The 233,917-nt window shown below is 38.6% G+C and overlaps 1 protein-coding gene and 2 long non-coding RNA genes across 5 annotated transcripts; all 3 read right to left on the reverse strand.

Annotated features, from left to right (window-relative positions):
• Positions 1-60,642: 60,642 nt before the first annotated feature.
• On the reverse strand, positions 60,643-171,787 carry COL21A1 (collagen type XXI alpha 1 chain). 3 transcript variants are annotated; one of them, XM_064508590.1, is made up of 29 exons: positions 171,636-171,787; positions 142,232-142,351; positions 140,313-140,864; positions 136,090-136,258; positions 135,746-135,962; positions 133,194-133,367; positions 130,368-130,445; positions 126,321-126,404; positions 123,985-124,047; positions 114,642-114,695; positions 113,673-113,726; positions 110,427-110,480; positions 109,645-109,698; positions 108,752-108,805; positions 108,621-108,674; positions 106,065-106,118; positions 86,231-86,275; positions 85,874-85,927; positions 78,053-78,106; positions 76,692-76,745; positions 76,312-76,383; positions 72,060-72,095; positions 71,421-71,465; positions 69,287-69,319; positions 65,188-65,334; positions 65,036-65,090; positions 64,513-64,713; positions 62,824-62,901; positions 60,643-62,049 (listed from the first exon to the last, which is right to left on the reverse strand). In XM_064508590.1, the coding sequence occupies exons 2-29, from the start codon at positions 142,317-142,319 to the stop codon at positions 61,862-61,864; spliced, it is 2,865 nt and encodes a 954-aa protein (XP_064364660.1). In that variant the 5' UTR covers positions 142,320-142,351; positions 171,636-171,787; the 3' UTR covers positions 60,643-61,861. The 3 variants fall into 3 exon arrangements, with proteins under 3 accessions (XP_064364660.1, XP_064364662.1, XP_064364661.1); XM_064508592.1 differs by lacking the exon at positions 171,636-171,787 and adding an exon at positions 171,355-171,374; XM_064508591.1 differs by lacking the exon at positions 171,636-171,787 and adding an exon at positions 144,315-144,651.
• Positions 171,788-187,463: 15,676 nt separating this feature from the next.
• On the reverse strand, positions 187,464-214,017 carry LOC135327830 (uncharacterized). Its single transcript, XR_010388231.1, has 4 exons — positions 213,872-214,017; positions 210,117-210,237; positions 190,714-190,872; positions 187,464-189,348 (listed from the first exon to the last, which is right to left on the reverse strand). It is a non-coding gene; the product is annotated as an uncharacterized LOC135327830 (long non-coding RNA).
• Positions 214,018-222,463: 8,446 nt separating this feature from the next.
• Positions 222,464-231,988, reverse strand: LOC135328012 (uncharacterized). The gene is made up of 3 exons (XR_010388734.1): positions 231,381-231,988; positions 225,215-227,833; positions 222,464-222,582 (listed from the first exon to the last, which is right to left on the reverse strand). It is a non-coding gene; the product is annotated as an uncharacterized LOC135328012 (long non-coding RNA).
• Positions 231,989-233,917: the final 1,929 nt, after the last annotated feature.

A 233,917-nucleotide genomic window follows, 5' to 3' on the forward strand; every position in this document is an offset into this window, starting at 1 on the left:
TCACGTTGCTCACATTATCTGCCGTCATTTTTCTCACTCCTGTAATTTGCCTTAAGCCTTGTGGAGACTTTCCTTTGATGAAGGAGAGAAAATATGGACAAAAAAAGTCAACAAAATATATGATGTTAAGGAAAGAAACGGGTATATAAAATGCATCCCGTCGGGTTTTCCCTTACATGACTAGCACCTACTCAGCAAATCACAGTACTTGAGTAAACTTGGGAGTGTGACAGCAAGTATAATCACACCCTAAGAAGCCAGGAACAATTTATCTAGTATAGTAAGTACAAACAAGCTTTTCTCATATATTGTGAGTCCTATTCTACATTTGCAGTCTAGTTTCACTATCGTTAAAATATAGCTGATTGTCTCTCATAAATCAACATGCATAATAGACACTGCTTCTATCAAGAAACGAGTAGACCTGCTGAATTAACACTAGAATTAGATAAGATTAGTTAGCAAAAGTCCAGTTATTCTCAGTGGAAGACCAATATGCTTTCTTTTTTCATTCAGTTTTTCCCCCTAAATCTATTTGAAAACTATTATTTCCTGTTTTTGTTTTGTTTTCACTTGTCCTGCTCAAACAGTTGTAATGATATATGGGGGCTCACTATACATATATCTTTTTTGAATTAGGCCATCATGTATTTTGTAACTCTTTTTTTTCCCTTTTCCAGCAATATATTTCCTTTTTTCCCTAAGCATTCATAAAAGCCAGTGGATTGATTGCTCAGAGGATTTAAGTCCTCAGCCCGTCAGTATGTCCAGCAATAGAAACTTCCTATATTATCCCAGTAGAGTGTCTGGAGTCCACATTTAGATAATCTTTTCCCATTTAAAAAGCCAAAAATGCCCTCAATTTTCAGGGTGCTTTTCTGTTGTAAATATCTTTCTAGGCAGAAACAGAGTAAGAAAACATGTAAGCTAGTAATCATATGTTTGAGGAAAACAGCTCCTGTCCTTTTCAAACAGAGCCACAACCAAATGTGCAACCTAAATACAAAAGATTTATTTTTTAGTAACCAAACCAGTTTAGCCAAACTGAGCCACCAGGCATCCTGGACTAGAACCTCTAAAAATAAAAGCCTTTAACTGTTTTTCATCAATATAAATACAATGTCCTTTTGTAATAAACCTCTGTTCCATAAACCACCACTGTTAATGTGGAGATCTTATAAACGTAAGATATAGCCAGCTCTAAAAATGAAAGCCTTTGCTAAAGAAATGAAAGGAGTCTGTGGTAGCTGATAGGTCCCACTTCATATTTCCAATAGGTAAAATGACTTCTAAAGGAAAATATGATATACAATGTAAGCATGTCAAGATATTTTATTTGATAATATATAAAAATACACTGGCACAGATATCTGGATTTAGTTCAGGTTCGGGTTCAGTTTCAAAGTCACCTTAGATCTAGATTTCTGGTTTTACAGCAAAAAATATTCAGTTGTTTGCATAATACTGAAACTTGAAAGAAATGCCATGTTCGTACTCTTTTGAGCCACAGTCAAATCCAAATAACAGTGAAGGTCAGTATAAAAGGCTGACCCAAAATCAAAAGCAGGGATTTGAATAGGACGCCCCAGAGATTCCAGCTTCACCCTGTGCCTAAAACTGGAATCCTGAGGTAGAAAATACACACACAGCTTGACCTGCTTTCTTGCCCAGATGCTCAACCTGGAAGCAACATAGGAAATCACTTGACCCATCCTTATCCAGTCATTAGGAAAGAAAACTAAAATGACTCTGCGAGTGAGCTCACATTGGGGATAGATAGCTGATAGAGGAGCGCGTGACCCGCGGAGCATCTGGAGCCTAGGGTCGCGGCGGTGGGAGGGCAGCGCAGCCCGTGCAGCCACCGCTGGCAGCGCGAGGCAGGAAGCGGTTGCACGAGTGTCTCAGACAGTGGGGAATACATGTATACGGTGAGCAAATTCGGAGCTTACAGCAGTCGCACTATCCTAGACAATATTAGAGACACTACTGTAAGGAAAATAATGAAACCTGGGAATCAGGATCTCACCAATCTCAGATTCCAACAGATCATAACACTGCAACAGGCAAAAATCCATAATTATCCAGCAGACCACAGCAATCACAGAGAGTGTGATTGTTTCTACAGGCACTGCCCATTACTCCAAAATAAAATCAGCAAATGGCTACTGAAGATAGCAGTCCACTGGATCCTCAATATCACAGTAACCGTGGGTGATTTGCCTTAACAGTGGTTCTCTGTAGCTGTTTGCCATATACCAAATAGAGGAAAATGGAGACTCACTCTGAGACATTTACAGTCTCAATCTGATAGCTACAAATGCAAGCTGAGTGATTCTGCTAGCTCTTTCCCCCTTAATGGCCAGCAAAATCTGGCATTCAGATCAATATTATACATAAACAGATGACCCAGCATTGAAAATGTGCAAGGCTGTTGTTGCAAGAAGTACATGGAGAAAGAGACTTCTATGAAAAGGTTTCGTGAAAGAAGGAAAATCATTAGGGGTTAAAACTAGACATTCCCCAGGAAAAAGAAAGCAAGTCTTCCATTCTCTTCCTGGGACAGAAACATTGCACAGACACCACAGTTACGTGTACCTGTTGTACCACCACCATCTAAACTGTATTTACAATGGTATGGCCAACAGGAGGTATACATATGTGTATTCACACATATTATACCTACGTGCATTTGTTCCAAATCAACAAAATACGTAGACATCTTTCACTCAGTTACTTTCTAGTTTAATTGAGTTGGATGTTGTGTGAAGGTTGTATTCCTACCTTCTGCACATGTATACACAAACATATTCTTCTGTATCAACGAAAGCTAAGTTTCCTAATACAATGGGAATTCCATTTGTAACAGACACAATGTAAAAACTGGTAGAAATAGCTGAAGAAAGAGACAGCTGGAGACATATATTGATTATGATATTTTTAAATGCAACATATCTGTGTAAACCCCTTTTATTCAGAATAATCTCATGACATTTGCTAATTACTGTATGAAAGACAGGAATCATTTCACATGCAGAAACACTACCACTTCTGGAATAGAAAATTTGTTCAATGGTATCTCCTTATTAAACTTTATAGCAGGATGGAAAGGTAGCTGTGCTGAATTCTCCTCAACCACAGGGGAATTTTAGGATAACCATTGGGGTTTTACCCAATATCCATACTCTTTACACATATTCCTGGGGATCATTAAGCATAGAAAGCACTTCTGTTTTATGTTCCAGGCAGAAGAATGCAGTGCAAAATAATACCCGCTATGTAGAAGTGCTCAGTACACAGATTATAGTGCTGTTTATTCAGTTACCAACCAGTTTCCTGTAGCACAAGAGTTTTTCATCCAGAATTTCAAAAGCTCAGGCAAAATCACAAATCAGCCTAGGAGGTAAGTCATCAGGCATTTTATAGATGGCATTTAATAGAACACTTTGTTTTAAATTTACAGAAAGACCTCCAGCTTTCAGTATAATCATCTGTGAAGTTTGCTCTATTCATAGTACATGCATAACATTGTAAAGCTATCAGCACAGAATAGTCTGCAGCATTAAAAATATACTCTTCTTTAACAAAGTGGGGAAAAATAATTTTGTTATGTGCCCAAAGACTTTTTTAACCTATTGTGTTCAAGGACTAGGAAAAAAAAAGCAAAGCTTGCTTCACACATATTCTTTGGAATACATGAACCACAAAATATACAATTAATATAATGCAGCATCAGAGTGCTGTCATTTCCATAATTCACAAACCTAGAGAGCTCCCAGAAATCCCCTTTGGTTTACAAGAAGCCTCTAATCAGTTAAAAAAAAAAAAAAAAAAAAAAAAAAAAAAAAAAAAAGAGGAACTACACTGAGGCAAATACAAAACACTTGGACAAGAGCAACATTTGTAAGTAGCAAAGCGTAGCACTTTTTAAGGAGCTTATTCTTGGCTGAGCTGGTAGCAGGGCTTTACCATGTCCCAGCTGCACACTGGTACCTGCACACTGGTACCTGCTAGTCTCGCTGCTCTCTGGCTGCAGCATTTCCACAGGCACTTTCTGCCATACCAGTGGTGTCCCCAGCGCGCTTTCAGCCAACTTCTAGCTCTTGCTGGCTGCCTTTCAGTTTTCAAATACAAATATATATGAAACTTTGTTCCTAAACTGATGCCCTCTAAGTAGCTGCATTGCAATATTGTCTGTTTCTTGAAATGTTCTACCTATCTAAATTTGGGGGTTGTTTCTTCCCGTGAGCATTTTTTCACTAAATTCGATAGCTGTGACGTTAGCACCTCTACTGGAAATTGTACGATCCAGCAGTCTCTCAATCTCCTTTTGTAAATCACAGTTTTGTTTTTATGCTTATTTCCCATGGCTTGTTTTTTAAGCCCTCTCCCTCTCTTTCCTATACTTCTTCCCATTACGTCTCTCTCCTTTTGGTCTACTGCTTGGAAGTGCTGCCCCTGCTCCCACATGGCCTTTCTTTTCAGCTTTTTAACCTTTAAACCTTTTTCCCCCACCATCTCCATTTTCTTTTACCCCTTTCCTGCCCTTCATATTTCTTCTTTCCCTCCCCACATATCCGAAGACAGATGTTATTTTCTTCTTTTAAAATGACTTCCTTTGTTTAGCAATATGTTTCCCCTTTTGCAAGAGATCAGCTGGCCTCTCGGGCAGTAAAAGAGGAGCTGCTGCTCCAGTACTTTCAATTAAATGAGTACTACTATGAATCATGCAGTCCTTGAGAGACCAGTCATCTCTTACTGTTCAAAGATGATTGTGAAAGAAAAGGATGTTCACAGGCCCGTTGCAAGACTGTGCGTATCCTAAAATCTTTGGTACATGCTGACAGCTCTTTCTACATAGCCCAAGGACACAGGTGTACCTTCTCATGGTCATTTTTCAGAGCAGATGCCCAATATTTTATATGCTCATTTTCTCTTACCATCCTTCAGTGACAAAACGTGCACAGGGACAAATTACTGAGAACTTTCTATGGGACAGTAAAATGTGACTTTTGGACAAATATTCTCATCCTCCTGGGAGCACTTGGAGAACAAACAGAGGCGAGGGTCTGCCACAGAAGCTTTGGCCTCAGCTCCCTTCTCATGAGACTCATGAGATGATGTCCCTTGGGGCTTCTGCCTCATCTTCCTCCACCATGGGCTGCCCCCTGGGGCTCTTGCCTCATCTTCCTCCACCTCGGGAAGGTGCTGCTGGATTCTGCTGAGGTCAGTCTCAAGGTGCCAGCACCGCTGGCTGTGCCATCTTCTTGGCACATTGCTGCATGTCAAGCATATCGAAGATACCTTGTTTATAACCAGGTATCTATAGGCATATATAAGATACCTGGTATGCACAGCTAGGCTGTGCATTTTAATGGACAGAGAGTATAACCAGAAGAGAGAAACATTTTGCAATGACTTCTTCTGTGGCCCAGGATCAACTAATCTCTATTCATTCTCATTTCTCTATTGTAATTCAATGTTAGTCATACTTCATACTTCATCTCTTCTGTAAAGAATCATGAAGTTTGTTTTCATGTATTCATGGATCTTCAAAAGACTAAAATCCTCTGCTTGCAAGCAATGAAGGATATTCTTGATGCAGATGAAAAAAGAAACTCTGTTTATATTAAAGGATGGCTAGAAAACTTCAAAACCATAAAAGTCCTGGCTTGTTTAGTGCTCTCCTAAAAAACATAAAGATGACCAAACAGATTATTTATGTTAAAAAAAAAAAAAAAACCTGTTTGGTCTAAGAACTTCTTTGCCAAGTTTCAGTCTAAAATTATTTTTTATGGCTAAGTTATAAATTGCTTAAAAATGGGGTTTATAATGGAAATGGTGACAGACTTAACTATGGCGGCACTAGCAGGCGCCAGCATAATTACAGTCTTCTCAAGACATAACTTATTACAGGCTACACAGCAAGCCAGTATTTTGTATTTTAATTAAGAAACCTGGATTTTGTTTGTAATAATTGACTGTTATGCTACCCCTCTTGCCAGGATACTCTTGTAAAAGAGACTCTTGCCTCTAGTAGTCTTTCTTTGTTAAATATTTTAAATAAATTTTATATTGTTGACTGGAAGTTTGCATGCATTTTATAGGTCATTATTAACTGTCTTTTGGTGACTTCAATTGTTCTATAATTTTTTTAATGGAGATTTTTGTGCCTCTTCTCTGTGACCAGAAACGATTTACAGTCAAAGTCTCCAAGAAGTATAAAGTTATAGTATGTGTGTTATCTGCCTTACTCTATACCACACAGGCCTTATATAGGAAAGTAAATTCTTTGGCTACACTCTGTTAGTAAAGGCATTAGACCTCCTTTAATGCACTAGACAAATACACACAGACTCTGCTACCAAGTGCAATCGTAACACAGAGAACTTCTCTACACTGCTTTGAAAAGCGTATCTCAGTAGGTTCTGCCACGTGTTGTCTCTGTTGAGATGAATTTCAGTTTTCTACAGAGAATTTCAGTTCCTTGCTACTAAATAATATTTTCTGCATGCATACAATGCCTTTTGTTGTATGTCTTTCGAGCAAAATCACAGTATGCAGCAGTCTGAAAAGCATCAGATATAAGGCATGTTTTGCCGTGACAAGCCTGACAAAACGCACGCAGTCGCGCTAGCTGTTGCCAGACGATGTTGCGTGGAGTGCTGCCACCTTTCGGCGCTGCGCGCTAGGTACGCGGCGCTGACGCTGCAGCCAGCTGAACACGGCACTCGGCTCTAAACCATTTTCCATTCCATCAGTAGCAGTTTACGTTATAAAGACGCTCTGTAATATTTCAGACTTTACATTTGTTTCTTGATATATTTTCATTTAGCTTAATGTTGCTGGATGTTGTGTGCCTTTCCATAGCCAACAACTACAAGAGGCATTGACTCTTTCCATGCACATAAATATTGTGTATATAATTTGGCCAGGAAAACTAGTAATGGTATTTAAACAGATTCGGAGATGGACATTGACACACACAAACTTAAGCAGGTAAGAGCAGCGCATGTCTAATTTAAGATTCTGTGTCATTAAAACCAGACAGATACATAGACAATGTGAGATCAGTGTAAGTGCTTAACATTTAAAACTGAAAAACAAAACAGTCCAGGACTGGAATAGTATATATCCCAATTTGTTTTTTTGTATGCCTGGCTTACACCAGGGTACAGCAAAGACTAGGTACAGCAAAGACTGGACTAAAAAATACTGCTCGCAGCTCCTCCAGTCTCTCAGTTTGGCCTCAGGGTGACGCTATTCTAACAAACACCATTCAGTCATTTTCCCCCAGGGACTACCTACCAACTGGGGAGACTATCAGAGTTAATTATGTCACTTCCTTTCTTGTCTCCAGCACACTCCCGGGCTAAGAACGGTGATAACGGAGTCAGCTTTACCAGCAGATCTCTCCCTGCTCCCTCCTACAGAAGTTTCTCTCACGCCAAGAGGACCTTCAACAAGTCTTTGCTACCTTTGTATCTTCCAAGCGGAGCACAGGGAAAAGAGCACAGGAGATAATCTCCTACTACGTACTTTTTAAAAAATATTACCAGGGAAAAAATGATACAGTCTTGTAATTTGTTTTTGCGTCCTGAAACAGCTAACAGTATTACATTACCAAAGAACTATAATTATGGCCAAACAGCTGACTGAAAATGGAAATATAATATTTGTTTTTATTTTGTGTCCTTGGAGCACAAATGCAAAGCAGAGAAGGAAGGAATACATAGCAAGAAAATCTGTGGAAAATGCACAGAAATTACAGCACAAGCCTTTCTCAAATATCTATGTTCAAGGTATCAGATGTCTCAAATGTCCCTCTTCATAAGCTGTTTGTTAAGTGGCATTTATTTCAGCTGGATGGGGAAAAAATAGGCTGGAAGATTTGCTTCAGTGATAAGTTGTCCTCAGTCAGAAATATGGAGAACAAGCAATTAGAGTCTGCAAATTAGAGTCTGTCTACTTCTAGCCAGGTTTCCAATGAGATACTGAAGAACAGCAAAATCCAAATCATCCAATGGTGGATTCTCTTCTGGGATGCAGACTCGCACTCTGCTTTTAATCAGGAGAAAGAGGCTTTTAAGGTGAGCTGTAGAGTGTGGAAGTGACTCATTGTTCAGCAAGTTCCAGTGAGCCGATGCAATGCGAGTGAAAGAACACCCTAGGTCCGGGCGGACAGCTGGGGGGAGGAGAGATGCCGAGGAGTCAACGGGACCAATCGCCTGAGCAAGAAGTGGAGATAAGGGCAAGGAAATTCGGTGGAGCACATCCACGGGGAGTTGGAAAAGCCAGTAGATTTGGAGACCGATCATGAAGAATGATGCCATTAAGTGCTACTGTAGGTTCACTTCCATAAAATTTTCCCTCCCTTGGATATATGCTAAAATGACTCTTCATCTGAGCCCCCAAATACCACTCAAGTAATATTTCATCACTCACATCACAACAAATGGGCTGTGTGTGACAGACAATGGAAAGGAAAGAAACACTAACCTCATTGTCTGACTCCCTTACCCAAACTGACGGGACTGATTGCTTTGGCATGATGTTTATCAATTCCAAGCCCCCAAGTTTTGGGGGCTTGTTTTAATTCTCACAAAAGGATGCCTACAAAGGTGAAAGCAGAAATCAGTAGAGTCCATCTCCTAGGAGAACATATTTGACTACAGCACTTTGGGGGTTTTTTTGGTGTAGAAGGGAAGTGAACAAAGTCTTTTGAAAACTGACAGCAAAAAGTGTGAAAAAGAGGATGCATTTGAGAAACAAAATTTACAAAAAAGAAGGTGTGGAAGAAAAAGAAAATAAAAGACAAGATAACTCTAAGTTGTCTACGGCCAGGAGAGCTGTAACAGATACAAAGTCCTTGAAAACCAAAAGCTTTTTGTCTTGAAGCGTCTGGTGATGTGAACCTGAGTTATTGCCAAGATTTAGTCTACTCAAGAAGAGAAGAGAGACAACCAAAAATACTCTGGGAAGTGATTGGTAGAAATCAGAATAAGGTATCATTGTCACAAGAATGATATGCAAATAGGAAACTAATGAAACTAAATCTCTGCCACCAGATACCACTGACAGAAAACATATAATAAGTAGAATAAAATAGTAAGGGCCTCTATTGGCAATAAAATGCTATTTCTAAAGGATTTATTGCAACAACACTTTCTATACAAAATGTATAAGAGCTAAGAGCAAAAGCTTCACTGTGTTTACCTATTAGGAAACCTTTTTTGTCTCATGTAACCATATAAATAAAACAGTCACTAAATCTGAGAGCTCAACAGGAGCGGAGCAACAAGATTATGTAGTATCATTAGCCATTATAAGTCCGCGTTCAGGTCCTGCAGTAATCCTCCATTTGTTCTCCAGATAAAATGCAGAACATGACTACTTCTCAGCTGGAATTATTCTGGTGACTTCTGTCATAACAGTGGAATGATAGAAAATGTTGGCCAAATCGTGCAGGCTTTAGGCAGGCAGTGCACCTAATTAAGTCAGTGGGAGATTTTTCCTTCATGCAATATGTGGAAATTGGCCTGCTTTCTTTATTCAGGCACAGATCAGGATTCCTATCTTTTTTTTGCACTGCACTAGAGATGGTTCGAATGCTGTCTGGCTGTTTAATGTGATAACGATCCACAATGTACCTACTCCGTCCTGCATAGGGAGGGTTTGCCCTGAGTGGGATTTGAAGATGTGTTGTTTCAGTGTGCTGGATAACTCATCCTAGCCAGCATAAAATGTACTCTGGCCCCATTCCAGCGAAGCACTTCATCATATGCTTATCAGTTAAAAGGATGACTTAAATACTTCAAATTACGGACACGCTTTGATACCTTGTTGCATCACACCCAGAATGTTTGCACCATTACCAGGGATTGATATTAACCAAAGACTGAAAGAGATTAATTTGGAAAGCAAGGTTTATAGTGAATTAAAATTCCAAACATTACAACATACAACTCTCATATTTTGATCTTGCTAATACTTTTCAAACGGTTTGTACAAGCACCTGTTTGACAGATGAGATCACTGATTAGAAATTTAGAAGTCTCAAATCTTCAGAGTTTTTTTTTAATCTTGTTTTTAAGTCATCCAGACCCATTCCACTTATTTTCAAGATTGGTGTCATCAGCATTTCTGAGCTGCATAATAAGAATGTCATAAAGTCTTTTCTATTCCTAACACTATTTCTCTTACTTGCTATTGATGACACAGTATTTAAAAAATCAGAAACTCTTGCAGCTGCATAACGTAGCCCCAGCTGTGTGTGGGTGATGAACCACGTGAGGTTATGGACTGTGCTACTGATCATATTAGAATCTGGCATGTTTTTCCTTTTGCAACCACATGCACCTTTTGCCTTCTAAACCACAGGTGTGCCCTATTGTATGCGATGACCTACCTCTAACAAACTAATACTGGAAGCCACAGAAAGTTTTGTACTATGAATAGTAAAGAAATGAGTAATTTGTATAAATGATACAAAATAAACTGATTTTTAGTTACTGTATTGCTTGATAAAAGGTAATAAAAGGTAATAAAATCAATTCCAGGTAACTTCAGGCATCAAGACTCAAAAGACAATGACTACAGACAGCTCCACTTGCATAAATGCAAACACAGACAAGAAATAATGATAAACACTTGGAAAACTACTTCAAATGGGAGAGAATCGGAAGTCCGATAGAAGCAAGGGTGGAAAACAATGAAGGGAAAGACTCCAAGGCCTCCTGAATTAAAATCCAAGATGATATTGGATAGAAAGTTTTCCATTGTAACTCATGAAAACACCAGGACAAGGTAAATAATTCTTCAGTGCAAGATTTTCAGGTGGAAAGAACAAAGTTGATATTTTGGCCCAAATTTCTGCAGTTACTACCACTTTGTAAATATGTCATCTTTATATTAGAAACTGATACTTTTTATACACCCTTGAAAAAAGTTTGCTTGTAAAAGGAAGCCCCATAGTCACTTTTAGTGGTAGTATGAGGCTGATAACAATGAGAGTGAGTTTACTCCCACGCTCAGTAGACACATTTATCAGAAGTGAAAGAAGTAAAAGCAAAGACACCCACACAAAATCTTAATTAAGCCAGTAAATGACAAGTGAAAAAACAGCAGCTGGCTTTTCCATGACATTGATATCTGAGAATGAAGTTTGCACGTATACCTCCCCATTACAGCAATTTGAAATACCTGTCATTTTACTTATATTATTATTAGCTAAATAAAATAATCTATACCCATTGTCCATTATTTAAATCTCCTCTCATTTCACATGAGGATGCCTTAAGCAATTTGAAATTGAGCTGTTATTTTTCTTCCTAACTTCATCACTACAATGCCAGATTTTGTTTCACAAAAACAATCCAATTCCCTGTTGGTGTCTACTGCTCCACCTCTTGGTGGAGCCTAATAGTGCAAATGGTAATGCCCACTGCTCGATAATCTGGAGGAAACAATATTTTCGTCAGTAGACCAACATATGTTTTGAGGAGACCTGGAATCTTATCCATCCTGCCTGACCACATGCACAAATGAGGCACCAAATTAGGATTGCTGTAATCCTAGGCTCTATGTAGTCGAAAGAGAGAAATGGCTATAGATATTTCATATCTCAGGCATCCTCACGTTGCTCAGGTAGTTATTTATAATCCTCTAGAATTCTATGATTTATAATTCTGCTAAAAGGACAGTACTGGTCTCCAAATGCTCTTGAGCTTTTCTGTTTAACAGGAGATAGACATGTGAATGACTGTATAAAAAAATTGTGCGTGGATTTTTATAACATGATTCTTATATAAATATAGAGGAAAGGGAACTAAAGACTGAGATATAACAAGTTCACTATCTGCAGTAGTAGGAAGCATCCATCTATCTGATGTTATCCAATACATCTAGAGGTCAGTTTCAGTAGAGGTGTGACGTTTATTCTGCACAGTCCAAAAATCTATTCTTACCAAATGCGTACCTCTTAGTTAAAATAACTGTGGTACACTTATAAACTGGGGATTTCTAGAAAATGGGTTAATACTGAAAGCTGAAAATTCATCATAAAAGTCACTGACATATTAATGAAATTAATGGAAGAAATTATTTACTAAATATTTTAGTGAACTATACAACCAAGTATATACTTCAAATATCTAAAATCTATAAATGATGAATTTGAAATCTGTCAGACTATGGGTTGAATATATTATATGATAAATACTATTCAGTCTCTCTAATAAATTTTCTTAAACAACCTTACTTGCTGGTTTATGCTAGAATAATATATGGCAAATGCCGGAGTTTTCCTTAGTGTTTGGTTTTGTGTAAGACTAGAATTAACTTTTTGGAGAAGTGCAGATTTACTATCACAGAGACAGCTATATGACAATCTTGATGAAGAAGCTGGTCATACTGTGGGCAAATTTAATAAAGAAATAAACCAAACATTAAAATAATTCTCTGAGGAAACTTACTTCATTTTAGGGGAGAAATAAAGGTTCACCAGTAACCATAGTGAGTTCATATTATTGCCATTGTTTTTATAAGTTGTTGCCATGACTTTTTTGACTTTTGGGCTAGATTGGACTTAAAACACAACAGATGGCTACAATTATGTGTCTGTAACTTTTTTTTTAGAATAACTAAACAGAGCACAATAAAATAAACAGGCTTATATTCCAAGGAGACTCGCATAGAGCTATACACGCTTATTTAAAAAAAAAAGACTTTCTGTACAATAGGAGTAAAACATAAATGAGAGATCAGTTTCACAAATGTGCTGTATTTATTAAGTACATGATTCATTCCAATAATCTGATTTCTTCAATTAGCAATTTAAGGAGCACTGATTAAAATGAAAGTACATAATTGTGTAATTATTTGTGGTCCAAGTGTGCATTGGTTTCATCGGCAAAGCTTCCATTGGATTTTGTCACAGCAAGAAGTACTAGCCTGGGCTTTTAATTTGTTAGAGTAATTTTTTTAATTAGTACAGTTCATCGTTTTTATTATCTAGAATCAGTGTTAAAGAAGACTTTGCATCAACTGCCTTTTAGAAAAAAAAATTTAATGACTTCATGGTACTTCAATTTCTGTATCAGTGGATTTAGTAAAGGACAAAAAGAGATTTCAAAATGGAGAAGAAAAAAGAGTGGAAAGGAAGAACATATTGGCTAAATAATATCACACTAAATCCAGTGTGAGCTGAACCTTGTTATATCTTTAAACCATCTGACTTTGCTGCTTAACACAGATTATTTTAATACAGGTAATTTTAAGAGCCTAAAAGGCCTCAGCCATTGTAACAAAAAAAAAAAAAAGTACATATCTGACATGGAATATCAGTTTTATTGTTGAACTTTCTAGCTTCATGTTTTGCTGTTTAATTTTTTTAAATGAGGCTGTTTACCTAATATATTTCTCTTCCATAACTTTGCAAATTATTAAGGTGTTTATAATTATATATTTTAGAGGCATTTAGAAGTTACTCAAGACTTCAAGTACTTTTAGCAACGCGCTAGTCATGTTCCGCATGGCTAGCTCAGCAAGGAAACATCAGTGGCTTGGGACCAAGGCGGTCTGCTCCTTTCTCATCCCAGGCTACTAAGTCCAACCCGTCAACAGAATCACCCCATGCTGCTGCCAGCTCATGACTGTGGCAGAAACTGTTTTATCCAGAATTACTACAATCCATTCAGTGACTACATGACAATACCTGCTAGATTCATGTGTCAAGCTGAGGTTGCCCAACCTAAAATCTACAGTTTTGCCCTCATTTTGCCATCTACTCCAGCTAAACTTCACAGCCTGTCCACAGCAGACACATGCAGAGTAGAAGAAACTTAGACAGACCACTCTGAAGCACCCATGCCACGTCCATGCGGCTTTCCATCCCCCTATGGACAGAGGACAGAATTCCCCCAATAATCTTCCTGTGGGTGGATGGAGCCATTATGGTGCAATGCCTTAATTCCTACAGGTTTTTGGAACTCTATCCTCATCCCTGAGCACATTTAACACATTTCCAAAACCATTCAATAAGCTTTGAGTAGATCACACTTGAGAAAGTTTATGGCACAGTGGTGGCAGCGGGCTAAAGAAAACAAGCTCATCTATGGTAAATTGTCTCCTTACCTTACAACATATAAGAGCAATTTCATTGGTTTGGTCCTGGTGACTCAGTGGTTCCGATCAATCTTGCCATCTTTTGTTTGTCGTCCATGCTGCACAGAGTTCCCTCAGGACAGGTTCCTTTTCACATGGAAAAGTGAAACTTCACACTACTCATCAAATGCAAAGAGAATTTTAAAACAAAGAAATTATCATCTGAGCTGTGAAAGCAAAGGTGACAAGCACAAGTAACTTATTAGAAAGCATAATAAAAGCATGATAAATCATAAGACACAAGCAAGATGTTCAGTTTAGCAGAGCACTCCAGCATATGCTGACCTTTAAACACATGCTGAAATTCACTGAAGCCAAATCATCTTAAATATTTTATTGGATCCAGGGTAAGTTGTGGAATACAGTAAGTAATAAAAAAGGCCAACAGACACATCTTATTTTTCAAGATTTGTTTCCATGAATTTACTAAAACTCTATATACAAAACCAAGTAGTTTTGCGTTCGTGGTGTCCTCAACTTCCAACTTGCTATGATATCAGGCTCACATTTGCTGGAGCACTCTAATTTTAGCTAGAGTGAAATGCTTAGTAAATCTAAACAGAGACAATTAATTCAGTCTGGCGATATACATTCAAAAGTGTCAGGGAAAATAGGAAAACAAATTTACTGTATTACTGACAGCTATTTCTGAAGTGCCATGGAAAAATACAGAGAATGAAGGAAATCAGTGCTGTTCAATGCCAGCTAGACAAAGACTGAGATGGGTCCTGATTAAGTTTAATCACCAATAAACATTGGAACTTATACTGTAATTTGTTTGACATGTTGTGAGCATGGTTTGTAGAAAAGGCTTTAACAGTGTTCACATACACTGTACAAAATCATTTTCTATATTCAGTATTCTCTGAATTATGAAGAAGTGTTGCTTTTGCTTAGTTTAGTTCATTTTCAATTTAATACTGATTTGTAACGTAAGGAACATGTTTTGCTCTTGTCTTCAATGTTTCATTTAAAGTCATCTTTTCATTTTAACTCTGGCTAGTTAAATGTTTCCTAAGAATCTTTATGAGTAGTTGAGGACTTCACAGAAAAAACACAGAGGACACCACATGAAAAGGAAAACTCAACTCCAGTTCCTTCAAACCAAATTCCATTAGCTTCTGTTGAAATCATGAACTCACCGCTTTCTTCACAAGAATAAAGCTGCCAGTCTTGAACTCAGTCTCCAAGAGTTTGATTTTACAAGATCTGATGAAGGATGAAACAGTGAGGCCTTAAATTTGTTTAATAGGTAGAGATATATGACCACACCACAATGTAAGTGGGAATTGCCAGGTTGATGCAAAGAGTTTGGGTTCAAACTTGCAGAGCTGTTTACATGGGACTTCTCTCTCCTACAAGAATCTGATGGGGGAGTTTTCTATAACTTGCTCAAACACTTCAGGGAAAGGAGATTAGTTTGGCTTTAATTTAACCAGCTAAATTGAGTGTTATTACTGGAAACAGCTCTAAGCTTTTCAATTCCCCTAATGAGGTCCAAACTTCTATGGATGCTATCACCTGAGACTACTGTAATATTTTATTTGGATTTAAAACTTCAACTTGGCAGCACTGCTGCGTCTCCGTGGACACCTCTCATTTTAGTTTTATATTCTCCCAGGTGGTTGATTACTTATCCCTGTAACAGAATTCCTTTTCATATCTAGGAAGGCTCTGACCTCCGTTGCAGTACTGTGTTGAAACCTTAGCAGACAAAGGATGTTGGTTTTCTTTGTTTTATTTTGCTATCAAGACCAAACAATCCATAATATTTGATTTATTTGACAGATTTTTCAAGCCACCTTAATTTTCTGAGTTTCTTTGATTCTTAATGTCATTTGGAACAAATCTCTTCTGCTAACATGAAAGCAAACTAAGAGCCAAGATTTTTATGGCCAACAGGAAACGTATATTTAAAGGAGTGCTGTGTTATCTTTTACAGCAACAACAAAGGGAATACAGGCAAATATACTCCCAAATGACATAGTCGATTTTTAAACTGGTCTTAAGCATAAGCCTTCTTGCAATATTTGTATAGTATCAGCAAGAGGCAGTAAAACCTGCTTACAACCACAACCACAAAGAAAAATCCCCTGCCACCCTTACTTTTAGTCAGAGATGACTGAATCTGCCCAGAAGCATAGCTGGTCTTAGGGCACCTAGAAATGTCACAAGAAGAAACTATTTCATAGAAGAAACTATTGACCCCCCATTAGTTAACATCAGACTTTGTTTAATGTTTAGCAATAGAAAAGTACAGTTATCCAGATACAGCTAGGCAATCAACTACCTTTTTCATATTAAAAAAAAAAAAAGCTTTTCATACACAAGAAAAGATATTTCTAGAACATGACACCATTGTGCATGCCAGACTGCACCAGAACAGTTCCCTGAAACAAACAGCGTGGAGAGAATAGCATTATACTTTCTGGAGAATCTTCTTTCAATTTTGAAATGAAAAATGTTTATTTAGCCTAACTGGTCTCTATCAACTCTTGAGGACAAGCTGATTTCTATAGTGCTACTAAGATATTGGTATAGCAGTTGTTTCTTGAGATATATGATTTGCAAACTAGTATATTTGAAAACTAGCTAAGAAGACACAGATGACAGAATTTAAGAAATATAATAAACACATAACACGCTGTTTCTACAGAAGAAAAGATAACTCAGTTAAAACAAGGGAAACAAGTTTGACAATGTTTATATTGTCTGCCTAATAAAATGATGAAGGAAGAAGGGTGTAAAAAAAAAAAGGAAGGTGTAAAAACCTCCACCCAAAGTAAATGCAGATCTCTAATAAGCGGAAAAATATTTTGCTTTTATCTGCACATCATATCAGTAATTTCAAATAATACAATGGACTTCCTCAAACTGAACAGTAGAAAGAGGATGGTGTTCCACGGGGAGTCCTTTGAAAAGCCGTTAGCAATCTATTGTTCCTCACATAAGTTAAGAACTTAGAATTGCTGCAGTAGCATTAGGATAGTTTTCTCAGGCCTTATTCTACAAGACATGTTTCTTGCTAAAACATACTCTGCTTCCTTAGGCTTGTGACAAGATGGATAGAAAAAAGCTTAGAACGGAGTTAAATTTCAACAGTGTATTACTGTTCTGTTTTTTGGTAACTTTTCTTTCATCACAATGAATCTTTAACCCTTTCTCTTAAACTAATAAAAGAGACTTATTCTATTCTTAAATGGTTTTGGTAGTGTAGAAACAGTTAAAGGACAATGAATTGTTATTCAAGGTGGACTAGGGTACTCCAAGCATCCCAGGCAAATTGCTTTTCTCAGGACCTGGGGAATAAGCTAAGCTGCAAGAGCTACTCTGGAGACAGCGCCTGATGCCAGAAGCACGGCCATGCCTTCACGTGCTGTTAGCAAGCCCTTGCTCAAGCAACAAAAGGTAATGGAAGCAAGAGGTGCCATAACCTCCTCCTTTCCCCGCCTCTGGCCGCAGCCGCGGAGGCTGGCGTGCGCTCACCCCTTCGGTGCCGTGTTGCACGAGCAATCCTGGCGCACGTGAGCCGTGACGGAGGGCAGCGCTCTCGCCCGTGCCACGGCGACCCTGTGTGCTCTGGCTGCTCAGCGCCGGACAACACGCGATGCTTAAGCATGCTTTCTGGAGACTGCTGCTACTAAAACCAAGGGAAACTATACTGTATATGCAGAAGGGGGTGATTTTGCAAAGGCCCGTAACAGATCTTCCCATAAGCAGCAAAGGTCACGTTCTCACCCCGAGTTGCCTTTTCTTCTCCATTTCTTCTCAGCTCAATTTCAAATGCTAACTTCAGAGCATCAGACAGCAAGAGTCATTCAAAGAACAGACCCCCAGACTTTTTTTTTTTAACATGGAATAAATAACTCATTTTCCCAAGGCTTTCTTGGAAATGGCTGAACCTTCTTAGCCAAAAATTTCCAAAAAGTTCAGTCTGAGGCAGAGCCAGGATATAAAGTACTAGCCTGAAGTGTTACTGTTTAGAAAACCATAAGGAACTGAAAAGTGGGTCTTGGAACCAACAATATTAAAAGCATGGGTGATTCTGTAATATACAATTTACATAATATCTGGAAAACATTTCAAGTCACAGGACAACTTAACTAAGTATAAGCTAATTAAGGCAACCTAACCGAGCTCCAAGTGTTATTCCATCTGGAAACTTTCTACCGATATTTAGCAGTTCATCTGTTTTGTGGCTATAAAATGATAGGATAGGTTTTGCTGGAGTTAAGGTCTTTGACACATTTTTGCTTTCCACTGAATGTTTCAGAATATATTATATCACCCTCAGCCTGAGAGGTAGTTGGTTTTTTCGATGTTTCAAATCTGCAAGATGTTACTGAAACTAAACTTGCATGGAAAATATCCACAGAAAACAACGGCCTTAGTGATTGTAGCAGCTGTCCGATGGTCAGAGAAGCATCTAGTGAAAAACAATTCAGCAGATAGACACGTATTTACATACATGTGTGTATGCTGGAGAGAGGGGACTTCCATGCATACAGCATTGCGCACTTACTGGATTTCTCAGTGAATGCCCCAGCTGCTGACCCGCACACCGCTCCAGGGAGAGCCGGCGAAACACAGGCTCCTGCTTTGTCACAGCGCTGCACCAAAGCCACAGCGATGTGAACAGCAATGAAAGTGTTAGTGAAAACAATGACCAGGTAAAACATTTGCCATATGGCAGCTTAATACGCTATCTAATGTAAAAAGCTTAACATATTTATGGTGTATTATACATATAGTCTCAAAACAATATATATATTATAATGGAAATCCTTAAAATGATAGTATTTGTGTCGGTTTCATTGCATCTTCTTTTGACTGATAGATTTTTGCATGTATGTATTTCTCACTCATGCTTCTATAACCCATTTATAATTTCAATGTCACATAAATGCAAGAGAAAATGCAGTCGAGCCTTTAAGAGTTAACTCTGAATAGCTACTTGTGATAATTCAGAGAGAGTGGGTTTATATACTCAGAGGAAACTGGCTAACATATCACCAGATATAGCTTGAAGAAAGGAAAACTGCGGGTCAAAAGCAGTCTTTAAATCCAGCAATTTCAACTTTCCTATAAAAGGGCTCAAGAATATCCTGGTGCAAAGTGTCTTCTGCCATCTAGTGGACAAAACACCTCCCAGGCTCTCTTCGTGTACGCTGGTTCCACGCAGATAGACTTGCTCTGAGGACGAGAAGACAGGAAATACGTGTACTCATTGAAAAGCAATTGCAGTTGTCATACAATTAGTAACTAAATAGGCCCTCTTCTGAAATTTCTGTAATATAAGTAAGTATTTCTTTAGGAAGATTTGCATTAATATTAGTTTCTATAAGTTAAGACTTTAAACCTTGAACATGTTTAATACCCTGACTTAATCTCTTGGAGCACTTCAGGATGTTCTTAAAATTAAGTATACAATTCTGAACTGTCCATCCTGAGAAGCAGTATGTTATTTACAGATACAGTTACAATCCTGATGTTGCAGTGTACCACGGAAACCTGAAAAGCTGTGCTGTCCACTTCTGCTGGAGGAAAACAACAGGAATACAGACTGGTCTTGCAACCCTCCGTTACATTCCCACAGCCGAGCCATAAAGATGATGATTACATCTTTAATCCACAGAGACTTTCCACACAGAAGGGCCAACTACCAGATTCAAGAACTCCAAATTCAGCAGAGAAGAGGTCATACTGGCCCACATCTGAATACAAAAATCACCATGCAGGCCCACCTGAACTGAATGTTTTATCCTCTGCATGCCACTGGCTCTAGGTAGACATTATCACTCTGAAACCTTCACTGACCTCCGGATTACAGGCCAGGGCCAAATTCTGACCAGAAGGACCCACTTTCAGGATCAAGGTTAAAGTGACCGCCAGCATCACAAGAATGGCCATTAGGAAACGGCTTGCTTTCTGGAAGAGCTGAATTCGTCTGGGTTTTTAATCAGTAATTTTTTATGATATTAAAGGCCAGCAGGAAAGGAAATAACACATCCTCCATTGGAAGATTATTTACAACGGTAAAAAACTTAATACTAGGATAAGCTTAACTATGCATTTGTTTGTTGCATTGTTTGTTTTCCCTCCCGTGGGGGCCCTAGTAACTGGAAACATCAGGGAAATATTCGTTTACTGTTATTGTCTGGCTCAAAAACACCTTTTGTCAAGGGACATAATGGTCTAAATATTTGTATTAAATCTAGGCAAACAAATGTTAAAAAAAAATAAACCTTCACTGAACTCATTTATATTTGGTGAGAAAATACCCGTTTGTCTTGCATTTGAGGGCAGTAATCCTGCCTTCTCCTCCTTCTTTTAGCTATCTGAATGCTTTTGGTCTGCTCAGCTTCGGGTGAGCTCTCTCTAACCCTGAAATAGAGACAACAGAGACACCTGAAGCGGTCTTTTCCAAACTTTATGTCCCTGTATTTGCCACAGGGGGTCCCTCAATGAGTGACCGGGTTTCGGATGGCCGGCTAGGGCCAGTGTCAGGCAGATTGTCTGTGGGCGCTCCAGAAGAGAGCTGTGGTCATCATCCCGCTATCAAAAGCTGGCAGCTAACTTCCAGATGTTCATTAGCCAGCTGCCCTGTGTGTCAAATCCGCAAACGGATAGCAGAGGTGAAACAAACTGTTTTATTTATATATACATGCACATATACATACACACACATATAAATATATTTATATAAAAATATAAATAAATAACTCTCTATATATTTACACATATATATGTATATATGTAAATATATATATTTGCATGACTCAGGTTTCAGAGCTGCTGTCCTCTCCAGCCACTCAGAAAGGTACACAGTCCACTATGGAGCTTTTAACGCAATTTACTGTTACTGTCATTTACAGGCGTAACATTATAGAAAACACCCAATTCATTAGTGGAGCTCAAACTTACAGGCCTGTGCAGAGCATACTTACAGCCAAAGGTCAGCAGGGAAATATTTCAGAGATTGATCTGGGATGCGAATACCTGCTACAGCTGGTACTGCTCATGCTTGATTCAGAGCAGAAACTGAACTGCCGATCCTCCACACCTACACTGAGCGTTTACTACTATTTGCTATTTTTCACTGGCTGGAAAACTAGACATTAGCTACCTTAGCAGCTGGCCTGAATTAGGATTTAACTGCAGAAGAAGAAATATAGATGAGGAGACATCTAGATCTGGCACAAGCACAGCAGGTTAAGATCAGCATTGTAATATTAAAATTCCTTACAAATATAGACCAAGATGAATTTACAGCTAACTCTACTAGGGAAACAGAAAAGAAAATTCGGAGTTGAGTGCCAAGGGTGCAAAAAAGATCAGTATTCTTTTCTTTATAACAGTATCAGACTCATGAGGCATTTTGTTTGGTTCAAAATCTAAATACAGATGAACTGAACTACCTTGCTATTCTGATTACAAATCATTTGACAGAAAAGCACAAATAGCCACTATTCACATAAGGAAGTGCATAGATTAGAACATGTAGGATAATAGGAAAAAAAAAAAAGGGCTGAAAAGAATAAAAACCTAGTTGATTCCAGGATCTGGAAGTTTTTCCCATTTATGCAACAAGTTTCTATATGGACACATGGTTTAAATTTTCTGTGCCTCTGAGGGTCCATTTGTTAAGTAGAGGTGTTGTAACCACCCCTGCTATGTTGCAGAGCTTCATTAGATAAGACTTGTACAGGGTATTAAAACTGGCCAACAAAAAAAAGGGTAGAAACAGAAATTAGGACTTCATGCCTTCCAACCTTAGACTCTATCCCAGATAAAAAGGCAGTTCAGTGAGAAAACAAAATACATCAGAGTTTATCTGTTGATTAACTCACCATGATTGCATAGTTATATTGGCAAAATGCAGACTGCTATCTTATTTAAAAATTATAGTGTGATCAGAGAATTAAAGATTATGCTGCAAATCATTCTGATGAGGAATCTTACCTAATCTTAAATTTGACTTTTTATTTCTTGATTCTTTTGCCTAACCAGACAGCTTGAGCTTTTTCTTACTTACATTTATAATTAAACTACACCTGAATTTATAGCATGTTATTTTCCAGTTTTCTTCTCTCACCAGTGATCAGGTGCACAGCATAGTTTGATAGGGATAAGATAAAGCTGTCTGAGTGAGCTGGGGATGCAGGGAGTCTTGCTTCTTTCATTGCATTCTTTCCTTAGGAGGTGCAAACATCCGCTGTCTTCCCATGCTTCTGCAGCCATAACCTCATACAGCAAGGACTAGCTTCCCTTGAAGTATTAATTATCCCAAACCAGAATGTAGAAAAATCAAAGCAACCCTAGTTGTCTGCAGGATGTGCCAAAGCATTTCTCTATCCTGAAAATTATTGTCTTCTTAAGGGTCAGCATCCTGCCATGAGTTTCAGCCTGATTGCAATGAGCAACTTTAGGAAGAAAAATGATACGAGTTTTAAAATGGGGCTCACTCTAAATTTACTTTAGATAATAAACTTTTGAAAGGGACTGCAAAAGCTATTTTGTGGCTTTTTATTTGTGTGATGCTTAGTCTACTACATATGTAATAAATCGTAATAGCTGTGGTAATAGTGTAGACTGACCTTAAAGATCCACAGGACTCATACTGAACAAAATAGTTGGGCATAACAGTATTTTTCGTTGCATTCTCTTTTTAATTATCATTTAATCAAACAAATGTCTTCTATAATACTGCCCACATCCTCTTAAGCAATCAGTGATTTTTTTTATATATAACCTTACCAAAAAGGTCACAACAAAAGTAAGCCATTAAGTTATCAGAGATAAGCCTGGAAGTAATTATGTAAATCCAAACAAATCCTGACAGATAAATTAAACAAATCAGAGTTCATTGTTAGAAGGACCAGAGTCTGACCCAGTAACCTTGTGTGTTTGCTCCTCAGACTCCATGAGGAGAGAAAAAGAGGTCCTCATGAACCCAAGATAAGAAAGATTAGTATTAAACATGTTTATACCATGGCAGTCTTTCATAACCAAGCAGAATTGGACCGATTGTACTAGACATCGTAGAGGCACAAAGAAGCAAGTATACCAGGATTGTCAGGAACCTCAGTCACTTTACCAGTTTACCTAAACCAGAAATCATTTGTTAAAAAAAAAGGGCACTTTTCAAAACCTCATTATCATCATTTAAAATTCTTCACACAAAAACGTAGACCTGATCCCAAAATTAAGTTTGAAACAGAGACTCCATGCCATCTCTCTTCAGATTGGATGTAATTGTTTTGGGGGAGTGAAGGGGCTGGGTTTTTTGTGTTTTTAAGATACCTCAGACTTTTGCCTGTACTTCAGAATGAAAACAGGCAGTATGCAGGCCTTCCATTTTTTTTCAGATTGCCTGTATCTGTAGCAGAAAAAACATTGTATGATGCCTACCATGGGACAAATGTAATATTTGAGGAACCAGTTTTACCAGATTTCATAATACCATGATTAACCATGATCAAACTTTACAGAAGAGCCAAGATATATTCTCTAGAGCTAACACAAACTCACAGCTGCTGATACCATCAAGAGACCAAATTAAACTAATTATCCCAAATCTGCAGTTAACCATACGTTTTTGGACACAGAGGCAACTTAATAAAGCTTAATATTAAGGATCAAACCTTTTGTTAACTTAAATGAGTGAAACATCCTTTAAAATCTACAAAATCTGGGCTGATGCTCTGCCCCTCTATTTTTAAACTTCCCTGTGCACAAGGTACAATGAGTAATGATACTACACCTTAGTGCAGTGCCTGCCCTATTAATAGCAGCATAGTTTATTTTCACAGGATTATGCTCACTTTGCTCCCATAGCTTAGAGATAAACCAAGAGATAAATTTCAGTCACACAGGGATCCAGTAGCTCTTAAATGTAACTAGTCTCTGACAGTTCAAGTGTATTTTTTCTGTTGCATGAAATCACAAGTGTTCTGAAAACCTTAATGACACACATTGGCAATAATTGGCACTGAAAGGTGACCTCAGCTGGAGGTTTGACTTCCTTGAGTCCAGGAGTTGAGCAGCTGATTCCAGGAAGTTAGTTTCAGCTGGTGGAAGATATTCTGCTCAAGGACATTACTCTTCAAATAGTAAAGACAAAGGAGCTCAAAATTTTGTACACCAGATGGCAATGTATTCTTAAAAATGGCTGAAGGAACTGTTTCATGGAGATCATTAGACTGTTGCTGCTTAATCCTGAGTAATTTATCTTTAGGACTATACTGACTGATTACCATGTCATTGGAAATGGGACCAACACAGACCTTCATTTCAACAAGGCAGAATTTTAGCACTTTTTAAGGAATAATATTGGGGCTGGCCATATTTCTAGATGTAGTATACTCTGAGCACTTAAAGTGAGAATTCAGATTTATACGAGCAATTGTATTTCAAGTACATTTTTATCTGAGAATTTCTAAAACAGCCTAACAAAAAAGGATGCTCAAAACTAAGAGCTACACTAAAATAGCATTAATGTTCAGCTGAAAGTTAGCAAGTTTATAGGGGTCCACCTGCTTACATTAAACCTTGTACTGAACCTTGTCTTCTCTAAAAAGTAGTCAAAGAAAGGTGCTTGGCAATGTGTAAAAGAAGAAGGGGACAAGGTATATGTGAAACCCTATCTTCTCTGATGTAGAAACAAGATTCCTGAATGCATTTCTTAGATCTTGCTCATCAGCAGTCACATAGGTAACAGCTAAGCCACACTGTCATAAGCTCTGCATGGTCAGCTCTGTATTTTAAAATTCTAGAAATAGAGGCTTAAGCCTAAAAGCCATATTACAAGTATTTAGCTTACCACCATAATAGTTAAACCTGTTTCTCACAGAAACTTCTTTCTTCAGCTGTATGTGGTGAATTGTTTTTAGCCTTGTTCTTCCAGTTGGGAAAAAATTAAAATGAGTATTCAGATTTATTAATCAGAACTGCACTCTTCCTCAAAAAGAAAAGAAAAAGGAAAAAAAGAAAAAAAGAAAAATCCAAACAAATGCTTGTTCCAGCAACTGATACTTCATCATCTCCAGACACAAACATTTCCACACAGTCCATGTGATCTTTAAGTAGCAGGGACTTGTGCATCATCAGATACTCAGTGTGGATCCAAGCTGTCTTCCAGGATCTTGATCAGATCTCAGCTTTCTGCAGCGGTGGCTGGGAAACTTCCTGCCTGTCTCTTCGAAGGTTCCAGCTTAGTCACCAGCTGGAAGCCAATAGTAATCCTGCTTGTCACAACAGCACTGTCTCAGTGCAATTTCAGGTTCCTGTCTTTCACCACCTTTTACTGTTCCACCCACCTAGGCCACAGCTCTCCTGCCTCAGGTTTGCAGATTCTCCCACATTGAAGTCTTATTCAAGGAGAAAAGAGATTTCCTGCCTTTTCTTCAGGGGACCACTGCTCAAAGCATCTCGTGTCTGAGATTTTATCCTGAGTTGTAGCACACTCCACACTTTGACTGAAGAATTTCAGGTTTCATTTTTTTCCTAATTTCTCCTACAACATGTATGAGGAGTTTTTATGGCCATTCCTGCTTTCTGAGGATTCATTGCTCTCTTGTTATTTCAGTTCCACCTAAAAATACACTTTTTATACAAAAGTGCCCTTGCAGGACACGATGTCCAGAAATTTTTTGTGCTTTTAGGAATGCAGTGGAAAACTATATCAGCCACATTTATTTGTCCTTACTTCAGAAATGAAATCATGGGTTTGTGTTTGAAGTCAGGAGCAGTGTTGTAGTCTACAGAACAAGATAGGAAAGGCTCCCTCTGAGGCTGTCTAAAGATCTAAGGTGAGAGGAATTTCCTTCCGAAACTGCTTTCCTAGTAATCAATGTCCTTTTATTTCCAGGAATGTATAGTAACCTTTTCTCCAAAGTCACTGAGAAACATGTATAACCCAAAAGTTGATGGTCACGATTATGGGCGGGGGAGAGCATTTTATTTCAGGTAGTTGATAGTATAGGCGACTGTGAATCATTTATTCACTGGGAATATGAGAGAATGAACAACTCCGAAAAAGAAAAAAACAATTCAGAAGACTAAAATCTCAGCAGCAGCAAAGTGCTCAGCTTTAAGCAATTATTTTGAAAAAGTCTAAATATATGAAAGACATGCTGTATCAGTAACTGACAACTTGAAATATTCTTGATCAGTGGCTGATCTCCTCACCCAAGCAGGACGTAGAGAGCATGCGTACACTGCCTGTTTCGGATCACTCCTTGTTTTGTTGCTGGGTTTTGTTCTCCTGGTTGCCCACGCTGCTTACATGCTCTGTTGTCCCTGACATGCCTTTGAAAAACGCGTTGAAAAACTAAACCTCTTCCCTCCTCGAGGGTCAAACCAATCAGCCCAGAGACTGCTGCAGCAGATTGCATGGGCAGGACCTCAGCTGCTCTTTCTCTTTGCATTTCAGATAGCTCTAAGTCACGAGAAACTGTATTCTTCAGCAAATAAAATGTTAGCCAGAACAAAAAAATCTACTCAGAATGATGAGGTGCCCTTGAAAATACAATCAGATACCCTGCAAGATAGAATCATTTTGAGAATAAGCTAATTCAGGGGCTGACGATGCCTATAGGGAACTCATGTTCCCTGCAGAAGTGCACCAGTCTGGGAGGAATAACCAGGAGCCATCACGGAGGGCAAGACACTCCTCTCTCAAGTCATGACATGTCTATAGGAGCAGCAGGTTACACATGAATTAACACATAACTTAAAAAGGAAAAGCTATGCACAAAGATAGCCACTATTTAAGAAAACAAGGAAAACTCTATAGTTTGAAAAGCACATTTATTTTCTTCCATTTTTAGCATAAATATTAACAAACATGAAGTTTTTGGCCTACTGTGTTTCTCTCTCAAAATGTCATTATCAGTTACTCAAAAACCGGGCTCAAAGTGAGCCATAGGGAATGCTGTCTCAGTTTTGCTACTGGAGGAGCTTATTCTACCTGCTTAGCTGAGCCAACAAACAAAAAAAAAATGTGGGTTTTACTGGTTAGGAATTATGTCCTACAGATATCGTTGTAAAAATGCATTTAATAAATTTTATGTGCCTGGACAGTGGAAACATCATCTTTTCAGCTAGTGTAAACATATGTTCTCCATATGGCTAGAAGTTTTAAGCTTGTCTTGAACACTTACAAATACTCCCCAATAAATTCCCTGTGGTATTCACCCTTCTCACTCCTTCTAATACAGGAACTCCTTGATTTCTATTTAAAAACTAAATATTTTTAAAGTGTCAGTTATACACATAATTCCCTCTGTGCTGTATGTTTAAAGGGTTTTGGATACAATTTTGACTTCAGTTGTGTAATCACAACTCCAGCAAACTTCAAGGGGAGTTCAGCTTCTGTTTTGACAGAAGAGCTAGTTTCACTGTTTGTAGGTTTGGGTTTAATAGGACAATGTGCATTGCAATATTTATTTATCAGCTAGGTCATTTTTTAAGCAGGGAAATAAACATCTACTAACAGAGCTTGACAAAACAAGGTACATGCAGTAAACATTGTGTACAAATTCACCGTAATTCCACTGCTTGTGAAGGACATACAAAAAGTTTAAGTTAAAGAAAATAAAGCTGTGAATATTAATAATGCAACTCCAATTGCTTTGTCCTCATATACTTGTATCAGTGCAAAATTAAATTTAACCAGCTATACAAAATAGTCGAAGGGTCCAAACAGATGACATTTTCCTCCCTGTAACATTTCTGACTTGATACCTCTTGTCTTAACAAGCATAACTATCAGAACAGGTATATTGAGATGAAAATACTGTATAACATAGAATATATTTTGGCCATACCTACTTTTGCAGTTACAGGAGTGAAATTCCTGACAGAGTCCTAACCTAACCCACTCGTTAAAGCCCAACTGCAAAAGCAGGGAGCTTAACTTAGGCTGCAAAAACCTGGCTGGGAACCTGCCTAAATTCAGGCAGCTCGTTCTCGCTGGGATCTCTGTGGTGCTTAAGCTGTTACCAGTATCAAAGCCAACTAGTCTAAGCAAGCTCAGCCACGGCTACACAGCTGGGGTCACCTTTTAATTGCACAACAGCATATCGCCTCTCTGAATTTCACTCCTTATGCTCAGACCTCCTCCATTTAGCTGTGCTCAGCCAAAAATAGCAAAATACTCTGGCAAATAAACCCATTTTTTTTAAAGTGGGTCCTGGCTTAGGGGACCTACATTTGTAAATACCAAACACAAGAGTACCATGAAGTAGCCTGGTTTTCAGAAATGTGTTTTTACCCTTTCCTCCGGCCTCTGCAAATCAACCCCTTTTAAGGATCTTCAACTAGACATGAAAAGTTATCAGTCACTCTTGAAAATATGGGCCTTTTGTATTCACAAATAAAGGCTCCAGAAAAGCGACAGGTACCCTTGAGAATCTGCCTATATCTTCATTTTAGAGCAGATTAGATGGACACATTGGTAAATGATGTTTCTTACCATCACCTCTAATTTACCTCAGCTTATTGTGATCAAACACAGTCTGTAAAAAGAGAAACATTATGTTTTCAAAATACATGATTTTAACACCAAAAATGAAATTATTTACCATGAGGTAAATGGACAGGCTTACATGGGCAATGCCAGTTCTGGAAAATGATACTCAGTAATTTCCTTTTAGATCAATGCAACTCTTCCTAACAAAGTAACAGGGCTTGATTTAATATTTATTTCGGAAGTCAGACATTGAAGAATGATGAGGCAAATATATTTAACATTTTTAAAGCTTGTTACTTCCCTAGTAAATTTTAGGAAATGATTTGAGGCCGGTAATGTTTCACATTGTGAGTTTTTGTTCATCTATCACGATTCCTCTGTCAGCTGCATTACAAATTTACAGAAAAAATTTGTAAGCATATTCTAATGCCTGTGGCACAAGCCAGTCTGTAAACAGTGACTTTACTGCTGAATGTTTCACCAACAAGAAAACTGCTATGCTCCTATGAAGCAAAAGAGGGGGAAATAAATCCCTGAAAGTGATTTTGCATGTGAAATTAAAGTTAAATGGTACTCACTGAAGTTACTGCACTCTGACCTCCTAAGTTTGCATAAATCATGACACTAGATTAAGTGCCTGAAATACATCTACAATAAAATGAAATTCCTTGTTAACTGAATCCTGCAGTCCCTATGAATGCTGCAATTTCCCACCCTTTTGTTCCTACAATATTCTGAATTCCCCCAGCACCTGCAAAAGAGTTCACAGTGCTTCCCTGCAACCAGACCTGCAGCGAAGAATGTCACCTCACCAGCCAAAACAAAGCTATTTGCTCAAAGCTAACATCTGCATGCAGCTAACAGAGATGATCGGACACCTCCAGATGAAAATTCAGAACATGAGCGATGAATTACTTTCTACAGTAGTGTTTCTCCCTTTCCATTGATTATACAGTGATTTTACAAACCTATCCTTCTCACTTTGGCATAGGAGTCAAATTTAATTTATTCAAAGTCCCTCTTTGCATACCTTCCTTTCTCTTACTGTTTCCTATACAGAGGAGAGTAGCCAGCTAACATAGGTATCTGGGTTAGGTACCTAGATTTGACAGTATGGAGTAACCCACATATCCCCTGAAAAAAAAGGCATTTTAATAATACAGACTATCTGTTGCATTTTCATGGCCTAAACTCAGTACTGTGACACTCTTTGTCAACCACCACATACAGCAATAGTTTTGCCTTTACAAGTGAAAGAAGACATCTCCATGGTAACATTTTCTCTTTATTAAATTTTAAATATGGGTTCAATTTAATGAACAGTAAAAGAGGAGATAATGTTGTAATGCAGTTAAATATGTCCCCATATAAACTTTATCTTAGTTCGTCTTCAAAATTCAGGTAAAAAAATGACCTTGATCTACTTCTACAACAACAATAGTTCTTGAATCTTTCTGTAAAAAACACATAGGATTGCTCTGAAAATGTAAGCTCAATGTGCAAACAATTTGATGTAATTCCAAATTAACACACTTTGCTATGAAGAAAAAAAGAAAGAAAGAAAGAAAGAGAACCTGTATTTGCCCTAATCCTCTTTCGGGATGCTGCTGACAAAAATAAGATGATCTAGATGGTCAAAATTTTGTCCTAACTTTCAGGCACTAGTTTCTTTATTAATATTGGGTTCTAGTTTCTTTATTAATATTGGGTTAAAACTCCCTATATCTGTATTTTGCTACATAAGTAGGAAGCTCCACTTTCAGAGTTTCTAAGCAATCAGCAATTCCAATTAAATCAGCATATCTGGAAAAGATTTTATTACCAAATAAACCATGTTTTGCAACAAAAATTTTGATCGTGATGCTTGGGGGCACATCTGATAACTACGTAAAGCGACATATGGCTGCTTCTGAGCTCTTGGTCATAAAGAAGGCGAAAAAATTACCCTGAAGTCTGTGACATATTACTTCCATTATTTAGATCAGCCAGCAATATCATTAAGTTTCAAACACCGGTGCTTGGTACATAATATATAAACTGTACATTGTTAAATACAGAGCAATAGAAACTTGCACCTATGTGCAAGCAATGTATAGTAAACTTCAGTTTATATTTCAGTTCATTTGAGAAGTAAGAAAAGAGGAAGAGCCTGCAGTAAACACTTGTCCACTTTGTTAAACATCAGCAATAAATGATACAGTAGCGCAGCTTCTATTTAAGTGTATAATGCTCTTACATATAGCTTCATGACAGAAGAAAGTCAAATGAACTCGGGGCCACTACGCAGTTCTGCTTTCTCCCCTCACCCTTCTCACTGATGTCCACGTATAACCACATTGGCCTACTGCTGGGAACACCTCTTGCCTAGGGTGCGATTGCTTCCTAGGGCAGTAAAGAAATCAGCGTTATCAGTCAACAGGGAACACGCTTTGCCCGTAACAAGTATTTAAGAACCAAGAAAAGGAAGTACTTTTTCACACAACACATAATTCCAGTTTGGAACTCATTGTCGCAGGATGTTGTTAAGGCCAAAAGCACAAATGGAGTTAAAAGAGACTAGACAAACTCATGGAGGAAAGGTCCACCACTGGCTATTAAAATACGATGGTCCAGATGCTGCCTCTAGCTCAGGAAATCCCTAAGCCATTGGTTGCCAAAAGCTGTGGAGAAAGGAAGAAACGTATAACAGTGACTCAGAAGATAAGGCTCAGTATTGATGAATTATTCTTTAGTCTGGACACTTAAGAGAAAAAAAAAAAATCAGTCTTATGTGGTAATGCTGTCAGTCCTACCCACTAACTTTTGATCATCTGGGATGGTTTTAACAAAATTTGGCAAAGATACAAAGGTCTCATGAAGTTTGTGGAAACAGGCAGATCAACAGAAGACAGAATTTTTAACATTCAAAAGCTGCAGCATCAGCTCAGCTTTTATTAAATATCAACACAAGACACATATGTAGGAGAGAGAACTGCACTGAGACTTTCTTCACAGAGCTACTCGGTGTTATAATTTATAAATATTGCATAACCTACTGCAAATAATTGCAACAGAATGAAAGCTGTAGCAAAGCGTATAAATAATATTTAACACTCATTGCAGACTTAGGATCACATAAAAAAACATAAATAAACCAAAGCCCAGAGCCAATCCAGCTGTCCGAATGCAGACAATATACAAAGTAAAATAAAGCAAGGAGAAAAACCACCCTTAAAAACAGTAAGGAACAAAGTTGTTTACATTTCATAGTGAAAATGTACATTTTGCATTACCATTCATTCCCAATCACATGTCATAAAGTCACATCTGCACCAAATGTTCTACTCCCTCTCTTTGAACTCCTTTGAAATGTTTCCTTGGTCTTTTTAAAGGAGTGTAAAAATGGACTCAGACAACTAATTCAAGATCTGTTTTGTTTCTTGCCAAGATTTCATTCCAGATTATTAAGAGGGCCTCAAAATTTAGCTAAACAAAATAATTGTGTTGCAAAAAAATTAGTGATTCATTTGAAAAAAATATGCTTCTTGGCAAAAAGAAAGGAAACTAATAGGAGGCAAAGGCAATAACTGAAGTACTTCCTTATAGAAATAAGCATGCATAAATGTCAACACAGATTCCTTATAGTCAGCATGCATGATATGAAACTGTATTAACTCTTTGTGCACTGTGCAATGTATTTACACATGGCAGACCATTATGGGGAAAACTGTTTGAAAACGTCTATGTTGGTTCATGACTTAACCTTTTTTCCAGCAAAATATCTTCATGGTATTTCTGAGAGAGCTAGAAAGTCTGTTAAAGATAGAAATGATAGAAAGATAGATAATAATGATAGAAAATAAATGATAGAAAAGATAGAAATATGCAAAATTTATCTTGTTAGAAGTTTTTGTCCGTCGGGGAAACTCTAAACCTGAATACAGAGTGTGAGTATTGAAAGACCACAATGCTTGGCTGGAAAAAAAACATGCCTATGGGGTGGCTTTTTGGATTGACTCTGGCTTCAGTATATTTTTTTCTGAATCTAAAAACTTCTAGCCAGTAATAGCCCCAAACCACAATTTCATTTTTTAATATTACATCAGAAGTGTTTTATAAACTGCCCAACTCAAAACACATTACAAACGGAGATAAATCAATGAGAAAGCCCAAAAGGCCAAACGTATTACAAATGGCTTGATGCTACAGCTTTTGCTTACAGCCTCACTGAGTTCAATAAGGCAGTCCATATGTTTAAGTGCGAAGGCTCGGAACAGCCTAGGGAAAATGAAGAGCAGATAATTGTTTCTAACATATCCTTTACATCTTGTGAGCTATTCCCAGTTGGCCACAGGGAAGTCTGCCCTAATTCATGGCTCCAGACACAGTGAGGTGAAGAGTCTGGATACTAATTCAGTAAAAAACTCAGGGGACAGAGAAAACAGACTTGCTTTTAGATAGGGGTTTCTTTCTTTCTTTCCTTCTTTTTTTTCAACAAAGTAATGAAAATAATGGCATCCACGATAGTCCATGTCATACTACCGATTTGTCTATACAACTGAAACTATTTTAGTGAAAATACAATACTGAAACTATTTAAGGAAAATAACTATTGCAGTGACTGGAAGGTTCGCTGAGAGTATTGCTGGATCCGCACAAGACAGACAGCTGTACACGTGGGTCCTAACTAGCTCCCGAGCATTTCTGTCGCTGTAAAACTTTTATCCCTGCCTGATTCAGTTAGAACAAGATGCTTCATTAAACCTTGGGTCCATTCGCTCCTTAATATTCAGCAATGATGGTATTTAGAAGAAACCACACATATGTCACTAACATGAATATCTGCCAAGATACTCCCCAAGAACTTCCACTTAAGGTAAAATCTCGTCAATTTCCAGTCCTCCAGCTATCATATTATTGCCTGATGTAAGCTCATGGGAGTCTACTGGACTCTTTCCAACCACTTTAATATGTCTGGGGATCAAATATATCAACTGAACTGACTAGGCAGTAATGTTAGGGCAGATTGCCTAAGACTCCAGATGAGCTTCCCTTCAGTTTCCCACAACTCTTCTCCCTGAACAATTTTCTGATTAGGAAATAGCAACAACTATTCTCAGTTGACTTTGGACAGGGCAATAAGGCTGTGACTACTGTATGTATATGGTCTCTATGCATATGCAGCTTTCCTTTCGATAAGTGTTGGAAAGATATGAGCTTCATTATCTTCCAAGGGCTCATGTTAAGAGTAGAGTTGAAGACACAGGAATAAAATATATAGGTCAGAAAGTAAACATGTTTTACCTGATGGTGTTTCTCAAGTAAGACAACTCTAAAATAAAGGAAAAATCTTTATTCTTTTCAGTAACACAAAGGGTTCAGTTCACTCGTCCTCACACAGGCATCTAGTGCCATTCAAGATATGCAAACGTCATTGCATGGTTTTGGAAGTAGAAGAGTATTCTTCATTTTGAATTAAATAATGCATTTAAGATAATCAAATTCTGAATTACAAAAAAGAACAAATGTAAGAGTAAAGTGTAAGTAAGTAATTGCTGATAGGTAATACATAAATAAATACAGAATACATAAATAGGCAAATGTCAGGATAAATACCATTAATAGACATTCCAGAGAAATACGCTGGGGAAAAAATAAAGTACAGGCCACCAATACTTTCCAGCCTATTACTACTTAACCTGAAATACAATGTCTGTTTCCCACAGTGGAGACGAATCTTGTAAACTGTGTCTAGAGGCTAGGACATTTCTCTCACTACGGGGCTTACCTGGCCAAGTCTTAAATTTTACCCAAATTGTCTCTGTGTTCACATAAAACAGCAGATCAGGTAATGCCTTCAACAAATACAGTACATTTTAATTCCACCTTGAAGAAGTCTTGCAGCTAATTACTGAGGACCCAACAGAGGCAAAGACAATTTGGATATGTACAGTTTGGATATGTACATGTACGATTTGGGTATGAATATGTGAATAATAAGGTAAAGTCATCTCCACTGATAGAAAAAAATGTAAATTACAAAACTTTTCAGCACAATGGGACTCCATACAAATATTCAAGTGTACATATTTCTATAGGCACCCAAACACCCCTTCTAAAATTTGGCCTAATAATAGTTAATGCCATAGAAATTTACATGTCTAAAAGTTTATGTTCATTTAGAAAGGAAATGGTTGCATTAAGAATATGTTGATGGTTCATTTCAACTACTTTTTAGTTTTCATCCCAAAGAGTGACTTAAAAGAATTACAGAATATTGATCAAAAGCAAGCTAAGAATTATCCCAAATCCTTGAAATCTAGTTTGTAAGATATTTTCAAAGAAATAGTCCTCTCATTTCTCGGCTTAAACTGAGAGCCTTCTATTATCAGACACTCACTGTAATCATCCTTGTAACAACAACTGATCAAGATTAATTTTACAAAATTACTAAGTAAATATTCCATAACGCAATACTTCCAAGAAAACAACGTTTTGCTGGCAACTTGCAAAGCAAACTAAGAGATAAAGCTTGCATTAAAAATATTCCTCAAGAAATTTCTATTGTATTCCTTTAAGTCTGTTTCTGAATTAAATTATGCTATGTCAAGGGGCCCTGATCTTACAAAAATTTGCAGAAAAGTATTAAATTATCAGATACATCTATACTACCTTTATGACTCTCTGTGTGTCCTTTGGCATCTTCCATCTACGCTAGAAGCATCTTTTGGAGTGACCTGGTCCCAGCTCCACAGGTCCTCGTGCCTGGTCACATCCAAGCCTCTCCATCTTAGTCACACTAGGCACATCATGAACACCTACACAGGTTGCCTTTTAGACCTTTGGGGTTTGTTTTTTACTTCAGGAGCTCCCAGGCTGAGGTCAAAACCCCCAGTAAGAAGTCCTCCTGCAACATACCCACAGATGCCAACATCAGGGGCTTTTGCAATCGCAAAATCTCCCTCAGATCTAGGCCTACTGTCAAATCGTCCAGGTCTTTGGCTGGTCTGTGCGACCTCTCTCTGAGCCAGAAACATTTTAACATATAACAAGTAAATCATTCCAAATGTTATGTGTGAGAGAACCGCATGTTCCACTCCAAAAGAGATCCCACAAGTTTTCTAGCATGTGCACAGTGTCGATAACGTAGGAAAGAGGATGATAGGGAGATTCATACTGACAGGACAGATGTACAATATGCATGTTTGCCCACACAGGCACAGAAGAATTTAAGATAACAGTGTGGTTCTATTAGAACATAATCTCACTTTTCCAGGAGATTACTGCACTGCAGTGGATCCCTGAACCTTTTTAATTTTACAATGCAGAACGGAACATTTGCTCATTTCACTCTTTGCTTCACGGAAATAAGAAAAAGCAGTTAAGTTAGTACTTTTTGTTAAGTATTTCTTTCATTTTTTTCCATGAGCATACACATTCATTGGCCTCAGATTCCAGTTATATAAAATGTAATATAGCTACATTCATATGGGATACAAAACTAGAAATAAAACTCAGACAAATCTATGAAATTTTGGCTGAATCAAAGTAAGTTTTAAATAAATGTCATCCCAAACTATAAATTGGTCTAATATTTGAACAGTTTCCAGAGTACTTAAAACTTGGCCCTAACTTGATGGAACAAGATCAAGAATCACCAAAAGATTGGCAAAACCTGGGGAACCTGGCCTGAGAATATAACAAAAGCCAAAGCCCAGAGAGGTTTACATTTACAAGTTGTCAGTGTTACTTATCTTAATGTCACTGAAAGAGTGACTGCCACCTCATATACTTGCTTTCTTTCATTATAACTTGTATACACCTGAAAAATGTTAATGAAAAAGGGTCATTGAATGTCACCATATACTATAATGCTTTAATCATAATAGAGTAAAAGTATTAAAGTGATAAAATAAGTTTTGTTGCAGTTATGATTATTTTGATTAAAGAAACAGAGTGCCATGTTTGGAATATACGAAAACACAAAACATCTGGAATTTAAATTACTTCTCCATGCAAAACACACTTAATATAATTTCTAGTTGTATCAGTTCAGAAAGCTCCTTGTGCACATGGCTGTGACGGGCTCGGACACAGACTGTAATGCCTCAGGCAGCTGTTTGCTGCAAATAAGGTGACTCAGACATCTTTGCTGTGTGACACAAGGCAGCTGGACACAGAAAGCTCATTTTCTGTGGGCATGAATTCTGTTAACCAGATAGTTACACTGATAACCTATTAATATTAATAAGCAGATCATGAAGACATAGTGTGGCTGTCTAGAATATCTAGCAATTAAAATGCACTTTTTAATCCTTAGATCAAAAATAATCTCATAGATAAGTACACCAATATTATACTGAGAGGTGGACAAATTAAAGGTCATAGAGTAATTCCAGAGTGATAATTCAACCAGAGTCTCTGAAGTTATAAACCACACACTACCCATAGGACTTGCCTGGTAAGGGGTATTGAGAAAGATATACATATACAGGGGTATCGAGAAAGATATACATATAAACAAGTACTTATTTTAAGATAATTCAGCAGCCAGAAGGACTGGACTGATCAGAAGTACTGCTCAGTTAGTAGAGGAATGGAGTCGCAGTCATTTTAGGAAGGCTTATTATCATCAAAAGCACCATAACCTTCTCCTTTTCACTGTTACTTACATGTCCTTGCACATTTTTGAAACAAAACTGAGCGAAGACAGAGAATCATTTTAATGCAAGGAGAGATTACATAGATCTTTCAATTCAGACAGAGAACAAAGGGGAGATATGATAGAGGTCTGCATAAAACATGAAATACGTGGCGAAGCACTATTTACTGTTTTTCTTAGTATGAGAGTCAGGGAGTACCCAATTTATTTACCAGGCAGAAAGTTTAAACCAAACAAAGGAAGTCATTTTTCACACATAATTAAATCTCATGCAAAATTAAATTGTGGAACTCATTATCTCAGGATATTGTGAAAGTCAGGAGTCCAAAAGGTTCAAAAAGGCATTAAATACACTCCATGGAGAACAGATCCATCAGAGGCTACTTAACATGATAGTCCAGATGCAACCTACAGTTCAGGAAATCCTTACAACCACTGATTGTCAGAAATGAAGTTATGCCAGGGAAAAGAGCAGGGTAAGCATACTTTTATTTCTCACAAATATATATTAAGCAACTGTTACTGGTCACTGCAAGGCACAAAATAAGAGGTATGATGGATGTTCTGATTCAATATGGCAGCACTTATGTTCCTTTCTGCTTGTTCTTTATATGAATGAAAAGTAAACACTGAACGACTTAGAAAATACTGCCATTCTGATTTGGTAGAATTGTAAAAAAAATGAATTGGATAAATGACCATACAAGGTGCACAGTAATGATCAGATGCTCCCCAGGAGCACTGTTACCAGAAGAGAGAAGAATTCCAGTTTTCCCCTTGGTTAAGAAGTCAAGAGGAAAAAATACATTCCTTTTGTGCTCCTTGAAAGCAGCCTGAATAAGACACATTTTGGCTAATCTCTCTATTTCTCTACCTAATTCTACGCACTCCTCTGAAAGTATTTTATGTATTTCTCACTCTAGTAGTATGGATTTGACAAGTTATCTACATCACTATATATTGCATCATTCAAATAATTTTGTTTAAAATCCAATTTTCCCCAAAGAGCACTGTGACATTTATGAAAGGCTGAAGCATGCTGAAGAAAGCCAAAAAACTGAAGAAAGACTTTGCCACATATTGCCATTCCTGCAGAGAATGTTCTAACTGCAAATCAGTATATTTATAATTACACATATAAAAAAACAGGACAGGTGAACTTACAGCACATCATGTCAAAGTATGGCCCAAAGCTGTAACAATGTGTCTTAGTGAGGAAGTTTCCAGTTCTTCTTACCAAGTTTACAGAAAGAAGTGTCATGTTTTAACATTAGGCAGGAAAGTAAGTTTCCATAGGCAATGACATAGGAACAAGGAACAAGATGCATTTTGGTAGCCAACACATGTGGTAGTTCTATTAGCTCAGAGTTTTCAAGTAAGAATCCCCAAAGATCAGCTGCACACAGAAGCTACTTAATTTTGTGTCAGCTACATGTACTTTTTTCCAACCTGACAAACTGTGCAAATAATTTGGCTAGATATTAGATAGTTCCTGGCAATTTTAAGTGCTTGGAAGAACATATGTTAAGTAACTCTAGTTTGTTTTTCTGTCAATGCATTTGAACAATTAAATGAAAAAGAGGAAAAGTAGCAAGGACTTGAATAAACTATGATAAAATAACCCTCAGTACAATAACTAATAACCAGTTCTGACAGGTAAGATTATTTGTAAGCTTGGAGGACTTGGATGACCATAGTGGTGTCCAGTAATCAGCTTTTGATTTCAATAGATTTATGACATTCTCACTTGTTCCTTAAGGTTGATTTGAAGTATTCTATGACTATACTGCACCTACTATGTAAATTCTTGCAAATTAGGTGGGATTCACTTTGGTTAATAATTTGAGACATCAAAAGAAAATCAAAGCTTTGTGCTGCTGTGTCACTACCAAACAAATTTCCTATTAGGATACTAGCCATTGCTTTGGACTACAGTAGCTATTAGCTTCAGACTGGAGCAAAGCTGAGCACACTCTTCCCGCCCCCCCCCCCCCCAGCCCTTTTTTTGAGGCCCTAATCTGAGGGCAACAAAACTAAAGCATAAGGGGAAAAAAATCTGCACAGAATTCAGTGCAACCAAGAACATAACTGGTTCAAAAAACATCAAACATGAGCATGTTCCAAATGAGTTTGTACAAGCTCATAAAATACAGATGTTTGTAACAGATCACATACCCCAAGGCCATTTTGATGCACATTTTATAGAGGAATGTGTGGTGTGTATGGAACCCTTCTAGTTTATTTATTACTTGCCCAGGGCTAGGCTCAGGCTAGCCCTTCCTATTTTCCTTTTCTCTCCCCTCCCTGAAGAATACCACAGCTAGAAAATTAGATTTGTGTGAAGAAACTGTGCCTTCCAGTAATGAAAAATGTAAATGAAAGGAGGCTTTCCAAATCTATCATCTCCATTACTTCTGTTCTGACTGGTGCACTGGAGATGGGTGGCCTTGCAGTGAAGAACAACTCAGCTTTTCTGTTCCTACACTTTTCTGTTGCTCCCGAGAATCTTTTATGCTTCGGATCCTGTTCCCTTCTTCACTGTGCCTTTAACATGGTCAGTATTGCAGCCTTTCCATGAAACAACAACAATCTATAAAACAATCTATAAAAATATATTTGTGTACAGTGAATTAATGGAAAATAATGGTTTCTGCCATCACATGAAATAGGAAGCACTGTCCATAGTTTAAGAGGCCTAATAAAACTGCTGATCTTATGGATATGACCTCAAGCAACTTGATCTAACTTCAAAGTTCGATTTAACTTCGAAGTTAGCCCTGCTTTGAGCAGGGGGTTAGACAAGATGACTTGCAGAGGTCCCCTCCAACCTAAATTATTCTGTTTGTATGTCCTGCAAAGAGAGTGGCTACTAACATTCAATCACAACAACTCCCAAAGGAGACACTCATTCATAATAACCACTTATTTGTATGCATTTCTATAATCACCATCTTGCAGGAACATACTCTCTAGGCTCCAAAGAGCCTTTGGAGTTCCCTTTCTACAACCACCTAAAGAAAAGCACCGAACAGAGGAAAGTGAAGAGGGCGCTGTGGAGGAGGTTCGTGTCAGAGCTAAAGACAAGACAATGAAGATCACAAGAATATACAGGGATAAAAATGATGCAGCCATAATATTTCATCACAGGCATCGCCTTATTAGATCTTCTTCCACTACTTCTGTGAAAGCAGTGTGCAAACAGGGACTGCGGATCCCAATAAATACAAGCATGTTCTGGTCAGGATTATTTTTTAAAGACTGGTCTCACATCCCCTGAAAGCCAGGAAAGGGGGGGGGGGGGGAGAAAGTCCATTACAAGAGTTACTTTTTAGTCAAACTTTTCAAGAACAAAGGAAGCCAGCGGGCCGGAATAAATATATATTTGGGTGAAGCAGAAGGAGACCTGAAAGTATGAAGGCTCTAGGTTGTCTAGGGGAACCTGAAGCAGCTCCATTGAAAGAGAGTGAATGGAGTTGCTCCTCCGGAGATGCTGCTCTCTAGCCCTCAGCATCCAGCAGCCAAGGCCAATAACTGATTATCATCTCGGTGACCCAACAAATAAAAAGAAGGAAAGAAGAAAAGCCACATACCCTAATGATTCATAAATATAATGTATAAGTACCATTTCAAAGGAAAAACAAAAGGGCAGTGTTTCAGGGACTCAGCACTGAGTGAGCTGCAAGAATGTATTTGCTGACCTTTGAAATGTCAGAAAGTGCCAATGCAAAGGGCCCTAAAGCCATAAAAGTTGCCAGTGCTTATCTGAATCACAGTTGGCACTAACAATTCTTCCAGGATTAAAAGTGAGAAGATCAGAGATGACTAAAGCCAGAGGCTCAAGATTACATGCTCCTCAACCCTTTCACATGTAGGAAAAAGCCAGATGATGACTGACCTCTCTTGGATAATATGATATATACACATGCCTCAGGGACAGGAGGACAAAAGAAAAGCAGACAGCAGAGGAAAGAGAAAATGTAGTATGACTATATGCATACCTATTCCTACAGGACTTTGGCTTCTTTATCTATGCAGTAAAGAGACTGCTAAATTGACATTGTGTGACACCCAAAAAAATAGGATAGAGGCTTTTCGGATTCAGTCATATTAAACTCTTGAGGAAATTACAGTCAGTGAAAACTAGTGATTAAAATGGTATGAGAATCAGGAGAAAAAGGTCACATGTCCAGCTACTGAATACCTTACATGGCTTCATACTAAAGCATGAAGTGCTAGCAAAATCTGGAAGCCTTCATACCGTCCAAATTATGACTTGATTGGAATGACAGAGCTATTGGAAATAGCTTTCATAAAGATTTAGCTTGTTCAGACATTATTAACAGTAGGAAGATGATCTAGGTGTTACCTGCAAATCATGGGTATATATATTCATGTAAGATTTAGGATAGAGGGAAACATAGATCACACATCTGTTAAGAACAACAGCGCAGACATCCAAAACAGGAATAGATGGACAAGTCTTTCTGTGGGAAACTCATGTAAACATCCAAAGCACAAGAGGTGGTACTAATGGGAACTCGAACTAATACAGGGAATGAACACTACTTCTATATTTGTAAATTAATGAGCTAGTAACTTTCCCAAGCACCAAGGTCAATTGGTACAAAGTTGCCTGTGTCTAACCTGACAAACCCTCTTAGCCTCTAAAACTTAGTGGCTGCATGCAAACAGCTTACTGAGAATGGTTGCTGTAGTGTCCCCACTCTGGACTGTGCTTGGAAATGATTTGGGAGAATATCAGTCATCATGCCAAGGAGTTTTCCAGCAATTCACTGATACAAGAACATCCACTGGCAGTCTTTCACTTTCTAGGATAAACTCAGCCAGAAAGTGGGATTCACGTGGCCTATTTTTAGTATACCTCCAATGGAGATGCTGCTTCAAACATAATAACCCTTAGTATTCAGTAGAAGAAAATAGGTACTTTTAGAAAGGATTTAATCCGTCCTAATTTGGCCATTTACTTTTAAGCGAGAAAAAATTGCAGCCTATTTCTCTCTCCTGACTATGGATTACCAGCTCAGATACAAATGTCTGTGTGTTTATGTCTACATATTGTCAGATGAATTCCACACAGAGGGTTCAGGAAGCTATTGAAGTGTGATGATAACAGTTCTTGGACAGGAAAGAAATGACTGTTCTGCTATATTGGATTCTTAAAACAAGCAGACATGAGCCAAGTATGAAAAAGCAGGAAAGCAGCTATGGTCAGGCTGACCATGAAGTTACAAAGCCATCAATCACTGTATTAATTTCAAACTATTCCTGCAACTTGGCAGCATCATTTTGAATTGTAGTCATGTTTTCCCTGGCCTCTCCCAAGTAGTCATCCCCTGCAAATGTGTCATCCTCTACTGCCACGTATGGGTCATACGTGAAAGTTTAGAACAGCAGGAGCCACAGAAGAGGCTGATTTCAGCTCACTGATATGCCTTCCCATCTTGAGAGTAGCCACAACATCTTTCTGCCTATAGGTCTCCATACCATTTTGTATCCACCTCACGGTCAGCCATGTTTCCTGACTTGTTTATGACAATTCTGTGTAGGGAAGACAAAAAGCCTACAAAAGCCAAGTTATGTCACAAATGCTGCTTCATCTAGTTCCCTAACTCTATAGTCTCATGTTCTATATTAATTTATCTAAACATTGACTGACCTTCCTCCTATCACGTCTCATATTCTTATTAATATTAACATTAAAGGTTAAATAATTAACAGTAATAAGAATTCTATTAAAGCATTTAGTTTTAGCTGAACCTTCTATTGATGTTTTCTTTTTTTATCTCTTGATATTATTCAGTCAATTTACCTTTCTAATTTCACATTTGCATGCTTATGCCTCACACTTTTGTCCTTTCTTTAAAGCAAAGAAATATACTTTTCCTTGCATTCAGCGGGATTGCTTCAGTTTTCCAATCACTGCAAACTTTATGTTTCTTGTATTTCCTTTTTTCCATATTTCTATATTTTCATTTTTCCTCTGAGACAGAATAACTGTTAGGCATATCTTCAAAGCACAGAGAAAACTCCTTATGTTTAGAGATAAAACTGACGTGCCTTAAATATATCATTAAAGGTTTTTTATGCTGCACATTGAAATGCAGGAGAAATGTGAAGGATTTATTGTTTAAACATTCTCTAAGACACTCATAATGTATTAGACTTGGATGATAACATTAATTTATTATAGTACATGTGGAGCATGTAACACAGAAGTCTCAAAATACTCCATGGAGAAAAATCCTGTTTACTATTTTCATGCTGAGAACTACAATAATTCCAACAAGTTTATATAACTTGAATTATGATTTGGGGAAGAAATAAAACCAAATATGGAATTTCAAGCAAAACAAGGTATGTTGTTGAAACTTGACTGCCAAAATCTAGTCAGAAAATCCATAAAAGGAAAAATGACTATGGGGTTTCCTGAGTAATTCATATGATCAAAATCAAAATGTAGCTACAGAAAAAAATATAACAATCACCATGTACATTCAGCATCCTTGTAGAATGGAGAAGTCCCTCTCTTCCCTCAGATCTACTTCAATTTAACTTTAGTAAGGGCAGCAGTTTAAAATGAGGACTCATTAAAGAAAACTTAAAACAAATGGCTGGAAAGGTTTGCAGGCACAAGGAGGCATTCTAAACAGCAAGTTAGGATCTTAGCTTCAATCCTAAATGAAACAAAGGAAAGAAAGAGTATGAGTATAGTTAAATAGCAGAAAAGAAAAATATTTAAAGTAACAAAAAATAATGTAATTAAATTAACATCCAACCAAAGGGAAATACAGAAACACTGTAAATATAAAACCATAGCAAGACAACCAAAAATCATTAATAACTATGCAGATAAGCTGAGTAACCAAAGTTTAACTCACAGATTTTAGAAAAGGTATGTTCAGTGAGGAATCTGCATCCAGTTTGGAGAAAGCATGGAAACTGGGTGAGGGATTGAAACAGTCAGGTGGGAAATTGGGCACAAGTAAAACACACTTTGCAGCTTCCAAAACAGAAACAATGAATCCCATATTCACAAGAAAAAGAAAAAAAAGAAAGAAAAAAAAGAAAGAAAAAAAAGCCAACCCCACCCACAAGAAAAACCCAACTTTTTTCATTTAATGTAGATTCTTTCTCATAAATAAATTCTAACATTTATTCATACAATTGCTCTGCTAGTTTTTATACTCCATTGTTTAACAGAAGTTTTCGCTGAAGCGGAGAATAAAGCTTCGCTCCTTCTGACTGCCTTTTTTAATATCTCTCATTTTTAAAAACATATGAATTTTATTTGTTTGATTGCAGCAGTTTTATCTACTTTGTTATTTTTTTCTTCTCTTTCATATCTTTTTTCTCTAAAAGCTTTGTTTGATTTTTCAGGAGTGGAAGAGCATACCAGGTTATGAACCAAAGGAAACATAACAACTCAATAGCACTTAAGGATGGAATTGTAGTCAAGGAGAATTTTATGGGAGAACAATTATAAACCTCAGGGTGGAGGGTTTTCTCTTTTATGTGTAGAGTAATTTAGCTCCTTTGGGTGCAGGCCCAGAGCTGGAAGAGGCCAAACTCATGACAGAGCTCATCGGATGGTTCATTCAAAACCTGTCATCCTCAAATCCCTCTTCCCCAGCCAGCCACTGCCACATTCAGAAAGCAACTCGACTTCATTGGTGGCTCACCTCTTCCTTTGAAGTTACTCAAGCATTTAGAGGACATCTATATGGCTTGTTCAAAGCTGATCAGGTGCCTGAATTGAAGCCCTACCTTCTCTGTTTCTGCATGGGCACACGAGGACAGGTTTTGGTACAAAACAGCCAAAACAGGAGCAGAGACCCGTCTCAGTGCCCCACACCTGGCCCAGCCACCCAAATGCCCAGATGCCCCATGGTGACACCCCACTCTCAGCCTCCCTGCTCTGCCCAAGCAGAGCGAGAAGCAGAGATATCCCCAACTGCATGCACAGCGGGGTTGCAGTCTGGCTGTTTCAGAGAACGATATGGATGTATGGGGCCAGGCCTGAAGATCTTAGCAGGCTCCAAGCTATGAGGTAATAATCTTAGAGGACTTGCCTGGGACCCTTCGGCCGTGGACAGAGCTGAGAAATGCAGCACATGGCTTATTTCTGCACCAGGCAGGACTGCTGAACTATGTTCTCCACTGTGTAAATCCTCCCCTCAGCCTCAGTTCAGGACACATCCTTGAGTGAGACCTTCATAAACTCCTTCAAAATACAACAACCCGTCTGTAAAACTCCTGCAGCAGTGTCCATTGCAGCCCAGCCGATATGGGAATTAGGAAAGAGATTCAATCATCTTCTCAGCTTGAACACATTCAAATTTCCTGACTCCCAGAAAAGTGTTCTCAACATCAGCCTAAAGACTATCCAGGAGTGCTGTCACCCCTTCTTGTTTAACCTCTGCTGCTCTGTAAAGCAGATGCTTGTTCCACAGGGTGGGAGCACAACACAGTAATCTCAATTATAAGATGTTTTACTGCAATTACTGGAGTCCAGTGCCTCTTCAAAACCTGTATCTGCAGGCATTGAACATTAAATATGTGCAAACTGTGCAGGGGTAGGATTTTCACTTTCCCATACACATGCTCTGGGTCAGTGCCCTGTTCTCCTGCCTGCAAAGTACTTCTCTCTCGCCTCCCCTTTCTTCCCGCCCAGTCAAACCCTTCAGTCTAGTGTGGGACTCAGCCAAATATTCTCCCCTCTATTGTGGATGAGTGCTTTCAAAATTAGTCCATTTTACATGACAGGGATAATACTACCATCTTGGTATGTATTAAGAGAAAACCTTTGTGTGCCTAACCTCACCTATGGCCTAGAGGACAGATGTTTTGTCCTCACCAGCACTGAACAAGGTGCCTCCAGGCAGAATCCGAAGTGGTTCCCTTCCAAAACCTCTCCCTCTCACCTCACACAGAACAGCTACTTACTAGCTCAGGAAATCGAAGTACCTCACCCAGGGCTCCGAAGTCATCTTTAGAAGCCAGTGGCTATACTGCAGCTGGCTTAATTCCCTTCCACCCCTTCAGCCACTTCATTTTGCCTCCCTGAACTTCATACACAGAGTTTCAGGGCTGCATGGTAAGCCAGTCTGCTAGGCAGTTTTCACATCCTGGAGGAGCTGTTTAGCTGAACACACAGTGTCAGTGATGGGGAGACTTCAAGCCTTGTCTCCAGCCAGTCTGGAAGGATCCTTTTTCAAATTAAATATCTTTTTCAATCTTTTTCAAATTAACACCAACCCCTTGTAGCATCAGATTTATTAATTAGGGACTGAGGCTTATACACTAACTCACAGTATGAAAAAATTAATTCTTATCTGAAAGAAGTAGGAAGTACTTTGTTCTAGCTCTGCATCATCTTCTAATTTGAATAAAATCAGTAAGAAAAATCAGGATCGAGGAAAGCAAGTCCCTTCAGACTTGGAATTTACCTTTTACTTAATGAACAGCCATTTGTTGTAACAAGGAACCCTGGAATTGCAATATTCCTTCAGCTGCAACTCTGGGAACACTTTAAGCTTTGTTGTTTCTGAATAGCTCTTAACATATGTTTTTCCTCTCCAAATTCTGGGTTAATATTTAATATGAAAGAATACACTCAATCATAAATGTCCTCTTGTTTCTACCTAATTAGGATTTTATTTAATTGAACATTAAGGTACCGTCTTTCAGCCAGCCTGACTTTGCATGCATAGATCTGGATGCAATCTTGCATTCAATGAGCTTTCAAATGCAGATCTCTTACAAAAAGAACTTGATCACTGGCAGCTTTATGCATGTTTACCCTGAATGTATATTCTTTAGAGCTAAAGGAATATTGCCAAACTACTCAGAAATGTTTGCACTTTAAATTAATCAGCTGCATCTGTTTTCTCTTTCTGAATGAAAAGAATACTTGGACAAAGCACAGACATAAGAGACTGACATCTATGCAGGAGGGAATTTCAACCTTCTTATGGAATTTGAGAGGTGAATTTCATGACAGAGAACATTATTCACTATGAATATTCACAGAAAAGTGAATGTTCAGTTTAAAAAGTGGAGGCTGAGCTATTCATTCACTACCTTGAGCACAGGAAAGAAGAGACAGAGAGAAGAGGTCCAGCTCTATGGCTAAAACCAGAATTTGGAGACAGTGCGTACAAGTGCTCCTCATGGCATCAAAGCCTCGTGAGAGAAAGATGTCTTTTGTTTGAACACATTTTTAAACAGAATATCAGGTTTTAGCTCAGGAAGGAATTTGCCCCACAGTCAGATAGGTAGTGACCACTCGTGGGAGAAGGAGAAAGAGCTTGCCTCTCCACTGCATGGAAAATTGCTCACTAGAAAGTTCCTTCCAAATTTATCTAGAAATGTCATCAAACGAATTTGTGGCTACTTCTGAGACCGAAATCACTGGCAACACTTTTCCTATCCATCGTATTGTTTATGCTTTGCCTGTTGGCCTTTAACAGTTGGCCTAAGGTTTTGCGTTAGGACACATTTTGCTTCTGGTGAAGTGGGACAGCCAAAAGACAGTGTCTAAATACTGCACAAATTGCTACATTGGGACTTTTTCGTTTGTCTTAGGAATGCTGCAGTAAAGGAAATTCACTCTTTCAGCTTCAAATACCTTATCGAAGACTGATGTCAATAATTTAGGGACTAAATTACTTACCTAAAAACAAAATGAGTGCTACCAGGCACCCCATGTAGTTCTAACCTGCTCTTTTTAACCTTTTTGTTTCTTAGTTGTTTCTTTCATGGTGTTAGTTTTCTCTAGAAATTAGCAGGTAAACATGGTAAGTAGTAAAAGAAGGTTAAAGGCAGATTCATTCCTAAAACTAATTGTTTCTTCTGTGTTCTTCAATTTCAATAATTGTTTCAGAAACTGTAGCCTGAGCCCAGTGAATTTTTGAAGTTTGAGGAATTTGAAGCTGTTTTCTTTACCACTGAAATCCTGTTACTCAGAGCAACATGATTTGGTTTCCTCAAAATATGACTGTGATTGCTCTTTCCTCAGAAAAATTCAAACAACTTTGTCCTAGCTGGCGTCTCAAAGCAGTGCACAAAATTTGAGGAAAATGGTAAGTGTTTACACTTTAACAGTTAGCACACTAGTGTATGAGGCCAGCACCTTGTGTCCTGGCCACAATTATTTCCTTTGTAAAAGCTGGAAGCGTTTGGAAATAGTCCTTTCAGTTGCAGAATTATTTATTTTTCTATTAGTGATCTCACTGATGCCTATAATGACTAAAAAGGTTTTTTTCCCCGTGAGAAAAAAAAAACAAAAAAACTGCGGTTTAGCTGCACTGTCTAAATTGCTATTTTGAAAGAAAAAAATCTTTTCATACAAAATTGGATGTTCCAGTTATATCTGTAATTAAACATTTTTAAATAAAGAAAGGCCTATACATGGGTAGAATATAATTTGTTAATGAAGAGCACGTGATAATCTTATCCTGGCACAGACATTTATAAGTTTGATAAAGTTGTTGTTAAACACTAACTCCTACATACAGCTCCTGACAATATTTATTGCACCACTTAAAAGACCATGAACTAGTAAAGCATTTAAACATGCCCAGTTTGAAGCCCACAGGTACTTCTAGGTCTCATAGCCCCAAGGAGTTTATTCATCGGCCTGCAATTCACCTGCAGTTCAATAATTCAGTGATTCAACAGACACGTAATAATGAAAATAAGAAATGGAAGTATTTTCTGAGGACTAACATATCTGATAGCTCAGTTAGGACACTGTACCTTTAAAGCAGCTTTTTCAGTTTTCCTCCATAATCATACCATATAAAATATTTATCATGGAATACATTATTTTTATTTTATCTTGGCTTTTTATTTATTCACTATTTTTAATGCAAACTCTCCCTTTTGTCTGTGTACCAGTCAGTAGCTACCACACTGTAGCATTTCAAAATCAGCTCTTCTGTATGGTTCTGCTTTATTAATCAGAATTATCTTCTTAAATATTTTAGAGGTGTTTTTCATTTCATTTAAAAATACATAATTGTCTCCTTCCTTTTATATTCTAATGCTTACAGAAGAAGATGACTTTTTCAATTTAGCATGCTTGCATGTCCTTTAAAGTTGTCCTGCCTCACCCCTGTTAATTTGTTTATGCATATATTTACATTTCTTGGTTATGTTTATAGCAATGGTTTACATGTCATGTCTACTTTCCTTTGAAAAAAGAATTATAAAGAATATCTACTATTCTGACTGACAAAACTTCACCTAGACGCTTGCATCCAGAAACTTTCACTATACCTGTATGCACAAAAACAACAGGACCCAAAATTAGAAGCCTGTGTTAACATTTGTTAAAAACAGTGCAAGTTTTGCTTTGTTTTGTTTTTTATTTCCCAGCATTAAAATATGGCTTACTCTAGTTGAGAGGGCAGAAAATAGCATACTGCCTCCTGTAACTTGATGCAAACTGGAAGAAATCTGATTACCAGAGCAAATTACAAAAATGCACTCAAATAAAATGAAAAACGAGGTTCTACATACAAGTTTCCAATGCAATTTAATTTTGTTCGAACCACTACAGTAACTTAAACATCGCACAGAGGCAGCTTTGGAGATGATCTAGTGTAATATTGTATATGGAATTTTGAATACATGAATAGTGCATGCTTTGGCTGCTTGAAAAAAAAAATCAATCATTTTACGTTGAACTGACTGTAGCTGTGTTTCTCCTGCATCTGTGCTTTCTTGGTAAGATGTCACTTATATCCACACTTTTTAAGTCTCCCAGATCAAATTCAGATATGCGTTCAAATTAGTGCAAACTATAGAGAAATGATCACAACCAATTACATCTCTACAACATACGCAGTTACGGTTTCTCAGGCACATACTGGCTCTGATTTAGGTATCTGCAAGGCAAAAACTTGTCTGTGCTGCCATCAGAGACCACGCAGAGTGGTGAATGTAGTCAGTGGAGCCTGCGGAGCATTTCAGCTTTCCATGAATAGAATATCAAGGGTGGGATTCAGTTATTTAAGCATGGGAGTCTAATGCCCTTACCTGGCAAGTATGAGAGAAGTATGACCTACCTCTGGGAGACCAAGCCCTTCTTGATCAGCAGCTACCTGGCAGACAAGATACGCTAGAGCATCTCATATATCATTCATATTGTATGGGGGCAACTGAATTGAGGCCCCGTGGTCAGTGACTATATATAAAGCAGTGGCACCTAGCCCACGTGTAGATAGCTGCATGTATACACCTAAATTAGATGCCTTGCACTGAATCTCACCTCTCTCACTGTGTTTTCTCCTAGTCTACTGGAAACGGACTTTGCCAATCACTTTCAAAGTACTTTAAGAAAATCCACAATATTCCAGCTGCAGTGGAAGCAACTGATAATTCAAACAGGCAAAGTATCTCCATTGCATCAAAAAGCCTAGCCCCCAACATGTTATAAATCCTCCTAATCTTCCAGCCTGGCTCCTACCCGGAGGTGGTTGCAGGGAAGAGGAGCAGAGGCAGCCCTTTGGGCACACAGGTGCAGCCAGAGCAGGGAAGGGTCTGTGCTTTTTCTCACAGACCTGCACGTCTTATACTAATTCTCCCTCTGAAATGCAAGTGTACGTTTCCACCCAATTACCAACATGAAACTTCTTTCCCTTTCATTTTGTGTTCTGTATTTTGCTTTCCGAATCTAAATGGATGCGAAAGACCTCCTGGAGAGGAGGCTGGTACGCTCCACATGCAGAAGTGCAAGAGAGAAGAGACAAGTGACCGAGAGAAGAGAGAGCAGCTGACCCCAGTTGTAACACATATGTGTAAGTAGAGAAATCCTTCTTTTAACTTTGAATTTCTCCCATAGTCTTCAGATAAGTGACTCCAGAATGACCCTGAAAAATCTCTGAAATAAAAAATAGCAGAGTAAAATATTTCCCTGCTATTATATGCAGAAGGAAAATGAGCATATGAGCTTGTCTGAAACCAAAGCACACAAGCAGGTGTCTTTCCTTTGATGAATCAACACAGCAAACCAGATCACTGACCATCAGGGGCATGCTGGAACACCTCCCATAGCCATAAAAGAATTCCCATTAGTACACTTACTATAAAAAATGAATTTCCATTTGTCAACACCCAGTGCCCAGAGCTCTCTGGGCACTTTAACAGATGACAATTTGTTTAAACATTTGTTTTAAACATTTAGACAGAGGAACATTTTGTTATGTATATATAAAGTTTTGCAGAATCCAAATATTTTTACTGGAAATTGAAATTTCACTTCATCCAAACACAGTATTTCTTTACTTGGCATATAGGTCCAACAGATGGAGTAAATATGAGACATTGCTTTAATGCTGAGAAAAGGTTCCTGTCAATTTTGAAGAGTTTGGGACTGGTGTTAAGATTTCCTGTTTGACCTGCTTGAAATTAATGGTACTTAAATACATACATACATTGGATAAACTCAAAAGGAATAAATGTTTGCGCCATCTTTACTGATGTATGACATAGCACTGTTCAGATAAGTAATGAAAGATTTCTCCTTCCCAGGCATTTTGATATCAGAATTAATTACTGAGCTCAGCTTACACAGTCCTCTACCCTGGGAACTCTGCTCAGGTTATCTGTCATTCCTACAGTAATAACTTTTTTTTGAGTAGCTCGATATAGTATGAGAAAAGGAATAACAAACCCATCATCTCTCAGATAATCAGTATTATATGTAAGGAATCTGCATTATCAGAAACCAGAGCATTTTAGCAGTAGATTCCTAAAGATTTGTTTAAAACCAGTAGAACTTAAATACAGAATTGTGCAGGAAATGTTCTTAATTTCACAGAAATGTATTATTTCAAAAATAAATTGTTTCATTTTCAGGTTGAAATTAAGAGTTTATGAATTGAAAGTGCCCACCTCAGTCTCATCAGCACTCCAGGACCTGCACAAATTGGCATGGAAAACCAAAGACGACCCTGCAACCCTGCACTGATTGAATATGCTCAGCCCAGCTGAGAACTCAGTTCCCATACGGCTGAGAGTTGGTCCATCTCTCTTTCTCTCACACACACACAGGAAAAACAACTACTCTGTCCAACTGGTGAATAACTTCCCATTCAGTTTCCATTTTGACAAGAGTTTTTTGGGGGTTTTGTTCTTTTGTTTTTTTGAAAAAGCTAAGAAAAAGCATTTTCTTTTGAGAATACTTGCCTATGTCTGCTAAGAGTTTACTTTGGTACAGCCCAGTTAAATATTAAGAGAAGAAATTCTACACATATGAACCAAAATTTAGAAGTTCTGGAGAGAACCAGCAGAAGTATTTGTACACAGAGCCACAGAATTTACTCAAACAGCTACAGGGAATTAGCAGGAGAGTGATGTCTACTCCTGGGTTTTTCTCCAGATGTCTATGTCTCTAGGGGGTGCTTATCACAAGAACAGTTATACATGAGCAGGCAGCAGTTGCCACAGGCTCTTCTCTCCAACACCCTTCAGAGACAAAGCTATACTAACTCTCCACTTGCTTTCCATTGCAATTCACCTGTGGGCAGATTATACCCTTCTGCTTGTGCAGTAACATTGTCCTTTGACTTACGTAGTTCTTCTCCCTCCCCAGTATTTACCCTGATCGTTTTTACAGAGAGCATCTGCAGCCCTTTGCACAGTCCGTTCTGATACACTAGATAGGCAAGCCCAAGTCTTTACATTTGAAGGGTGAATGAGACTTACGTCCTCCGATGTCCTATATATTGCAATCCATTAAATTGCACCTAGTTATATCCGTAGTCAGCTCTATAACTTGCTTAATAAGAGAAACACAGAGCCCCAGTCTTTAAGCAGTAAAGGGTGTGAGCCTGACATTTGCTGTACGCACAGTGTAGGAGCAGAAGTTGTTGAGTGCAAACAGGCAGGTTTATTCCAGAGAGCGACCAGACTCTCCCAGCCTGAGTAACAGCTTCAGAGTGGAAAAGAACATAGTGCTGTCAGAAAGAAAGATTTTGCATATCAGTATGTCAGCTTCTTCCCACCATGGCAACTAAGGGTGCCCTACCACATTGGGTAGGTGAGCCCTTCTGCTAGCAGATCTGTGCCAGATCTGCTGTGCTTTCCACTCAGTCCTCTACTCTACCTTGGTCACAACTCAGAAGAGTCAGAGGGAGAGACATCATTAGCGGCAGCGGTATATGCACGCGGCTCCCAACAGCCAGCTGACAATTCCTGTGCCACTTCTGCTAATTCAGGCCCCAAGGGAACACTTGGACTTTGCACCTCCTGTTCATAGGGGCATTCCAAGCACCTCACAAGAGACTGAAGTAGAAGGAAAACATGGATAGAAGCACACACAGAGAGCAGAAAGTAGCATAGCACAAAGAAAGCAGAAAATTTATGAAAAAAACAGTGAACGGACAAATTGCAATATGTGTCAAAGCAGATATGCCATAGTTGTGAGCTGGGCGAGGAGAGCAGAAGGAAACGGAGTGAAAAAGACATTAAAAACATGAAACTTCTATGGAAGAGTTCACCATAGAGATACCATTTGGTCTTTAAATGCTATCAAGCAAAAAAATCCAAACCCCAAAATACAGACTGGATCTCTAAGAAATGGCCAGGTAGCAGCCAGCACTATATGAAATTTATAATTTGAATAGAATTTTTCTCTCTCATTTTACCAACATTATGCCTACTGCTTCTGCTGAAAAGATTCACATCTGAAAGAGCTGGCACAGGTAACAGCTCCTTTCTGTGTTTTGTCACGTCGGTACCTTTCTCTCTAATCATACTCCTATGTCACTGCACTCCAGTGGCACACGTAATGAGGAGTGGAGGTGAGAAGACTACAGTTATTTTCTCTCCAGTTGACTGCTCAACATGACACACATTTCTACACCAGGTATTTTGTTCCTGGCGAAGTGGCTGCACAACACTCCCACATATATGGAGTCTGTATCTGTTTCTGCTGTAGAGGGAGTGCTCATACAAAGTCCAGAGACAGAAGGATAGCCATCACTCATTGGCTGATACTTACTTTTCTGTTGGATTATAGTCAGATTCTGTATGGTCAACTAGTTCATTAACAATTCAGGATCGAACCTGAATGTTGATCTCCCAGAGAGAAGGTTATGCACAAGTCCAGTGCAAAAGTATCTACCTGCATTCTTGTCACAGAGACATTTTTGTTGTCAAACTCCGCTTTTACCACCCAAAATGCTTAGTCCTAGCACCTACATACTCAGTTAGTTCTGTGTTTTTCCACTGCAGTCAGGAACTCAGTTCAGCTGCATTAAATTTAGCAGTAACATCCCTCAGCCTGCTGGGAATTAATCTCATGATTCATACCACTTACAGGCTTTACTGAGGGCTCCATTTAGCAATACATAGGAGCAGAGTTTCCCCTGTAGTAGCCACAACTTCACAACCATATTACAAGCTCCCTTATCAAATATAGCTCCAAGGTGTGTCTTGTCAGTTGATTATCAAGTATATGTTAAATATCCGCTTATTCACTCTTGATCCAGTTTTTTGACAAAGTGGTCAGGGCTGTGCTGTCACTTTCTTAACCAGTAAAACATATCATGATGTACCAACAGTGAGTTACTATCAAAGTAATATTCTAAGGTTACTCAAGCTTTTGCCAGTATGCACATAATGTGAAATAATCCTTAAGGCAAGTATGTACTTGTGAGTAAAAAAAGGTGTATGGTTTTAACCTACTTCTATCTTGAGCATGATGAAGTCTGAGTAAGCTGCTGGCTGCTCGATTCACTGGGTATAACAGAAACTTTGATATAGAGAAAAGATGAAAGTATTGGGGATTTTATAAATGTCAGTTCAGCCCTTTCCTCATGAAGGTAATCTAACCTAGTTCCCCAGCTCAAATAGCTTTGGATTTTCAGTACAATATTTATGGGAATATAACTCACAGAGCCAGTTTTTCCTCAGTTCTAGGTTTGGGGTTTTATTCTAAAAAATATTGTAAAAGAACTTACTGCATATACAAAAAAATCTTTTTTAACTTTTGTAACACAAACACTGTTTGAGTGTTAGTAGTTGCTTGCCAACTTCCAGAGAAGTTAGATAACTGCAGGCTGGGACAGATGTTATGATCTCTTGCGCTCACATCCAGAACTTTAGCCTTGGCTGCCAGAGGTCCCTGATGCTCACCACTGACACATTCATCTTGAGCTTGCAGCTCTGGGAGGTCTGTCACTTCATATCAAGTGGGTGATATTTCCATAGTGCATTTTCCCATTATTTTTTTGTAGGAGACAGGGAGAAGCATAATTCATTCAAACCATGTTTTATATTAGAATGGAGGAGTAAAGTGAGTGATCATTTCCTTTTCCTTCCTTTGATATCCAGGCTACTGTATTGCTTACGCTCTTTTTTTCTCCAGGATATCTCTTGTCCACATTGGAGGTAGCAAGCAAAATCTCCTCTCAGGTCAATATGAGTTTCACGTGCCTTGAGGAACCCTTCCTACTTACACTACAGCTTCTTTTTTCCATGTCTTCAGGTAGCATTGTATTTTTCAACACTTCAAAAAAAATTATTTTGGTTGAAACGCAGTTTCTAGGCGGTATCTCCCTTTTTTGCATGCTATTTCATATGTGATTTCAGTGTCTTACAGAGATACCATGTATTTTTTTCATACTTTAGACAAGGAAAAACTGCAAACAGCAGATGGAACACTCCCTGGGATTTACGAGCTTCTAACACAAGAGAGAGACTTTTTACAGGCAATATGGACATACGATGCCGTAACAGTCACATGGATAAATCTTCTGATGAATTCACACCTACCTTTTCCTCAAGTGGAAGAATACTATGTACTTTTATCAGTGACAAGAGGAAATTGTGTCAAAAATTGTCAGAAAACCAACACAGAACACTTACATATTTCTACAAGCATGTGGCAGACAACCAAGGAACCTCCGACCCGCCAATATACCTTCTGCAGAGCTAGTCGAGTGGCCGAACACCGCTTCTGGAAAAACAGCTTCTAACGCTTGCATCTTTTGCCAAGAAAGCAAAGACTAGCACTGAATAATATAATATACTGGAACATCACCAAAATATTTCTTTGTCACTAAAAGCACTTTATGAAAACACAGTAAACATTGGTAGGGGGAAAATACTTCCAAAATAAAACTCAGGTATCACATAGTAATGATTTGCCTACTGTAAAAAATGGATTTGGATTCTCCAGTATGTATAGAACAGATAGTTACCTGGCATCCCCTATGAGGAAATATTGTCTATTAACAGAAGAAAACAACCTACTACTACTTTTTTTGTGTTAATTCAACTTTTAAACATTTCAGCGTGGTTCTACAAGCCAATGGTTCCTAAGACAACTTGCTGTCTCCACTAAATATGCATTCCTAAGATGTGCTTTGGTTTATCCTCTATGTTTTCCACCTACAGGAAAATATTATCATCTCTATTCACAGGGACTTGATTCAGTCTGTATGAACTAGAAAAGACAGATCCAACACACCACCAAGCCAGTCAGATATACCAGTAGGAAATTTCTTTTTATTGAACCTTGAGGTTTTTTGAGAAATCAGATGATTCTCAGCTCCTCCTCTGGGAGGCTGAGCAACCTTGAATTATATTGGCTACACCTGGAGCTGATGATGATAATGGGGCTCTGAAGCAGTAGTAGGGCTGTGATAGTTCAGTTGTTACAGCAGACTTGACTTTATTCATTTCTTCTATTTTTTTAATTGGAAGACCATAATGTCTTTCAGCTAAGCAAATGAAGAACTGAGAACCATATATATAAACACACACACGTATACATGCTATATATGGTATATGTATATACACATATATGTATATGGAGGGGTGTATACACATATGTATACTTCGTGTTTGTGTGTAGGTATATATACACACACACCAAATAAATTCTGCACATGTGGAAGTCATCTGTGACATCTGGTCTTCTACTAAATAATACATACATATATATAAAAATACACATCACTCCATATTTACTTACTCCAGACTTTCCTAAGATCGTGACTCTCAGAGGTACAGAGTAAATGGCTGCACTCTGTACACCACTAAACTTCCACTAAGAAATTCAGTTCCAATATTAACACTTTGCAATTCTGCATCTTTATGTCCCAGTACATACCTCAGTATCTAAGATGCAACAGCAATCAATCACTGTAGTGAAGTGGATAAATTTTAAATTTGTTTTACAAACACAGAGGTATGAAGAGTTGAAGTCCTTTTCAAAACTTACCACAGTGAATTGTAGTTCTACTGACACCAACAGACATTAGACCAACTGTGGATTTTTTAACTCAAGGTCACACAACAGGTTGGTACTAAAAAAAGTCCAGAAATTCTTTTAGCATCTTTTCCTCTGCTTAAAAATTAGCCCAAGCTCTAGTTTTAAAGACTGTCAGGAGAATAAGTAAATGTCAGTTAACAGAGTTTCCCGTGACTGCTTCCAGACAATATCTGGCACTTAGATAGTGACATGATTTACAGTGATATTTTTTTATTCGCAGCTTCTGACTGCAGATCAACACTGTAGAACATCATAGAGTCTCTATGAACAGTAAACCAGAATATCTCTTCTGTGGATCATTCATCTGATAATACTCAAGTTTATAGCATTTGTTTAATCTCTTACTTTAGAAGTAGTTGAAGATCTAGGAAAATATTCATAATCTCAGCTAAAAGATCCAATCAAGATATGATTTTGAACATACCTACATTTTACTCTATCATCCCAGTATGTCAAATGAAGTCAGAAAGTGAAAGGATGAGAGACAAATTCTATCTTGATAAAATCTTATATGGAACAGTAGTCTAAATCACAGGTTACTAGGCGATAATGTATGCATCTCAATGGGATGCAAGACACTTACTAATAGTTTCTGGCTATTTGATCGTACAGGACTAGGTTTTCCAAGTGGTTTGTCTTCATTAAAAGAATCCACATTGTTATCCACTTTCAAAAAAGCACCTGAACAGTTTAGTTAGCACTTACTTCTGAAAATTCCAGCTTGTCCAAAACAAACTTTTTTTGAAGAAATGTTACAGGTTCAGTAAACTCAAATTCAGAGCATACCAGGTCAAAGATGTAGAAAAACAATGTACTGAAGCTCAAAGCATCCAAACAGCTCAACAGCTAAGGCAATCAAATAGATTCAGGTTCAAATCTACTCCTATTGCAGATAAAGGGTTTGAAAGTGACTTTTGCACATTCAGTGAAGCCTCTTAATCAGTAAGTTTACAAAGTCAGTCTTTCTGAGCACCTTATTATACAAAGTGAAATAGCTCCAACATGAGATATTGTTTGAAAGCTGTACCTAAGTTTTATGCAGCGCTGTACAGAAATCTGTTAGGTCTGAATGGGCTGTCCTCGCTACTAGAAGGAGCACAGGTGAAGCAAAAGTCTCTCTTTTTACTGATACAGACAAAAAAGTAAAAGATACAGTTTTCCAATTAAGGGGAATAAGAAAGAAAGGTAAATGGGAATATTCAAAGGCGTATCAATTGGGATAGGTAAATAGTGGATTGCTTCCAGGATTGGTCTTTGAATTGACAGTATTATTTTCCTTAGTGACCTTGACACAGAAATGTAGGATCATGCTAATGAAGGCTGGATCATGAGAAAGGAAGATCAGAACACAGGAACAAGTAGTTTAGAGTTAGAATAGCAAAAAAGTTCTGAAATATAGTGGTACAACATGCAAGCTCAGACACTTAAGAATAAGCTTATCTATTTTGAGTAGAGGTCCCTTCCAACCTGAATTACCCTTAGCTTAGGAGTTCATCGGCTAGAAAAAGCAGAAGAGAAAATAGAACTGGGTAAAACTAGTTAATCACAGAATACCTACATGGCTTTTGCATAACTTGCCCCCAAAATTAAAAGAATGTGAAGCAGAACAGAGCTAAATGTTTTGAGCATGTATCAGTGCCACTGACGTACACATAAGCCCTTAGCTAGAATTATGGTATTTCTAGAATGACTTGTTCACAAAAGACGTGAGGCAGAGAGCTGTGAGGATGATAAGGAGGGTGGGAAGCCTTTCAAGCAGGTGGAGAAAAAACACTTTTGCTTTATGAGAGGAAGCAGAGTTTTGCTAGCAGAGGCTGACAGAAAACACAGGGACTTTCTGAAAGATGTCAAAAGAAAAGTTACTCAAGCCAAAGGCAACACTAGCATGAGAATAAAGGTACATAAAGTGGCCATTAATAGAGGCAGACTGGAAATTACAGGACGAGCCTCAGTCAGAATAAGAGTTTTGAAGCAACCCTCCGAAAGGACCAATGGGGTGACTGCAACGCCACTGCTTTTACAAAATGAAATCATAACCTAAGCTACCAAGAAATGGGATTGCCTAGATGAAACGAGACATTTTTCCTGCTCAAATGCACTGTTAAAATTTTGATTCCTCTTGATGAAACTGAAATGTTTGGATATAGAAGGAGAATATTTGTCCCAAATGAATGCATAAAAGTGAAATATTCTGAAACTTCCAATTTTTTCCCCACTTTTCTGACGCGGAAGAATGTGTATGTGTTGCTTTAAATCACAATGAAACTGGGATTTTCCTCAAGTCAGGAATTCTGGCTTTCTGCTGCTGGTGTTCACTGCAGCCGGGTGTCCTTCTGACTTGCTCTTTTTTTGTTTCTGCTTCCCCCCCCCCCCCCCCCCGAACACCTCCCAAAAGACATGGCCTGCCAGTCACAATGCCATACATCTTCTTGGAAAAAAGTGCCTTAAACGTGGACTTAAACTAGCATACAATGCGGAGAGGGTCTAGAAACATGCAGGGGTCTGATTCCCCACTGACGCAGTGCTCAGAAAATAAACACCCTGAGACTGGACAGACTGAATACGATGTTTCTAGATTCCAATTTCCACAAATTCAACCAATACTTGTTCACATGAGTCCTGCCAGCGTAGCGGGTGCTGAGCAACACTGAATAATTTGAAGGACTTACTTGGGAGAGAAAATTTCATGCATAACTTCATTTCTCAGGTTCTTACTTCATACATTCAGACAATGAGTATCTTCCAAGAATCGTCTCGCAGGTTTTTAAACTAGCTTTATGGGACAGTCATGTTTGCACTCTGCCAGGCTTCCTGGTATGTCAGAGGCTCAGTTTGGTGAGGGGCAGCGCTCACCAGGACCCTCCCTGGTGGGACGTGGCAGGCAGGGGCCGCTGGGGCTGGCTCCAGACCTGGCATCGCTCAGGCACCACTTCGCTCTGCCCTTCCTTGGGTAAGGGCACCAAATAAAAAACACAACTGGGGGATGGAAATATCCCTCAGGTGGAAATGCCCCCCTTCAGGAGGCACTCTTCTCTGCTGAACGCAACACGGGCAACTTGCAATTGCTCATCTGGCTACCACCAGTTCTGTACAAAATTTTATTTTGCCTTGAATGTCAAGCATATTACCAATCTCTGATAGTACAACAGAAAAACACCACATTAGAAAAAGCCGCTCATAAAGCTTTGGTTAAGTTCAATACAGGATTCTGCATTAATTTAAGAAAAGGAGTTTAGATCCTAATGCGAACTGTGCCTTTGCTCTTTATGTAAAAGCAAGCAATACACCTTATTAGCAAAGCATACAATGAAAATTACACATAGCTCACTTAAAATGAACAAGGAAACAGCATAACAAACATTACAGCTAGTTAGCCAGCAGTTAGACCTTTCTTCTATGCGACAACTGCCGTCCTTGAGGAGAAACAGTAAAGGGTATATAACTTAATCCATAATTATGCAGAACTGTTTCATTTTGGTTGTACAAAATTTTTTATTTTTGTCAAATTATAGCTCCAAGCCAGGTATACCAGTTAAAAAAATGCAGTTTTCACATAAGCCAAATCACCCACATGGGACCCTTTTGTATTTGAAAGTATCATCTTCAGTAAATTCTTGGCCCCACTTGAATCAGTAGGAGTTCTATCCTTGTGTTTCACCTTGATTTTAAACTAGGAGTTGCATGGCAAGGTAGGTGATATTACTTCCATAACATACATCCAATACTTCTTTTTCTTAATTTATAAAAGTCTGATACATGCTTTCGCTAATGGAACACTTTGAGCTAAGACATGTGAAATGTACACAAGCCAATGAGATTCACGCACGTATGAAGTAAAAGCCAGCCACATTCTTTCAAATCAAATACTGTGTAGGTAGGCTGCATGTGAAAAATTTCACAGTAATTTACACCTGACCAATAACTACTAATACCTAATCCTGCTCCCATTGGAGTCACCAGAAGTTTTGTAAAGGACTTCAGTGGTAGCAGGAGTATGATAGGGCACTTAAATAGTAAACACCAAACATTACAGTTAATTTTTTTCCTATTAAAATTGATCTCTCTTTAAAAACACTTGAGATTCCATCAATGCAAGCAACAAAAAATTACTGGAATTTCTTTTAAAAATGAATGTATAACTCTTGGGATTCGTATTAATTTATAATATCAGAGGTACTTTTGTTCCTGTTTATGGGATTATTGCTGGTCACCTTCCTGAGACTTTAAAGACCATAAAAGACGAGCACCATACCTATTCTCTAATGTATCATATCACAAATTAATAATTTGGTCCTTTTCTAAATGGATCTCTTCCCACAATGACACTAAAACACAGTGATGGATCACAGATTCCAGGCGGTCCGACTGGCCCCGGCATCCCAGGACTGCCACGATCTCCGTCTTTACCCGGCTGCCCACGTTCTCCAGGACGTCCTTCCTTGCTCATACCTGGGGGACCTTCAGGACCTTAACAACACACATGCAATAAACAACTACATTATGGAAGATATATTCAAATGAAAGCAAGGAAAAATGCAGACCCACAAAACCCCTGCTCTTTGGTGAAGAGCAGTATCCAGACAAAGAAAACTTCGTTCCATGAAAAAGACAATTCTTGTCACAAAGTGTTTATATGTTCATATTATTAACGTGTTGTCTGATCAAGATGTTAAATAAAAAAGCATGGAGGAGACTTTAAATCTAAATAAAACTATCTTTTAAAAGGCAGTATAAAAATCTGCTTTCAGACACTGTTTAGACTTTGTCATTTAATCTGAAACCTCAGCGCACGAATCAGAGTCCTTTGATTTCTATTCATTCTTCAGCTTTGGATCAGGCCCTAACATCTCTTCCAAACACTCAGCTTTGTATTCTGCAAGAACACACTGCTGTTAGGAAGAGCACTTGCCTTCACTGATCAGTGGTTACAAGTCACATGACTATATCACAACTTGGTTTTCAAATCAACAGGTACTACTTTGTCAAAGAGTACTTGACCCAGTGTACCAAGAAATAGGAATGCTTGGTGCCAATCTCCAGAAGACCTACCTTACATTCAATAATTTTCTACAGCAATTTAAAAGACATACAAGAGTCAGGCATTAAGCATTAAAATGTACAGTGTAATTAAGATGTGTAAAAACTATTTCAGTCTTTCCAAATTATATTAACAATTTTTATAAAATACCCTTTTAAAATTATTCACATGCACTGAATATGAACCGCTGAACCAACTCTCACCTGGAGGACCAGGGGGACCTTGCATCCCAGGAACTCCAATTCCTTGACTGCCTTTTGCTCCATTTTTTCCTGGTAGGCCTGCGGATTAGCAAACATATGAATATCTTCACACACAAAGAGTATTTTTGTTTCAAAAATTCAGAAGTCAGCATTTGAGAATGGTTATTGAATAAAAAATGTAATAGTTCAGAAGCAAATCATGGGATATAAAATAAGCATTTCCTTGTAATCCGTAGAATGTAACAGGCTTCTTAAATAGCCTCATTTCTACTAAATTAAGAGTCAGTCAATGTAGCACCTGTTAAGGAGACAGACACTACGTAGTGAGGAAATAGATGATGGGGAATTAAGAAATTTTTTTGTTAAGTGTCTTTGGCTTTTCATTGGTAGAATTTTTAAGAAGTGCAGCACTGTACAGTTTTTAAGAAGCATGAAGGAAGTGTAAGATATTCACCACAGCCCCCGTGAAATACCAACTACAGAGACAATCCTCCCAAGTGTACAGCTGGATTAAAATCTTTACCAAAGAAGAAATGCCAAGGGAAGCAAAACCTGTGCTCTTTCTCACTAGCGCAACACAATTAATTCAGTTTCTTTGTAGAAGCAGACATCTATGTTTCCATCTCTTATGGAGCAGCCAGAAAGATTAATCAGTATCAGTTCCAGAAAAAAACTGCACATTCTCCTTCTGAGGATGAAATTATGCAAGCATTACAGATAAATCATCATCATGCCCAGAATGAATTTGACATTCTGGGTCACAGCTAGTAAGCCACAACGTGAGTATTTATCAACCCTTTGCCTGTCTACCTGTGGTACATTACTAGCTAACAATATTTCATACAGATTTCCCAATTATTTTGATGCCATAGGAAACACAGTGGCTGCTGGGGCCACAGTTACCAACTTATGGACTTTACTTGATGTCTTGGTACAGTTCCAGATTATATATGTATACTTAATTTTAAGTTGCAAATAAACCCATAGAAATAAGTGGGAATGCTCATATGGCTGAGTTACCTAAAAACATTAATACTAGTTTGGTTATTGCTAGTATTATTAAAAAGAAAACGGAAAGTTTAAGAAAAGCATAAAAAAAGGAGTAAAAAGCGTTGTGAACTAAAAGGAAAAAAAGGAGAAAACCCCAGGAAATTAGGCTAGCATTTGCTAGAAGTTAAGATATGGAAGAGTACAGAGAAAAATCAGAAGCGTATAAAGGTGTCACATGCCATAGTATCAGCCTATGGGGTAGCAGGCAGTAAATGACTGGTGAACAATATCAGTCATTTTGAAGTCCTTTAAAATAGCAGAAACAAGTAAGTTTAGAGGGGGAAAAACAGTAGAAAACATGGAAATGCATTTAAATCCACACCTAAATAAACTATTTGATCAAAAAAACTTAAAATGTTGTTAAAAACATCTACATATGACTATAGAGAAAATAGAAAACTCTGTAAGATGAACACGAAGTTTAACTATAGTAGAACTAAACACCAGTTATCTTGTCGCCACTGTTCTATTTTCTCCACTCCTGGCATGCATTCTTCATAAGCAGTGACACATCTACATTGCACCGTGCCCTCGGGTCCCTGCTGTGACTCGCTCCCAGCCATTCCCCCACCCCACCCTGCTCTCCCCCCATGCAAAGCTGGAAGCGAGAAACGGCCCCGCGACTCAAGCATGCGGTACCTCTCGTCCCACGAGCGCCAGGGCGACCCGGAACCCCTGTCAGACCCGGAACGCCGTCATTCCCCGGCAAACCGGGAAACCCTCGCGGGCCTTCTGGGCCTCTTGGACCTGGCGGCCCTGGAAGCCCTGGGGAAGCGCTCTGGAACTGGCAGCGATTGCAGTTCTGCAGCCTCCCGCTCTGCAGGATGGCAGGCAGCTGGGCTGAGAGAATCCAAACACAAACTGCTTAAAGCCTTGTGACACTGAAACACTACCACTGTGCACGCGAAAATACCCAAGTATCACCCCCCCAACCACTACAACAAAAACAGCTTCCTCTGTTTAGAGAAGATAATCAATCCCCTTAGGAAACAAAATGGCTATGGAAGCTGTGGTACAGAAATATATATGTACAGATAAACATATACATCAGCAATTAATCAGCACAACTAATCTTACTTTCAAGAAAGCATCTTGATAATTATCAGGAAGCCTCTTTAGCACTTTAAATTAGAAAGACCCATGAAGAACCTCTGGAACTCACTTCTTAGTACATCTGAACACACCTGCCGAATAAATTCTTCTGAAAATTCTCGTGCCTGAACCGAACAGAGAAGTGTTATAAAATCAGAGAACATGAATTTGTTTGGGGTTTCTTAGGTGCTGAAAATTGTAAGTCTGAGGTCCAATACATACAGGTTTTCCATCTGATCCAGGTGGTCCTGGGGGTCCTCTGTCTCCTGGCTGACCTCTGAGACCAGGAGGTCCAACCAAGCCCTGGATACCGGATTCTCCTTTTTGGCCATTGATGCCTCGAATGCCTGGATCTCCTTTCTCGCCTTTCTGAAATCAAAAACAACAAAAAGTCAATCATGTCTTTCACAGGTCATTCGGAAGCCATGTAGCACCAAGCAAATGCATTCTGAGAAAATCTCCATTAATAATCTTCGTAAAATGAATATCAGCAAGCTGTCATTGAAAATTAACTCGACACTGATTGATAGACCTATTTCACTAACATGTATTGAAGCCTTCAGATTCTTTAATAACTATTTCAGGCACAAGTATTTGCCAGCTATATCTAGAAATAAATTCTAAATATCTAGAAATAAATCTAGAAATAAATTACCATCAAGGATAATTTTTTTAATCTTCAAATACCTAAATTTCAATCCTAAACAGATCTATTTTGCATATCAATTAATACAAAGCAAAAAGGGCCTTCCTTATTCACATGTGGAAGAAAAGGTTTTATTCACTTTTTCATGATAAATTATCTCAGTCATTACAGTACATTAAAATTCTTCTTAGAAGGCTGGAAAAATTACAAGTGAAATACTGGCTCCACTGAGATCCTTGGCAAATTTCCCATTTACTATAATAGTCAAGACACAAAAAATCAACAGACAAAAGGAAAAATCCATTTGATTTCAATTAGTTTTTTTTTTCTTCTGACTTCAGTTGCTCTCCATATGATTGGTAACAACTGCAGTCTATTTGATTTGCTGGAACAGGTTAAAATAATGCTGGAAAACATTTTGATATACCTTCATTAAAGCAATGATTCTTCAATGTATGGAATTACCTACTGTAATAGTTGATGTGGAACTCTTTCCCCAACTTGGAACCAACAAAACTTCAGTAAAATGTAATTTGGTACATGCCCAAGGTTAAAGTTAGTATGCTATCTTTGCTCCCTGATGAGTTTTTTTCTTACATTTTTGCACAGCTTCTGCATAGTGTTATCAGCAGCTTTAATACTTTCTTTTATGCTTTCCAACTATTTTAGATGGAACTATGGAAATAAGGCAACAGGATCACTGTACATGACAAAGAAAACTTACTGGAACAAATAATGCAAGTTTAAGCAGCACTTAGGCTCATCTTCTTCACAGACTTACTCTAGATTTTACATTATGCAATTTATATTACTCTGCACCATTCTATCTAGTACTATCAAAATTCTTGACATCAGAAAAATATATGGTTCATTCAAAGCTTTCTGGAGGCTTTGAATTAGCAGCAATGCCCAAAGTTCTCCTAATGAATTATTATGGGGCAGCTAGCTTCAAATCCAGTACCTGCTTACTCAGTTTTATGCAGAAACGTTTAGATGATTTTTATCTCAAAACTGTGACGTTGTAACTGATACCTACATGAGAAAAAAAAGAAAACACTTAACATCGTACCTGGCACCACAAAAGGACCACAGTTTGTTCAGGTTAACTGAGCTCTTCCACTAAGTCATTTAGTTTTGCTGTAAATGAAATTTTAAGCCAGTGGGGCAGTGCAACCCTACTCTGAAAAGCCATCAAACAAAAATATACTCAAGTGACTGGTTTTCCATGCTTTTTAAAAATTAATTTATTACAAGTTTTTCTGTTCCTTTTTGCTTCCACTACCTTACAGGACCCACACGGCAAAACTATATATGCACAAAAGACACCACTAAAACAAGACAGCCACTTTTTCTTCTTAAAAAAACAAGAGAAATGAAAAAAATGTGACAGATGTTAGTCAAATGACAAAGAATACTGCTGGAAAGATGCTCCATCACTAAGATGCCATGCACAAACTGAACAGCAGTCTGTACACTCTTTCCGTTACAGAAGTTGCGTGCTAATTCAGAACTGACTTTTTCCAGTGCTGTAATCATATTTTACTTTCTTGATACTGTCAGCTTGAATGTAGTAGTCATGGGGACCATGTTACACAGGTAGCCATGGGGACCTTGGTTACACAGGATACATTTGTAATTGTTCATTTCTGTTACATGATTACAAATGTTTTGTCATTTAACAGCCATTTTAGCAATATCCTCAGAGGATCTGAAAGGCTAGGAGATAAGGTATGGAGCATAGCAGAAGTTGCATGGGTTGGGATCTGAAAATCACACCGATTATATAGATTTGCTATGTATTGGAAATATAATTTTATATTATATTTTAATTATGTTTACAGATACAGACTAAGTTTACATATAGACATCTGACTTGCAAGTTGATTTATTTGGAATTAAACATTAAAAAGGCTAGAAAGTATTAAGAACCAGGGCAATATTGGGAAAATTGCACCTATTGTAGAAAAATATTACAGGCAAGAAGCCAGTATATATATAAAAAAAAATCTGGACAAAACACTGGAATCATCAGCACAACTGCCTGCAGAGCTTGCCAAAAAGCAAATGAAACGGCTGAGGGAACATTTTCTACAGAATATCTTGGTCTTTTAACGGTCAGCCACATCCTGTGTGTGGCTTTGTTTGTCGACCCTATCTATTGGCAAAGAAAATCAAAAAAACAGAAACGAGTTCAGTAACTGCTGAGAGTTACATACTGAAGAAACTTTTTATTAAGGAGTTATTTTACGGATCTGATAAGTAAACACATGACATGTCTTAGCATTTACTAAGAATTATTATTAAAAGGATTTTTCAGGAGAAATACATTATTATGACGATTTAAATTTAGAGGCATTGGTTTGATGATGTAAAAGTAATCTTCAAGCAATTTTGGCTATAATTAGTAAGGTGCCTTAGCCAAACTTTAATGTTAAGTATTCAGTAGAACCCTAGAAGCCTACAGGACAATTCACAAAGTTAAATGCATAAAAATACTTAATTATTTATCTGAACTGAGCTTCCAAAGAATATGCCCAGTTACTGACATGCAACAATATGTTCTGAAAAATGGAAAATAACTGAACATAGAAACCTCTAAATAAAGTTGAAGCAGAATGATACTAATGGAACTGTGCACCTTGATTTCATGTATATTGAAATGAATAAAAAATAACTAACAAAGTTAATCATTTAAATTCCAGAATTTAAAACAACAGGCAGCATGAAGATCGAAAGGTCTGACCATAAATATATAAAGCTGGGCCTTGTACAACTCTCCCAGAGATCAACAGATGTAGGTTCTGACAGACCAAAGAAGGACCCTCCAGATGTGCTTCCCCTTATATGTAACCCCACAAGTTTCATGCTGAGTTGAGTATAAACCTGATAATAGAGAGCAAGAATCCTGCCTGGGATTTTCTGAGCCAGTCTCACGAGACATAATCCTCTAAAAAAGATGGTTGTAAAGGCTTCACTATATTCCTTTTTATTACCTATGAAATAAAGCCATACAATGAAAGCTCCTGGTCAAGCTTAAAACACACAGATAAATAGTTCAGCTGTGGAAATCCTTCCCGCAGGCTTTTCTGGAAGCTGAAAGTGCAGTATATCAGCATAGTTCAAAAGGAATTAGACAAGCTCATGAATAACATTAAATGCAATGGTTTGAATCTAGCGTCTAGCTCAAATGCCCCTCCACTGCTGACTGCCAAAAACAGTAACGGTACACAAGAGGAAGGATCTTCTTTAGGTGTCCTGTTTCTTATATTTGTATCCTAAGCTATATTGGCTGCTGCTGAAGGGCAGATACTGGACTACATGGACCATTTTGATCAAATATTCAGTATTCTTCTATGAATTATTTCATATTTTCAATGACCTTAGAGCCTCTAGATTTTTTTTCTTCAGTTATTTCACTTCTTCAGCCAGTATCTTCTCTGTCTTTTTTATTCATTTAAAGGCAATGCTTGGCTTTAAAATTCTTTTTTTTCATCTTGCATTTCATAAACAATATGTACTTTGTCTCTTTTTAACTATTACTTCTTTTTCTGTTCTGATATTTCTCAATTCAGTTCTCTTCTCTTACTTGGAGTACGGAAATAAGACTATGAACACGTACTTTACAGATCACATCATTTGCAGAAACAATTTTGTGATTACATAGAAAGTACATACCTCCCCTTGTTCTCCACGCAATCCTTTTGCTCCCTTTAGAAAGTAATACAAAAAAGAAATATTAACAAAGCAAGTTGAACCAAATTACTTTTGGAACAAAAATATAATATTTTTGTCCTTTGTTTTTAAAAATTAATCACAGATGTTAACTTTAATGGTTCTGTGATTCCTATTTCTACAAAAAAGCAAACTGTATATAAGGATTAAAAATACATATCATGGTGAGTTAAACATTTTAGTAATACCTTTTACATCATATACTAAAGGATAGCTTGGGCATATATCATCCACATTATAAACTATATATTATATTAATGTACAAGTGCATTGACAAAACGTTACTAACTCAACAGAACACAAAAGAAATAAAATTATGTGGTCTACCTAAAGGAGACTCTGGATTCTGTTTGTTTAATACTGTCTTACTAGACAGAAATCAAGCTCAGGGCCTTTGAAATACAGACGTAGTTTGTACGCCAGAGGTTGCATTTTGGCAAACAGTTCCAGTGTCCTTTCTGCCAACTGGTTAAATGCAGTCATCGATCATTCAGTCCCACGGCAAGACAGCAGCTCAGCTCAGGCTTTTTTCACTTTTCTGATGGACTCTTATGGACAAAGGAATCTGCACTATGTCTTTGAGAAGTCCTGAAGCTTCTGAAAACCTGGGCAAGGACCTACATATAGCACTGTCTACCAAAGCTATCTGAATGACTGATTTTTTTGGTTGCTGGCCAAGTTAGGTAAGTGTGGGAAAACAGTTTTAGACTGAACCCATATTATTTTTTCAGCTTTCTCAAAAAGCAAGAAATAACAATTCAGGTTATATGATTCTATCCGAAAAAAATGTGCTCTTTCACTATCATTTTCTTTTACTTCATAATTAAAAAATATATGCAGATATGTCCATTATCCACAAAATGAAAAAACAAGAAGTTTAATTTGTAAAATGTTAGAGTAGGACGTTACATTTGGTTGAAAAATATCGTCAGCCTTTTAAACTTTTTTTTTTCAAAAATTTCTGCTCAGCTTTACTACAAGACTTCTGTCAAGCTACATAACCCTCAGAGCGATAAAACCAGGCTAACATGCAATGTAGATGTTCTGCCCCTGCTTCATTGGAATTGGCTCCTCCTGGCTAGACAGGCAGCTGTATCAATGTCGTAATTCTGAAAAGCGTAACTGCAACTTCCTTCCAAGTCTAGTTTTAGCTATGTACCTCTAATAAATACTTTTCTGTTTAGACATGACATAGATTATGTAGTTAACAAGTATTTATAAATACTAACAGTTATTTTCTGTGGTGTAACAGCACAGCCAACTATGACAAAATCAAAATACATTGGCCCAGAGTTAAAAGAAAGAGAAACAACTGGATCTTGCTGCTTTGCAGCAGAAACAGGAAACATCTGTAATTTATGAGCACAGAAGATGTCAGCAATGACTCCCACTATACTACAGGAAGTAATGAACTGCATAAAACTGTAGCAGGATACATGCAAAATCTTAACATGTTAAGCATCACTCATAACCTTTTCACAAAAGCCACTATGCACTGTTAGGTATTTTATGTTATTTGTAATTGTTTCATGAATATTTTCCACCATGATGGATTTAATTAAATTATACAGGAAAATGTACTTTCATTCTCTTTCTCCAGACATAATCTCCCACAGCCACAGAATCCTGTCGGTTGGAAGAGACCTCCAAGGTTCATGCTCCTGCTCGGAGCAGATCCCATTAGAGCAGGCTGCTCGGCGTCGTCTCCAGTCAGGCTTGGAGTGCCTCCAGGGATGGAGACTCCACAGCCTCTCTGAGCAGCTGGCTCCAGTGTTTGACCCCCCTCATGGCAAAATGTTTTCTCTTGCATCAAGTTGGAATTTCCTGCATTCCAACTCGCGTCCGTTTCCTCTTGTCCCACCACTGCGCACCTCCGAGAAGAGAGCGGCTCCATCTTCTCTAGGCACTTGCTGCATTTCTTATTTTTAAAATAGTAATTGTTTTATTCAGATAAATAAAGACTTGTGTTAAATATGTTTCATCTGATGCAAAGAACTATCGACGTTGATGGAAGCAATCTTATGAAACAAATATGAACTGCAGCTCTCTTGAGCTGAGATCATTATTTTAACAGTACCTGCAAGCCTGAGATTCCTTGTCTTCCTTTCTCTCCTTTTTGTCCCTTCAGGAGAGAAACACATCATCTTAAAATACATATTTATTTGGGAGGAATAATTAACCTATCAAAAATAATGCAAAGAGGTAAATCCTAAAATCTCATCCTAAACTGAGCTCAGTCTAAATACTTACTCTTCAAGAGTTCAGAGTAGAACCTGTGCTGGAAAGACACAGTTTCTTCCCTGAACCACAGGAACCAGCAGCTGAGCAGTGACACAACACTCTCCTTTTCCTGTAGGTATTACAGTGGCTTTCAGATAACAAGATAGATAATTTCAGAATATTTAAATTTTGGAATAATTAAATAATATTCAGAAAATTTTCGAGTATTTTAAACTATTCAGATAATCTCTCCGGTTACAATGTCATAGGTAGGCAGAGGCAGGGTGGTGTTACTTGGATTACGAGGGTTTACAGCTCCCCCCGTGACCACGGGAGGCAGCAGCCCGTCACCAGGCAAGCGAGGGCGCAGCGCTGCCACCCGTCTTCAACCACACCTTCCATGCAGCTTCATTTTTAAAATTCTCTTGAATCGACTTTTAACACTTGTATTAATAGTGTTGGCAAATGATTTTGACTAGAAACAAAGTTGATATACCTGGATACCACTTTCGCCTTGGCTTCCTTTGTCCCCCTGTAAAATATTAGAAGAAAAGTCTCCACTGTAACATGATTCATCTCACAGACATGTTGTCTCTGTTCTAATTTAATTCTGTAAATATAAGAGAAGCACCTAATAGCCTGTATTTATGCAGAATGAAAACAAACTACTTTATCCCTGTGTACAGACACACTAAAAAAAGTACTGAGCATCATAATAAGAAAGAAATCTGTTACACAGAGAGCCAGTGATACTCATATACCAAGTTGAAATTTAAAAAATACAACATAATGAGGTGGCAAATCCAGTCTGTGTGCATGCTGTGATTGTATGAGAGTGGACAAGACACAGGGAAGAAGGGGGGGAGTTTTTGATGGATTAAATGTAGTTTGGATGTAAACCACTAAGTATGCTTGCCTTATACAGAGAACAGCGTATAACAGTGTTCTGTAACATTTACTACAAGCCCATTAAATGCATAACTGATATGTGACACAGAAAAAAAAAACAGACTTTCTTAACTAAAAAAAAATTATATTTATATTTAATCAAAACTGTGCAAAGACTAAGTTTCATTTTCACCCGCTCCTTTTGACTTAGATAGAGATTTTTATTGTACTTAAACCTTACTGGGGTGATTAGCAATGGAATGGTGTAAATGGCACTTAAAAGTCAGGCATCCAGGTTCATCTAGTTGTCCGAATACCATCTAACTGTCAATGTAGAGAAACAGGCAGCTCTTGAAAACAATCCATCCCAGTTAACAACAGGTGTGTAAAACAGGTACTTCCAGAAGGAACCTATCTCTCTTTATTACTGAGAAGGAAGCTTAAAGTTACGGGAGGTGACTCCTGACCTACCTTTGACACCTTAAGTCAGTGTGACTCTGCTAACAAAGATGAATCAAAATGTTGGGCTTAAAAAACAACAAACCGTGAAACAAAAGATGGATCTATGAGGGTCATGCAAACATTGCAAATATTTTCCTGATCAAAAATCCCTCAAGATAGGAAGGTATGTATGCCAATTTGGGTATTTGGGTGTATTGTACTTGAATATAAAATATTTTGTTTGGTTTGAAGTTTTAAAATAAACTATAACTGAAGGGCTTCACTTTTACTCTCAGATGCCCAAACTGTACTTTTTGAGAGGTTGTCATACTTCTGAGTTGTAACTCCAGTTAACCTGCAATACATATCTTGACTTGCATCTCCATATATAATGGATGTTTCTTGCAAAACAGATCATCCTCAACTTAAAATTTAAAAATGCTCCATACAAAATCTCCCTTCTTAAAATCAGTATTACCATTTTGGTACGTACACCCTACCTGACCCTTTGATATTGAACCTGAGCATATGTTGATAATGAAACTAATGAAACGATTATTATGATGCTGGCTCAACTCCTATCATTCTTCCATTGGTTCCTGTGCATTGTCAAAGACTTAAGCCAGGAAGTCTTTGTCCTCATATGCTCTAGAAATCACTGCCTCAAAAATTGTCAAAAGAATGATTTCTCCACATTTTGTGTTGGAAAAGGGAACTCAGGTTGAGACACCCTCACCTAAATTTGGATTGTTCTCTAGCCTTGGAGGACTTGCTTCAGTGGGCTTAGCATAGGCACATAGCGCTATTTAAGATTCTCTAGGCAACTTAAGGCACCCCCATATGTGACTAGTGACATTTGAAATGCTCTAACCTAATATATCCATACACAGCTGGCACATATGGCAGAGGACATCCAGTAGACCTGTGCCCTGCTGGAGCAGAAGCTTAAGTCTAGCAGAATAGCTCCGCATGGGATTTTCCACAAAACCTGAAACACAGCACCACCCTTCTAACTTACCGCTTCGCTCCCCCTGCTTCTTTCTATAGTAAAGTATCTGATTCAACTCTATCTCTATAATGCCTATTACATGAAGGTCTTCACCTTCAAAAGGTGGTCCTCTACATTTCTGGTGTTTCTACACAGGCATGTTAACATTTTTATTTTTGATTAACAGCTTATTCCTATCTGACACCTTACCTGAGCTTCTTTTGCTTATAAGGGACTTCCTGCTTATCCTGAAATCTGTAATTTGAATATGTAATGGAGAAATCTTTGCCCTAGTTGACACTCCATTATTCCCTGGAAAACACTGCTAAATTTCTAAACACACCCAATTTACTTTTATATAAATATTTCTACAAGCTTAAAGGTATAATTTGGGTGGATAGCAAATACAGCAACATTTTTAACCTTGACAGCTTGTTGTTTGAATAAATATCTAGCTTGAAAGTTTTCAGGTAGAGCTTGTTAATTATAATAAACTACATCATAAGGAAACAAATCTGTTATATGCCATCCAAACCAAAGACACAGTATAACAGTAAAAGAAGCCGCATACTCATATGCATCAATTAAGGAACTCATTTTTACAAAAACTTTCTTTGGCCAATTTGTAACGTTTTCCCATAGAAATACAATGAAATACAGAAAGTAATAGCAGTACTCAGTGTCTTGGAAAACAATGAAACATTTAATTTTCAGGATACCCATATCGTTCCATGAAAGTTGTCCAGAATAAAGAAATTTTAAACCAAACATGTAATGAATACAAATCAGAACTTCAGTTACAATCAGAATTAATAGATTTGCAGCAAAAGAATTATTTTGATTTAAACCAATTTTAAACCACAAGCGCTGCAAGGTCTTCAACACTGAAATTCTCTCCCTACATCATGTTACTGAAGATCACAGGGAACATTTTTTCCCATCTGTTTCAAAAAAAAACATGTAGTATTTCCTTCCCATAAATTTGCCTAAGAGCATATGTAAAGGATAAATTCCTGAACTTTCTCTATTTCTTAGCTGAGTTATACAAAGGTGCCACCCCTGAGATAACACCATCTAGAAAATGCAATTTTGTTAAATTCTGATAAAAAACTTTGTAGTTGCCCGCATTACATAGTGAATAATGATTTTCAATCACTTCTAAGTTTCAGCGTCTTAAATCCCATTCTATAACTACCACATAGCTAATTTCTCCTCAAGAGAAACATTTCACACTCCAATGAGTTCTGTGAGTTACAATAACAGACAAAAAAGTTAGTAGTCGAAAAACAGATTTATTCTAGGTCCTTTTTAGCTCCCAGTCAAACTAAAAGTACTTCCCTATTGGCTGACACAAAAGTGAGAAGTTTCAACAACACATCTTGTAGAAGAAAATTTCAAAAGCAAGCATTTAATGTAACATTAATTATAGCTTTAAATTATGCAAATTTCAAAAAATACCAAAGATCTACATTGCCTATAATCTTGTCAACCTGCGACTCCTTAAAGACATGCGATTGTCATAAAATCCTATGCTTTAAAAATAAGAGTGACTATTACAAAATTCAAGCATCAACACTAAATTTTGCAATGTGTTCACAAAACAAATCTTCAGCACTGAAGAATTTCAATATAACCACGTCTCTAATACTGCTTGATAGATGCAATGCTGCACCAAGAGACTGTGAGATCCTGAAGGCATGATCTCTGTGGTAACTCAGCATGCAAGAGGAAAAAACACAAGTTCTTATTTGAAAAGAAGATACAATTTCCAACATTGACCACAGAAGTGTAATCCATCTCATCTAATTTTTGCCATCTAAAATTTAAACATTTAATTTAGCTAATTGTCTAAGCTTCTTCTACAGTCAAAGAGGGATAGTTAACCACTTCCAGATGCGTCCCATCCTAAGAAAGGCATATAATAAAGATGTGAATGAATGACCCCCTGAGAAGGTCAGACTCCCTCAGCTAAATATGGAGAGAACCTGGACTACTTGGTAAGATCTCTTAGTGGCTACAGCTAACTGAGATGAATCTGTCCCAGCTGCCTACAGCTAATTGCTCCAGTTCTTATGGGATCTCCACAAAAGACTTTGTAGAATAGACTTTGTATATACAGTATTTGCTATAAAATGATATAATACGAAGTAAATCGTAGAACATAGCATTATATACTATAATTCATAACGAAAAATCCATTAATATCTACTTCATAACACTTTATTTTAACAGTTTCTCCCTTTTGGTCATTCTCTCCTCTCTATGAAGAGTGATTGGTTTTCTACAGAACAAACCTTCCAAAATTTACCAACTATTGTCTGATAATAATGCTGTATTAAAAAAAAGGTTTTCCTTTAATAATGATCACTTATAGGAAAAGCACTTCCAATAAAAACTGTAATTAATGTAAAACTAGGAAAAAACTGCTTACCTTTATACCTTGGGTGCCAGGGATACCTGGGTAGCCTGGTTCTCCTGGAGCACCTGATCCTCCTGGTTCTCCCTGAGTAATACAAGAGCTCCATAAATATCAATGATGTGTTGTGTGTAAGAACATGTATTACATGTTTTGCAAGATCAATTGATAAGTTTTGGCTATGATATTCTGAAATTCTATAACTTAGGATGATTAAAATGTCTGGAGAAGTTGGCAAGGGATGCTGAATACAGATAGGCTGATTAACGCCACAAAAGACGCTCCTAATTCTTCACCTTTGTATTCAAGTATATATGCATTGTAACTAAGTAGTAAATCATGGAAAAGTACATCAATCTCTCCTTTAACTAGAGTACTTCCAAATTCATATTTACCTTGGCTCCTGATGATCCTGGTTTCCCCTGTGTTCCAGGTTCACCTTTCTCACCCTATAAAACAACGTAAGAGTGCGGCTGATGCATCAGTATGTTTTGTCACATGCAGTATGAACAGCAAACACAAACAGACACTGCTGGGAAATCTGCCCTTAAAAATAGTCAGGGCAAGTGACCAGAAGTGTCCTCCTTCTGTAAACCTTAAGTTTCAGCCCTCTTTCAGGAAAGCCATACTGGTGACAAAATAGGTCTGCCTGGCTCTGCTCACCTGTCCCTTCCCATTTTCCTTGCTCAGTGATACCATATCTGTGTATATTAACTTCACATTTCCATGATCTTATTTAATAAAACTCAAAATCCTTGGACTTGTCTGAGCCAAAATACATGTTTATATTTTGTTTTTTATTGAAGCCTACAGAACTTGCCATGTATTTAGCATGAGGTTTTCATTAAAATCTAAGAATTATGGATTACTTTTTGATACTTTTCTGTAAGAATGAGATTTTTCTTTGGGAACACAGCTTATATTCTGAATGAGAAATAAATATATCTCTTTTGTAGAAATGAAAGCCTTTTTCTCAAATGAAAATAAAACTAATTTAGGTGGAGTTATTTCATAAGTGTTCAGTCTTCTTGAAAATGGCAAAATGTTGTCCCCTTTAAATAATGTTACCTTCGGCATGCAATTTTAAATAAGTATATCCTTTTGGATTTAAAATAATGTAGGTGGAAATGGAGCTAGATGTAGATACAAAGTTTGGGAAATGGAATCTATATTCAGAAATATTCTCCAGGACATATAATTCAGTGCTTACTAGCCAAAACTCATCTCAGATTAAATTAAAAGGTTACACTAACAGATAAGGATTTATAGTATCTATTTTAGTTTCTGAGAGCATGGGTCAAATTAATTCTTGCTGTAGCGGCAGTGCAATCAATTATGCTACATCTGAAATGCATTTGGCTCCATGGATGGAAAAAGCAGCCCGTAACTTTATTTAACACAATTAAAATATAAATAAATGTAACACAGGCCAAAAGTTCTGATGTATGCTGAGAACTATCTGGCTCCTAGCATAGGAGAACATTTTCCAGGACTGCGCAGCCCAAACAAAATCTCACGACCATTTCTGGAGGAGTTCCAAACCTCAGGAGATGACAGGCACTATTTGCTAAGCTATATTAAGCTCTCTTGAGCGTATATACTGAACTATCCTATAAGGTAATAGATGGAAAACCACAGTTACTTTCCAATATTCAATATACCAAACAATTAGCTGCAAAATTGAGAATCTTGTCATTTTGTCATCAATAAAGCAGTCATTTATCAAAGTCACAATCAAAACAGCACAAATGCTCACCTTAGGCCCAGGAGCTCCAGGTAGACCAAATGAGCCTTCTGGTCCCATCAAACCCTATTTATTTTTGAAAAAGCAGAGACATTTCTAAAACAAGCTAGAGGAATAATGGTTTTAGTACAGTGTAAAAATATTATTTATCATACATATTTCTATAATGAAATAAATGGATAGGAAATACAATCTTGCACAGTAGATTGGTTAGGCCTTCTATAGCCAAAGGAAGTCTTACTACACAGTGGGAAAAAAAAACCAATTTTTAGTGGGACCTTAGCTATAATTGAAAGTGACACAAGAAAGAGTTTCTTCCTTTCCATTTAGGGTTCTCCGAAACAATGGAAGTATAGCTGCTATTTCAGGACTCGCTTGCTTCTTTCTGACAGTGTGTCCCTCAGGGTTGTGATGCCTTCACTCTGTCTCCAAACTCTGGGGAGATTTAGAGACAGCAGCTAACTTTGGGGGCACACGTTCACTTCTTCTGCAGAGCCTTCAGGATTGGACCACTCTTTCACGAACCCACCAGCTTCTGCCATTTCAGATAGCGACACTTCAGCACACGTGCACAGGCAGAACATTACCACACACAGTCCCTTGGACTCCTCTGATGGGCATGTGTTGATAAAGGCATGTTTAGCTGTCCTTGGTCCATACACAAAATAAGAACTAAAAGACATTAAACCATCAAATGCCTGGGTTTCTCCTTTTTTTCTGTTTAAAGTTACTTTCAAGTACACTTTAGAAAAGAAGTGTTATTTTTAAATCATACTTTCCAAGGAGGAATTCCCATTTTTATTATTTTCCACATCTGCTGTTAATATATGTCTCCCTCATCATTCCATCTCACTTCTTTTGACTCTAGAACTCCATGTGTCAACGAAAACAATGTATTATTATTGTTTTATTTGGACACGCATATATACTCTGAAATAGGATCTACTACTAAAGTTTACAGAATAAGATAGAGCCTAAAATACAAGCATACAGAAAATCAAATATTTAAATAAGGCCATGAAATCTAATTTGTTAGCGATTAAGTTTTATCAGTGCTTTTAATTGTTAGTATTTCCAAGAAACACTGCTATTTTTATTATTTAACCTAATCTCTGCTTTCTTATATATAAAAACAACCACCCTCCATTCAGTACTAAATGTTAGGAACTATTCAGAATATATTGTCAATGACATTATCCCAGATCTTTTTGAAATGTTATGTATGATCAAAAATAAATAGACCTATAGTAATTTGTTACAAAGACTGTAACTCAGTTTTGCCAAAAAAATTTCAATGCTTTTGCTAAGACTGAAAGGATGGTTTTGTTTTCGCAAAAAAACAAGAAAAAAAATCAAAATTTTTGGAATATGAAGTAATTCATTGTACCAGGGTTTTAATAAGCATTTCATCAATTTTCTAGTATTTCACCTGTGAGCCAACACAGATAACTCAGGCTTCTTTCTTGCTGTGTTGCGAGAAATTACTGGACACCGAAACTTTTACTTTCCGTCAATAAACATAGCAACTTGCTCTTCAGGCCACAGACACAGGGCTGTGAGTCCACAGAATAAAAGGTATCAATCACAAGACTATAGCTCGAGTAACTTTCCTGCTAACCGTTCTGAGGTTCAGACTTTTCTCATTCAGCCAGTTACAAATGAAAACTCTCCTATTAAACCTCAATTTCTCTATTATAGCTAATAATTTTATATGCAGCATCATTTCAAACACTTTTCTGAACTTCAAAGATTAGATCTGCTTGTTCTCACTTATCTCAAAAATCAGTCATCTTATCAAAGATGATGCAATTACTGTAGTATAATTTATTCTTTTGTAAACCAAAGGTTTACTATACCCTATTCCATTTCTTTCATAGTTTTGAAGTAGGAATTATCCATTCCCATCCAGCTGGAGTGAGGCATCCAAATTCTACTTCCACCTATAGCTTAAGAGACAGTGTCATCCCATTAGCCATGTGCTTGCAGCTTATGTTCAGCAGCACCTTTGTTACAGAAAACATAAGAAAATATTAATTTGGTTTTGGAGCCTAGTGTCAATTGCTTTTAAGACCCGTCTTAACTTACTTGAATATCAGTCCTGCTTTTGCACTTTTTCTCTTGTTATTTATATAACAAAATAAGCTTTTATTAATTTTCACTTCACTGGCGGGCTTAATTCAGCTTGGTTATCAACCAACTATTTAATCAACCTTCATGTTATGTATTGACCTCCTCCCTTATAAAACATAGCTTTTTTGTGTGATCTTCTTTCTGTGAAAATCATTTTGAAATTATTATTCTCTTCTCCTCAGATTCCTATTCTGTGCTCATGTGCACATTATCCAGTAGGGAAAAGCAGGCTCAAGTTTGGGGAGAGAGAGTGTGGAAGAGATGAGAAATGAAACTAGGGGATTTCTAGCTCTTTCACATTACCAGCTCAGCGTGACCTTGTGTTTCAAGTCACGTAACACGCTGTTGAGAGCCTACCCTCTAGCGACGCCACGTTAGACTCCATACTCCTACTTTGTGCCTGCATCAGTCCTTGGATGACAGATGTGGTTAAAGATATCCCATGTTCATTTAAATATTTATACATTTTATTTGTACAATCTGATTTTTAATCGGATTAGGTTCATGTATATGCCCTCACTGACCTACAAATGCATACTGGAGAAGGCAAATCAGAAAATAGGCTTAGTATAACTAAAGGCTGGGCATACCTCTACAGGAAAGGGAGAAATAAAACCCAGTTGTCCTGACTTCCTTTCTTCACTTTAATTACTAGGCCACATTTAATGCATTTCATTTAAAAATTACAGTAAGATGGCCACATGGAATCAGCATGCTGCAAAAAGAAAACTCTCTCATGCAATGTAGGAAAAGCTTGAGAACATAATTTGAAAACTAGGGCATACAAAATTAAGAGAGAAGAGTATGTCCTGAACAAAAATAAATAAAAATTCAAGGACATAAAATATAGTGTTACCTCTCCATTTTCCAGGGCTGTCATTATTTATGCATCAGACAAATTAACAAATTACTGAAGTTGGCAACATAATGGGGATAATTATTACTGAAGAAGAACTTGTTACTGAAGAATTTCCCCGAAGTATTAATAGCACATCCACAAGCTTTCCATCTGTTTTTTCTGGAACTGACATAGTCAGTGTGACTAATACAAGGAAAATCCCACCATCTTTTCTGGTTGAAATTCCCTAATGCCATAAAAAATATTCATATATTCCATGCATCAACTTCCTACTTATTTTATCAGGTGACAAAAGATGCATTAAAATGTGCTGATAGGAAACATTAATAAATTATTTCAAGTGTATTACAGAACCAGATGTTACTTAGATAAAGAAAATACGAAGTTGAATGGTAGGTGAATTATTGAATAAATAGATACCCTTTGGAATCCCACAAGGTTCTATTGTATTTGCAGCCTCACCTTGAGTATTTTGTTCAGCTTTGCTCAGAAAGAAATGGAGAAAAATCTTCCACTGATAGGCAATAAAAATGATTAGAGGCACAGGTGAGAGACCAAATGTGCATCTGTTAACAAGGAGTAGAGAATGCTTATACTAAAGATTTGGTGGAAAGTCAGAGAGAAACATCATGCTTTGAATTGTTCCCCTCTCAGGTAGTATTTCTTCCAAGAGTCATCTAGACAACTGCAATAACTGGTTCTTGAGGAAATGTATTCTTTCCAGAGAAGGTCTATAGATGCCGGAAAAAGTCCTTTAAGATCACAAGCATACTTGCTTTATACAAAACAGATTTTGACAGCTGTCACGTCTATGGGAGAGTTGGGGAAGGAAGAGCTGCTAGGTGGATTCAGGGTAGCTGAATGTTGTGAAGAAAATTCAGAATGCATTGGGTGATAGAGTAGCCCAGAATTTGTAAAACACAAAAGTGGTTTCAACTTTCTCTCCATCCAGGACTGCATTGGTTTTAATTAATGGTGTATTTTATTAAGGAACTGCAAGCATGAGAAAAGAAGTGAGCTCTTCAAGACAGTTATAGATATTCATATGCCTGCATATAACCTGTGTTACCTGGAAACTAGAGTCAAGGGTTTTTTAACCCAGCACTATTCATAGAACGAGTTCAGGGCTCCTTCTTTTGTCTGTGGTTATCCGCAGAGATACAGGACAAAGCACAAATCGCACCCTTAGTTCTTCTGAATCTTCTGAATGAAAACCAATAAAACAAAGTGAAAAATGAGGAAGAAAAAAAGAAACAGGAAAGTAGATAAGATCTGTGCACTTCACAATTTTGAAAAGTCTATTTACTGCTCAATAACCTCTTCAGCTTCTCCAGTGATAGTCCACATAGCCTTTTGGATGCCACAAGACTGCAAGCAATATTCAACATAATCAGAGTTTTCTTTAGGAAAGATTTTAGAGTCCTTTACAGAAAAAAATGATCTCAGCATCTTACTAACAAATGCAAAATGGATATGAAAAGGCCACCTTAAAAATGGTAACAGATGAGGTTTAATTTTGATGGAACAGATTTTCATTGCTGGACAGACACACAGCAAGCCTTGATGCACAGGATGTGTAGTGATTCCTCCCCTTTGGCAGTCTGATCAATTTGACTGGTTATAAACGAAGTTTAAGGCCTGAGTCAAGTGAAATTCAGGTACAAGCTTAAATAGAAACTTGGGATGAGTCTGAAAATATATTCTCTGTGAAAAATAAAGTTATAATGCCATTCAACCTTGAAGATCTCAAGCTCATCCACCTTCTGAGTGGAGGTAGAGGCCACCTTCATAGCAAAATGAACAGGGAACAAATGATGCGTGAAAAATAAGAAGTCTTCTTGCAATGGACATATCATGCTAAGTAATCAAAGATCCGCTCACCAGATAATCAACTAGATAATCCTACATGAAACAGTAAAATCCTATGAAATTTGGGACAGAAAAAAATATAGAGACACTCTCAGGAAGAGGGCAATGGGAGTGGCACTCACTAAAAGGAATTTAACTGAACTGATGGACACAGTCAAATATTCAACACTCAGATATAATCAAAAACAGCAAGGATAGAAGGGACTCAGATTTAGATAAGCCTCAGGACAAGAACATACTTCATTTAGCCAGGTAGCCACATACTGCTCTCAGTTCTAGAAACAAGAACCAGCCAGCATCCAAATGTCGTGAAACTGGAATAGGATTTTCCCTGAACCCTTCATTGTCAGGTCTGCTGGGTGTGAGAAGGGCATGGGACTTCTTATCACCAAACTCAGAAAATCCAGAAACTTAAAACTGTCTTCACTGGCTAGGTGCAAGCAAGAGCTGGTAAGCTGCATCTGACTTTGTCTTTTGGTGTTCCTTGGACAACAATGGCACCATGGAAAAGACATATAACACTATTTCCCTCTTTAACATCTACTCTAAAATTCCAGAACTGTGTAAAACAGATTGGTCTTCCAACTGAGAGCAAAAGATGCAAAACTTTGAAAAACCCCACTTGTAAAAATGACCCCAAGAGCAAATTTCTCACTCTTAATTCAATATTCGGAAGTGAGTAAAATTGTCTGACACCCTATTCAAGACTCACTAACGACTCAGATTTCTGATAAAAGAATAGCAAAGGTCAATAGCTTCCCAACACAGAAAAATATATATATATTATTTTGTTAGGGGATGGAAAGCATCATGTTTTCAGGCCCCATTAGCTTAAGATGAGTCCTTGACCTGACACAGGAAGACCAAACAATGCCCTCTCATTCCTCCCAGGCTTTGAATTCCAACATATCAATGTATTTTTTTTTTTCCTCTGGAGAAAAAGATTCCTGGTTTCAGGTACCCTTGGCAGGCTTTCCATTTTAGGAGGGAAGTGTGCACCACTAGCCATCTGGATGGAGAGAAGAATGAAGTGGCATACGTGTATATACACCCTGAGGAACCTTCCAGCACTGTGGTATATGAATGACCCTTAGGCTAATAGTTGTCTTCACACTCAGATGGCTAATCTGGGAAAGCAGTAGTGTAGATCCCTAATCAGAGAGTCCACAAATAGTCTGACATGTGGCCACACATAGTTATACGAGCCTGCACACACCAAGATGGTCAGACATACGTGTTGCTGACCTCCATCAGAGCAAGGCCTCTCTCTCTAGGATGTAAACGATGCAGCAGGATACAAGCCCAAAGAATTCTGAGTTCAGCTCTGCCATCATGGACTCTAGAAGATGGTAACATTAACTAGGATTTTAGAGTGATTCAGCAAGAAAGTCAGAGGATCTGAAGGCCCACAGTGAGATCCTTGGCATCCTATTTTTTCAGGGTTTCTCTCACCCACCAAAATGATGGATGAGCTGTGGGAAGAAGCTTGGTAAACACCACTGGAGGCACTGAGAGCAGAAACAAAAGGACTCTGAACTGAGATTATTCCTGCCCTGCAAAGAAGGGTAGATAGTGACAGTAAGATGGCCTTAGCAGTATGACAGTAGGCATCCTGATTAAGAAATGCAAATCAGTCCCCTTTCAGAGAGCCATTCACTGTCCTGTATTTGACCTTGCAGATATAAGCATGGATTTCTTCATGTTCAGAATAAGCCCCTCCGTGTCTTCAACACTGGAAAGCGGCCATAGAGAATTTTCTTCTTTTGGAACAGAGGTAATCCAGCCTGACGGCTCATGAGAGGAAAAGAAAACTCATAAGGAAAGATCTTGAAAGCACATGAGGTAGGTAAATAAGGAGACAGCAAAGCTATGAAAGTGAATGAGATAATCTCTGTTAATGATCTCCAAAATTCAAGGATCTATAGCAATGTTCTCTCACCTGATGCCAAAATAGCAAGAGGCTTAAGGTGAGAGCAAGGGCAGCAGAGAGAACGGTTTACACCTTTTACCCAAATTTCCAGTCTTCGAAGATGCCACTGACCTAACAACCTACATTTGCCATAGACTTGTCATCTGTTATTGATGGAAGAAATAAGTGACTTCTAAGCATAGCTTCCCTTTTCAGGGATAAAAAGGGCAGTGCCATTTGTACCTACAAAGCAGACATCTGCTTGTAAGCTGCTCCGTCTCTTCTTCCTTTCATATGCTTATTCCTAAGGATTTTTCTGAAGCTCTGCCCAGGGTATATTTTCCCCTTGCTGCTATTTAAGTCTCTCCAATTAGACCACTTAATATCTTTTACCACTTCCTTTGATGTATCCTACCATTTCAGATAGACTGAATGACTACTGCTCCAAGATGATTTTTCGCAAAATGCTGTATATGTTTATGTGTTTATATGTTACCTATGTGTTAATGTTTTAGTTTATATGTTTACACGTTAGACTCTTATTTATCAAAACAATGCTATGAAAGTATTTATCGGAATCTGATATTTCTTGTCAGGTTAGCCATTAGAAAATTGATCACCATCATTACCAAAATGAAAACCACAGACACAGTTGGACTCCAATGCATTTTCCAATCTAAATATGTTATATCTTATAGTTTCCCATGTTGTCATATTTATCCAGTAGTAACACTACAGAAATACTGAAATTTCCCAACTAAATTTTTTCACTGTAATACCTTCTTATTTTCCTGAGAAAATGAAGTCACACATTCAGTCTGGACTCAGCATGCACAGTCCTGTTACATGCACAACATACAGTGAGTCTCAAAACAGGCAAGAGAAAGACAAATATCTTTTTCCCATTGTTGTCATACATCAGAATATTTGCACATATCAGTGAGCTTTGAATCAAGAAGTGCTATCTTATTTTTCCCACTGACAAGTACTATTAATTCTGTATCCTGAATACAATGACACAAAATTATTAGTAGTTCCTGATCATAATAATACCAATATTACTTACAGTTTCCCCTGGAGATCCTTTTGCTCCTGGTTGCCCTGGTGGTCCAATTTCACCCTGTAATTTTTCACATAAATAGAATACTGTATAATTAATGTATGTACAGTTTGTTAAAATAGCCTTTAGTTATGCAGATTTGTTTAACTAGGATTATTTTTCAAAGTGTTAGAAGATTAACTTTGTTTTTGTTTTTTTTATTTTTAAATCATGCACTCCTGGGATCACAGAAGTAAGACTAAATGAGAGATTTTCAAACACTGCCATTATGAAAACTTTACTTTCAGGGTAAACAGAGCGCATAGTTGGGAAATGGTACATATATGCACAGGTTGTAATTGTGTTTTGAACTATTACTAATACCTTTTGTCCTTTTGCTCCTTGATTTCCAGGGATTCCAGGAATTCCCTGAGGGGAAGAAAAGAAAACCTTTTAAATATATTGAATAGTTTCTCCTGAAAATAATACATAAAATCTGATGTCCTTATAAATTTAACATTTGTGTTCATTGTGTTCGACACAGGGTTCAAAAATGGGCAGGAAATAGAAAAAAAAAGAAAAGAAAAGAAAAAGGTTTCAACTGCAAACATGCAAACCATTTCACCCAGGGATACAGTGAAACCATGATATGCAGCACCTGCCAGTGCTTTCGGGCCAGGGCTCCAAGCCTGCAGATGGGCAGCTCGCGGCACCCTGGTTACCCACCACGGGCTGCAGCGCTGCGCTGAACATCCTGACCGACACAGGGGAAGAGATGGCTTCTCATTAACCGTAAGGTTTCCCATTGCAGAAACTACAAGTCAACTCTGGCATCATCACAGTCTTAAATAAGCAAGCTGTTTTTTAGAGCTATCATAATATGTCTACATAGTCAGTACTTTATGCTAATGAGTACTGTAATTTCACACAAAAAAAATTTCTTTTGCAATATCATTACTTCTAGCTAGTTTCTTAAAATGACTAAATCTTCACTTCACGCTACAAAACATAGCATTTCCTATAGACAGGAATGTCTTGCAGCATTTCTCCTTCCAGCAGAGGTCCTGGTCAAGAGGACATCAGAGTTGATGACCAAGCACAACAAATCCTATTTTCCCATCTAAAATATGATGATTGCTCACAAAACACAAGAGATGGCTATTATGTGTGATGTGTGCTAGCTTCCATCTTCATAAATACTTGGATATTCCTGTCACTTACTCAGCATCAAGCTCATTTAACTCTGCTGTTTGCTTGTAGCGGTAATTTAAATGAATATAATTCGGCCTTTGAAACAAAACTCCATGTATGCTTAAAACAGTAGTCTAAACCCAGTTAATCTAATTTTTCTCTCAGCTAGACCTATTTGTTGGATAGATACTGTTCTTACTTGTACCATCTTTAATCTGCAGTAAGTCCATTGCAGAATTTGGCATACTGACTTTACATTTTACTCTAATATTTAAATATGCTGCAGTGAAAATGATAAGAGGGTTGTTCTAGACATTACCCAAAAAAGGCATTCTATGAAATAAAAAAAATCAACATGAATGTACCAGATAGATAGGAATAACATGACAGTTATTTCTGTAAGAATTACATTTGTGCAACACTGGCTTGGAAAAGATAGCACAGTTCTTTCGCAGTTTGCACCGGCCTTTCGGATCCTAATGACTCAATCGAAAAGAAACCGTGGGTTGGTCAATGGCACATGACTCAGCAACGGGATCCTGTGGATTTCACAGGTCATTGAAATTCCAATTCTTTATTGAAAGACGAGATCAGAGAACATAACGCAATCAACTGGAAAAAAGGCTTCGTTGTATGACTTTCACTCACATTGTGTGAAAAGTCTTTTCACTAAACTACTGTTCTTTTGTCCAAACCCATCTCAGATCTTTTGCACAAATGCAGAGATAAAAAATGGGGCATATTTATCACCACATTCAGGATATTCCAGACCTCTTCTTGAGTTCCCAGTATAATTATTTAATAGCTAATTTCTGTAACTGTAAAATAGAAAACTAAAATATAAACTTCTGTAACTGTAATGCAAAACTGTAACTTTCATATGTGCTGGCAAAAATCTCCCAGTAGGCAGCAACCCTTTTTACTGAAGGGATGTACCAAAGCTTTCCATGGTTACATTTCTGTGCTATCTTCAGGGCAGAGACAAGACCACTCCACATATACAGCACAGAGAATGATTTATGATCATATCAGCATGCCAAAGAGAGAAAATACAATGTCTTGCTGAGCTGTGTTGAACTTTCTTGCCTAAAAGAAATCACCGATACAACACATTTAACTTTATCAATGGCAAAGAAGGATAAAAATCAAAGAAGAGTAAAACTGAGCCATTAAGCCTTTTTTCTTTTTTTAATTTGGTTGATTGATTCTGCACAACTGAAGTACACAGAATTTAGGCTCTTATTTCAGTGGGAGCAGGTCCAGACCCTTAAAATTCTTGTACAGATCACTGGCGTTCGCTCAGCTAAGAATGAATCTATCGCTTACATTAATCTGAGTGACTCCCCAAGCACATGGGGTGGAGATTTTCACAGTTATTCACCACATGTCATTTGGCACAGAAGAAGGAGAATGAAGTGGCTAATTTGGTCATAAAAAAAGTTTTTTCCCCATGAGAGTTACTTTCCTGTATAGCTTCCACGGTTCAGCAATTGTAAAGACTAGTTTCTGTATGATCATGTCCAACATGCCTAAAAATTAAATTAAATTTCCTTCTCAATATCTACCCCCAATCTATTACTTCCTTATACATGGTATAGCACCTGGTCATGCCAATTAGAATTACTTGCACTTTCCCAAAGGAGAAGGTTAAAAAGTAGTTTAGCTATCCTGAGTTTCTTCCCTAACTTCTAGGTTAAAAGCCAAACCAAGTTTTGGAAATGTATTAGAAACCTTGCTCCCAAACAGAGGTTTCACATGCAGTACAAGTCTTCAGAATCTGAGCAATTTTTTTTCCACCACGAGTAATAAAACACTTTTCACAGGAAGTTATGTTTATTAGGGTGACATAACACTAAGCCAATAACTAAGCCATCAAAGAAACCTTACTATAATTATCAAAGGATGTAGTCTTATTTTAAAGCATGAGCTGAAACAATTAGTTTTACTCCATTTGTAAGATAAAAATGTAAATTTTGTGAAGTGTATATTGTAACTAAAATTATCACAAATGCCTGTCTTTAATCAAAACTTAATATGAAACAGAACCAGCATGCAATTTTTCTGCCATTAAGGGAAACACAATGTTTGGAGCTACTACAAATGGGAAAACTGCCACCCACTGGGAGTACCAGAATAAATGCTATGGAATAATTCATGATTCACTGGCCCAGGAAAAATATTGCCTTTGGGGATGTCTCTTGCAAAACTATCAGGCAACATTTTGTTCATCTGAAATAAAAAAAGGGGGTGGCAATTCTAGATTCTCTTTTCTTCCTCTTTTCAGAAAGCTTATTTTAAATGGTTCATATTTATCATATATGCAGTTATAATATCAACAAAACAGAGCATTGCATTTGTAACCAGAATAGCTAAAAATCAAAGAATGTACTGCACTTTAATGATTTCTGTCCTTACACATGAGTTAGACCATATTACCCCCCTAAATCAGTTAATTTGTTCCTCTTCTTCTACACCAAATTTCATGTAAGATTTATTCACCACTTTTTTTTAAAAAAATTATGCTTATTGCAAGCCTGACTACTGCCTTAGCTTTTCCAGTAACCTCAGTCTGACTTTCTCAATTAACTTTATTTCCATTAAATACCTTCCTCTTTTCTTTGAAATTTTCCCTTAAATGGGAAGTCTTCCTGTACACCTACAACAACTTGCAAAATTATGAAATATTTTAACCTTAACCAGCAAGTGATATAATCACACGAAATCTAAAGCCCGCAAGATAATCTAGCAATGGGCGACTCATACATTTACAAGTGTGGATATTCCCAAGCTTCTCAATGGCAGCCCTATCACTCACAGCTGACATCGTGCCTAAGAATTACGTGATCACGTACCAGTTAGCCCGGCAGCTGAGCAAGATCACTGAATTATCCAGACATCTCCATCCTACCCGTCCTTTCCTTGGCCTCATTTGCCCGTGCAACCATCTGTTTCCACCCTCCAGCCGGTGTTTCGCCGGGCGCATCTGCCAGCCCGGCAGCTGCCCCAGTGGTCAGCACAGCCCTTTGGAGGCCCCGCAGGTACCCACTGTAGGGACCTAAAGTGACACCTGAACGTCACGGAGATAACCGAAATGGCCACTTCTGTCTTTAAAAAAGATGTCAGGCTGCCATAAGCAGTGTCATACGTGCCAGCTGCCCTGGGACGCCTCAGAAGGCCCCGGTGCCACCACGTAGGTAACCAAGTCCCACACCTTAACACCATGCTCACTGGAACAAGAGCCACCTCGTCTTTTTCCCTTGCGTGCAATTGCCTAGCACAGCAGGTCAGAGAGCAAAACTCTCCTGACAAAGTCCTCGCGTCGGCTAGAATCACGAGAGGCGTGAGTGTAAACCAGGGCGCGCGCAGGTAGAAGGAGCTCTGCTGCATTTGACGTGTGGGAGACAGCACTGCTCACCCACGTAAAACTGTAAAACTGCTCCCAACTGTAAAAGGAACGTGGTTTTGCAGCCCTGGAAAATCTTTCTGTAGCTTCCATTAATCACAAAGTGTCTATTTTTGTTTTTGGATGATATTAAACAGCTGGATTTTTTTTCCATGCTGTTTTACAACAAATCCATTAAGTAGGTTGCCTGAAACCTTATGTTTTCAAATCAACTAGATGTGAGCATTTTTACTTAAGGCACAAGCTATGTTTCTTGAAATATTTTTCCCACTTTTTCTAGCCAGTATTATAGATTATTTATACCTCCCCCTATGCTCAACTTTTATATTCATGAACAATAGAAGAAACCATGCATAAAGACTTCTGAAACAAAACAAAACAAAAAATATTTTTTTCCCAAAATGGATATTTATTAGCCTATTAAGTTCTTTATTTTCTGTTACTCTATTTAATATTCTATCCCCCATCTTTTCAGTATCTGATAGTGCTTTATGCTTTGGTATTGGCATACTAGCCCTGGTAGGAAAAGTGGAAATTTCTAGACTACAGCTGACAAATTAATTATCATAAAACTATCTCTGGAAGATGAAAAATCACAGACAACTTTCCAAAAGCTTTTCTGTTATGAGCAAGCTGTTTTGCAAACAACTCCCCAAGGAGATTGAGGCAGCATTAGTATAATTCTCTTCAAGGATATTATTTTCTTATGGCAGGTATACAAAACTGTACCCTTTTAACATCCTGCCTTAAACAGGCTCTCATTAAATACAGTACATCTGGACTTATTTTGCAATGTGCCAGACATTTGATAAATAAGGTCTAGGACAAATCACTGCAGGCTAGTTTTTCAAACCGTCCATTCTTCTTTCAACATCAACACAAAAATGCCTGAAATAATATAATTTTTCTCTATTCAAAATGAACATGATTTCAGAAGTTAGGATAAAAAAATTACTTCCTGTTTAAATTACTAGACCTCCTGGAAAATGAAAAAGTACTAAAATCTAAGCATAGCCATTTTTGAGGTTATTCTTTGGGGCAAAAAAACTACTACCTTCTCTACTACTGTTACTGAATATTGCTAAATATTATGGCTTTATTTTATGGTTACAGACAGTATCTGCTTTCACAGTTTATTTTTATGAGAATGTTCTGCAAAGTTACTTTTTAGTGACTCGTTTAAATTACATCATTTTCATACACAGATCCATTAACAATGTTTAGAGACTTTTGTTAGAAGAAGGTCACATTCTAGTCAGCTGCCCATTTCAACAACAAGCACGAGAGCTGTAGCCAGCACAAGCCTCACAGCATAATCCCAGCCAGGCACTAAGGCATTGCAATCAGAGGCTCAGCTTACGAAGTCCACAGGCTTTCTATGAAGGTTGCCGGAAAAGTGCTAATTTTGACCCTATTCTTTTTTCAACAGTGTTACTGTTACACAGGGTCAGCCGAAGTATTAGGCTTAAAACAGATGAAAGCAAGACTACTGTTAAAAAGATGACTTTTCTACTGTATGTGAGTTCCCTGAATAATGTTTCATTTAAATTGCTCCTTCCACTCTGAAAAATCTGCAATTCTGATTCTGGGAAGACACCAACAGATATTACATAAATTATATCAATACAACCAGATCCACAACAGATATCTCTCTACCCAGATATTCCCTTTAATAATCCCTTTATATTATTCCCCCCATAATCCCTTTAAGCACAATATTTAAGCGCCTGAAAAATATGACCATTTATGCATTATTATTCTTTATTTGAACAAACACCCTTGATGCTACAAGAGACATCTACTAGCAGCATGGAAAAAAAGTACAAGTGATATTTTGGACAAATATAAAACAGTCCAGGTATTTTTTAAAAGATTACAGCAAATCTTTGATAATTCTAACACAATGAAAGACCAAATCAATGTGGATAATGGATAAATGAATACTCTCCTACTGTGGACAGCAGCAAAATATATACAAAAGAAATTTGATGAAGTTGCATCTGCTACTACTGACTTGTTGGAATAGATGGCACAGAAAAATGGGCTAAATATAAAGAAGCATTCCCACAGACACAATGAGTATCCACTGGACTAACAGCTTTAAATAAAATGCAGAAAAGGAGAAAGCATATGGAATATCTCCACCGTTATAAGATCAGAGTTTTCAAACACTTCTTTTGGCAAACCAGTTATTAAAAATAAAAAACACTAATGTTTTAAATGTGGAACACAGTGGCCACTGTTGCATTGCCAACAACACAGGACTTGGAAAACTGTATAGCTGGATAGCTGGAAATATTAATAAAAAATGAAAACTATCTATGTTTTGCCATAGGGTGAAACTAGTGTCTTGTCAAATCTTTGTGGACCTGCACCGGGCCAGACAAAGCCCAAGGCCCCGTCTCCACCGATGAGACCATGGTGTCCACCCCGTGACCGAAGCCTGGGCACCAGACTTATGGACTGGGCAAACCAGTGACCTCCCTTCTCTCCAAGAAGCTAAGACCCTGACCCATGTGTCACATGCACACACACGGATATTTAAGCAGCTGTATGTGGCAACTGGAGCTCTCAGACATCCAAGATGCAAGAACTGCAATGCTCTTCACACAGGTCTCATCGATGTGGAAGAATGCAATTTTTGGCCACCCCCCTTTCTCGTAGTAAGGGTGCACCCAGTGAAATCAGCAGGGAGCAGGGACTTTGCTAAAGAACAAATCATGCATTTTTTTCCACATGGCACATACAGTGAAACTTCTTGTCACAGGATGTGGCAAAAGGAAACAGTAAAAATGATTTCCAGAAAAGACTGTAAAATTACTAGAGAATTGGCCCATTGCTGGCTATTAAACAGGATGATCCAGCATGTACTTTTGGCTAAGGAAGTCCCTAAACCTCTGACAAATAGAAACGGGTAGTGAATATGCAGGAAAAAATAATTTTCTATATACTCCTATCCACTGTCAGAGAAAGAATTCTCCGATAACTCCTGTAGTTTGATTCTGCTCGGCAGTTCTCTTCTGTCTTGAAGTTGTAGCTAACAGAAGTTGGTGCAGAGAGTTCAAACCCTTCTAGATGGCAAGGAGGGAAAATCATACCTTGACTCACATTGTAATCACCATGACAAAATCTAATTACAGAGTAACTGCTAAAGCAAAAATGAAGTTGTGCAATGAGAGACAGATTCTTTCTTAAATGGTTTAATATTTCTGTACTACATCACATCATTCTTGGTCTTACTGGGCTCTTCATTCTTGGTCTTATGGGACCCAATAACCTTGTTTTTGCGGATCATGGAGCATCAGTACTCACACTGGACCTTATTCAATATTGGTCCAACATGAGTAAAAGATGTCCAAATCCAAAAGTCAGGGGGTTTTTTTCAGCTCGACGTAAAAACAGCATCCTGTACACACTGCAGTCCCTGTATTTAATTAACCCAGAGCACTATTTGGTTTGTGAAATGTCATCTTTTCAGAACAACAGTTAAGCACAAATATATGATATTTTTAAATGATCTATCTGAAAAGAAACAAATGCTGGTTACAACATATGCCTCAATGAAGCTTTCCAATACAACAACATATGGTACAAATGAAAAATGTTATATTTTTATCAGGTTTTTGCAGTTTGTGGAAAAGAGGCCTTCTACCATTGAAGTATTTTCACCTTGCCAGATGTTTTTAATTAAACCTTACAAATGAATTTAAATTCATTTGATGAAGGATTGTTTAGGGTTTTTTTATTTTGGATGAAAAGCTACCCTGTATTCAGACAAGACTTTCCATAGCTTGGAATTTTGACACGCAAAAATTGCAAAAATGAAAACACTGCTGCACCGAATTTCCCCACATTTCCTAGTACACTATCTACTGGTTTTACATATTTTTTACAGCAAAAACAAGCAGCTTCCCAGCTGCACATCCCAGAAGAAAGACAGGATAATTATTCTAGATGCTGGAGCTGCAGAGCAAAGAGCTCTCTCTACCGCTAACAGTAGCCAGACTGGAAGGAACTAAGGGAGATAAACACCAAAGAAAAGGTGGAGACACAAGACAGAGGAGAGAAACAACATCTCAGCTTTGGGTTTTACGCTCCTTGGGGACACGCACTGTATTCGTTGTTCCCCAAATAATGTTGAACAAATTGATTACACTTCAAAATTAATTGTTATCACTCTCTTTCCACTACACAACTTCGTTTCCATTGACTTCAATAGCAAGAATATTGAGTAAATGAAATAGTAGGTAAGTTTCTCTTTCTGGTGAAAGAATTTGTTAGAATCACAAATTCTACACTTCTCCATTATTTAACTTCACTGTATCTTTTACTATATCTACACTATATAGCATGTGATCATTTATCTTGGGCAACTGACATGTCCCTAATTCAGCACAGGGCACGAGACCACTGCAATCCTGTTGATTCTGAGCGAAGGACACTTGGAAGAAGCAAGAAACAAGTCACTTTGACAGCCCAGCTGCCACCTGAATATGTGACCAACAAAGAACCACATTGCTATTACATGTTTGTTCATTTTTTCAGATGCACACTTTAAGCTAGGGTTCAGCTCAACTAGCTTTAACCAATCTAAAAATCTAAACATAGTTTAGTTTAAGCCAATCTTCTAAGCTAGGCTTCCTCTGGACATAACTAAAAAAACAGGCAACTTCAGAAGATCATCCCATCTATCTATCTACCCATAACAGCATGAATAGTCCTATTCAGACATTAGTCTCTTTCCACTGAGAGTGCAGGAAGCCCAAATGAAGGATTGGACTAAATATCTCTTCTGGCTAAATTAGGTGAAATGAAGCCCTTCGCTGCTGAAGTTGTATCAAAAGAAGGAAGCTCAAACATCCTTTTGGTCTCCCTGTTTCTACCTGTGGTTCAGAAACTCACCATCTCCATTCTCTTCCTGCTAACCGGCAACATTTTGACCTGTAATTTGAAAACTGCTGATTCAAAGAATGGACTATAAAATGTTATGGGCCCATGACTTAAAATCTAATTCTTTTTCTTTTCTCCTCTCCATTATTATTTCTAATCGTCTATTGAGTTTTTGTAGTCAGTCTTTACCTTCTTCACATGAAAGACTTAGATTGCTTATCTATTTTTAAAGGCAGACTGACTCGTCAAAATTAATAATAAAAAGTAGTCTTTGGCTATACGGTCAACGACAAGCATAAAGAGAATTCTTCAAAAATACTTACAAGAGGAAATACTTAAGAAGTAAAATACTTAACAAAAAAAGTTCAGTGAGGTGTTCTCCAATGCACATTCATATGTTTCATGAATGGTAATTTTATGTAGTAAGATAACATTTGTATCTTGTCAAATCAGAGTATACTTAGAAACAGAAAAATTATTTGTGTTTGATTTGCAAAAGTGCTAAGTCTACACATAAAAGTGAAATATTATCAAATTGCACATAAACAGAAATTTCACTGTGAAGAGTAAGCATTATCTGTGATTCAGTGGAATTACCAACATTCAGTTTAGAAAACCTGGTTTGATTATTGAATTTATACACCATAAATTAGGAAAAAAGGACACATAAACGCTTTGCTTCTATACACCATAAATGATAATCTTAGAACTAAAACTTTATTGTCTGACAAATATTTAAAGATTCAAAACATTTCCTTTTTGCAAAGCATTTCAACATTTTTAAAACAATGTTGAAAAATCCAGGTCTATCTTGATCTCCTATGCAATTCATCTTCTGACTCCTAGCAAAGGTGAAAGACCACAGGGAACATAGCATACAGTGACTTACAACACTTACAGCAGGCACATATTCATTACATATTTGTGCAATTTACAGTCTAACATATATGACACTTTATTCCTGAAATTTGTAGCAGTGATTGAACACAGTTGCTGAGTAAAAGTCATGAACACACCTGCTTTGCATTACAGATGAAAGCATTACATAAATGTCACTCTTAATTTACTTTATAAGATTATAAATACATTCTGTCTTGTATTTTTGCATAAAATCTACTGTGTAAATAGTAACAATGAATGGTTATTGTTTATTGTTATTGTTTATTGTTACCAAAAATATTTTTATCCTATCAGCATATGCTATAATCTAAGATATTTCATACCCTACCTCTGAAATATGTGAAAGTGGAAACTTAGTATGGATAAATACCTAGATAAAAAAGTTAGCATTGCTGCAAAATATTTAAAGAGAAAAAAATATCTGACATTTCACTTACTTGTAATTCCTCAGCCACAATTCAAGAATGGGATGTTTACTCCACTGACTGTCAATTTTTTTCTTCTTTACAGAAGAACTTTTTCCATTTTTTCCTTTCTTTCCCAATGAACTGCAAAAGTGTTGCTTTAATGACTTGAAATATTCAGTCATACCATATATTTGGTTAAAAGGAGATGCACATAAGACTAAATCAGGCCGAAATCCTATGATAGCGCTGCCACCCAATCAGGAATGTTTGGTGCTTTGATTGTCAGAAGTTCATTCAAATTCACTATTCACTACTATATTTCACTATTTATTTATGTGCTGCTAATCTTCCAAATGCTGTTGTATTTTTCTGATTCTAGGCCTAATGCTTCTGTTGAGGAATATACAAAATCCATTTTGTTAAATATGCCATTTCCAGTATGCTATCTAAATTATTGGATGATTTGATAATTTCTTGTAGTGTTCCTTGAAACCCCAACTTCCTTGAAAACCATGAGAGTTAACAAGAAAACTGTAAGGTGAAAATACTGCAGAGATGTTGCTATTACAAGATTAATCAGCACATGTGTTTACTGGAAGTATAAGCACCAACTTTCCTGGTATTAAAGTGAGAGACATCAGCCCAATACACAACGTTGCAAACAGCAGTCCAAATACTCTCTTCAAGTATCTCCTGCTTCAGAACAACCTTTCATGGATGAAATTGCCAAATAAATTCAGGAATCCTGTAACTATTATTATTGACATCAGTTGGATCAAAAAGAATGCAAAACTGAGTTCTTTTTAAAATATCACATATCAGACAAAGTGAATGTTAATCACTTTAGGCATATCTATTTTAAACCAGGTTTACTACATTACTTTCAAGACCTTTAGCAGTTATTCTAGTGTGGTGAATAAACCCATTTTGTCTGGAAAGTATTAGATCAGACTAAATCAGATTAAATGCTTAAGCAAACACATAATTTAATATTCTTAAAGGAAAAATAAAGAATGATTAAAGAACTTCTGAACTTTCTAATGTGAATAAAAGATACCCAGATAGAGCTGAAATAGTTTCACGCACACACACAAATTATATGGTTATAATTTTCGAATCTAAAGCAGTTCAGTAACCAGTAACCAATCACCTTTTAAAATGAGATTTGGGAGTTAAGAAAGTTCTGACGGAGAATACAGAGTCTATTTACAGTTGTGTGGATCTCTGCATTCGGCTCCCAAAAAATCTCTATTTAATTAACTCCAGTAACTTTTTAGAACACTTTTTTTTTCCAGCTGAAGCAGTAATATGTTGGCTAATATACTTAAAAAGTATCTGTTCATCATTTGCTTAAAATAACATGAACTGATTCACCAGAAATGCTTTCAAATTATAATGAGTTGTGGTAAACTGACACTTTTCCACTTCAGAGAAGTAATACTACTACAAATGGGGATATGTGATGTATTACTGTGTACATCTATCCCGCCAAGGTGATTCACTCTTAGTTTCACGGCAGACCTCTAAGTCCCATTTCATCCAAGGTGCGTACGCCACAGCTGAATGCTGAAGCTCCAGTGTGAAATGACCAGGATCATTCCCTCAGCAGGAAAAAACACGTATGGTACAATGTCTGCCATGGCTCATACCTTTGCCAGTCAAAACACTAGACCTGGGAAAGAAAGCTCACTTTCTAGTGCAAGCGAACTAATAGATATAATCTCAGGGCTAAAGTCTTTACTTGAAATTTTCCAATAAACACCCAAAATTACTTTAATGCATAGAAAAAATTTCACTCTTCAGATCCAAGAGTTTGTGGGTTTTATGTATAAACAGGACTAGATCATTGGAATCACTAATGCAGTACAAATAAATAAGCACTATCCATATTTTTGGGTTTAGAAGATACACACTGCACATTTTAATAAAGATGCACCTTAAACTGTTTATTGAAGGACATGTTTTCTCAAGAATTGCAAAATCACTTTGTTTTAACAGATTTTTTAATTTATAAAAGATTAATAAAATAAGAGATATTTTAACAAGTGACTAATATCTATTTATTGTAATAAATTCAGCAAGTCAATAGGGAGATTTTAAATTGGTACAACACACTTGGCTATGCTTACAAATCACATTTTAAAATGAGATTTAGGAGTTAAGAAAGTTCTGACAGAGAATACAGACTCTATTTACAGCTGTGTGGCTCTCTGCATTCAGGCTCCCCCAAAATCTCTATTTAACTAACTCCAGTGACTTTGTAGAACACATGAACCAGTTGCAGTGGAGGAGGAATGCTGGTATGTAACCTCCACCGGCACATGAATTAGTAAGAAAAGTGCTAGCATATCCATAGAAAGGTCACGACAGCAAACAAGCATAAAACAGACCACTCTAAGTACTGCTCATAGCTATTTATAGCATATGCCATTCATGTCCATAATAGGCTTACAAGAACTACAGCTCTTTAGTAGTCCCTTTCAACTTCTTAGAAATTGACTCTGTGAACACTGCATTTATAAAATAGTCTTTAATAAATGTCAGCAGGGTATGCCACCTTTTCTCCACTTGATTTTCCAGACTAAGTTACCTGATTTGAAATGTTACTAATTGCAAAATTCTCCAAAGTAACACATCCTAAGTCTTTGTAAGCAAAATAAAAAGTGTATAATTACAGAAGACGAATATAATCAAATTGCCTGCTCTATGAAGACATAAATTTAAAAATCAGAAATCATGATGAAGAGACAGAAAGCGAGAATTCGATGGGAGAACTGTTTGACTCTACAATTTTGAAATGCAGGCATTATTTTCCAAGTTGCATTAGGTCAGTAGGTCCAAGTCTATTACAACATTTGTTGTGGCCACTGTCCAGACTGAATTCAATGGGAATCTTTCCATTGACTTCAAAAGGCTCTGGATCAGCAACTATGCTGTCATGTGTTACATAATTTTTGTCAACTGGGAATAAGATAGTAGTTGAGACTCGCCTGCCTGAAGTTCCAGAAGTCTTTAATCACCTGTTTCTTTACAGTGTCATTCTCAAATTTATCTTCTTAATAGCAATTTACTCTGCAGACGATGTAGTATGGAATGAATTTGATTACAATAACTTGTCAGAGAGAATGGTAAAGATGAGCTATGTTGCAAGTATTTTAAAAATATATACATATTTTATATGTACACCTAAAGTGAACTGAAAAATAATAATTGAGGGGGAAAATCTGCATTCAGTCTAAAAAATGTAGTTAAGCTTACAGCAATCACTGTGTAATTAACAAAAGATTACTGAAATTATTGTGTTATCAAAGCTGTCATCACCTCCTTTCTCAAGTGGTAACAAAAACGAACAATACATGTTACAGTAGCTCCAGGAATCAGAAAGTCATCAGAACTCTTGCAGTTCAGGGAAAAATGACATACACTGATTTTTTTTTTTTTTTTTTTTTTGAGGGGTGGGGGGGAGGCTAAGCAAATAGGATTCTGGAGGAAAAAAGGATGGTTGAGAGAAGCAAATAGGATTCTGGAGGAAAAAAGGATGGTTGAGAGGAAGAGCCAAAAATGACCAGTAAAGCCTTCCTGCTTCTGAAAAGACTACTCTTATCTAAACAAGAAGTCAATAAACAATCATCAAAAAATTAATTCAGCTAACCAAACCTACCTGTAAACAAATAATGACATATGGCATTTGCTTACCAAAGTCTTAAGAGATGTGTCAGCTGTTTATGTAAAAAACAAACCAAACTGAAGAAACACTTCATTTTATATAAAAAGATTTTTACAGGTCAAAGCCAAATTTTTCAAGAAAGAAATCAGATATTCTTTTTGTACACTAAACTTCACACCTTTAGGGCATGCTCTGCAGAGCAAATACTAGTCCTTCTTGCTTCCCTCCTGACTGTACCGTTGGCATCTTTGAAAAGTAGGCCACCGGTGTTCAGAGGTCAGCAGCTACCACTGAAGCATCTCAGACTAGTGGAAGGGCATGAAAATCAGGCTTGTTGCTAAGAATTTTGACTGACTGAAACTAATCAGCTTGCTGAGTCTCCCGTGCAAGCTGATCACTTTTGTCTTAAGGACTTCCTGGAAGTCATTTCTTCTAAATACATTACTTTTAAAGTGAGTGCTATTTTATAGCGGGCCCATTTAAGGAAATATAAAACTTCACGGCATATTTAGTACTCCATGAAATATTTCCAAGAGGAGTATTAAATCTCACACAAGGCCTGATCCTTTGAGCACTAACACTTAATCCAACAAGATTTTTAATCATTAATCTTCTGTTGAAAGAACAGAAATGGAAGTTCAACAATGATCAGACCAGGTGCATTAATCAAAATGAGCTAAGTCACACTTGCAGATAAAAGATTTTTGTCACAAGGCCTATTGCATACATACATACTATAGAGTTTGCAAGTTTGTTTCCAACTGCAGGGTCAGAAGTATTTCATAACTCACACTATATTAAAGCCAAATGAATATTAACAGAAATATTGAGTAACTAGTGTTTCTTCTTTTATTTGTCAAGGATAAAGATAGGACTGCAACTCTCTCGAATGTAGTCATTAGACTCGTATGTAGTCATGTAGTCTCGAATGTAGTCAGAAACAACTCAGCAAATAATTTGGGTGACTATGACCACTAAAAGAACAAAACTAGAACTACTTTTTTAGAGACAAATTGAACAGCACCTTTCTTCTTGAACAGCCTAGTACAGCTCTAAGACTCTGCTGTCTATTCCTATAGTTAATCTATATAGTTAATATATAGTTAATGTCTCATAAAAGGTATTATTCTCTACACAGAACTTTCATATTTTCACTGAGATACTGTATAGTGTTAGGTATTTCTCTCATCAGATTTATTCATTAGAACATATGCAGGGGTAGAAGCACAACAAGATACAACTGAAGTGAAAGAAAATTTGTTTCAGCAGGTAAATATATGCAGGTTATTTTTCAGAATTTCCTCAGTCCTCAAAATATTCACTCATTTATGTTTAAGTGAATTTAAGAAATGACCATCAGTGATATAGTTTCTGCACAGCTGTGCCTAAGAAGAAGAAAGTTAGTCCATTAGAATCAGCTACCTGTGCTTTTTAATAAGTAAATTTTATTATTTCCTGTTATTACTATCAGGCTGGTAGGCATCTGTTCTGACAAGATCTCTTAAGACTATCAGTACACAGATAACACAATTGCTAGCAGTTCTGTGGTTTGTATTTGTTTTTTCATAGTCTCCTATGCAAAGAGAGACAAGCAAGGCAAGACTGAACATAAAAAAAGACTCCATATAATGAGGCATCTTGCCTCAAGGAGGTGTTGCACTACAGGGGTCCTACTAAAGAGAATCTGATGGTAGGGAAGAGACGTGGAAACGTACATAGTAAGGGTGAGGGGGCAATATTATGTGGCACACAGAAGAAAGAAAACATCTTTTGTTCTGCATACTACCACACAGCTAAGTCAGGAATGTTTCCTTCTCAGTCCCTGTTTCTATTAATCTCAGTACGGATATAGATGCAGTAGAACTACACTTAACTTTAGATGTGGCTTCCATGGTGTGGCTACCTGATTATTTAATTTTACATGCCTTATTTAAAAGATTTCTGCTTTACGAAGAAAATACAGTCACTTCTGTGGTATGAGGACTTCCATATCATTAGTGTATCTTGAATAAGTGACTTAGAAAGAATTCTGCTACCATGTCCCAGCATAAATCACACACTTTGTTGATCTTAGAAAATGAATAAAAGTTGGCCTAGATCTGGCCTACCTAATAGTTATCAGAAACCATCAGGAGACAAACGAGGAGTATAGGTGTAACAGCAGGAGTCTGGTCAGAAGCTGCGAGCTGAGTTATGCTGCCATCACTGTCACAAACAGGAGACCACATCTGAGGCCCTGCAATGTGACCTAAATATAAAGTGCAAACTCTACCATTTCTAAGTGTTTGCAGCTGTATTTCTGAAAAATATGATTTTTGGAGAGTAAACTTCCACAGTTGCAAATGCTCAGACCTACTACTTGTGGCAGAACACTATAGGCTAGGCACAGATGAGGGCTATAAATATCGTGCCAACGGTACCCAGAGGCACTCGGTTCAGAGCTCCCTGTGGCAGAACCACAAACGCCGAGGAGCAAAGTTGTGCTTCCACCGAAATCAAGCTCTGACAAGACTCTCACTACCTACATTAAAAAGGAGAATCAGGCTGAAATTAAGCCCAAATATATTTTGACTTTTTCTTTACCCTTTAGACAGCTGGCCCCTTTCTAATAACGCTGTTATTTGCATTAGAAAAGCTCCGAAAAATTTACTTACCCAAACAATATGTCATTAGTAAGATATACAGCTAGCCATCAATGACTGAAGTGACAATACGACTGCACTTGGAGCATGGCCTATTTCTGTCATGAGTAAACTGAGCTTTACTAAACTAGCTTTACTAAACACAATGTCAATTACTCTGTCCATGCTGTCGAATGTTTTTCTGACCTAAAGTGGGCAGGAAAAAGAGGATGGCCTGCCTGACTTAAGTTCCACCTAGTACTATTCAGGGAAAACAACCACACCACCTGGAATTATTTACTTAGCTTTACAACCTACTTTTTTCTGCTTATAAATTTGGTGAGTAATAAGAGCGGTAATATACCAGAAAGTATGTTGTCCAGAAAATAACCACACTCAGAGCCTGAAGGCAATGCGAGTTCAGTTCAGCTGCATGCTGCATCCTGGACAGTTGTCTCTTAATTGCTCTCTCAGGATGCATTAATTTTGCAACCATGCTGCTCGGTTATTTGCTACAGCAAAAAGCATAGTAAGATTGCTATTTTTAAAGAGGCCAACTTGAAGAATTAGGCCATGTCTAACTCTCATGTGGCTGAAGGGAAGAAATAAAGACTGTGCATGTATGTTTGTGTGGGCAGAGGTATCCATGCAACTTGCTGAGGAGCCCCAGGTCCCAACTGCAGCTGGCTGCCCGCGGTACTGAGTCACGCCGGTCTAACAGCATCATTCAAGGTCTGTCTCCAGCTTATGCAGCCCATTTGGCTATCACAGGTGAGGCATATCAGAGGACAGACCCTCTCTCCCACCACAGCACCCTAACCACCAGGGTACCCCACTGAAGACCACACTGAATATCTAAGTGAGACGTCATGGTGCCAGAAAAGGGGCAGAGAGGAAGCACCTACACGTTCTCCATCAGAGACATGTGCAGGAACAACAGAAACAACAGAGCAGGAGGTGGCACAGGGCATCTCTCACAGCCCCCATTACGGCAGAAAGAAAAACTTCTCAGTTCTGCTAGCGACTTTTCCCTTTGATTTGCCAGCCTATTACATACTTCTTTCCATAATGGCCCACGTCCCACTGCATGAAGGCCAACTACCCCCTCCTTGGACAGAGGGGCCACAAATCCGAGTGGCTCAGGCTGAGGAAGGCTTTCATTTCCCACGGCCCAAGCACGGCTGCACACAGATGTCCCTGCTCCTCCTCCGGGCTCAGATAGACAGGGCTCATGTTGCACACGCAGTCTGGTGCCACGCCAGCAAGGGAGGCAGAGGATCAGGTACAACTAGGTGTCTAACATCTCCTACAGGTTACCTCTAAGCATGCAGACTTTCTACTCTTCGAAAGAACTTCCACCGATTATAAATGAAGCATATAGAGTGCAATCTGCCTTGCCCTTGTAGTATTATGTAAATCTTTTGTAGATTTTTATATATTGAAAGTCTTTCCCTATATTATTTTATGGTTATTTTAAATGACTCTGTAGTGATTTTAACATCTTAAATCTGCCACTTTGTTTCTCTTCAGATCAGAAGTATGAGATATAAATAATGAATTTATATTTTTGTTTAAAATGTTGTATTATTATGCATTTATATTAATTTTAAATCAAAATATATTTCTTTAGCAGATAAAACTCAGACTTAAATAAAGCTGTCAGATCAAAAAAGCGCTGTTGAAGTATTGAATATTTAGTATATTCTAGCTTAGAAATGCCTTCTGCTTCCTATTTATTAAACAAATTAAGTTAATTTTAAAAAGTTAGCTATGATTAACTAACATTTTTTCTAAAAATGAAAAGGGACAAAACTAGACTATGTAAGAGAACATATGTCTTGCTACTGTCTTAACAAATTCATAAAAAGCAGTATATTATAAAACCTTCACTTACATTTTACTGCTTTTAATTAACATTCACTTTCAGTTTTTATTACATGTGAAGATATTGTAGAGTGTAACAGGTTACTACATCTTAGCAGGTCACATGGTTATTTGGGGCATAAAAAGAAGAAAAAACAAATCCAAGTGAGGAATTATGTGTATTCTTCACTTAAGCCAGCCGAGTGGGAAGGAGGTCTCTTAGGAATAAGTGCCCAGTGTTTTGCAGTCTATTCACAGTGTTCGTATGAGGGTTTGGTGAATAAATAAATAATCTAAAAGAAAGAGGTTTAGCATACTTCAGTTTGAGTTGTTATTTCCACCTCTGAGCCAGCAGAATGCTCTACCAGGTTTCAGTACCATCTAATACATATTGCCTTGCGTAAGGCATCACATTCAGTACTCCAAAAGTTCCTGGATTTATAAACCTGCATCTTCTCATCTTACGATTAGAAAAAGAAATTCATCTGGGAGGCAGTGGTTCACCAACTGAGCTCAATTTACCACTCATGGTCTACAGAACAATTACTGGTGGTTTGAAGACAGCTGGCTCTTTCTTGGCGCTCCAAGCTTTCAGCTGTTTCTACAGATATCTTGGCTCCTCTGCCTAAAGCAAAGCCCAGTGGCCTGAAAGAACAGCTGGAAACAAGGAGGACATAGCCTAGCTGCTACCTAAAGAAAAGATGTAAAAGGAACTGCCCTGAAGGGCTGTCCAAGCACCAGCAGAAAAGCAACACCTTGGGAAACAAGCAAAACAAAAATGCTAGCAGTGTTTTCACCAGGTGAGCAAGAGAAGCAGAGAAGACCGAGACAACACGGAGAGTGTAACAAGATGCAAGGAAGCAAACAACGAAGAAAACTGGACAAAGGGGAAAAAAAAGATGGTTGACCATGAGGAAGAAAAACTTAAAAAGTACCACTAGCAAGTCAAAAAAGGACATATCCCATACTGCAGAAAGGAGAATTAAAAATACCCAGAAGAAGGCAACAATGGAATAATTTTATATTAAATATGAAAAGTGGTGTGTAACAGAAATGTATTTGAGAATCTTTTCTTATAAGGCACCTTTGACTTTAAGTGCTTCTTGCATTCTTTTACTAAATCAAAATTTACAGACAAATACCAGAAAATAAAAGCACTTTTACAAAAAAGGACACAGCAATCAATTCAAAATCAGAATGAAACATGAAGTGCAGCATCCCTTAATAACAACAACAAAACAGTATGTAAGGGTATGTCAGCAATTTAATCACTTACAGGCTCTCCTCGATGTCCTTCTAGGCCTGGAGATCCAGGCTGTCCAACTTCTCCCTTTAAAATGAAAATACTGTTAAATATGGTATTTGAAAAAAAAAAACCAAACTTCCTTTCCATAAAAAAAAGAATTCAAATGATAAATTATTATTTTAAAATAATCTGATTAAAATATAAAACAAATACACATGTTAAAGGCTTCATCAAAAAGTCTCTTGAAAATAGCTTGAAACACAGTAAGTTTTGTCAATTCAAAATTCCTTCAAGTAGTGTCCAACCGAAAGCTGTTAAACAGTTTGCAAAAACAGATCAGAATAATTTCCTTTTGAAATTTGAGAAGACTTGAATGAGAAAGGTAATTACTGGTTGAAGGGCAAATGACAATAATAAAATAACAATATTTAAAAGAAAAGTATGGCAACCATGAATGGAAAATTATTGATTTTAATTCTGTTGGGAAATGAATCAAACTTTACTCTTTGAAATGATAATAAATGGGAACAAAATGATTATAAAAGGACTAGGAATACTTCTGCCTCTCAGAATTTTGGCATTTTGATCAAAAATGTATTTGCAAGAGGAAAAAAAGATCTGCATAATTCTTAGAATCAAGCCCAGAGATTTGGTTTTCAGACAAAGCAAGCTATTGCTCTGTGTCCTTTATGCTTTAAATAGGGTTTAGTCGAAGTTTTAACAAATCTGTTTACAACACAGATTATCCGCAACTACTGAGGTTGTCCAAACTGTTAAACTAGTTTAAAATGATCATTTCTAGAAAAATACCAGAAATTTATGGTAAAATAGTAAACTAAACAGAGAGTGCTTCAGTTCTGGTCTGTGATCATCCACTGGCCTATGCTTAATGCTGAGCGTTTTACATGAAAGGTTTTGCCCCATGCCTGCTTGCCCCCTTCCAAGAAATGTCCAGCATAGGACATTTGATGGACAGTGTAAGCCAGGCATTGATCTCTAAAGCCCATGTGAATGAGGCCACCTTACTCTGGGGAGGAGGAAAGGAGAGGGACCAATTTTTATCTGCAGAAACAGAAGCCATGTGGTGCTACCTCCTTTCAGAGCCAGTGTGTGGCAGTTTTCTGTTTATTAATATAGATGTAGCCTATGACACTATACTATTGTTCTAATTGTTCGTACAACTCATAGTCTGAAAACTATTTCAAAACACTTCAGAACTACAGTAGTACCAGACATGATCAAGCCATTATGTCCTTATTCAAAATACACACATTGTCAAAAAAAATCTGAGAAACTGGAAAATAATTCTGGAAATAAGGTACATAAAGCGAATACACAGATGAATTAGTACAAAAAATAATGTGGTAATAATTAACTTAAAATTACAAAACTGGACTTGAAGTCACAATGGGTAGCATCTGGGTTTCAAGCCACGCTTTTTTCCCACATTCTTTCCCAGAACAAAAATTGTAAGAGAACAGAAAAGCTCCAGCAGAAATTTCCTTCAAAGACAGCCTGTTTGTTATTGCTTTGAATTTGATTACAACAGACCCAGAATGAAACAATGTTTTATAGCAAGCAGATGTTAAAGTCAAGCTGACAAAATGTTTGAATGGAAAATACGGCTTCTGTTAACTATTATATTCCAAAATGAATGAAAAGTAATGAGCATGACATATTTTTGTACTACTGTATTTAAATTAAGAAAATAGTCAAGAAAAAATCTTTCAGTTTGAATGTACATGCACTCATACAGCTAATAAACTGAATTAACTCTATATTGTTTAAAACAGTAAAAATAGATTAACATACCCTCCAAATTCATGCTTTATCAATGTAATACTTTGCCAATGATAGTTAACGCTATGTCATTATTATAATAATTAAGGAAAGCATCTAATATCTAATTATTACATTTTTATTATAGATCTAATATCTGATTTTTTTCTTCTTCCACTAGTACCATAAAAGAAATTTCTCCTCCCACCTAGCAGAGATATCTGCATACACACACACACATATATGTATATATAAAATGAAAATGGACCAGAATTCACTTGAAATAAAGACATTTAGGTGACATATGGGTGACCAGGCTCCTGTAACAGCCTACAGTAGTCCAGCCAAGACAATCTGTGGAGCCTTGATTAAGCTGCTCAGCCAGGAGCTCAATTCACTGCCCACGCACAGGCGTTTGGTCATATCTGACATACCCAAGGTTGGCCTCCAGCTCCCACTCCAGAAAGGCACTGGCTTTCCATAGCACTTGTGTCATATTTGGCAGCCCCTTTAGGATGCTTTTGATGCTCTGGGGTATCTCAAATGATACTTCATATCTGTATGTAAGCAACGATGCTGGGCCCTATGAGTCTTCTTTATATGAGGCAAATTGTTCTCCAGACTCCACTGATTTTAAAGGGACATAGGTAGCTGCTATGTCCATAGACACAGTAGAATTTGGGGATTTCAGACTTCTCTGATTTCCATCCTCAGTGTACAATGTATTCCAGATTTCAAATGGAATTTATTATTCTGAGTGTATTAAGAATGTTTGTTAAATTGTCTTCGCTTGACATATTTACATACCTTGAAACCAGGACTCCCCGGTAATCCATCTTTCCCACTTCTGCCAGGGTCTCCCTGTGGCAATAGGTAACAGTCATCAGTAGATGAATTAATTAATTAAAATAAAGGAAAACTGTCTTTACAGAACTTACGGATCGCCCAGGCATTCCTGGAAATCCTGTATCGCCTTTCTCTCCTTTTGAACCCTGAAAAATATAACAAACCAAAAGCAAATACTATTAAATGTTTATGCTGCAAATTCAACATACTTAGTCAATAATTCATATATGTTATTTCCTTGTTTTGGAAGTTTATGGAAGAGATGTTTTGTTCTTTACACAGACAGTAGTCTATTAATCATTATCATCTGTTACTGAAATGTAAATATCCTCTAAAATATAGAAATGTGACCACAGACCCTCTTTCAAATTGCTTAAAACCCTAACCAATAAAAACATGAAGAAAGTATAAGGATGGGTAAAAATGACAGTGACATATTGGACAATCAAAATATTCTCTCTATATATAATATAAATGTGCACGCACACATTGCTTTATGTGCCATTTTTAATGATACATAAAGCAATGTATTTTTTCTAGTATGTTATCATTTTCATTACATTCATATATTTCCTCTCCTTTCCCTCCCATTCTATCTTTCCCTCTCTCCCTCTTCTTGGTTTTACAGTGCATGTACATTGCTATATATTAAAAAGCTCAGACATTTTTGCAATATAGTTATTCCATGTAAACAAGATACTTACTCAAGGCATAGACATATTTGTAAGCAGAAATATATTTATAATTTGTAATAAAAGGAATTATATGAATACATAGATGGAAGAAAAAACTTTTCAAGATATCTGAATAAGCTGAGCATGGGAGTCTAGTATTACTAGATAAAAGTATATGCACTGACTTCAGTGGAAGTTTTTCTGAGTTAAGACTGCAGAATCAAATTCTCGATCAATAAAATCTATTATAAAATATGAACAATGTCAATAAAATGTTGTCACTTTGTTTTCTAATTATTTTTTTTACTTGCCTTTTTGCCATATATTCCTGGTACTCCTTGATCTCCTTTAGAACCCCTTTCTCCCTAAATAAAATAATATGTGTGAATAAGTTATTCTAAAAATAGAACTATTCATATGGATATATGAAGAAAAAACATAGCAGACATAAAATTAAGTAGGCAAAGAGCTCCATCTGATAATATAAAAATATGCTCAAGACAATAAATGCACATCTTGAATTTTCCAAGCTCTCCTCAGGGAGGAGCCCAGAACATTCAATACCACTGGTAAGACAATCAATAGTTTAATGCTTTTATTTTCGATGGAAGATGGGCACAAGGCACTTTGAATGTCTCACCATTTCATATAGGTAGGTACCTAAATTAAAATTTAGCTCTTTGAAAAGGACTCTACACTTCCAAAGATCTTGTTTGCAATGTTTAAAATACAAATTAGAAGAGCAAAAGATAGCATTGATCAGTTTCTGAGGAACATATATGTGAGAGAAGATGGTGATGAAGAAGGTTTTATGTGGTATTAAAAATAAAGTTCAAAGTAATTCATATAGAAAGGCACAGAACAGGACAAAAATGAAAAAAATGGCAATTTCCATTGCTTGATAGGTATTTAATCAAGGTCCACCTTTCAATTTCAATGCAGCATCAGATCTCTATATTTATGTACTACAGCAAATACACTGACATTATATAGTATGTAAACTTACTCTTTTTAAAATTTTTTTTTATTAAACTATAGAGCAAGGCCAGATATATGAATACCATCATACAAAGTTATGTTATTGAATTTCAACCTTTGGTGCTGGCATCCCGTGTAATCCAGGAAAACCAGGAAGTCCTCGGTCACCCTAAAATAGCAAGCATATTTGAAAATTTTATATCTAAAATAACAGTAACATACTAAAATAACATTCATAATCCACATGCTCAACAAATAGTGGAAAGACAGTAAGTGTCAGCATATCAGCTATGTAACACTGGTAAGCTGACTGATGAGAGCTTGTTGGTCTCCAGATAAGTGGCAATCCATAAAAGAAAAAAAAATCATTATATATCAGGATTTTTAAAATAAATTTTACTATAATCTCTCATTAAGGCTTATGGAGGTTCCAAAATAGAAATTTAGCTCTGAAAATTTCTGCACATGTCTCAATTCTGTTCTGAAAGGTTTAACTTAGGAAGAATTTCAAGTAAAATAAATTGAGCAGTAAATTATATAAGCTTGACAGATCTTCTGAGGGTAATTACCAAAAAGCTTCCATAAAGTAGGCATCTGTTCTTTCACATTCCTTTATCAGTTCAATTGTTTTAAATTGAATTTGCCAAACATCTACATTTATTTATTTTAATTAAAATTCTTTCACTATCCCCATCCATCAACTCAGCAGTGATTACAATGCTGCATAGAAATGTACAACTTACTTGGTTTCTAACATTCAGCAATCTCAACATGCCATGGTGAGTCCTTGCTTTATTTTCACAAAAAGGATTTCAAGATACTCTTCCATGGATAGGCGCAGGACTGCTGAGCAGCTCATATGGCTACTGCAAGTTCAAAACTAAGATTGTATAGTCTACATTTGCATACAAACTACATATATCTAATTACAAGAAGGATCTAATCAACCCATTTATATGTTATGTTTCAAAAACCAATACTTTCCAGCTTTATAATGGCTTTTAGGAATTGTGACAACTCTACCATCCATTCCCCATTCCTGAAGAGCAAGGAAATTCCCTAAAACCAGGATGGCTTCGCTCCTACCTCTTCCTGAAAATATCACAGGCCTACTGACCTTATCAAATTTCTCACCAGCTTACTCTGGATGACCAATGTATTCAATATTAAGATATTAAGTACTTTCTCTAAAAACTAAACAAAATAAAACCCAAATTAACTGATTAGACAACTTCAGTCACTTTGATAAATGAGTTCTCATTTCAGATGAAGAAAGAATTCATTTTGTAAAAGCAGTTGGCAATTGAAAACACAAACCAAAAAATCGGCCCATTCCTATTGGGAAACTTCCCAAAAGCTATTAAAAATTAACAGAGCTATTAAAATAGTTCTGTTCATAATACTGCTCTTTCTATTGTCCTCACAACTGTCAGATGTCAGGAATCCCAAAGCTTTTGCTGTTGGTACTGGAGATATTTATCTGATGATTTGTCTTCAGACTCCCTTGAGCTATTATAACAGAAAGCTAAATTATAACTTGGCACTACCTGACTTGAAACAATAAAAGCAAGATAAGTTGCTTTTTTCAGTAAATTGAATCTATTTCAATCAGGACACAGAGCCAACCACCAAATCACTTTGGAAAATCACAACGGTTTCTCTCCATTAATATCTGCTAACTTTATATTGGGCAAGAGTTTTCAATCTGCTTAATGTCTTTCAAACATAAGAAAAGAATATTAAGTTATGCTCAGGATTTTGTTTTCTGTAGTATTTCAAGTTTGGGGCCAAAGGGCAACAGATAAGACCTCTCAGCAGTATTTATCAAAACCATTCATGCCTAAGCAGATTTGGAGGTCTGTCACACATTCCCAGGAGACAGGAACATGGCCACAGGAATGACAGCTTGTCAGCTAATGCTATGAGACATATCTCTCAACAAGTAAGTACTGAAAACAGGCAATATAAATGGAATGCAATTCAAAAAAGTCAGCAGAGTTTATAAATAAACTCATCACGCTTCCATTGCTTCTTATTGCAAGAAGAATGGAGCCCCAATTTCTGTTTGCAACTGGTGATTTAATCATTGGATAGACTGAAACACTTGGCAAGAAGAATGGAGCCCCAATTTCTGTTTGCAAGCGGTGATTTAATTATTGGATAGACTGAAACACTTGGCAATGGAAATAGTTTTAAATTAGTTGCTATAGAAACTTTACAAGTAATGGGATGAAATTTAGAAAATTCAGGCTGAATCATCAGGAAAAAAATTCTAATGGCAAGACCTACTTTACAGTGGAAGAAGTTTTCTGAAAAAGTGGTGGAAGCCCCATTTTTTGGCACATTTTAAACAAGGCTGGACTAAACATTAGGAAATATTTTATCTGGCAAAACCCTGCATTGTCAGAAGAAGAGTGGTTTTCTTCATCACTGATATCTCACCCTCTGCACATGGCCCAGTACTGACTGATCAATTAGATTATCGTAAGATCCCTAAAGCACCCGAATACATAAGCACATTTTTCAGCTTTAATCATGCATTTGAGAACTCTGCTGAACAGTGAGGAATTTAAGGACCTGCTTTTAGAGTTAGGAACTTCAGAGGAAGGAAATTCTACAGTAAAATTTGGTTGGAAAGCAAGTGTTCACTTCACAAAGAACAAACCAAAAACAAGCTTGTATCAAAATGAACTTTAAACTTTTCTAAATATACTTTCCAAAGCGCAGAAGTGTAAGAGAGCATGAGAGAAGAGCGGGCACAGATATTCACATATGAAGGAGACCTGCCAATAGCCAATAGCTAGTTTATTCACTGTGTATATGGGAGATCCAGATTCAAGTTTATCCTGATTACCAGAAGGGACTTATATTTGAGCTTCCACCTGTCTTCCACAAGAATTTTTCCACAGAACACTCTGGTTTCAATTAGTCAGTATTTTCTGATAAAAAATGCCATGCAAAAATTCTTACCTAGCTCATCTGGATGCTCATTAATGAGAGAAAGAGTAAAAACAGATAGAAAGTAACCATTCTGACAGATGTCTCTATCATGCTTCCAGGATCCCATGTTTAGATACGCTTTCTAAACATAAATTATTCAGTGCAATAAAGGTGTTACTGGCAGTGCTAAAGCCTATATAAACTTTATTAAATAAAGCAGACCAGATTCAGAACTGAAACAACATTCCAAATTTAGAATTCCTATACCCTCTTTATTACCTTTTTAGTAAACAACTTTCACAGAAGCTTCATGTGGAAATACTGAGACTATTAATTGTACCAACCAAAAATGATAAGAATAAAATCTGGGGGGGGTTTTGAGGGGGAGGTTGTTCTTTTTGTTGTTTTGCTTTGTTTTTACCTTAGCCCCATCTTTCCCTGGCTCTCCCTTGATACCTGGAAAGCCACGTGGTCCCTAAGAGAGAAAAAATGAAAAACAGTTTCAAATGCTAATACACTTTGACAAGGAATGAGACCACAAATGTAAGTCTATGAAACAGAGACAGATGTGTCATTGGCTGGTCACGACATTTTTGTAGCTGGACACAAAAGCAGAACCAGGCATAAAATGTATACAGGATGTATAAGGCATGCTGTTACAACCCATGACTGGGGAACACCAAAGCATTTCTTTACTCTGAGGACCATACTGGGAAAGAAAGAGGTCAAGCAGTCTCCACTAATCCAGAGATGTCCCTTTCCTTTCAAACATCCATCAGACAGTCTTCACATATATGAGGTTGCAGGCCAGCCCTTAGCCCCAGCATGTTCTCAGATCTTTACTTCAACACATTAATTAGTCCGTGACTATCCAGCCAAACTGGATCATGCCACATACAAGATACAGCAAAATTTTACATTAACTGTCCCAAGAAAGGCTACTAAATTAATACTGTGAAGAAAGCAAAAAAAAAAAAAAAAAAAGTTCATTTCAGGCAATCTGGGCTTTATCTGCAATGTTCTTTTGGACCAGTGAATTGTAGGTAATCTGTCACCATGACACCGCATCAGATCATGGTTATCAATTCAAAGAACAAAGAACAGAAGGAACTACTGTTGAGCTTCTGGATCAGGATGCAAATGCCCATGGCCATGCCCACTCCTGCTCACATGGGCCTTGGCCAGCAATGATTTGATTTCTCCATCTCATCGGAAGCCAAGGCCATGGGAGCGCAAAAGCGATTCATCCTAGCATGGCCCCTGCCATTGTGCCACCCCTGGAGCCCTGCTCATCCTCCACACCTCACCTGTGGTGAACAGTGGAAATAAGGAGCAAGTTAACAGGATTTGCCTCAGATTTCCAGACTCTAGGAAAGAAACAGGAACTTACTTGAACCCCTGGAGTTCCTGGGATACCTGGATTTCCCGCTGATCCTTGATATCCCTAACAAAAGGAAATGAAGACTTGTAACTTTTCATGTTATATTCACAAATTTCCAACAGATAATTAAGGAAAAAAAAACAATTCTCCTAGTTATTAGAGAACTTTTGTCATACCCTGTCATTTTTTGGCACAAAATTTTCAACAACTGCTATCACAATCTTATATTTGAGATTTAGATTTCAGCTGTCTGAAGCTTTCCTCTCTGCATCTGAAATCTGCAGCCTCCAGACTTTATGCAAAGTGGTTTTTTTCAGGCAGTAAGAAAAATCCATTATTTTAGAATTGTTACATGAGAATGTTACAAATGTATTGTTTTATTCTCCATTGTAAGAAAAGAACAAATTGACCCACATACTTTTTTTCTTCTGTCTCCACAAAAATAGCTAAAGAATGCCAGGGCTTTTAAAGGCTTATTTCTAGGTACAGGAATAAGCTTTAACAAACAACATATGTCCTAATACATTATGCAGCTAGTTTTATAATATATCTAAATAATAAAAATTCCATTCTGAACACCAAGAACTTAGCTATGAACTTAAACGTATGTAACAGGCTATACAAGCAAAAAAATAATTTGAATCGCTGGGACTAGGAAAAGAAACAAATAATTCACGAGTTCAGAAGGGAACTTCAGGAACCCTTTACCAGAAATCAGCGTTGGCAGAACAAGAGGACCTCAGCAGAACCCAAAATATATTCCCAAGCTGGTTTCGTAGATTGCATACAGTGAGTGTTCATCTTTGCAGTGAGCAAAGATGGCCATTTTTCTATGCCAAATTAGCAGTGTTTTAGAAGAACACTTTAAAACAGGGAGGTAACCGAAGAATAGGGGGGGTTACCTAACTCCCCCAAAACACATGTGATTCCAATGGAGAAAAGGAGCTACAAAGAGGGGCTTTTGTCAAAAGGTGCAAAACGAGAAAAAGAATTGTCCCCACAAAAAATCCCCATAAAATTCTGAGGCTATTTGGCTCAGACCCTTCAGCAGGCAGCTCAAACTAAATGGAAACCTTATTTCATTTGATAAATCCCATAAAATGCACTATCCATTTGCAGGAATCCCAGAATTTGATTTTGATTTGATCTGAAAGAATTAACAATCCCATTTTTAAATGAGTTTTCAGTCTTAAAAAAATAATAATACAAAATTTAATGGGGAGCTTTCCACACTAGTACAAGGAGATAACAGTACCATTTTATAAGGAAGGTAACTTGTATGTCTGATTTATGCTTTCTATCAGACCTGACTGGGAATAATAAACAGAGCTAAAATTATTTGCTGGGTTAGATACAAGACAGTGCTCACTGTGCCCTCTTCCCAAAAGACATCAGAGCAAATGCCCAAAGAGCTAGCTGGTAATGTTTAGCAGAGAAGTAAACACAATTCTACGTCTCTGTCATACATGGATCCTGTACCAAGCATTTCGCTTTTAGTGCCCAAGGCAGCTCCAGCAAAATCAGCTCTAGCTGTAAATGCAGCAGCATTCCCAGCTTGCTTATAAGCTTCCTGGGTAGTTGAAACAATTTACCAAGCCAAAAATGCCTTTAAAAGTTTGTCCTTTTATTTCTGCTCCAAAAAAAGCAAAAAGTTTGTACAACTTCCTGTAGGATATAGGCCTATAAAAATAAAACTTTATTTTACATTTTTAGATCTCTGAAATGCAATTTCCCTTCCTCTTCCTTCTTTCTGGGCAGCAGCAGAAAGAGAGAAGGATAATTTCCTGGATGAACTGAATTTCAAAATTCAGCAGATGAATGGAGAATGGCAGAAGAGTTTTTGGGTTACAAAACCATATATTTAGCTCAGAGCTAGATCTTGTAATGTGATTTCAGAGCAAATCAAACACACTGTCAGTGTGCTTGGGAAATGCAAGCTGGAACGGGGAAGATTTAAAAGGAAATTCACTGAAATATCAGAAAATGAGAATCCATGTCTGACAGAAATAACCTGTTTTGACAAACTGAAAACACCTTTTATCAATTCCAACAACACAGTTCCATAAAAACTGATCACCTCTTTGTATGATTACCCTTTTGTCAGATTATCAAACAGGAGCAGCACATTACTTTATTATTAGCCATTCGCATAGCTTCCTCCTGTTCGCATACATTAACCTTAATTACATACTTCTCTGTCACTCACTTGATTTAAAAATACTTACATTCTAAATGACAATAGTCTTTGGCAGTGCAGATGGTCAGCCTATATGCTAAAGTCTATTCTTTTTCTTTACAGTAAAGTCAGATTATGTCCTCTTCCCTTAACCTCAAAGCCTGCAGCATCCTACAGCATATAAAATGACATTAAATACCTATATCTAGGCAACTGAATCCACCGCTTTGGGGGTATATTGATTAAGTAGCTGTTGACTAATATAGGAACTTGGACATCCAGTACCCCTGCACACATGTAAACACTAAATCTAGGTGTCTTAAACTGAATCCCACCTATAATGTCTCATAATGTCAATGATAAACAGCAAGACATTGAGATGCTTAGTTTTGTACCAGATGGCCAGGTATTAAAAAATTAGAGACAAAATTTAAAGTAATTTGGATATTTGAATAAAATGACAATAATTTCAAAATAACTGAAAAAAATGTAAGGATTATTTAGGCCAAAGAAATTATATAAAGAGCGCAGACAACTTAGCAATACTGACATAGCCAGGGAAATAGCATAGGTGGAAAACTGAAGTTAGTTTACCTATAGGGGAAAAAAACTCAGCAAGAAGGACATATGACAAGTAGTAATTCCAAAGAACTTCTAGGTGCAATAGTAGATTAAATCTCAGAAGTATATCTTCTTTGCCCCTGCATGGCTAAAGGATGAAATTCGGACAGCATTCATGGGTGCATCACATCAGAAAAATACAAAAGCAAAACAGAAGAGGTCCTGATAAGGCAGTGCTGGTTGCTCTCCACACTTCCTTACCAAAAAGCTGTCAGATTCACCGACCAGCACACACAAATGATACAGGGATGACAACAGGACTACTTGGGCAAGACTTACAAGGAAAAAGTAAACAAACTGAATTTGGCTAGGAAATAACCAAAGATCAACAGTAACAGTCTAAAGATATTTAAAGACTATAAACACCAAGTAAACAGAACTATTTAGGGTGATGTAACTAAGCGCAATGGAATTCAACTGTGAAAGAAAATTATGACTTGATGTTAGGAAAACATCCTGATAGAGAGGTCTACTGACTTAAACTGTGAAACAGTCTCTTGTGGAAAACGCTTAGTACATTTAAAACACAACTATTTACAACGTAAGAAAAAAAGCTTTTCAACCCTTTTAATGAAATACACTACATCTTCAAGGTGAGAAAGTCTTATAGCTATTCACCCGTAACTCAAATCCACAGTCATGGTATGACCTTAATCCTCATGGGCAATATTGCTACAGCAAATAAAATTATTCCTGTGAGGCAAAAGAAATGTTAGGAAGTATCTGATGTATTTGAATTAAGTGTTTTAGCCTTCATCTGAAAAACTGTTTATCACCTGATGTCTTTGCCTTAAGTCCTGCTTTCTTCTCTCGAGGAGTTTCTTTTCTCCTCTCTCCCCACAAAAACCCTCCCTAACACTTATCCATGCTTGTAGTCATCTGTCTACCGCTCTTCTTTTTTCCTGCCCCTCTGGACAAAGAGAACAGCCAGCTAGTCTTCTCTTTGGACCATGTGCCTTCCTCATTTCTCCAGGGTTTTCTTAAACTTTACAGTTCCACTGGTAACTCAGGAGACCAAATGACATGTCATCTCCTCTCTCCTCCCTCTCTTACATAGCAGGGGCCCAGTAATGGGACTTCTCGTGTTCATCTACTTCTGGAGCATACCAAGACTGTCTCTGCAACAAAGACCCTATACTTACATATATTAAAAAATGAAAATGAAGGGCAGATTCAGCACTGGATCACAAAGCTAACTAAGTGCAGCTTTTATCCTCCCACTTTAATTTGGGGGGGAGGGGGGACTCCTGACCAAAGATTTGCTATCACATGAACATTATTATGGGAATAATACAGAAAATAGTTGCCCACTGGCCTGCGGTTTCTTGGCCTGTTTAACTCTCCCCTTCGATTACACCTCCTCCATTGGCCATTCCATCATGGACCAAGGCTTTCATAGCTCAGCTCTACCAGCACTGTGCTTTCACTGAGCCTGATGTGTGATAAATATCTGCATGGGTTCAAAAACCACACAGAAGAAAAACCCCATCAAGATTATTAAATACAAGGCCATGAAGCATGGCTTCAAAAGTTTTTTCCAGAATAGAGAGCACCATTTTACAGTTGCATTATCAACTGTGTTTGTGAAAGTTTCCTAAGAAATGTAGCTGCAGAGTTTTCATCAAATTAAATCCCCACACAGATCATCCAATGGCCACAGGTAATGTATATGTGAAACTATTACCCATTTTTCTTTCAAGAGCACTATTGAAATGATTGGCCATTATACAAATTTCATGATAAAAGATTCAATCTTCATTCGGTCAACAAATATGAATAAACTCTAGGTAGTACAGCTATAAAAGTATTCTATAGTTTTTTTAAAAAAGAAATATTGGAATAACCCAAAATTACTTTATTATGAGAAACTTTTGATACATTATGAACTGTCCACCTGGATATATCAGTAAAGTCAGTCTCGCCAGGTTATTTTAAACTATTTATTGCTTACAAACACTGTAAAGACAAAGCAAATAGTTCTAAACTTTCATGAATGAAACTAGAGGGTATACTGGAAAATTCCCAATATTTGTCAGCCATGTGGTTCAAAACTGACAAATATTTTTCATTTCTTTCAACAAACTGATAACCTATCACCTTTATTAACCACAAGTGATTGCTGCACTCTCTTTTCTTTTTTTTTTCTCTTAAGCTAGAGTTTTTCCCCAGTATGTCTAAAGTATCCTTTGGAATAAAAAATGGCTTTGTGACCACACAGTGAGGCTGCTGAGTATTCTCCAGGCCAGTAAACACTCCAGCTGCTTCTTTCTGATGAATAATACCCATTAAAATAAGGTCCAAATGAGATCCAAATACTATTTTTACCCTCATCCTTATTTACCAGTGCTATTTCTGCTGACAAAACAATTTAATCACTTCAGTTCAGGACTGCCATTTTTGACTAAGAGGAAATGTATTTTTATTACTTATTAAACTTCTCATTTCTGTACTTTTCCCCAGTTATTTCAACAGATTCTTTGTGTACATATCAGAGTATGTAAAATAAACAGAGCTGGTGATTAAAGCAAAAAAAAACCTAAAACCAAAACTATTTTTTTAATTTAAGAAATGTGTGACTTTGAGTCATGTTTTTGTTCATTTTCCCCAAATATTACAGCAAACGATTTTACTCAGTAAAACAAGGAGAACAATTATTTAATGGTAATACTGAACATATTCGTTTCATGGGAATTGGTTTGAATTTTTCCAGACTAAAACTGACTTTAAGTGTTACAACCATCTAACCAGCCCGTGAGCAATAAATTACGTTTTTTTCTGATTTCTGGCTTTAAAAATCAATTCCATATAGTAATATAAATGCAAGCCTAAAACCTTTCTCAGAGAGAGAAACATTTTCTTGAGCAGTTATCCTGTTCAAAGAAAATGAATACCAGATAAGCAAACTGGAATAAGTTTAGAGAAGAACATAACAATGTGTCTGGGAACAGAAAAGACTGACTTTCCAGGAAAAGCTTTTCATGCAAAAGCCACTTGATCAAATAACGCTGACTACAGCCAGCTACCTATAAGCCTGTTGTGCTATCTGAACTGATAGCTTGCTTTTCAGAGTGCCCCAAGGGGATCTAGCTAAAGAGATGCAAATGAGTAAAGTTATCTCAAACAAGGAAAATCACTAACAGCATAGATAAAGTGTAAGCAGTATTAGCAAAAAAAAAAAAAAAAGAAAAAAAAAGAAAAAGAAAAAAGAAAAGAAAAAAGAAAGAAAACTCAGAGATAAAAAGAGAGTGCAAGGGATCCATTTTCCTACACAGTGGACGTAAAGGTCTCCTATCGTCCATGGCTAAAAGCTATACTGGAAAGCACTCAAGAATCTACTGTAACGAACAGTAATATCCTGGCCAGAGCTGCAGATGATCTAATACGTTTGCAATTATGTTCTTACAAAGAGCAAGTGCAAAAAGCCACATCTGATTTTTCAAGAAGATAAGTCAGTTGATAAAACTAAAGGATTTAACTGCAATCCTTTCAAACAACATTAACTTCTGTTCAGCAAAATTTAACCTTTAACTGCAATCTTTCAGCTTCTCCACTAGCAGGGCGTGTTGGTCCTATTCTAACTGCCTGAGATAGTTTCGTTAATCTTTTCCATGTTCACAGAATGCCCATCTTTGCACATGATGACTCATTTATAGGGGAAAAAAAAAACCCACACAACTGCCAGATTACAAAGCTACAGAAAGACTACAGAATCAATTTATTTGTCCTCTGTGATTCACAGCATTATAAATTTTAGTGCTTATGGGAAGATGTGTGGCATTGAAGTGGAAATCTGTTTTCATAAAAGTATGAAATATATCTGTCATGAGAGATTCCTTCTAAAACAGTTCTGAGTGCATCTTACTGGATGCTTCAAAAAGAAATTCTTTATCTCTTCCTTAAGAAAAGGAAGGGAAACTGACACTTCTCTACAAATATCCAGGCGATTCTGGCTTCACCAAAGGCTACACAATATCATTTTAATTTTCACAGCATCAAAGTTAGCTAGGTGAAACACAGCTCTGCTATGCTTATCCATACTGCAGCTCCACTTGTAGCATTTCTGATGGTCAAACTGTGATGCACAACGTCTCCCATGCAAGTCCTGGCTGAGACAGTTTGGATACCTGCCTCTGCACAGAACTGTACTGCTCTTCCAAAGTTTAACTGCTATCAATAAACAACTGAATAAAATAGTTATTCTCATTGGATCACACTTCCCCAGCTCAGTTTCCGCCCTTTCCTGTTTTAAAACCCATGTATTCATGGTTGTCTAGAATCAGAATGGGGTATTTTATAGCACTGGCAATCTCAATTCAAAGACTGCTATCTCTATTTTTGATTCCAAAAAACTTTCAAGACAATGGCCATCAAAATCTGATTGACACAGAAGCAAAAGAGTAAAAATTCTGAGACCAGACATTTCAGAGACTGGAGACAGAATTATATATCATAGGGCCATAATGGCCAGGTCTCAATAAACCAAGCCCTATCTTTTAAGAGAGTCATTTTCTTTTTTTAGAAATAACTAAATTCTCTGTTTTCAGTTGCTGTTTTTTTCCCCTCATACAAACTCTGCTTTCAAAAGGAACCACCACAGCTAAATCAACCATCTGTTGTCCATAAGAAGAGGCCAAAATGTAACCAGGCAACAAAATAAGAGAAATGTGAACATTTTATAATGTGCAGCACAGAGCTTTCTCTTTCTAACTGACAATATTTATTACCCTTAAAACATACACACTTCCAAGTAAGCATCAATCTCACTGTTTCCATCTTTAGCTGACAGAGAAACAGAATGTATTACGAATTCTTAACAGAAACAGAACATTAGGTGTTTTTATTAAGCCATCAAAATGACAGGTAGTGCCTCTTTAGCAAGAGTAACATGCTACAGGCATACTAACATTGATAAGCAAGCACAGATTTGGGAAAGACCCCTGATTAGTTACAATATGCTGATCAACCTTTCCGCGGGACACAGCCAATTACTGAAACAGAGAACTAAGCTGAAAGGCCCAGCCTAGCTCCTTGCTGCCCTTCTCTGCAGTCTGTCTAGTTTGTCAAGCACAATAAAATAGCCCAAAATTAGTGAACTTTGCTAAGTCTCACCAAAAACCATAGAATGTTAGTTCCCCCGTACATTATCCAACGTCTCTTGCCTAATGGATTTTGTCTTGTCTGCATGCATCCACTCAAACTTTTTAGTGTTTTGGGTCATCTTGTGCAGGTTCCCCTTGCAAAGCGTGGACAGAGCACCCCTACAGAATGACTCATCATGACTGCATAGACATATGCAGTTACTTCCTTATACTATGGACTTAATTTCTTTTAGCTATCTGAAGTCAGGTAAGATAAAAATATCCTAGGGACTCAAGCATACAATTTACTCCTCAAAATAAGAACAAAAAGACTACAATAAATTAACAGTTTGTAGTATGTGCATGCCCTTTTCTTTCCCTATTTTTGGTACCCAAGTGCCCAGCAGAGAAAGTGTCCCCTTTTCAGAAGCAAAGTTTGAATGCTCCCAGTGGTCTTTCACTTCCCCCCCCTTTTTTTTAATAAAATGACAGTCTAGCAAGTAGTAAGCCACACCAGGGACCACATTCCTGTAACAGAAACGTCGATAGTGAAGTGTCTCCAGCCTGCCTTCTCCCAGCACGCCCGAGGCACACGCAGCCCTGCTTTGGGAACAGAGGCTGCAAGCTGTTAACCCAGCCCTGCCCAGCGGAGGAGCCTGCGTGTCAACGGCTCAGCAGCCTTCGGTTAGATCCGAAGAGCTAATATATTTTTAATGAAAATGTAGACTGTTCTTATAGATATGCATTTATTTTATTACACTTCTATCACAATAAAAAAATGCTAGTCACAAAGACCAATCTAGCCATTGCCAAATTTGTCATTTTTATTCTAGGGACATCTGTTATTCATCTCCTTTCTTTCAGTCCTTACCATTCATACGAATGCAGTGCCAGTTTAAAAAGTACAATCTAGGGTGAGAGAAAAATACAGACATTTTTATGACATATGTTTTAACACACAATGTGTAGAACTGCAAAATATTTGTATGTTTACCATTGTGTATGTATATCTACATATTTTTACCAATTATTGCTACAGGTCTCAGACCAAAAGAAACTAAACGAACCAAGCCTAAACATTAGATGCAATCCCTCAAACAAAATAGGCAGGATTTTTCCTGTCCTAAACAGCTTCCTAAATCGAAAAATCTAAGCAGTAAAGATCGCAAGTCAGAAGGTGATAACTTTAACTGCTGCAAAATGACACAAAGACCAACAGGAGCACTCATACTTTGTTTTCTGCTTTACAACAGTGCCTAAACTCATGCTATCACATTTACAATATTTTTAATTGAAATAAAGATATTGTTATTAACATATTCATAGACATGTTACATTTAGATGGAGCTTAAACAACATTCACAGTTTCATAGGATGGCAACAAATCATCTGAATTTGAGAATCTGATATGAATAATACATGTCTTTCCTCCTGTTAGTTTACATTTACAATATATGACTAAGTGTTTAGTACTCACAGGCTTACCATCTGGACCAGGCTGTCCAGGATAACCATGATTCCCGGGCTGCCCAGGGTCGCCCTACAGGGATATAATATGTTAATATACACAGGATACGAAAAAACAGTTTAATATTAGCATAGTCTAACCTTAATCCTAATCCTAATACAAACCGTGGCTGCAAAGCCAGATACCTGCCACTGCTCCTAAAGCAAAAAACAACCGATCTTGTAACCCCCGCCTGGGAAAACCCTCCCTTGCTCCCTGCGCGGGATGTGGAGATGCGGGCCCGTGCGCAGGGTCACCTTGCAGATTGGGCCCTTTACCTCACATACTTTTGAGCTTTTTAGCATCCTCAACATGAGAAGTAAAAACACTTTTCATCAAATAGATGAAAAATTCTCTATTAAAACCTGTTACTCTAGCAGTTCTCCTCTGAACAACACTTCCATCTCTTTACCAAGCATTTGGCTGAGTCTAGTTCTTATAGCCAAAACACTGGGAAAAAAAGAGTCGGGATTAAAACCTGTTAACAACAAACTCCCCCCCACACACATTTATTGCTGTATTAAAAAAAAAGTATTACTTTGTAATTCTTATAAGGCAGCCTTTGAAATTATTTTGATAGCCTTTGTTATGACCACACTAAAGGAAATCAAACCTCAGTTCCCCAGATACCATGTTTACGGTGAGAACATATATAACTTCCTACTCAGTATATCCTCCTAGTGTATTTACGTCCTGTTTATTTTACCAAAGGACTTGATTCAGGCCCAACAAAATCCAGTAAGACTTGGCTCATAGAAGCCTTTTATTTCTACAGGAGCTTTCAGCCTGTCCTTCAGCCCGACCCACTACCAGGCACTGAGCTCTGCTACAGCTGCGGAATTGCCACAGACGGAGAGGACAACACGAGGGAAACACCAGGCTGGCTTTAGTTAACTGTGAGAAAACATGTTTTCACATACAAACCACAGATGCGTTATGATGAATGAACTGGGAAAGTATATAGAATAATCTCGCTTTACAAAACTCACAGAGCATAAGCAGTTATCATTTACTAAATTGATAGTAAGTTATCTAGAATAACAGATGTCCAAATTAGGGAGTCCGGCTTTGATATGAGTGAAACTAAATTTGCTTTTAAATACCTAGTATCTAAAATATGCAGTGTTATAGCCTGTGATTTTAAAAAATTAGTTTAAAAAATACTTGTATTTTTAAATTGCTTTAATTGAATAAATTTTATTGTACTGTACTAATATTACAAACACACAAATTGTGTTTAAATGTATAAGGTTGCAAAGTCCATTATACAGCAGTTAAGATACTCTGTAACTAAGATAACCTAAGCAATCTTAAATTGGCTTCCTTTCCACTCTTTCTGCAGTCTTTTTACTTAGGCACTATCTTGTCACCTGTCCTATTCAGTTAGCCCAAAACAAATATTATACTGCAATGCAATTGAAAGACTCTTATTAAGTAGAATATTTTTTTGTAAGTACTTTCTTCTCCCTCCCTCTTTTTTCTCTAATGTGCTGAAGAAGGAAAAAAAAGGTTAAAAAAAACAAAATTCCACTACATGAAATAATAATGATCTCCATCATTTGGTTTCCAGTTCCCTGATTAGAGAGACCTTTATCACTATAGCAAAAAGCCCTTTAACTTGAGGTAGCTGCAGCATAACTGTTAAACATTATGTTACTAGGTTGTTGTGGGGTTTTTTTGTAAACACTTGCTTCATGAAGGATAAGCAGTTGGAGTTTTCCTGTCAGTTTTTACAAGGCATGCTAGTAATTGTGGACAGCACTGCTTAACATAATACTGGCAAAGGTACTATGACAAAATATTAGGGATTTGAGTGAGTCACGTTCAAGATCTGAGACTCAACCCTAGTCCTCATTTTAGTCCTTGCTTTTAATCGTTCAGCAACACTGAAGGGAAGTCATAAAAATCAGATCAGCCCAGGGTGGAATTCTCTCAGTAAGCATTTATTCTATTATTAAACAAATAAAAAAATCTCCATTAAAAGACTAATTAATTAGCAAACCATTTCATTATCAAGCAAACACTGCAAGATCATTTGCTGAATAATTACACAGAAACACAATTTTACATTGTATAAATGTGATGAGATTACATTAATGAGCAGTTTCTTTAAAAGACGCATTCGTGTTATCATATGGCACCAAAACCTGGCCTTTAAGGATGATAACCACTATTCTGATCCACTGCATTTAATGGAGGCAGAAGTAGTCCCCTCGTTTTTTAATCCACATGACCACGGCTGTGAACATAACACTTGACCAATAATAAAAGCACTATATGTTTAATAAGAAAGACTGGAAACTTACTTTGGGGCCCGGAGGTCCTTGTTTTCCTGGCGGGCATATGCAGGGGGCAGGCGTTGAGCCTACGTCACTAGGACCATTCATGCACTACCGAGAGTGAGACCAACCATCAATACACATGCCAAAAATGTTCAACAAATACAACATTATACCAAGCTGATCTTCCTTAGGTTGCACAGGTCCTGGCTTTCAGGCATTTGTTCTGCTGGAACTTCTGCTTATCTGAATACTGCCCCCCAACAACGTTGCATGCACAAATTCATCACTTTACCCAGAAGAAAAATAAATAAATAAATAAATAACTCTACTGGGTTGATTTCTGAAACAGGCTTTGTTCTTCCACAAATACTTCATCAAATATTTTGACAGTTTTCAATCTGCCAACATGCAAAACCGTTCTCCTAAACTAGTGGATAGTCATCATTTGTAGGGTGATCAATAATGCAAATATCACTATTTAAAACTTTTAAAAAAGGGCCTAATAGATGTTACTCAGAGCAAAGTGACCACAGCTAACAGTGAGATTAGCAGGTTATCACACGGAACAAGTCTGAAAAGAACTCAGAGCCCAGGTGTCTCACCTCCTGGAGAAGTGTCCCAACCACCAGGCTACCTGAGAAACAAGGGGCATGGCACCACCCTCCAACCATGATGGCCCAGGAGCTGCCTCTCCTCCAAAGAGCACTAGCTGACCTGACTCCAGACTATGCTCCCTAGCAAACAGTGGTAGCAATAAACCTTGGCACACTGTGTCACCCTCTATAGAATTTTCTTTTTGAGGGATCTACTTCCCTCCATGGACATTACAAGAAACCTAGGTGTTTTACCAAGGTCTGTGGGTATGGAGGGGGAGCGCAGAGAAGAAAACTGCTAAAGGCAGGGGACTGAAGTCCCTCTGCCCTGGGTCAGGCACCCAAAATTTAGGTGCATCTGGACTGAATTTATATGCCATAGTTGGATTCACTGAATCCTCTTTCACACAGTAAGTGCTTAGAGCTATGTGAAGGCAGAAAATTAAGAATCCAGAATTATTATCAAATTTACTTTCTATAGCATTTTACTCAGATTTTCTATAATAATGCAGACATTTTACAATCTTCTCTGAATGCAATGCTTTCTCACGGTCAAATGAGTGTACAAAATACAAATCCATGTTTTCTTTGCAACAGCACCAAGCATGAGCGGAGTTACCAGAGTGGCTAAGGGAACTATCATATTAAGTCTTCATAATAGCTCCCATTCAGGGAGCTCCCGTTCGCATGCTGCAGGAACAGCTACCTGACTGTGCACATCCCCATTCACTCTGCAACAGCATGCAGCCCTGCAAGTAAGAGCAATTTAATTGAATGGAGGGGGAGAGGCCATTTATTCTAACGAACATGGGTTTCTTCAGAAAGTTGGTTCTGAATTTGCCTATTGACTTGCGTTCAATTGATGGAATTCTAGTATTTTTAAGTTCACCAAACCTCTGTCCGTTTTTCAAAATAGAGCATATGTTCCCTATAGTAATAATAATAATAAGTTTATATAAAGTCAAATACTACCTTAAACTGAGTTTGAGCAGTTTAGGATTTAGCCTACCTCTCCATTCTGAAACAAGAAGAAACATAATTTAAGAGTATAGCAATATTTGTAATAAACAAAATCCATTCATTTGCAAATGCCACCAAAATTGCTCATAAATTTGGGGCTTTAATTGTCAAGCAATTATAACTCAAAATTTCAAACTTTCTCAAATTTATGTGCAGTTGCTATCAAAGCCAACGAATTTTGGTATCATTTAAGGGTTTTTCAACAGGAGCCACCAGAAGCAATTTTAAAAGGAAATGACAAAACTAAAATTAAAACTGAATGATGTTAGTATTTATACACGGTATGTTTAGATTTGTGTCAAGCTTTTTGCCAGGAGTAATTTCTCATCACAAAAATACCCTCTGCTTATTCATTCATGTCCAAGAATGTACCATAACATGACAAGGCAGAAAAGACGTAAAAAACTTAAATATAAGAAATGTACCATAATATTACAAAACTTTATGATCTCAAGCTGAATCCAGCATCTAGGAAAATACACAGCAACACAGAGGCAAAACTGGCTTTTTCCTCACTTGCTTTCCTGTATGATTGCATAAGACTCTGCAATAAACTGAAGCGAGGTTTCTGGTATCTGCAATATCATAGAACAGTGCAGCCCCAAATATTTCAGCACACCAACCTTGAAATTGTCTTACTTAATCATTTAGTAACCACCATTACCTGCACTATATACAGGAGGTTTCTGAAGCAGTCACCACGGACTTCATACACCGCCAGTGGAGAGAGACAGATTCCTCTATATTCAACCTACATCTTAGGCAGCCTCTAGAGGTTATTTTCCTGCATTGTTCGTACAGGGAGCTTAAAATGACTCTGCACCCAGGTACCCCAAGTAGCGGGGACGAATTCAGGCCACAATTAGCACATACAGGCCCTGCTTAGCTTCGAAACTCTGACACAAACACAGTCCAACAGAATATAACCACAAACCATATATACCTTGCTGTTTCATCACCTCCTTAGAGACCATCCAACATATTTATTTTCTGAAGGAGTCCAGAATTTTAATGGGTGAAGTCCAAATTTAATTTATAACAGCAAGTGAAACTGAACTGGCAAAAATCAACTTTTTTGCTCTGACTTCTTGCCAAAATGCAAAGAATGCAGAATATGATGGGGTTTTGAGTGTTTACCTTCTATACCCCCAAATTTTTTTCATTTATTTACTTTCCATCTCCTACTCATATTTTGTAAAGAGCACGAAGATATGTGGGGCAGCTAAATAGCCGAATACTAGGTTTACTTCAGGAAGTAAACCTAACTTTACACCGCATTCCTGCACCCATCAGTTCCTGACACACAGAGTCAGATTTCACGACAGCTAATAATCTAGCCACATATTTGCTGCTTAGACAGAAGCTCCAAGTTTTGAAAAAAGTAGGTCTTAATACGGGTGTTATACTGTGTGGGGGCTATTATTATAGACACACTGGCTCTCATTAAATAGAAGCAAGAGAGATTGGCTCTGGATCTAAGTAAGAGTTGGGCAAAGCATGAACTATCTGGATGTTGAAGACTCACAGGTTCTGCTGTCAAGCTGGCAAAATCATCCTAATACTAGACCAAATCAAAACATGCAAAATATAGTTTTACATACTAAGACACTGGTGTCCTTCTTTTCAAACACCACATAAAGGATGGCATTTTCACGGCAACTGCACAAATAAAACAATTCTTTGTTTGTATTTTGAAAAGGGAGTTGACTGCTTTTGAAAATCTGTTCACATGTGTTTTACATTTCATTGCATAATTAACTCTAAATAAAAGGACAAGGAGAGGGCAAAACAGCCCCTTAAGATTCCTAGTTATGCACAAGCTGGACTGGATTTCAGTTTTGTATTATCCAAAACATATTTTATGAAGTCTTGGCATCATTTCAGTGAAGGGGAGTTTTAACATCGACTTTGGTATAAGTATATAGTTCCGTATAGTTATGATAGGAAAATGTAATTTAAGAGATAGTTCTGCTGGTTATATATAAAAAAAATCTCTGATTAAATGACCTCCTGGTGAGTATATTGGTGAATACATTGGTGAGTATATTAGATAAGTTAAATAATATTTAAAGTATTTTATATTGTTATAACCTGTTTTATTAATTCATAAAGTTTGAAGTCCTGAATTTGTGATGTAAGTCTCTGAGATTCTTTTATATTGTTGTCAGATTTGCACCATCAAATATCTAAATTTACATTAAAGCCTGTTACGCTACCTATGTCAGGAAAAAAAAGATTTAAAAATATGTTTGTGTAAAAATAAGGCTGAGAACAGACAAGTTCTATATCAGTTGAATGCTACTGCACTACTGCTTTTTACTCCAGTAAAAAGCATTTGTTTGTAGCAGCTAAATCAGTGTAGTGCTATGTATTTTAAGAATTCATTATTACATTTGCTTTAAACAGTGATTTGGAAAAAAAGCCAAGTAATCCTCAAAAGTGCATCTATCATACTCACAAATCCTGGGATCTCACAGACTGTTTCTCGGTTATTTTGCTCCGGGTCACAGTAGATTCGCAGTTTTTGTAAATCAAACTGTAATTCAAAATATAAAAGACTTTTTTTAAAAAGTGTTAAAAGTCTAACATTAAGTAAATTTAAACTATACCCTTCTTAAATTATGTCATTCTCAGGCATAAAAAAATGAACAAGAAATTACAAAGCGACAGAAACTGGAAGCTCTGTGAGTCCAGTACAGTTAAAAAGCAATTAAAGATGTAGAAGCATTTTTCCTCACGCTACTCACAACGATTCTTATGTGCAATAAATTACACAGTCTGTAACAAAATTATTTAAAGGAAAATAATCAGTTCAAGATTTTGTTTTCTGAAATAATGGAAATTACTGCCTCTAATCCTTGACAACAAATCAAAACATGCACAGCACAAATAATGCTAGCCGCCAATATCATCAGGATATAGTTGCAAGTCTGCAGGCAAAACCTAAATACCTAAATAGCCTTGGGAAGATGTTTCTACACCAAGCAGTCTGCACTGGATGTAAGGTTAGCAAGTTTTGACAAAGCAATAAAAGCATCACTGATGCTTGAAAGGATCTGGCTTAGAGTGCAGATGTAAAACCTATAAATTTTGAAAAGCAGCCAATAAAAACATTGGCACCAGGTTGTGCCATTCTGGTCTGTCAGTGTACACCAGAAAAATGAAAACTTTGCTGAAGTCAACTTTTCTGGTATGAGACTATCAAGATTGACAGGAAAAAGTCTAGTTATCCTTACGGGAAAGAGCATGTCTTATGCGACATGAGCCTGACTAGTGGAGGGGGTGAGGGGAAGACACAGCATGTGGAGTCTGCTAATACCAGCTGTCCCAGTAATGTGTGTTCTCAAATTTAAAATGTCTTAGCTACAATTCACTAAACTTTAGTAAGTGCATAAGTTTATCATCACTATACTGGAAAGCACTTAAGCCTGTAAGAGCCTAGCTACTTGGAGAACACTTGCACATTATCACTGGAGAACATCTGATCCAGAGCACATGAAGCCAACTGAAAATTCACTAGTTTCTGAAGATTTTTTTTAATCTTTTCTTTCTTTATTGCAAATCGGTTTCTCCTGTTTATTGTGAACTCTCGTTTCTCTCTTAATAGATTTCAAAATACCTTGTCACTGAGAGATGTTATGCAGATTCATTAAAATATTTCTCTATAATAATGGTTTAAATAGATAAATTTTGGCAAAGTTTGACTGTTAATGGCTTACAGCATGTGTCACAGTCTGAGAAACTGCAGAAAGAAAATACCTTTTTTAGATTATAGAAATCATCTGCAAATATAAAATTGCTCCCTGATGTAGATTTTCTACTTTTCTTCCAGGCAACTATTGGAAGCAGATCTCTCACAATTCTACATTCCTAAAATGTTTTCTTTTTTAGTTTAGATAAAATGTCTTGGTCATAACATTCCTTAACTGAGAAACAGAATTACTAGGAATCTAAAAAAGTCCCATTTCTGCAGCTACCTGAGAAGAAAAAAACACAAAAAACACCACCAACAAAAAACAGCCTAAAACCCTAGAATGCACGAAGCTATTAAAATGCAGCATATAGGATAACTCTGCACTGACAAAAAGAATGTTTGAGATGATTCATTGTAATTCTGAAATCTTCACTTGCCTTGAAACAAATGCCTGAAGGTCTACCAGAAATCTGCAACAATAATTAATTATTTGTTGCAAAGAGGTATTTTAGTGTACTAATTACATTTCCACCAGGCATGCTGAGTCACAGAAAGAGCGTGTCATCCAAGCTTTCTGTGTATGTTTTTAGAATATAATAATAATAGATCTGAAGCCTGGCTACAAATAAGCAAAATGCAGGAGTACTGAGTAAAGGCAGCTGAAGAGAGTTAATGAGATGATGAAAACATATTAATATAGTTTAATGGTAGCAGTAAGCATAAAGAAATTAAGCAGGAGAGTATGAAGGAAGCATAGCTTTCAAAACACCTAAAAATAATGCCTATTTAAGTAATTCAGTATTTCTCAGTATTTCCTCCGTGACTTTCAGTCTAATTAGTAATGTCATTACTACACTGCTATAAACAAATCGTAAGAAATTAAAACAAAGAAATAATCTATTTAGCAAATGCCTAGAACACTGTCAACATTATAGTCTTTATCACTTGCATTTACCCATACAGCCTCAAGTTTTTACCAACTTTTTGGTGGCTGCATACAGCTGAAGTAAAGGGAGTTTAAGATGCTGCAAAATAGATAAGAATCTGTGTACGGCATTTGCAGGGTCTCTTCCAGCACTGCAGACTCGCGCAGGGCCAGCTGACACACCAAATATTTGCAGAATGACAGAAAGGGAATTTATAAGCTTCGTACTTTCTTGACAGCCAGTGATGAGACAGAAGCTTCTTGAAAATATTGTTCTCCTGCTCATACGCCAGCATAACCCCTACACTAACGCAAGGCAGTGACACGCAACTGTCAAGCACGGAGCAGATCCCCTGCTTTGAGATACTACTCCCCAAATTTAAGGAGGCACATGGCATGAAATTAGTGCTGCAGCAAAAACTGATGCCCCCTGAACTTAATGAGAGTTAAGCACTCCACTCCTCCTAACAACTCGTGTTTTTTGGAGAAAGATACTTTCTTCCTTTCCTGTTAATGACTAAAATGTTGTATGTTCAGTGTCCATCCCCAGTGAATTAGAAGAGTAAGCTTAGGAAAACAGAAGGCGCCAATGGAAACGTTAGCCTGCAGCAGAATTTCTGAATTAGTGAGATATTGAAATTACTGTGTTTTCAATGTATGCTTACCTGTACGGTTTCCTCCTTCCCAGAATACTTTCCAATTTGGGTTAGGCCACTGATGTAAATACCTAAAACAGGATGCAATGGCTCCGTTTCAATTTCTTGATCATCTATATACAAAGTTACAAACTCTTCTGTTACTAAGAGACGAATTTGATGCCAGCCTTCATCAAACAGTGTCTAAGAAAAGTGAAGAAAACAGAAATGCTTGAAACAAAATGTCTTCAATTTAAGCTACTGTAAGACTTCAACTCTTAATCTGCCTGTTTATGCTAGAGATGATCAATGCTTCTGGCTTTGCCATGCAAAAACAATGTTAACCGTATAGGTAAAATAAGTATTAGTCAATTAGTTAATTCTGTAATTAGAGTTAGTTAATTCTGCAATTCAGAATACGATATTTGCTAATATTTAGTCACTATTTCAGGATTTTAACTAGTATAGATTTTTCAGCCTATAGTCCTGAACATGTTGAAACCTATATCTGTTTTTCAGCAGTGCTATAGTGTTTCATGCACTTTAGACCTTCAATCACAGCAAACAAGAATTGTTAGTTGAAAATCTTTCTACCTAATCTGCTATGAAAAAAATCTTACAGTCATATTAGCAGAAAGAATCACAAATAGTACAACGAAAAAACCCAAGTATCACATTCATCTCACAGAATTTGAGCTATTTAAAAGTGTAAGATTTGGTCTAAACAAATAGCCCAGCATGTTTCTATAGGTAACAGAGAATGAAGGATACCTTTAGAGAAATATTCACTTCGTCTAACTAAGAAATGGAATCCAGCATGGAGAGAAATGCCATCTTCTAGAACCTATCCATTAATTTAAAATAATCTAGCTATTTAGCCCTGATGCTTATCTTTTATATAGCTAAATTTAATTGAGATTGGTATACCAGGTTGGTATACCTAAGAGTTGCTGAAACATACACCTTCCAGTACATTTTATATTTTTGTCACCTTTTGTAGGCATAATCAGAAATTAATCTCACTTCCCTTACTAGTTAGTACACACCCTCAGATAACATCTCTGCCTCTGTTATTTCCATTTGTAGACCGGGATTTTATATATTTACCATGGCCCTCATTACAAGGTAAAAATGAACAACAAAACAGAATATAAAACATTTTCATTTTCCTAACTGAGTAGATGTGATAAATAATCATAAATGTTCAGCAAAGGGATTCATTAAAGCATTAGTGGCATTCATAATGTGTTTAGATGCATGCAGCCCTAAAAAGGGTCAAGAATTATTTTTCTTCGCAGTAACAGTAAATCTAGGCATGGAGAAACAGGACAGAAGAAAACAAAGAGTCTTCTCTGTGGGCTGAAGTTCATGGATACCCGGGACTGCAGAAATAAAACTGATTTTTCACTTTGGCTGCCAAAAACAATTAAACAATTTCAGACTGACTTGAAACCAAAATCTCTCATGATTTCCAGTAAATCAAATTAAACAATTCATTTCTTCCAAAAAACATTATTTCACTTAAAAAAAATTTTAAAGGCAGAGGAAATTTGGAAAGAGTAAAATTCCCCATTTGTTTACAGAAGAAGGAAATACTCCCTCTACCTAAAGCCTAGTAATTAAAACCTCCTCCTGGACAGCTGAGGACTTGTATTTAAAACTCCTTCAGCCTGATTTGAAGGATTCCAATCCAGGCCACCACTTCCTAGAAAACTAGAAACCACTTGGGACACTAAGTATTCTAGAGGTAAATTTTTGTGATTTTGTTGTTGTTGTTGAAGTGTGCCTCTTACTTCACTTAAAAAACACTCTCTAAGGTAGGAAGGGGAAACTCCAGGCTCTGTATTCCTGTGCTGCTCTATTCCCATGCTGCTGCTACAAATACAAGTGTAGAGACATTCATTCTCCTTCCCTCTGCGTCTGTCCCATAAGTGAGATAATCTTTCTTACAGAGTTGAATACTTCACTGAAAATTCCTGAAAAAAGATAGAAAGGGAACTTGCAGATTACACTCTTCGAGAAAACAAAAATGGTTTGGGCAAATATGGGAATCCCTCCGCCAGTGGAGATGGGCTGACAAAAATAACTACCTGAAAGGGATTTCCATTCAACAGAGAACTGGACAAACCCAGACCGAACTCTTGTAAGCTGCTAACTTCTCTTCTAAGGAAAAAAGTAACTTCTTTCATTATGTATTGTTTTTTCCGTTTATGTATTTTAAGCGATGTAGAAACTTAGTAAAAACTCTCTCTAAAAATGGAATATTTTGATTCACATTTTCTGGTCTCCATATCAAAGGCAGAACATACTTTTCAGCTAATGCATGTGTTGAGAAATGAGCTGTGTGCCAACAACTCTAGGTCATCTTCACAACTACTGCTGGAAACTGCTTAATAGAAAGCACCTGCAAGGCACTTACATGGATGAACTCTGTGGACACTCAGGAAAAATGGATAAAGTACCCAGCATCTATTTTTAAATGCCTAAGCAGCCAAGCATGAGATCGTATCTTTTTAAAAAACACAAAGGGCAAAGGAAAAATGTGTACAAGTATTCCAGCAGGATGCCGACCTGCTTCTTACCTTCACACGAGGCGCAGCAAAAGTAATAACCTGTGTTCCATTTATTAAACTTGTTGTCGTGAATGACAGCGTTTTCTCTTCTCCATTAACAGTGACTGCTATCTGTGGTCTCTTATCCAGACTTAGAATTCTCCACAAATCCCATGTCTTTTTTACTTTAAATCTTTGAGTGGAAACAAATACATATGATGGAGGCAGACCTTCTGGAAACACATTCCTAAGGGAGAAGGAAGGGAAAAAAAAGACCACAGCCGTACATTTGTACAAATCTTAAAACAAGTCTATCATACTTTAAACAACAAAAATGTTACTAAATTTAGAACTATATTTATAAAGTTAAATACCTTGTCAGTTCTGACAGGTCAACATGTGAGGTTATTTCATAAGCTTTGGCATTAGTAGTTGGTACTTGAATTCTCTTTTTAACCTTCTTCTTCACACCTAATCCTAGCAGGATGTCAAATCCTTTTTCATCTCGAGCTGCCACTGGAATTCTTGTTGGACATACAGACTCTGCAAAGTAATAAACGCAAGTGTAGCTCAAAACAGAATTACAACTTTCAGAAAGGTAACCCCCACATGCCTACATTTTTGTAGCTGAGTTTTAAGAAAGAACTGCCAGTAAAGTACAGCAAAAGAGAAGAGAGATGCAGAATCCTTAAGAAATACAAAGTGAGAATGTTGAGATGTTGTGTTCTTCTGCAATTAGATTCACATACTACTCTGAATTGTGGCTAACTGTAGTAATTAAAACATAAAATAGGGGCTTGAATTTCTAAACACATATGGTCTCAAAATGCTACAGAACTGTAGCTGTTAATTTCCTTGATGCACTAACGATCTGGCTTAATTCAGCCTCCCAACTATGAAATCAGACTGAAAGCGGAAAAAGATAAAATTATTTACAACTTTTTTTCATCTTCTTTCACTCAAGATGGACTCTAATCTAGTTTGTCTATTATATTGTAATCCACTCGAAGCTATCCACACTGGACAAATATCGTGTGACCTATTTTCTGTGGAAAGCAAAGTTGGCTGAACGTTATCTCTGTTTAATCCTTTTTACACAAAAACAATACTAGGCAGTGGACCTAAATTCCTTCCAAAAAAAAAAAAGAGAGGGCGAAATAGAATGAAACAATGCTAAATTAAGAGAATGAAACATAATGCTAAAGCCAACATTGTATTAGAGTAATAAATCAATGAAAAGAAAGCAAACAACTTCTCATTTTGTTAAAATTATGTAAACTATTTACAGTAAATACATTTCCACCATTCATTTTCCACTGTTTCTACAGAAAAGTCTCAGCTCAGAGAGAGGACAAGGTTAGGAATACATCCAAAGGAGGGGTGGAGGGTTCTCTCATCTCCATACAGAGCAGCCATGGGCTAGAAAACTCACATTTCAGTGCCAGGGAATTATCAAGGACAGTCTAGACCGGCTCCTCTGTATTAAATGTGCAACACTGCCCCTCTTCCCTTGCTAGTCAAGCCAGCAACAGTCAGACAGTACCCCTGTTATGGCAGGGGGAGGCAGGATACCCCAGCTCTGGGAAAACTCGGCTAAGGGTCCGTCCAAACTGTCCGTGGTGGGAATGGGCAGTCCATCCCCAGGGGACATGCCACAGGTACTTGGGGCAGCAGCAAGAAGCTTCTGGCCCTGATAAAAGAAACTCCAACTTTTTTGGACTCCAGCTTCTTATGGAGATACAAGGTGAGAAGTGTGCCACAAATACACACTGTCCATATGTACTAATGGAGATACACTGAACTTAGAGCCCTTATATGCATAAAGGCTGGGAAGCAGGAAGATAAAAATCTTTAATCTTGTTTTTGGAACCTGCTTTTGAGAAACAGAGAGACTGTCTTCCCCTTGGTCTTCACTCACGGTTTTCTTTTCCTCCCCTCAAAAAGTGTCATCTGACTCCCAAATTAAAAAGATACTGCAAATCACCTGTCTGGTTCTACAAGAAAAGAACTGCAAGAACTTGCCCTATCTACATTATGGAAAATAAAATATCTACCTTCTGAATGCTACAAATAAATAAAAAAATACAAAGCTTAGTGTAACTTTTTCTCTTACTCACATCAAAATACAGACGCAGGATTTAAGTCAGCATACTTCTGATATTAAGAATGATAACACTTTATTTTTTCAGGTTTCTTTAAAGTAAGTAATAAAAGGAACATGCAAAAAATATCAGAAGAGTATTTTGTAAACTCATATATTTCAAAGCTGGGTAATGGTCATGTTACCATTAAGATGGATTAAAGACACTCCTGTATACTGAGAGTCAAGGCAAGAATCTTCAGTTATAGTATTAGAAATTTGGTGTAACATCAAAAAATAAACGCAGAAATAGGATCACTTGATGTGAGAGGAGAATTATTCTGGATTAATGCCAAAGTAACTATTCCAACCTAATACAAATAAGCTTGAGTAAAATTACACATTAAGAAACTCTTCTTTATTCCAAAGGGTGCATTGAAGAATTACATAAAAAGATTCACCGTAAGGCAGATCTTCTTTGGGGCTCCTGGATCTTCTGGCAGGACTATTCTGATAATAAATATCTGAGCCATTATACAAGATGCAGAAGTCAGTGGCAAAATTAAGATCTGACATATAACTTTTCTCTATATTTTGACTAGAGAATATTAATGCTATAGAAACCTTAGACAGCAAGAATAAAAAAGACTTAAATATTTGGGGACTCTTCCAGCCACTTTATTCTTTCAGACACCACTGTCCTCTCTTTATAGGTTAACCAGCTTTTTTTCATGCTGCCGTACTCCAAAATGAACAACAGGTTCCCAAAGACAAACGCCGGCCCTCCACCTGCAAGGCGTTCCACATCAGTACTAGTTGCTACATGGGTCACCAAATCTCAGCCGCCTTCTTCCAAAATGGAATATTTCCACTATGCTCTTCTATGTATGTTAACTAAATTACAAACTTAAAAACACCAAAGAGTAAAGGCTAGCATTTTTTTTTAAACACTAAGATAAGTATGACCAAGACGCAATTATAAAACCTTCAGAAGTTTAATATGGTCGATTGTAGCCAGTTCATTGGTGCTTTTTCCTTATGGAACTTCCTTTCCTGAGTCAAAATGAAACTTAACATTGTGCATAAAATAATCCACCACTTGGATATAAAATTTCCAGCTTACTGGTCTTTGAGTTCACCTGTTAAAGACACTGTAGTTAGAAATGAAGCTGTCAGTTGGCTCTGACTGCTCTTGCAAGAGGCATCTCAAAATGCTAAAGCTAGGAAAGAGCAGGACGTAAGAGACAGGAAGCCAAGGGTCACTTAAAGTAAAACACTAAATACATTTAAAACAAATAAAAAGAAACACTATTTTATACATGTCATCAGCCTTCACAGTTTACTGCTGGAAGAGCTGAATCAAATACTGTAGCTGAATTTTAAAGGATTCTTGTTAACTTTATTCTGAAAGCAAGAACTCCATCTTGATGAAATATAATGTCACTTCTTCTAAACTTTATTTAAAGAAATTACTGTGTTTATTTTGGTAAATTTCTCCCTGAGTGAGATATTATTAAAGAACTTAACTGCATTTAGCTGATTTTATTTTTGGATTGGCTTCACCTTACTATAGCAGCTACAAGGAATTATTATGATTTTCATTAAGTGTATCAAGAAATAAACACTATTAACTTCAACATAAATATCACCGTATTTTTTCAATGAAGTCCATGCTCAAAGTGAGAATAAATAAAAACTACTTTTCATTCCTTCAAGTGCAAAAATATGGTACAACTGAAACATGACTACCATCAATTCTTGCTAATAAAATAGGTACAAAATAACACTGATACATACATATTCACCGTATAACACAGTCCTTCTCAGCAATGTATATGCTAAGTTTTTTTTTAGATAGGAAAGTCATTGCTTTACAAAGTTATCAAAAAAGTCAACGCAGTAATGCTGTTAGCATTCTAAAACTAAAAAGTCAAGTTCACAATGTTGGTCTTGGCTAATCCTTCGATAAAATTCTTTCAAAAAAGATCATAACAGCCTGTTACAATTCCAGGCACTTTTGCCAGGCGTCTCTCTTCTGGGTTTTTCAACACATACTAGCGGAAGAACTGCTGTGTGTAATGATAGATTATCCTCCCAATTGTCAAGAAGAAATGATAAATTGTGTTTTATTGTGGATAAGTATCAGCTGTACCTGGGAAAAGTGCTAAAGTAAGCCCTATATTCTCAGCACTATGAGAACTGCTCAACTGTTTGAAGTTTCTAAACTTTATTAATGTAAAAAAATTGGGACTTAGAACAAACTTCCATATACTGAAATTAAACACGTACTGTATTAACATACCGTATCTTTTCCAAATAAACCTCTTTGTTTAACACAGAAACTAACATTTTGGAGGGATTCCCACAAAGATGATCAAAATCAAGACGTGATCATAGTAAAACTTAGCAAGTGCCTTAGGTTACACTCACCAACAGGTCTGCTTGTGAAATAAATAAATACGGGTACAGCACTACATGCTCCAAACTTTCAAAAATATTTTATAATCGTTTACATACCTTCACAGAGTTTCTGCTTTATAACTTCTTTAATTCTTGATATTGCAATGTAATCTTCAACATAGAATACATAAGTTGATGAAGGCTTGTTGGCAATAGCTTTAAGTTCATCCTCCTCAATTTCCGAGCCAACACCAATAGCAAACAAAGTGATTTTATTTTTCCTTGCTTCTGCTGCTACATCTTTGACTTCATCTTGAGACTTTCCATCAGTGAGAACGACTGCTATTTTTGTTAAAATTCTTGAAGATTTTGCAAAAAGATGGTCATAGGCAAACTGAATAGCTCTTCCTGTTTTTGTATTTCCTCCTAAGTAATGTATGGATTCCATTTCCCTGATTAGATTTTCAGTAGACTCATGAGCTCCTAGAGGAATTTCAAGTACAGGGTAATCACTGTACTGGACAACTCCAACTTGAATAAACTTTGGCCCTATGTCAAAATTTCGCGTGATGTTGACAAGCCATCTTTTGATTATTTCAAAGTTTTCTGGACCAACACTGTAAGAGCCATCTAAGATAAACACTAAATCTGCTGGAGCAGTTCTGCAACCTGAAAAACACAAGAAAACCATTATTTTAATGAACTCGTCCATTGCAGGAAATTGTTGTTCGTATCAATTACTGATTGTGTTACAGTTGATATCTACAAATACATTATATATTCCATTTAAAAAAATCAGCTGAATTTATCAGCAAAAACAAGATGGTTTCACTAAGCCACACAGCTTCAACTCAAGTGTCTGAAAAACATGCCATTCTCTGTTTTTTACATTATCACCAGTAACAACTGTGAAAAATTCTGGAATTCCATTCTTTAACTGGCAATTTCATTTCATGCAAGCAGCAGGGAGGAATACATTTTTGTTTTTTCCATATCTCTATTTGTCTGCAGAGGAGATAAACACAAAACTTGTTTTTGTTAGCAAACCAAGCACGCTGGGGAGGAAGACCATAATCTGAATGATCCAGAATTCTGCAGTAATATTCACTCCTTCTACAAATATATTTTAATGGACTTCCAACACTGTTACATTGTACATGCAGAACTAGTTATTATAAAGTCATGAATCTCAGTTGAATGTCACTGGTAGCATATTGTGTTTTTAGTAGAAGAAAAATGCTCAGTGAATGAGCTCAATAGCCAAAATATAAGATCATGCAATTATTTCAGAAATATAATGCACCCTCCTTAGAAAGAACCGCATGGTGACCTAGTCATGGATTCAGCTCACCTAACTGCAGCCACCTAAAAATGGAGTTTTTAAACTAAATTGCCAACTACAGCCAATGGAACGACACAAGCGCTTCTACAGGACGGTCCCTTCCACCTGGTTTGCACATCCTTCGATGGCGGGAATACCTCTCCGGAGGTGCAAGTCATCGACTCTAAAAGGAGAGCAGATAACTGGCATACGTGGTGCCGGTGAGATGGCCACCAACAGGAGGGGTTAACTCGATCCGCTGGCACATGCGGTCAGGGGTTTGGCTGTATACTGCTGTACCTTTGGTTTTGTCACAGGCTGCAGCTCTGCAACAGAAAGGAGAGCTTTGCTTTGGCCTGACTTCCTTACATATATTTAAGCTATTCAAAACACATTACTTCTGAAGAAAAAACAATGTAAGTAATCAAGACACAACTGTAACTCAAGACTGGAGTTTTACAGTGCCATCTGCCCTCTTGGACATTTCCAAGAGAATACCATTAGGTCAGTCCTCTAAAAGAAATAAAGTTATTCCCCTCCTAAATGAAAAATAAGATACTGAAGTTACTTCCGCATCATAGCATTTTCACCACTACAATTATACTGCAAAAAAATTAACCAGAGAAAGCAGCATACATGTGGACCTGAAAACAGACATAAATTCAAAGCATGCTTTTAAATTTCCCTTATCCAAAATATAAACATTACAACTTACTTGCTCTTGTTTCACCATCTTCAGCTGAGATGTAATCATGAAGTAGCAGAATGAAAAGCGTCTGAAAGAGCGTTACTATCTGTGCCATGTGTGTTGTATTTTGAGAGTCTTGAGATTAAACTAGAAGGGCAGCAAATGAAAAGAAAATGCAGTGCCATTATATTACCAACAAAATCCAAACCTCCAGGTTTTAAAACACAGGGCATGAAAGACAGCTTTGAGTAAATCCAGCCCTGCCTGCACGCAAGAGCAGATGTAAGGCTGGCTTGCAGTGCAACACAGACACAAAAAATGTCAGTCAGGCACGTAAGTCCAAAATTGGGCTAACCCTCTGCCACCCAATTCCCGCTCCTATTCCAAAATCTGGCCAGCATTTCTGTATCAGGCACTGGTGGGGAGATGTCACCGCAGTCTCAACCCACTCGCCCGCCTCCTTCTTGCCACGGAGTCTGGGATCGGACCTGGGACCACCGTCAGGAGCCCAGCTCCCACGGCGCCCAGCACGGCGGCGCCGAGCCCCTTCCAGCGCACTTAGCCCCACCACCGTGTGCCGCAACATCCCAGGTGACGTGCCCTCACATAAACCATACCCCTCTTAAATTTCAGATTTTTTGCTCTGTTTATGGTATCTCCTTTGCTATCATGGCCTCTGTCTGTGAACTGTACCGCCAATAGGCGACCGGAACAAATAAACAGTTTTGTCCTCACGTCAATGTCATAGGTATTATTTAAACAGATTTACTGGAATTCTGCCACATTTATAACTTATCCCATATTTAGTGCATAAAAAATAGAATCATCATGCAAAGAGACAAATTTCTGGAGTATTGTGTTAGAGATCAATTCATTTCAAGATTCAAAAGAGGAAAAAAATATATTGAATCTCTTTTGTATTCTGTCTGCTCATCCTTCAAGGCAAACTGCCAGTTTTCTGACTACATTTCATCCTCACTTACAAAATATGAACACCCTGACAGACAAAGGGAAAATTTCCTGCTGGGCTGATTAAGTGCATTTCTATTAAACTATGAGTGGTGGTGTATGCGCATGTAAGCTGTAGATTTGGTCCATCAGATGTCATGAATATAAATTCATGGGGCAGAATTCAAGAATAACTGGCATATATCTTTGCATATTTTAATAGAAACTTTTTCCCCACTAAATTATTCAGTTTGCACTTGGAACAACATTGTCTGTCTGCTATTTAGTGGTCAAGCTAACTTACTCCTTCCAAATTCTGCCACATTTATGGGCAAATCTTTAAACCACGAAAAAAAAAAAAAACAAATTCAGGGCCGGTTAAGGGCCAATTCATTGCACCATCACCTTCAGTTTTATTGATTTAAGTATTTTACATCTGGCCAAAAGACTTCAAACATTTCTCTTCTCTCCTCAGCCTCAGCCGTGTCAATCATGTTAGTCTTTATCTATGACATTCTTGCATTCTTTTTTAGCCTGTTTCCTACAATTGAAATGCTTTCCTTGAATAAGGCCATGACTCTTTCCCCTTTCATATCTTTTTATTCTACTCATAAACCTTTACTTACACCCACATCAAACAGACCTACATGCTCACCCAAAATGTTGAATATAAGTGAAAGTATTTACTTAACAATGAAATAAAAAGTCAATGTATGGGGCAGGGAGATGAAAGCTGTGTGTATATGCCCTTTTTTTGCATTGCTAGCCTTTATTTTTGAACTCTTCAGGGTAGGCAAGTTGTCTACTATGTTGCCAGTAATAAGGTACTGTCCCGATCCAATATTGGGAAGGTTTCGTTACGATCCCAAGGACGAGATTAAGACCCTAAAACTGGTCAAATGTCGTACAACCTTTTACCTTTATTTTCAGCGGAGTGGGGAGAAAAGGTGGGGAAAGGCGAAGGGGAGAGGGGAGCAATGGTAAGGGGAAAAGACAGAGAAAGTTGGAAAAGGAGAAAAGAAACTAGCTACCGCCACTCCGAGTCCGATGATGTTCCGCTGACTCCACTAGAGACCTTCAGTCGTGGCAAACAAGCCCCCCCATTCCCACAGTCTGCAGTTTTTATAGGTTCCTGCCCCGCCTCTGGGAGGTGCTTCCTCACCTCCCATGCAGATTAGCTGTCATGCGCAGTCCGCCCTCTCGGAACCTTCCAGAAACGGGCTGGGGGCATCTGGGGGTCTCCTGCTCATGCACAGATGGTAAATGTGTACGTGTGGTTCGTGCCAGACGTGCTGTTCCCCTAGAGGCGACCTTCTGCCCTTTTCACGCCCTTATTCCCCGGTGCAGGTGCACGAGGTTGTTTACCTCACCGACGGCTCCCGGGGGCACCGGCGCAGCATTGCCCGACACGCCTTGGCAGTGGCAGCTCTGCAGCAGCAGCAGCAATGTCGAGACAAAACTGCATTTAGTACCAGTTCTCTACAGGTACCAGTGGATGTTCCAAAACTTCCAAAATGTTAGAAAATACTGGTCTCCAAAACCAGGCAAGCTCTGAGTTTTGTTTTTGGCATATTTCAAGTGCCCTTAGGAGAAGAAACAGGTAAATGGAAATAAGTAACCATTTCCTTTCTCAAGAGCAGTCAAGGGAGTAACATGAAAAGAATGCCATATATTTGCTACAATACACTCAACAGGCATCCAGCACTTTGCCAGCCAGCTGTTATCTGTAACAACGTTCAAAAGCAATTAAACATAAACCCTTACTCCTAAAGATATCTATACCTGACATTATGTTTTTAGGAAAATGATAAGGGAAAAAGGGGTTTCCAGCGTTGTGAGAGCAAAGATAAGAATAAGCAGAGCAGTAGTAATTTCAAAATCAGGTCAGTTCCTGGTAGATTCTTGAGCTGTATTTGCCAAACAGAAGATGTGCCAGAAAAGCAGTATACTGATTTACTTTGGCTTTTCAGTCAGCTTTTTGTGCCTTTCCAACTGCTTAGAAAGTCATTCCATTAAGACAAGAAAATTCCCCACACACAACCTCAGGGTTGTTTTCAAGTTCAGGAAATGCTACTGCTAACCAATGTAACTGAAAAAATATTAACAATGCAAAAACATACCTATTATGTTTTTAAATATCTCCTTCAGACTGTCTGAGACCATATTTTGTTGTTCATATTACCTTATGAACAGTTGAGAAACCGGCTGAAGGCCTTTGGGGGTCCGTGGAATAGGAGGTAAGACATACTGTTCCAAAACAAAAACAAGGATACTACACAGATACTGGGATGATTCAAGTAGATTGCATAGTAATTTCCTATCCTAGATATTTGAAAAAAGATCTGTTTACACTATGAACTTCACTGTTTAAATAGTAGGCATGTAAGGTTTAATACATAAGAAAATCTCACTTACAGTAGAAGTGCAGAATTTACATTGATTATTTCAGACGTGATGGTTTGTAAGATAGATAATTTTAAAATCACTGTTGGTCTTTCCTGTGGCAAGACATAAGTGTTTACTGAAGGATGAAATACATCTCGCATGAGGATAAATTGAATGATATCAAAAAAGAACATACGAAATGAAGTCTATGTGGGTATTTGAATGGCAGGTAACCAAAGAAACACAACCGTATTCTTTGAGAATATCAGAAAGTCTGTCAGTGAATAAAAGACAGACTGCTGCAGCAGCCTTGCCAGGATGCTAGGGAGCCTGGTTTGGGAGCACAGGGGGAAAGAGCACGTCGCAACCACAGAAAATTGGAGACTGGGGATGTCACAGGGGAATGAAAAGCAAGGAACAAAAAACTCATGGAGATTTTGCAGAAAAGAGTGGAAATGCTGGGATGGGCAGTGCGCACCTTGTGCACCCAGCAGAAATGCGTTGTCCTTCCTTTTTTACCCGTTCTGTGCTCCTTCTGGCTTCTCTAATTCATTCGCAAACTGACAGTTTTGCTTTTTAAACCACAAGCAAACATTAATGGCACGGCCCTCCTACCTCTCCACTGGTCAACTCTCATCGAGTCGCCTTAAAGCTCTGTGAAACGAACGGCTTTGACAAAAAACCCCAAAGCAAAAAGGGTGGCAAAGACGGCCAAGCTCCTGCCCGCAGACGCCCTGCTCATCTCACCAGAGAGGACCTGTGTTCGCCGAGCGGCAGCGGCCGCCCAGCACAGGCACATCCAGCCTCGCTCCTGCCTAACCAGTAAAACTGGTAATACTACTGGGAATACCTGCAGGAGCTCACAGGCACTGCTGGGAGCACGGGAGGGAATTACGTACAGGGCATGCACAATATGTCCTTCACTTCTCACAGGGAAGAAGTTTCCATTCTCAACTCGTATGGCCTTAGAGAGACTGCTACAGCAACCTTCAGTATAAACCTTTAACCTCGAAAAACATTAAAGTAGTTAAACTATCAAATCAGAACAAGATTTCTCTTGGTGAAAACCATGCTCCAACTTATATTTCTTCAGAAAAAGTCAGTAAAATAATTAGGAGAATAGGCTATCTGACTTTCTGAATTAAGTTGTATTCCCTCAACAACAAATCTTTTTTTTTCCATCTATTTGTGAGAGTCCTTCTATATTTCATTTACAACAAAAGCTGAAAAATATGAGATATTAAACTTGAGAAGTTCATTATAACTATGAAGCCAAATAACTATTCAGTTGTCCAAACTGGACTTGTTAATAGAAACCAAAATTAAAGGGATAAACGCAAGCAACCGCCCTCTAAGGATTCCAGGAATTATACAGTTTGCAATTGATTCTAAAGAGAATAATTATATAGCACCAACATTTGAATGGTCCAAAGAGACGCCAAACCAACAACTATGGAGACCAAACTTGTGTGTCTTCTCTACCTAGCAGTTATAGCACAGGCGACAGAAGTGTACTTGACACTGCTTACAGAAAATACTCGCCAAAGTGCCTCAGTACTACCACAGCGAGGCCACTGGTAATATCAGCCCAGGACCTCTCCAGTGGCTTTGCCAAAAGACAAAATTCACCACTGCTAATCATATCCTTTCCCTCCCCACGGTTTCTAAGACAAGCAGAAATCTGCCTCTGCGGTGGCTCACAAAAGTGCCCTCCGCTTTGCTCTCTGCCCTTGAGAGCTCAGCCGAGAAGTCAGGCTCCTCGCACCAAGTTTCTGCTGCCGGAGCTGTAGAGCGGTGCCAGCTCCCCGACACGCTACAGGAGCATGGGGACAGTAAATCTGTCCCAGCACCGAACAGGCAGAGGGATGTGGGATTCATTTGTGCTCCTTGTACCTGCAGGGAGTCAAGCAGCAGCCAGGCAAATGTCAGCATTTTATGCTATAGCTATGAGAAAAATACATCAGAGAAGAATATTTAAAAAACACTTTTAGCCCCTGTCTTTTTACAAATTATTTGTCTATGAGTAGTTTGTGGTTTTACCAAATGTAATCAGGAAACATATTTGTCAAATTGCTTTCCCACCTCTCACTTACACCAAATCAATTTTAGTATATGAAAGCTCATGGAAGAGAAATTTGCACAGGGTTGCTAAATACACAGAAGTGGTATCTAGCTAACAATGAAAATGGCTGTGGACTGGGAGAGTATTTGTGGAGAAGTATCTAGATGCTTAGCCTGTTATTAAATCTTTTCCTAGACATCCCCTACAGCTATTTTATTTTTCCAGCACCCAGCAGACAGTGCACCCTGCCCAGAGGCTTTGTAATCCTGGCGATGAACAGAATGGCTGGAGCCAACCTTTGGCTATCTCCCAGCTCCACAAAACAGCTAAATTTAAAGCAGCCAGGACCTATCAGGCATTAATTGAGACAGGATACTGGGCTGGGTGGACCTTTAGCCTGACTCAATATGGCCACTCTTCCACTCTCAACTGTAAGCTTTTTATCTTGTTATTTCACATGCCACTTTGACAGCAAAAGGGATGTTTAGAGTGAGTGGAAATGGTCTCCTGAGCTAAAACGGTCTGTCTTGCTCAGAGGGATCCCCGAAGAGCTTATGTAAAGGCCTCGGCTCCAAGCCCCTGAAACAAGGGTAGAGCAGACCAGATATTTTTTCTGAGTATCTTTGAGACTATAATTTGCATCAAAAGCCAGGCAAGTTTCTGTATATCTCAGAGTAAATGAAATGCAAAAACCACAGCAGAGCTCCTAAGCACCAGGCCCCTGATTCATGACCCACGGGGCAGCAGTACAAGGCCCTGTTCTGCACCAAAGCAGAGCTAGCAGACCACTGTTTCTCTCCTCACCAAGGGGAGGAGAGAAAGAGGGTCACATCAAGCTTGCTCACACCAGCCGATACACTGTGAATACATGGTCAGAGACAGGTACATCAGAGTATTTCCAATGCACATTCGGTCTTTCTCAGGTATAGGAGGAAACTTCACCGAGATTTGGAAATTCATGACATATTGACCCATCAACACACTGTCATTTCAGGCAGCTGAAACAACTGGATGGTTCCTGCAACATCTTCCTCAACGCATTTTTGGGTGCTGCAAGTCTGCTGTGCTGGAGCATTTGCGCTAGCAAGGTCACCCAGCACCTCAGATGGGAAGAAGACTGAACTCAGGTCTCCTACACAGTGGACATCTGGCAGAGTGGACATCTGGTACAGCCACCAATGCAGCAAATAGCCCCTACTGGGTTTTGAATGAATTCAGACATAGCAAAAGCATGCAACTCCCAAAACAATACTGCTAAACAAAAGTGCCTAGAGGTTGAAATGACAACAGTGTCTCCTTCACGCGCACAGCAAAAGAATCTCACATTCAAATTAAGTTTTCAGCAGGAAATGTAGGTGCCTAAGCAGCTTGGGCAGTATTTGCACTTTGCATTTAAGATGCTGAAAAGCAGCATCTTTTGTGCCTCAAAAGGGAGTCTACTGATACAGTCCGTCCACACCCAGCTTTCCAGGGCCCAGATAAGTATCTCACTTTACTCTTCCTAGAAATACTTTCTGAACAAACTTTCCATTTAGAGCAACTTGGAACCTTCCACAATCAAAAATATTTGCTCTTCAGTGCAGTTTTGTCATTATCCAAAAACTGGGAAATGGACAGAGACAGTGAGATCCCCCTTCTCTGAAAACTCTGGCTTCTCTTCGCTGTGTAAAGATTTCTTGCTCAAGAACTGCACGGAAGGATGCCAAAGGAGGAGGTCATTCCTTCTCTTCTCCTTATTGCTAGCTACTGCCTAAGAAGGCAGCTGGGCAGGGTATGATTTTAACCTCTTCCAGCATTCCAAAAAACAACCAGACTAAAGGTTATGTATATTGTCTTGTCATCCAAGTATAAATTAACACTTCTCTCATATTACGTCACTGTATAAACATCTCTTAATTCAGCTAGGGATCGTTAGGTTTGGCCTACAATGGAACAAATATTAAAACGTTACAGTAATAATGACTGAAAAGGCATACTGCATTTCCAGTATTTATGCAATAATACAGAAACCGTAAAGCAAGGGAAAAGCAACTCTAGAAATCCTGATTTACGTGTATTAAATGATGTGGAAAAGTAATGCAATGTTGCATCACCTTCTTTTTATATTCCATCTCTGTGTCTTCAAAATTACTGAGTCTTATGAATAAAATATTGGGACAATTTCTATTTATTTATTTATTCATATTTCTACCTAATACTATGAGTCCTAAGCATTCAAAAAGTCTATGAGGTTACTTCAAGTCAATTGCTTTTAACAACAAATACATTTGAATCTGTATTTATTTCCACTTGGATTTCAGTCCCATCCTACATTCATGTTTTCCAGATACTGTTCCTCTTTTTTTTTTTTTTTTTTTGGTGGGCACAACTGATGAGGTTATACTTGCAACCATTTAAAAGAATAACAGCATTTCCCCGAAAGGGTAAGACTGAAACCATCATTTAATTTAGGCTTGGTTTACACGTACATGAATGTATAAAAATGCATGCCTGGACATAAATAGATAAAATGTCCCAGAGCAAGAAGTACATGAGCATTCCCCATGCCATTTCTTTCTATTTCTATGTTGGAATGAGCTATTTTGATACAATCAGCAGTAGCAGTATAATTACATTCATAACAGGAGTGATCTAAGGCATTAAACATGTGATTACCGAGTATGCTTAGGTAAGTTTTTACCTCAAGGGGGCAAGAAAGAGAATTATGTGTTTACATTACACATATTGTGAGTTTTCTTCCATCTTTTATTGTAGTTGCTACTAGTGCAACAAGAACGAAAAGTAGCTGTAAAATGGTTCTACTCTGGCTAGGCAGCATCTGTACTTATTTTACATATGTGCACATGGCCGTACAGAGGATGCACTATCAAAGAGATTTTATGCAGTTAGAGAGATTTTACTCCCTTATCTTGGAACCAAGCTGATATTACCGACACTCCCTACACTAAACAGGATAACATGGATTTCTTTTGCTCCCTTCCTCCCCCACGTCCTTTGCTGTCTTTCCTTTTACAACAGCGGCAAAGGATAGAGGGCTTCACCTCCCTCCTTGCACCATGCTACTCCATTGGCCCAGACACCTAAATGCCACCCCTAACAATTCCTATAAGCACTTGTTAAAGCCCCAAAGCCCACCTTTCAGATGCTGTTGCTGCGACAGCTGCCGTTATTGCCCCACACGGGACACGTCCTGAAGGGCCAGAGATCTCCTGCCTGCGGCAGTCACATCACATCTCCCCACACATTAATCACATTTAGATTTCTGCACAGATTTCTGGGGTCCCCCAAGCATGTGCTGCTGGGATCTCTTCCCACCGCTCAAACATCATCTTTGGTTCCTCCCCCAAAGCGCTACTGAAGGCACCACCAACAGCTCTATGTTTATCTTTGACATTTCATTCATCCAGGCTGCAGCCATAGTTTAAATCTCTCCTTAAAATTGTTTGATTTAATGGTCCAAAAAGGTATTGCCCAAACTACTAACAAACCAAACCATTTAGATCTTCACCCCAAAAGACGTTTTATGGATAGGTAAGAAAAAACAAACAGTGGACAGTAGTTTAAGTGAAAATATTTTGCAAGATAATTACAATTTCCACTGTTAGCAGTATTCAGCTAATTGCTGCATAATATATTATTGATTAAATAAAGCATATAATAGAGGATAAAGGATTATAAAGGATAATAAATACTGTATTAATGACTAAATAAAGGAGCAGAGAGGATTAAAGAAATTACCAAACTTTGGCCAGATTTCAGGAAGAAGGCTTTACACCAACAGGTTCTTCAGTACAAAAAAAAAGCGTATTTCACATTAAGTTGGGCTCAAATATCACAATGCACAGCACAAGAGAAAGTTTGCACTCGTGCTCCAGCCTCTGAAGTCCCAGACAGCCTGTGTTTTCAAGCCCAGTTTATTCTGGCACTTCGCAGTTTCTTGGATTCGTTCCCACTCCAAGACGATGCTGTGCCAGGTGATGGTAATTAGTTATTATGGGTTAAAGAAAAAAGAAGCCTTACCACAGCGTGTGAGATGTGTGACTGATACATAGGAATGACTGCAAAGCAATATAGGATGGGCAACTTATGTAATCAGCCACAGTTGGCAGTTCAGTGCTCTGGCTGCAGCAAATGAATTGCAGGTCTCCCTGGAAACCATGATTTCATCCACTTTATGAAAAGCCCGTGCTGTTATTTTGCTCTTTATCAAGAAACTTGAGATTCCACAGAATTTTCCCTCTGTGGCCTGCTCCAAGGAATACAAAACAGCTAATCAATAGGATAAAATCTGGCACTCAAATTGTACAGTTGCAACTAACCTAGCTTATGATAACATGATTCTGAGTAACCAACATTCAAACTTACTCCTTCTACTGGAAATACAGTATTTCCAATGTTAAGTATATTTATACACATATATATATATACACACACACACACATACATACAAATATGTGTGTGCGTGTGTGCATATTTATTTATTAACCAAACCTAAAATGGAAAACAATTGAATCCAAATGACTACCTGGAGCAACAGTTTGGGAGCCCATTTTATCTGCACTTGGGAATGTAAACCTCAACTGGGCCAAAAACAATTCTTGGTAAACAGAAGGAAAACAGTCACTGGGGACACTGTGCAATGATTGGAAATCATAAATTATTTAGCAGTGAAAACACTATAGAAATTGGCTGAAGTCTGAGAGAAACAACAAATGTTGATAGAGACATGAAGAAGGAGCCATTAACTGAACCAATGCAACTAAGACCTTCTAATGCAATTTAAAGTGTCTGTTAGGACCATGCCTCGCTGATGAGAGACACGCAGGGCTGCACATCCGTGACTGCCCTGCTCTCAAACAACGCCCTCCAGAAAGCAAGCCAGCAGGGGATTCGGAAACACTTGTCCTTGCCACCAAATTCCGCTAGGTCCTGGTATGTCTGATACGCGTTTCTGCCATCTGCTCCTCACTCATCTCTTTTTCTTTCCCCAACATTTATTTTCTTTCCATCTGTTTATTTTTGCTCTCTACTTTTAAAAAAGGGAGGGTAGGGCTGGCTTAGATAAGATAGCATCATTTGCAATGTGACGACTGCAACATTTTTTGTGAAATAAGAAAGCAGCAGGAAGAAATACACACAGCGGGTGATTTAACATAAGTTTGCTATGTCAAGAAAAAAATGTCTATATAAGCTTTGTCTGTCTCTTAAAAGTTAGAGTCAGCATCAGAAACATCTTTTCTGTTTTCCTATCTTTCTCTTCTCCTGTGCATGTCTTGTTTACCCCTCAGAGAGGTTTGGACTCCAACATCAGGAACAACAGCTCAAGCCCTTGATGGCTATTCACTGTCTTTCTCCACAAATGACAGTTCTCACTTCTGTTCTCAGTGTCATCTGAAATAGTGTCAAATGCTGAAGCGGATGAGGATGACGACACAGAACCTTTCTTTAGCTGAAGACTTCAAACCTTTCCCTGAAATCTTACCCCTTTCAAATTCTTTAACTGTCTTCCCTCTTTTTCCCTCCTTTCTGGAAGCTTCAATAAAGGCAAATCAGAATTGTGTTTCAATAGCAATCCCCTGCCATGGGAAAAAGCAGGCCAAAGTCTCTGTTCAATCTGTCCAATCTGTTCCATCTGTCCAAAACTGATTTTCTTGTTTCATGTTACACAGTGAAAGTTGCTGTTAACATCTTTGACTTTCTTGTACCTTCATTCCATTGAAGTTAGTACAACAGCCCTTAGACTATGCATAAAAAAACCGTGAAGTTGACTTGCCTCTAACATGTAATTATATCTTAACATTACAACAATGATATATAAGCTCACTGACATTAAGCGAAGAAGAATCCTAAGAGGTAAACAAGTAAGAAGGATTTTAGGTTTTCCAGTTCTATGATGCTTAAACCATAGGGTTTTTTTTTAAAGTCTTATTTTTAGTAGTGTGTAGTAGTGGATTCTAGAGGAATTTAGCACTTGAACTAGTGAAAGTCTTGGAAAAACTTCAGTTGTTTTCAGTGGAGCTGAATCATACCCTTAGCATTTTAGATATTGTTTTTTGAGGGAAGAAAACAGAAATTTAGCACAATCGTATTCAAAGGTGAAAGCATCTTTACAGCATAAATATTTACTGTTTCAAGCATATCCAAAATGTGGTATTGTGAGAAGCTCAGGCAGCTCCAGAGTTGATATGATCCGCAACAAATACTAAAACCATTCAAGATTTAAAAGCATGGCTGTTTTTCACCTACAAGAAGGCTAAAGACCTTCTAATGAGTACTTGAGCTCACTTTCTCTAAAATGTGGTGAATCTACTATCTGAAGACAATTATTCTGAATACATTTACAAAGTATAAAACTCCTTTCTCGTTCTCTCCTTATGTTTGTCCTTCAGTTCATCTGCAACTAAAGATGCAACAGCTGCAGAGCTCACTAAATAATGAACAGGCAATTCACACCAGGAAGGTTCTGCAGAGGTGTATGCTGGGGGGAAGGCCACTGCCGCCCAGCAGTATGCAACGGCTTTCTGCATGGTCCAGTCCCCCAGAATTTTTGTGCATTCCGTTTTGCTTTCAGTTTTGCTTCATGCAGGCAAAGAGCATTAAGAAAAAAAAAAAAAAAGTAAGCCAGTACATAGCATGCAAACCTCATCATGGATGTTGTAAATCACCTTCTGACATAGCTAACACACCAGTACTTCCCCCCCCAGACAGGCAATGGGGCAAAGCACCTGAACAAGGAGCTGCTTTAAGTTGTACATAAAAGCACAAACGCTCAGAAGAGAAGTGCTGTTTCAATATCTATACAGTAAAGTGAAAGTTGATCTGCTTTGCCAAAGCCATTATGTGTGATTTTGCAAAGAGCAAGGATCATCCAGGATATTTTTGTCATCTGGTTTGACCCCTGCATACATCGGCTATAAAATGTTAACAAGAAGCTGGGTAAAAGAGCACTCTTTACAAAAGTATCTAATCTAATTTTAATGACTCAAGAGATGGCAAATGTGTCCCCCCTTCCCCTCTTAATCTTTGCTACGGTTTAATCACTCTCACTTTTAGGAAACTGCATCTTATTTCAAAGTTGAACGCGTCCGAGTTTCCAGCCACTGTTTATGTCTTTCTCAGCAAAACTCAGAGGTTCCCCCTATTCTTTTCTACCTATACGTATCTATACATAATCCAAGCCATCACACAGTCCTGTCTCTCACATACTAAACAACTTCACCCTCTAGACTCATATTGCTATGCCTGTTTTCCAAATTCCTTCTCCTTTCTGTGACTTTCCTTTGAACTCTACTTCTGACATACCATTTTTGAGGTGTGCACATCATAGAACAGAGTACAATATTCTAGTATCCTTGTTATTATAAGATTGTTTCCCTGTTTCTGATTAAAAGTCTGTACTTCACACATCCAAACATACTGGTCTACTTTGTCACAGTAATGTAGTAACAGTGCATTTTGAGGTGGTCATCTACTGAATAGTGGTAGACCAAAATTCTCTCCAAAGTAACCTACAAGAAATAAATCTATGACAAATTCAGGGTGATCTCAGAAGCACTGCCATTCACAGCTATCTCTCAGCACAGCACAGAACAGCAACTTCACGTAACTAAAAGGGAAACGATGGGAAGGCAAAGCATCTGGGAGGGCTCCACAAGGTTTCTGGGGCTCTGGGGAAGCTGTAGAAGGTCAGTGCAACCCTAGTAGTGAGCAATATTGTCATAGGGGCTGTGGGAGACAGTAAACGATGAGTAAATTCAGGGTCTCTTCCTCTCTCTCTCACCCCCAATCTCACTAGTTAAACGCAGAGAAAGCTAAAGGGAGACTTCGGGGCTGTCTGCAGCTACCTGCAGGGAAGGTCTCAGAGCTGCACAGTGGAAGGACAAGAACAAACCAATGTGCACTGGAACAGAAAAATTCCACCTTGATAAGAAGGAACAATTTTATGCCATGAGAACGGTCAAATACTAGAACAGACTACGAAATCTCCATGCTTAGAGCTATTCAAACCTCGACCGAGCAAGGCCCAAAATAACCTGGATCTGCTCTGAGCAGGGTGCTAGAGGAGCTCACCTCTGGAGGTCCCTTCCAACCTCCGAGTCCGTGATTCTGTGAGCCCTCTCCAGACTCCCCTCCCACTCTGCTTTGGAGTACAATTTCCAGGGCAGCCCTCTCTTCTCCAAGCCATTTGCTTTTTTGAACTATTTTCTTGCTGGGAAGTGGCAGAACAGGCTTGTGCAGACAAGAGCAGTGTGACAGAAAGCAGACAGGAGGAAGAGATGGGGAAGGGTGAAGGAAGGCAGGGCCAGTGAGCCCTCCCTGCCCTCCTGCTGCCCCAGAGGGCAGGATGGGGCTTTAGGGGCAACCACTGCCACCCCTCGCATCTTCTCCTCTTGGCAACACCAGCAGCAGAGCGCTGAGTAACCAGGAGGCAAAGGTCTGGGTGTTCAGGGGACACCCCATGCTAGAACAGCAAGTCCTTACCTCCCCCATCACATGCAAAATATGCAGCCAGATGCCTGCACGAGATGTCTACCAAATGTTTTCTAGTTTAAAGCCACCAATGATAAAACAGACTTTCTTCTTATCTAAGACTTCACAGAGAGATGCTTAAGAAGTAATTCATCTTGTGTTCAAAGGCAATATGGGCCTCTGTAGCAGATGTCCACCAGCTCTTCGGCTTTAAACATTCAAAATAACTCTTAATTGCCCATGATTCTTTAACGAGCAATGGTGTCTTACCACATTTCATTAATAACTCAAATTCTTCTTTTTCTGTTGTTTAGGGTCAGTATTAGTATTTACATGTTTAAAATGTTCCTTACATGTCCTTTTGTACTTGAATTTTCACCCGTGATACTCTGCAGTGGGATACATAGCTCCATATCTGTATCACAACTGCCTAGTTATCATTTTAAAATGAGCTATATCCCCAGTTAGGCTAGAGAGCAATTCTCCCACTACTAAGCTAGCAGAACCATAATTCTCTCTCAGTATTAAGTGGTCCCATTTACTTCCAGTATCATTCCTTTCTCTTTTCTCTCACTCCAGAGAAACTGTGCTACTGGCCACTTGTTTCATCTTCAGACATTCATTAATCAGCTGGGCTTTGCAACAGGAATGCTTCTCCAAGGCACCAGAGTACAGCGAGGAGACCCACCAGCAAGCCTGGGAGGTGTAACTACTACAACTGCCAGGGCCATGCAAGCTTGTTATATGCTTGGAAATCCTCAGTGATCTGAATGTCCAAACTGCAGGAAATTCTTCCTCTGCTGCCACAGCCAGCAACTTGCAAGCTGGTGCTGCAAGAACAGAGTATTCCCGGGTGTGCAGGGCTGGAGGCAGCACCAGGTGCCAGCACATGGGAAGAGAGCAGGCTCTCTCCTCCCACTCTGTGCCTGTGAAGAAATCCTCAACATACAGCCCAGAGAGTCATCTAGGCACCAGGGATGAGATCTGCTACTGTATTCAGCAGGGATCCCAGCGAGTCACAAACAGGCTTCGTTTGCATACCTCACAGGTCACCAGCGAGCCAGAGGAAAGACGACAGGTTTTTTTCCTCTTCTGAGCAATAACTGAATACAATGTTAACCATGCTACCTCAGAATATCTGCAGCATCGTACCTTGTACAGTATTCAGCCTATTCAATAAGCACCTGAGAACTTGTCCACCCTGCTGCCTTCATCCCACTCCATTTGCACCTTTTCTGTTCAAAGGCACAGACAGTTCTGCCCTTTGTCTCTCTTTGGCATTAAGGAAATTAGGATTTGTTAATATGAAAAGTTGTATTTCATACGGGCATATCATGTTTCTGAATTACCCAGTTCAGCTCAAATTGGCAACAGGATAATTAAATGGCCATGAGAGTTTAGAGCAGTTTAGGCACCCTTTTTCCTTCAGAAGCTTTCTCTGGAAGTACCCTGGGAGCTCCTGTGACCTTTTGCAAAGTCCTTGCTAAAATCATTCCATGAAATATAAAAGAAAGGAAGTTAGAGTTATCTCTTTCAGAATAATGGGAGTAAACTTTTTTGTCTATACTATTGGAGAAGACTTATCCCCAGAGCTCCTACTAGTACTTCTGAACAACATTCTTTAGTCTCTAGGATTCTTTAGGAATTCTTTTAGGAAGATATCCTCTGGTTTTCTAAATGAATTTCCAGCCTCCCCCTGCTTCATTTCATATCGCACAAAATTGACCCATATGTAACTAAGAAGGTCCTTTTAGCAGCAAAATATAAATGCTCCCAGAAAAATGCAGCTTTCTGAATTTTTGCCATATAGTGGCTATTCCAACAATGTCATTTAGGTCTTCAGCCCGATGTCCATTTTCAAACAATTTTATGTTAATACCATACAGCTAACTGCCCACTAAACCTGGCTAAACAAGATGCTATTGCTTAGTACTAGCATAATTTAATATTTGGCTGAGATGCACAGTATTGTGCATTGATTATCCAACTTTGGTAATCTACACTGAGAAGAAATGAAAGGAAGGAAGAAAAAGTCTCTCACCTTTGCACTACATCTGCTTTCCTTGCTAATTTAGGCAACTAGTACTGATGCTGACACATATAAAGCAGTCCAAATCAGAAGCTACTACAATACATTGCTGAGTCCTTTGATAACTGTTTTAAATTAGATTTCAATTAACTTGTATGTCCTCAGTCAAACAGTTTATGAGAGACCGAGTTCTCTATCACTGCGTAAGAGCTCTTAGCATACTGAATGAGGAAACAATAACCCTATCCTTCCCACAAAGCCATTAAACAGTACAAGCAGCGTGCCTCACTGCTTATGCTTTACCATGTTTTAGTCCACTGGCAAAAGTGGGAAACCTAGACATTTTTAAGAACACTTTATTGCAGATGAGTTTTTCCAGAGCAGTCACACATCTCAAAATGCACAAAACACATGCAACTTCTTTTCTGTAGAATCCATTAAGTAGGTGTTTACTGTTGTCAATCTAGGTTCCAAAAGAAAGAAGAGAAGAATAACAGCACATATGCTAGGACCTATTACAAGGTGCTTACACTGCATATTGATACTATTGCATAGGCATGAACAAATTACAGGTCACACTTGCTTGCCTAAACAGGTGTATAACACACTTTTCAGAGATCCCCCAAACTTAAAAAAGCAACTTTTATATTGTCATAGATTCTAATATATGGTATTCCAAAAAGGTGAAAGGAATACAGTATGTTACTCTTACCAGAAATCTGACATTTTTAAAGATGCCAAATGTATTTTCAGAGTTTACTCAAGTTCAGAAGAGCTTTTTACATTTTTTAAATGTCAAGCTGCTGCTCTTAGATAAAAGGGTAGATTCATTTAGGAGAAAAAAAAAGCTGAATTTATCTACAGGGGAGAATTCTAATATATTCTGTGTTCCCACTGCTATCCAAGAAGGCAAACTCCTGAGCATCCTAGTCACAACTGTTTCCACCATTGATTCTGGCACTTGAAACTGGGGATTATACAGCTGAACAAAAACAGTGCATGCAGTCTTAGTGATTTCGTATAATGAAGGCTTGTGAAGATAAAGTGATCTGTTAAATGTCAGTTCCAATTTGTGTTTCTTACAGTAAATGAAAAGTCATAGTTTAAAAGCATTATTAGCACAAAATCTTCAGAGCATGGTGTTCCACAGCCTCCCTCTTGGGAGTGATCCATCTAAATTAAATCCAGTCCTTAGCTTTCTGCAAGAATTTCTAAGAGTATGGCCATTTACCACAGGAGTGACCAAAGATCACGGAGGTAATGATAGCAGATTTTTACCTCTTTGTCCCTGTTAATTAAATACTCAGTGCAAAGTGCTCACTTCCAAGAGGAGGGGCTGCAAGTGCCCTTCCACGGTGCAAAACAGAACCTCCAGATGAACCCCCATCAGCACCCACACTCCACTTACCTTACCAAACATTAACAAAGTCATGATTTGTTTTATATTTATGCTCTGTGACCCACAAGATTCATGTTCATTTAATGGTGTTATTAGAAAGTATCTATTAACTTTTACATTGTGGGATTCATAAACTGTTAAAAGTATAGTAACCCAGCAGCATGAGCAACTATTGAACAGACACAGGACAAGATAAAAAGCACAACAAAAGTTCATGACCAATTTACTTACCCAACAGATAACAATAAATAATTTATGCTAGCTGACATGGACAAATTGAGATCAAGGTGGATCCAGGCAAAGGCAGAGTTTCTAAAACCTGTAATGCTCCTTGCTGAATAAGCTTCATAGACAAAGTTTTAGTAGACTTAATTAACAAGAATTAAAAAGACAGTTTCACAAATGCATTGAAGTATTACTTCTATATTACAGTCCCCTAATACTCTAGCAGTAAAAACATGGGACAACTACTAGGCTTCGAGGCTCCTGTACCAAAAAGCAACCTCCCGGGGGATGCCGGCTTGCCTGGAGGGAGGCGCACGGCCCCTGCTGGGCCTGGGCTCCTCTGTGGGTGCTGCAGAGCATCACTCGTCAGAGCCAGAGACACTTCCCACCCCTGCTAAGAGCCAGCCTCCTTGGATGGGGAAACCCAGAAGGAGCTACCAAGTCTGCTAATTTTCAAAGCGGTATGAACAATGCCTTTGTATCTTTTGCTTTGGCAACTTTGTTTCTAATCCTGCAATGCCCCATGTTTGCCTTTACCCTTGATAGAATAAATTATACTTTTCAACCATCTTTCATCTTTGTCTAGTAAGCATAATATCTACCATAGCAGACACAAATACAGTTTACTTCGTTCCTATGGAAACAACAAACTCTTACACTGAGTGATCTGGCTTGCTTTCAGACGCCTATCACCCAAAATGAATCAGAGCTCTCTAGAGTTGGTGCATGGTGGTACATGCCGCAAGGACCACTTGAGGAACTGAAAATGCTGATACCTACATTTATGGCTATCCACAGTGGCAAAATGGGCTTGAAACACACAATACCTCCCATAATTACACCATGCCTCATATTTCTCCCACCCCATTCCATCTCTAAATATCCAGAAGCTCATGATTTAAGCATTTACCACAAATCTAAAGGTACAATTCAAACTGCTTCAGACTGAGGAAGGAACTAAACCCAGGTCTTCCTTATTCTGTCTAATGCTCGAACCACAAGACATAAAGAATAAAAAACTTCTTTTCATGGAGCTTGTTCCAAAAACACGTTTTAAAAATTCCTGCTGGATCAGGACCCACAGGTGAGACAGAAGAATTTCTACCTTGCAGATCTTTCTAGGAATCAGGCTTATGTTAGGCAGCTTCTGTGCTATACAGCTCTGGGCATGCCTAGCATCAGACATGTAGGTGTGCAGGAATTTTTATTGACAGAAACTTGGACATAATGACTTCAGTTACCTCTGGAGTTGGGTAGAAGCAAATCAAGAGTCACTATGGCATTTAAATGTTGACTATAGGCACCTAAAGTAGAAGTTAAATATCTAAGTGCTTAAGTCTTTGGGGAATTGGATAAGAAGACTCATTTGCTGTAACTGAGGGCAGCCTCTTCTAAATAAGCCAGAATATATATTACACAGAATGCAGACATTGTGCAGTAGATTCTGTGCTTCAAAACAGCGAAGTAAAATTTATTTTTTTAGCATTTGCTGAAGTTGCATTTCCAAAAACACTGATTTCTGTGTTCTCTCCATCTCAAGTTAATTGTTCCAATAGTTCCTGTGTTTCCATGTGTCCCATGGAAACTCGGCAGTCAAGTTTTTAATACTGTGACTTGGCAAATACCATCCACTTACCTTCAGCTGCAGCACTGCTGTGCTTCCCCACCGTCTGCCTGAATGCATGACCAGTTTTTAGAAGCTAGTGTAATCCTTCACCCCAAGCACTTCACTGGTCTTAATTCTCGACAGATTCTAATGGTTCATTTATTACCACCAGTCCATAGTTATGTTACCCTACCTGCACCAAAGTATATAAAAGAGTTTGCAAAGAAATTAATACTAAATAAGAGATGGGAAAATTCCTTTTCAGTAAAGTTCAATCAATAGTTATATAGTAAGGTATGTTCAACCCTGTAAAATAAAAATGCAAAACAAACATATAGTATTTACCCGCAAGTCATAAAACTAGCAGCTGCAGGTCGAGACCAAACCAGTCATTGTACAGGTACATAGTCTATCTCTTTCAACTTAAAATGACTGGATGATTCCTATTGCCAATCAGAAAACAAAATTAATTAATGGTGAACTCAGCAGATCTTAAAGTCTGCAACTGGACTGGAATTTGTTGCATTCAGGCCTAAATGATTCCAAAGGGAAAGGGACTACCCCCTACATTACATGCTACAACATTAAATTTTAAATAATGGCTATTCTATTTCAAGTTAGAGAATGTTTTGCAATGCTCTTACCTCCACCTAGTATTTCCTCCCATGTTAAAGAAACAATTGCAGTTCAAGAAGTATTCTTTGATATTCTATTCCCCCCAATTTGAATAATATATTTTAAAAATAAAAAACTATTGTAATAATTAATACTATGAGAATACTAAGCTAATACATTAAGGCACATTTTATAGCAGCCATATCTGCCAGTGCACAAATTATAGTATTTGGAGGTACTACAGTAATGCAATAGTTATGTGTCCGGTCTGTGAATTCTGCATGCCCTACACAATAAGCTAATTCATTTCATAAGTTTCACTATCACTTCAGAATGACTCAGTATAAAAACCTGTCATCTCCCTCAAAAAAGAAAAAACAAACTCATCTAAGGAATCTCTGATGTATAGCACATATTTCCAGAGATGGTATGTAGCATATCATATAGTGCTCTTTCACTTAAAGAAACTGATCCACTGTTTAACTAAAATGGTTTATCTTGCTTCTGAGACTTATTTCAAGATGTGTGATTGTATTCTCTACTCATATATGGTCTGCATAATTCATCATGATTCACAATTAATTTGCAAGTAACAGAATTAGCTACAATACCTAGCAACTACATCATGATCCATAACCATTGCTTTATACTTTAGATCTTTAAAATCAAATGCTATAATGAATGGTTTGTAATGAACTTGTTAAAGATGAACTCTATAAACTTACACTTTTAAGTATGTAGACACATGGTTGTTGGTTCTCGGACAGCATTGACAGTACTAGCATAGATGAAAAAAACACATACACAAACATAGAAAGAAACAATTCCTTTTCAGCCAATACCAGATGTTATAAAATACACTTCTGTTACAGGGAAAATCCATTCAAAACATGAACCAATGAAAATATAGAAGCAAAAAGGATTAGAATATATCCGCCTCAGGAAAAAGAATGTCATAATGTCTATGTCACAAAAGGCTATTTCACAATAATTATTAATATTTTCTATGGTATCAAAATATTATCTACTTTCTGGCCTATTCATTTTCAAAAGAAAAAGGCTGCCTTCTGTTTACTCAAACAAGAAAGTAGGTTAAGGATTTAAAGTGATTATATATTTTCTTCAGGAGTCAAACATCAATGCTTGAGTTCTGTAATGGAGTTTTGAGGATGAAAATCACCATATAAGAGAATTTTCAAATCTTTTTCATTTCTGAGCAAGATATCATTGCACATGTTTGCTGATGAGGGCAGCTTAGCTTTTCAAAGGCATTCTATAAATACATGTACCATATAGATTGCATATGTATACTTCTGTATGAGCAGAAGATATATATTACCACTCCTATTTAAAAACCAGCTAGAATGAACCAGGAAATGAATCCAAAACCACATGTGGTCAAAGTCTTGAGGAGCAGAGAGAATCAGATTTCTGCAAAGTACCAAAACTTTTGCAAGAAAAATCTTCGGTATTGGACAGCTCCCAAACAGTTCTGTTGAATGCCTTTTTCTTGCTTCTGTCAGGTGCCATAAAAGCATAAACTATGCACTGACTATAATGATTACTTAAAATTAAGTAAATGGGCATAAAAAAAGAAAAATTTCTTCTTTGCTAGAAACACTTCTTTTGAGGACTGATAGCTGATTTAAATCCAGGTCATTAAAGAAAATAAGAGATAAAATAATTGGAATGCCTTTATTCTTTAGGAAATAAAAACTATGTTTTTTCCGTGATACGGGTTGCCTTCCTAGTAGACAAACATGTGCTTCTGAAAATTAGGTGCAGCTCTCCACTCTTTCAGGCTCCTTAATGAAATGCTCTGCATCACAGCTTCCCACTCCTTTTGGCAAAAGTCGTCCAGGCTGATTTCAGCTGAGTCATGAGCACACCACGACCATGTGGGCCTCTCTGCACAGCCAATGGAGTTAATCACAGCGACTTACAATTACATTCCTTTCTTCTCGTTGCAAATTCATCAGGGAATAACAAATATAAAACTCCATTGTCTAGTCTTAAAAAAAAAATCCCTATTATTCCTATTCAACATATTTTCCTTCCCCTCCCCAACCCCATTCTTCTTCATGGTACTAAAATAGCAAAAACTCCTTTATCTCTTTATCTTCTACTGTATTTCAGGACTATATTTTTCACAGTTTAATAGATTGCCAGCATTTGGAAACATTTTATCATCAGTGATTTCTCATGATTTGTGCAACTTCCTTCTACACAGGACCTGAAGGATTCTTGATTTTACTTTTCAGGAATAATAAGAGTCTTCTGCAGGTATTTAATTGGCATACTTTATTTCCCAGTTCTTCTTTTTCTGCCAACTTACAGCCAGAGCTATCCAAAAAGCTATTTTATTTATTCAGTTGGTTTGGTTAGGGTTGCCATTCGATCCTCACTTTCTGTGTACTTCAGGATTTCTGAAGTACAAAGAGGACTCCTTCTCGGCAGGTGAAAGTGTTAGTGTCCTGTCAGTGAGATAATTAGGTTTTATGTCTCTGAAAATTCCCCTACACATATTAATACTTTTTATTTTTGGAATTCCGCCTAAAGTTTCCTTTCTTTTTAATTGCAAAGAAATAGGTGGCTACATTCTTTACATACCAATAGCTCCAATTTTCTTGGCACTACTTTTCCTCATTGCTCTGTCTCCTGAGCTGATGACAAATCTCACAGTATCTCTCAGATGTTCTGCTTTCATCTCTCACTTTCACCTGTCCCGTTCTGCTTCCGTCCTAATGGAAACTTGAAACAAAATGTGATAATTATGTAGATACTGGTCCACTTGGCAAGGAACTGGGTGCCTTTCCTTCCAAAAATGCTGACATTCACTTCAGTTCAGCTTATATTCTGTCAAGAGTAACCTGCTTTATCTTTCAGTCATGTGTTATCAAGGCCAAGATTCTAAGAAGTGGAGACTCCCATGTCCATCTCTGATAGGCAATCCTCTGACTAAATGGAAGTTCAACATTATATAAGTTTCCCCTGGGTTTTTGATTTGGACATAAATCGTAATCTGGGAGAGGCACTTCCCACAGAGTGCTTTTTGTCCTGAAACACGGCCTGCAGCTGAGGAAGAAATGGGTGCATGACCCTAATGGTCCACTCTCAATTTGTCTAACTTCAAGTCATATTTTGTATTTTGAAGAATTCATCTACCTGTTATTGCACAGGTGTGCCTCCTCTTCTCCACATATGACGCTGTAGCTACATTTAAACTTTATTTCTTCTGCTGCCTTTTTTTTTTTTAACCAGGAATATGATTCTATCTTTTCTACTTGCGATGAGGAGAGGGGGAATAGTGGGAAACCAGGGTCAAATCCCAAGTGCAATTAAGTATAAACATGCTGAATTGGTAGAAGAGAGCTGCAATTAAAGAAAGAAACATTTATGTAAACAGCCTTGCTTAGATCTCTTTCAAACAGAGACTATCCAGGCCAGACCTCCGAGGGAGCCATTCAGAAGATCCCAAGGCAGCTGTGTTTAAAAGACTCAAGAAAAGAAATGATTAGACTTGGGACACTCAAGGCAGCAGGTAATTTACTAATTGTACCTATAATTTGAACCTTTGAAGTGTTTGAGAAAAACAATTAAAGTACCACTTCTACACCTGCCTTTAAATGCACGCATTACACTATTAGCCTACCCTAATCACGGTGGGGTTGGATGGTCCCTCCCTGACAGCTCTCCTGCCAGCACAGCAAAAATTTGCATGGGCTTGCACAGCAGCAAGGCAAGGGTTACGCTGCAAGATTTTAAACTGAGCTCAAGAATTTGATATTTTAATAAATCCTACTGTTGTTAAAACTATGAAATGTTATCTTGACCTCTCCACATCAGACACTGCCAGCTGTTTTGGAATTAGGGAACTAATGCAGTGAAAATTGCAGTATCTACTGAGATCAACAGAAGCACAAGGTATTCTTGGTAACAAAGACTTGCCAAGTGTCTGCTCAGGATGGAGCTCACAGGTACTTCTGCTATTATAGCAACTGCAGCACTCCTCTTCTATAATGCCTTCAAATCACCTTTCTACATGGGCTCAAAAAATACAAAGCAAAAATGCTGCCACAGTTATGACTAAAGATAAAACTTTTGGAAATCATCAACTCTACTTCATGAAGAAAGTACAGATTGTTATAAAATATTTTGGAAAACACAAGAAGGCATGTTTTAAAAATTGCTGGCTTACTCTCAAACTAGAGCTAAGGGTTTTTTTCAAGTTTCTGTTGATGTAGGATATAAATGAGTTCAGACAAGCTGGAACATGTTTTATCATCACCACAGCTACATAGGTTTACACAAAAGAAAGGGGAGAAGAGTTACAAGAGTTTGGATAATGCGGTCAACACTGTACATTTGAAAAGCTGGAAAAAATATAAAAAAGACAGAGCTTTGGGCATAGTAAATGATCTTTAAAATATACACAAATGTTCTAAGCTAAGCAAATATCAGTGCTAAAGCACACTCCAACCACAAAACTTGGGACACTCTTCGTTCCAGCTACTGAATCTCCCCCTTTCAAAGACAGATTGGATAAACATGTATTTCTAGCACGTTCCACAGATAAATCATTTCAAAAATCCCAAAAGTCAAGTTTTGTTACACCAGGAAATATGCAGTATGCTACAGGCCCTTCAGCTATGGATATTCCATGTTTGGAAAGACACACTCAAAGCCATCCCAGAAAATCTTAACTTTCACATTAAAACATACAAAACCCCAAGGACCACTTCTTTGTTCAGGGTCTTCTGTAGCCATACACAGACACGCACGCAGATAAGGATGTAGTCCACTACAACTGGCAGATTTTACCTACACCGAAGAAGACGGGGACGGGAGATCGACATCGCACACCACTGATTAGCACCTCCTATTTACACAGTCCCCAGCTCGGCCACCAGCACTGAAGAGACATCAGTGTCCCCCACGGCAGCTGCAGGAACTGCCCTACCCCTCTCCCATACGTCTCTCCCACACGCCTCTCCCACGTCACTCATGGCAGCAAGAAAAGCAAATCTTCCTCTTCCAGGTTACTGAAGTGCTGTCTTTGCCCCTGTATAGTCCCGTTACCTTTTTTCATACCTCCTTTACCATCTTCCCCATAGCCAGAATGAGTGACAGTCAGACCCAGCCCTTTCCCCAAAGCCTAGGAGAGGCAAGAGAGTTTGTAGGGGCCAGAGGAGAGGGAAGAAAAACTGATAGCTTGAGAAAAGGTGGATGGCTGCAGAGGTGACAAGAGGGACCCATAATGTGGGGCAGCAGGGGAGAAGATGATGAGGAAAGCTGGTCTGGATGAAAAGTGCGAAGGAACAGGAGAGATGCTGCTGTCACACAAAGCTCCCCCAAACCCTCTCTGTCCTAAAAATGTACCAAGCCCTCCTAATGCCTCTGTCCCCTCTCAGCTCCCAGAAGACCCCTGTCCTGCCAGTCCCACACCGATAGCCCAGTGGCCCTGCCAGCCGCTTCCCAAGCCCTCCTGCTCTAGCACAGCAGCGATTTCTCCCAGCCCATCCTTATCTTCCCCCGCCATCTCCAGAGTCCACTCATTTTGCCACATCAACATTTACTTCTGTCCACATCGCTAAGAAGCCTTCAGCTTCCCCATCTTTGTTATTAGTACAGTGTCTCCTGCCTCAAACCAGAACTTCTAACCAAGCTACTAGAACTAATCATGGGAGAGAGAAAAATCTTGGAATATACAAGTCTGAATTATAAAGGGGTCATAAAGTACTAATGCGCAAGGAGGAAATTTAGATTTCCTATGTGCTAATGCAGTACTCTTTAAAGCATTACTTTGAACTGACAGGGAATTCAAGGAAAATTTAAATCACTCACTGGCGTGGATAGTTTTATTTTTCACCACATCAAGTTCAAACAAACTTCCCTGCAATTTGTGCATGTTCTTAGTTATAGAGAATGTATCCCTTTCCAATGTCTATCTGTTTTACTTAGAGCAGCTATTAACCTCTCTCTGCTTAAATCCTGTTTTATTACAGCATAAAACACACTGATAAAAAGATCAATCACTCGATCCAACATTGAAATTATTTAAATCACATAAAATTCCAAAAGACTGACATGTATTTACTTTGTACTCTTATTTCCATTCATACTATTAGCCAGTACCATCAACACTGCTCATCTCCTTGGTTTAAATCTGCTATTAGTCACCAACAGTGTGCCTGACATCTACCCTGGAAAGCTAAATCAGTCAGCACTGTTTTAAAATAATGTCTGTGCAGATTAATGGCAACTTAGAAAAATTTCTTTTGTGATTCTCATGGTACCATAGAAATTAGAGAGAGGAAAAAGCTTGTCAGGGCATTTAGTCCATGCTCCTGCTGGTCTAAGTCTTCCCACTACCATACACTGTTTTTCTCCAGGGTCAGCCCTCTTCTCAGTGAAGCCACACAGAAGCCTACCAGTGCTCAGCCTATTTTTCCAGTCATGGACAAAAGCAGGAAATAAATACTAAGCTTTGATTTTTTTTACTTAACAAAGCAATATTGTCCCATTTTAACAATCTCCTTAACAATTTTCTGCCCATCCCTAAATTTTACTCTGGACTGGTGGATATGGCCGCTTAGGAACAGGCCCTGGTCGGCGAAGCCCTCTGCAAGGCGCAGAGCAAGGCACGGCCAGTGCTGCTGCCCGGGGCGGACAGCACCGCGTGGCGAGGGAGGTGCGCGGGATTCGCACCGGCGGAGGACGCGGAGAGCGGCATGACCTGCACACCATGGCGCGGGCAAGCTGAGGACACTCTGGGAAGGACTAGGCGCTGGACCACAGGTCCCCGTTACAAAAAGCACGTCTAGAGGCCTCCTTATTTTGTGTAACAAGTGAAAACAAACTCTCTAGGATCACCCTTTGCAATTCACGCCCTGGGGCAGATGGCAAAACTCGCTGTTCAGGCTCTGCAGGCTCACCCTTCCCACAGTATTTGCATACTGTGCTCATGGATGGATTTTGTTTTCAGTTCGCAATTTATGTCAGCGAAGCTTTACATGTTCCAGGGCCCCAAAGCCCCCCCAGCCCTGCCTGTCCCCAGCCCCGGCCCCACGGCAGTGGGTCCCCCCAGGATCCTGCTCCCTCGGGGTCCGCTGCCCCCGCGATGCCCTGACACGATGTGCACAGCTATGGTGAAAAGCAATCAGAGAGAGACCCTCTAAGTAACGGAAGTAAAGGGCAAAACCAGCCCCAGAAGTCTCATTCCAGCTAGCTATTTCCACCATTGCTCAGTGAAGCCGCTTCTGAATCATTCATTTAGGGACACTGTTGGAAAGGAAATACTGGCCTGGGCAAAAAATGTGTTTAATTCAGCAGGATAAACTACACTTTTCAAAGTAAATTTAAGAACTGAAATATAAGAGAAATAAGTTCAAAGATGATGATCATAGCTAAGTAGAGGTAAGTTAAACCCTACTAGTCAAGTTTTGCCATACACAACACCCGAATCATAGCTGCATCATTGTGGACCACAAAAGAGCAACGTGATAGTTTACAAAACTGTACTTTTGAATTTAGTTCAAATTTCTTAACATTTACCAAGAAGACAATTTACTGGTTATGATGGTACCAAACCAAGATGTTCTTTAACTAATCATCTACCTTCATGGATCATTCTGAGACCTCCACTGGAAATGTAGTTTGAGGAGAAGAAAAAAATAAATCACAAAATCTAGTATAAAAGTTAGGTAATGAAAGACAATACATGGAAGATGGAGCAGTATTTACCTTATAAAGCTGCCTTTCTGAAATACACGACAGTTATCAAGAGCCTGAGTTCATAGGCTGGCCTTCTGGTAGCCTCCGCAGCCCAGGGAGTCTCTAAGGGAGCTGGAGAGGCCATGTAGTCTCGGTCACAACCAGAGCACACGGTCACCTTTGCCTTAAGCATTTCTGGCAAATGTTAGTTACAACCTGTTCTTAAAGGGCTCCAATGATGGAAATTCCTACCTAGACAACCAATTCCAATGCTTAATTACTCATAAAGAGAACTTTTCCTAACATTTAATCTAATCTCTCGTGTTGCGGTTTAGCATGCTGTTTCTTGCTGCAACTCCAGGGGACCTGGAGAATATTTTATTTCCCTCCACTCTGCTGCAGCCAGTTATGTATCTGAAGATTGTGACCACGTCTCTCATCACTCTTTGAATCCCTACACTATAAAAATCCAGTTCTTTCACTCTTTCTTATAATTATGTTTTCTAGCCCTCTGACCACCTTTGTTACTCTCCCCCTGACCCTGCCTAATTGGCTAAAATTCTGCTGGAGCTGTGGTGTCCAAAATGACATGCAGCACTGACACCAGATACAGACCCTCAGGTCATAACTAGCATTAGATGACATCGCACATCTTCTGCTACAGTGCTGTTATACATCCCACAGTGATGTTTGTCTTAATTTTTTTATGTTTACATATGTATGCATATAGATATGGGATAGGCATAGATGCATATAGTATGCATATACTATCCATGCATATATATGCATTAAAAAATTGTGTGGATTTTTTACTGATCCCTGTTCAGTTTGTGGCCATAACTTTTTGACCTTCCTTTTGCAGAACTGCCACTTTGCCAGAAGTTCACCCCACCTTGTACTTATGAAGTTTATTATTATTACACACATCACACTTGCACTTATCTTTACAAAGTCATATCCTATCAGAGTCTTCATGCTTGGAAACTATATTTCATAAGAAATTTAGGCAAATTTTCAGTGTGCTTCAAATACATATATTAGAACCATTTTTTCATTCAGTATTATATGTTTGAATATATAGTTTGAGAGACATATACTAAGCACCACCACAATCAAAAAGGCTTGGAGAAAACTTCCAAGTAAATTTATTAACTAAGTCTAATAAACCCCAAAACTCAATGTCTTCTCAGTGTCCTGAAGGCTGAAAGGCTTTGAGACCAACCAGTTGATTGGTTTTCCAGTTTCTGAAATCCCTCAGTCAGAGCGCAAATCCCTCCAGCATGGTGAGTACTACGTACACCTAAGCATTACATAACTAAGCAGTAGGAAACAGAAGTGGCCAGCAGAGGAAACCTTTCTTCCCAGGTAGTTCGCAGAACTACAGAAACAAGTATAATTGCACTAATTGTGCACATTTCTATTTTAGTCATTACTGTAATGTCTGAGCTCCCATGCTATGGAAGTTATATACACAGAGTCGGTAACTCATTTCACCCATGGTGCTAAAAGAAAGCAGATTTTTGTACCTTATAGGAGGATGTAACGTAATATAAACCATTTCATCTCGTGCCAATAAAACCAGCCAGGACCTCAAGCCAGCATGATCTGCATGCACACGCACAAGCCGTACTGCAGAAAAGCACACCAGGGACCCGCTCCACTCCCAGCTCGCTGCGCAGAGGAGCTCGCACTGACTTACTGTCGGCGGTGACACATGTCACTACGGAAGACCGACTGCTGCAGACCGCCACGGCTCCGTCCCCCGACGGCTGCACCTGCCGGGCCCGGCCGCTCCCGGCCCCCCGCGCTCGCCCCGCCGACGCCCGAGCGGCCTCCCCCGGCCCCGGCCCCGGCCCCGGCCCCGGCCCCGGCCCCGGCCCTGGCCGCGCCGAGCGCAGCGCAGCGCGGGCTGAAGCCCCGCCGGGGCCGCGCGGCCGCCGCTCCCCGGGGCGCCCGCCCGGCCCGGCCCGCGCCGCTCACCTGCCGACCCGCCAGCCCAGCCCTCCGTCCGCCGCGGCGCCCTTCTCGCCCGGGGCTGCAGCTCGCTGCGGCGCCGCTCTGCCCCTCCGCGCTCGCCGGCGCCCCGGCCCCGCGCCGCCAGCGGGGCCCGCCCCGCGCCCGCCCCGCCCGGCACCGCGCCCGGCCCCGGCCCGCCCGCGGGGGGCGCCGCCGCCTGCCCCCGCGGGGGAGCGGAGCCGCCCCCGGGCCCGGCCCAGCCCGGCCCCGGCCGCACGTGTCCGAAACGGAGCTGCGGCCGCCTCTTCGCTGCTGCTGCCGCCGCGCCGGGCCTCGCGCACCGCACCGCCGCCGCTGCGCGGGGAGCAGCCGCGCAAGGGCATCCCGGCGCAGAGGGGGAGCCGGCGGCTCCTGGGGCGAGCCGCAAGGCCCTTGGAACAGCAGCGCAGGCCGGTGGCTTGGGGTAACCCGTGCTGAGGCTCCCTTTATTTAAAAAATGCGTGGTTTGGGGAGTTTACTGCCGATTGTATTTGGCACCTCGCCTCTCCCATTACCCACGTGGTTTGAAGCTTTCTGAAGTGAAGCTGTCCTGCAGACCGTCGGGAGTCGCCACCTTGTCCTTCCATCAGCGCCCAGATAACCACCACCCACACCAGAGCTCAGATGCAGCAGCCCTTTCTCTGTGGCCCTGTTCGTGCCACTTCTGTACAAGTGTTGCCACGAGTTACCCAAAGGTCTCTCTCTTCCCTGGCACTTCAGATAACATGCACTAGAAGGCGTTGCAAGGGAATAATAGACTAAATCCTGCAACTGCAAGGCAACGCCCAGATGGACACCTTGAACAAATTGCTGCCCATCCTCCTGCACGTCTTTTTCCATATGAAAAGATGAGACAGAATGACTTTTGCGAACCCTGGCTGCAGTGACTGCTGTTTCCAGCAGTCAATTTCAGGCTGGTGGGACCACTCTGCCTTTGGGAAATGGGATGACCAGCAGTGAGTGCATGACTTCCAAGTGTGGAGAAGCGCTACCAAAGCCAGGAGCTGGTGTCCTTCACAGCCCTTACACAGACTTCCATGAACCCACACACTCAAGTGAGCCCATGACAACATGCTGCCATGCAACACCTGATCCATAATGGTGAGTGACTAACAACTGGGCAGGCAAGCCTGGCAGAGACAAGGTGCTAGTGTTCAAGACCTCTGGAACCATTCTCCAAATGTTCTTTGTTCACGGGTTGTACCTAAGTGATATGGATGAAATTATTCAGGACTTGGACCTCTGTGGATTCCCAGACTGTGCTAGCATGCTGTTACTGTGTCTTCTGTTTTTGTCAGGGCTTCATGAACCACTGAGGAAGGTTTATGAACATCTCCTCAGGCTTCAATGGATGGTCTCATGATGCTCATGTTTTCCATAAATTGGATCTCAGCATCAGTGAGATACTGATAGCTTCTTTGTAAGAAGGGACAGGACCTTACATAGTTTTCAGGTCCCTATCTACACTGCGGGAGGTGGTGCACACCTCCTGTGTGGCTGGGGCAGGAGGCCTTACCCTGACTACAGCAGTGCTCATGCACAGTCTGACCATGCCTTTTCCACACTGATCAGGTGTCTCTCTACCAAAACCTGGCAGGCCTCCCTCTTGTCAACAGGTAAGGTTGTAATGTTCCAGATACCATCAAAATTATGGGTACCCACTATGCCCTCCCGCATTACCTCCACAAGGATGCAGGAGAGGCTTTTCAGCCAGCTGAACAGAGAGGGCAGTGGCTCACCATCCATGGCCAGCCCCCCCATGTCCGTGGCAAGCAGCCAGGACACCCAGGACCACGCGCATTTCCAGGGTGCCATCTGTTCCCTGACTGCCAAGGCCTGTGACCATGGCGCATGTCCCAGAGTGAACTGCCTGGGGCAAGGGGGCTGTGCTTAGCAAAGTAAATTCAATGCCTTTCCCACTTCAGTGCTAAGACTAAGGAATCATATTCACATCTCTTGGTGCCATCCTGCACCTGTACTGTCACAGGCAAAAGAGGACAGGGAGATTTTCTTACCCTTCTGCTTTCCTTACCATTTGGACATTTAATTCCTTCACTCCCACTGCCACTTAATATACCAACTATCTTGGGCAAAGCTAGCCTACATCATGCATATATAACTTGTGTGCACACATGCACTTTTTCCCCTTTCCTGGTAGCTTTGCCAGATAGCTGGGCAGCCCTCAGCAGGCAGACAAGGACTCCCCCATCTCGCTTCCTGAGTTGTGACTGCTGCTGGCATTTCCCACTCACAGCCACACTGCCCCTTCCCTCTCTCCTTTCTTGGCTAATGATATGCATCTTACAGAGCTCACAGCCAGAGCGACAGCCCCTTTGCTTTTCCCGCACACTCCTCCGAGCGCTGGGGCTGCTGCTCCCAGAGCCCACAGCAAGCACATTCCTTCCCCTCAGCCGGGGAGGGCTCTGCGCTCCCTGCCCTTGCCCAGCTTCCCTGCCCCCTGCTGAAGGTCACCCTGGGAGGCCGCCGCTCCCCAGGCCAAGCCGCGGCAGAAGGCAGCTTGAGAAAGCCTAGGAAGGTGGGAGGCCAGCTTACACTCCTCCTTGGTCTTCGGCAAGCAAATCCCCACGCACGCGGTGTGTGACATAGGGTCTGCTCAGCCCTCCAGCAACAGCACACACCCTCCTGCCTTAACTTTTCATTCAAGTTTCTCTCCACCTCAGAGATCTCGTCCATGGCCAAGTCTCGCTGGCAGCCTGCCTCCCTGCCTCATGCTCACTCCTCGAAACCATTAACTTGTCAGATAAATGCAAAGCTGTCTGCACATCTCCCTCTACCAGTAAACTGGAAGCTACAATTCCTGTCCTGCCCAGCAGTTCCCAGAGGACAGGCCTCTATTTCCCTTCCTTCACCACAGCACTAGGTCCATACCAAGCTGTCCGCCCATTTTCCATCTCCCAAAAAAGACCAAAAACTGTCACTCAGGGGGTAACTGTGCCCTACCACCTCATGATGGGCAGTTAGCATTTCCCTGCCTCACAGATGCATGTCCATGAGGGTCCCAGAGGGCCTTGTCCTCCTGTGAAAGAGTATGTGTGGAAACAAGCTTTAGTTAAGTAACATGACTCTCATTAGGATGATAAAAACAGGTTATGGAAGCAAACACTGAGAGAGGTAACAGGAAGCGAACAGATTGCAAGTCCTATCCCATTAAACAGCAGCAGAAGTGGCAGCTTTCATCGGACTGGATCCCGGTATCACAGGGGTCAGAGGTGCCCACTGAGGCTCAGAGAATGCACCCGGCTCACTGCATGGGTCACCTCCCGTACGAGTGCACAGACAGGGACCTACCTGTTGTTCCTTATTGTACATTCAAGGCTGGTAATGGAAAAAGCAAAATGTGCATAGAGAAGACTGGTAATATAGGGGATTCTAGTTTACAGTTTTTGTTTACTTGTGATGCCGTATTTATAGGGGATGAGCCTGGGCCTTTTAGGAAAGTCTTAACCTTCCCCAAGAATGCCTAAGTATAGGAGGGAGGTGAGGCATGTAGTGTTGTTTTGTCTAAACTTTTTTTTTTCTTATGGGGAGGAAATGACGTGACAAAAACCTCTATGCCAGGTTGCTTCACAGGATCCCAAAGCAGGGACCTCAGAGAATAGCCCAAAGGCTGTGCTTATAGGTGAGGCTCTGCTTAAGCTACGAGGAGTTTAGCATTCAGCATTTGTAGACATTTACATGAGCCATGGGGAACCCTTTTTCCAAAAAGAGGTACTTACAAAAGCTATGCCAAAAAGCCATTGATGCAGCTTATGAGAAAATAAGTTTTGTATGGTAGGACACGAACAAAGCAGACATGGATGTGTGTGTGCATGGGCACATGTGTGTGTGTGCGGAAGAGTTCACATATGCATGCGTGTCTGGCAGGAAGGAGGGGGAATGCAGCTTCACTAGTTCTCTGTGAAGGAGTACATGTGTTCTCCCAAGCAGAATGGACACCTAATTGAAGAAACTGTGGGTGACGGATGCATAAGGGTCCCATCCGCAAGGCTCCCTGGTCTCGTGCTCGAGGTTCTCATCCCCTCTGCCACTGCCATTTTCAGGATCTGAGACCGCCTTGTCTTCCTGATGCTAAGTGTGCTTGTCCCAAGACACTGTGGGCACAGCTGTACCCATGATCAGTTCATGTATTTTGCAGGCAAGGTAAACATTATTGAAAGACCTCAGCTTCCCTCCTCCCACCGTCCTTTCAGGCTTTCCAAAAACCCTTACCTATGTACAAGTTTGTATTCACACAGTTCAGCCAGGGGACAAATCTAGATTAAAATATGTGCATTTAACATGTAGCCCCTTTTGAGGGCTGCTGAGCAGCAGCAGGTTTTTGTGAATGAACAAGGCAGTAAGTGTCCGTGTTATACACACACACAGATGTAGTTCAGGCAAAGAAAGAGCTATCACCTTCCAGTTAAGTGCAAATGGGAAAGAAAGAAAACATTAACCCTGCTGTTGTCTGGCTATCTAGATGCAACAAAGGACCAAAAGATACTTTTCGTTGTAAATCTTATTCCGGATAAGGAATTCTTTGTTTCCCATCCTGGCTTTGATGACATATTTGGAAAACTGATTAGCAGAGCAATGAAACAATAGATATCTCAGTTGGTGATGCTGTAGCTTGACTGCTGTCAGTGAAGTTCCGATGATGCTTTGTTTCTTGGGAATCTGTTCAGAAACATCATAACCTTATATGCATAAACTTTGCATTTAATAGGATCCACAATGATGTCTGAAAAATTATAGTAATAAATCAGTGGTCTCAATCAGAATTAGTTCTCTCATCACTTAAATCCACCAGTGATCACCTAGGCTTCACTAATGTGAAGACTTCACAAGTAAGACTTTTCTCTGTTTAACTTACTCAAAATATGGGATAGGCAGGTAAGTCTTGTTATCCCTCAGCCTAGTCATGTTAGAAGAAGTCACACGTGAAAGCAGATGTGGATACAGCCTCCAGTAGCTCATTGTTTTACCCATATGATGTTTATTCACTCATGAGAACTCTTCTACCATTAAATTATGAACATGGCGAATTTTGATCAGTTCTTTATCGATAATATTTGATATTATTACCTAGACTCTGAGTATTAACAGGGAGAAAAGAATAACATTCTAATGTAAACCATACAAAAAGGTATGGTACCCAGTGCAAAGTGGCTTATTGAAAGTATCCTGTATGAAATAGAAGTTAGTCATTTTGAAGTCTCTGCTACATTCCCATGTTGCTTCAGGCAGTCAGAAATTGCATCACCCCCCTTCCCACATTGTGAAAGTTCTCCGTGTCTTTCTTTGTGTCTGGATTTTGTGGTTTCAGATGAAGTTTCTGGTTATTTTACAAACAAGTTACAGTAGCCAAGTCTATGTGGACAGAAAATGGTTTTCTTGTAGAAAACCCAGGAGTTATATTAAACTAAACCCATATCAGCTAAATATGTTTTAGATTCATGTTTTACTGACTGACTTTAAAAACAGTATCCTCCTATGCCTATTTTTTCCCCTGATACAGGAATCACATTCTGTAGCCCTTACTCTTCCTTGCTCAAGCAAAATTTTTATTTTGCCATTTTTTCCTCAGTAAAGTTTTAAAGGACTAGATATTACAAAGAGGAACATAGGAACACAGTTTTGCTGTTTTAACTAAACAGAAACATTTGGAGAAGATAAAGATGCACATTAATATACAGTTCTTGATTATAGGTCTCCTTCTGTAAAGACTTTCACACTGGTAGCTTTACTGAGAAGAATCACATGGTGGGTGTATTAGTGTTTGCAGGGCATAATCTTGAGGATGTGAGTAATGGAGGTAGCATGACTCATCACTGCAGAAATCATATAAAGGTCAATTCTCCCAAGACCCATCTCACCAGCCACAAATTGTCCTTCTCCTTCTCCTCCTTCCTTCACAACAACAACCCGTGGCCCTCTCCCATGCCCTTTTGTATGGGACAAATGAACATACGAAGTGGTGGGGAACTGAAAGACTGGTCATGAAACAGCATCTCTTAAATTCACCATCCATGCTGCACAATGGTTAAAAAAGACATTTATTTAGATTATTTATTTCCAATGCAATACAGTGTTAAGGTAGTGTAATTTAATTAGAGACATTTATATAAGCTATTCTATTTGTTACTAGCAATCATATGTAAAATAGTGACATTTTAATGTACCTCAGGAGACTAGGCTGATATTTAATATATTCAAGCTTGACCTTTTCCACTAGCTTCAAACATGGTTTCTAGTTTTCAGATTAGAACAGCCTAAACTTTCAGTGAAATTCTGTGGTGACAATTTCTTTACTTTTGGCCAGGCCTACGATCAGCAAGAAAAAGTAGGAAGCCAGCCTATTTCTGAGCAGTATATTCAGAGATAAATGTTGATGAGCTGGATTTACATCCGGATATGATAGACAATTTTTATGGGACCAATTCCACTCCTAGTAAATAACAACACTTCTATTGACCTCAACAGATGCCTAATAAATGAAGCATACTTACACTTCTAGTAAACATATGTTTGCCTGTGAAGGACAATATTTAGTAAGAGTTTAGGCTATGTTCAGGACATCAGGGTTACACTCTGCACCCCAGTGAGGCTCGTACATTAGTCCAGTACATTTTTGACAGATATCACTTCAAACAATATATGAAATCTCAGTAGACAGGGAAGCTGCAGCAATCATGCCATTTGGAATTTATGCTGTAAAATGAGCATTTACTCAAATCTGCTGTCAGCAAGCACACCACATTCTTCAATCGTCTCTGGAAGATCAGACTATTTTTTAATGAATAGAAGTTTGACAACTTTATTGTATACAAGCATTTTTGTATTCCGCATCACTTTTCCAAAAATTTCCTTTGGTTTACCATATTGGCATAGTGAAGATGGTAAAATGAATTCTGTATATCATGAGAGAGCAGGGACTGGGGCTGGGAAAAGGCAAACTAGAGCTAATGCAGGAAAAATAAACAACTGGAAAATAGTAGTTGGAGCCCAAGATTTGCAGAACAGAAGTTTCCACAATCCCTGTCATTTAAGCCATTGCTTAAAAACTCTTGATGTTTGGAAAGTTGTATTTCCATGGTTAAAGTGATAGCCCTTAACAGTTTAATGATAATAATGCAGGCACTCTGTGCCATGGATACAGGCACCTAAGGTAGGTGTCCACTTCAGGAACCTTTGGCTCTCTACATAAAAACTGAAGGGGAAGGCTTCTCCAGGACATGACTAAGAACACTTAGATTAGGATCTTATCCTTTATTAATACTACAAGGAGCTCAAATATGGAAGTTCCATAATGCGAATAACCCTCATGGATGAAATAGGTCTTTCAAAACTGGGGTAGCACATTTGATTTTTAGTAACAGTGGTAATTAATACAGGAGAAGACAAGAGTACTTAGTGCATAGGAAGTGCATAGAAACTTTCAAATTTGGAACAGAAAAAGATTAAGTCCTTGGGCTTTTCAAGATTTTACAAAAAACATACAGATTTCTATTCACAAAAGGGTGAATAAGTGCTACCCCCCTACACTGTGTAATGGTGTACTAATTCAGTAGGCCCTTTTAAACCTCCAGAACTTTTCACAATATGACGGTCAGCATGATTCAGGATACAGAATCTGGCCCAACATATATCCTTTCCATACAGTCAGGACCTATGGAAAGTTCTCCCAGTTAAGATCACTCTGATATGCTGTTACCCCCCAAAAAAGAAAAAAAAGTGAGATTTATTACAGCTAGAAGGCTGCACATAACAAGCATTAGTATTCTACTATGTGGTACTGCATGGGTTGGGGAACTACTAGCTTCACAAGCTGTCTTGTAACAGGCATCCTGCAGACCTTATCATGAGCTACTTTCTCCTTTTGTGAATTATTATAATCCACATTGATCAGCTTAAGCTCAGGACTGAATTTAGACCAGCTGTAGGCAAAAAAAGTGTTCCTAATACATTTGCACTGGCTAACACCCACGATTTTGCCTGTAACTCAATAATTAACTTACAGCAGTTCAATAACATACCAGTCCCAAATCTGATTTCGATTTTTGTAAACTATATAAGTATCATTCTAGGAAGCACCTCCACTGAGAAGTGTTTCATTCTAGCAGGGAGTTTCTCTGTTGTTGCTCTGCATATAAGGAGAATGAGAAGGAAGTTCAGTCCTGCCTGCAAATGCTAGAGGCTTTACTTGCAGTATCCTAACAATTCTTTGATTTCCATTCACAACTATTATAACTGTTGACTTCTGTAGGGAGGGTGGGGGAGAAAGAGTCACCAGCAAGCTGGATAAGCCTAAGATTACTGACCTAGTATATTCAGGAAGAACTGAGACTTTAAGCAGCATTTAGAAAACACTGCAAATAAAAAGTGTTTTTAACTGTTAGTCCTTTTTTAAATCTTAATTTTTAGATACCTCTCAATATGAAAAGGCTGTAACTTTAAGAATTGTCTTATTTGTCATCTCTGTTCTAAGCAGAAGGAAGGATGTGCAGAAAGGCAATTTTGATGGAGCAATTCCTGTATAGTTCTGTTCAAGAACTGGCCTGAGTGTGATAAACTGCCGTGCTGCCTGTGGCACCAGTAATCCAGAGAGGAACCTGTGCCCAGGGGCTCCAAAGCCTGAATGAAAAGTCATTTTGTAAATGGTTTGACAGGAATTTTATGACTTCCTGGTGAAGAAAGAAAACACAGCACATAAAATGATGGTCCAGAGTTAGAAGCAATGAGCAGAAACTGGCATGGAAACTTCATGGAAGCACTTTTTTTTCCCCTCAGACGCAAAACATGTGTGATTGATTGCCAATGTAATGGGAGAATACTGAAGGACTTGAAGGAAATCTCTCAAAGACATCACTGATCAGATAAGAGAAAAATTGTTTCCTTAGTTGGCTCCAAGCCATATGCTATTTACAGGTGAAGAGTCATTAAATGGTAGAACTGCCTGTGCAGAGGAATTTCACATTATAGGAAAAGAAAAATCTGGCATTACTGTAGAACTGGTGGCAGCTTTTGCAAGGACCTGGGCAATGTCAGAGCTTCCAGGATTCCTGGAGCACTTCTCTACAGACATCCAGGGTTGAGAAGTGACTACACTGGTTACCGACCTTCGGAAAAGAAATTGTGCTCACGGGGTTGGGCTGAAGAAAGCGTACTTAGTGTTAATCCTCTGCCACTGTAGACAAGAAGACAAATCCACCTTACATTTCATGTTTCCTTTCACAATGCATTTTCTTGTGTTGTCATGGTACTAAAATTTCTAATCAAGGAGTTTTGGTAATGGATTTCATGCAAGTCATAAGAATTCCCATGCCACTAATAGGACAAGCTTATTCCTGAGTATTTGGGTGCTTGATAAAAATAGGAAGAACTGTGACCTCTTGAAGCAATGGCCTTGCCTCTACAGGGCGACAAAGAAGACATTCTCATTAATTTCCTTTGGAGCAATGGCTCATAATATTGTTAGAAAATAAATCCTCATACAAAAGCATCTGCAAAGTTAAGAACCACTGTTTAAAACTGGGACTGCTGTTTTGCAGAACTTCAGTTCAAGCTAGATGATGGATTAAGTTTTAAGAGAAAGAAATAACTAGGAGGAAGTTCACCTAAAGAAAAATATCAGACTGTGATGAGGAGAGTGACAATGGAGCTGGAGCTTCTGAGTTTCTAAGAAAGACAGAAGTCAAAGGCTGCGAAGCAACCCAGGAGTCAAGTCTAGGAGCTGACTCAACAGAAAGATATATAGAAAGCAATGAAAGGAAGTGAACAGAGCGATTTTTTTGTACTTTGTGTTCTCCAAGTGTAATGAATAGCTTGTACATATGATCAGGAGTAGCAGTGAAGCATAACTCATGGAATATTCCTGGAAGGCAGCCACCTCCTCCCCACCATTGGATTTTCTAGCACATCACGTAGTAGTTAAAAAGAAATTAAATTTCACGCTAGACGATGGCTTGAAGCAGCAATCACCATGATCTTCCCCAGTTGTATTTGTATTAAAAGCATGACAGAGACATGAAGGGGTATAAAGGTTTCTGTTCAAAGAAGACTTCTTTCACAGAGAAGTCAAGATCACCATCTTATTATACAAGAGACACTTTGGATACAAAGGGAAGAGCAAAATAAATTCATAGTTTTGTTCATCCAATACATGTATATTCTCCAAGTCAAGTATCACTCCAGGATAGAATAGGGGGAAGGGGAAGGGAGGGAAACAGCCTTTATCATAACCTATGGATTGCTTCAGCGCTGCAGAATGCCTTTTAGACTCCTGAATGCACCAGGGACCTTTCAGATATTTGTAAAAAGTATAACACAAGTCCTGAGGAGCAAAATCATCCTCACATACTTAGATGACTTCATCTGTTCCCATAAAACATGGGTGGAACATCTGTTAGAAGTGGAAAGGACTCCAAAACTTTAAGAGCCAGGGTTTAAATTTGTAAGAAATAATGCTTATTTACGAAGAATCACACAATTTTCCTGGGACAAAAAGTCAGTGATGGTGGGCTGGAGCCTTCAGTCCAAAAACACAAAGTTAAAATAACGGAAAGTTCCTGCATATGTGAGGAGGTGCACACACTTCTACAGGAGCTTTTTACATGATTTTTTTTTTTCTTTTTATAGGGTAGAAAGTACAAGCTACTCTCTTGGACCAAGAAATACTCAAAAGATTAATCCTGAAGGAGGACTAGACTTCTGGCTATGCTAGGGCCATCACAACTGCTTGCCACAAACCTGTGATAACTCCAAGGTTTTGGGGGATTTTTTTCAAAGTACAAACTTAATAAAAAATGACTGAGTTCAAAGGGCATAGGACAGAAATTGTTGAAGGCCAAGAATTAAAGGAGAGAGCTACAAAGGTTCATTTGTTTAGTTACTGTGGAGATCCTCCAGTTTTATCACCTATATACTTACTAAATACAGACCTTGCATGTATGTAGACCCCAGATCCTTGCAGTGACTCCAGGGACGATTGTGAAGTCACAATCTGCCTAAATATGCATTCAAAGAACACCACGATGCTAGAAAGTGAAAAATGGTTGTTGATATTTTTAGCTAAAGACCTAGCGAGAATAGCCTCATCCTGAGCTTGGGATGACTTCTAGGAAGCATGCTGAAAAAACTAAGAACAGTTCAAGAAGGATTAGTCCAAGTACCAGCTGCTGTTTTTTTAGGTCAACAGGATGATTTAGCCCATCGAAGCACTACAGGAACCTCCATAGGGTGAAAAGGAGGCTATGGCAGAAGGCCACTTTGTTCATGTACAGCCATTGAGATCAAGGTATATTTGGATGGTATGTAATGAACCTGCACACACTGAGCACTTCCCACAATAAATGACTGTTTCTGGATCTTAGGAGTCTTTGGCTTTACAGTGGAGGCCCACATATGAGTCATGGCGGTGGGAGCCTAGCCTTGGGATACTGCCAAGCCTTCGCCACATCAAATTTCCAGGCTGTGGCAATGCCTAGAAGTAGGTATATCCCCACCCCAGTGCCAAACCCTCTTCATAAGTGACCTTTCAGAGACAGTGGAGAAGGCTTTTAGCTGATCGAGTCACATGTACTAATTGTACTCTACCTCCTCCAAGGAAAAGGCCACAAAGCAAATGGAAACATTCGAGGAATTTCAGGCTAGATCACATAGATCTAGGTCCAACTGCAGGCTAAACCTATAACCAACTACTGAACCTGAGTAGACAGAGGAACATGGCCACATGTGCCAGACAGCAGACTATGTGGGCTCCTAATAGTTACAGAAAAAAAATAGTTTGAAAAATAGTTTTCATTAATTATTAAAATGGTTAGTGAAAATCAATAAAAGTCACCTATTAATTCCTAAAATGATAGTTCAAGGCAAACAGAGGGCATGTAAATCAATGAATGAATCATGGGAGAGAAAAAAACAGAAAGAAAAAAAATCACACACACTATCAGGAGCTACCTTTCTTTGTACCAAGAAATCACAGTCCTTGTCCTGTATCATCCCTAAGAGATATTTGTCTAATTTACTCTAAAAAGTGTCCAACAATAAAGAATCACCACTTTCCCCAGCAATTTATTATAGGTTTTATTTACCTATATTGTTAAAAGTTTTACTTCTTGTCTAGCCTTATTTTTGCTGGTTCATGTTCTAGCCTCCCATTTAAAAGTTTTGTATTTTCTAAAGTATTATAGAAGTTTGTGAAGAGTAAAGTCCATGTACTCCACCCGTACCATAACATACTTTCCAGCAGATTGTCCAAGATACCACAGATTTACTTTCTACCCCAAATATATAATACATACATATATAAGTATATATAAAATAATGTAAAACTCATGATTTCTAGTAGTATAGATAATAGTGTTGTGAATTATCCAAGCTTTACATTGGTTTCCAATAGAGTATTTTATAACCAGCACACAAGCTTTTTATTTATTTTGATTCCAGTGTTCTAATATTGTATCTCTAAGTACCCAGTTTTCATCATGCTCTCTTCTTACCTGCTCCAAGAAATAGCCACTGTAAGTGTATTTTTCCCTGAATATTTCTAATGATTTGCTAACCATTCACTTGCAGTAATATGATGACAAAACTGGGAGGAGTGGCTGATAGACCAGATGGTTGTGCTGCCATTCAGAGGGACCTCGACAGGCTGGAGAAATGGGCAGAGAGGAACCTCCTGAAGTTCAACAAACGCAAGTGCCCAGTCCTGCCCCCGGGGAGGGGAATAATCTGAGGCATCAGGATAGGCTGAGGGCCAACCAGCTGAAGAGCAGCTTTGCAGAAAAGGACCAAGGTGTCCTGGTGGACACCAAGTTGGACATGATCCAGCAATGGTCCCTTGCAGCAAAGAAGGCAACAGCCTCCTGGGCAGCATCAGGCAGAGCATTGCCAGCAGGTCAAGAGAGGCAATGCTTCCCCTCTACTCAGCACTGGTGAGGCATTTGGGCTCCCCAGTGTAAAAGACACATGGACATACTGAAACAAGATGTTGAAGGGATTGGAGCATCTGTCATACAAGGAGAGGCTGAGAGAGCTGGGACGGTTCAGCCTGGAGAAGAGAAGGCTCAGGGGAGATCTTTTCAGTGGGTATAAATACCTGGCCAAGGGTGGGAAATAAAGAAGACAGAGCCAGACTCTTCTCAGTCATGCCCAGTAACAGGACAAGAGGCAAGGAGCGCAACCTGAAACACAGAAATATAAGAAAAAAAATTTACTGTGAGGGTGGTTAAACACTGGACTGGAACAGGTTGCCCAGAGAGGTCATGGAGTCTCAATCCTTGGAGATATTCAAAAGCTGTCTGGACAGGGGCCTGGGTAACCTGCTGTAGGTGACCCTGCTTGAGTAGGGGGGGGGGGCTGGACTGGATGATCTCCAGAGATCCCTTCCAACCTGAACCGTTCTGTGATTCTGTGAACATAAATATATTTGGAAAATGAGATAAATAGAGAAATAACTATGTTACAAAAATTAGATTAATGGAGGTTTTTGTAAAAGGATACTAAATTTCAGTTAATTAGAAATATTGAAGACTGTCCTAAGATTCAAGAGGTATTTTCAACACAGATACCTAGAACAACTTCATGATATCAGAGCTGTGGAATATCCAGAAACGGTTATTTTTCCTTCTCAGTCTGCCTAATACACACACAAATTCCCTCTAAACAGATGGATTATTTCCTCAGTTCTCCTGAAGAGCTAAAATATGAACATACAGCCAGGAAAACATGAGAGGGACAGGAAAGATGTTTAAAAAAAATCAGAAAAGAATAAATAAAATTAAACTGCCATTAAGGAAATTCAGACTCCCAAAATGCCCTGCTGACTCAGTGCTGCAAAGCTTGCCCTGCTCCCCAGTGGCACACTGCAATGTCTCAATGATGTGCTGACTCCTTTTCAGTTCTGGTGGACCCTGACTAGTCCTGAGAACAGCCATGAAGTTTCTTCCCAGTTCTGTAATTTTAAGTGCTACTGCTCTAAGCATAATCAAGTCCATCCTGTTGTTACACAAGGTTGGGCAATAAACAGATGCAATAAAATTGTGACTGTAGCGTACAAGCTAATCTCAGTGTCTTTGGGGACCCAATTTCTGGAAACCTAGCAAGTAAAATTACAATAATACTTTCCTTAAAGATTAACAAATATTAATATTTTTGTCATCATGACTGGTTTCTGTCTTTTGACATATGGGAAAGAGATGACACAGATCATTCTGTGTGACACTCAGCTGTTTTTGCTCGGTAGTACATGAATTGTGGTCATGGTGAATTGGCATCAAATAATTTAAATGGTGAGGGATGAGAAGTCAAGAATTATATGAAGAAACTTTTCAAAAAAAAGTTAAGATGAACCATAGAGAAGAAAAGAAGTGAGAATGAACTTCCCTTTTTGTAAGAGTATAATTTTAAATCACAAGACACTGAATTCTACCTTATCCCAATGAAAGGGAAGGGATGTTTTTCCATATAAGCAACAAAAACAAAAAAGCAAAAAAACAAACAAAACCACCAAAAATGCTGTTATGAATGAGCCAAATGAAGATGACTGACGTTACAACCTCTCAGCAACTCCTAAGAAGGGAGGGAGACAAGACAAGGTGGGATTACAAAGTGAGTCATCCCAGGGCTGATTTTCTGAAAGGTTGGTGGGAAACAGGACAGTGACCACCCAGCATTAAGCAGTTGCTCCGTGAGCTAACATTTCCCCCACTTCCACCCTCCCAAGCTTTTTTTTTTTCAGCTCTCAGCAAGTCCTTCCATGCAACATTTTTTATTTGGAAAATTTTGGTTATTTCCTTAGGAAAGGTATATGCTCAAGTTAATGGAATGATTAGTTAATAGAAGCAATTTGGTAAACCAGCACACTTCCAAAGCCCTTGTCAGCAACATACAAAGTCATTGGAGCCATAATCTCTCATGGGCTAATAGCATGAGTACCCTGTATATCTTCTGCATAAATTAATGACATTCCACTTTGGTTAAACTTTGTCTTAAGTTGTTGTTTCTTTAAATATCCAAAGGAACAATTAAACAAGTGCAAGCAAAGGATAATTTTATGTGCTCCCTAAATAAAAAAATATTTCCATCCCAGTAACTGAATGTGGCGTGTCCTAAGTTCTAATTTTCCTTACTACAGGGAGCAAAGGTGAAAAAAAATGTATCTGACCATGTGACAGCTTTCAAATACAATAGGGTGTTCCAGATATCCTTGGCGCTATGTTTAGAATTTAAAAAAAAAAAATCCCATATCTCTCTTCCTGTCTTGATATCTTCTCTATTGCTTTTTTTTTTCCCAATCTTTGTTAAAGATGACAAGTTTCTTTTACTTCAGGAAAATTTTGTGATGAACATGTTTTACCTCATCAAAATTAAACAAATACATACAATATATGCTTAGGGTTAATTTTTTTATGAAGTGTTTTAATAATAATTTCATTTTAGATTTTAAAGCCAGACATTTTTCTAAGTGATACCCAAGAAACATGGTGACCTGATGAAAGAACCTAGTATGGATTTATGGACATAAAATATTAAAACTATATCTAAAAATATTCAATAAATCTATCAAGATATGCACAAAGATTTTGACCAATTGATCATTTTCTCAAAAGAAACAGACAGACAATTAAAATATTAACATTTTCATGAAAAAAATTAAGAGGAAACATTTTTCATTATACAAGGCTCAAAAATTCTGACCATTAGCCCTGTAGAGCTCAGCGGAACATGTAGGCCCATTCCTGCGGCAAATTTTGACAAAATAATTGACATCAATCTCATAAATCCATACCACCCACCCACCCACCCCTCCCCTCAAAAAAACCTCCAGAAATAGGCAAGCTGCCCTTGGTTTTTCCTTTTCTCAAACCGCTGCAGGTGGAAAGGCAGGACAGTGGGAGAGATGCAGGTAACCAACAACTCCTTTGTCTCAGTCCTTTGCTGCGAGGGGACACAGTCAACAAATAGAGCTGTTCTAGTGTCTTTGCAGCTGAAGAATCAACGGTCCCTGTGAATTCTTATAAAATTTTGTCTTTCTTCATTTCTTTCTCCTCAATCTCAGTTTTTAGTATTTGCCCATTTGTCTTAAACTGCATTTCTGAAGTATTATAGCTGTCATCCTGGTTCTAAGCATCTTGTTCAGCTTTTGCCTGCTAAAAAAATGCAAATTGTGGATCCAGTAGAGATGTTGATTTGGGTGAGGAAGAGAAAAACAGAGCCCTGGAAATCTCCCCAACAGGACCCCCTCCTCTAAGAGAGCTGAGCAATGCTGCGGTCTCTCCTTGTCCCATCACCTGGAAATCAGACCGACTGGCAGAGCTTAGTGCTTGCAGCCAATGCAGACTTGATTAATGTGCATGTTTCCAGTGAAAATGCCCAGAAAACTACCTTATTTTAAATCTAGCATAAGAATATATAGGCAACTAGAAAACATCATTTTCTTTCACTATTTGTGCCATGGTTATTATTGTTCCATTACTGAAAAATATATATATATTTGCACATATCCTATCTGCTTGCATAGCAATTACTTTTATTTACCAACTTCTACTCATCTTCAAGTGTGGATAAAGCATATTGTGTATAAAAATCATATAGAATACAGAATTTTGTGTTTTCCTCTGTGCACATTCAGTTGTATCATATCTTTAGATTTTAACTCCAAGCTTAGATAAATTATAGCTATAAGCTTTTTTATATATAAAAATATATACTGTACAGTTCAGAGAAACACTTACACTTGTGTATTTCTAGCGGTGGTGTTTGAAGTGGAATAATACTGTCATAAGCAGTTAGTCAAAAGAAAGGAGCTAAGACCCATGCCAGAACAAGATCCAACAGTTTCTTTCATCCAATTCATTGCAGAGATTTGAAAGTGTGCTGTCAAATAGCTTGGGTCTGATATATATGACCTCATTTTAATTATTACGTTCTGGCATTCTTTATCCTCTAAAGAAAGAATTCTAGAAATATGTGATCGGGAACTACCCTTAAATTCCAAGAGTGTAAATTAAATGCACTCAAAGTTAACCACTGTACAGACATGTAGATATAATCTTCCAGGTACTGAGCTCCAACTCCTTCCACCAATATTCTTCCTACCTGTTAGTACTTCTTTCAGATAGTCACAACCTCACAGCCTCAAAATAATTATTATTAATAATAATAATAAAAAATATGGTACACTGATTTCAATAGGACAAAAAAATTCAGGGGGAAGGGGGGAACTAACCGCACTGCGGGTTTACTCAGTATTAAGATTATCAGCTGCTCTCTGAGTCTCTTCACTACTCACCCACTATCTTACAACTGCTCCAGGTCCTCCACTGAGCTGGCAAACCTGCCTCTAGTTACAAACCAGGTAAGACATGGGGATGACTACTGCTAAGAACAATTAAATCAAGGACCTGGATCACCTGGGGACACCCCATTTGGGAAGAAATCTTAATATCCTCAGTACTGACAATTTCTTTAGATTTCGCAAGAGTGGAGCAGGAGAAGATACAAGACACATCCTAGTGTCGTTTTTCAAAACAGCAAGTTCCTGCTCGAGGAAGGCATGGGAAAACAGCAGCTTGGGCAGAGGGAACAGTGGAGCTTTTTGGCTTCAGCAGCAGCTTTCCTCCACCAGAAGGTGTCGGAAGACAACACTAGAGGCTGGTCCAGGCCCTCTCCCTTTCTGAAAATGCTCTCCTGGAGCCTGGGAGGGGAAAAAGAAACAAGGCATAAGAACGTGGGGACGCAGAAATTTATTTCTGCTTACATATAGAAAGGGGGAAAGAGTAAACAAGGCCTTTCCAATTTATTATCTCAAGAGAAATAAGTTATTTTTCAAACGTGCACAGCCTAGGTGAAAGATTCATATAGTGCTGTTACAAAATAATTTAAATGGTGGCTAGATTTATATGTCCCTAGTATACTCTTTATGTATGGATATTTTTTTCTGATGTACTTCTGCCACCCAGTGGATAGCTTATGTGAAAACTCGTCTTAGTGTGTATTTTGAAAGATGCCCTAGAAAACGCGTTTCCTTGTTTATGTGATTGGGAGCACGTATCTTGTACCAGCATTTCAGTGATCAGCCACCAGCTGTGAGCTTCCTGTCCTGAATATCAGATTTAAGGTCTGATTAGTGTAACAGGGAGAATGCATTGTATAATGCTAAGTACTCTGAAATTTAAATTTCAGCAGATATTAATAGAATAAAATAGTGGCATTTTTTGACCATGGCCCCTTTATGTCTCAGTTTCACATCTGTGAAGGAGAGATTAAACTATCCTTTTGCCATACACTGTATTGTCAAATGAAACTAACTCATCTTTGTGAGACACAGAAGATATTTGAGCAATTGCTGCCCAATAAAAGACCTCCAGAAGCTAAAATGATTTTTTTCTAGCAGCAGCTCAAATATCATGAAATAAGAATGGCTAGAGCTACGTACTGAAGTCAACAAAAGATTGAAAAGCTGTTTCTAAGGGAGCATCATCTATTCTGTGATTTGAGTGATTAACTGAAGTAAAGCTGTATTATAATAAATTTAATTAGGCCTGAGGCTACTCTGAACTGGGTTCTTCCCCTAATTGGAAAATTTGACTTTACAACCTGGAAAATATTCTTGTGAAGGTAATTTTTGGTGCAAAATAGAAACTAAATTCATCTTCAATCTAAAAGATTTCTTAAAACTGTCACCCCTCAGGAGAAAATTTGGGAATGGTTGTTATTCCCACCTTCCCCTGTCCCTCGATGGTCTGGCTGAACAGAGGGAGGCCTGCTAGTGGCTACAAGGGATTAAAAACCCACTTCCCTATGTCTGGTAGTTTCAAGTTTATGGTTCATCCAAGAAAACCTTAACTCAAGCTGGAAGATAGATCCAGGAACTGCAGTATCCCAACTATCATTCCTAGAGCTACAGGTCTGACAGGCAAAACAGTGAATGAAGTAGCCTTTCTCAGCTGTATAAACTCAACCACTCCTGGGGCCTCTGAACCTCTTGGTCCTATTTCTCCAGATCTCGTACATCAGTGTTACATTAACAAGTGTGAACCACGCCTCGTTCTGCTGTTACCTGTCAGGAGATGTTGGGGAGAGTGGAGGAAGCGTAGCGCACCTCACGACCAAGGAATGACCTTCTCGTTGTGTCTACTGTTTCGTTCCCCACCAGAATCACGGTAATGAGGTTGCACAGGTTTCCAAAGACCTACAGGAACAGCAGCTCTGATACAGCCTGTGGCAAGGCAAAGAGAAAAAATAAAGTAAAAGGAAAGGAGAGAGAAAGTAAGAAGATACATAATTCAAATAAGAAGGAACTCTAGGTGAGGAATACAAAGCAGGGACAGAGATAGATTAGTTATTCTGGAGATATAATATTATATCATATATGTACATAGTTTCCTGTACCTAAAAGTTTTCCCTACAACTGTAACTGAGAGCAAAAAGATTACTTTATAGAAGTGCTGTGGGAAAGCAATCATTCTGCACTTTTATACCATTTCTTTTGTGAAGATCTGTAGGAATGGATTACATAAATTTAGTTTTATAGATAAGGAAAGGGAGGCCAAGAACTGGTAACAACTTACATAGAGCCAAAATATCCAGAAAATGATAGTCAGGAATGTAAACAGATCTCCCATTTGGGGGAAATCTCTGCAACTATTTCTTTTACTTTTTACAATGAAGCTGACTTTGTTACAAAACAAAAAAGCATCTTTCCCTGAAAAAGAGGATGGAGAAAAGATGGAACACTTTGGCCAAAAAAAGCATGAGCAAAATGGGACCACATTTGAGGTGGATCTGGGAAAGATATAATGGTTTAACTGTAAGCTGAATATAGCTTAAAAATGCAACAGTGGGTTGTGGGTTTGGTAATAGAACATCATAGAAAGCTCTTAGTAATTCTTTGCATAAAACATCAATAGATTTTAAGAAATGCTGAGAACACCAACATAGGAGACTTTAAGAAAACATACAAGCAAAAAGAAAGTGTTGGTTAGGCTGCTAAGTATTTTTCATCTCAGCTAGAGCTCCATGGATACAGTTGAATTATATGTTATATACATATGCTTAAACACACACACATCTACACATGCTGTTTTCTCATGACACTCATACACAAGCTTAAACAACCATTTGTGGCACAAGATACTTGTCTATAATCGCCTTGCTTTTAGAGACATGGAATGAGTGGCCTAGGTTATCTATCTCCAGAGGGACCATGATGTAACGTAGGATAAACTGATGTAAGAACAACACTGTGGTCCTATAAATACATGGCAGCAAGGGGCCATATATAATCTGTATCTGGTCAAAAAAACATCTCAAAAGCATTTAAGTTGTTTTGCTTCCTTGATTCCCTCTAGAAGGCCTTTTTCAGAATCACCTTTTTTCAGACTATTAGAAATAACCTTTTATTTTCCACTCTCATTTTTTTCTGAAGCTGGTTTATTAGAATAACCCATTTGTCACTATATTTTTATTGCCCTTAAACGTCAATGTCTTTTGCTGTCTATGTATCCTGTTTTTGTTTTTGTTTTTTTTTTTAATACAGATCATCTTAGGTATCATTTTGCTAAACACGTGGAATTTCTTCCTGTACAAGACTGTTCATTGCCTTAATCATCACAGTAGCCTTCTTTGAGCCTCTTTGCAGTTTGAGTTCCTCTTTCTTGAACATGAGTGAATTGTACATATTATTCCAAATGATGCCTAGGTATACATTTGTACAATGGCACAAATTCTTCCTGATTGGTGTGATCCCACTTATCAGAGAAACTTTTCTCATTAATTTGAAGTGTAAGATACATCAAAGATCATGTATCTTTACCAAATGTAGAAGTATATGTTGGTAATATATGTAATGAATTGTAATTTTTTACCATTTATTACATTTTTCAACTTTTATTATTTAGAAAATTTCCTGAGTGAATTCCAAAAAGAAAGAGGGTGTTAAATCTAAATGCTAGCATTTCTCTATATTAATACATATTTATGACTTACTTATTTTCTATTTTGACATGATGTTTTAGAAGCATTTTATGAACAGCTGCAACTATGTTTATGAGCAACTGTAATCATTCTGCACTAATAACTCACAAAGTTAAGGGATGAAAGCGGAATTTATAAGTACTCTGCAAAATCAAAATTTTTAAGAGAGATCACACTATGAATAAACAAAACTGGCATTTTGTTCATTTAGATGGGTTTTCTTCCAAGAAGGAAGGACTTCATGCTGTTTCTGTCAGAATTCTTTGTTCAGTTTGCCGATCACCATCATTTAAAAAATTTGGAGCACGTTCCACTTTACATATACCTGGAAGACCTTTAAACCCTGGCTATCCTCTCAAACCAGACTGTTTGGTATCCTGGTGGACCAGGTTGGCCTGGCAGTCCGTCAAGAGCTAGTCCAGATCTCCCACGTTCGTCTTATGAAACTGGTAAAGAAGAAATATATTATGTCATTTATTGATATATTTTGATTAAGAATGGAAACGATGGAGCTACCAATCAGCTGCACCACCCTTGGCTGGTTGGTGATCCAGCAAAGTTCACTTATGGTTCACTATTAAGCTTTAGGCTCAAGCACTGAAGTCTGTATTTATCAAAGGTGCCCAGTTTGTATCCAGGGATTCAGCTCCCATTTAAAACATCAGTAGTTACATGCTGAAATTTATATTTAGACTACCTATGTAAAATTAGTGGCTACCTCTAAGTAGAGTTTACAGTGAAGGTCATGGAGAAGAACAGATGCTTGGAGGAGTGGGACACCTCTGTGCAGTCAATTGATAATGTTTAGGCACTGAAGTACTTTTTGTTAGAAAAGCCCTATGACTTTTATTTCAATTCTTTTCAAAGAAGGAAACCCTGTAGAGACTTTACCCTGTTGAAGTAAATCAGGCAGACAGCAACAGTGTTGCCAATTTTTACAATTTCTTCACAAGTCATAAAGCTTTAGCTGGGGTCAGTCTGGAAAAAGCCCTCCGATGAGTGCCAAGGATACCCACATCCGGCAGGTTGCCTGTCCCACTGCTCTGTTCCCGGGGAAGAAAAGCTAGTCAGGGATGCTGCTGGAAGCTGTTTGAGCTCTCCCACTTTGCCCTTCAGCACTCACAGAAAAGTATGACAGAAAATAAACTGCCAGGCAAGGTAACCCTCATTTCTCCTTTTTTAAGAATTGGGAAGGCAACTCTGTTCTTTCCCACTCCCATCTTCACTGTAGGAAAAAAATGAACCTGGGAAGGGGCGAAGAAGTTAAAAAGTCGTTGTCTTCTGCAGCATCTTTTCCCTACCCAGGAAGCAGGAGAAGGGGACACTTGCTATAGATGCTTTCTGCTGTGGAAGAAGCCATGATTCCTGGAAAGAGCAGAGAATAAGAGGGATTTCCTATACATATTGTAGAGAAGGTGTCCTAAAAAAACAGATGAACTAAAGTAGTATATTCTCTTAAGATTCTTAGATGTATCTTAGGATTTCTGGGATCTGCAGTGGACAGATTATTTATTCCAAATAATTTTGCAAAGAGCAATCATATTCAGTTGTGCTGATGACATAGCACACACATGAGAAGTATACTGGATCACAATCTTAGGCTGCTCTACTTTTAACAGAACTGTACTTATAAAAGGAGTCATATAAACTCTGTTTTAAATGTATTTTTACAGGAAAAATTCTGAGAACAAAATGTACCTCTTGGCCTTGGTTGCCTTCAAGGCAACTAGTCCATAGCCTCTGGCACCTTTATCTCCATTTTCACCATTCACTTGAAATTTAACCAATACAGTAACTTTAAATGTTTACATTCAAGTGGAAAACTGCCCACTGTTCATCAGCTTCACACTTGAGATTCTCCAAGTAAAAAGAGTATATAAAAAGCCTGTCAAAACTATTGTACTTTTCAGTCCCTGTTTTCCAGGATCACAAGAATCACAATAAAATCCTTCCAGTCCATGTTACCCATCAATTCCTTTCAACCCAGGCTTGTCCTGTAAAATTGTCGATGTTACCAAAATACATTATTTTAAAGTTTCTCTTAATTCTTTCTTGTTGTTTAATTCCAATCTGTAATATCGAATAAAATACAGCCAGTGTAACAATGAACAACAGTGGAAGGAAAAGCAAGTCCAAATATTCAATCTAGAAAAAACAAAGCAGTGATCTGATTTTGAATAGACATACAGCCTCTTGTTTATCTTTGATTATGAATTAGAATCTTTGAAAATGTACTTTTCTTTACCATATGCATAGTAAAAATCAAAAAAAACCTATGAAAAATACCCTCAGAAACCAGTAGAACTTAATAGAGAAAATTCCTAGTGTGGTTAGTTATACTTGTGAGAGCCAAGACTATTTGTTCTAGATAATGATTATGTGCAAGTAAGGGCCAAAGCATCTACAAATGCCTGCTGTACTAGGGATGGTGTTTAAGCGGTAACAGTTGAGAGAGAGCTGACATGGCTCTGACCACAGCTCACTTTCCTGTGGACAAGAACAAGTCACACACCAGCATAGATGGTAGACAGAGAGTCTGGGACAGCACAGTTTACTCATGCATTGCGGGCAGAACTGCACTCATGCAGACCAAGCAGCAGCAGTTTGTCACCTTCCTGCACGATCCTGTGTTAACGCTATTTTTAACAATTTTATTTCTGAGCAAAGATGACATGAAGATGGTAGGAAAGCTGAGAGGGGAACAATTATTTTACTCACAAGTTAAATTTGAAAAGCGAAGCTAGGAAGGGGTAGAGAGGTAGAGAGACTTCTCCCAAAGGAGGAGGGAAGAAGAGAGCACACTGAGGCAGAAGGTGAAGAGGGAACACTAAAAATAGCTAAAGAAAATCAAAGGGATGAGGAAGGCAAAGACTGTTTAGAGCAAAGAAATAGCATAGAATAAAGCCATTCAAAGTTTGTTTAAAAAAGTAAAACCAATAAAACCAATAAACAATAACAAAAACCCAGATGTGTACTTTGGAGCAGAGGTAGAAAGAAAACTGAGATGACACTGTGTGTTTTCAGTTTAGCACTGTAGTCTAGACATGCTGAAATGTGCATTAGCAGGAGCCAGAGCAAGGAGGGAGGGAGAGTTATATACAAGTACTTTAAGTATTAGAAAATTATTTTTAATGCAGCTAGGTTATTAACATGTTATGTCTCTATTAGGTGGTAACCTAAAATTTTCTAAGTGAAACAAGGTTACTTTTGCCTTTTTTCCAAACCTGGCACACAATCTCTTACCACTTCATGCTACTCTCAGAAGAGTGTTTTGTCTATCTTTGGAAAGCGTCACTAAAAATACCTCATCATAGCCATGGTATTTAACTTCAGATTTGAAAATAAATCCTTCTTTGTTTAGAGTTCATGACATCGTAGGCAGTCACCGTAGGTGCTGAAAACTGTTTAAACCCTCCCCGTTCTTTTATATCATGCAATAAGGCTTTGGCTGCAGCACAGTAATGAACATAACAATTCCAATAAAAGAATTACTTTGGAAGTTACTCTTTTGTAGCATTCTTTGCTGTAGGTACTAGAAAATACTAGTCAACTATACCTAATAAAATTATGGTCCCTCAAAAGGCAAGACCTTTAGATCAGTGGGAGGTGAATACCCTGGTTATGAGTCACAGTTTGCTTTCAGAGCTGTTGAAATAATGATACTATTAAAGTTTTAAAACTGTTTCATATCACTTGGGATTTTTTTTTAGAAGTAGTTTATTAAATTATTGTTGGATTTGTAATTGCATTAAAATGGATTTATCTAATCTTACACCATAACTTCACTACATGTTTCTTTAACCTCAAGATAACATAATAATGATCTCAGGTTCTTGGTTGGGGCATTTTATGTTGTTTTTTAGTATTCTAACTTCTTCCATGGCTATTCTGTACTTGTTTTCCCTGCAGGAAAACAAGTTCCCCCTGGTTCCTACTGAAGTCAATGGAAAACTCACTTTGGCTTGAGTTCAGTGAGAACAAAATCAACTACAATATTACCACAAAGAAAGTCTTTTCCGTTCCTTACATTTCATGTTCCATGTCACTCAGTGCTTCAGCTACATTTAGATTTGCAAAATGGGCCTATTTTTCTCTCCCACTATGCTTCTCTCCTGTCCAAGGTATCCAGGAATAAGCCTAGGTCCTCAAGAGCCCAAAGGCACAATTCCATAGAAATGTTTTCTGGTCACACTCTTTGCAAATGTTGACATTTGCTCTAAGAACATTCTTTTGCACGCTTCTCTTGCACAAATTGCTGGGAAAGGCAGTCCCTGTAGTCAAGGAACACTAGAATTATTAGGAAAATAAAGTATGAAGAAACAGCTCCATTAATAGCAAATCCCACTGAAACTCCTCCTAAGTTTCCTGTAATTATCTGGTTAACAATGTTTGGCTGTGTTGCCCACTTCTACTATCCAGCTAAGGCTAGAATGACATTTATAGTCCAAATATTCAAACATGATTATTTTTAAACATGGCTTTTACAGAAATAAGAATTTTTACAAGAAAATATCTACCATGTTATCAGTTTGGATTAATTTCCTTGTAAAGTTAAATTCAGTGAGCCAGAAGTCTTCCCTAATGCATTTTCATTGACCTGTGGAATCATTTTCTGCCCTTTTTTTCAAAATCTGATCCTTCTGATCTGTGTCTTATTTTGACTTCCTGCTGTGTCAGCACAGTTTCATGCATCTTCTCCTTCTCCTAAATACTTGGTAACTTGTATGATATTTTAGCTCAAAAAGAACAGCAAGCCTCACAGGAGGTCCAGAGGATCCAGCAGTGCCAGCTGGGCTCTGGGGACACCTTTCTCCCTGGGCTGGCCTTGGGCTCCAGTCTGTCCTGCTGGACCTGTTTTACCCTTAGCACCTTCAAGCCTGGGCAGTCCCTTGTCTCCTTTCTTAAATAAATATCTGACTTTTAGTAGCACTTTGTGAATTATGGTTTGCTGTAATACCCTCTGAACAGTTACTTAGCTCTTCCTGGCTTTATTTAATTGTTTTCACAAGGAGTTCAGATGCAACAGAAGTAGGGAGAAAAGATCAAATGGATCAAAAGTATTTTTCACTTACAATTCCTTCTGGTCCTTTAACACCTTTTTCTCCCTTCACCGTAAAATATTGATACTGCATTTAATTTCACAAAGCAGTTACTTCCCACCGGCTTCAAGTATGCATAGTTAATATTTTGCAGTTTGTTAGCATCTTCTTAGATCCAAGCAACCTACAAATTATCCACCATGATGATGGAGGGGGAGGATCACTGATATTTTATTCAGAACTCTTGGTCATACAAGATGACAAAAATAATAAATATGAAAACCTATGGTGTTGCCAGAAAAAAAAAATTGGACAACAGCAAGAGTGTGAAAAGTTAGTAAAAATTATCAATATACGAAGAGTCAGAACAATATTTTGTGAGTTGAATTTCTTTAGAAGCATGGGTAATGAACTATATCTTTTCACCTTTTTTTACCATTTATGCCTGGAAGACCATATCCCTAAACCTAGAAGAAAAATTCTCACATATAAAACATTTTAGAAGTCTCCATAGATTCCCAGTTAATTATTTTTGATGTAATGACAATCTTAATTAATTCAACTTTTTCCACTTCAAATGGTGAGTGTGCTTCTCTGCCCCGATATTTATTATAACAACTATCCTGATGGCATTTATTCACTACAAGTTCTGACACAGTACATTTTCCTAACGTCTCAATAAACAAAATATCTAGCTCTTATTTGGCAAATTTAATTTGAAAATGTCATAACACTTTAACAGGAAGGCCAATAGATTTATTCCCATTATACACATGGGAAAAACAAGTCACAGGATATATTGCGACTTACTTACCCAAATTTATTCTTAATTAGTGGTTCAGTGGCAGAGACCGAGAATTTTCAGTTCTATTCCATAATTGCTAGGTTACAGCACTATTTCAATGGATGTTTTCAAAGGACAAATGCAGAGCACAGATATAAGTAGACTAAAAATTCAGTTAAACAGACTATTAAATGCTTAGGATTAGGTTATTCAAAATTGAAAGGTATCAGTCAACCTCAAGCAGCAGAATAACACCCTAAATGAGTAAGTTAACAAGAAAATATAGCTATTACTATTTAGGGCTGGTATTAAAAAGCTACTATTTATTTTAAAGATCCATAGAGACACTGCTACGGATGCCCGTAGATGCACATGGGTGCAACAGTCATTTGTAAGAGGGCAGGCTTATCCGTTCAATGATCCTAGCTGGGCAGAGGCACTGGGTAAACTCCTTATTGCCCCAAAAGAAGCAGTTTCATTTATCATCAGTCTCATTTCTACAGGCACGCTAGAGTCACCAATTCAAGTAAAATAAACCTCTCCACAACTCTTTTCCACACCAGCTTTCAGCTTAGTCTTCCACCCTTGCCTTAGTGCACTGCCAAAAATGCCAGAAGCTCGCTGCATACGTGTGTATACTAACAATGTCAGAAGTGTTGCATGTAGACAGCATGTTAATCATGCATTTACCAGAATTTCTGCAGAAAAAAATCATAGAAATTTTAAATGTGCAGAATATCGAAGGTCTCTGAACCTCTATTTTAGTCTATTTCTCTTCCTGTTATCATAAGGTAAACAGCCAAGACCGGTGTGATTTCTACATATATCTGTCCAGCAATGGGAGAAGTAAGAAGGTTTTTCCTCAACTGGTCCATAAAAGAGCCAGGAAAATTCACAGCCCTGGTGTATGAGTAACATCTCAGCTCCACAGAAGCATATCACACCCTAAAGGATTTGGGGGTGACAAACTGGCAGTGGGACCTCAGACCAATTGCTTCTGTTTACCTGCCAGCAACACTGACCTGCTCTTTGCCACACTCCATAAACAAAAAGTGGCAGTGAGCACAGCCAGCTTTTCCATGCTTCAGGGAGCAGAATTTCTTCCAACACTTGCACAATATTTTGGTGTGGGTTGTTCATCAATAGTGCAATATAATCACAGCGCTGAAAGAGGTTCTCTGAGGTTCCAGCCATATTCTTTCAATAACACCATGACGTCTTTCAAATTAACAAAAATATCTTCAACACTGTCTTGCATATTTTATGTTTTGCTTTTTTTTGTTTTGTTTTTTGCTACAGCCACACACATTTATGGTTAGAATCTGGACATGCTTCCAACTAGCCGTTAATTTGTTTTCCATATCTGATTATCTCTGAAACACATTTCGTCTTCACTTTAATCCTAGTTGCCCTTTGCAGTACAGCAATAAAAATCTAAAAAATATCTAATCCTCTTTTTAAAACAAAGCCTCCAGAGAAAGTGTATCTCTCAGTACATTATATCCATGAGGTCCTGGTAGTTCTACATAACCATGTAAACAGCAGGAAAAGAAAATGACAGTGATATGTCTTAACAACTCAGTGATCATCTGTATTAAGCTAAACCCCATGTCTCACATCCATTTGTGTTGATTGTAAAACTGTATGTAATTAGTAAAAATTTAAACTTATGACAACTCCAGGGAGACCAGTAAGGCCTGGACTTCCAGGAATTCCTGCAGTTCCTTTTGAACCAGTTGTCCCCTGGTCAGAAAACAATGTATTTGCCAATCTCTGTCTCACCTCTATGACCATTCACACCAAAGGAAGAAAACCAGAAAGTTATACTTCAGCACCTTTAGGTATGACTCCCCCAGCATGTTCTCATTTACAAGGATTTTGTGATATACCTTACAATGCCAACAACCAGCATACAAACCACAATGAGCATTTGCTTCTCCCCATTCTTCTCTCCACTTTTCCCCTAGAGCACACTCAGCTCGAAGAAGAGCTGTCCCTGAGAGCACTTTCAGAGTCCAGTGGCCACCTCCCCTGAGTAGACTATGCTATCAGCAAGGTCCACAAACACCTCTGGCCAAACAGAGCACAGAATTAGGCTGACTAGCTATTCTGTACCTGCTGGCACATATAAAAAGATACAGTTTTCAAAATCTTATTGTACCCCTCTAATCTCTAGTTCATGGTATATGTTATACAGTCTAGCAGTTACAATCCTTATCCTCAAAAATCTCTAAGATCCACATCAAGTCTAGATTAAAAGAAAAAAAACATACACCAATGCATGCCTTCTGTGAAAATAAAAGAGATTTTATTTCAGAAAAGGTAAATCCAAGATAGATCATGATAAAACATCTCCAAGTTGTGTCTGTCACTTTTCTCATGTTTAGAAACCTTAAACAAATGTGACTATCTGTTTAAGAAAAATGAGCAACAGGTAACAAGTGAGAATTAGCCGTAGTTCTTCCTCAAGCAATTACTGTCACAGGAGCTGAATCTATTCAGAGCATTTGCAGATCTGCAGCCCTCTGCCATGAGCAACAAGGCCCAGTGCAATGTACAGCGGGAAACTTCAGATTTTAAAGACTAGGGTAGAAGTCACCAGAACTTGTTTGCTAATGAATAGGATGCATGGCTTGTTTGTGATCCTGTTTATGATCTTGAAACACTGGATTGAAGTAAAGATGCAGTTACTCTGGGATTTTTGATCAGTATGAATCATAGAGCTCTGTAGGGAAGGACTATTTGTCCTTCTGTCATTGAATTTGTAAACTCAAAGATAAATGTTAGATACAGTCTGAACCACTTTCCAATTTATATTAATGACAGAGAAATCTCCAGCCTCCTTTCCTGCTCCTTCACAAGCATCAAAATAAGCTTCGTTTAAGAGAACTACTTAAATCATAATCAAATAAGGAAAAGTTGGCGCTGAAAGAAAAGCCTCAAAGACTGGGTAAAGCTTCACTTAATCATTTAAAGAAGGTATTTCCAAGCTTCCTTAGTGTGAAAACAGGTGTGCACGTCCCAGAGGGCTAACTTCTTTCCTAGTCACCCACAGCTATGCGGGTGCACATTGATTTCTGTTACAGTTATTTCATAAATCATGTTCAGCCGTACAAAAGAAAGGGTACTGCCAGTAGGCTTACAAAGTCTTCCTCCTTTAGGCCTTCTGCTTATGACAGGCAGGAAATCTACTGCCAGCCTCAGCCACAGAGACTGATGCAGTTCTGTTGCCCTCTGGAAAGGACAAATGGAGCAGCAGTCAGTTTTTTTCTTTGCATGACCACAGTAGTGTGAAATGAAAGAGACCCAAATAATCCATAGGATGTTCTAATTTCTGCAGCTGTGCTTGCCAGAGCCCCATTTTCAAATCCATTCCCTGCTTTGAGGTCTATAATGATGGTGGCAACTAAGGGAAAACCATGCCAGGGGATGTGGCTCCATGCTGCTGCCATGAGCCTGGTTTCTGTCCCTGATAAAACATCATTTGTGCAGGACCCCCCAACACACCCCTAAACCCATCACCCACCCTCTCCCTTCAGACACAGAGTGGGAGACCTTCCTCTTTGCTTCACTCTCCTTCCCTCAAATCCAACAGCACCAGGACATCGTTCACTCACATGTGGCCACAAATCCCAGCCTGCCTGGCTCATCTGCTCAGTAGCAGCACTGGCTCCTGCTGCCACAATGCAAGGAGCAGCTCCCACCAGCTTCCCAACAGCATCCTCCGGTGAGGTGCACGTGTACTCATTGCCCTTCTCTCTACCTGTTTTAGTTCCACTTCCTCTCAAAGGAAGCGGATTTTGTGCCTGACTTGCACAAAGGTATTAAAAATTTGGGTGCCCTATAGCTAGCTATGCAAACAAGGTGGCGCAGTCTGTGCTAAGCTGTTTTGTTTAATCACGCTTTTGTAAGACCCTAAAAGAAATCTCCTAGGAGATTGTGCACACTTAAACAGAAGGCTACTCACTGATCTTCCTCTAGGGCCCTCTGGTCCAACTTCTTCCTGACCACCCTTTTCTCCTGACAAGGGGAACAAAGATTAAGCTTTAGCTAGAGTAAGAAAATAATCCTTTGACAGAGTAAATTTTGCTTGGCAATCTTCACCTTTAAGACCAAAATGCCTTGTCTAACTTCCAGAGATCCTTGATTGGCTTAATAGAATCAAAACAAACAGCTAATTCTTTTCAAAATGCTTTATTTTCAGAAGTGTTTCTTTCAAAACAGCTTATTTTCAAAAAACACGTTTTACTTCACAACTCTTTTTCCATACTTAGCTCTATAGCAGGATCCCTTTCTCTCCCGGACAGTCCAGGATCTTCTCATATTACCTTTCGATGGACAAAATCACACTAAATATATATGGAAAAATCAATGCAAAGTGTGCAGTTTATTTGAATGGACACATAAGGTACATTCATGTGACTCCTTTGGGCACGATGAACCTTTTCTTTCTTGAAGTCTGATAACCCTAAGTAAAACCTAAGTAAATATTGAACTAGGACTCTTTTACATGAAGATTAAGTGCTGGCATTATACACTGTGTACAGTACCATTACTGTTGTCATAGAAAACAATCAAATTATTTTAGTGTAGCTGTTTAATCCTATTCTATTTATATTTTTGCAGGGCACTTAAATGACTAAAGATAGATTTAAGGACAATTTAAGTGCCTACAGCTCAAGTTTTGATCCCAAACATCTTTGTCTATCTGCAGCCTAGTCATATACCTAATAACTGCAGATGAAATAGTTACTTCATGCACTAGTTTCCTGAACTGCTCCTTTCTACACACATACCAGTTTTGAAGCATGCTCTGATCAGGATCTAGCTATTTGTTTTCATCTTGCAAAATCTCTGAAGTTTTTATGACATACAATTACAGACATTTTCAGAACCCACCAATAGAACCAGTTATAAGAGGCCTCCTTCTTCTTTTAAGAAGTAGTTGATTGTGCATCTTCATATTTCATCTAAAAATTCAGCTTATTGTCACCTCATCTAGCTTTAAACTTTGATTACATAGGTAACTAGGTTTTGGCTAGTTACCCAGTCTCTCTCTTTTTCACCTGATAAATAGAAAGAGTCAATTCTAAAGTGTGATTCTTTGGAACTATTTTTATGTTTACCTTAGGACAAGGGGAATCACTCTCTACTGACTCTAAATGAAGTAAAGATGACTTTATTATAGTTGTCTATGTCTTGTTGCATAACCAACTACTAAAAGCAAGTTTTGAACAGTGAGCAGTTCCTACCTCTATAGAATTTGTGATATATATAAGTATTTGGAAGGAAGATGCATGAATGTACTTTGAGATGAAAAAGAAGCATTGTGAACACCCATCTGGACTTTCTGCCACCAACTACTTAAATTTCAGTGACAAATTCTGACTATCTTCCCAGTGTCATTTAAAAGACTTCAACTCAAGGAAGGACTACGACACACTTTTTGAGCTTTTTTTCTTAACAGAAAAGATAACTAATAGCTCGAATAATGGACCAAGAAAAGTAATGCTAATATGTGTTTTAATGACTACTACCCTAAGTACTTCTTAACCTGGGAAACCACCAGCCCCACACAAACCTTCATTACACTAGAAAGAAAACTACAGTAATTAAAGTTCCAATTAGGTACTCAACATGTAAAACTAGAATATAAGTAGAAAACTGACTCATCAGGAATTGGCATGTACTGCATGCTGACATTGCTAGGAGCAATGCCTCTGTGAGAGGAGAAGAGCTCAACCTCTAGTGTTTAACAGCCCCCAAACACCAGGAGTATCACAGCCTCTTGTAATGCAGATACTGCACAAGGTATTTTGGACCAGAAATTCATTAGCAAGCACAGATCCAAGCTGGTAAATCCATTTGGCACAGTGTTGCACTGTATAGACTTAAGAACTCAAGCCCACAGCAGGAAATCTGAGTCTCATGGTGCTGCCTCCACGCTAATAGATGCTTTTGACCACAAACTCAATGACCTTGCACGCAGCCAACTCACCTATCACTCTTAATTTCAGAATTAACATCAGTGAACTTTAGACATCTCTGCACTGCACTGTAGCTACATCTACATTCTGCACTACCTCAGTAATCATTATAATTTATTTTGCTTCTGCTATCATAAACAGTCACCTTAAATCATCAATCAGAATTAGGTTAATTGATACTATACAGGGTTTTGAGTTGCTTTATTTCTGCCTAGGATTTTCCTGACAGACATACACTTGCATATATAATAGTGTATGTGTGTGTATATATATATGTATACTGCATGCACGGGTAAGTTCAGTGCTTCTAGGCAACATAAACCTGCTGAGTGTAGACAGACTGATCTGCACATGATCTGTACCTGCAATCCAAATCTGATGCTGTTCATATCCGATATACTCACAATGCAAAGTGATCTGAGCTCACAACAGCTGAGAGATAGCGACTTTGCAAGAGCTTTGCCTGGGTTGCAGGTATCAGAATTTCTTTTAATTCTGACTAGATGGAATGGGGTGTTGAAAAAGGAGGATATGTCTGGATGAACCTGGATGTTATTTGCTCTAACTGGGAGTTATTCTTTGTGTATGGATTTAATGATATCTAAGCTACACATTAAAATACTTAGTGTATTGCTGGAAGGATGTCATCAATTTTTAGTATACCTTACTGCTTTGTAGTGAATGTTATACATTTCAGTATAAAGTTTTAGTACCTTTATAGCTTAGAATCCCTGAACTCCCATAAACCCCAATTTCTCCTTGATCTCCCTAACAGATTGAATAATAACTTTCAATATTAGATACAGATGTGTTAACCTTCCATAGAAATCTACAACAATAATGTAACAGATCGCTGTAAAGACCTCAATGCGATTCACGTATCCTTACCTTCCTAGACCATTTCCTATATTACCTGTGGAGTTTTCAGATTCACACACATGGACAAAATGCAGCTGTGGCTGCAGCGAGCTAGCAAGACAGCACAGAGGCTTTTGGCAGGGCAGGGGGGATGAAAAATGCTTCTATAACTGAAGTTAGAGATAATTTTAGTCAGAATAAAGTGATGTGTGCTTCAATTCAGCTTGCTTGTTTTTTCCATGTGTCAGACCTTTGAAAACACACAGAACAGAAATGCAAACTCAACCTATTCATCATATAACCCTCTCAGACCTTTCTCACCCACTAGTTCCTGAAGAAAAAATGTTGTCTTTTATCAAGGAAGTCAGAACAAAAATTAATCAGAGACTGTTTGAAAATAAAAATCTATCAGAATTATACAATTGTGCCATATTCTCCAGAGTTACCCAGAATGCTCTCTTAACAAATAATATTTGCATTGTTTCATTTTAAGTGAATTTACTATGGCAGAGTATTTCTGAAATGAGTACCCTGGCATTCACAGCTCTTTTCATTCACGTTCTAGTGACACTCTGAGGCAGGATATGTTCAGTTTTTACATGGTTGCTCACAAGTGTTTTTAATACAAACCTGGAGAATATGTGCCATGTCTAAACAGAATATTCTCCAGTTACTCTCTTCTTAACCTCTATAATGATTCTTGCAATAGCATATATCCAAGACAATAGTGTGGACTGAGAAACAAGAAGAACTTCCAGCACACGCTACGAAGTCTGGCAAGCATGACAACTCAATATAGGAAATCATTACATCACATGTACAAAACACAATGGCACAACACAAATGAGCTCACATAATGAAGCAGAACCTACCATGACAACAGTGATCAAAAACTCTCAGCTAGCTCCACATACTTTTAGATTTGGCTCCTAGGATGATGGGTCACTCAAGAGCAACAACAGAAACCTTCAGCTTGGGATTTTTTTTTTTTTTTCAGAGAATTGTAGGTGTATGTTGATTTCTTTAAAAAATGGTCAAAATCTCAAATCCCACAACACATCTTCTCAATAGTCCGTGGCCCCTGCCTCCTCCCTAGTGAGGTTTCACAGGAGCCAAACAAGTCATTACAAGGCCAAGTTTAGAAAGTCCAGATGCTTTTCCATAGCCAGAGGGTAGGTTTGGGAAGTTGTTTGTAGTCTAAAGTGGGATCATAGTGTGCAAGCAATCTAAAAACCATGCTGACCACCAGATTTTCACTCTTAAAGGGCGCAGGAAAACTACATTGTTACTAGATCCCTACACAGATGAAGAGAAGAACCAAAGTCCTGGCATTACTGCTCTTTTCTTCCCACTATACCCACTTCAAAGCTGATTTGGCAGCAGAGCAATAGTCATGCAGACTACACACATGAATGACAATATCTTGTTTTAATATTAGTAAGTATACAATTACAATATTTCTAACTCTGCCAGACTGATCTCTTTGCCCTTCATAGTTGTATTTAAAGAAAAAGAGGGTGTGGAAGCAACACTTCCAACGCAGATGTGAAAAACTCCTCATGGACAGCAAGTTGTGTTGCAAGGCTACCTGGTGGCCCATTACTCCACAGCCTCCCAGTCTTTCCCATTGGCACATTCACAGGTTTCCAGTGACAGCACTTCCTCCGCACTGGCAAGGAAGACGTTATTTATTTTCTGAGTCATAAAGGCAAAGCCAAAGGCAGAGCTTTGCTGGCAGATGAGTTCCAATAACTCTGCAGGCAGGGGAGGGACAAGCGGCAGAGCTGGCAGGCCTTTTCTTCCCCTACATCTGGGAAGAAAATTTCCAGGAGAAAAGCGGGGCAGCAGGAAGGAGGCAGGGTGGTGGGGAGAGCAGCGCCAGCTGTGCCAAGCACAGACTGCCAGCTGCGGTTTCAGCAGCCAGCTTTAGTCAACCGGACTGTGTCCTGGTCATGAAAAGCAATTTTCATTTCACTGTGTGAGGCATTACAATGCTGCTTTTTGTCAGAGCATATTAGAAAGGCTGTAAAATCAGCCTTGGCAAACACAGAGAGTGAAATCACATAAATGTTATGGGGCTCCTGTATTTTCTACATCAAGCAGGACCTCTTCAGTTACTGCTGGTTGGACACCCTGTGCACACCATGCACCCCTTGGGAGGTGGCCTATATAACACCAAGCTGGCTCACGGGCACAGTGCTCGTCCATTCCCAGCTAACAGACCCCTTCTGAAGCCTCTGCAGAGGCAACACACTCATTGAACATCAGCCTCTTTGTTCTAACAAAAACCATCTTATTTGCCAAATGCTCCCATTTGGTATGCCAGAGAAGTGGAGTCTAAGGGAGAGCTAGCTCTCTCTGTAGATAATCCCATTTCAGCTATGGGCTCAATAATGAAACCTCACGTTCTCAGGCAATGCAGAGAACTAAGGGGAACTAGAAAGTTAGTACTAGAGGAATCATTGATGAAAGCGACCATGAGAGGAGGCAGATAGGTTTCCAAGCAGGCTTTATCTGCATTACAGTGTATTTCAAGTTGTTTTAAGACTACCTGACAGACAAAAGAACTTCCTAACTATGCGCAGTAGACTTTATTTAGTCTACTTGACCCAAATATATGTCAAGTAAATCCTCAAAGCAGACTTCTAACCCCGTGTTTGCCACTCATCACCATGCAAGCAAAGCAATTGCTGTGCCCATCAGGATTGCGAATGCTCTTTTTTTTCACGCCATCTCAGATACTTGTCCATGGTTTTCCCCCACCTCCCCATTTCTTTGCAGCATCAGTAGGTTGGCCCTCTCTCCCCCGCATCCCCATCCCCGTCATCCCCCAGCAAGATTTCAGCTCCTGGAGAAGCTGCAGAGCCTTCCAATCCAATACTAGATGTGAGGCAATCATGCCTCTGCTGATTTCATTATTTTAACATGAAATTAGTTAATTTTCGTTTGCAATTTAAATTTTTGAATCCAAACCCTATCAGCAGCTTTGTCAGGAATAATACTACTTGTACTAAAAGTTGACCATTTAATTTTCATCTAACTGGCTTCTCCTTAATTTCCTCAATTTAGAATCTACAAAAGTATTCAAATGAATACAGTAAATTCTATAACAAATGTTGTGCTTCGTTAGTAACCACAGTATTGTATTTACATATAGAAAGGATGTCACCATATGCAGAATTCTGTGACCTGTCAGCATCTACCCATGAAAACTTCAGTCCTGTCTCAGCCCTGTAGTCACCACTAGAGGGAGGTGTTGATAAAATAATACTGTTTAATTCCCTCAGCAAGAAAAATCAATTGAACATTTGCAAATGGCTCCTAAGAGAGATAACTATATAATAAAAAAGTAACAATGAATTTGCAGCAATTAAAAGCTCATTTTTTCTGCCTCTAAAAATCAGTTTTGTATCTGATTTCTGTGGGATCAATAAATAAGAGAAAAATATCTGCCTGAAGGGTATCAAAAGTTTTCAGTGAAAGAAAAAAGCACAAATGGAAAAACTGCTTTTGGCAGATTTACAAACAAAAAAAGAGATAGTAACTGATATTAAAAAAATGCATGCTTTAGGAGATTACACAAAGAACACTTAACATCAGGAAAAGCAGAACGATGTGCAATTGTAAAAAGCTTATTTAGTAGAAAAGGGTAGGATATACACTCATAAAAATAATTCCTTAATAAGTCTCACCGGTGAGGCTCCTTGGTGAAGCCAATCAGCTTTATGCCACATAGGACCTCCAGAGGAGACAGAGACTGATACATCTGACTGAGCCACCTACCAGAACAAAGACTCATCAGTTGATGCTTTCAGTGGTGAAATATATTTATTTCTATAAGTGTTTCTTCCATTGCTTATTGGGATTGAACTGACATCTTGACAATCATGCAATAATTTTGCATTGTTTTCCTTCATGCTCCATGCTATCTTGTGCCGACAACCATCAAAAGCTTTGTTCACCCTGCTGACTGTCCTGAACATGAAAGAGTGGTAAAGAAGAACTCCAGAGACTGCCTGTCTGTTGGGATACAAATGCTGGCTTGGCCTTTGCCATCAGAATCACTAACAAGCCATAAATCCCACCCACGTTGTGGACTGTCTTTCACAATCTTAAAGGTCTCAAGGAGGGAATACGCCAAAGGAAAGCCTTCTGGGTGAGCCACACTTTAAGAAACATACATGCAAGATCTGTTAGACAGAACAGACCTGACAAATATGGAAAAGATCCTTTCAATAAATCACATTCCTAATGATTTTCACATAGCTATTTTAATGGCCCTATAATGTAGCAGAGACAACCCACATCAAGAGATGTTGAGGAATACATTTTAAGATCAGTATTGAAAGGATTTGGCTACATGAGGCTTCCCGATATTAATTAACCATGTGTCTGGGGACTTCAAAGAAGAAAAGGTCACAAACTGCACTTTTATCTCCAGCAAATGTGTGTTGAAAACAACAGCATGGCACTGTGGCACTCCTATGCAGCACTCTGCAGTGTTCTGCCCCCTGCACAGCTGCCCGGTGTCAGACCCCACCGCGCAGGTCACATCTGGACCTGGGCCTTCAAGACGGGCTGCCTTCCAGCACACCTGAAGGGAGCAAGCTCAGTGCGTTGTTATGTGGATTGATTGCAATTAAACCTATTGATACAGGCAGTGTAAAGCTCTTGATACTACATCATTGTCTGCTAATACTTCTCGATTAATACCAATATAGCTGAAATCTTACTCGCCTTCTAACTTTTTTGTTTGTTTGTTTAGTGTCTTTCTGTATTAAAAAAAAAAAAAGCATACAAAGCTTAATTTATAGCTTACCTAGTGTTTTTCCTGCTGTGTGGTAGGATTTATGTAGCAGGCTCGAGTCCCCCAGGTTTCACTTCAGCTACGCTTATCTCATTTGATTCAGATAATCTGAATTCCTGAAGAAGCTCAAGCACTGCAATATGAAAATATTTTTAGTAGTTTCATTTGTTTGATATGGCTCCACAAAATTAGCGCTTGATAGAAATTTCTGTCCACTGATGGTTGCTGAGTTGCTCTTTGGAGATAGCTGCTATCTATAAACACTGGCTTTGTTAATGCTGCCAATGGAAAATGTGTTTGTTGTGGGTATTTCTAGGCTTGTTATTTTCAGATCAGCAGGTTTGGTCCCTGGCAGCTCAAGGGAGGGAAGATACTGCCCTGCGTTCAAAGCAGGCCTGCATGGTAAGGGCACGCAGAGCCTAGGTGCTGGCAATTTGCAAAGGGGTATTACCTGCACTAGAAGTAGCATAGAAATGTAATTATGGGCCTGTTTCCTCACCGCTTACTGAAAACTGGCAGGTGGTGATGGTTTTGAGTGGAGAACACACAATCCCAGCTCCCCACAAGTTCTGAATCTGCACCTAAACCACATCATTTGATTTTTTCCGTTAAGGAAGCTTAATGTGATTTTTATTCATTTAATTGTTTTGGCTACCTGATGCTTTTTACAATAAATGCACTTTCAAAACGAAAGACTAGTTGGAAGGAATGAGACATTTCCTTCCCCAGATTTAACAATGACTTGTTGCCCTGGGAAAAAATAGCTGCTCTTCACAATTGCATATTTCATAGGTAATTAGAAATAAAAAGGGAGTGTTTTGTCAGGAAATGTTTTTCTTATCCAGCCACATGAAATACAATGGCCTCCACTTGCTTACTTCATGAGCAGGCTTCAGTTTGGCCAGCTCAGCTGAGATGCCCCAACACAGCTAGCTTTGGGGGTAAGCGCTGGGACAGCACTGTGCCTGCTCTAGCAATTGTGAAGCCAAATATGCTCAGTATGTGTCTCCGTGCTGATATTCAAAATGTTATATCAGCTAGAGGAGGTCTAGTATTTCAGAATAAATTGGAAGACCTACTCATAGATGCACAAATTTCTGTTTAGTGGCTTACTTCAAAAAATAGCATGATCTTTAGATGCAGAACACATTTTGTTTTATATTCAGTTTTGCAAGAAAGGACACCATTTTAAGCTTAATGTTAAACTGCATCCCAAATGAAGGTGCAGCTCAGATATCTTCTGTGTATGTGCACATGAAATAAACACACACATACTTCCGAGTGTCTAAACAAAAAAAGAATTGGACCCATTACAACAAAAGAAGAGATCTACAATTCCATGAGCTATAAGGCCATTTCTGTCAGAAAAAACATGTTTTTCTTTAATACTATAAATAGAATTTGTTGAACTATTTCCATTTTAAAACATCATGGATAAATTACAAAGAAAAAGCATGTTTACTTCTTTTTTTCATTACAACATTTTTATGTAACAAAACAAAAAAATATTTTCAATCAACTCTGAATTATCAGCTACAGGGATAAAAGGATTAAAAAATAGTACACTTATGTTCACATACCTGTACTATGGGCTAAACCCAGGTACAATGAAAAACTGAAGAGTCTCACTAGGATGACTGAAACAACCAGAAATTGCACTGTATGACTTTGAGTATATGTATTTATGAAAGAAACATTTAGTAGTTAATTCTGATCACTATTAATGATAATCCACTACTAACAATCTCTGAAGCATTACATTTTCAGTGATTTTTACACAAAAATTACAAGCATGAAAAAAAATTAGTTGATATCCTTATAGGTGATTCTTATTTTATGTGCTCTGAATCTCTCTCTAGAGACACTCTACCTCTGCACTGAACAAGAGAAGTGTAAGTGCAGGTGATGTAAATATTCCCTTACTACATAAATTCAGGGCCTAGAAATACACACTGCAAAGCTTTTAAAAATTAGATTAAAGAATCATCCATAATAAGAAAGTAGGACGTAGGGTACTAAAGCATCTTTCACAGCTAGATTGTATAGCAACTCCTCCTATTTGTTGGAGTAATATAACAGAATTTGAGGTAAATTGCATTAACTAAATTCCAGATGTAGCATACAAAAATAGCACAATTCAACCCTCCTTTGCTGGGACACAAAGTTAAATTCTGAATGTGTCACTTAGAGGTAGCTTATTGTGAAGGTCTGCTCTAAGCATTCAGCTTTCTGCTTTTTGCAGACCCTTGCTAGGTGATTCATGTAGCAATTTATTTATTTTTCACACTGATGGTTTTCTCCTTCCTGTTTCCTGAACTTAATTACATAGACATGCATCATATTTTCAACGTGGGAAGGTAGAGAATGAAACAGATTTACTTCTTATCATTCTCACCATAATATGCAGTCCTAGAGTTAAAGATGTCAGAGGAGTTTTGCTCTTAACTTCATTTTAAATAGGACAAGGCTCAAAATTACTCATAGTAAAATAAATCTCGATTTGTTAAATCTGCCCACCCAAGCCTGCTCCATGAAAAACAAACTTTTGCTTCCCTTAGGACTGCAGGGAGGTAAAGATCAGACCCCAGTTCAAACGTTTTAAGGTCAGTGAGTTGCACACACCCCAGTGATCAATCATTCCCATTCCCTCCAGTTCTGATCCCTATTAATGGCCATCTGCAGCCCCCCTCTACAGACTTGCAGTGCTGTGTTTGCAGTGCTGAGTGCAATCCTCACCACAGAGGGCTAACGTAGGTGTATATGTACATAATATTCGTATATGAATGCACCCCTAGAAGAGAATAAGAATGACTGAGCAATGAGTTCAGTGAATATCTCCCAAAATCTTCCTGGAGATGGTACAAAAACAGATCCTTCTTCCAAAGCTGAGATATGTTGGCATGCTTCCAACCAGTTCATGTGAATTTTACATTTGAGCCCAGCTGTAACTTGTTTACTGCCAAGCCTGGGATCACTGAGTTTTGCAGCAACCGACCTGCATGTTCATCTGCCACATCAGCCTAGCCCTGGCCATAAAGAGAAAAAACGCTGAGGAATAAAGGGATGTATACGTACTGACAGACACAAATGCTTATCAAAACAAGGATAGCAACATTAACATGCTATTATGATGTTGCAACAGCAATAACAATATACATTTGGAGCCCTGTACCTTAAACACTGATATTCAAATAAATAACTTCACTGCAATTATAAAAATCACTTCCTTAAATAAAGATCAAAGAATTGGATCTCCAGGACCATCTTTCAAAACCTTGCTTAAAATGGTATGTTAGTATACTCAGTTACTATTGTATCTCTGTACTTCATATCGGGAGATGTTTATTCAATCACTTCATAGTTATAAGCCAGTTGATTCTTTTTGTATTCCAGTTATTCTGAATATAATCACATATTGTTAAAATGGGGAGGGAGAGAAAGTCAATGTAGAAGTTCCTTAAACATAGAAAACTGTACTCTGCACTTTCACGGCAACCAGGAAGAATAGCCACACAGATCCTCTGTGATGGATACCCTATGACTGACAAAATGTTCCTAACGCAGGAAAGAAACATTCCAAATTGAAGCAAGAAAAAGCACGAAAAAGATGAACTCTGACAGACAGGAGGCAATGTTCCAATGAGAAGGGAAAAAGTCTAAGAGCACCCTTGGTACACACATGGAAGCAGAAGAAAATATTTAAAAGTTACAAATGAAAACAGAGCTGTAAAGATCCCTCCCACCAAATGCCTTTTCAGGCCCGTTACCTCTGGGTAGCTCTTTGCTTCCTGCTGTAGCACTCACCAACTTTGCTTTCCTGCAGGATAGTAGGTTTCCTGGGTTTTTGCTCCTCTTCGGTAGGTCCCTCCCCAAACAGAGTTGCCTGGAAAGTCTCACCAAGGCTGAAAGGTATGTCTGGACTGCTCCTCTCCCTTCTGCCCAAGGGCTTTCAAATACAGGACACTTTACTAGCAGGGCAGTGTAACCAAGCTTTGTCTATGCCTATGGACTGCTCAACCATCCTTACAGGAGGCTCCAGATTCCTCAGTTTCCTGCTCTTCTTTAGAAGATATTCGTTTTTAACTCGTTTTACATGAAGGTGGGGTAGGTTTATAATATTTCAGCACATCACTTGCAGTCCAGTATTTTTCGTCAGACTAACTGCATTGTAGGACAAGGCCTTAATATGTATGTCCCTTTGAATATTAGTATTTATTAGTCATTATTACTATCACAATCTTCATGAAAGCAACACACTTTAATACACAGGTTCCTTGGTATTAATAACCTTCAAGATCATTGTTTAGTCCAGTGTATGTACATATGATAGGTCAGATGAGAAATTATCATTGAAACAGTCAAGTAATAAAAAAGTTCATATTCACTGCAAATAATAGGCCCTCTTTCATCAGTATAAGCAAGGAAGATGAAAATGCAAGCATTTTTTCCAATATTCTGCTTCTAGAAGACTCAGAATCTCCAGTTTAGTACCAAATTAGTAGAGTGAACTTTTAAAACTTGTTATATTAAGTAACTTACAAAGTTGTAGTAAAAGATGTCTGTTGAACTAAAATCTAATGAAACTTTTCTAGCTGCTATTTGTATTACTACAGAATTTATGACTGCCTGTTTATTACAGAACACAATATTAATAAAATCTTAATTTGCTATAGTAAAACGGATTGCTGCTAATTAAAATAAATAAGAAAACAAGCATTAATTATTCCTCTTGTCTACAGCAATGCTATTCATACAAGTAAGATTTTGCTGCACTCTGTGAGCCATTACATAGTGACAAGGTGAGATATTTTGCAAGGACTTGCTAGATAAAAGACAAATATGTCAGCGGTGAATAGAATGGCTTTTGGAGGGCTTCTCCAAAAGGTGCTGCTTCACTCACAGAAATACCACACAGAAAAAGAAATGATCAATGATGTCATAGCTGAGCAGTGCATTAGTAACTATTTCTTTATTTTTCCCTTTCGCATCACCTTAAGGAGACTCCAGGGTAATACTCTCTTTAGGCTACCCTAAGGCTTTGGGATAGACGAATGGGAAACTCTGAGGCTGACACTGAAATGAACCCAGAAATAGATCATTTATGTCCCTTCTTGGTGTCATAGCCACTAAATAATGCTTTGTGCTTTATTTACATGAATACATGGAAACTGAACATTTGCTATTAATCCAAAACATCATTTCTGTGAGTGTCCCCTGGGTTGTATTGCATCTGACTATGCAACAGCTGCAGCAGCTCTGCAATGGGTAACTCTCACTGGTACCCAGGTTCCCTGTGTTCAAGAAATATATCTCCATGCTCACCACTATAAGTTCCAGAAAATGCATGTGGTAGCAATTACTGTCAGCGTCCATCAAGACTTAAAATGCTGAAAATTTCCTTTTAATCCATACGCTTTCTTCCTAGTAGACCAGATACTTTAGCATGTGGCTTCTAAGACTGTGCTTTCTGTGATAGCTGCCCTCTCTTGCCATATGAGGCAACAGCATTTGACCACATAATTCATTAGAAGAATCTTGTATTAGATCTCTCCCTATTCTCTCATCTAAAACAGCAATCTCGCTCTTACCCTAAGCAAACTTAGCGTTAATAAATTTCTCTTATATATCCTCTACATCAAAACATAAAGTCATGAAACAGAGGGAACAGAGAATTATTATGCTTAACAAAATTAATGCCACATTAAGACTTCTGATTTACAAGCTTGAATTTTGAGTGCTTGCCTGCTTATTGTAACCTTGACAGTTGCACAGTCACAATATGACTTGCATTAATTTGACTTAAAACAGTACAATTAACAGCATTTTTTTCCAGAGTAGTTTATTCATCCATAGGATTGTTATTTTGTCTCCTCTTTAATGATAAGATATAGTATCTTTTTTATACCCAGTAAAGACTTCAGCTTCGGTCTACATTTCTAAGCTTGCTATATATTTCATGAAACTTTTATTACAGGAGTGAGTACAACACATTTTCAATAGAGTTCTTGGTATCTCAGAAAGAACTCCTTGCAGAAAGTTATCAATAGCAAACAATATCATTTGGCAAGCAGTCAAGTAAAATTTGAATCGGGAAAGTATTGGCATGCATTGGTTTGATTATCAACGGGGATAAACTGAATCCAGGATTGTAGCCATTAGGTATCCTTCAAACTGAGATTTCAAACAAAATCAGTTCAGCAGTAATCCTTCCAACTGTAATACCCGGATAGCAACTGCTAATAGCACAACCATTAAAAAAAAAAAACAGGTGATGTTCACACAAGGATAGCTACCACCACGTTTCAGGCTCTCCTTTGGCTTTGGTTGTCATGTGGTTAGTTTTTATTGTCTGGTAAGAATCATAACTTGTTTCTTGGGCTGAAAGTAAACAGATTAATCTTTCTTGTTCTTGCTTCTACATCTTCTGCGTCATACTGAAGTGACAGAACAAAATCAGCAATGAAAATATTCATAGCCAAACCCAACAACTGCCCCTCACAGCCATGGTTCAGCTGTGTCTGGGCTCTACATTATAGGGACGGAAACCTAATGGGTTTTGAAGCACGCTTCCTAAGGAATTCCATTGCACCATCATGATTCAACCCCATGGTCATCAAAAGTCTCTGTTGCACAGGAAAACCCCCAGCAACATGTATTAGTGAATCTTTATTCATGCTACATTAAGGACCTGGTCCTCACAAATTCTGTTCCTCATGTCTATATTATTCTGTTACTACTCTCATTTCTTTGCAAATATCCATCCCTTCAACAGCTGTCCTTTCTCCACTTTCTGGTGAATTTTCTCTCCTTCGGCTCCAGCAAATGCCTCAGCTTTCTATTTGGATAAAGCGGGACAAACTCCTTACAGGAAACCATAGACAGCTTCTAGAGCTTGCTTCAAAGCTGGATTAAGCAATATTCCCTCCCACCCCCATAAGCTCCCCTAGCTGCTTTCTCCCCTCAGTGAGAGCAGGCTCCCAAGATGTTTCACATGCTCCCTTCAGACATCTCTGCCCCCTTCCCTGCCATGCACACAGCTCCCCTGCTACATCAGCTCACAAGCGCCCCACAGGCAACCACAAGAGATGCTTTACAGACATTCTCTCAAACATCATCCAAACATCTTAAGAGTAAATGTTTATAGATAAAATACAGATACTAATCCTCTATCCAAGGAATAAAGATAAGTGGCACAAAGTTGCTGATGAATAAATGACAAGGCCAACATGTCATTTTGGGTATAAAACACAAAAGTTATCTATAATACCTAACTAGAAATCCAGACACTGGAATAGATCCAGCTCAGTAAAAGCCTTGCAAATTACTCATATTCGTAGATCAAAATATTTCAGGAGTAGAGAAAGGAAAAAAAATTTCCTATTTTCAAGTGTCTTTTTTACACATTTATTAAAACCTACTCCTGTATTCTTCTGCAATTTGTGCTACAGAGTAAATCTGTCCACGGTCTTAACACATAGTAACTTCAGACTCTCCCCTTCACAGTTGGCAGTTAGCTCACTGGTCTCCCAAGCAGAGCTTTTGCACTTTCCAGTTTAAAAACATACAATCTGATTTCTACTTCAGCTAAGACACAGTGCCTCTAACATGTCTGACATAAAATGATCTTCTTCCCAGTGTCACACATGCTAGCAGGGTATTTTCTCTCCTTGGTCCATTGGAGGGCAGCAAAATATTTACTAAAGAGATTCCTCATTTCAAGGCCTTCTTCACCGAGTTGTCCCAACAAAAGGTTTCATAAAAACCTTGGAAGAGTTCACAACTTCTTTGTTTGGCTTGCAAGATCTTATGTATTTATTTATGTTAGTTAGAACTAAGTTTTTCAAATACTTGAGACTATTTTTCACATCAGAGATTATGCCTTAAAAGAAACAAGGCCTCCTGTATAAATAATTCTGTGGCGTTCCCATTCTTTCCAGAGCTAATGACATCCACATTAGGAGGAGGAGGGTTGTAATGCTCTACCTAGAAGCCGGTTAGGCTGTTCTCCTCTGGAAAGCTTGCATAAATTTAGCAGTGGTTTAAATCCAGTTGTGTATCTCCAGCTCAGCAGTATTGGCATACTGATCATCTTGCATCATTCATTTGCTATGAGGACACGTTATCTCAGCTTTTAGCTTAATATAAAAGGGAATCAGCAGTACTAATGGAATATTTTGGAGTCTGTGTCCTAGGTTGCGAGCCAAGTTAAAAAAGAAAAGTATTTTAATGCATCTGTTAATGGATTTTGTACAATTCTCTTCAGTAAATTCTGAATATCAAATATATTAATTTTACACTGATGTTTCATGAAAAGCTACTGATAATAGCCTTGCATATAAGAACAGACCGACTGCAGAAAGACTGCTGAGAATAAAAGACAGAATGTCAAAATGTCTTCAGTCTAAATCACAGGAATTGTAAAAGGTCTTTAACTAAGGACCTTGTATGTGTTTTATAGTCTGTAAAAAACTCACTCTCTTTATCAAATGTTTTGGGCATTCTCCTGGAAATGAGATTTCCTACTGATTTTTACAATGACAATAAAGCAGAAGGCAGAACAAAGAGGCACCACATAATGGTTTGGAGTCAGGAAAGGAGCAAAGCAGGGCTGCATTATGCCTCCAACATCTGTTCATTTTTTAGCCCAGGCTGGTAATACCTGTGCCTCAGATGGGCTCCAGCAGTGGTGTTCCCACTGGCAGGAGGGGAACAGATGCCATCATCCCGAGGGGGATAATTTGGAGGATCTGTGGCTGAGTGTAAGCCTGCAGCTCAGGAGCTCACTGTGCAGGGGCGTGAAGGAGCACTCACTGGGATCGACGCAAAAGTTACGGTGAGAAAACTGAATCACGCAGGTGAATTTTTTTTGTGAGAGTTGGCAAAATCCGGTGTTTTAAATTATAACTCAAGCAAAGAGCTATCAGGTTACTGAGTGCAGGTCTACATCGGGGAATGCTTAAATAATGCAGTGGGTGCACTAGAGAAGTCTTCCTACCCCACAAAATGGAAGACAGGGAAAACACAATGAAATTATTCCCCATTATATCCTGGGAAATTCAGAACCCAGTAGCCTGTGCAAATCTACCAGTTGGCAGAAATAGAAGGGGCTTTTATTAAGTTTGCTATAAAGGTATTGGCAGCTGCTGGTACTTGCACATACTAGACTGCAGACAGTAAAGGTACAGAAAATTGTCAGGCAACAGAACTGCAGTTCAAGCTACAAAGAGCAAGAACAACAGCCGAGGGATGCGGCAAGATACTGAAGCTTTCCTGTAGCTTTCCCATACAACAAACTCCAGATTATTTGCAGCTGATTCTCTACAGCTGGTAAAATTCATTATAGTTCAGTCAAAACGCAAGAGACAAGCTCTCTTAATGAGAGCTGGATTTCAAAGAAGAAAGGGGAAAGCAGTGATGTAGGGCAGAATTTTCTGCAGAATTATTCATAAGTAAATAAACTCCTAAAGTAGAAATATTATAATATAAAACAAAATAGCAACTTCCTGTTGGAGCTGGATGACTATCCTTAAGAAATACTTACCTAGATAGGATGTAACTGCATATAAACATCTTGACTGGTTACAATGCATGACAGTACCTGCGTGTACATGTAAGTCCTACTTCATGCTTGCACGTGGCTCTGGTATGTTATTTTCATTGAGACGTGCTGTAGTAAATGTAACTACAGAAAACACAATGCTCATAATGCACACACTGGCACCAGAATGGAAATCTTGCAAAAGAAAATGGCTCTGCTTTACAGTATGCAGAGTGACAGAATAATTTTCACAGATCATGCCACTTTTAGAAGGTCCCACAGTCTTTCTGAGGAGCAAGAGAAAAACCAGTGCAAGTTCCATCCAAAGCCTTTGTTCTGAAGTAGAAAACATTGACATTATTTCTAAAGCATATGGAACTGTCTTCAGTGATTGTTTACAAAGGTATTAATTGCTACAGAGCCTGATCAGATGGAGATGTTGAAAGGAACAAAGCCGGAAAAGGGAAACAATAGCAAAGAAGAGGAGTGGCCCAGTGCACACAATAACCAGGTTTAGAGCAGCCAAAAAGCACCTCCTGCACTGAACTGTTTCATCAAGGTCGTCAGATACCAAATGCAAACACTTGAGCTGATCTTTTCTTTCCAGATTTGTGCTCCTCCCCTTTGGTCTGGAGTAAACGCCTCATCCTGCTCACGGCATATTCCCCCTGGCTTTTACCCTGGGGCTCCTTTAGTGTCCGCTGTTAGCTCCTGGGCAGCCCATCTCTGCTTGCTTAAATCTGGCCCTTTTTTAGCACCAAGTTCCACTGAAGTGTCAGTAGGTCTCGCTCATCCTTGACAAAACATTTACACCAGCAAGAAGAGCATTAATGGAAACCAGGCTATTGTATATTGTGGTACTCCTTTTCTTTGCTGTTGTCTGGCCTCATTCCCCAAAACCTTCCCAACCTTAAACCCCTAAATTTCCTCCCCTTTATGCAAGAATACAGGCAAAAGAAGTAATCCCCTCTGCTCTTCTCCTAGCAACTTGGCCCCACCTCTGAAGCTGACTGAGACTCATTGCTTTCCCCTTACAAGGCTGATATTCTGTCCAATATTTCTTTCAGGGACAACATGTATCTCAGTTGGAACAACAGCTCTAACTTCAGGATATAGCAAATTGAGTGTGCATGTGCTTTAAAGTTCATCTGGGAGCACACAGCAAGTCTGGCAGGCCCAGAACACATAAAGCAAATTCTGTATGTATTAACCATTGTATGTAATCATCCTGACATAATGGACTGTACCTATATTTCTATCTGGGATTTTCCAGACACAAATACAGAATCTCCTCTAAGAGTCTCTCATGTGTAACTATCCCTATAACTGTGGCTGCAGAAAACAAAACAGAACAAAAGTATTACCAAAGGTAGTACAAGGGTAATTTATACTGTTTTCCTGCAGTGAGAAATTAAGGCCACTGAAAAAAATTTGCTAGGTGCAGCTGTGTCTTAATAAACAGTTCACAGAGAGACAAGCTCCAAATAGTAAATAAGGCACAAATAAGACACATCTTGCATTTTTTGGATGACTAAGCAATATAGCATGGTTCTGTTCGGAAAAAGAGAGCTCGCCCTTATGGCAGGCAGAGGCCCAGAGGGTCCAGCAGGTTCAAGGACAGAGAGAGGTCTCACCAGAAGGCAAGGAAGGCAACCAGAGCTCATGCAGTAGTCAGGGCAGCAGCTTCCTGCTATGGACTAGATTTCCTGAATTATAAGCAGGAGTGGCAAAAGCTGCAGCTGGGGAGAAGAAAAGCAGCTTGCCAAGCATGGGAGTGAATGATAGCTGGAAGGGAGGCACCTTACAGCTGGGACAAATATGTGCGTACACGCAAGAAACGGAGAAGCTGAGAAGCCAGAGGCCCTGAGGAATGGCAAGCAGCGAAATGGCACACAATGCCAGCGCTGCAGGAGGCACGTGTGCTAAATTATTGCCCCAGCCTAAAGCAGGGAGGGAGATCTAGATGTCTATCTAACTGCTTTTGAATAGACTTGCAATTTGAACTGCAGAATGGCTCCTTTGTCTCGCTCCCTTGCTGAGGCTAAAAGCCATAGAGGCACGCAGCCAGATGGCCAAGGCAGACTCTGATGACCGAGAGGAAAGCAAAGAAAGCAAGCTTCATTCCTTAAATCTGTATTGATCCCTGAGGCTTACAGAGCAAAATTCCAGGGATTACACAACCTAAGGGTATGATATAGAAATTAAGGATCTTGGCTAGGAGGTACCTACGAGTATGGAGCAGAGATGTGGATGTACCTACCCTATGTGACATATAAGGTCTTAGGCTGCTTAGATCTGCTTTATGAGATGTGTGCGATTTCAAAGCGCAGCCAGTGAAGATGATCTCCACTCACTCAATATGCGATGTGCGTACAAGGCACAAATACAGTTTTAAAAGAAAGTCCAATAACCTAATAGTCCCCTGAGAGCAGTCACTCAGGGAGCTTTCGGAAAAAGAAACTACATAGTGGGTGCCAGAGGCAGTGAGGCAATGTAACTAAGAAGATGGATGAAATGGATGAAAAACAAGTGCTGTGCAACAGAGACTTATTTTGTATTAACTCTGCCAAATGGATTATTTATATCCTAATCTTCTCAGCTGATAAGACTGCAACGAGCTCCTGGTATTCAATGAAGCAGATAGGCTTCACCTTAGAGCAGCTCTGCCAGCCTCTGACTGCCGTCTGGAGTGTACAGATTCCAGCATAATTCTTGCAGAAAGTGGCAGTTTATAATGAGATATTCTTGGGACAACGAGACATCGGGATGGCCCAGACTGTAAGCAAAGTAGCAAAACTACATCAAGTACTGAAAGAGCGTACCTGCTGGAGAAATGTCCTCAGTATGAAACAGTGATGCGAGGATCCTGGGCCTGGAAAGCAGTGGAGATTTGCCCCAGTGATCTTTGCTGCCCAAGGAGTATCAGTGAAAGCTGACAGGCTGGCAAACGAAAACACATAAGCAGGACAGCGTGCTTCAGCTAATGAGGGCTATCTGTGCTGAAGTGAACACACAAAAGCTGACAGGAAAGTATTAGCATATAAGACAATTATAATGCTCATTGCAACAGCCTTTTCCTAGTTGGCTTCATAGTCATATCTTTGGAGAACAAATGAAAATGAAAGAATCTGGACTTGCGAAGTCACCTTGCAAGCTTCAAGGCAAGATCATTTCTAGCTTGAACAGCAATATCTGACCAGCAGCATCCACACAGCCGCAGAGCAACACTTACCTTCAGCCCAAGGCCTGCCTTCAGCTACCTCCTTTTGCAAAGGCCCTAGAGCCCCTCTCTTGCATTGCCAAAATGTGGGTGTCCCTCACTGTGTGTGAGGAGTAACTATCATGAGACAAGCAATATTCTCGGCCTTTTCCTCACTAGCTCCGTTCATATTACAGTGGAAGAATGATTGTCCTCTAGCATCTCCACAAGAGGCTCACCACAGCTCACCGTTGAACTAAATCATTTCAGTCAAAATTCAGATATGTAAACACACGCACACATATATATATGCATTCACATATATTTTACAGAATTCCAGTGACTGTATCCAGATCCAGATCCTACCATCTCCCATTCCTCTTTTCAAGAGCCTCCAGTACTTAGCTTTCTTTACTATTAGAACATTTAATTTTTCCTGAAGTTTAACAGAAATATCCCTAACTGCTATTTTAGCCCATTGCTTCTTGCGCTTTCCCCACTGAAACAAAGAACAGTTTATTCCCTTCCTCCCTGGACCATCTTTTAGAATATTTTAAGACTGCTATCACACCTCTCCTTGGTCTTCTTTTCTCTAGACTAAACAACCCAGTGCCTTCAACTCCTAGAGCATGATTTTTTAAACCCCGTCATTCTTCTTGCTTGCCTCTGGACTTTGTTCAACTGGACCACATCTATCTTGAAGTGAAGTGTCTGCATCTGAAACTTTACTAATACTTTAAAAAATAAAAAGGTTATTTCAAAGATCTCGTAATATAGCACCCCTGATTTTACATCTCAGTGGTGAACCTATACTCTATAACCTTGTTTGAGAGTTTTGGTTTTTTTTAAGACTGTCCCCAGGGAGAAGTATGGCTCGGGATATTACCAAGATAGTTGGAGGAAACATGTAGCACAGACTTAGAAGAGTGGACCATCTTACAAGAGAGAACCATCTGGTGGATGGTTGTACATAGGAAACCAGATCAGCCATCTGCGGTAGACTCAGGAGAAGGGGTGCTATCTTGCTTACTATGTGGTATAGACTTAATAGTGAATTTTAGGTTATTCAGAGTCATGTGTGCCATTGTTCTGCAAAAACTATTTCACTGCATCATGAGTGGCAAATGAGGGCATTTTTCTTGTAGTTATTACAACAGTTTTTGGTCTGGGTTTGTTTCTTCTTTTGGTCCATATCTTGCCTTTCAACTACTTCTTGACATGTTAAAAATTATGTCAAGGGAAAGGCTAAGAAGGAAGAAGTACAAGTAAAATTACATATACACACACAAGTGTATCCTGGGACAGACATCCTGAGAACCCACAATTACTTTGTGAGGAAAACCTCAAGACTGTGAAACAACCGTTACCATTACCATTACAGAGCAGAAAATAATGCAATACTTGGTTGAAAGCTAAAATTCAATTGTTTGTTCTGCCTAATTATCTAGTGGACCTTGTGGCAAGATCTATAATAAGACTTCACTGACTGACATTTTAAATACCTTCCTTGAATACTGAGATTTGCAAAATTGCTCCACAGCTTGCAATTTGATCTATTGCTTTCAGTCTGGCACAACATTTGGCATCCACTTGCTTTTTCTTTTTTTTTTTTTTTTTTTTTTTTAAGTCCAGCTTAGAATTGGTGATTTTTTTCTCAGGGCAGTATCTGATTTGTACTATACAGCCTTGCATCATAATCCCTCCAGCACCGCATGTTTGTCACCAGCACTGCATGTTTGTCTCAACTGTCTCAGCTCTGTGATAGCAGCTCTGAAGGTTTCTCCAGTTTCTCCTTTTTGTTGTTCCTCTCCTTTCCCTGATCTCCAAAATTTCACTCTTTCTGGGGGTACAAGAATCTGCAGCATTCTGTAGCCATACCTAATACCTTATCTGTTCTTCCTCACTACGCTGCAGGCTGTCAAACAAATTCTGTGCTACTAATTCTGAAACATTCAGAAAATTACCTGCATTTCACTCCTGCTTAAAATATCTTCATTTTCCTTTATGAAAAGACAGATCTCCCACTTGAACTGCTTTCATTTGTCAGCCACATTTTTGGAGAATTTGTGCCAGAGCCTTAAGCTTCTCCATTTTCTTGTTCACCATGTGTCTCTTTACATCTCAGTTCCTTTGATATCTGTACTACTTTTTCTCTGGCCTCGTTACATTACTAGTGGACATTAACGAGAAACCTGAGTCAGTGTTTATAATTAGTAAACAGGTGAGTTAACCAACACTGAAGAAAGATCCCTGTGGGAGGGAAAATATGTACCTGCATTAGTCATGCTGTTCACATCAATACTCTTTAACAACTAATTTGTACCAGACTACTCCAGGAGCAAGTGAAATTTCAGCTTTTAAATGACCACGTACCTTTACACTCCAGAGTTAGAATCCGGCTCTCTTAAAAGCTTTGCAAACTTTTCTTCTAATATTAGCCATTTCTTCCACATTTTAGAGAAATATGTCAAATTCACACAAAGCATACAAAGATCTTCCAAACTCCAAACACGTTAGCCCACACAGGTGAGGCAGCCCCACACAGGTGGGATATTACACACTGTAGTGGGAAACCACCAGTTCTTGTATTTATTTCAGAAGAGTTACAGTAATCCAGAGGATGACACAAAAGCTAGAGTTTTAAATTCTCAGACTCAGCTGAACCTAACAGAATCCAGACTGCAACAAAATAAAAAATTTTTTTAAAAAAACAAGCAAGTGAACAAAAAACCTTGCCATTTTCCCTTAAATTTTATATAGGCTGTCTATCATATAGAGAAGGAGGTACCTAAACTGAATAGGCTGGAAATTTAACTTCCGGTAGTCAGCACATATCATCAAACTTCCTCTGAGATTTTACATATTTAAAATAAACTTTATCTGAGAAAAAGAGAGACTGCTCAGAAGAATGAAAAACCAAGGTAGTATATGCCTGGGTAGAAGAAGGAGGGAAAAATCAATGCGCTGTGTAGACACCCAGGCAGCTTGCGGAGCTGGCAGAGCTCAGCACAGCCAGCATGGAGCTGAAGCCAGTTCCTCTAGCAACGCTCGCATGCGTGTAGCCCGCTACGGTCTGGTAGTGCACCCAAGGCAAGCCCAGAGTGCTTAGAGTGTGTTACTGCAGCCCTCTCCAGCTCTGCAGGCATCAGCTAGGTGTGGGCAGGGTTATTAGCACTGGCTGCAGAGGAGTGGGTTTGGTGTATGCCTCAGTAGTCCTTAAATCATTCTCCCCAGAGGTCCCTGCGATGGGAAGCAGTGCCTGGGAAGCTCGGGCCTGCAGCCAGCTCAGGGTTTATTCGCTCGAGTGGGCACAGCACAAACATAGCTGAACTGCCTCAGGGCCAAAAGTGATCCTGCAAGCAGGACAGCTGCTCTCCGTGCCACTGCATCTGTCTAATAAGTTCCTAGCAAGGCAGGAGCTCCAAGCTCCAAGTTAAGGCAGTTTGAGTAACTGTATCAATAGCAAAAATTCAAAAACTCCCACTAACACAGAACTGCCTGGACAACAAAGGATGCAAGCAGTGCCATAGGATGCATAGTCAGACCATTTCCCAGCTTGTAATATAACATTTCTACCCAGCCCCTGGTTGGTAGGGCAGCCAACATAAAGACTGCTTCCCAGGAGCGTTCTACAGTTTAAGCATAAAGCAGTATTGCGCTCAATCCCGTGATCCAAACTCTTTCGTTATTCTTGGAAAATACACTCGCATACCATAGGAGCAGCTGTTCTAATTGCTTCCTTTCATTACCATCTATGGGTGCTTCTGTCAAGCTAACCTCCTTTACTGACTGGGCTTCTTTACAGCTCTTGACCTTCAGCCTTGTGAGAGGGTTTGAGACACCAACTACATTGTCCATTTTCCCCATAGTCTATTTTTTCTGATATCTGCACTTCTTGGTCATTCATAGCAGTTACTCTTTTCCAGAATTCACCCTGTTTCACAGCGTGAAATGCAGTTTCTCTGAACAGCAGTCCTGACAGGGTATTTGCTGCTTCAAAAAGGTTAGTGGCTATAGTTCTTCAGCTTTACATATACTTTTTTGCTGGACAGCCTGGTTAAATGGTACTTGCTTTTAAATTATCACATGGAAAATATCATCTTTGTTGTGATGTGAGGGTGGCTGAGAAATCACCAAGGTCCTAAAAGCTATCCACCTTCTCCCTCATTCCCAGCAGTCCATATTGCTCCTACCAGTAATCAGCATCTAAATAATGTTTAGCAACATACCTGTGGCACCTGTGATGGAAAAGCACTCCTCATGCAATATCATTAGAAATAGCAGTCATTGCAGCATATGACCATTCACTGAATACAGACCCAAGTTCAACAGGAATTGTTTTTCTATTCTTTGTACTTGCCAGTAATTAATAACCAGCCATTTGAATTTGTATAGTACAATTTTTCTTTCCCTTCAGATCTAGTTTTTTTTTAACACCAAGGAGCAGACTTATTTCAGATCCCCAGTCCAGTAACACTGTGATCTGATTCCAGCAGAGAGGATATAGCAGTCCTATCAGCTGGTGGTGGCTGGTGGCTCCTCCACCACAAAATTATTTTCTTCGTGCAGCAGCTCTCACCTGGACAATTCTACCTAAGCCCTATGGATGCCAAAAGTGGCCAAGTCTTTCAAGGAAGCAGATATTTCAGGTTCATCTGCATGATCAGTGAATTTTTGCTTAGAAGATCCTTTTGACGTGTTAGAATTGCTCCCTAGCTGTAACAGTCACTTATAAAAGCCAATGCTTTGCTGGACGCTGGACAAAACAACTATTGCATACACAAGCAGGACAGGACTCCCTTTAACATCTTTGAATAGAGAAAATATAACTAACAGAAGATAACCACAACTGTTTCAGACCGCTAGAGGACTTCCAGCTGCACTTAGCACCTGAAAGTAATAGCATGGCATTTTTGTAATGCTGGAGGTTTTCTTGCTTAGATGGGAATCACACCAGAACGCGATGAGCAGATAAAGAAAGAAGGCGCCAATCTGAAAAACAGAAATAAGAAAGAAATAAAAAAAGAAATTAAATCTACATTTGTGAAGAAAAATCCGGAACAGAAATACAGTCTGTTAGTGTTTCCATGAAACTCTCCATCTTCAGCATTTTTCACGTACTCAGCTAAACAGCAGGTTGCAAACAAGGGGAGAATTTCTCTCACATGAGGCAAAGCAGAAGGAACTGAATGGGCTGAAGCTGAATTTGAATCATAAGCCAATATCCCCCAAAAATGAAAACCTAAGTTTCTACCAGACAAGTATTTCCACTGCTTAGCTTGTGGAAAATTGTTCTATAATTAGAAAAAGAATGCACTGGGTTTTTACTGTTTATGCAGTAATACATAATTTTTCTGATAAGAACATTTGAGAGACTTGAAAAATTGCTTTTTTATTTACAGATTTGCAGAGTAAAATAACCTAATGTAAGTATTATATAAGTATTACAAAAATATGCATAAAGCTGAGAAGCCAGGTCATCTTGCAGAGCTGACATTCCAACAGACAGCTTGAGGTGAAAGGTGAATTGAGATATCCAGAAAAAGAACTCTGAGGGCACAAACTATTTTTGAGGGCAGAAAATGGAAGCAGATAATTGCAAAAGCTTAGCAGGTTGAAATCATTTGTAATATAGAGTACCTAAAGGGTCTCTTATACTATCTGTTGTGTAATATACTATGTAGCATTTTTTCCCATGCATCTTAAGCTTAAAGACATATATGTAACACAGTACATTGCCATTTTAGCAATGCAAAGGGTGACTCTCAGCAAGACAGTCTGGGTACAAACAACATCAAGCCAAGGCATCTGCTGCTGGCCAGTGTCAGAAAGAGGCTATGAAAACAGACAAGCTTTTGCTTTTATATTGTATGATCAATGGGCTTGCACAGAGATCTTAATTCAGGTACCAGAAGTAGTTTAACGCTACCAGCACACAGCAATTAATCTTCCTTCTCAGCTGCACGAATGGGCCCCTGGGTGCCACTTGCCCAATCACCACCCGCTGCAGCTCGGCATGCCTGGGAGGAGGTATGGCCCCCCAGCAAGCACAGAGTAACCCGCAGAGGCCACATCTGATCCATACTTGGTTAATAAGGAGAGAAAAGAGGCTTTGGGATCTCTCTCTGAAGTTTAAATTTAGCTAAATTTAGGCAAGTAGGTTAGGTGGAAAGGATCTGCCTATGGAGGCCTATAAAGCTAGCTGCTTCTGTCTTTATCCGAAATAGCAGTCTTCCTAAGAGGGCAGCTCTAAGTGAACTGACTCGCCAAGTGATTACGCAGAGGGCACTGTAGGGAAAAGACCTTGGATGACAGAAAGTATCAGCACAGCTCAGAAGACCTTTGTCTGCTTTAATTATACCAAAATCAAACAAAACTAAGGATTTTCATGAGGAAAGAAGTGCTCTTTAAAACTTTACAGGAGATTTTAACCAGTGGCTACTATTTCTGTCTCATAAAGTGCCAAGCATATGACTAGTACTTACAGTCAGAAAATGAGACACTGTCCAGAAGAAGGGGGAAATAATGGAGGATCATGTATTTAATGACTGCTCACAAGTACAGCACAAGGATGGGAGTGTTTATCCTAGTGCAGCAGGGCAGAACTAAGAACACTGTGATGAAACCAAACAAACGGAAAATCAGACCAGAGTCTCCAACCAGCAAATTCAAAACACGTGTGGCCCCCAGCTGATACCCTTGGATCACTCGTGCATGCAGCCAGCACTGCCGGACGACTGCGGAGCACCTTATATGGAACAAGGACCACAGTGACATGAGCCATGGAAACTTTTATATGGGCAGAAGAGCACTGTGTGTATCAGCAGATTTTCAGGAGAAAACAGCAATGGAGATAGAAAAACATATGACCCTCCAGCCAAAGTGTAAATAAAACTGTGCAAGTAAACTATGGGTCACTCAGGTGTTTGTGGGAGATGTGCTAGTATTTTTGAGATGTTATTTAGAAAGAAAAGAAATTAATAAGTAAAACTTTTTACTCAACAATAGTAATAACCTCGTATCTAGCAAAATCTCCTGCGCTGAATATTGAGCTCCTTGGTAACAGCTATCCACTGAGTGGGACCATTCTCTTGCGCTCGGGCCAGCTGGCATGGAATGACTCACATCCACACTGTCCAAAACAGGGAGGCTACATCCAAAACACCTCTTAGCACAGGACACTGCTCCCAAACTCTGCCCAGGAGTTGTTCAAGAGAGTGAACGCAGGTTCAGAAAGTTGGCCAGAGACAACACTATGGACGATTGGGTACCAGTGCCCAGGAACATTTTTAGGCACTACGTAATTCACTTCTATAAACACAGCTAGTGACTCTCAGCAGAAGTACAATGCCTGCCATGCACTGTATATGCTACAGTTCATCTATATACCAAGTTATATACAAAGATTACATAAATCTTTCTTGGGAGCTGCTATGTAGGGACTAACTGTTCTGTGACAACAGATTTCAGCTATTGTACAGAACAGTGACAGGCATAGAAAAAAGCAGCAAGGGTTAATTTTCGAGAGTTCTGTGTGACTTGAGGAATTACAAACCAGTAAATTTGACCTCTGGACTTGAGAAATTAGTAGAGAGAGAGAGAGAAATTATAGCAAGAAAAAGAATCAGCAGACACACTGCCAAATATGAGAGCCTGAAGAAGAGTGTTTCTAGAGAAAAGGGAAGTCACATCTCATAAAACTACCAGGGTTACTGCAAGGGTGATACAGTTGAAGTAGTTTTCTTAGATTTCCAAAAAGCTTTTAAAAAGGTCCTTCACAAAACCCCTAATAAAACAAATCTGACATTAAATAAAAGGAAAGATCCTTTAAGGTTTAATATTTGTTAAGGGAAGAGGAGAAAAAAATAGAAATAAAATACCATTTTCACAGCAGCGGTTATGTTCCTGTAGGAATCTGTGCCTTTCAATGTATTCAGAGATGGTATAGAAAAAGCGAAAGCTTAACACAAACAAGCAAAGAGTTCTGAGGCTATCACATAACTCAATGATGGGGTAATAAATACAATGAAAGATGAGGCTCAACATTCAAAAGACAAAGGATGTCAGGGACACAGTGCTTCCCATGAAGCAAAAAGCTTACAATCTGCAAGTAATATTAAGCAGTATTATGAGAGGCTGGTAAATAACTACTGAAGACCCAGATAAATTCTGTTCTTATTTCTACCATTCCTGAGCAGAAGGTAGCAGCAGCAGAAGGCAGAGCAGAACGCAGCCATACTCTCAAATCAATTACACTTTTCTGTGTTACCCTGTAAGAATACAGCTGGAAAAAAATAAAACAATTATAAACTGGCAACAAAATTCATTTTATTTGTAGTCTGTTATCAAAATACAATGTTTAAAAACATGGAAATCTCTTTATGAGACCTACCTCTGCCCTTGTTTATTAGCTAAGTCACTGACTATAATAAAAAGTTTTTTCATGGGTTTATTTTATTAAATTGAGGTTAGTGAGATCTTAATCCTCTTCCTCTGTACTCTTCTCTAGTAACATGTATGACACATCACATGGTCTTACCTCATTTCCCATTATACTTTTGATCCTACTTTTCCGAAGTTCTGTTCCATTTCCACAGTTTCTGTTTTCTGCACTGACTGTATCTTCCAAAGCAGTATTAAATGCTGTTCCTTCTGCACCATATTTATAATATGGGAAGAATTTCTTCTTTACAAGAAACATGACCTCCTAATGGAAAATGACTGTCCCAGCCATTTTTAGGTAACAAAGGTAGTCCACCCATTCAGGTGGAAAATAGGAAATACGGTCTCTTCAGTTTTAAGATGTTTACCTTCCTTACAACATCTTCAAGCTAAGTGGATTCCACAGATACCGGAAAGTCCCAACCGCAAGACCAAATACAGACCTTCAGTTTCTGTAACTATTATTTCTGAAGTCTGTTGACATTCAGAACTTCATTGCCAGAAATTACTGTAGGTCACATTATAACCACAGAATCAGAACAGCCCATCTTGGATAATTTGCAGCTGGATCCCCATGTTTTTACAAACAGCTGGATCCTTGTACCCCTTGAATTTTGCAAGCTTAAACGACGTCCATGAAACATGCTTAATGTAATGACTGCAGAACCTGGCAGGAGATAGAAATTTAAAATGCCACCTGCAGCATTTACCCGATTTGTTTGCTATAATCCCGTATTACTCAGTGCAAGAGATGTGATAGCTATCCAAGATTCATTCCAGTATAGGAGTGCACACGAGTAGAAAAAGAACATTTTCCATTGGCAAATCTGAAAACAAGTGCATCTTTTGTTTTCTGTTGCAATAGGATCCAGATCAGGCTAGTTTATGTTACATTCCTGGAGGGAGTACGCTGCTGTAGCATGTTATATATCAGATCTAGGCATGAATCCATGAAAACCAACACTTGCCACAGGTGTTACAAATTCTTAGTTTTCTGTGTTCCAAGGGATTTTTTCCAGTTTGCTGATAAATATTATCTGACAATGCCTGAAATCTAAAATCCTCTTCTCACAGAGGAATGACACCAAGGGAGGCTACATAAGCCTCAGCAATGTGAACACCTCCTCACCTCCAGGACTGAGAGCTGTACCCAGCTGGCACCTGTCCTAACGTGGCTGAGCAGGCTATCAGGTAGCACTAATTGGCAGTTTGATTTTTGTCCTGCAGAACTCTTTACTAAGACCAACAAATCATTTAGTACAAAAGAATAACCACTTTATCTGCACTATATTCAACCTGTTCAATGCAAGCTGAAGGGCACTGTAATCAGCATTCACTGCCTGAGCAATCCAGTTAGCTCAGTTAAGTCTTCAGCATCCCAGGGGAAAAAACAAACGCGAGAAGAGCTATCCTGCATACCACAGAAAGCAGCACATTCCCCTAGTGTGTACCTCCAAAAGAACTGATCCAGGGTTATAAAACACCTCTGCATGTACAAGCAAGATGTGAGATGGGTGTCAAGCACAAGAAAAATCATCACTAAAATTTGACATGACAGATAAACACAGGAGGCCTTAACAACAGCCAGTTTTTTCATAGCCTGCTTAGATCCCTTGGATAAGAACAGGCACATGCTTAACCTAAAATTCCAGCCAATAGCTGATGTTATTTCAGCATTTTTCAAATGCTTCCACTAGAACCTTGTCAAAATAAATGGTGGATTTGTGCTGTATGTGCTTATATGGCAAGGTTGATCCAGGCTGATACTATTACGGCGTTGTAAAGCATAAAATCTAGTTAATGATTTCTGCCAAACCATGAATCAGTTACAAAATAATGACCTGAAGTATGTTCTTTTTTCCATTCTCTAATATTTCTTCACAGCACAACCCAAACAATTGCTCATAATTAAATGGATTGGAGGAGCAGACACTGGCAGGAAGTACGCTGCTGGCAGTGATCCGATAGCACTTCATTGTACTGCATTTAGAACAATTACATCAGTTCCTTTCATTTCACAGAAAAGGGGGGGTGCTTTTTTATCTGTTGCTCTCTACAAGCAAAACCCAGTATTTATCAAATATCCTGAAGCAGATTCATTTATTTTTAATAAACAGCATAAGTACATCCTTTACTGCCCTGATGCCCTTTCCATTTTGTTTCACCTTCTTTATGGATGCTTTGTGTTATCAGTCAAGATTCATCATTTTTTTTTCTAGGAAAGCATGAGTTGGTCAGCTTTTAATAGTGGAAGGACAGAAAATGAAACATATGATGCAACAGCAAACAAAGTTATTGAGTGAAACTGAAGTCCACATTAAAAAATACACAATGGCTTGGGAATTCTTCCACATCTCTGGAGCAGCAGTCATGCATATGGGTTATAGGGTAGCAAAAGATCCCTGAGTGCTATAGGAAAGCTAAAGCCAAATTTTGCTTTTGAGTGGATATGCCCAGTTCAAACAAAATCAGAGGCCAAAGGGGTACACTGGTACCTATAGAGACATACAGTCAAAAGAACTCTGCATAAAATCATGAAACTGTCACTTCTCTTTTTGTGCCCAAAACTAGGCTTATAACCCAGCTCTTGCAACCTAAAAACATTCAACGCTGCTTGAGTACCTGCATCTCACT

The sequence above is a fragment of the Dromaius novaehollandiae genome, chromosome 3, assembly GCF_036370855.1.
Source record: "Dromaius novaehollandiae isolate bDroNov1 chromosome 3, bDroNov1.hap1, whole genome shotgun sequence".
NCBI classification, from domain to species: Eukaryota; Metazoa; Chordata; class Aves; order Casuariiformes; family Dromaiidae; genus Dromaius; species Dromaius novaehollandiae.

What these genes read in the sequence shown, in the direction of transcription:
- COL21A1 (XM_064508590.1), bottom strand. Translation starts at nt 142,319, where the DNA reads ATGGCACAGATAGTAACGCTCTTTCAGACGCTTTTCATTCTGCTACTT. An exon ending in ACGGGATGCCAGCACCAAAG is followed by an intron (nt 109,699 to 110,426) that starts GTTGAAATTCAA and finishes TATTTTATTTAG; the next exon opens with GGAGAAAGGGGTTCTAAAGG. An exon ending in GTGTTCAGATGTACTAAGAA is followed by an intron (nt 64,714 to 65,035) that starts GTGAGTTCCAGA and finishes GGATTCTCTCAG; the next exon opens with CCCAGCTGCCTGCCATCCTG.